Source organism: Microcaecilia unicolor, chromosome 2 (assembly GCF_901765095.1).
Source record: "Microcaecilia unicolor chromosome 2, aMicUni1.1, whole genome shotgun sequence".
NCBI classification, from domain to species: domain Eukaryota; kingdom Metazoa; phylum Chordata; class Amphibia; order Gymnophiona; family Siphonopidae; genus Microcaecilia; species Microcaecilia unicolor.
Window position 1 is genome coordinate 505,194,749 of NC_044032.1, and position 243,499 is coordinate 505,438,247.

At 42.0% G+C, this 243,499-nt stretch overlaps 1 protein-coding gene across 1 annotated transcript; it reads right to left on the minus strand.

Annotated features, from left to right (window-relative positions):
* Positions 1-23,295: 23,295 nt before the first annotated feature.
* SLC2A9 (solute carrier family 2 member 9) lies at positions 23,296-223,600 on the minus strand. Its single transcript, XM_030191186.1, has 13 exons — positions 223,500-223,600; positions 201,756-201,830; positions 200,861-200,959; positions 176,798-176,955; positions 154,407-154,531; positions 134,925-135,070; positions 125,470-125,602; positions 103,496-103,683; positions 91,994-92,104; positions 85,145-85,246; positions 79,139-79,214; positions 46,266-46,393; positions 23,296-23,773 (listed from the first exon to the last, which is right to left on the minus strand). The coding sequence occupies exons 2-13, from the start codon at positions 201,816-201,818 to the stop codon at positions 23,501-23,503; spliced, it is 1,602 nt and encodes a 533-aa protein (XP_030047046.1). The 5' UTR covers positions 201,819-201,830; positions 223,500-223,600; the 3' UTR covers positions 23,296-23,500.
* Positions 223,601-243,499: the final 19,899 nt, after the last annotated feature.

A 243,499-nucleotide genomic window follows, 5' to 3' on the forward strand; every position in this document is an offset into this window, starting at 1 on the left:
CTTTGACTTGGTATCAGTTTCAGGTTGTCCTGAAATTGGTATTGGAGAAAGCGGGTTTGGATCCTTCATTATTTGGGACTCACTCATTTTGGATTGGGATGGCTTTAGTTGAGGCTGCTCATGGTGGTTCTCCGAGTTGAATAAGAGGTTGGGGCGCTGGGCTTCTTCTCGGTATTTGGGATAGGTGTGGCCTCTCACCCATTAATTTCTTTTCTTTTGTTTCAGCAGCATTGTTTTGTTCTGTGTGGGTTGATATCTGCATTTGGCTGGCTGAACATTCTTTCATGTTTCGGGCCGGGAAGAATGCAGCTGAGTCTCGGTGGGGAGAGCATTTGGGCCTGGCTGCCCAGGGTGTCAGCATTCACTGGCTGGGCATGCATGGGATGCTGTGGGACCAGCTCATTCCAACCTTGCTATAGAAGCAACACTTCTCTTATTCTGAAGATATTTTAATTAATTTGGGGATAACGATTTGTGTCGGGTGAAAGAGGTGGATTTAATCAGGCTAATCAGAAGGGATATTTTAACAGTCGCATGCCATTTTTTTTGTACACACTTTGTGTGCTCATAGATAGTTCAGCACAGAGTTTGGAAAGGTGCACATAATGTAGTGGCTGTGGAGCATTTGCATAGAAGGGTTAATGCAGAGGTGTCTAAGTTTGTTGTGTCCTTGGGAGATGTGGTCCTTACACACAAGCTCCTTACAGCTAATTGCCCTGGGCTTTATCATTAGATGGAGTCCGTTTGTCAGATATTGGGCTTGATGTATTTATTTGTACAATACAGGATTTACTACAGTGTATGTTTTCAGCGTGATATGGCCACATCTGGGGGGGGGGGGGGGGGGTTATAAGAGGTGCCATCACCGCTTTGGCGGAAGAAAGAGGGTGATATTTCATGAGGACTGGTGTGTTGGATGGAAAATGATTGTAGTTAAGGGACAAGCTCTTTGGGACACTGCTCGAGTGTGATACCACCACAATCAGAAGTGGAGGCTTGGCATCACCGCAACCTTTCATTAGGGTATCTTGAGGTTAATGTTATCGTTGAGGGATTCTGTTGACTAGGTCGACACTAACTATCCTGGGGTGGGGTGGGAACGATTGGGAACAGTGGTGTTAATAAGATTTATTGGGCATTCATTTTGTATTTTGCATACTGTTTATTGCTTATAATAAAGCTGCAGCCATTTTCACATAATTTATTGAGCACATGGAGAGGATGATTGCATGTGTTTGACAAGATTATGCACAGGGGCCAGTGTCCAAAAGGTTTTCCTGGTATATATCCATTTATCAACTGAAACCTAATGAAAAAGCCATTGTAGTTGAGATGGTTTGATTGCTAGAGGGAGCTGCAGTTATGTATACCTCCAAAATCTGCCCTGTCAACAGCAAATATTTTCTAATCTTGCAAGCCAAAATTAGACTGACAGTTTTCATTTTTCAATGCATGTTGAATCAGTGTCACCAAGTCAAAATTCAAACAGAACTGTGAATGCAATCCCATCAAAAAGGAATACAATGCAAAGCTCACCGAAACAATGTCTGTAAGACAGATAGTCAGGTCAGTTAAAATGATAGATTTTCACATCATACAAGAAATGCAGTGAAATGTTTGTTTAAGAAAGCAAGGAACAGTGCTGAGTACTGGCCTGTAGTTTTTTTTGTGGGATACTGTTGAGTTTTACCAAGACTGTTTCAGATTGAACACTAGAAGGGGTTCTGTATATGTTATACCTTATGAAGACTAGGAGGAGGTTTTCTTTGGAACAGTACAAATGTTTTGACAACCATTAGCAGTAAACTTGAGACACTAGGATCATTCTAACTTACCCTACCAGAAGAGTGAGGTTCATTTCTGTTATATTATGAGTAAAATTAAGTACCGCAAATAAAACAAATATCTAAGTGGTTTACAATAATATAATAAAAGCAAATTAAAAGGGAAGAAAGGGAAATGATTAATCAATTAAAGGGGGAACATTATTTACCATAAGAAACATAAAGCAGACATAGACAGAGTAGAGACCTGCATTGGAATGGGGGTCATGGGGAAGCAGTTCCTGCAGGGTTCCCATGGGGACGAAAACAATTTCTGCAGGGTTCCTGTGGAAATGTAAGCTGCAACTGCGCCAGCCTCTCACCTACTGAGTATCAAGTTCTTTGAGTGCTGTCTCCTCCTCCTCCTTGCTTTAACAGCACAGATGCGGAAAGTCTTCCATTAAGGAAGTGGTAGAGACACAAATGGTGTCGGAATTCAAAAAGTTGTGGGATGAACACAGAGGATTTCTAATTAGAAAATGGAAGTTATAAAAAAAACCTAAACTTAAATGGCTGCATGTGTATGGGTGTGTCGAGTGACGCTTAGTTGGCGACTCCATCTGTGATGAACTAGGGCCAATACTGGGCAGACTTGTATGGTCTGTGTCTTATATATGGCAATCTGGTTTAGGATGGACTGGAAAGAGCTTAGACAGCAACTTCAGTGGTTGAAACACGAGGACAGTACTGGGCAGACTTTTACAGTCTATATCCCGCAAATGAGAAGACAAATAGGATAGAGTGGGCTTTGATGGCAACTCCAGCAGTTGGAACATAAGGATAGGGCTGGGCAGACTTCTATGGTCTATGCCCCAGGAATGCCAAAGAAATACCATAAACAAGTATATAATATGACGTTCATTGTCGATTTAACCATGAATTGATAATGAGTGTTACTGTTGGGCAGACTGGATGGACCCTTCGGGTCTTTATCTGCTGTCACTTACTATGTCACTATTAATCTTCTCTGCTCCCGGGCTGATGCACAGACCTCAGCTCTGACTCAGGCACAAGTATCAGAGGTCACCTGACCTAATGGTGCATGCATGTGTCGACCTCTCAGCACACAGTGCCAGTGAATCAGAGACAAGTAATGTGGAGGGGCATAATTGAACGGGGGCGCCATCTCTATGGGCACCCATCTCTAAGGACGGCCCCGTTCCCCGATCGTATTATCGAAACAAGTTGGGCATCCATCTTTTGTTTCAATAATACAGTCGAGGACGCCCAAATCTCAACATTTGGGTCGACCTTAGAGATGGCCACCCTTAGAGATGGCTGACCCTGGATTTCGCCAATAATGGAAACCGAGGACGCCCATCTCAAAAACAGCCAAATCCAAGCCATTTGGTCTTGGGAGGAGCCAGCATTCGTAGTGCACAGGTCCCCCTCACATGCCAGGACACCAACCGGGCACCCTAGGGAGCACTGCAGTGGAGTTCAGAAAAAGGTCCCAGGTGCATAGCTCCCTTTCCTTGGGTGCTGAGCCCCCCACCCCCCAAAACCCCAAACCCACAACTGTACACCACTACCATAGCCCTTAGGGATGAAGGGGGGCACCTACATGTGGGTACAGTGGGTTTCTGTTGGGTTTTGGAGGGCTCACATTTACCATCACAAGTGTAACAGGTAGGAGGGGGTGGGCCTGGGTCCGCCTGTCTGAAGTACACTGCACCCACTACAACTGCTCCAGGTACCTGCATACTGCTGCGATGGACCTGAGTATGGCATTTGAGGCTGGCAAAACAGTATTTTTAAAGATTTTTTTTGAGGGTGGGAGGGGTTAGTGACCACTGGCGGAGTAAGGGGATATGATCCCCGATTCCCTCCGGTGGTCATCTGGTCAGTTCAGGCACCTTTCTGATGCTTGGTCATGAAAAAAGAATGGACCAAGTAAAGTCGCCCAAGTGTTCATCATGGATGCCCTTATTTTTTCCATTATCGGCCGAGGACGCCCATCTCCAAAGCACGCCCCCAGTCCTGCCTTCGCTACACTGCTGACATGCCCCCGTGAACTTTGGTCATCCCTGCGACTGAAAGCAGTTGAGGGCACCCAAAATTGGCTTTCGATTATGCCGATTTGGTCGACCTTGCGAGAAGGACACCCATCTCCCGATTTGTGTCGGAAGGTGGGCGCCCTTCTCTTTCAAAAATTCATGTCTCCTAGGAGATGTTGTGATATTCTGCTGATGGTACATACCACAGATGTTTGTATTAGTGCGCATGTTAATTATTTGATGATGGGCAGTTTGCAGTTCTACTCTTTTCCTTTAGTATGTTTTGATATTTGTAGCTTTTGAACTTCCATCTTGTTGGCTGTATTTCTCAATATTGTCATCAATAAAAAATTGTTGAACTATAAATTTTTGCGGGGACGGGTAAGATTCCAGTGGGGACGGGTGGGGACAGGTAAGATTCCAGCAGGGACGGGCGGGGATGGTTAAGATTTCTGTCCTCGTGCAACTCTCTAAACACCCCCCCCCCCCAATTTGATCCTCTCTATCATTGCAATACAATTTTAACCATGTTAACACAGTGTCCCACTGATGGTCCTCTTTCCACCAAGTCTCTGAGATGCCTATTATATCTACCTCATCAGTTAGTGCTATATACTCTAACTCTCCCATCTTGTTTTTTAGGCTTCTAGCATTTGTATACAAGCACTTCAAATTGTGTTTTTTCCTTGCATCTACAAGCTGCTTAGAAGTTGAAGGGGATAATGTGCATCCTTTATCCTGCTCTTTCCTTAAACACACCTGGCTTTCTTTCAGCATTGTTTAAACCTCTCTACTGGGATTCCCTGAATGTCCTGTTTCATTAGTATTCCTCAAGGATACTCCACACTGAACCATGTACTCCTGGGCAACTATTGGCTCCCCCCCCCCCCCCCATTCTAGTTTAAAAACTGCTCTGCCTTCTGTTGCCAATTGATGCCAATAATTCATTGTCAGCACTCAATTATTTGTGCTAATTTGCTCATTAGCCAGTGTAATTGTGCACATATCTCAGAGATGTGCAGTGAGTCAGTCTCATAGCAGAAAGTAGTGAGACTATCTCCTCATAGGGAAGTCATCCCATCCCCTTTATCGTTTTTGTCACCCTTCTCTGTACCTTTTCTAATTCCACTATATCTTTTTTGAGATGCAGCGACCAGAATTGAACACAATATTCAAGGTGCGGACGCACCATGAACCGATACAAAGGCATTATAACATCTTCACTACTGGTACCTTACAAGGCTAAATTTAAAACTCTCTGTTTGATTTTTAAGGCCTTCAGACAAAATGGGCCAGAGTACTTAAAGAATAAGTTAGCTCTTTAAACACCTCTGAGACCTCTAAGGTTCTCTCAAGGATCATCACTATTTTCCTCTCATCAAAAGAAATTGTACGATGTGATACCTGCCAGTGAGCCTTCTCAGGAGTAGCCCCCACACTCTGGAATTTACTTCCAAGAGGAGTTGCATATAACTTGAGACTACCTTTACTTCAGGAAGCAGCTGAAACCTGGCTCTTCTCCCAAGTTTTAATACATAGGGTGACTGACTATACACTCATTCTGTACCTGGTCTAATGCTACTCACCCAGTAACTTCAGTTCCTTATATCTTGTTTAACTGTACAAAGAACTTGCCTTGAGTTTAGTCATCCATCTATTTATTCCAGCTGACTCTATACCACTCATCTTCTCCCCATCTATATGGGCCCTCAACTATATGGTAAGCTTTTTTATTGGACTAATTTAATATATTTCTTGATGTGCTTTCAAAGATTACCCTTCTTCTTCAGATCAGAAATTCAGAAATGAGCAAATGATGACATATTTCAGAGTATATCTACCATCATTTGCTCATTTCTGAATTTCTGATCTGAAGAAGAAGGGTAATCTTTGAAAGAACATAAAAAAAATGTATTGTTAGTCCATTAAAAAAGCTATCATCTTATTTTCTTTGTTTTGTCCCATTTCTATTTATTATCTTTAAAAGTGGACTAACACAGATGCCCTACCAATTTACCCATTTATATCACAATGAGTGAATTATGTATTTGAATTTGTATGGGGTGACCAGTGTAATGCTGATGTTAAATATGGGCTGTTAGTTCCGAGATTAATTTTCTGTACTAAAAAATAGAAGTTGTTGAATTGTGACCCAAAACAGTTATATTCTAAAATTCTTGGATTGAGACTCATCTCTTTAGATGATGATCCTTGTGGTCTAAACTTTTTCTTATTTTGGGATTCTACAGGGGTGAAAGAGAGAAGATGGTAAGTCCCCTTACAAAGAACTACAGAATTTGCTTCATTGAGAAAAATGGTGTTGGATGGAACAATAAATTTGAAAGTCAAATATCCTTGGACTTTTGGTTTCGGATAAACAAGCTTGTAAACCCAATAGGAAAATTAACATAATGCTCAAACTAACAGTATTATTGGCTGAAAGGAACAAAGCCAGGATGGACGTAAATTGCATGAATATTCATGAAATTGAAAATAGTTATTTGTTCTCTTTTCTGTTTTGACAAATTAAAACTGATCTTGTTGTGTTCACCTCCACTAAGGGGCCCTTTTACTAAAGGGCGGTAGGGCTACCACACGGGTAGTGCATGGCCAAACAGTACTAGTACCAGGTGTGCTATTTCTGCTCTTGCTATGTGGTTTCCTGCACTAGAAAATAAAGATTATTTTCTAGTGTGGGGGCAGGGAGTAGGCATGCCCAGCAGTAATCGGCCAGCCTGCCCGATTACCACCAGATTAGCACACGAGGCCTTACCGCCAAGTAAATAGGTGATGGTAAGGGCTCAGGCAGTAATGGCCGCATGCTAATTGTGAAATTAGCACACGGCTCTTAAAGATGCCAATTGAAAAAAAATAAGTTTTTTTTTACAGTTGCACTAAAAAGTGGATTTGGCACTACCGCAGGCTACTTTTTACCGTAGCTCTGTAAAAGGACCCCTAAATGTCAATAATGTTTTTATCAAGATGTGTTAAATTTCTGGAGGTTAACTTGGCCCATAATAGTGTTCTAAGATCCTCTGAGGTTTTTTTTTTAAATAGACAGGAATATATCAGACCACGGGTGTCCAACCTTGGTCCTCGAAGGCCACAATCCAGTCAAGGTTGGACACCCCTCTACCAGACTATTCTATTACTGCTTCCACTCTGCCCCATTAGACCATATATGCAACATAGGAATATAAAACTGGCTGAACATTCCTTTTGTCAATTCTTTATAATTTTACAGTGTAGTGCATGAAATACAGTAAAATTGCTACCTTCCTGCAATTAACTTTGAGTAGCCTACCATTAGCATATAGTTATTAGCAAATGAGTCAATGTGTTCCAGTTGAGAGCTTTTAAAAGCATGTTTATGATAATTAGGTTAAATAGAATAAATGACACAGAACTAATTTGTAAGTGAATGTTTTGGCAAGCACGTCTATGCTATGCAACATTTGCATCATGATTGAGCAATTGTTATTTGCATGAGTTAAATAAATTAGTTATTTGAAAATGTGTGAGATACTACATAATGATTTGGAATAAGTACCAAATGCATTTACTGCTGTTTTAATAGAAAACAAATGTGATCTGTAATAGAAGGAAAAAAGAGAAAAGAATGTTGTGTTGTCAACTGAATTCTGTATTCATATATTGCAAAATGCAATTATTGATATTGCAAATAAGGGAGCCTTTTGACTAAGTTGCGCTAAAAAGTGGCCAATGCTATCCCCAGCGCAGATCTTTCCCGCACACTGAAGCCACTTGTAGTGCAGTGGTAAAATAGCCCCATTTTCCATTTTCCTATTAATGGCCACATGCTAATTCCCCCATTAGCGTGTGACAATCAGTGCGTGAGCACTTACCGACATCTATTTCCTAGGCTGTAAGGGCTCATGTGTTAACCATCCACTAGTCAGTTAGCACACTACGATGTAGCAGCGCTAACCGATTAGGACAGAACATGCCTACTGTCTGCCCCAGACATGCCTCCAGCTCTAAAAATAGATTATATATTTTAGTACATAGGAAGTGCATGCCGATCCAAAACTACCACGGGATGCCTGAGCGTGACCCCACGGTAGTGCTCTTTACCATGCGGTAAGCAGGCATTAGTATTTTCTGCTTAGTAATTCCAAAGTTCAGGATTTTTTTCCCACAGGTAAAAACTTTAAAAGCTAATTTATATACAATAACAGGTTATACAGGATTTCCTGTACTCAAATCCCTCTATGGGCTAGACTGCTGAAAAGACAGGAACACAAAAGTTTCTTAACGTAAAGGAAGAGTTACTAATGTCCACTATGAGCAGAGATTAATTTGTAGAAAAAAGGAAGTAGAACTGTATGGCCTGGGGCAGGAATGGGCCAGGGACAGGAACCAAAAATTAGAGAGCTGAGGAACTGTTATGTGTTCTGCTGCAGGCTCACTCCATCCCTTCCTTGTGCTCCAGGCAGCCTGAAGACAAAACACCTCTACTGTTCTGGCTGGTCTGGCTCTGGAATCTGGAAAGAAGTGGTGGAACTGCGTTCTTGGCAGTCCCCCCTGGAAATTAAGCCCTGACTAAGGGGCCCTTTTACTAAGTGGCGGTAAGCCACCGTGGGCTTATTGCACACCAATCTGGAGCTACTGCTGGCCCAATGCAGGTACTGGTGGTAGTTCCACCCCCAGTACACAGCATTTACGGCACTAACAGAAATATTCAAAAAATGTTTCCACAGGGGGTTACCTGGTGATAATCGGGCAGCACCGCGTGCTATCTGGTTAATGCCGGGTTAGAGCGGGAGCCCTTACCGCCACCTCAATGGGTAGTGGTAAGTGTTCCCCCTGCATGGCCACACAGTAAAACCAAGATTTAGGTTGAAAACTGAAAGCATTTAACATCTTTTTTTCCTGTGCATACATCAAAGATAAAGGTAGTATGTGGGAGCTTGCTTCTTTTGTTTTGTGGAATGCAGTGGTATATTATAAAAATGCACTTGCTATTTTTTATTGCTACTACTATTTCACAGAGAGCTATTGACTAATGAGGGAAGAGCTTCCTTCATGCATAAGTTCTGTCCAGAGTCAGTCTAAATTTACCAACATTGTCCAGTTTAGCATAATATTAGGTGCCAAGTTTATACAAAAAAAAAGCCCATTCACTTTGAATGGACTCTATTGGCATTGCTGCGTGGGAACTGCTAGCACACCTTGATAAAAGAGGCCCAAATTAATTATGTTCCATGGAAAATAAATCTGTTGGCTGCCTACTATGTGAATATTCCATCACTGTTTCATTATTGCTACCAAGTATTACATATTCCTCCAGATTTTATATAGAGTGCCCAGAGATACGTTCTGAAATCCAGGAGTATTCTATAATAGTGTGCGTAACTTGATTGACTTAACAAGCTAATCAGCATTGATATCAGCACTTAACAAGCAATAATAAACACTAATTAGTAATAATTAGAATTTACATACAGAACTCGGTAAACATATTGGGCCAGATAAGGCATCTAAAAAATCTGTGTGGAAAACATTTCTGCCTCAGCATATTCTATAAGTGGCGCCTAAATTTAGGCACAAAATATAGAATACACTTAGTTGATATCCCAGTGCTTAAAACTATGTGCATCCATTTACACCAACGAAAATGTAGTGTAAATCCCTGCGTGTAGATTTACGCACACTGGGCCATATTCTATACAGTGTAACTATGCACATAAATTTTGAACCACCCATGAAACACCTATTTCCCTGCCCAAAGCCATGGCCCTTTTGAACTGCGCACATTAGAATTTAGGTGCAGTTCAATACAGAATACGCTTACCGAGTTGTGCGTGTAAATTCTAATTATTACCAATTAGTGCTTATTATTGCTTGTTAAGTGCTGTTATCAATGCTGATTAGCTTATTTAGCCAATGAAGTTACACACACTATTATAGAATATGCTTGGATTTCAGCACAGATCTCTAAGCATGCTATATAGAATTCAGGGGATTCTATAATGAACTGCACCTAAATTCTAATAAGCGCAGTTATAAAAGGGCATGGCTATGGGTGGGGAAATGGGCATTTCATGGGTGGTTCAAAATGTACTCGCTTTGTTATAGAGTGCACGTAAATCTGCATGCTGGGATTACACCATATTTTCATTGGTGTAAATAGAGGTGTGTGTAATTTTAGGTGCTGGGATACCAACTAAGCATATTCTATATTCTGTGCCTAAATCTAGGCACCCCTTTTAGAATACGCTTAGGTGGAAATATTTACCACATGGATTTTTTTAGGCGCTTCGTATAGAATCTGGCCTATTATGGGCATTTGCTTTAAACTTTGATTGGTTTAATTCATTTATCCAGACCTTATACGCACATGGTATTGCTTTTTAAACCCAAAGGAGAATCGTAAGGGTGGTTGAACAATTAGATATAAACTGTGTTGTTTCTGACGTTACTTGTTTAGGACTGATTTGGGCCCTACTGATTTGTACATCTACTGTCTAGAATTTTGGAAGATGGAAACGAGGAAATAAAAATTAAGTTCTGGATAGGGCCTCCGAGAGGGGGAGGGGTGGGGGGACAAACTTCCCCAGGCCTGGGTCTCCAAGGGGGGCCCGGTGCCGCAGTCCCCTCCACCCGCCCCCTTCCGTCCACCACCGGGCCGGGCCCCCCTGAATTCAAATCATAGCACCTCACCTCAATCTCGCTCCTTGTGAAAGAAGCGCAGTAGCGGCAGTCTGCAGATCGCCTCCCTTCGGGCCTTCCCTCCTGTGTCCCGCCCTCGTCTGATGTAACTTGCGTGAGGGGCAGGACACAGGGAGGGAAGGCCCGAAGGGAGGCGATCTGCAGACTGCCGCTGCTGCACTCTTTCACACGGAAGCGAAGTCGAGGTGAGGCGCTATGATTTGAATTCAGGGGGGCCCAGCCCGGTGGTGGACGGACGGGGGTGGCGACGACGGCAACCTCGGGGGGGAGGGGGGCAGTGGCGTGGCCCCGGGCCCGGCCCAAGTCTCTCGGCAGCCCTGGTTCTGGATGTACTCTGTAGAAGTTTGTTTACTTTGCAATGTGTGTATGGATGCCTGTGTGCATGTGATAATATTTGAATCACTGTCTATACTTATGGCTATGATTTCTGAAAATGCAGGCATCATTACAGGAAAGAATTTTAAATACCCAGTTGGGTATACATGCTAATCTCTAATTTCTTAAATGTTTCAGACATATCTATCTACTTGCTCCCATGATGTTATTTAATTCTATTATCCTGTCTCACTGTTTTTTCAAATGTAAGCCAGTTGAACCCGAATTTGCTTAGGATAATGTGGAATATAATTGTCAAAAAAATAAAGTCCTTTATCCCCACGTTTTAAGGGCACTACTTAGCCAGCTGGATGGTGATGGCACAAGGAAAACAAGTTTGGTCCAGTGTAGACTAACTCAAAATACCTGTTGCTTAACTGGGCTTTAGTATTACCATATTGAAAATGCGAACATACCATGCCTTTGGGGTTATGTTCCACTAATAAGTTAAACGATTAACTGGCTTTCTTGAAAGGATTATATAACCTTTGGATGCATGACTAGGAACACAAATATATACTTATTTATTCAATATCACAATTTCTCATGTACAGCCACAAAACAACCTTTTAGGGTGGATAGTGTTCACAATGAACTCCTTTATTATCGACCAGATAGAAGAGATGAGTTTTCAGTTTTGGCACAGTGTAAGTCAGCACAAAAACAAAATATGACTGCATTAGGGGCTTATAGCCCGTTTAGTTATGTTTAAACAAATGAGAGATCTGCATGAAAGAAAATATTTATTTTTATTATTTTGACTTATAAAACCACTTGTCCCTGAAACATGTTCAAAACAAAATAATCTATATGTGTATCTAAAATGTAAACTTCTACAAAACAGATGAGGTGAAGATGTGATTCCATGCGCCCCAATGAAAGGAAAGTTTAATTTTTCTTCCATTTAATTGCAATATATTCCACCAGGCTTCCCAAGGCAGATTACAAATTAAGATGAACATATTAGGAAATAGGATATCCTCACTTAAATGAGCACAAAATGCAGAATTTATTATTGCTGTTTCTACCAGCTACAATAATTTTAAAGCTGCTTTAGTGATATTCAATTTTATTTCATAATATATGTAACAAGATATGGAAGCTTTCAAACATAAAAAAAGTTATCAAATGTTTCTTTTTTAATCTTTTAACCTTCACCTTTTAAGGCACTACCTATCCAACGGACAGCGTTAGACTTTTACAGTTGGATTACACATAGGCAGTCCATTATTTATAATAATCTTTGCTATTGTTTTCAGATGCGTTTGCTATTGTTTTGGGTGAACCAAAATGCCAACAAGCTCCGCCTACTGGATTCAGCCTCATGCTGGGTCCTGTTTCAATGTAATATTCTTGCAAATGCACTGCCTTTAATAGCATTAAAACTCCACTTCAGAGTCTGGCAACTAATTCCCAAGCATCCTCCCTTCCTTCTGCTCTTTGCCTCTTCTCTGCAAAATTCTGGGCTCTTTGTTCTATTCACCGGCAGATTGCTAACTGGTTCTAGGTTCTCAATACCTTCATCGGCGTTCTGTGCCCTGTTGCTACTCACCACGTCTTACAGAGTGCTTGTTTAGGACTCTCGAGAACTATATCTTCCAGACTTACCATATGTTCACTTCCTGTCAAAAATGTTATGTGCTTTCTTGAGCTCCTTCTAATGTCAAACTTCCCTACCCGTGTGTCACAATATGTTTTTAATTTTTAGGTCATGCTTACATGCAGTCACAGAATAGCTATAGCAATCAGGGTTTGGTAGCTCTTGCTAAATTACACAGTCTAATGCATTGGGACCTATTATCTCCAGAGGTGTATGGATTTTAAGCTGTAATTATAGAACTGCCATATAGAAGTTATCTTACCCTGCAAGACTTACTGATATCACGAGTTAACACTACAACTTATTCATCTCTCTGTTCACAATATACAAAAATGATTCATACTTCTCAACTATACAACTTCCTACTATCACCGTCCAATTATAAATTACTGCATAACAGCTTAAATTTGTGAAGGACCTTTAGGTTGGAAATGTACTTTTATGGGGAAGTTACCAAGATTTGGTCCTCTTTTAACCAAACCCTGCTAGCAATTCCCATGCAGCAATGCCCGAGGCCCATTCAAGTGAATGAGTTTTGTCTGCATTGCCATGTTGGGAATCGTTAACGTGGGTTTAGTAAAAGGGACCCTTTGTTAGGGAAATAACCTATCCAGCTTATAATCGAAAGTGATTGCCGGCCATCTTCCGACACAAATTGGGAGATGGCCGGCGATTTCTTAAGGCGGCATTTTTGACAGGGCATCGCCGCTTTCCATCGCTTCGCCGGCGAAAGTTCAAGGAGCCGTGTCGGTAGATTGCGAAGGCGGGATATGGCGGGCATGGGCGTGGCTACCAGAAGGCTGGCTTTCCGCCGATAAGGAAAAAAAAAAGCGACGTTAAGCAGTAATCGCTGACTTTACTTGGTCCTTTTATTTTCACGACCAAGCCTCAAAAAGGTGCCCCAACTGACCAGATGACCACTGGAGGGAATGGGGATGACCTCCCCATACTCCCCCAGTGGTCACCAATCCCTTCCAAACTAAAAAAATAAAGCTAAAAACCTTTTTGCCAGCCTATATGCCAGCCTCAAATGCCGTACCCACCTCCATGACAGCAGAATGTGTTGTATCCTCCGACAGCCTTTCCCTAGTTGCGATGTGGCTCTCGGGTGAGTGTGACAACTTTCTGTTAGGTGCCCTGCAGAGTCACATTAGCAATGCATTGTGGTGGGTGTAGGGTACTGGGCTCTACTCCCATGGTGCTTTCCTCCCTGCTAACTGGGTCAGAGTGTGCCCTGTTTTGTTTCCTGTTGTAGTCCATGCGGTAGTGGCCATTTTGTAAGCAGTTTTAGTTCCCTTTCCTGTGTTGCCCACGTTAGAGAACGTAGTTCTTACCCTGAATGGTGCTGAAAGAGGGCATTGTACACCATTGTGCCAGCTCTGACCTACTGCTAATCTTAGCACCAGGGGACTCTTTGCTGGTGGGGCACAACCTCTGATCTGCAGTTAACTGTGAGTAATGTGGTTATTTCAAGAAAGGACTTTTTCGGAGAGATTAGTCTTCAGGTGTGAACTGGTGTGCCTAAGTTATACAGCAGCAATAAGTCCTAGAGGCTGTATGCAAGGTCCCTGGAGCAATTTTAGTGGGTGCGAGTACATTTGTGGGTAGTGGTTTGGGGGGCTCAGCTCCCAAAGTAAGGGAGCTATGCACGTGGGAGCTTTTCTGAAGTCCACCGCAGTGACCCCTAGGGTGGCTGGTTGGTGTCCTGGCATGTCAGGGAGGCCAGTGCACTAAAAATGCTGGCTCCTCCCATGGCCAAATGCCTTGAATTTGGCCGGGGTTTGAGATGGCAGACATAACTTTCCATTATTGCTGAAAAACAAACCCAGCCACCTCAAACCTGGCGAACTCCACGGCATTTGGCCGGGCTAAACCATATTATCGAAAAAAAAGATGGCCGGCATCTTTTCGATAATACGGTTCTGGCCAGCTGTAGCGCCGCCGCCACCATAGATTGCCGGTGATCTATTTGGCCAGCGACGTTCGATTAGGCCCCTCTATTTTACCTTAGATTGTGTGTCCACTAGGGGCAGAAAAAGGTACCTGCATATAACATGTACAGTGCTGTGTACATTCAGTAGCATTATAGAAATGATAAATAGTGGTAGTTACATAAGTACATAAGTATTGCCATACTGGGAAAGACCAAAGAGCCATCAAGCCCAGCATCCTGTTTCCAACAGTGGCCAATCCAGGCCACAAATACCTGGCAAGATCCAAAAAAGTACAAAACATTCTGTACTGCTTATCCAGAAATAGTGGATTTTCCTCAAGTCCATTTAATAATGGTCTATGGACTTTTTCTTTAGGAGCCATCCAAACCTTTTAAAACTCTGCTAAGCTAACCGCCTTTACCACATTCTCCGGCAATAAATTCCAGAGTTTAATTACATGTTGAGTTTTAAATTTACTATATTGTAGCTTCATCGCATGCCCCCTAGTCCTAGTATTTTTGGAAAGCGTAAACAGACGCTTCACATCTACCCGTTCAACTCCACTCATTATTTTATAGTCCTCTATCATATCTCCCCCTCAGCCTCCTTTTCTCCAAGCTGAAGAGCCCTAGCCGCTTTAGCCTTTCCTCATAGGGAAGTCATCCCATCCCCTTTATCATTTTCATCGCCCTTCTCTGTACCTTTTCTAATTCCCTATATCTTTATTGAGATGCAGCGACCAGAATTGAACACAATATTCGAGGTGCAGTCCGCACCATGCAGTGATACAAAGGCATTATAACATCCTCATTTTGTTTCCATTCATTTCCTAATAATACCTAACATTCTATTTGGCTTTGCTTAGCCGCAACAGCACACTGAGCAGAAGGTTTCAACTCCTAACGTGGAACCATGCATGATGTAGCTATAATTCGGGTTCCTCTTTCCCACATGCATCATTCACTTTGCACTTGCTCACATTAAACATCATCTTCCATTTAGACGATCCAGTCTCCCAATCCTCGTAAGGTCCTCTTATAATTTTTCACAATCTCCGCGATTTAACGACTTTGAATAACTTTGTGTCATCGGCAAATTAATTACCTCACTAGTTACTCCCATCTCTAGGTCATTAATAAATATGTTAAAAAGCAACGGTCCCAGCACAGACCCCTGGGGAACCCCACTAACTACCCTTCTCCATTGAGAATACTGACCATTTAACCCTACTCTCTATTTTCTATCTTTTATCCAGTTTTTAATCCACAATAGAACACTACCTCCTATCCTATGACTCTCCAATTTCTTCTGGAGTCTTTCATGAGGTACTTTGTCAAACGCCTTCTGAAAATCCAGATACACAATATCAACCGGCTCCCCTTTATCTACGTGTTTGTTCACCCCTTCAAAGAAATGTAGTAGATTGGTGAGGCAAGATTTCCCTTCACTAAATCCATGATGACTTTGTCTCATTAATCCATGCTTTTGAATATGCTCTGTAATTTTGTTCTTTATAATAGTCTCTACCATTTTGCCTGGCACCAACGTCAGACTCACCGGTCTATAATTTCACGGATCACCTCTGGAACCTTTTTTTAAAAATCTGCGTTACATTGGCCACCCTCCAATCTTCCGGTACCACCGCTCGATTTTAAGGATAATTACATATTACTAACAATAGCTCCGCAAGTTCATTTTTAAGTTCTATCAGTACTCTGGGATGAATAACATCTGGTCCAGGAGGTTTGCTACTCTTCAGTTTGTAGAACTGCCCCATTACATCCTCCAGGTTTACAAAGAATTTATTCAGTTTCTCTGACTCGTCAGCTTCGAATACCATTTCTGGCACAGGTATCCCACCCAAATCTTCCTCGGTGAAGACCGAAGCAAAAAATTCATTTAATCTCTCCGCTACAGCTTTGTCTTCCCTGATCGCTCCTTTTACTCCTCGGTCATCTAGCAGTCCAACCGATTCTTTTGCCGGCTTCCTGATTTTATTATACCTAAAAAATTTTTTAGTATGTGTTTTGGCTTCCAACGCAATCTTTTTTTCAAAGTCCCTCTTAGCCTTCCTTATCTGCGCTTTGCATTTGACTTGACATTCCTTATGCTGTTTCTTATTATTTTCAGTCAGTTCCTTCTTCCATTTTCTGAAGGATTTTCTTTTAGCTCTAAAAGCTCACTTTTTAACCATGCATTTGGTCTTCCGTCCTCCTTTTTTAATACGGGGAATATATTTGGCCTGGGCTTCCAGGATGGTGTTTTTGAACAGCATCCACGCCTGATGTAAATGTTTGACCCTCGCAGCCGCTCCTTTAAGTTTTTTTTCACCGTTCTTCTCATTTTATCATAGTCTCCTTTTTTAAAGTTAAACGCTAACGTATTTGATTTCCTATGTAAACTTACTTCAAAGCTAATATCAAATCCAATCATATTATGATCACTGTTATCAAGTGGCCCCAGGCACCATTACCTCCGGCACCAGATCATACACTCCACTAAGGACTAGGTCTAGAATTTTTCCTTCTCTCGTCGGCTCCTGTACCAGCTGCTCCATAAAGCAGTCCTTGATTTCATCAAGGAATTTTACCTCCCTAGCGTGGCCCGATGTTACATTTACCCAATCAATATTGGGGGAATTGAAATCACCCATTATTATTGTGTTGCCCAGTTTGTTTGCATCCCTAATTTCCTTTAACATTTCTGCATCCGTCTGTTTATCCTGGCCAGGTGGACGGTAGTACACTCCTATCACTATCCTTTTCCTCTTTAAATGTGGAATTTCAATCCATAGTGATTCCAAGAAGTGTTTTGTTTCCTGCAGAATTTTCAATCTATTTGATTCAAGGCTCTCCTTAATATACAATGCTACCCCTCCACCAATTCGATCCACTCTATCACTACGATATAATTTGTACCCCGGTATGACAGTGTCCTGCTGGTTATCCTCCTTCCACCAGGTCTCAGAGATGCCTATTATATCAAATTTTTCATTTAGTCCAATATATTCTAACTCTCCCATCTTATTTCTTAGGCTCATGGCGTTTACATACAGACATTTCAAACTATGTTTGTTGTTCCTATTTACATCATGCTCAGTACTTGACAGTATTAATTTGCTATCTTTTGTCTGTTTTTTATTTTTATTTAAGGACGTCTGATCTTCTATGGTCTCTTTTGCAACCTCACTATCAGGATACCTTGTCTTCCCTGTTTTGGTGATATCTTTGTAGTATTTGCCCCTTAATATGACTTTAAATATGTGGTAAGGTCTCAGACCCAAAATGGACTTGTGGCAATTTTGGTTTTGCCGCACGTCCACTTTTGGCAAAAAAGGCCTTTTTTACAGGCGTGCTAAAAAATGGATCGACGTGCGCCCAAAACCCATTAGTACACTACCACAAGCCATTTTTCAGCACACCTTAGTAAAAGGACCCCTAAGTTTTTGTAGCTGGGGCAATGGAGAGTTAAGTGACTTGCCAGGGTCAAAAGGAGCTGCTGTGGGAATCGAATCCAGGTTGCCAGAATCAAAGCTCACTGCACTAGAGCAATATCTGCAAGATGTGCCTGCAGATGGTGAAGAGAGACAGCATAAATAACCAATGATAAATCAAATCCAAGCAGCAGCTGTGTATATGTAACAAAAATGAAAACAGCTTGCACTACTTTAATGGAAAGGCAGAATTATTAACCTTTTTAAAGAAAGCTTTTTATTGCGTGCTGGGGATATAGCTAGATCTGTCTATGGTTGATGATTTATGGCTTATTAAACTTGAAATACCACCCTTCATGGACATATAACAGAGTGGTTTACACTCAAATAGTAACCTGGTAACATAGTAGATGACGGCAGAGAAAGACCCGCATGGTCCATCCAGTTTGCCCAACAATATAATTAGAAAAGCAAAAGAATGTTATAACATAAATAAGATAGAGGAAAACAAAATCAATTAATCAAAGGGCAAGGGGATAAAACTAAAAGGGTCAAAAGAATCAGCCATTTCTTTTTTTTAAAGCTTTTATTTATATATTTTCAAACAGTGAACAAATATAAAAAAAAACCCCATGAAGACATCAGTTCTGATGAAGAGGAATATAGTTGTATAGGATCAAGGGAGTGAGGAAGAAGAGCAGTAAGAGTCCAGAGGTGACCATATTTTTTCAAATGCAGGTAGAATGCCTCTTTTATGGGCTATTATTTCTTCATACTTTCTAAATAAACAAATGTGATCCCACCATTCATAAAAGGAGACATTTGAATTATTTTTTCTGTGAAGGACAATATTATGAATTGCAAATTAATCATCATACTGAATAGTTTAGCATTATCAGAGGTGATTGAAATGCTAGGTGAGGAAGAGTGTAGAATGATGATTTTATATGTAAGATTGTCGGACATAGAAAATATGGATCTGATTCTATCCCACACTTGTGACTAGTATGTTTCCAAGTTTATACAATGGAAAAGCATACGAGATAATGAGCCAGTATATTTTTGGCATGACCAGCAGGACTTTGAAGAATCCTTCGATAATTTAGCTGGAGTTCAATATGATTTATACATGGTGAAGTAGGAAGATTGAAGAAGTGCTGCAGAGAGAGAGGTTCTCATGGTTTTGGTCCAGAAAAATTACTACTCTGAAGATAAACTGAAGAGTAGCAAATCTCCTGGACTGGATGGTATTCATCCCAGAGTACTGATAGAACTGAAAAATGAGCTTGCGGAGCTATTAGAAATATGTAATTTATCCTTAAAATCGAGTGTGGTACCGGAAGATTGGAGGGTGGCCAATATAATGCTGATTTTTAAAAAAGGTTCCAGAGGAGATCTGGGAAATTATAGACCAGTGAGTCTGATGTCGGTGCTGGGCAAAATGGTAGAGACTATTATTAAGAACAAAATTACAGAACATATTCAAAAGCATGGATTAATGAGACGTGGAGGGGCATAATCGAATGGAAACGCCTATCTCCATGGGCGTTTATCTCCGAGAACGGGTCTGTGAAGGGGCAGGCCGAACTGTATTTTCGAAAAAATGGACGTTTTTGAGCTGGGCGTTTGTTTTTTTTTAGCGATAATGGAAACTAAAAACGTCCAGCTCAAAAACGTCCTAATCCAAGCCATTTGGTTGTGGAAGGGGCCAGGATTGGTAGTACACTGGCCCCCCTGATATGCCAGGACACCAACTGGGCACCCTAGGTCAGTGTGGTGGACTTCAGAAAAAGCTCCCACATGCATAGCTCCCTTACCACGGGTGCTGAGCTCCCAACCCCCCTCCCCCAAAACCCACTACCCACAAATGTACAACACTACCATAGCTCTTAGGATGGTGAAGGGGGGCACCTACATGTGGGTACAGTGGTTTTGGAGGCCGCCCATTTACCAGCACAATTGTTACAGGTAGGGGGGATGGGCCTGGGGCCACCTGGCTGAAGTGCACTGGCGGTACCCACTAAAAAGTGCTCCAGGGACCTGCATACACGCAGGCCTCTAGGACTGGTTGCTGCTATATACATTGTCACCCAGTTGACACCTGAAGACTAAATCTCTCCCGAAAACGTCCTTTATTGGAATAACCCGCCTTTACCTCACAGTTAACTGCAGCATCAGAGGGTTGTGCCCCACTGGCAACGAGTCTCCCTAGTACTGAGATGAGCATTAGGTCAGAGCTGGCAGAATGCTGTACAATGCCCTCTTTCAGCCACATTCAGGGAAGAACTAAGTTCTGTAATGTGGCTACCACAGGAAAGGGAACTAAAACTGGCTTACAAAATGGCCACTACCGCATGGACTACAACAGGAAACACAACAGGGCACACTGTGACCCAGTAGGCAGGGGGAAAAACACCATAGGAGAAGAGCCTACCCAACTAACCAACATCATGAGACTGTAACACAAGCTAATGAAATCACGGAGACCAATACCCTACACCTACCACAAATGCAATCCTGATGTGACCCATGTACTGCACCTGAGAGCCACATCTGACCCAGGGAAAGGCTGCGACAGGTTCGAACACATTCTGCTGTCATGGAGGTGGGTACGCATTTGAGGCTGGCATACAGGCTGGAAAAAAAGTTTTTAAAGTGGGGTTTTTTTGGTGGAAGGGGTTAGTGACCACTGGGGGAGTCCGGGGAGGTCATCCCCGATCCCTCCAGTGGTCATCTGGGCAGTTGGAGCCTTTTTGGGGACTTGTTCGTGAAAAAAAGGGTAAGAAAAAAAAGTGACCCAAAATCACGGGTACGAAAACGCCTTTTTTTTTCGATATCAGCTAAAGACGCCCATCTCTCCTCGGCTGATAACCACGCCCCAGTTCCGCCTCCACCGACGCCTCCGACACGCCCCCGTCTACTTTATTCGTTCAGCGATGGAGTGCAGTTGGAAACGGCCAAAAATCGGCTTTCGATTATACCGATTTGGGTGCCTTTGCGAGACAAAATGTCTATCTCCCGATTTAGGGTCGCACTATAGCGTTTTTCTCTTTCGAAAATAAGCTGGAAAAGTCAACTTGATTTAGTGACGGGAAATCTTGCCTCACCAATCTACTAATTTCTTTGAAGGTGTGAACAAACATGTGGATAAAGGGGAGCTGGTTGATATTGTGTATCTGAATTTTCAGAAGGCGTTATTGACAAAGTACCTCATGAAAGACTCCAGAAGAAATTGGAGAGTCATGGGATAGGAGGTAGTGTTCTATTGTGGATTAAAAACTGGTTAAAGATAGAAACAGAGAGTAGGGTTAAATGGTCAGTATTCTCATGGAGAAGGGTAGTTAGTGGGGTTCCCCAGGGGTCTGTGCTGGGACCGCTGCTTTTTAACATATTAATAAATGACCTAGAGATGGGAGTAACTAGTGAGGTAATTAATTTGCTGATGACACAAGTTATTCAAAGTCGTTAATCGCTGGAGGATGGTGAAAAATTACAAGAGGACCTTACGAGACTGGGAGACTGGCTCTAAATGGCAGATGATGTTTAATGTGAGCAGTGCAAAAGTGATGCAGGTGTGAAAGAGAACCCGAATTATAGGTACGTCATGCAAGGTTCCATGTTAGGAGTCATGGACCAAGAAAGGGATCTAGGTGTCGTCATTGATGATATGTTGAAACCATCTGCTCAGTGTGCTGCTGCGGCTAAGAAAGCAAATAGAATATTAGGTATTATTAGGAAAGGAATGGAAAACAAAATGAGGATGTTATAATGCCTTTGTATCGCTCCATGGTGCGACTGCACCTTGAATATGTGTTCAATTCTGGTCGCCGCATCTGAAAAAAGATATAGTGGAATTAGAAAAGGTGCAGAGAAGGGCTATGAAAAATGATAAAGGGGATGGGACGATTTCCCTATGAGAAGGCTAAAGTGGCTAGGGCTCTTCAGCTTGGAGAAAAGGCGGCTGGGGGAATTATGATAAGAGGTCTATAAAATAATGAGGAGTTGAAACGGGTAGATGTGAAGCGTCTGTTTATGCTTTCCAAAATACTAGGACTAGGGGCATGCAATGAAGCTACAATGTAGTAATTTAAACACGTGTAATTAAACTCTGGAATTCGTTTCCAGAGAATGTGCTAAAGGCGGTTAGGCTTAGCAGAGTTTAAAAAAGGTTTAGACGGCTTCCTAAAGGAAAAGTCCATAGACCGTTATTAAATGGACTTGGGGGAAAATCCACTATTTCTGGATAAGCAGTATAAAATGTTTTGTACATTTTTGGGATCTTGCCAGGTATTTGTGACCTGGATTGGCCACTGTTGGAAACAGGATGCTGGGCTCGATGGACCTTTGGTCTTTCCCAGTATGGCAATACTTATAAGGTGATATTAAGTTCTTTTTCCCATTCCAAAATGAAGTGAGCACAATGATGTTGTTTAAGGGATTGCATAGTTTTATATACTCTAGAGGCTCATTTAGGAGCCATGAGTAGGATGTGGCAAAGGGATGAGAATTTAGATGAGGTACATTTACTATGTTACTATATGTTACTATCCAGCTCATTTTTGAAAGAGAAGAGCGCCCATCTTTCTACAGAAATCGGGAGATGGGCAGCCTTCTCGCAAGGCCGCCCAAATCGGCATAAATCGAAAGCCGATTTTTTGACAACCCTCGACGGCTTTCCGTCGTGGGGATGACCAATGTTCATGGGGGTGTGTCGGGCAGGGTAGCGAAGGGGGGACTGGGGCGGGACTGGGGCGTGATTAGGAGATTGGGCGTCCTCGGACGATAATGGAAAAAAGAAGGGCGGCTCTGACGAGCACTTGGCCGACTTTACTTGGTCCATTTTTGTTCATGACCACCGAGGGAATCAGGGATGACCTCCCCTTACTCCCCCAGTGGTCACTAACCCCCTCCACCATAAAAAACAGGTTAAAAATACTTTTTGCCAGCCTCTATGCCAGCCTCAAATGCCATACTGAGGTCCATCGCAGCAGTATACAGGTCCCTGGAGCAGTTGTAGTGGTTGCAATGTACTTCAGGCAGGCGGACCTGGGGGGGGGGGGGGGTTGGGGAGCTCAGCACCCAAGGTAAGGGAGCTATGCACCTAGGAGCAACTTCTGAAGTCCACTGCATTGCCCCTAGGGTGCCCGGTTGGTGTCCTGGCATGTGAGGGGGACCAGTGCACTACAAATGCTGGCTCCTCCCCTGACCAAATGGCTTGGATTTGGCCATTTTTGAGATGGACGTCTTGGATTCCATTATCGGCGAAAACCAAGGTCGGCCATCTCTAAGGTCGACCCAAATGTTGAGATTGGGCATCCCCGACCATATTATTGAAACAAAAGATGGACGCCCATCTTGTTTCGATAATACGGTCTGGGACGTCCCTTTACGGGGCTGTCCTTAGATATGGGCACCCTTAGAGATGGGTGCCCCCGTTCGATTATGCCCCTCCACGTTACTGTGTTGGCATTGCCACATGGCTTAGTAAACAGGAGGGTTAATGACAAAATCATTTTCTGAGTGATGTTATTGGTTAAATGACTAACACTTTACCCTTGAAGATTTGAGAAATGAACAGAAACGTAAAACAGTGCTAGTTCAGTTTTGCCTTTAGTAGTTACGAATAAGAATTTGCATCATTTTCTTCAGAGGGCACATTCAGATTCTAAGGTTTTTCCATGTTTGATTTGGTCATTGTCCAATATAGATGAGAGATCTTTCTCAGGCTGTTGGTTTTTCTCCACTGTACAGTTTTCTGGTTCAGGTACTGCTGAGGGCATCTTATTTCTCTTAGCGAATGACTGATTGATTTCTACAAAAGTTTTATTTTTTGTTTCAGGCAGCACAAAATATAGGTAGGAAGCTCCAGCCAGGCAGATAACAGCAAATACCAGGAAACAGTATGTTTGCAAAGCTTCCTGAAAAGAAATAATAAACACAAAATTAAAATATTAAATCGATAGTGGTCATGTGGAAAATGTGGAAACTGCATTTTGGAACACACATTTTACTTGTGGACTTTCACTTTGAAAACTGAACCATAGTATTGAGTAATTATATAAGGAGCCTCCATACAATATAATGGGGTAAGGGTGAGATGTGTACCTAGGAATTTTTATACAGTGCCCCCTAGGGTGTCCCACTGCTCTACTAGGATATCTGTATGGCCAGTGTACTAAGAATGGTAACTCCTTCTACATCCCAGTGGCTTGATTTTGTGTGTTTTTCACCTGGATGTTTTTTTTTTTTTTTTTTTTCAAAAATGGACCGAAAAAAAGAGAGATGTTTTGCTGTTTCAAAAATCACTATATTTGCCACCTGGATTCTCCATCTTGAGCCAAACGTCCAAAGTCGGACTTAGACATCATGTCAAAAATGTCCCTTATAATGGATTTTATCACTAGAAGAGCAACAAATAGATCAGAGCAAGGCATCCCACTGAAAGACCAGTCTTGACTCACAGACTTGATTTTTCAGATGATATCACATTACTATCAGAGATGAGAAAAGACCTACAAGACATGACAACCAGCTGAGAAATGAAGGCTGCAAAAATTGGGTTGAGGATTAGCTATGATAAATTGAAAGTCATAAAATACACACAGATAGTGGTCAGCTAGCTACCATTTCAGGAAGTTCAAAAATTCACCTACCTTGGAAGCGTGGAGGGGCATAATCGAACGTCGCCGGCCAAATAGATCGCCGGCGATCTATGTTGGCGGCGGCGCTACAGGTGGCTGGAAACCGTATTATCGAAAAAGAAGGCCAGCCATCTTTTTTTTTTCCGATAATACGGTTTAGGCCCGGCCAAATGCCTTGGAGTTCGCCGGGTTTGAGATGGCCGGGTTTGTTTTTCAGCGATAATGGAAAGTTATATCGGCCATCTCAAACCCTGGCCAAATTCAAGGCATTTGGCCGTGGGAGGAGCCAGCATTTTTAGTGCACTGGCCCCCCTGACATGCCAGGACACCAACCAGCCACCCTAGGGGTCACTGTGGTGGACTTCAGAAAAGCTCCCATGTGCATAGCTCCCTTACTTTGGGAGCTGAGCCCCCCAAACCCACTACCCACAAATGTACTGCACCCACTAAAATTGCTCCAGGGACCTGCATACAGCCTCTAGGACTTATTGCTGCTGTATAACTTTGGCACACCAGTTCACATCTGAAGACTAATCTCTCTGAAAAAGTCCTTTCTTGAAATAAGCATGTTTACTCACAGTTAACTGCAGATCAGAGGTTGTGCCCCACTGGCAAAGAGTCCCCTGGTACTAAGATTAGCAGTAAGTCAGAGCTGGCACAATGGTGTACAATGCCCTCTTTCAGCACCATTCAAGGTAAGAACTACCTTCTCTAACGTGGGTAACACAGGAAAGGGAACTAAAACTGGCTTACAAAAATGGCCACTACCGCATGGACTACAACTGGAAACAAAACAGGGCACACTCTGACCCAGTTAGCAGGGGGGGGAAAGCACCATGGGAGTAGAGCCCAGTACCCTACACCCACCACAATGCATTGCTAATGTGACTCTGCAGGGCACCTAACAGAAAAGGTGTCACACTCACCCGAGAGCCACATCGCAACCAGGGAAAGGCTGTCGGAGGATACAACACATTCTGCTGTCATGGAGGTGGGTAAGGCATTTGAGGCTGGCATACAGGCTGGCAAAAAAGATTTTTAGTTTTATTTTTTTTAGTATGGAAGGGGGTTGGTGACCACTGGGGGAGTATGGGGAGGTCATCCCCCATTCCCTCCAGTGGTCATCTGGTCAGTTGGGGCACCTTTTTGAGGCTTGGTCGTGAAAATAAAAGGACCAAGTACACCTGGCGAAATACTGCTTAACGCCGCTTTTTTTTTTTTTTCATTATCGGCGAAAGCCAGCCATCTGATAGCCACGCCCATGACTGCCCATGTCCCGCCTTCGCTAATCTACTGACACACCCCCTTGAACTTTCGCTGGCAAAGCGACCAGAAAGCGGTGATGCTGTCTAAAATGGCGCTTTCGATTATACCGATTTCGCCGCTTTTAAGAAATCGCCGGCCATCTCCTGATTTGTGTTGGAAGATAGCCGGCGAGCACTTTTGATTATAAGCTGGATAGTATCCAATGATGGGGTGAAGGCAGATGTTAATTGCAGGATTGGCAAAGCATAAGCAGTTTTCCCAAAATTGCAACTAATCTGGTCAATATCATCAATCAACACCACAACTAAGATTCACCCATACAGCTTCAATGTCATGCTGCTCACAGTTTACACCAGTGAAACATGGAAAAGAATGAAAACAATTGCCTAGAAACTAAGGGGGGGGGGGGGGGTTGTTATCAAGATGCAGTAAAAGGGGAGCTTTTAGCACCTTCATTTTACCACGGGAGTCAGAAACCTGCAGTATCTCAGTATCACAGTGTGCTGATTCCCATGGCAAATAAGTAACACTGACTGTGAACCACCACTAAAGGGGGTCAATTTGGGGAGATGGCACCAGCCAGGCAGGAGTGACTGAGAATTATTCCTGCCCAGTAACCACACTGGACCACCAGGTGTGGCCCATAGGCTTCCAGGGGAAGAGGGAGTCCTTTGGAGTGTTGCATTAAGGATCGGGTGGGAGGGAGAAAGGATCATGGGGTTGCAATGAAGATTGAGGGGGTGGGAGCAAGGACTGGAACTTTGCATTGAGGATCGAGGGGGTGGAGGAAGTATCAAGGTATTGCATTGATGATATGGGGTTGCATTGAGGATCAGAGGGGAAAAGAGGGGATTGAGAATTGATTGGAGTTGTCACACGACTGTTTCATTAGACAGCGACTCAAGAGCTTAAGGCCATGGCTTTGAGGCTCGATGTTCATGGTGGTAAAATAATCCCAGCTAACCCCTGCACAGGGTACACATCGCAAGTTGCATTATGGTTTTTACATAGTAATGAGCTGCTTTAAATGCATTTGCATATTTTCATTTCATTGCTATATAATCCATGGCAACATAAATATCACTGCGGAAAAATATGTCAAGCTGAGTTAGGGCCCTTTATGTCACATTAAGGGGCAAATAACACAACTTAAAGCTCTAACACATCTTGATAAAGTCTACCAGTCTTCCTGATTCAGGAGAAGGAGAATGGTGTCTAATGAATTCATGCTGAATTTATCCTTCTTGTTGAAATTTCACAGTTCTAGAATGGAATGAATATCCTCCCAATTTCTTAAAAAATGTGGAAGCACTTGGAGTAGAAAGCTTAACATCTTTTCTGAAGGAATAATTGCTGTGGTATTTGCCTGTATATTTGCCTCTAATTCTTCCTGGAGAAGGTCTTTCTGAGGTGAGCCCATGCTTGCATTCTCTTTGAAGTGATTTGGACAAAGACTGGAATAATTCAAATGATAAACTTGGTGTACAGTTTTTAGGATCCATTAGTACCTCAATGGGTGACGGCAAGTGCTCCCCTCTGCATGGCCATGTGGTAAGAACAATTTTATGACAAAATTAATGACATCACAAGCAGCGTCATCATTTCTATGCTCAGAAAAGAACTGTTTTCTATTGGGGAATAGAAGCCCCAGGTGGAATTTTGTCAACTGAGATGGTTCAAATTAAACATATTTTGAATCTTTATACTTTACTATATACTTACATAGATATTTTAGAAAAAAAAGTTGCTCCAACCTGCAATACTCTAGGATGTAAAAGTGAGAACTGCTATCTCTTCTTTTGAGTAGCATGAGATACATCAGGAAAAATTTGACCAGTCAATATTCAGCCAGTGGTAAGCAACGTATTTTTCAACGTTGACCATCAGTGACTAAATTAGCCCTGGATATGTCTGGGCACCGGCATTGAATTTCAGAGGCTCACCAGCAATGAGTTTGCCACCTGAATTTATGTGCATTCCAGCCAGTATTCAGCCAGGACCCATATAAGACTTATGTTGGTCCTGGCTGAATACCAGTTGGGATCAAAATACAGGGATCATTCTTTTTTTTTCTTTCATTTACTGAGGAGAGATCTAGCAACACAGAATGTGAAGGGATTGACAGAGGAGAGAAACCAACTCATATGAGCACTTAAAAATAATTTGTTCTAGTACTGTTGTACACAATTATATAGTAAGGCACAATGCTGTAAAGCGTAGGAAAAACAGGAGTGTCACAAGCAGCATATGTGCCCTGCGGGACATCCCCCAACTGATGAGCTACACTCCTGCCCTGCCCACTTTGGTGGCATCAGTGCAAAGGAAGCCAATGGACGACTTCTCTTGTGCCCTGAGTGGACGCACTGGCTACACATAGTTTGCTTCAGCCTTGAGGAAGAATGTCCAACCATAAATGTGCGCAAATATTTCACAGTATGCATTCTGTGTGCTGCCTGGTATTTTTGGCTCCAGTACTGGCTAATGAGGTTTTTATGCTCACTCCGGTGCCCTCCACCAGTCTGCATCAGCACTTTCTTGCCCCACCTTGCTCCTATGACAGCATCAGGACAGTACCCTCTCCCTCCACTCTGTTTACATCGGCTCTGTCTTTTATACTGGGCAGAGCAAACTGCTTTGCACTCACCACTGTGCTCTTTTCCACACTTGGCTGCTGGCTCTGCCCCAGGTTATGGGAAGTACCTGTTTTCACATTTCGGTTGTGAAGACGGAGCCATTGAGCTTTGGCACCCTGTGCTAGTACCTCACCTGGCTCATGGCTTGAGGCAACCCTAGATGGCTTTTACATTCAGTAAGACAGATGACACAGCAGAGACAAGGATGCAGCAGGTGCACAGCAAATCTGTCACAGAAACCATATAGAGGGAAATAGGAAGGATGGTCAGGAAGCAGCCTCTTCTACCAAAGCCTGGATATCCCTCAGCAACCTTTATACCTTTGAAATGATTGCTCCTGTGTGGCAGGAATGGAGAGGATACAGTGGTAGATGTTATTAGCATATAGGACTAGATATTATATATGACGCCTAAAAATTCAGTGCCGAAATGAAATTCACCTAAGTGCATTCTATAAAGTATGCCTCAATTTTGGCGTAAATTTATAGAATAAGCCTAAATTTCCACGCGGTATGAAATATACGCTGAGCACCTGTATGCGTGACTAAATTTAGTCAAGGGCAGTTACGCCAAGTAGATTTTAGAAACAGTCATGACCCGCCCATTCCACGCCCATGGCCATGCCCCCTTTTCAACTATGTGGCTTAGAATTTACACACAGCACATTATGGAATATGCCTAGACAGTTCTGCGTGTAAATAATTGCTTGGTAAGTGGCAATTATCAGTGCTGACTGGCTTGTTAACCAATTAAGTTATACGCATTGTTATGGAATATGCTTTGATTTCCACACAGAAATCTCAGCGCGATATATAGAATCCAGGGAATAAAGGGTAATTTCATAACTGGGTGTCTCCAAGGGTATCATCTTGTAGTTTGTATTTTCACTGCTGGTCATTTAGGTGTCCTGAGACTGTGTTGTAGCAGCCTATTCTACTTTAGAACCTGGGCGCCTAGTTTTCATTATAGAGTGCTAGCATAACCTGGTATTGGTGCACCTAACATTTAGCATCCACGATTACACCAGCTGTAGAGTAAGTATAGGTACTTAAATGTGGTAGGAATGCACATAATTGTAACTTAAAGCACATGGGTAAGAACCCCTCCTATATTCCACCCATACTTCACCGATGTATACACACCTGTTCCAAATACACATTATGCTAGATAGCCATGTATTTACAGAATAGCACTTAAGAGGCATATACTAGCTTATATACACATAAACGTGCACATATGCTACACAGTTAGCACACACTAATTTTTAGCACACGCTAAAACCACTAGCACACCTTTGTAAACAGGGCCCTAAGCATTTTAAGCATGCAGTGGGTGTGTAAATGTTAGTGTAGAGTTTATAGAATTGCCCTTATCCTAAGAGGAGGGGACAGAGGAAGGAGAAAGGGGGAAGGGGAAAAGGAAAGGAAGGGGAAGGGAAGACAAAAGGAAGGGGAGGGGTATGGAGGAGGGAGAGGGAAGGGGGTAGGGAAGGGTCAAATAGGGACAAGGAGAAGGAAAAAGGGAAGGGGGCAGGGAGGAATGAAGTGGAGGAGGGGAAAGGGGAATTTAAAGAGAGAAAAAAGGGAGAGGAACAAAAGGAGAGGGGGAAGAGGGGAAAGGGAGGGAGTGAGAAAGGGGGAAGGGAAAGTAAAAGAAGAGGAGGAGATTCAAAAAAGAAAAAGAAACAAAAGAGGGGAAAAAGGGACAGAAAAAGGAAGGAAAGATGGTGAAAGAAAAAGGGGGAAGAAGAAGAAAAAAAAGAAAGAAAATAAGGAAGATAAGGGAGAAAAAGCAGGAAGGGATAAAACAGGGAATAAAAAAAGAAAACCCATGAGTGCAAATCATAAGAAAAAAAATCAAAAAGGACTGAAGCTACTAGGACATAAGGAAATCAGATTACCGACAAGGTTTAAGGTCTAATTCTAGATTCAGCCCTGCAGGTGTGATAGTATTAAAACTAAAAATGAATTTCTGTTCCTCTTGAAGCAACATAGGAAGAAGAGGAAAAGAAGAAAAGGAAGATGATGCATCAATGTCAACTAAGGCTAGTATTCTATAATGGCATCTTGGCACACAGATGTCATTATAAGAATTGGCAGTCAGCATGTGGCCTCATGAAAGCAGTTATTGAATTACCCCATCCCCATGTGTGTATGTTTGCTATAAACAGTCCAGAAAAAAAGAGAATATACAGTACTGTAAGAGGTAAAAAATTTGTAGCAATGAAAGAAGCATGCATCTAAGGAATCGATAGGCTCCTCTTGTTTAAACCACACTGAGTAGGTGCCGCTGAATATCTGCTGTAACCGCCCAGATGGAATCTGGGAAATGTTCAGGTGGTCAGGGGGGAGTCTGAGAGTTGCTGGCAGTTATGTGGCCACTTAGCTAAGTAGCCAGATAGGACTGAACAAAAGGCCAAGTATAACAATGTCTCTCTTATGTTCCTTTTTCTACTTTTGATTGCATCTTATCTCTGTGCATTTACAAAATCTCTGTAAGCTTCTTTTTTTATGTAACACATAATCATGTATCTAACTATTTACTTGCTACCAAGAAAGTGCAGGACTTGGTTTCACTCCCCTCACAGTATCTGTCTTTGTGCCGTTGATGGATGACTGTACAATGAGTGCAGTGAAGACGAAGGTTATAATGTCAGTGAAACACTTTGTAGAAAATGATGCTTGTAAGCTAGCTTTTGAAAAACAGAGAGATAAAATGTAGCAAGAAGGATTTTGATGTTTCTCTTGATTGAGATGAACACCACTGTGTTATTTTTCCTTCTCTGAAAGATTTGGCCCCTTATTACTTTCTCATGCCCGAGTGTATATCAGATGCTCGTTGCATACAGTCTAATTAAAGTAGAATTAAGGTCAAAGTAAATACTATTAGGATTTTGTAAACTATTTGTAAATCCCATATTTAAATCAAATTTCAAGCAGATGATTAGCATAGCTAGCTAGGTGGGGGCTGTCACTGAATATCGGTTGGCACCCGCGTAACTTCTGGGTTGCTGGCTGACTCTTCAGTCCTCCAACCCAGCACCTTGGACATGATCACCTCTCCAATCCCCTTTCAGATTCCTCCATACACCTATGTAGTTCTAATGGCCCCCATACTTCCTACATCCACTGAGGTTCCAATCCCCCACATACCCACCTTCATAGTTATGATACCTAGGCACCCCTAGGACTTAGTCAGATGCAATCCCTGGTAGTCTAGAGGGATGGGCAGGAACAGTTCCCTTCCACTCCTGCACCATCTGGCTCTGGTTTCAACATGGCAGCACTGACCCCTAGTGGTAGTCTTGTGGAAGTACTGCGAGGTGTCATCCTTTCATATAAAGGCACACCCACGGGGTCTTTAGACTGCACAGACTGACAAAACCTGGGTGTGCAATAAAAGTTTTCTTCTGTCTGTAAAAGATTTCTATAATTTTATGGCATTCAGCTGCTGGAAAATATTTAATGGTTGATATTCAAAGTGATTTAAATCACAGTAAGCCAACAGACAATATTCATCAGCATTTAACTGGGTAGTGCCACTGAATGTCGGCTTTGACTGGCCATTTTTGAAGTGGGCCAGAAAGGGGCGCTCTAAGGGCAGAGTCAGGAAGGAGCTGGAAGCTGTGCAGGTGTCAACAATATTCAGTGCTGTTGCCCACATAGCTAAGCAACCAAATAGTACTGCATAATATGCCACTGAATATTGGATGGCACATATATAGCTGTCAGTCGGACCAAAGTTCATTGTTTTCCTGGAGCACTTCCAATCCCCCCCCCTTCCACCAAAGTGGCTACAAATCCCCTCACCTCTTGAAGTGGTTCCGAACCTCCTACCCCTCCCTCTTCTGCACTCCCAGGGCCTCTGATCCCCCCCACCCCCGAGTCCCAGAAGGGCCCCTTGGGCCTACTTACAGTGCCTGGTAGTCTAGTGGTCCTTGGTGCAGGAGCAAATCCCACTTGATCCTGCCCCTCTCATTTCCTGCTTGATAATGGCTACCATCCCTGACTAAAAGCTGACTGGTTAGTCTTAATTTATTTACTTATTTATCCCACCTTTACTTCACAAAACAGGTTGATGACTATACTATACAGTGTATAATCAAACACCCATAAATATTTATTATTATTATTATTTATTGCATTTGTACCCCACATTATCCCACCTTTTTGCAGGCTCAATGTGGCTTACAGGGTGTTAATTTGGTATGATCGTTACATAGTGTTAGATACAGTCGGTAATGAATTGGAAGTGAAAGAGGAATTAATTAGAAGGTAATGGGTAAGGTCGTGTCGAAGTGTTTTAGAGTGTTTGGGTGATGTACGGAGTAGTTTGATTCATCAGGATTGTTTTTGTAGGCTATGTTGAAGAGAAATGTCTTCAAAGGTTTGTAGTTTAATTCATCAAGGATTATTTTTGTAGGCTTTGTTGAAGAGAAATGTCTTCAAAGTTTTGCGAAAGTTGGTTAAGTTGTCCGTGGTTTTCAGGGTCTTGGGTAGTGCGTTCCATAGCTGTGTGCTTTTGTACGCAAAGGTAGTGGCGTATGCCTGTTTGTATTTGGTTCCTTTACAGCTCATCACCCATAAATACCAAACAATAACATTAAAAACATAAAACATATACTGCTTATTAACAACTTTTGAAAACTTTACTGATGTAACATTTGCATATCAATGACATTTCCTTGACTTCCCATGTGATATGTATTTGACTGACTCATGAAAACAATATAAGAAATTAATTGGAATGTAATATCAGCCATATTAAGCTCTGAAAGGCTCTTATAGTCAGAAGGAAAAGGTTTAAAAATGGTAGCATTTACTGTTTTCTGCTAATCACCTGCTTGAAAGTTGGTTTAAATATGGGTTTCTAAGTACATTACAAAATCCTAATATATTTACATTGAACTTAATTCTACTTTAGTTAGACTGTATGCAAGGAGCATCTGATATACATAGGGCATGAGAAAGTAATAAGGGGCAAAATCTTTCAGAAAAGGAAAAGTAACACAGTGGTATTCATCTCCATCAAGAGAAACATCAAACTCCTTCTTGCTACATTTTATCTCTATGTTTTTTAAAAGCCAGCTTACAAACATCATTTTCTCCAAAGTGTTTTACTGACAGTATAACCTTCATCTTCGCAGCACTTGTGCAGTCATCCATCAATGGTACAAAGACAGATACTGTGAGTGGAGTAAAACTGAGTCCTGCATTTTCTTGGTAGAAAATAAACAGATATATGATTATGTGCTACATTAAAAAAAAAAAACTTACAAAGATTTTGTCAATACACAGTGGTAAATAAGATCAGATACAGTCAAAAGTAGGGAAAGCTACCTATTATTACTTCCTTTCAAACTAGATATCTTTATTTCATGATCCCCAGTCATCATTGTATATAGATACCATAATCACAAGATAATGATGTCAATGTCAAGACAGGAGGAATGTTGTCAAATAAGATGCCTCATTTTACTTAGGACATTAACAGGCTTATTTTCGAAAGAGAAGGGAGATGGGCATCCTTCTCTCAGGGTCGCCCAAATCGGCATAATCGAAAGCCGATTTTGGGCGTCCCCAACTGCTTCCTGTTGCGGGGACGACCAAAGTTCCCGGGGGCGTGTCGGAGGTGTAGCAAAGGCGGGACTGGGGGCTGCCTAACACGTGGGCGTCCTCCAGCGATAATGGAAAAAAGAAGGGCATCCCTGATGAGCACTTGGCCGACTTTACTTGGTCCATTTGTTCTTACGACTAAGCCTCAAAAAGGTGCCTGAACTGACCAGATGACCACCAGAGGGAATCGGGGATGACCTCCCCTGATTCCCCCAGTGGTGACTAACCCCCTCCCACCCTGAAAAAACAACTTTAAAAACTTTTTTGCCAGCCTCAAATATCATACTCATAGTAACATAGTAACATAGTAGATGACGGCAGAAAAAGACCTGCATGGTCCATCCAGTCTGCCCAAGACAAACTCATATGTGTATACCTTACCTTGAATTTGTACCTGTCCTTTTCAGGGCACAGACCATATAAGTCTGCCCAGCAGTATTTCCCGCCTCCCAACCACCAGTCCCGCCTCCCATCACCGGCTCTGGTACAGACCGTATAAGTCTGCCCTCCCCTATCCTCGCCTCCCAACCACCACCCCCTCTTCCCCCCAACTGCTCCGCCACCCAATTTCAGTTATTCCTATGTTGTCCAGTAGGGTCGTTAGTATTGTGTGATTTACAAGGTCGAAGGCGCTTGACATATGGAATTGTAGTAGTAGGTATTGACTGGCCTTGGCTTATTCTTCTTCTTAATTTTGTGATCATGGTGGTTATGATTGCTTCAGTGGTATAGCATGGTCTGAAGCCTGATTGAGAGCTGTGAAGGACTAAGTAGTGCATTAGGTATTCCATTAATTGTTGTGCTACTAGTCCCTCCGTTATTTTGGTCATCAGTGGTATTGATGCAACTGGTCTGTAATTAATGAGTTCACTGCTTTTTCTGGTGGTGTCTTTAGGGATTGGAGTGAGTACGATGTTGCACTTGTCAGAAGGGAAATGGCCTTTCGAGAACATGTGTATTCTATGTGTTCAGTTAAGCGTTTGATGAACCAATCTGGAGGGTTTTCCATCATGTCGTTTGGGCAGCTGTCTAGTAGGCAATTGGCCTAACATAGTAGTACTCAGGTCCAATGCAGCAGTATGCAGGTCCCTCGGAGGGGGGGGGGGGGGTGTCAGTGGAGGCATAGTGAAGGCATGAACATCCTTCTTTCAAACATTTTGGATGTCCTGAACTGCACCCCCCCCCCCCCCACAGGGATGGCCAAATTTCAAAAGCGTGGAGTGGAGAAGTGGCCTAGTGGTTAGAGCACTAGTCTTGCAATCCAGAGGTGGCCAGCTCAAATCCCACTGCTGCTACTTGTGATCTAAATAAATAAAGGGGGTGTTGGAGGCATAGCAAAGGCATGGATGTCCTTCTCACAGAAACACCCACATTTTGGATGTCCTCAACTGCCATCACAGGGACGGAGGCATAGCGAATGACGTCCTCAACTGCCGTCACAGGGACGGAGGCATAGCGAAGGCGCCCAACACTTGGACATCCTTCACCCAAACTAAAAAAAAAGACGTGCCTGACGAGCACTTGGACATTTTCACCTGGACTTGTGTTTTTTTAAGGTTGTAGACGGCAATTTATATTTATACACGCAGCTTGTCTGCGTGTATGAAGCCGACTTTGGCATGCACAGAGCAGCCACGTATAACGCTTGGCTGCTCTGCACTGGCTTTCCCTCCTTAGGAAGGAAATCATATGCAAATGAGCTAACAGCGAGCAGCTCATTTGCATGTAATTTCCTTCATGCTTACCTGTTCCTTTCCAAATTGCTAAGGGATCGGTAAGGGAAGGGCTTTTCCGTTCAGTTAGTACATCAGTTAGTCCACTGCAGTGCCCCCTAAGGTGCCTGGTTGGTGTCCTGGCATGTCAGGGGGACCAGTGCACTACGAATGCTGGCTCCTCCCACAACCAAATGAGTTGGATTTGGACGTTTTTGAGATGGGCTTCCTCAGTTTCCATTATGGCCGAAAACCGGGGACATCTCAACATTTAGGTCTACCATCTCTAAGGTCAACCTAAATGTTGAGATTTTGGCATCCCCGACCGTATTATCGACACTAAAGATGGATGCCCACCTTGTTTCGATAATACGGGTTTTCCCGCCCCTTCACGGGGACATTCTGTGAGGATGCCCTCAGGAAAACTTGGGCGCCCCGTTTGATTATGCCCCTCCACTGGTCCTTTTTATTAGGCTGCTGTTAAATTTGCTGTTACCGAGGTTTAATATGGCACTTTATAGTGCAGTAGCTGCAGATGTAACACATTCAGAGGCATAGCTAGTTGGGTCACCAGGGGAGCGGCCACTCCCTCAAAGGGACTTGTGCCAGTGCCTATTTTTCACATGATCTGTCATGTTTAAAGTATGCACTGGTGCCATCGGCAGTCCACTCTCCGCTCCCTCCGTTCCCTCAGCATGGCTATGCTACTGAACTCATTCTGTGCTTGGAGTTATCACGGAATCATTTAGCACCTCCTATTTTGAAGGTGGTAAGTAGTCCCCTATTAACTGCAGAAGTGCCAACTGGCATGTGTTATTTGCAGCATGCTAATCAAAAAATATCTTCCACACTCATTCTGCATGCATGATACACCCTCTAACACAAAAAGGGCCCTGTTTGCTAAGCCATGCTGTAGGGGCTTCTTTTACAAAGCCACACTAGTGATTCCTGCATGGCAAATGAGAGGAAGCGCATAGGAATTGAGGGGTCCTTTTACTAAGGTGTGCCGAAAAATGGGCTGTGCTAGTGTAGGCGTGTATTTTGTGCGTGCACAGATCCATTTTCAGCGTGCCTGTAAAAAAAGACCTTTTTAAATTTTTGCCAAAAATGGACGTGCGGCAAAATAAAAATTGTCGCGCTTCCAATTTGGGTCTGAGATTTTACTGCCAGCCATTGACTTAGCGGTAAGGTCTCACACATTAACTGTGCAGTAATTGTCTACTCGTGTAGAATGACGATTACTGCCTGGTTTCTGCCACGCACCAGAAATTAAAAATTATTTTCTGGTGCGTGTAGCGGACGCGCATCAAAAATGAAATTACCACAAGGGCCACGTGGTAGCTAGGTGGTAACTCCAAACTGATGCACATTGGGTGTGCGTAGGCGCCTACGTGGCTTAGTAAAAGGGCCCCTGAATGGTCTCTCTCTCATTTGCCGCACCAGGAATCAGTAGCACGGCTTTGTATAAGGAGACCCTAGCACACTAACTTTTTAGTACGCACTAAAAATTAGCACGCGCTAATGCTAGAGACACCCATATATGGGGGCTCCTTTTACAAAGCTGTTGAAGTGATTTCTGGTGCAGCAACTGTGACGAAGCCCATTCAATTCCTATAGGATTTGTCACATTTGCCACACAGGAATCACTACCGTGGCTTTGGTATCTCTAGCATTACTGTTCACTAATTTTTAGTGCACACTAAAATGTTAGCGTGCCTACAGCACGGCATAGTAAACAGGGCCCAACTTATTCAGTGTGTGGTTTACTACACGCTAAATGAAAAAAAAAAACTACCACAATGCCCCTTACCGCGATTGTGCAATAGCAGTTACTGTATAGTAAACCATGTGTTAAGTTCTTAATATGGTTTTAAAAGGGCCTCTGATGTTTGAACTGGGATGTTAACTTTCTTATGGCATTTTACAAATGGTTCTGCCAAATTCAGAGCCTTTTGTAAAATACATATACAGACTTGTATATTTTCTGGTATGTGCAATAGGAACACAGAACAGAGCCCTGGGGAAACCCACTAACTACCCTTCTCCATTGAGAATACTGACCATCAGTGGCGTAGGAAGGGGGGGGCGGGAGGGGCGGTCCGCCCCGGGTGCACGCGCTCGTGGGGTGCCGGCCCCGCTGGTTCCGTGCTCTCTCTGCCCCGGAACAGGTTACTTCCTGTTCCGGGGCAGAGAGAGCAGGGAACCAGCGGGGCCGACGCAGCTCCGAGTGATGTGCACTCAGGGCGGATTGGCCCTCCCGCAGGTAAGAATGCGGTCCGGGGGGAGGGGTTGCGCTCCGGGGGGGGGGGGGGGTCACGCCATGCTGCACCCGGGGGGGGGAGGGGGGTGCGCCTTCTGAAAATCCAGATACACAATATCAACTGGCTCCCCTTTATCCACATGTTTGTTCACCCCTTCAAAGAAATGTAGATTGGTGAGGCAAGATTTCCCTTCACTAAATCCATGTTGACTTTGTCTCATTAAACAATGCTTTTGAATATGCTCTGTAATTTTGTTCTTAATAATAGTCTCTACCATTTTGCCCGGCACCGATGTCAGACTCACCGGTCTATAATTTCCTGGATCTCCTCTGGAACCTTTTTCCAAAATTGGCGTTACATTGACCACCCTCCAATCTTCCGGTACCACACTCGATTTTAAGGATAAATTACATATTTCTAACAATAGTAGAGAATGTGGTAAAAGCAGTTAGCTTAGAAGGGTTCAAAATAGTTTGGATAAATTCCTACAAGAAAAGGCCATAAGCCATTATTTAGATGGACTTGGGAAAATCCACTGCTTATTTCTGAGATCTTGCCAGGTACTTGTGACCTGGATTGGCCAGTGTTGGAAATAGGATACTGGGCTTGATGGACATTCGGTCTGTCCCAATATGGCAATGCTTATGTTCTTATGACATTCCATTGTAACCAGACAGATGTCCATGTCCCTTGTTTTGTCCTGTTCATAGTTTGGATATTTTAATTTGTAAACGGATATTCATGCTAGGCATAGCCAGCACTTGGATGTCCAGTTCTCATGTATTTTAGAAAAATCAAAACTATATAGGGGAAAAATATATAACATATATAAAAGTACAATTTTTTTTTTTTTAGTTACATTTGTACCCCGTGCTTTCCCACTCATGGCAGGCTCAATGCGGCTTACATATACAGGTACTTATTTGTACCTGGGACAATGAAGTGTTAAGTGACTTGCCCAGAGTCACAAGGAGCTGTGCCTGAAGTGGGAATTGAACTCAGTTCCTCAGGACCAGAGTCCACCACCCTAACCACTAGGCCACTCCAAATATGAAACCCAGCAATAATTATAATAAAACTTTTAACTCTGGGAAAGTGAAGCATGCTTAATAATCTTTTTAATTATGAAATAAAAAATCACTCACAGAAAGGAAGGAAAACAACGGGTGTTCAAAAAACTACAGCCACCTACACAACAAAGTTCAGGTGACATAGATGATCATCACTGCCCCCAGAAAAACCTTCCAATATTAGGACCACTGTATATAATAAATACAAAATTTCCAAAACTTATCTGAACAGTTCACGTGTCCACTTCAATATATGGAGTCACTTCAGGGATGCAGCTCTAATTCACCTTCTTATAAATCACAGAGCTGGGTTTCACCTCAAAAGGGCTTCTTCAGGAAGTCTCAAAACAGTCTCATAAACATTTATGTCGCTCTAATTATCCTGCGACACTGACAACACACCAATCACCCATCAACCTTTATTCACCAAAGGGCCCTTTTACCAAATGAATAATATTATTATTTGGTCCCAGGCCTGACTTTGGTTCATGATCCAAAACCATAGAAAAAAATAGGCCTATGTCTCTGACTTGAACTCCAGTGTTGAAACACTGCAGAGCAAGAAGAAACACGCAAGGTGTGTGTGTGTGTGTGTGTGTGGTGGTGGGTGGGGGGGGGGGGGGGGGGGGGGGGGTCTAACTTGCAGAGTTGCATGGATGTGGCAATAATCAAGGTAAGGTATACACAAAAAGTAGCACATATGAGTTTATCTTGTTGGGCAGACTGGATGGACCATGCAGGTCTTTTTCTGCCATCATCTACTATGTTATGTATATGTAACAGATGTTCAGAATAACAGAACTGAATAATTCCACAGGAAGATGATCAGGTATCTCAGAAAGTGTTTTGAGGAAGGGGTGTGAGTGGGAAAGAACAGAGTAGCATTGTTTAGCAAAAATGTGGTCACAGATATTCTTGGGAAACAGGTATAACTTGTCTGGAATGTTTTTACGTTTGGGGAGCGTGCCAGGTGCCCTTGACCTGGATTGGCCACTGTCGGTGACAGGATGCTGGGCTAGATGGACCTTTGGTCTTTCCCAGTATGGCACTACTTATGTACTTATGTACTTCTCAGGAAGATGACTTAGATTTCCAGTAAAAACTAGTCTATTGTTTACCTTTCCAGTAAATATTAACCAACTTATTACCATAGCCAATCAGTGTTAACTATGACATTAGCATAGATCCAATAAGATATGATTAATGTCATATTACTTGTATCCTGAGTGGACATATAAAAATGAGTGTACTTCCTACTTCAAGCCAAAGAGACAGCCACAGAGCTGCTCTCTCCCTATGAGAAACCAAATCAATTATATCAGAATTGGCAAAGTAACCCAATTGCTCTCTCATAGGTAGCTTTGAGTCTTTTATATCTACTAACTGGCTTTTGAGTAGTAAAACAAAACATTAAAGACTCAGACCCAGAAAACACCTATGTGTAGCTGGGGTAATATACTCCCATAACCAATTGATTGTACATGTTACTTGCATAGTCTTTGGAGTCTCAGATATAGAGGTTATTTTGTGGAGAATTCAGGAACAGTGATATCTGCTTGATTCACTGTCTGACCACTCGCCATATGAGAAATCTGTTTTGATTGCTATCACAATTAATCATGTAGAAAACTGTTTGATGAGCATTGTACTACTAGATGTGCTCCTAATAAATTTGAGGGCTGATTATATATATATATATATATATATATATATACATAATTTATTAATTCAGTTTGTTATCTCCTACCTTGCTCAGAGTAAGTGCACAGCTCTGGTAATTGCAGAGTCTAGATAAACGAGGTAAATATGTACCAGAAGCAACCTTGGGGTTGTTTCATCATTCTCAGATATAAGTGGCCTTAACACTATACTGGGAGTGATAGATAACCCCAGAACTCTTCACAAACTATGGGAAAAAGGACCCTGCGCTGGCGGCAGGGGCCATTTTTCTCACGTGCCAGGACTCTTTTTACCGTAGCAGGTACAAAAAGCCCCCAACATGCATGGCCATGCAGTACTAGAAGTCATACCGCATGGCCATTCGATAGGGAACCCTTACTGCCACCCATTGAGATGACGGTAAAGGCTCCTGCGCTTTTCCGGCATAACCGGGCAGCGTGCGGCAATGCCCAATTACCGCTGGGTTACCGCTGCGCAAGCCATTTCCGGGGAGGTTTCTTTTTCCCCCGGAAATGGTGCGTGCTCGCCGCTCTGTAAAAGGGCCCCCAAGTGCATGGGAGAAAGAAATGAAGCACATGCCTTTTTTTTTTTCAAATTGCAATTTCCAAAAACTTACAAGAAATGTAGGCAAGTAAATAATATTACTCTTAGGGCCCTGTCTATTAAGGTGAACTGACGTTTTTAGCATGAGCAAAAGCTAGAGACACCCATAGGAATATATGGGTGCCTCTAGCATTAGCATGCGCTAAAAATGCTGCCATGCCTACGGCTTAATAAACAGGGTCCTTAATCAGAAAGGGGCCCTTTTACCAAGCTGCAGTAAAAGGGGGGTCCTATGGTAGCATTCGCCATGCTCCAAAGCCCCTTTTACCACAGTGGGGTTTTTGTAAAAGGAAATTGCTGTGCAGTAAGTACAAACTTGCCTCTTGGCAATTTCCTGGGGGACCCCTTGCCACCTCCTATTTAGGAGGTGGCAAGGGCTTCCACGCTAACCCAGCAGTAACCACTGCTCGATTACCTCCTGGTAAGCCCCGGTGGTATGGGGCATGGGGGTGGCACTACTGCCAGATTGACATGCACCAACGCTATGGTATCTCTATTACGCTGTTGTAAAAGGACCCCATCCTATATAATAATTTGCACCTCCATCGTTCCATGTGTGGCTGCCTGGGTTCGTAACATCTCCTGACATCAGGCAGCCTCCAGCGTTTCATTCCCCCTCACTGTCCCGCCCTCGTGTCAAGACGTAATGATGTCAGAGGGTGGAACAGTGAGAGGGAATGGAACGCTGGAGGCTGGCTGACGTCAGGAGATGATACGAATGGAACGGAAGCCAGCGCCAGCCAGCCAGCCAGAAAACGTTCAGGTACAAATCGAGGGGAGGCGAGAATCACGGGAGGGAGGGAGGGAGGAAGGGAAGGGGAGGAGAGGGCAGAGGAGAATTGATGGACATGGGATGGGAGGACAGTAGAGGAGAGAATCGGGGGACACGGATGGGAGGGCAGGGAACAGAAGAATCGCTGGACATGGAGGGGAGGGAAGAATCGCTGGACATGGAGGGGAGGGCAGGGAAGAGAGAAAAAAAAGCTTATATGACAGCCTTCCTAGGGCCTGTTTCATTGTTGAGGAAACAGGCATAGTTCTACTAGTAATATATAATCATATTAATATGATTAAAAAAGGCTCCAGGGGAGATCCGGGAAATTATAGACCGGTGAGTCTGACGTCAGTGCCGGGGAAAATGGTAGAGGCTATTATTAAAAACAAAATTACAGAGCACATCTGAGGACATGGATTACTGAGACCAAGTCAGCACGGCTTTTGTGTGGGGAAATCTTGCCTGACCAATTTACTTCAATTCTTTGAAGGAGTAAACAAACATGTGGACAGAGGGGAGCCAGTTGATATTGTGTATCTGGATTTTCAAAAGGCGTTTGACAAGGTACCTCATGAAAGGCTACAGAGGAAATTGGAGGGTCATGGGATAGGAGGAAATGTCCTATTGTGGATTAAAAACTGGTTGAAGGATAGGAAACAGAGAGTGGGTTTAAATGGGCAGTATTCACAATAGAGAAGGGTAGTTAGTGGGGTTCCTCAGGGGTCTGTGCTAGGACCGCTGCTTTTTAATATATTTATAAATGATTTAGAGATGGGAGTAACTAGCGAGGTAATTAAATTTGCTGATGACACAAAGTTATTCAAAGTCGTTAAATCGCGACAGGATTGAGAAAAATTACAAGAGGACCTTACGAGACTGGGAGACTGGACAGCTAAATGGCAGATGACGTTTAATATGAGCAAGTGCAAGGTAATGCATGTGGGAAAAAAGAACCCAAATTATAGCTACGTCATGCAAGGTTCCACGTTAGGATTTACGGACCAAGAAAGGGATCTGGGTGTCGTCATCGATAATACACTGAAACCTTCTGCTCAGTGTGGTGCTGCGGCTAGGAAAGCGAATAGAATGTTGGGTATTATTAGGAAAGATATGGAAAACAGGTATGAGGATGTTATAATGCCGTTATATCGCTCCATGGTGCGACCGCACATTGAGTATTGTGTTCAATTCTGGTCGCCGCATTTCAAGAAAGATATAGTAGAATTGGAAAAGGTGCAGCGAAGGGCGACTAAAATGATAGCGGGGATGGGACGACTTCCCTATGAAGAAAGACTAAGGAAGCTAGGGCTATTCAGCTTGGAGAAGAGACGGCTGAGGGGAGTGGAACAGGTGGATGTGAAGCATCTGTTCACGCTTTGCAAAAATACTAGGACTAGGGGGCATGCGATGAAACTACAGTGTAGTAAATTTAAAACAAATCGGAGAAAAGTTTTCTTCACCCAACGTGTAATTAAACTCTGGAATTCGTTGTCGGAGAAAGTGGTGAAGGCAGTTAGCTTAGCAGAGTTTAAAAAGGGGTTGGACGGTTTCCTAAACGGACTTGGAAAAATCCACAATTCCAGGAATAACATGTATAGAAGCTTGCCAGGTGCCCTTGGCCTGGATTGGCCGCTGTCATGGACAGGATGCTGGGCTCGATGGACCCTTGGTCTTTTCCCAGTATGGCATTACTTATGTACTTATGGAAATAATATATATTAACTCCAGTCCACGCAGGGGAGAGAGAGATCAAGTAGAACCTCACTTGAAAACAGAGGTAAAATAAATTATCAAGGGGGTCCTTTTACTAAGATGCGCTGAAAAATGGCCTGCGCTAGTGTAGGCGTGTGCTTTGGACACGCACAGATACATTTTTCAGAGTGCCTGTAAAAAAGGCCTTTTTTGCTGAAAATGGACTTGTGGCAAAATAAAAATTTGTCACGTGTCCATTTTGGGTCTGAGACCTTAACACCATCCATTTACTTAGCGGTAAGGTCTCACGCGTTATCTGGCCGGTAATCGTCATTGTGCATTCAATGCCGATTACTGCCCGGTTAGCACCGCATGTCAGAAAATAAAATATATTTTCCAGCACACGTAGCGGACATACATAAAAAATGAAATTACCACCCGGACCACGCGGTAGCCGGTTGGTAGTTCAGAACTGATGGGCTTAGGTGCCTAAGCACCTTAGTAAAAGGGCCCCCAAATGTATGACATTAAGGTAAAGAAACAGTAGAGATATCTTCAATCAATATAAAAATTTGTGATACTCAAGGCTCAGTCCTAACTGAAGAACCACACTGATTTAGGCAGCATATAGGTGTAAAAATGCTGATATTCTAGTCATTTATCCCCGGATTCTATATATGCATCCAGAGTTGTGTGCCCAACTTTGGGCGTGCTTCAGAGATGGAAATGCAAATAAATTGGATAATGAGCTCTGAACCATCAATAATTGGGTGCTAACAACCAATTATTGGTGTTAATTGACACATTAAAATTTGTGTGTGCATACGATGCCTAACTCTCATGACATGTATCTCAAAAGGGGGTGTGGCCATGGGCATGCCAGGAGTGTTATTAAAAGTTGCATGCAGAATTATCACAATACTGCCTAACTGTGCCTAATTTGGGCACCGACATTTACACCAGGTTTCAGCAGGCGTAATCTGGCACCCAAAAATTAGACACAGGATCCACACTAAATACTACTCTATATAAAGCACTCGCATTTTATGGAATGGCAATTTGCACTACATTTTTCTGAGTTCCCTCCTTAATGTGCATGTGTGAACACATATTTGCATAAATGACAATAATCTAGATAGGTATCTTCTATGGTCAATTCCTTCCAGGTTCATATGGGTGGAGCATGGACAGGACTACTACTACTACTACTACTTATCATTTCTAAAGCGCTACTAGACGTACGCAGCGCTGTACACTTGAACATGAAGGGACAGTCCCTGCTTGACAGAGCTTACAATCTAATTAGGACAGACAAACAGGACAAACAAGAGATAAGGGACTCATCTAGGTCTGAGCATTTAACCAGCCCTATGACTACCAGAAGTACTGAAGCCTGAACACGTACGCATGTAAGTACTGGGTTACACTAGCATTCTATATACAAAAATAGGCATCTACTTTTCTTTATAAAAAGGGTTCCTAAGCATTAACTGCTTATATAATAGATTAGCGTTCTGAGTAATGCTGCTAACTGGTTAACTCCTAGCTCCTCACAAGCTGTGTCCACAGACCACACTGGCACTAACCCGACAGTGCAGGAGTAGTTTGTGGTGATATTCAGTGGCACTGTCTGGTTAAATGTCACTAAATATCAGTGGGTGAGTGACCACAGGTGATTTAACCAGGCAGGAGCCTCTCCTACCCAGTTAAATTGTTTTGAATATCAGGTGGAATGATTTCACATCATGCTATCAATTGTCCACACTTCTGTATTTTTTTCTCTTCCATTATCTCTAAATAAAAGATTTTGTTTAAATGCTCTATTATTCATTTTCCCATTTATATATCAAGTCTTATGAAACCTTTCTTTAAGTAATCTCAGTGGAATTATCACTGGATGCAACAAACAGTAAAACCATCCACTGTCAGTATGAGTTTTAGAAGAATTGACTGTTTAGCTGTGTCTCACACAGACAAAAAAAAAACATGGGGATCCTTTTACTAAGGTGCACCGAAAAATGAGCTGCGCTAGTGTAGGCGTATGTTTTGGGCGTGCGCAGATCCATTTTTCATCATGCCTGTAAAAAAGGCCTTTTTAAAATTTTTGCTAAAAATGGATGTGCGGCAAAATAAAAATTGTCGCGTGTCCATTTTGGGTCTGAGACCTTACTGCCATCCATTGACTTAGCAGTAAGGTCTCATGACGTAACAGTGCGGTAATAGTCTACGCGCACAGAATGATGATTACCGCCCGGTTTCCACTGTGCGCAGGAAAATAAAAATTATTTTCCAGTGCGCGTAGCAGACGCATGTAAAAAATGAAATTACCGCCCAGGCCTCGCAGTAGCCGGGTGATAACTCCAAATTGACACATGTTGAGCAGACATATGCGTCTAGGCGGCTTAGGAAAAGGGACCCATGGTGACATAATGGCAACGTATGAACTCTCATGAGGTGTGTACCTGAATAAAAGGGAAGACAAGACCAACGACAAAGTTGCTGAGCCAGTTGACAGTACCAGCTACCATGAATGCTGCCGGTCGATGAGACTGTTGGAAGAGCTCTCCAGTTAGTACAAATGGAATTCCACCTAAAAGTTAAAAAAAAATACAAAAATATAGTTGAAGAATTGATAATATCAGCTTCCTTAAAGACAAGATAAAAATATTTTGCTAAATGTATTAAGTAGGAAGTCAGTGTTTAAAGCAAGTATGAGGCTAGCACTGAGTACTGGCTACATAAGTATTTTTATTTAAATTTGCTGGCATGTACCATGGATAAGTTTTGACAGAATAACTTGTTATATGACAAAAAATTATAGAACACAAACAACAGAGGAGGACAAAATCTCCACAGCAACAGTCTAAATGAGACAAGGCACAAAGTTCAAACCAAGAAGTGTATAACTGGACCATTTAAAATTGTACTTTATTAAAATGACAAAGGACCTGACATGGGCCATTTTTCTGCCTAATGGCCTGCATCAGGAGTCTTAAATATATCCAAAAGAAGGCCAAGAAAAATTACAAATTAAAATAATACCAAATAGATGAGTACATGAAAATATGCATAAGGAGAGCTAAGTACTTGAAATAGACAATCAACGAATTACTAAAATATAATAATCGTGTATATCAAATTATTATATAGACAGCATATATATCTTACCAGAAAGTATAGATAGTGAGAGAAACACACTTTGGCTTTACATTGGAAAAACAGTTATATCTCAAATATCCATCCAAATACACACAGATCAACGAGTACATCTGACACATTTGTACATCAGTACAAAATAAACCATCCAGAAATGCAAAATAGATTCCACTCTATACACAAATATATAAGGAGTGCCACCAGTGGTGTTTGAAAGGGGCTTACACTACAAGGCATGTCCAAAAATTTAGGAAAGGGGATATAAATAAGCAAATACAGGCAAAGTATGTAGACAGGATTTCAAAATAATAGAAAGAATTTAAGAATGACAGAACAATGTTCCCACAAAGCTTATACTGAAAAGCATTTGAAAAATGGAGTCAAGGCATCAATATTCAATTACACGTAGAGTATGTAAAATGATTATAAAAAACATCAGATACACAGATAAAAATAAACTAATTTTCACATGTATATATGTACACATATATAACTTATAAGTTATAATATTTCAATCGATTTGAATGTTAAATGTAATAGCATTATTACAGTTAATCATATATTGCAATGCATACCTGTGAAAGTCAATACAGAGTGTAATATCCTGACATTCATTCAGAAAAATGAATTCTATGGAGGACCAAAATTGTATAATGAATGAATTGCATAATGAATATTGTCCATAAGAATGGTGAAAAGGAGCAAACTCACTGTAAAGAACTATGATGAGTTATGCCCTCCCCCCCAAATTTTTATAAATAATCTAGGGCTTCTTTTACAAAGCCACGCTAGCAATTCCCATGTGGCAAATGAGAGGAAACCCATTATCAGCAGGAAATTAACACTCCCATTATGATCAAACTGGTGGTTCCTGATGAAGCCCTGAAGTGGGTGAAACGTTTTGGGCCCCTTTGAAAAAATGTGCAGTTGAATTGGGGTTATCAAGCCATCTACGCTATAAGCTAAGTTAATTCATGCTTTAGTTTTGGCTTGTTTGAAGTGTGTATACTCAGAAATGCTACTTTGAAATATAAAGCTCTATTATGGGCATTTTTGATTGTAAGAAAGTGGGAAAGTAAACCCTATGAAAGAGACTAGATCACGGACAAAAAAATCTTATATAGATATTAATGTCCTGTTGGTCAGACCTTGGTAAACACCTTGGTTTCTGAGGGTTTTTTTTCCGCTTCTTCATTGTTATTTACTCACCTTACACAACCCTTTAGGATTGTGATTGGCTGTTGATCAGTTTGTGCAGTATTAGATTACTTCATTGGGATTAACAGCTCATACTGTGTTTTGATATAACCTGAGCTTAGTAAAAGGGCCCCATGATTAAAAAAAAATGATCAGATTAATATGCTCAGCATCTTTTTTTAAATGGTGGTCGTGGCAATCATAACATATCTGGATATTCAGTGCCACTATCTGGATGATGGACAGTGCTAGATAGTCAGATAAGACAGATAGCACCAAAACATTTTCAGATAGTGGCAATAATCAGTCTACTATCCAGATAACTTATCCAAATGAAGCAGGACAGCTTTTCATATCCAGATAGGTTCCAGAACCACCCTAGCACTATCCACACAGGGCCAAATTCTATAAGTGGCGCCTTAAAAATGTTGCTAAAAAACCACACACTTAGCATGATTCTATAAACTAAGCCTAAAATTAGGCATAGTTTATAGAATATGAGCATGTGTCATTCTTGTAACTAAAACTTAAATGCAGCCATTTAGGACATCTAAAACCAGGCTTAAATAACTACACCTAACTTAGGTGCAGAGGTGTATTCCATAATAGTGTGCATAGCTTTTTGAAATGTCCACAACCTGCTCATGGCCACACCTCCTTTTCAGCTACACACATTAGAATTTATGCACACTACGTTATAGAATATGCCTAAAACGTTGTACAAGTAAATTCTAATTAAAGCCAATTAGTGCCACTAATTGGTTGTTAAGTACCAAATATTTATTTATTTATTTATTTATTGCATTTGTATCCCACATTTTCCCACCTGTTTTGCAGGCTCAATGTGGCTTACAATTACATCATGATTAGTGTAAATATATAAGAAAATAGACATTTAGTATTGCATAAGGATCTTGGGTAACATGATAATGATAAAGCATGATAGTAGAATAACAAGCAAATATCGTAAGGCAATTCTGGATATATGTGTAGGAGTTCACCTTTGTTGATCTTTGTGATATGCCTTGTTAAAGAGATGGGTCTTCAATAGCTTGCGGAAGTTAGTTAGTTCATAGATCGCTTTCAAGTTGCGCGGCAGCGTGTTCCAGAATTGTGTGCTCAAGTATGAAAAGGTTGACACATGCGTTAGTTTGTATTTTAGACCTTTACAGTTGGGGAAGTGAAGATTAAGGAATGTGCGGGCATGATTTTTTAGCGTTTCTGGTTGGTAAGTCTATCAGGTCTGACACGTAGGCTGGGGCATCTCCGTGAATGATTTTGTGAACCAGGGTACACATTTTGAACATGATGCGTTCTTTAAGTGAGAGCCAGTGTAACTTTTCTCGTAGGGGTTTAGCACTTTCATATTTTGTTTTACCGAATATGAGTCTAGCTACAGTGTTCTGGGCTGTCTGAAGTTTCTTGATTATTTGCTCTTTGCAGCCAGCATAGAGTGCGTTGCAATAGTCTAGATGGCTGAGTACCATTGACTGTACCAGGTTATGGAAGACGGTCCTTGGGAAGAAAGGTCTTACTCTTTTTAATTTCCACATTGAGTGGAACATCTTCTTAGTTGTGTTTTTCGCATGACTTTCAAGTGTTAAGTGTCGATCAATGGTAACTCCAAGTATTTTTAGGGTGTCCAAAATTGGAAGATTCAGTTTTAGTGTGTTAATGGTGGTGAATTTGTTCATGTTATGTTGAGAGGTGAGTATTAGGCATTGGGTTTTTTCTGCGTTGAGTTTCAGCTGAAATGCATCTGCCCATGAATGCATGATACCGGTGCTGATTGGCTTGTTAATCAATTAAGTTGTGTGTGCAATTTGGCCAGGTGGTCAAATTATCATGCACAATTTAAGGCACCATTTATAGAATTTGGGGGTTAGTGAAGAGGTCTGGAAGGATATTCAGAGGCCTCTGAATATCCCAATCAGTAGTATTTATCTGGAAAGCAGGTGCTGTTATCTGGATAAGTGCTTTTGAAAATTAACCAGGGTGATTTTTCTAGAAAATGATACTCCTTCACAATAGACCTCATCAGAAGGTATCCACTAACTAACCAAGGTGGTCTCCTGATTAATATATAAATCTATGAATCCAAACAGGAAGTTCTTAGAATACCCAGAATTATCCAGCATCCTTAAAGGTGTGGGGGGGGGGGGGGGGGGGGGGGGGGGGAGGGGGAGGGGGGGGGAGTAAGGCAACCCAAGAGCAGGGATCATAATCATGCCCAGCTCATTTAACAGAAATGACCAAATCATACTGAAATGAAAATCAGCAAGGTCAAAAGGAGAAGTATATTTAAAAGTAGAAATATTTTTCTCCTGTCTTCTCTTAAGCAATAAGAAATCTGGCTGGCCTGTGCACACTACATCTTACTGTCACTGCAGCTGGAAAGCTGTCTCCCTGCCTTATGCTGCTGGTTAGTTTCTCAGCAGGTGATGGCTGTGCATCCCTTTCTAATTTCAGCAGGGAGCCTGAGCCTCAGCAGTGAAGTTGGTCACCCCTACTGCTCAAGGAGCAGGCTTTATGTTCAAGCAGCAGGAGATTATTTCAGTCCAGGGACAATAAATTTCTGCACAGAAATAGCTAGCACTGCCCCTAGTCTGATGGGTTCTCCCTTCAGTGCAATATGTTTTAATTGCTTGATGAAATTCTTTCACACGGAGTTTTCAGCGCCATACAATCAACAATCTCCTTAAGCCATTCTGCTAGAATTGTGAGGGATGATAGCATCCTGCTTACAGTACAATTCTACTATTGCCATGCAGGAAAGGAATAGCATACAAGTTATTGCAGACTGACAGTGAAACACAATGGTGTGTTTCCCCTTTCTCCACTGAAGGAGGGAGTAGTGGTGTATTTAGGGTATGTGTTAAACATTGGGATGTCTATATTTAGATTATGTGAGAGAAATGTGTAGGAGGCACTGTGGGGGTATCTGTATTTACAGGCGATTGGATTTGAAAGGTATGGAAGGTACAGAGGGGGCTGTGCGTTTTTGTCAGGATAGGGGTGGTATACAGTATGCTTAGGTGCAGAATGCTCACTGGGGCTCAAACACATGACCATCAGAAGCTAAAGTAGCTCATAGTTATTTATTTTCTTTATTTAGTTTATGGAATCACCACTGAACGCAACGTGATTTATAAAATAACATATAATACCTACAATTACAAGGATGTGCATAAAATCTATAATAAAACACCCAAACACCTACCCATCTATACCTCCCACACCAAGCACTTTAGTTAAATGCTTTCTGCCTAAGCCAGCTCTTCACTAATCTATAACATTTCAGATAGTGTGTTACTAAATGCACTTCTGAAGGTAACTGATTCAACAAAAGAAAACACCATCCCCCTCACTCACTGCAACCAAGCCTCTTTCAAGATAGTTAAGAAACCTTTCCAGGCATACTTAAAAGTCCTTCCTGGTGCATAACTAGGCAACTGGTCCCGTAAATAAGAGGGACCTAAAGCATTAAGGGTCCCTTTTGCTAAGCTGCAGTAAGCAGCTCTCGACAGTGAGCTGAGCGTAGTTGCACATAGGGGCGTAGCCAGACAACAGATTTTGGGTGGGCCTAGGCAAGAAGTGGGTGGGCACCAAGTGTTCTCCCCCACCAGCACCAAAAAAAATCTCTCAGCTGGTGAGAAAACGCTTCTTTCCATCTTGGCTTACCATCAGGGGGAAGTCTTCAGCTGATATAGCTTGGGATCTCCACCAGCTATCACTAAATGTGTGCTAGTGTTAGGTGGGTTTGAACCCTAAGTGGGTGGACCCTGGCCCACCCAGGCCCACCTGTGGCTACACCACTGGTTGCACATTCCTTGGTCTTCTCTGCATGAACAATCCTGTCTGTTGAATATATCCTCAGCTACTATGTGTCACCTTCTTTCTTCCTTTTTTTTTTTAAACAAAACTCCTCTTTTTTTTTGTATTTCTTCCATGACCTCTTGCACTTGTACCTGATTGCTGTATTTTGCTGTACTGTGTATTTGTGCAGTTGTGTTCCTTGTTGTTGCTTTCTCTTTTATAACAAAATCAATAAAGTATTTACACAAGTAAATTTGAGAAGGCTAGCCTATGTACTTCTACTTTCTTTTGAGTTTGTAAAACCCCAGAAGGAAGAGAAGTGTTTGAAACTCTTAGTCTGATCTTCAGGAGAAAATGCTTCCTGCTGCTATTAGCTTTAAATCTTAAGACTTTCAGCTGGTGTGTTTGGAACTTGCTTTCCAGTCTGCCCCATGGCAGTTAGGGGGCATAATTTATGCAAGTGAGTGTGCAGTGAGAGCTAGAGATAATTTTATTTTCAATCTGCTTGTCCCCTACCGGATATCTGTTCTCTGCAGTGGCGTACTAGGGTAGTTGACACCCGGGGCCGGTCATTTTTTAACACCCCCCCCCCCCAAATCCAGTACTAGGCATACCGAGAATACAAAACACTCAGGACCTATAGCGCAATTCTACCATACCATAAGCAGTCATTTCTACAAGTCACACAAGCATCTTAAACGCTACAGTGAGCACTAGAACATCAATTCACCTATTGTAAAACGAAAACAGACAGATTAGTACAGATCGTCGATCCTGCACAGTCAATGCCAACCGAAAGCCATGTCTTTTTCACAAACACAGATACACCCTAATCCACTATAGAATAAGTAATCATAAACTTTCTATTTAGACAAAAATTAAACTGAACCCCCGATGCCAGACTCTGCATACAATGCAACACCACAGAAACAGAAAATGTCCCCTAGTACTGTGCAAAATATAAAGACAGTGGATGTAAATTTGAAAAAAACTAACAAATCCGATCACCACTTTACAAATTAACAAATAGAAATAAAACAAATATAGAAAATAAAATACCATTTTATTGGACTAATACATTTAGCTTTCAGAGGCCAAAACCTCCATCCTCAGGTCAATATAGTATAGTTTTGTTCTCTGAAAGTTAAGTCAAAATGTATTAAAAATTAGTCCAATAAAATGATTACCTTATTTATATGTTCTATTTATAAACATTTATTAATAAACACAGATACAATACTATACCCTAAAGCAAAAAAATAAAAAATATATATTTTATTTACAGTTTGTTGTCTCTGGTTTCTGCTTTCCTCATCTTTTCACTGTCTTCCTTCCATCCAGCATCTGTCTTCGCTTTTTCTCTGAAATCCAGTGTCTGCCCTCTCTCTCTGCCCCTTCCATCCACCATCTGCCCTCTTTCTCTCTCCCCCTTCCACCCACCATCTGCCCTTTCTCTCTGCCCTTTCGATCCGTCTGCCCTCCCTCTCCCATCCATCCAGGGTCTGCCCTCCCTCACGCTTCCCCACTTCCATCCAGGGTCTGTCCCCTCTCTCTGCCCCCTCTTTCCACCTGCACCTAGTTCCAGTTCAAGCCCACATCTCCCACCTGCCACCCTTTTCAGCCCTTTTCTCCCATCAGTCCTGGGCTTCAGCCCCCAGCCACTTCTCCCTGTCCCCTTTTCAGCCCCTAGTTTCAACCCCAGCCCTTTTCTCTCACTAGTCCCGAGCTTCAGCCCCAGCCAGTTCTCCCTGTCCCCTTTAAAGCCCCCAGTCCCCACAGTTTCAGCCCCCAGTTCCAGTTTCAGACCCCTTCTCCCATGAGCACTTCCCTCCCCAGTCCCCTTATCCCCTCTGAGCACCCCCACCCCTCCCCAATCCCCATTCTCCCCTCTGAGCACCCCCACCCTCTACAATCCCCTTCTCACCTCTGAGTACCCTTCTGAGCACCCCCACCCCTCCCCAATCCCCTCTGAGCACCCCACCCCTCCCCAATCCCCATTCTCCCCTCTGAGCACCCCCACCCTCCCCAATCCTCTTCTCACCTCTGAGCACCCCTCTCCAATCCCCTTCTCCCCTCTGAGTACCCTTCTGAGCTCCCCCACCCTCCCCAATCCCCTCTGAGCACCCACACCCCTCCCCAATCCCCATTCTCCCCTCTGAGCACACCTCCTCTGAACTCCCCCACCCCTCTCCAATCTCCTTCTCCCCTCTGAGCTCCCCCCCTGACCCAGTTCCGTCCCCCCTCCATTGAGAGCCAGAGAGCCCTCTTCTCCTGCCACCGCCTGCCTTTTTCTTTTTTTAAATCCATGCAGCCACGCAGGCAGTGCTTCGCGTCTGCCCTGTGTGTGCTGTGAAAGAAGTAAATCGCCAGCGCTGGCGTCGGGCGGACTTGGGCCTTCCCTCGATGTCCCGCCCTCGAGGAAATAGGAAGTTACCTCACAAGGGGGTGGGACATCGAGGGAAGGCCCAAAGCCAGCGCTGGCGATTTACTTCTTTCACAGCACACGCAGGGCAGACGTGAAGCGCTGCCTGCGTGGCTGCACGGATTTAAAAAGAAAAAGGCAAGCGGTGGCAGGAGAAGAGACGCGATGGAGCACCCCCCACCCGCGGACACCCGGGGCGGACCGCCCCCACCACCCCGCCCTTGCTACGCGACTGGTTCTCTGTTCAATAAAATATACATTTTACAATTTCTCTTATGTGCCAGAGGTCATTCATTAAAATGAATTATAGGGTCAGTAGTCAAAAGATTTTTCTGGTTAAGTTCAGGAGTTAACTGTGCAGATTTTCACTTTTAAAATTCTTCCTCCAGAACCTTGATGTCTGGACAGAGTTTGAGGATCAGTTGCCCTGCTGTTTTATTGGACAAAAAACAAATGCAGGAAGACGGATTTGGCACTATCTGGTTAAAGATTATTGGTCAAATCCTTTCTTATAATTAACTGGAAAACTGTTTCAGGTTAACTTGAACCAGCCATTTTCAGCATTACAGGTTTAACTGAATGGTTTTGACTATCTGGTTAAAAATTGATAACTTATCTGGTTATCTTTATCTGGATATCCCTCAACTGAATATCAATCCCTATGTTTTCAGCACTACGCCATGAGTCAATGATAAATCCCAGCCATCTCTTAGATGACCAGGGACTGATTTACTATAGATTTCCCCACATTCCATCACTATTATGAAAAAAGGTTAGAAGGGCACTCTCTTTATATGGAAAGCTGACCCCTAGTGTTAGTCCCACAAGATTACTGCTAGGAAGCATGGTGGCCATTTTAGGAGTCAGATCTTGATGGGCAGGAGCAGAAGGGGACTGTTCCTGCCCCAACTCACATTACAACCGAATGTCATCTCTGGCTAAGGTTCAGGGGTGTTGGAGGCCAGAGGGGCTGGGAGGGAGGGCTCCCATATAGGTAGGGCTTTGGCCTAGGGAGGAGCCTCTTGTACTTTCCTGTTCAGGATGGTTAGGGAGATCAGAAGGGTAAGCCTTCCGGTGAGGGGAGGGGAGGGGGGGGGGGCTACATGATGTGATTGTGGAGTTGTGTGGGGGTCAGGCAGTGTCAGGAAGAGTTGGATTTCAGAGGGGGGGATCAGATGATAGGGACTTAGCAGTAGCCCAATGGTTAGCACAGTGGGCTTCAACCCTGGAGACCTGTGTTCAGTTCCCACTGCAGTTCCTGATGCACCTGAGGCAAGTCCCTCCATTGCCCCAGGTACATCAACTTAGATTGTGAACCCTCTAGGGATTGAGAAAGTACCTGCACACAATATGTGCATCTAGTAGCACCAGAGAAACAATTAGCAGTAGTACTACTACTACTACTACTATTTAGCATTTCTATAGCGCTACAAGGCGTACGCAGCACTGCACAAACATAGAAGAAAGACAGTCCCTGCTCAAAGAGCTTACAATCTAATAGACAAAAAATAAATAAAGTAAGCAAATCAAATCAATTAATGTGAACGGAAAGGAAGAGAGGAGGGTAGATGGAGGCGAGTGGTTACAAGTGGTTACGAGTCAAAAGCAATGTTAAAGAGGTGGGCTTTCAGTCTAGATTTAAAGGTGGCCAAGGATGGGGCAAGACGTAGGGGCTCAGGAAGTTATTCCAGGAGTAGGTGCAGCGAGACAGAAGGCGCGAAGTCTGGAGTTGGCAGTAGTGGAGAAGGGAACAGATAAGATAAGAAGGATTAACAAAAGTAGTAGAAGGGCAAATAAGCATGCGGGGAGCACTGCAGCAGCATCTGCCATCAGCATTTATTTATTTATGCCAGGGGCCACACCATGTTATCTGCAGTGCGAGATAGTGCACGTAATACAGTGCCCTCAGTGATAATCCACTGCCCTGTGCAGTAAATGCAGGGCAGATATTGGCACACACACCTGCATTACAACACATTACTTTTTGTGGTAACATACCACACTTTAGAAGAAAGTCCCCTATACTACAGTTTTCAGGGTTTTAGTACCACAATTGCCATTTAATAAATTTGTCCATAGAAAAAATCCCAAATGAAAGGCAAGATTAAAATTGCGTTCTTTTTAAAGGTCAAATTGTGATAGCACTACTGCAGGGTAAAGTGACTTTGAAAAGGAACAATTGATTGTACTGTGCTCTATGCCTTGTCATTCTGATTTATGTATTGAAAGGTAGTATGTATGGTTCATGATAAAGTTTAATACGCAATGGTAAAACTGATTTACACTTTAATGCAAATACATAATTGTAAAATTAAATAGCTATGCTAGGAATGATGAATACAGTGCCACAATTATATTGAATATTTTCTGAATGCCAGAAGGCAAACAAAACACTGTGGATTGTATTAACTAACTGAAGACTGTCCCAAGAGGCACAGTTCTTTGGTCAATATGGAGCCTGAAATTTTGTCATGGCTACAGCAGAAGAAAGAACGAAGGCAAGAGAGGGCTGAATAGCAAGACAGCTGTTAACGAAAATAGCAGTAGTAGTATGACAGCACAAGGCTTCCACGAAGATAGCCTGCACAAAGCAGAAGTTATGATCCTAATAGGTCTTCCAAAAAGGCACTGGAGTCATTTTCATTGAGTAGCCATAGAGGGAGGGGCATAATCGAATGGGGCCGGCCATCTCTAAGGGTGGCCATCTTCAGGGACGGCTCCGTAAAGTGGCGTTTCCCGACCGTATTATCGAAAAAGATGGCCGGCCATCTTTCGTTTCGATAATACGGTCAGGGCTGGCCAAATCTCAACATTTGGGCTGGCCTTAGAGATCACCGGCGTTAGAGATGGCCACCATTGGTTTTCCCCGATAATGGAAACTCATGGCGGTCATCTCAAACCTGGTCAAATCCAAGGCACTTGGTCGTGGGAGGAGCCAGCATTTGTAGTGCACTGGTCCCCCTCACATGCCAGGACACCAACCGGGCACCCTAGGGGGCACTGCAATGGACTTCAGAAATTGCTCCGAGGTGCATAGCTCCCTTACCTTGGGTGCTGAGCCCCCCAACCCCCCCCCCCCCACAAAACCCACTGGCCACAACTGTACACAATTATCATAGCCCTTAGGATGAAGGGGGACACCTACATGTGAGTACAGTGGGTTTTGAGGGGTTGGAGGGCTCCCATTTACCATCACAAGTGTAACAGGTAGGGGGGATGGGCCTGGGTCTGCCTGCCTGAAGTGCACTGCACCCACTAAACACTGCTCCAGGGACCTGCATACTGCTGTGATGGAGCTGGGTATGACATTTGAGGCTGGCAAAAAATGTGTTTTAATTTTTTTTTGGGTGGGAGGGGGTTGCTGATCACTGGGGGAGTAAGGGGAGGTCATCCCCGATTCCCTCCAGTGATCATCTGTTCAGTTGGAGCACCTTTTTAAGGCTTGGTTGTGAACTAAAAGGGACGAAGTCAAGTCGGCCAAATGCTCGTCAAGGCCGGCTTTCTTTTTTCCATTATTGGCCGAAGCTGGCCATCTCTTAACCACGCCCCCATCCCACCTTCGGTGCACTGCCGACATGCCCCCTTGAACTTTGGCCGGCCATGTGACGGAAAGCAATTGAAACCGGCCAAAATCGGCTTTCGATTATACCAATTTGGCCGGGTTTAAGAGATGGCCGGCCATTTCCCGATTTGTGTCGGAAGATGGCCGGCTTTCTCCTTCGAAAATAAGCAGGATTATTATATTTCTGTTATTTGAATTTCAGTGCTGTTAAATGTGTATGTTTTTGATCCTGTTTCATGGTAGTCCTATTATTGTTTCAATTTACTGTATTTATATTTATACTTGTACATTTTACTATTGCTATGCTGTTAACAAATAAATAAATTAACACATTTCATTGAATGTGGGGAGGTTGGATGTTTAAGACAATGGCTAGTTCTGGGTTATTTGAGAAATTGGTAATAAAACCCGAGCAGTGTTAGAGTTAATGTTGGTCTTGTAAGAGTCTAGAACAAAGTTTGGACAGGTTTGACCAGTTGGAAAACAGTTGAAGTTTCAGGTAAAAGACATGAGGATGGGAAACTAATGTTTGACCTGGTCCTTTTTTCATACAAGGGGGAAGCTATCAGTGTGGGCTACCATTAAGACATGTTCTTTTACTGTTAACCTTTGCTATTAGTAACTAGGTCTCGTTTCATAAAATGGGACTTGTGCTAAAATAGCACAAGTTAGTGACAACTCATCTTAACAGTAGCCCACATTCATATCTACACTCCTAAATAACAGATTTGCATGTGCTCCTTCTCAGCAGCTAAGCTTTGCTCTATTATAGAACCAGAACAGTTCATCTAGCTGGCATCTTGGTAAAACAATCCATTTTTTGTAGAAACTTCACAGACCTTCCAATACCCAGCCCTGATCCCCCTCCAGATTACAAGTTGCAGCACCAATCCCCCCTCCTGATTACAAGTTGCAGCCCTAATCCCAGTCCCCCACCTCCCGACACGAAGCCCTCTCCCTGACAGTCAATTACTTCTCTTTCATAACCCGTACTCTCTCTTTTATGGAAGGATGATCCCTAGTGGTAGTACTGGGAGACTACTGCTAGGGGGTCATCAGTGCCATTTTGGATGATGATGATGCCAACCTGGGTGGCAGTGGAGGGTGACTGCTGTTGTCTGGGTACCTCTGAACTATCAATGAGGACCTAGGTACACATGTTGGGGACAACCAGAGGGTTATTGGAACAGTGTTGGAGGAAAGGCATGTGATGATCGTCATTAGTATATCCTTCCTGCTGTTTTTTCAAGAACTCATTATTCTATCAAGAACCTAGCATTTCAAGGTTCATGTGAATAACATTTATTACGACGAATGATATCTGTGAGATTTTTGCCCCTGACGGATGCTCACTCATTACAGCACAATTAGGATTAAAGTTCAAAACAATGCAAGCTTGTCCAGAACTCTCATTTTCTTGTTTTCCTTTTTTTTTTTAAATCTCAACACTTTTTATTGAGTTTTTCACAAACAAAGAACTGAAAACTGTCCACATCACAGTCTGGTCACAAAGTATTACAAGACAGAACATGTCAGTTCCCAATGCCATTTGTTTATCATCTGTTCATTAAGTATGGAAAATAGTCTAAAGTACAGTGGAAAAAAATAAAATAAAATAAAACAGGTACATCTTACATAAAAGAAAAGAAAAGAAGACAAAATAAGATTAATCAGTTTCATTGCCCTTGTACCTCCTTGTAGTGGACTAGTCAAACATCTGAACAATGAGAAATATACCATGAACTCTAAAATATATCCATAATATAAATGTAAGCAGAAAGTACTTATTCTTGTCTTTCCTTAACCCTCCCTTCCCGCCCTCCCACCCTCAAGTGACTTCTTTGTACAATATATTCCATTAGGCTCCATGCCTTAAATATATCTGAGAAGGCAAGGCAAAACCAGTGTGACATGGGGTTTATAAGGGAACAAATCAACAGAAAAAAAGGGAATACAACAGAGTAAAGAATATCTAAAGGAAAAAGAGTGTTCTAAACTGAACTGGAGAGGTGCAGCCTAAGTATTAATTCTTACCTACAAAAATATTAAAAGAAAAAATGTGTTCTCTCCAGTATAGGGTGAATGTCACTTTTAAAAGCATCAAATATCCCAACATACATCAGTATCAATACATAATCATTGAACACAGCTTGTCACAAATACATGTACATTATTAGAAAATTTAAACTATCATACAGGAAAGCTCAATAGCAAGAAAAGTACAGAGAAAAAGACTTTAGTGAATTTTAAAAAACTCCATAAATTAGGTGGCACCAACACCACATCAAAATTTAAGAAATTTCAAAATCTGTTCCATGGAACTAAGTAATGTTTAAATCATGGTCTCTAATAATCATGTTATCGGGGGGGGGGGGGGGGGGGGAGGGGAGCAATATTGTGCTGTTCTATGCTAGGTGAGGTTCCATTACTTTTACATTACTTTATTTTGGATTTCTAGACCGCTTGTACCAAAAATGTTCTAAGCGGTTCACATGGATTGAAAGAGATACCAAGACAGTCCCTCAGGATTTACAACATACTCCAATTTGCTATCACTTCAGGAACATGAGAACAGAATAGCATTAGCATAAGAATTTTTTGAAGAGGGTTGTTTTTACTTGTTTTCTAAATTGTGAATAATTGTTCACAAAGCTTCAACAGTCAACTAAACCACTGCCAAGGAAAAACTTTACCAGTAGACTCTCAGGGGGTCTTTTACTAAAGATTAGCTTGAGTTATCTGTAGCAGGGCCCACAAAATAAAATGGGACCTGCTGCAGATAACTCAAGCTAACCTTTAGTAAAAGTCCCCCTCAATTCTTAATCCAACTCTTCTGTAATGTAGCAATCATAGCAAACAAAGAAAATCAACTTACAGTTCAGTTGCTTGGAAAGAATTGTTGCCTTCTGCAAAAAGAGTCTGTATCTAGCCACCTCAAGGAGATGGCCAGAACCTCAGCCTGACTGAGAGGAAAAGCTGCAATACTCGAAAGGGAAAGTATGGGAATCAATTGTTGGAAATAATGCCTTGAGAAAAATGGTAAAGAATTTTGATGGAAACACAATAGATTAGGGTTGCTCAGGGCTAGAACAGCTGTTGATCACAAAGATATGTTAGGAAGACTGTGACTCTCTCTCATATAGCCCCCAGGGGCAGAGAGGGAGGGCTGGCTCCAGCTCAGAACTAAGAACAAATAAGGAAAGCTCACAAGGAGTCATATCACAGGATACTGCAAACCATAGGGAATAGCAACTCTAATACATAGTGCTATCTATACACAGACAATGCAATTGAATACAAATAATACTGATACTAATATATATAACAATGCACCCTGCCTCCATAAACATGGGTGCAGACACTCCCCACCTGGTTTCAGTAGGTACCAATATTTAATTTTGCAAACTATAAACATTATAAGCATGCAAAAGTCCATCTGGATCTTGAATCTTGGCAACTTCTTGATTGTCTCCAGTTCACTGTTGCTCTGGCAACCTCTCTCTTGCAGTCTTACAGGAGCTGAAATGAGAGACAGACAGCAGAAACAACAAACAACATAAAAGAGAAAGAAAAAGTCTTTGAGTCTCTGGAGCGGACAATGGTCCACAGAGTCCTCAACACTTTGTGGTGTGGATCAGTGGCTCAGTGATGGCTCTGCTGAAGAAGTTCCTTGTGATCCAGGGAAGATTTTTGTCAAAGTTCCCAGGTGGTGGCAAGCTGTCTTTGATGACCTGTAGTTCTGTATCTCTGATGGCCCTTTGGTGGTCAGTGTCTGGTCTTTCATCCACTGGTTCATGAGATGAATGTGCAATGTTAGTAACAAGAACAGTCATCTTGGGACGGATCTCTGCGTCATAGTCAGGGTCTATAATTTCAAAGGAGTTCTCAGTCATTGAAGATGTGTAGAACAAAGTTTGGTCCTAATGAACACATGGTTTCTATTAGATGGGGTGTTGGCACCACTCTGGTGGCACAGTCTGCTGGATTTTGGTTACTTAGCACATAATACCACTGTTATGGTTATGTTGACTTTCATATATGCTCATCTCTGTTGCTAATGGATGTAGCCCAGGACGACTTCACTGTTGGTGTAAAATTTGACAATATCTATTTGAATGTCCATTTCATTGAGTATCATCTTTGCTATCTCTACTGCTAACACTGCTCCACAGAATTCTAAGTGTGGAATGGTATGATTGGGTTTTGGTGCTAACTTTGGGTTTGTCAAAGATGAATCCCACATGAGATAGCCCATCTGTGTCAGTAGTTTACAAATGGGCCACTGTAGCTATGGCTTTTTCAGAAGCATCTGAGAAGATGCAGGTTTCTTTGTGACAGGCAGCACTCAGTGCTGCAGGGATATAAGTGCATGGGACGTGCAGAAGTACATGGAATGTGCAGTCTTCAAGTGTATTTGGAGAATCTTTACCTTTCTCTCATTCTTGATGCATTTCTGGAGGTAGTGGAACATCCCACTCATCAGGAATTTGGGAAAGTTCCCTCTGTAGGGATCTTCCTTGAATAGTGACTGGATCCATAAACCCCAGTGGATCATGGACTATTGACTGTGGACAAGACACCTCTGTGTGTATGTGGTTTCTCTTGGGTGTAGACTTGAAAGGTAAAAATGTCTCTCTTTAGATCCTAATGTAATTCAAGTCTTCTCTGAAGCAGAAGTATGTCTACTCTTAGATATAGATCATTTCAATCTTTGGCATGATCATCTGCAGGAAATACTCATTACTTTTGGACTGGTGGATGTGATTTTATGAAATCTCAGATTGGCCTCTGCCATCATTGCTTATCTTCTGTTTAGCAGGGGCGTAGTCAGACCTCGCATTGGGAGGGGGCTAGAGCCCGAGGTGGGGGGACAAATTTTGGTCTGCCGCTTTGCTGTCGCACCCCTGCTGCGCGCCCCCCTGCTGCTCCCTACCCACTGTTGCAGCAAATACCTTAGCTGGTGTGGGTCCTCAACCCCCGCCTGCTGAATCCTTCTCCAGCACTGGTCTCCGGTGCCACAGCATTGCCTGCCCTGCTCTCTCTTCCCCCTCATGTCCTGCACACTCCTTTTAGTGAAATTGAGCATGGGGGTGGAGAGACATGGAGATGTCCTGGACCTGCCAGGACAGGAGCACAAGAGAGGAAAGAGAGAGATCAGATTGTTGGAGAGAAGTGATAGAGACTGGATTGAGGTTAGAACAGAGGAGGAGAGATGGACACACAGAGAGAGGGAGTTATGCCAGACCACAAGGACAATGTACAGGACAATGCTGAAAAAGTGGTGGGATAGAAACACAAAGGGGCATTGTTGATCACAGGGGGAAGGATAGGGACACTGAGGAGCTATGCTGAATATAAGAGGAGGATAGGGACACTAAAATGGCAGATGCTGAATGGGTGGGGGGGGGGCGGTGATAGTAATAGGGACAATGCGGAGAGGTGCTGGACAAGACAGATAAGGACACACAGAAAAGATGGATGACAAACATGGACAGAGAAGAAATCTCAAATAGACAGGAGACCCTGGAAAGACAGGAAAAACAGAGAAAAGCAGAAGAGATACAGACCAAATCAAATGGAAAAATAAAATGCTCAGACTACAAAGGTAGAAAAAAAATATTTTATTTATCAATTGAACCATGTCAACTTTGGGAAATGTGCATCTTTGATATCTTGCATTTCTGTTTCTCTAATATTGCTGCGAACTGGGTGTCTGTGCTACTCAGAAGCGTACCAAGGGCGGGGCAGTGGGAACGGTCTGCCCCGGGTGCACACTACAGGAGAGGTGCAGAGAGCAGCCATGCGCCTTTCGGCTCTGCTGGTTTCCTGCTTCCTCTGCCCCGGAACAGGTTACTTCCTGTTCCGGGGCAGAAGGAGCAGGGAGCCAGAGGAGCCGAGAGCCACGCAGCTGCTCCCAGCAGCCAAGAATGCACTTGGGGGGGGGGAGGGCAGGAGGGGAGTCGTGCTGCACCCGGGGGGGGGGGCGCATCGGCGATCCACCCCGGGTGGCAGCCGACCTAGGATCGTCACTGGTGCTACTGGAGGGAGGAGGAGGGGAGCACAAACTGGTGTTAGTGTACTGGGGTGCAGGAACTAGGGAAGTTTATGCAGGTGGAGAAGATAAAAAGCTGGAGAGCATTAATGAGACTTCATGTTGGGGAGGGAGTCATCATTGGGAGAGAGCTACTGGGGAAAGGGAAGTATATGTCACAGGAGGGTGTATGGGGAGTTGTTTGATAGATCTATGGATGTGTGAGTACTGGGGGGAGGCATAGAGGGATTTGTGTGTGCGCTGGGGGGAAGTAGAGAGAGACAGAGAGCTATGGGAGTATGTGTGTGCACTGGTGGGGAGGCAGAGAGAGAGAGAGAGAGAGAAATTGGGGGTAGAGAAGAGATTCAGAGGCTACTGAGCCAAGGCTGCTGCTTGGGTGGCTGGTGAGCATGGATCCTAGTGCTACACACCATTCTATAAAGGATGCTGATCCTGGAATGCCTGTTATAGAATATTGTTCAGCGCTAATTTTTTTTCGGCACTCAATTTGCATCATTTAGAGAATCCCCCCCCCCCCCCCCCAAAAAAAAAGACTAGAAACAAGACCAAACCAGAGGCAATATAGCCATAAAACAAAAAGTTGATATTTGGTGGGATCTAACTAGTACGGCTGCTTTTCAGCCTACTTTTGATGGAAGAATCAATTTGCTTGTGTGTATCTCCATGTGTCCTCACCCCTGTCCTCTAATAACTTGTGTTCATTTCAAAAGTTTTTAGGACTTTTCAGTGAGTCCAAGAGAGTCTTGACCAGAGAATGTTTGAGGGAAGAGGGCATTTTACACGTACACATACACATGTACATATCCAGAAAAGTAGGCTCCATGAGTTCTGCCTAGAATGTCTTGTCATTCTTCAATTCAGACTTTTATTTAGAAAATGAAAGGAATTCTGACCCTGAAAGATCTAGTGTAGTTTTTTTTATTAATGCTTATCATTTGTTTCATTTTTCTATATTCTGTGTGCATAGCCTTTTCTATTACTGATCCATTTTCAGACTTCTGTGGGCTATGAAAGATTGGCATTATAAACTATTGCTTCATTTGTGTTTAGTACAAATAGCTTAATTTGTCTGTCCTTTGTTAAACTGACAGCTTCCCTGTAAGATACAGCACATAAAATTATTTTGCTAAAAGCAACATTTTATCCTAACTTGCTGTTAAAAGTATCTTGACTGCTGGTTCCAATATGCTTTTTGCAAAGTCTACGAACTTTACTTTACTTTCGATGTTTTACATTCTTCCTCTTGCTCCAAGAGATCCAGCTCAAATTATGTTCCACAATTTTGTACTTCTTCAAAATAGTCTAACCCTAAGGAATGAATTAATTGTACCAGATTAAGGCAATAGCCTTCAATGTATAGTACAGTAACTGTTCATACTCTGAATAGTAGTATTCTTATTTCCATTGTTTTGTCTGCCCGTTCATCAGCTGCCACTTCTAACCTCCTGCCTATCTCCATGAAACAAATGTCCAGAAAAGATCTTTGATATTGGTTTAGTTATCATTAATAACATGAAGGCAGATTTTAGAAACAATTCCCCAGATTCAGTATAGGTCAACCAAATTTGGGTGCAGATCCCAGATCTTCATGTCAACTAATTAGTCAATTAAGCGCTAACAATCAATTATTGGCATTAACAAGCACTTAACTGCCGAGACTCATCAAGCCTAGTGACTATTATCCAATGCTGCTCATCCATGTTCGGACAAATGATACTGCAAGATACCCCTCTGAATGTATCAAAAGTGACTTCATGGCTACGGAGGAGAGGGTGAAGCAGACAGGTGCACAAGTGGTTTTCTTGTCGATCCTCCTTGTTGAGGGTAAAGGCCAAAGCAGAGAAGCTCACATCCAAGAGATAAATATGTGGCTGTGCAGATGGTGTCATCATGAGCACTTTGGCTTCCTACACAATAGGATACTTTTTCAAGGTGTGCTGAGTAGAGATAGTGTCCATCTACCAAAGAAGGGAAGAAATGTCTTCTGCAGAACTCTGGCTAACCTATTGAAGAGGGCTTTAAACTAGAATCATTGGGGCAAGGTGATCAAAGCCCCCAGGTAAGTGCAGCCACTCAAGTAAGTGAATCATTAAATATCTCTACACAAATGGGAAAAAGGCGTAACATCTGGAAAGCAATATATACTAATGCCCAACGTATGGGAAATAAGGTTTTAGATCTTGAGGTTGTGATGGAAGAGGCTGATTTGGATTTAGTGGCGATCACAGAGACATGGTTCACAGAGAACCATGACTGTGATATAGTAATACAAGACAGGAAAGACAGGGTAGGAAGAAAAGAGGGAGAGTGGCATTATATGTTAAAGATAATATTAAAGCCACAAAATTGCAGGACCTAGAGGGTAAGGAAGAGGCACTGTGAGTCAGTCTGGAAAGAGGGAATGGCAAATGTATTTATACTGGTGATATATATAGGCCCCCTTCATAAACAGAAGAAATGAACAGGGATTTAATTGAAGATTTTTCAAAATATAGTTGTGAAAGGGGAAGTAGTACTAATAGGTGATTTTAATATGCCAGATGTTGACTGGGGTATCCCTATTGTAGTGTCTTTTAGAATCAGAGATCCTGGATTCTCTACAGGGGAAACTATCCCAGTAGTTGATAGTGGAACCCAGGAGGGATGGGACCATACTGGACTTAATGTTCACTAATGGGGATAGTGTTACTGATGTTATAGTAAGTGATCATCTAGCATCCAGTGATCACCAGATGGTGTGGCTTAATACTAAGACAGATGTGGAGAGGGTTCATTCAAAAGTGAAGGTTCTAGACTTCCAAAAAAACAAACTTTGTTCAGATGGGGAATTACCTCAAGGAACTATTCTCTGGATGGGAACAATTGGAAAACAGTGGACAAAACAGAGCTATTGTAAAGGCAACAACCTTTCTATAAGGAAAGTAAGTAAAAGTAAGGGGAAAAGAAGGCCACGTTGGTTGTCAAAAGCAGTAGCTAAAAAAGTAAGGAAAAGGAGGTTAGCCTTTATAAACGACAAGAGATTGCAGAAAGAAGAAGACAGGTTGAATAACTAAAAAAAGCTAGTAGAGTAGTCAGGAAAGCAAAGATGCAAATGGAATTAAAAATAATCAACCTGGTAAAATAGGGGGGGAAGGAGGGAGGGAGGGACAGGGACAAGATATTTTTTAGATATGTTAGTGATAGAAGGAAGTGCAAAGGAAGTGCAAAAGAAGCATTGTGAGGCTCAAAGGTGAAAGGAAGGAATATGCAGAAGTTGATAAAGGTAAGGTGGATTGCTTCAGAAATATTTCTGTTTTGTGTTCACAGCTGAAGGGCCAGGTGCAGGACCACAGAAGACAAAAACAAATAGGAATGGAGGAGTGGTAGTCCCCAAATGATTTGCAGAGCACTGTGTTCATGAGAAGCTGGCTAAACTAAAGGTGAGCAAAGCGATGGGGCCGGGTGGCATACATCTGAGGGTACTGAAGAAATTTAGAGAAGTTCTAGCAATTCCTCTGGCTGACGTTTTCAATGCTTATCTAGAGGCAGGAGTAGTCCTGGAGGACTGGAGAAGAGCAGATCTGGTCCCTCTCCACAAAAATGGAAGTAAGGAAGAGGTTGGGAACTACAGGCTGGTAAGTCTGACTTCTGTGGTAAGTAAATTAATGGAAGTGTTTTTAAAATAGAGAATAGTAAAGTTTTTGGAATCCAGTGGATTACAGGACCTGAGGCACCATTGTTTCACTAGAGGCAGATCTTGCTAAACAAATCTGATTAATTTCTTTGACTGACTGATCAGAAAGTTAGATTGAGGGAGAGCGCTAGATGTTTAGATTTTAAGAAAGCCTTTGACATGGTTCCGCATAGATGACTAATAAATAAACCGAGTGCCCTTGGTACTGGACATAAAGTGATTGACTGGATTATGAACTGGTTGAGTGGAAGGTGCTAGAGGGTAGTGGTAAATGGAGTTCATTCTGAGGAAAAGGATGTTACTAGTGGTGTGCCACAAGGTTCAGTTCTTGGGCCCATTCTTTTTAACATTTTTGTAAGTAATATTGCTGAAGGGCTATCTGGTTAGGTTTGCCTCTTTGCAGGTGATACCAAAATCTGCAATAGGGTAGCAGAAGGACTTAGTAAAGCTAAAGGAATGCTCTTGAATTTGGCAACTAAGATTTAATGCTAAAACATACAGGGTCATGCATTTGGACTGCAAAAAGCTGAGGGAACTATACACTTTAGGGGGTGAAGAACTTTTGTGCAAGAAAGACATGTGGGACTTGGATGTGATTTTATGTGATAATCTTAAGGTGGCTAAAAAGGTAGAAAAGGCGATGGCAAAAGCTAGAAGGATGCTTGGGTGTTTAGAGAGAGGAATGACCAGTAGGAAAAAGGAGGCAATGTTGCCCTGTATAATTCTCTGGTGAGACCTCATTTAGAATATTGTGTACAATTCTGGAGACTGTACCTTCAAATAGATATAAAAAGGAAGGAGTCAGTTCTGAGGGTGGCAACTAACACAGTCAGTGATCTTTGTCATAAAGTTTATGGGGACAGGCTTAAAGATCTCAATATATATACTTTGGAAGAAAGGCGAGAGAAGGGAGATATGATAGCAACATTTAAATACCTACATGGCATAAATGCACGTGAGGAGAGTCTCTTTCAATTGAAAGGAAGCTCTCAAATAAGGGGTCATAGGATGAAGGTGAAAGGGGATAGACTCAGAAGTAACCTGAAATACTTCTTCATGGAAAGGGTGGTGAATTCGTGGAACAGCCTTCTGGTGGAAGTGGTGGAGACAAAAACAGTATCTGAATTCAAGAGAGCTTGGGACAAGCGCATAGGATCTCTTATGGAGTGATAAGGAAAGCAGATGGCATGGATGGGCAGCCTGAATAGGCCATATGGTCTCTGCATACATTTTGTTATGTTTCTAAGTAATTAGGAGTTACGTGCGCATCTGCCCTATGCTCTATTCTATAACATGTGCACCTAAATTTCATAGCATAGAACTCAAAAGCGGCATGGGAGGGGCATGGGTGGGTCAGGAGAATTCCCAGAAATCAGGAATGATGTTACAGAATACCTCAGTTTGTGCACCTAACTGCCATCATTGTGGCCCGAGCATTTGCATCAGTTTTTTGGCAGAATTAAGTGCTTATGCCTATAGTTTTCCTGGTTTCATTCTTATTACAAGTCAGTTCTTTATCTAAATCTCTAGAATCATACTTTTATTATTTCCTTTCATATCTTATGTAGTAGTTTTTAATGGCTTGCATCTCTGACAGGAATCTAGGGGGGCACAATATGTTTCTTCTGGTTGCCAGAGGCTACACTGAAATCAGTAAAATGCGAACACCTTGTAGAGCAAAGCATTGTCAGATCTACATTAGTCACATGATTGATCTAGGAGGTAACTCAGCACCTGCTTATTGATGGATTGGAACAATTTGAGATGATATGATACATTAAAAACTCTCTATTACTTTGCCACCAGAATCTATGCCTCTGAAAGCATTTCTACTAAATGCATATGACAGGGTATTCTGTCTCTGTGCGATATACATAAAGATTGTTTCAGAAACAGAACATGTTTCTGTCCTTTTTAATCTGCTTCTTTCCTGGAGCAATTCCTGTTACTTTTTCTCTGTTAGGTTGTTGCCTTTAATGGTGTTTCCTTTGGATTGTGAACAAAAATTACCTTTTCGTCTGTTAAATCATGCACTTAGATTTGCATGCTGAGAATCTGAGGTTATGCTTAATTGAGAAGCATATCTCTTTCAGACAAAAGAAACATAAATAGCTATATAAGACATACCAAACTTTTCTGTAGTATCACATTGTGATGTCAGAGCATGAAATAGGGTAAACCACAGAAGACTAGACAAAAGAAGAATGAAGAAAGAGAAGAACATGAAAAATATAAATGATTTAAATGATATTCTTTGTTGTAGTGGGGTAGTATCTGAAGTTTCAGTTCACATTCAATAATACAACATGTGAACTTCAAGAAAGTTAAGGATCTAGAGGCTGTGATGGAAAAGGCTGATTTGAATTAAGGATGGTCCCAGAGATGGGGTTTATGGAGAACAATAACTGGGATATAGTTATACCAGGCTATAATCTGTTCAGGATGGACAGAGTAGGAAGAAAGGGAGGGGAAATGGTGATGTACATTAAACCTAAGAGTAAAGGTACAGAATTATAGGACTTGCAGGGTAAGAAAAATGCATTTACACTTTGTGATATACAGGTTTCCTTCACAGAGATGTCATTGAATACATTTGAAATACAGCTGTGAAAGGGAAAGTACTACTTATAGATGATTTTAATATGCCAGATGTTGATTGGGGTATCCCTTTTGTGGGGGGGTCTTCTAGAAGTAAGAAATAAGGTAATCTTTTTACTGTACTAATTTTAATACGTTTTGACTAATTTTCAGAGAACAAAACCCCCTCCTCAAGTCAGGAGAGGATACTGCAACAGCAGTATACTGTAATGACCTGAGGAAGGAAATTTTGGCCTCTGAAAGCGTGGAAGGGCATTTTCGAAAGGGATGTGCAAGTTGCGATTTGGACGTCCTTGCAAAAATAGTGAAATCCAGGGGTGGGGAAACCCATATTTTCGAAACAAGACGTCCATCTTTCATTTCGAAAATACCGTCAGGGACGTCCAAATCCTTAAATTTGGACATCCCTAGATTTGGACGTCCCTAGACATGGACGTTTCTGACTTTCGGTGAGTTTTGAAAACCAAAGACGTCCATGTCAAAAACGTCCTAATGCAAGCCATATGGGCATGGGAGGAGCCAGCATTTGTAGTACACTGGTCCCCCTGACATGCCAGGACACTAAATGGGCACCCTAGGGGGCACTGCAGTGGACTTCATAAATTACTCCCAGGTACATAGTTCCCTTACCTTGTGTGCTGAGCCCCCCAAAATTCCCCCCAAACCCACTACCCACAAGTGTACACCACTACCATAGCCCTTACGGGTGAAGGGGGACACCTAGATATGGGTACAGTGGGTTTCTGGTGGGTTTTGGAGGACTCACTGTTTCCTCCACAAATGTAACAGGTGGGGGGGATAGGCCTGGGTCCGCCTGTCTAAAGTGCATTGCACCCACTAAAACTGCTCCAGGGACCTGCATGCGCCATCATGGATCTGAGTATGACATCTGAGGCTGGCACAACATATTTTGAAAGATGTTTTTTGAGGGTGGGAGGGGGTTAGTGACCACTGGGGCAGTAAGGGGAGGTCATCCCTGATTCTCTCCGGTGGTCACCTGGTCATTTCGGGCACCTTTTGTGCCTTAGTCATAATAAAAACATGTCTGGGGGAAAACATCCAAGTGTTCATCAGGGACATCCTTGTTGGACATCCAAGTGTTAGGCACGCCCAAGTCCCGCCTTCGCTACGCCTCTGACATGCCCCCTTGAACTTTGGCCATCCTTGCGACAGAGTGCAGTTGGAGACATCCTAAATCGGGTTTCGATTATACCGATTTGGACATCCCTGGGAGAAGGACGTCCATGTTCCGATTTATGTTGAAAGATGGACGTCCTTCTCTTTTGAAAATGAGCCCATAAATGTATTAGTCCAATAAAATTGCATTATTTTATTTTCTATATTTGTTTTATTTCTATTTGTTAATTTGTAAAGTGGTGAAATTTACATCTGCTATCTTTATATTTTGCACAGTACTAGGGGACATTTTCTGTTTCTGTGGTGTTGCATTGTATGCAGAATATGGCTTCTTGGGGGTTCAGTTTAATTTTTGCCTAAATAGAAAGTTTGTGGTTGTTTATTCTATAAGGGATTAGGGTGTATCTGTGTCTGTGAAAAAGACATGGCTTTCAGTTGGCATTGACTGTGCAGGATCAACGATCTTCATTTTACAATAGGTTAATTGATGTTCTAGTGCTCACTGCAGTGTTTAAGATGCTTCCTTTTCCTAGGTACATCCTTGTGTGACTCATAGAAATTACTGCTTATGGTATGGTAGAATTGCTCTATAGGTCCTGAGTGTTTTGTATTCTATCTATACTTAGTAGTGGATTTTGGAGGGGGGTGTTAAAAAATGACTGGCCCCGAGCGTCAAATACCCTAGGTACGCCACTGACTCTAGGAAGTTACATAGAAATACTTTTAAAACAAATAGGAGGAAATATTTTTCACTCAATGAATACTTAAGCTCTGGAAGTCTTTGCTGGAGGATGTGGTAACAGCGGTTAGTGTATCTGGGTTTAAAAACAGGTTTGGACAAGTTCCTGGAGGAAAGGTCCATAGTCTACTGAGACAGACTTTAGGAAGCAACTGCTTGCCCTGTGATTTGTAGCATAGAATATTGCCGTGATTAGGGTTTCTGCCATGTACTAGTAACCTGGCTTGGCCACTGTTTGAAACAGGGTACTGGGCTAGATGGACCACTGGTCTGACTCAGTATGGCTAGTCTTAAGTTCTTATATATAACTTTTGGAAAAGTAGTGTATAGAAAATGAAATGGCATTTAAAATAGACACTCTGTATAAGAAACTTGAGGAAGCTAAGCCTCCCCAGCTCCTACTATCCTTCCCGACTCTGAGACAAACTAACAGCACTGCTATGTGCCCTCTTTGCCAGTTTGACTCAGGTTGAGGTCCCTGGTCCAACATCTTCCCCTCCCTCCCACAGGACCTGCATTGGCAACTCCCCTCCCCAAAAGATCATAAAGATAGATCCAGGAGGTGTAGCATTAGAGTATGGGGTATACCTGAAGGAGGCAGCATTTAAGGATTGTACTGAAACTGTGCAACAGCTATATGATAAGTTGCTGAGTAGAGTGGGACCAAAATCAGGGGCCAAAGGTGTGCCTGTAAACAGAGTTCATAGGAGCTTATGCTCCAGAAGGGATAATAAATCTTGTGATATTATAGCATGCATACATTATTTCAAGTACAAAGATGAAGCACTTCAGAAAGTGTGAGCAGAGTGAGCAAGTGGAAAGGACAGTCCATGAGGATCTGTGGAGGGGCATAATCGAACGTCGCCGGCCAAATAGATCGCCGGTGATCTATGTTGGTGGTGGCGCTACAGCTGGCCGGAACCGTATTATCGAAAAAGATGGCCGGCCATCTTTTTTTTCGATAATACGACTTAGCCTGGCCAAATGCCGTGGAGTTCGCCGGGTTTGAGATGGTCGGGTTTGTTTTTCAGCGATAATGGAAAGTTATGTCGGCCATCTCAAACCCCGGCCAAATTCAAAGCATTTGGCCGTGGGAGGAGCCAGCATTTTTAGTGCACTGGCCCCCCTGACATGCCAGGACACCAACCAGCCACCCTAGGGGGTCACTGCGGTGGACTTCAGAAAAGCTCCCATGTGCATAGCTCCCTTACTTTGGGAGCTGAGCCCCCCAACCCCCCCCAAACCCACTACCCACAAATGTACTGCACCCACTAAAATTGCTCCAGGGACCTGCATACAGCCTCTAGGACTTATTGCTGCTGTATAACTTTGGCACACCAGTTCACACCTGAAGACTAATCTCTCTGAAAAAGTCCTTTCTTGAAATAACCACGTTTACTCAGAGTTAGCTGCAGATCAGAGGATGTGCCCCACTGGCAAAGAGTCCCCTGGTACTAAGATTAGCAGTAGGTCAGAGCTGGCACAATGGTGTACAATGCCCTCTTTCAGCACCATTCAAGGTAAGAACTACGTTCTCTAACGTGAGTAACACAGGAAAGGGAACTAAAATTGGCTTACAAAAATGTCCATTACCGCATGGACTACAACAGGAAACAAAACAGGACACACTCTGACCCAGTTAGCAGGGGGGAAAAGCACCATGGGAGTAGAGCCCAGTACCTTACATCCACCACAATGCATTGCTAATGTGACTCTGCAGGGCACCTAACAGAAAAAGTGTCACACTCACCTGAGAGCCACATCGCAACCAGCGAAAGGCTGTCGGAGGATACAACACATTCTGCTGTCATGGAGGTGGGTACGGCATTTGAGGCTGGCATATAGGCTGGCAAAAAAGGTTTTTAGCTTTATTTTTTTAGTTTGGAAGGGGATTGGTGACCACTGGGGGAGTATGGGGAGGTCATACCCCATTCCCTCCAGTGGTCATCTGGTCAGTTGGGGCACCTTTTTGAGGCTTGGTCGTGAAAATAAAAGGACCAAGTAAAGCCGATTTGGCGAAATACTGCTTAACACCGCTTTTTTTTCCATTATCAGCGAAAGCCGGCCATCTGGTAGCCACGCCCATGCCTGCCCATGTCCCACCTTCGCTAATCTACCGACACGCCCCCTTGAACTTTTGCCAGCGAAGCGACGTGAAAGCGGCGATGCTGTCAAAAATGCCGCTTTTGATTATACCGATTTCGCCGCTTTTAAGAAATCGCCGGCCATCTCCCGATTTGTGTCGGAAGATGGCCGGCGATCACTTTCGATTATAAGCTGGATAATGACCTATCCCAATTGACATTGTAGAAACAAGGTTGTTTTCATTTGGTGTAGCCTTCATAGAGGAAGTGCACATCAAAAGAGCAACAAAAGTCATGGAGGTGCATCAGATCAATGAGGCAGCAGGAATAGAGGATGTGCCCTGTACTATAGAGTCTTGGAAACACCACAGTCACAGTGGCAGTGGCAGAAAGGACCTGGGACTAAGTGGAAGCGAGTGCCAGTGGACTAGCTTGCTACACACACTGTAACTTAGATCAGTTCCTTATCTCTTGCTTAGCTATACAAAGATCTTGCCTTGAGTTTTGTTAACCATCAAATTATCCCAACTAACTCTGTACCATGCATCTTGTTCCCATCTTAAATCTGCTCTTGGTCCCTCACTATATGGTAAGCCATATTGTAGAAAATCTTTAGCATCATATCTATGTTAGTTAAATGTTCTAATGCATGCTTATTAGGTATATCATTAGTATTAAGCTAACATTGTATTATATCTCTGGTATCTGAATTCCAGTGTTGTTAAATGTGTATATTTTTTATATTGTTTCACAGTAGTTCTATTATTAGGTTTCAATTTACTGTTATCACGTCTACCTCATTTATTGTATTTATGTTTATTCTTCGTTATTTTACTATTGTTAAGCTGTTAACAAAATTGTAAGTTTTATGTTAAACTGTACCTGATGTACACCACATTGAGTGAATCTCTTCATAAAGGCAGTTAATAAATCCCAATAAATAAAAAAAAGACACGGAGCCATTGTATAGTCCACATAAGTGATAGCTGTCTTGGTCCCACCCCCTCTGATGTGGACTTTCTAAGGGGTTAGACCAGCAAATCCATCAGCCGTATAGACTACACAACATCCTCACACCTTTATGGGGGGGGGGGGGGGTTGGGTGCTGCAACTCCCAGAAAGCAGAGGGAGTGACAGTGGATGGGTGGAGTGAAGGAGAAGCTGGATCATAGGGAGGGGGTAATAAAGGGGATATGGGGGCTTGTGGGAGTGGACACAGGAAGGGGAGTAGGGTGATAGAGGGGATATTCTGACTAAGGGGTGGGGAAAAGCGAGATGACATAGGATGACAGAGGAGATATGCTGGCTTGAGGGAGGAGAATGGAAGCCTAGAGGTACAAAGGGGGATGTTGGGGGTGAGACTAGAGTAATAGGGGATGTGCTGACTTTGCATCCTAGCATTCCTTTTCCCACCCTAAAGGGGGGATGCTGGAGTTGGGAATAAGATGAATGGGCATAAACACAGAAGGCCCGATATTCAGCTTGTGGTTGTCAGTGGTTTTGAAGCTGCTGACAGCTGCAGGGCTATTAAGCCTACATATACAATGGTGGGCCATGATCAGGCACTTGCACTGAATATCCAGGTCAGTTGCTGATGTAGATGTTATGCAGGTAAAAGCTCATACACAGTACCAGCACTCACATAGCTAAGCAGGCAAAGATAGGACAGTCTTTTGTGTGGTCCTATCTGTCCGTTTAGCTATGTGCCACCAGTGCTGGCATAATTAGTAGCTCTTCTTCAAATCCAGCCACGGATTGCCTCAACAATAACAGGGCTGTTCCACAGTGGTCAGGGCTGATATTTAGTGGCACTGCTGGTTACTTACCATGAGCTGTCACGAGAGGTTGTGGCAGCCATTTACAGAGGCCGGCCACAAGGGGCAGGGGTGAGGGGGGGCTTCACTCCTGCCCCCAACCCCACCAGGACCAGTAGGGATACAGGTAGACCTGGTAGGGGGCCTGCCTAGATCTCAGGGGGGCTTGTTCCATGGGGATGGCTTTGATTCTCACAGGCCGGAGGGAGAGGGTAGGAAGGAGGGGATGTTGAGGCCAGGAGGGGGATCAGGGATTCTTTAAAAGTAAAATATCATTATGCATCAGGAACAGGAACACATCATTTGAACCACATATGTCTGCATCTCAGAAGTAAACCATATTTGCAGTAGTTGTCTCCTAAAATGAGATTATATTACATTAGAAGAAGCTTAGGGGTAAATATTCAGCTAACCTATCCTGCCCCATCCTGCTAAACCACCATGGATGTCTCCTCAGGTATTCAGTGCTAGGCTACGTCTGGGCACCAGCACTGGATATATGAGTATGTATGTGCTGTCAGCTGGCACTTATCTTCAATCCTTTTCTAAAAAAGTAAGATTGGAAAAAAATAGGACTGTGTTTTATGTGGTCCAATTTGTCCAATTACCTTATGCAGGTAACTGTTGAGTACTGCAATTTAAGTGCTTAAATGCTGACTCCACCTCTGGAACCATCCACATAATAACCGGTTTCAGCTTAGGCAGTTAGAGGGAATATTCAATGGCACTATCTGGTTAACTTGTTGCTGAATATCCCCAGATAGCCTTTTACAGGCAATTTCACTGGGCAGGAGCCTAGTTAAATTGCTTTGAATTTTGACCCCTTCATATATAAATTGTATGCTATCATCATAGCAAAGAGCTTTGATTCAAGGCCTGACTTTGGTTCAGAATCTAAAATGAGAGAAAACCTTATAGGCCCATGACTCTAACCTGAACTCCAGTGTGACTGCAGAACTCATGATCTGTTGTTGTGACACTCTCATGCAGCAGAATGAGGAATGGGCGTAGGTGGAAAAACAGCAACATGGTTTAGCAACATGGTGGTCACAGATGTTCTGTAGCTGACAGAACAAGATAACTCCTCAGGAAAATGACCTAGCTTTCTAAGAAGAGTTAGTCCATTATATTATTAGCATTTCTAAGTAAATAATAGCTATTAGCATTTCCAAGAAGAACTAACCAACTCACTACCATAGTCAATCAGTATTGGCCACGGTGTTGTCGTGTGTCCAATGGGGCATGATTGTTATTGTGTTATCTGTAGCCTGAAAAGGCCTATAAAAATGTATGTACTTCCTAGTTCTTTAGAGACTCAGACCCAGAACACCTAAGTATTTTATTGCTTATGCATTTTTTTGGAGCCTCAGATGCATCACGGTTGTGTTGTGGCTCTGTGACCCACCCCCCTCCCATGAGAGGTTCAAATTTGTAATTGTAACTTTCTCTTGGTGAGTAATAACATCTCTAACTTCACTTTCTCATATGTGTGGCCTTGTATTTTATCTCTCTAAAGCCATTATATTATATATGATAGTTTAGAGAGGTGGTAAAAATACTAAACACCACTGGTCTTTCAGCACTCCACAATACTAAGTAGTGGATATTTGGGACACTGGAGTGAGAGTGAAAAGACAGTGATAATCCTAGAGTGATAAGGGGAGCCCATTATTAACAAAATACATTATCCAGTTGTTCAGGTACAAATCTAGAAATACCCAGTAACTTATCTTTCAGCACAAGCACAAATCTGATTTATTTGTTTACGAATCAGGATCAAAATTTTGTTACTGTATATTGATTAACCAGATTTGACATAAGTAACCGTACCAGTGATTCAATTTCATCTGTGCATAACTCTGGAAGCATTCAAAAATTAAACATTCCTATGCTGGTAATCACAGCATATTGTGTGGGCAGAGCAGGAAACGGCTTAACATTTCTATAGTGGTAAAAATAAGACATGCAGTAGCTGGTCATTCAAAATCATATAGTCACAAGGCACTGCCAAAGTGTGCTGGTGGTACTCTTAAGTTAAAAGTCTGTGACTGAACAAAAACATAACAATGGTGCTCATTTTTAAAGCAGATGGACGTCTTAAAATGCTTTTTTGTTTTAAACCATTTGCTAAAAATGTCCAAATCCTGATTCTGGAAAGTCAGAATTTGGACATTTCACACTCCATCCAAACAGTATGAAGGCGTGTGGTGGGTGTGTTTTGAGCGGGACTAGGGAGAGTCCAAAAGTAGAATGTCCAACAGTATTTTTCAAATTGGAAGAAACATCCATGTCTAAAAAAATTTGTTTCAGTCATGTTCAATTTACAAAATGTTGCTCTAATTAAGCAGCTGACCACTGGAAGGATTAAGACATGACCCCTGCTTAATCCCCATCAGTGGTTTCTGTCCTTTTCCCTGTCCCCTGAAAGTGAAACTGGAAAAGAAAATCAGGCCGTATGCCAGCAGCAGGTATTATAGCCATTCTGAACAATACAAAAGCAGGTTAGAGGAGTAGCCTAGTGGTTAATGCAGTAAATTATGAACTGAGGGACTCAGGTTCATGTCTACCTTCACCTTTTTTAAAATAATTCTGTACCATGCAGAAACAGAAAAATACCTGCTGTGCCTAAATATATGATGCCTGTAAGCCTGAAGGCTATTGAAGTGATGAATATTCAGGTACAGTAGGTATTTTTCAGGTCCTGGAGGGATCACGTTTACTAAAAGAAAAAAACCCCAAAAGAGCTATAGTGGGATTTGAACCTATATCACTTGGATTATAGGCCACTGCACTAACCACTAGTCTACTCCTCTATTCTACAGGGAATCTGTGTGCCCATATTTTTGAAAATGATGCCAGATATTCATGTCCCTGTTCTTTTGTCATTTAAAAGTTGGACATTTCACTTTGGAACATGGCTATCCATTTTGGAAGTTTTCAGAGCAACAACATCCATCTCACAGTCATAATCGAACAGGAAATCTAGAAGTTTTGCCTGTTTGATTATGGTTACTAGATGGCTGGGTTTTTTTTTGGATGTTATGAGCTGATTTATTTTTTGAAAATGCCACTCAATATTACTTACCAGGCCCAATACAAAATGAAGCAATGACTGCAAGAATGCACACTATACTGAGGTAGGGAATCCATGGCTCACGATGCTGCAAAACAGGATGTGTTCAAATGAGAATCTTTTCCACATCTATATTCCTCCCTCATTCTATGCAGGAGGAAATCCATTTCAATATCCTAGCTCAATCTTAATTATTTTGTGACACGCTTTCAAGTTTGTTTGATCTTCATGGCATGTAGAACCAAATTTCACACAATCCTCATCTCCCACTCCCAGGAGGAGAACAGTGTTTTTGCCTGCTTTTCTCTCATTCTGCTGTTTCAATCTGATGTTGGAACATGAGGGACTAGAGGGTCCTGTGAGATCACAGGGCCTCATGCATCAGGATGTCAGATTAAAGCTGGAAGAGGAGGCAAATGGAGGTAAAAAGTAATGTTCTCTCCCTGTCAAAGGAAGGAAAGAGGTTAAAGTTACCAGATTTCTAGTGGGTGCACATGAAACAATTGTTCCCTGTAGAGCAGTTCATTTTGATGGGAGGGAGAAGTCCTAAAAAAGCACATTCTTGTTACAAGGAAATATTTTTGGGCTCCATGTGAAATCCATGTGGTTCTCATTAATACTGACAGCCCGTCCCCCATTTTCATTATTTATTTATTTATTTTTGTTATTTTGGTATTGTCGGATATTTATTTTATTTATTTATTTTTATTAGGCTTTATTTACTGCCTTTTTGAAAAGAATTCACTCAAGGCGGTGTACAGTAAAAGTGAATCAAACATAAGCAATGCTGGAGGTCTCAGTGACCTTTGAACTGGGAGGAGTTCTTTTTTGTTATCCCAATTGAATCTGTGCATTCCAGAGCATCTATGTAAACAGAGGCATTATTAAGATTGGTTTTTATATGTGTTGGCCATCTACAAATGAAAATACCATAGAAGTTTTCTAACATGACTTCCACAGTACTATACATAAAGCTATATTCATTTATGTACTACTTTCCAATAACTTGGAAAACTATTGAAAACGCATTTGTTTTTGCAAGCCTTTGTTAATATCTAATCATTGAGGTTTGATATGATGCGGGGTTTTTAATCAGACATTTTTTGTTCATGACATCTTTAAAGTGCAGTAGTACGATTCAGATGGTTAGTATCTAACTACAAAGGGTTTATTGAGATGAGGGATTTTAGTTTTAAATTTTGTTAGTTGTTTTGTTTTGTCTTCTTTTATGTATGTTTTTATTGTTAGCCATTTAGTGTTAGGTGGAATATAAGTTTTAAAACTAAAATAAACTTTGTGTGTTTTTCTAAAATGTCCAGGAGATTTTCTCCCCGGGAGCTCCATTCACTGGGTAAATCTCTCTTATCTGCACCCTTCTCCTCCACTGCTAACTCCAGACTCCATTCCTTTTATCTTGCTGCACCATATGCCTGGAATAGACTTCCTGAGCCGGTACGTCAAGCTCCATCTCTGGCCGTCTTCAAATCTAAGCTAAAAGCTCACCTTTTTGATGCTGCTTTTAACTCCTAACCCTTATTCACTTGTTCAGAACCCTTATTTTATCATCCTCACTTTAATATTCCCTTATCTCTTGTTTGTCCTGTTTGTCTGTCCTAATTAGATTGTAAGCTCTGTTGAGCAGGGACTATCTCTTCATGTTCAAGTGTACAGCGCTGCATACGTCTAGAAGCGCTATAGAAATGATAAGTAGTAGTAGTAGTAGTAGTAGTAGTGTAGATCACCCTTTCCGATTTCCTTGCTCCTAGAACAGCTATTCACATTAGATCCACAGGCCCAGATTGTCTAGTCAGCTGCTGTCTGCTACAGTTTCTTTGCAACAAACCGATGCCTTCACCTCTTCCTATTTTTATGTCTCACAAATGGATCAGGATGATTTATGTTCAAGGTTTTTAGTTTTTTCAATTAAAAGCTTTGTCAATAAAGTCCTTGCACTGATTGGCATGGAAAGGCAACGTACCATTACCATTCCACCATCATTGTTGCAAAAACAAAATGAAAGAGACAAAGTGCCAAGCTGCCTTCAATTATTCCTACTCATTCTTAAACATGAAACCATGTGCAGAGTTGCTTTTTATTTCTCTAGGCTCTAGAGGTCTAATTGAAGTGCCAGTGTTTTTGCTGTTCCTATAGAATACCTACTTCTGAAAAGTGAAATCAAAAGCAGATGTCAGAAAGTAACCATAGCTACCATGAATAAAATAATTCCTTCACCTTGAGCAAGGTTGACCCCTACTGATGAATCAAAGGGATCAATCTTTTATGATTAATCTCCCAAACTTCACTGCATAACCACAACAAAGAATACTTGGCTACAGCAGCATATAAGTTTGTCCATGAAAAACAGACGCAAACTGAACATTCACATACTTTTTATTAAGATTTTTAACCAAAATAAATCCAGAATATAACCAACAGCACATCATACAAAGTGGGGTACAATGCAAAAGTACTCAAAATGAAAAAAAAAGAGAGACAATATACACTACAAATGTAGAAACCAGCAAGAATGTAAGCTAATTGTGAAGTTGCAACCTAACAAGTAAGGATGTAATTAAGTGCCCACAAATGACTTCACTAGCGCCCGTACAATTTTACACTTGGCAAGACACTCAGCGGGTCTTTTACTAAAACTTAGCTCAAGTTATCTGTAACAGGACCCATTTTATTCCTATGGGTCCTGCTGCAGATAACTTGAGCTAAGCTTTAGTAAAAGACTCCCTCAAACGTTTTAGCCAAACACATTTTGGGGTCCTTTTACTAAGCCACACTATAAAGTGGCCGGCACTGTGTTTAGCATGTGGGTTTCCTGCATGCTGCAGCCACTTTTAGCATGGCAGTCATGTGGCCTTGTTTCTATCTTTTTCATTAATGGCCATGCACTAATTTCTCAGTGCCCCATCATGAAAGGTGGAACAGAGACCATACTATCATGCTAGCTGTGATAGTATCCTCCAAAGTAGCCTTGAATGTAAGAACTATAATGCCTGCATTATAGTAGCAAATAGGTATATTGCCAAACTAGACTGGTAACAGTACAAGATAAGTAGTATAGTAGTTGGTATAACCAGAAAACGATCCAAAGTGTTCATTAATATGAAAAAGTCCTGGTAGGGAGGGCTATGGATTTTTTTACATACAATAACACATTATCTGCATAAGCATATACCTTCACTGGGATGCCCCCTACCAGAATACTCTGTATTGCATCTGTCATTCATATCTGAATCAGCAGGGCAGGGATGTAGCTACAGGTGGGCCTGGGTAGGTCCAGGCCCACCCAATCTCGTCTCAGGCCCACCTAGTCTTTTATGACTCTCCAATCGGTGCTGGTCTGGCTGCAAGCGCAGCTGCACAGCCTTTCATTCACACACATGCAGCCGTGCCTCTAGTCCAGCAACAGCAAACAACTGCCACTCATATGAGAGCTCCCCTAGGATCCAACCTGGTGCCTGTTTCGCTCTCCCCCCTCCCCTTTCATCCACCCACCATGCAGCATGATATCCCTCCCGCTGCACCTCTTCGGGTCCATGCTAATAAACAACCAAGGCAGAGGTGCGAGACTGTAGCTCTCTGCCTGCCGCTACTGTTTCTGTGCCGGTCATTCGTCATCTGAAGTAAATTTCTGGGCCAGCACAGGAAGAAATTGCTCTGGAGAATCAAAGGATTTGGTAATGTTATTGAGAGTCATAGTCATTCGAACTGGGTATTGCAACTTGAAACAGGTGCCTAGCAATTTAAGTCTTGCCTGCATTTCGAGGAAGGCTTTCCTCTTTCTGGTGGTCATTTTAGTGAGATTAGGAACTATAAGTATGTGTTTCCCATCTTGTATTCAAGCGAGCCGCTGTTAAAATTTGTAGGGCATGAGGAAAGCATAGTAGTTTTGGCCATTACAGGCCTTGGACGTGTCATGCGCGATTTTGATGTGATGGTGTGCACTCAAATTCCAATGGAGGATCAAAGTGAAGATTTAGTATGGCTAGAATCCATTTGGTAAGGAAGCTGATCATGTCTGTGCCTTCGACCTCTGAAGTCCCAGGATTCTAACATTATTTCTGGGGGAGCGGTTTGAAAGATATTCCAGATTATATTCTAGTTTCTTAAAATGTTTTGCAACAGAGTCAGAGTGTTGAGCTAATTGGAGGGCTGTTTGCCTAGAGCATTGATCTAATTTGTCGAGTCTGGTTTGAAACGTTGATAATGACTGTGTAATTGCTGCTATTTCTGATTTGAACTCTTGGGTGGTTTCAAAATGTTTAGCGGTGAGATCTGTCAGCACTCAAATTTCCTCAAGCATGGAATTTGTGGCTAAGAGCTTTTACTCGTGGCCATTTTCTCTGGTGATGGTGGATCTTGTTTTAGCCTTTTGGAGACTGCAACTGAGGAATTTTGTGACTCCAATCTTGTTGGTGTTGAAGCAGACATCTTTAGAAGATATTGATAAGAAAGATATTTCTTTGAATTGTCAAAATTGGTTGTTGGGATGATGTTCTAGACAAATACAGTGAAAGGGTCTGGTTCAGGCGTCCATTTCCATCAAGAGCTCACTAGCGCACCCCTCTATACTCCCTGATTCTAGTGTGTGTCACTTTAATAGGATAATGAGCCAATTAGTGCCAATAATTGGCTTTTTAATAATCAATTATTGGCACTAATTAGATTGGTACATGCATAAAGTTATGCACTGCCCGAAAAAGGAGGCATGGAAAGGGGACAGTCATGGATGTTTTGGGGCAGAAAGGGGGCATGGTTTTGAGTTACATGTGTAAAGGTTGCTCCATGTGTAAATTTAGGCGCAGACATTTGCACCATGTCTTCATTGGTGCAAATGGTGGCGCCTAAATTTACATGTGGCTATAATGCTTAAGTTTTATTCTATAAACCACGACAAACTTTAAATGTAGTTTATAGAATAACGCTTAAGCAGGGTTTTTTTCGGCAACAATTTTTGAGGTGCCACATATAGAATCTAGCCCATAATTTATAGTATTCTATTGGTTACTTACATAAGTGTGCAACTTGTCTATGCTCCAACCATGGCGAACACTGAGCTTCTTATTTTCCCCCCTAAACCCACTTCTCCTCTTCCCCCATCTCTGTCTCTGTGGATAACACTTTCATCCTCCCTGTCTCATCAGCTCATAACCTTGGGGTCATCTTTGACTCCTCTTTCTCTGTATGTATCCAACAGACTGCTAAAACCTGTCATCTCTCTCTCTCTATAACATCACCAAAATTTGTCCCTTCCTTTCTAAGCACACTACTAAAACACCTATCCACACTCTCATCACCTCTCACTTAGATTACTGCAACTTACTTCTCACAGGTCTCCCACTAAGCCTTCTCTCTCCCCTTCAATCTGTTCAAAGTTCTACTCCATGACATATTCTGCCAGTGTGGCTATGTTCATATTAGCCTTCTCTTCAAGTCACTTCATTGGCACCCTATCCGTTTCATTCTGGCACTCCAACTGCCTCTCTCTGTACATTCCAAGCCTCATTCTGGTGCTGCAATTGCCTCTCTCAGTGCATTGCAAGCCTCATTCTGGTGCTCCAGTTGCCTCTCTCAGTGCATTCCAAGCCTCATTCTGGAGTCACCTGAGATTTTGACTACATTACCACGAGAATCCCATGGCAACTTCTTCCATCCCTGTGGGAGTTCTATGGCAACCTCTTCCATCCCCATGGGAATCTTGTGGCTTATTCTTCCATAACCAGTGGGATTCCCAGAATCCCCATACCCAATGGGGTTCTCATTGAAGGTGCTGGAGTTCTGATTGGGGAAAGTCAGGGTTCTGGTTGGGGGTTCTGGTTGGGAATGAGTAACCTGCAGAACTGAAGTACTGCAGGTTAGTCACTCCTGTGGTAAATGTTTACCATACTTTAACAACTACCCCCCCCCTCCAAATAATCAAACTCAGGCAGAATATATGACCTTGCAATTAAGTTACTGGGATAGCTTAGGCACAGAAATAATAAAGTGGTAAATATTATTATAAACCTGTAAAGTCAGAGATATTGTAAGAATCCCAAAGAACAATGTCATGAGACCAAATCCTCCAATAAGAAGTGGTTTTCGTCCAAGTCGTTCAATAGTTAAGCCCTGGAAAAAGAAAAAGAAAAAAAAGCAATATAAGGTTAATAAAGAACTACATCTATTCAGCTTGAAAATGTATAGAACAAATATATTTATTCTATTTATTTTAAAATGGTTTATCCCACTCTATCCAACAATTCTAGGTGGGTCATACTTGAAACATACACAGTTCCACAATTATCAACAAATTACACGTAAAGTACACATAACATTATTAAAACCTTCCAAAAAAAACCCCATATAGCATACTGACCATATGAAGCACCATTTTCAACAGATATCATAAACCTCTGTAAAATGTCCCTCCAATCATCACCTAAACAGCAAAATAATTTGTCTGAACGCTGCTGCAATAGAGTTACTTATGTTATATCATCTTCATCAAGTATCAAAAGCCTTCTACAAACAAAATTTGCCTTTAACCATTTCCTAAACTGAACAGTAGAAGTCATTTGTCTAATTTCAGCGGGCAATGGATTCCACAACATTACACCCCCTATTTAAAAAAACATCAAGGGGCAGTAAATGTTCAGTCTAACAAGTCTAACATATGGAACATCCAAGCTGAATGAAAAGTGTTTATGGGTCAATATAGTCAAACAACTTGCCAAGCTAATAGGAGCTTCATTGTTCAGAGCTTTAGGGATCAGTAAATTTACTCACCAAAGAAATCATTTAGGGGTCCTTTTACTAAGCTGCAGAAAAAGGGGGCCCATACTAGCGTCAGCGTATGTTTTTGAAGTGTGCTGAGGCCCCCTTTTACCACAAAAGGTAGAGGAGTGTGGTAGCCGTGTTAGTCCACTCTTAAGGTTATCAATAGAAATCAAACAAAATAAAACATGGAAAAGAAAATAAGATGATACCTTTTTTATTGGACATAACTTAATACATTTCTTGATTAGCTTTCGAAGGTTGCCCTTCTTCGTCAGATCGGAAATAAGCAAATGTGCTAGCTGACAGTGTATATAAGTGAAAACATTCATAGTAATGCTTGAATGTTTTCACTTATATACACTGTCAGCTAGCACATTTGCTTATTTCCGATCTGACGAAGAAGGGCAACCTTCGAAAGCTAACCACAAAAGGTAAAAGGCTGTCCATTTTGGGGAAAATAAATGGCTGTGCAGTAAGTGAACCACTTACCCCATGACCATTTCAGTGGGTAGCCCTTATCACCACCCACTCAGATAGCAGTAAGGACTTCCTCGCTAACCTGGCGGTAAATGGGCAGCGCATGGCACTGCCTGATTACCACCAGTTATGTTCCAGTGCTATTAAAATAGGACATATTTTTGTAGCATCAGAAATGTCACACGCTAGGGGTAGGAACCACCCCCAGGCTCCTGCGGTAGTTCTGGATTGGCCCATGGTAAGCCCGCAGTGCACTTACTGCTGCTTAAAAGACGTAAAAAGACTTGAAGCAGTTCAGAGAAAAGCGACGAAAATGGTATGGGGTTTGTGTCACAAGACATATGAGGAGAGACTTGAGGACCTGAACATGCACACCCTGGAGAAAAGGAGAGGCAGGAGTGATATGAGATTCAAATATTTGAAGGGTATTTATTTACAAACAAACCTTTTCCAGAGACGGGAAGGTGGTAGAACTAGAGGACATGAATTGAGGTTTCAGGGGAGCCATCTCAGGAAGGGGCAGGGAAACCTTCCTCATGCCATCCACACTTTCTGTGGTGTCCATTCTATTAGAGAGTTTGGTATCATTTGCAAAGAGACAAACCTTACCAGACAGCCCTTCTGCAATATCATTCAATAAGATGTTAAAAAGAGCTGCCCATGGACTGATCCCTTTCCTCGGAGCAAGCTCCATTTACCACTACTCTCTGTCTCCTTCCATTTAACCAATTTTTAACCCAGTCACTTCAGGTCCCATGCCGTGGGCACTGTTTATCAGTCGCCTGTGCGGAACCGTGTCAAAGGCTGTGCTAAAATCTAAGTACACCACATCTAGAGCCCTTTCCATGTCCAACAGTTTAGTCACCCAGTCAAAGGCATTGTTTGGGTTTACTGGATGAGGTACTCATACAAATTTATACCTATATTGGTGCACTGGCATTTGTGCACTTCTGAAGCTGGACTTAAGACCCTGTTTTATAAAGGTACATATGTGCCTAGGTTGCCTTTCTAACATAGGCTTAAATTAGGCATCTTTTTGGATTTTGACATAGGGGTCTTGTAAAATCCAGGTAAGAGTTGGTAAATAGACCTCATAGAGGACAATGGGGCTTGAGTTATTAAACATGCTTTAGTAGAAAAGGGCCTATGTGTTGGAAAAGCTGTTAGTGATCATGTGCAATGCGCATGTCTTTTCTAATGACACTCAAATGCATGTGGCATCTTTTCTTGCTCCTCAATGAATTTAAGCTTGAACTATTGTACAACTTCTGATCCAGTGTGTAGGATGATAAGGCTCTGTAATGTTTCTATTCATGTTTGACAAAAAAAAAATCAATAATAATCTAGGAGGCAATTTTCTCATCTGCTATCAGGGCTGGTGCAGTTATTAAATGCTCTTGACAAACCATGAGCCTTGTACCTCTCTCAATTAACTTTCAGGCCTCTAGAGCTCACTTCCCCAGAATTTTATTATTGAACTCAATGATGATGATCATCCCAACATCACCTGTTCGTAGAACTATTCTGCAAAAACGTATCATTGCATATCACACAAATTTTAATGCTTTGGGGTCCATTCCATTCCTATGGGCTTCCTCTTATTTGCTGCATGGGAATCGCTAGTGCGGCTTTGTAAAAGAAGCCCTAAGTGCATTAAGCAGCTTATGCAGTTTGTATTGCACAGTAGAAGATAGTGTGGGCCACACTACTGTCTACCGTGTACAAAACAACATCGTGCAGTAAAAATGCCTCTCTATATATTGTAATTTAAAAATAAAAATATATATTTGTTTTTAAGAAATTATGCCCCTGACATTGTCTCTCTTCTCTCCAGTAGTTGAAATCAACGTGTACAGTAATTCAGTGACTGCTTCTGTTTCCATGGCGATTTACTGGCTATACTTGAAGAACGACTGTGTAGGAGTAGTGATGTCTACCTTTTTAATCTTGAAACACCTGAACAGAATGAAAGAGGAGGCAAAGTCTCAAATCTTCAACTTATCAACCGTGGACTGCAAACTTCAATATCTTTCTCTTAGCACTCCTTAATTACACCTGTTTAATTGGTTGAGAATAATATATGCATTCACTTATTCCAGTTAGGCGAGGAAAATGAACCTCACAATCTGACTTTGGATGTTCTGCAGTACAAGCATTTTGATGGAAAACTTCACTTACCAAAACTATATTTGAATAACCATGTGGTGATAAATAAAATGTACAAAAGTTAAGAAAGATACACTCACCATGATAGCTATAATCAAAATCCACAGCCTCCCATGATTCTATGGCCTCAGGAAGGGCTACATAACATGGCCTTTTCCATGAAAATTTTTGTTCCCCGTGGAATTGTCACACAAATCAGACAGGGGATGGAGGGGTGATGAGGGAGGGTCCGAGTAAATGGATGGTGAGGAAAACAGAGAGAGTGAGCAAGAGGATGGGGAGTAAAGTAAATGAAAAAAAGATGAATATAATGGGAGAGCGAATAAGAAGATGGGAGCAAGAAGAACGTGAATGAGTGGATGGGGGTACAGTGAGTGTTTTATTGGAGGGATATTAAGTATGAAAGCCAAGCATGTGATGGTGTGATGAGGAGGGTATCATAGGAGCTATGGGAGAGAGTAAGGAGATAAGAGGGAAATTTAGAAAGAGAGTAAGGGGATTCTAGGAGGTATGGAGTGTGAATGAGAGAAGAGATCACTGTAGGGAGAAGAGGTATAAGTAGCTTGTTCCTTCCTATTCTGATTCTGAATCCCTCCTTTCTCATTGTAAGCTGTGTCGGGCAGGGACTGTCTCTTCATATTCAAGTGTACAGCGCGCCCCTGCGTATGTCTAGTAGCGCTATAGAAATGATAAGTAGTAGTAGTTCCCCCTCCCTCCTTCCATTCTCCTCATTCTACTCCCTAATTCCTCTATTCTCCCCTCCCTCTACCTCTCCATCCCACATTCCTTTACTTTCTGTGGTTCCTCCTCTATTACTTTCCTCTGAGATCCTACCTCTCCCCCATCTTCATGAATCCTTTCCAATCCCTTTCCCCCTTCTGAACTCCAACCGTAAAGATCCTTTTTTTCCCCCAAATAAAGGGTCAAATAAAGTAACTGGGCACACAAAAACTGCAAGAAAAAGATTTTTTTTAAATAAAGGTTAATAAAAACAATTTGCTATGCAACTGCATGCAAATCTATGAAAATATGCCACAATTTGCCACCGATGTTTGAAAAATCTGCCACAGAATTAGCAAACTCTTTCCACCAAATCTTGAAAAACCTGTTGCAAGAAACCAGGGGCTGTGGCTATGGTATAGCATTCCCTTGCTAGGTGATGGTATCCTAAGCAGCTAGGGATTGTGGGCAATTTATTTCTCCTTTGTAAATATTTCCATAAGGAATAAACTCCAAAAGGGTTGATATTCAACTTGGATTAACAGTCGGAATGGCTCCTAGCTGATTAATTTATGCTAACCAGGTCCTGCCCAGACATTTGGCAACACTTAATAGCACTTTTACTAAACTACTACTACTACAAATCATTTCTATAGCGCTACCAGTCGTACGCAGCGCTTCACAATTTAACATGAAGAAAAGACAGTCCCTGCCCAAAAGAGCTTACAATCTAAATCAAGACAGACAGACAGGACAAATAAGGGAAAAGGTAGGACAGACAGATAGGACATAAGGGGAAAGGGACTATTGAAGAGAGGAAGACAAGATAAAGGTTATGAGCAGGTGACAAGTTAGGAATTCAAAGCAGCATCAAGCAGGTAGGCCTTTAGCCCGGATTTGAAGGCGGCCAGGGATGGAGCTTGACGTAAAGGCTTGACGTAAAACCACATTAACCACCTAATTCTATAAAAGTCACCAAAATGCCCAATTTGCGCTTGCAATTTAATTGAATAATGAGTCAATTAGTGGCCTTTGAACAAGCAGTTATTTGTGCTAATTGAAATCGATTAACATTATACACACATACATTTAGGCATGCGATCCATGCTTAAATTTTACATGCATCTTGGAAAAGGGGGCACAGAAATGGGAGGGTCACGGGTGTTTCAGGGCAGAGCGTGGGCGTAGATTCCAGTTACACATACAATTATAGAATAAGGGCATTCCGTGCTTAAATTTAGGCACGGGCATTTGCATCACATTTTCATTTATGTGCAACTTAAGCAGGTTTTTTGTCACTGATTTTTTAGGTGTGATTTATAGAATTCACCCCTAAGCGCTAATATGTGCTTAACTTGGGAAAAAAGACCTACCACAAGATGTGGTAAAGCGTTTTACAGTAGTTTGCATCTTAATGTATGTTAATCTCAAGCTTTTTTAAAAACAATTTTTGGGAGGGGGTGTGGTATGGGCAGGGAATAGGCATGGAGTGTTATCCAGGTAACGTGTCCTGATTAGTGTGCGCTAACTGGATAATGCGACTTTAATGCGAGAGTACATAACATCTCCTAAAGAAGAGGCAGTAAGTGCTGCATTGTTTTTTTTGTAGGTACCACGTGTTAATGTGAACATTAGTGTACAACCTGCAAATTAAAAAAAAAAAGGAAAACATTAAAAATAAGCTGCTGTAAATCTGGGCTTATTGCGCGGCAAAGTCCTGCATTAGCACGCGCTAAGCCCAGATTTTGCAGTGGCTTAGTAAAAGGCCCCTTAATTGGCTAATACTACTGAATATCTGCTCAGACCACCTGCTAACTAGGTAACTACCCTGATAAAATTAGGACAGCATAAAGGCTGTCCTAACTTTGAGGTCCTTTTACAAGGGCGTGCTAATGATTAGCAAGTGCCAAATGATAAGATGCCCATAGGAATATAATGGGCATCTTATCATTTAGCATACGCTAATCATTAGCGCACATTAAATCCATTTGTGCATCTTAGTAAAGGACCCCTTTACTAGGCAGTAATCTGGATGCCTGTCTGAATATTACTGGTACCTTGGCAAGTGACGGTGGTTGCCAATGCCTGCATATTCAATGCCAGTACCCAGGGATGACATAGCAAATGCACATGGTTGTCAGCATTTAAAAACATACTAACTGCCATAGGTTCAATATTGCCCAGAATATTTCAACTTTATTTCACTGAGAATGTTTGCCTAACAAAAGAAAAACAATGTTTTCATCTGAACTCTCCTTCATCTCCTCTCCAGATGAGAGTCTCTGGTCTCCTTCCAAATCTGAACCCTGTGACTAGCTGTTGTCAGTGATGACTAATGGATATTCGATACAGAGGTTTATTAGTCTTTACACATTAAGGGCCCTGTTTACTAAGCTGCACTAAGGATGCGCTAGCGTTTTTAGCATGCACCAAGACCTGTGTTTACAAAGGTGCGCTATAGGCACATTAGTGTTTTTAACATGCATTAAACACTAACACGCATGAAACACTAATGCGCCTATAGGAATGTATTGGCATGTTAGTGTTTAACGTGTCTTAACTTTAAAGGTGCGATAAAAACGCTAATGCGCCTAAGTAAACATATCCCTAAATGTTAAAGACACCCATAGGAATATATGGGTGTCTCTAGCGTTTAGCCGCACGCCTTAGTAAAAAGGGCCCTAAGATACTATGGAAAAAAATCTGTAACCGTATAAAATCTAAAGACACACTTACCGCAACAATTGCAGCAATGATTTCAACGCCACCAGTGCTCAAAGTGATATATGGAATTTTGTCTTCATTAATTCCAGCTTTTGAAAAAATCCCATTTGTGTAGAACCAGATCTATACCAGCCAATAAAGAGATTCATTAAATGTGCTCAGTAATTCCATGAATATCAGTATTAAAACAAAATAGATATAGATACATAAAGCATTTTACAATGTGCAAGAAAAAAACAATGGGAAAAATAAGTTGTAGCTATATTCTATCAGAAATGCCCATTTGCTTTGTAAATAATTCAGCAAACAAAAAAAAGGAGTGGCCAACCTCATGGGTGGATAACAGTCAGAAAAAGCAGTGAGGTCCAATAAACAGGTGAAACCCAGAATGTGCAGATAAAATCAATTTATTAGCAGCAATCAAGGTATAAAGAATTTCTACTTCCACCCACTAAGCTGTAAAGAAGAGCACAGAAGACCAAAAGGTTGAGTGCAATGCCAAGGCAAAAGAGATATAAAGAGGTATAAAGGATAAATTGGTTGACTCCTGACGCAGGCACAATCGCTGAACCATTTAGAGTTCAAAGTCCAACTATTATACCTTTCCTTGATCGCTGCTAATAAATTGACATTTTTTGCACATCCTGGGTTTCACCCATTTTTTGGACCTCACTTCTTTTTCTGACTTGGTATACAATTCAAAAATGTAAAACTTTATTATAAAATACTAAGGCCCTCATTTAAAATCATAGCAGTTTTTAAAGATGTAGATCAACTACACTTACAAATAACATTTTAAAAAGCCACAATTTTCACGTGGTACTCCACACCATGTTTGGAAATCAAAAGGGTGTGGACAGGGCATAGAGAAGGAAATATAAGTCACTGCAAAAAAATTGAGAGGTCAACGTTTACACCTGCTCTCAGGCACACGTAAGTACCTGGTAGAATGGGCAGGTGTAATGACCAAGACCAGCTCCCTATTCAATCTACTCCCCCCTCCCCCCCCCCCGATATCATCCCCAACCTATTCCCCCAATATCATCCCCCCATAACATACATCTAAAAGGATCCCCTCAGTTCAGACCCCCCCCCCATCCCCCTATCCCATTTTTACTGGGTTTCATGGTCCCTGGGGACTAGTAGGATCAGAAGCAATGTACAGTCACTCCTGCACTTCTGTGTCCCATGCTCAAAATCGTACCCACATCCCTTACCAGTAATCTCATAGTACCACCGCTAGGGTTCAAATTTCATTGCTTCTAGTTCAGTCAGTGTACCATTTTGAACTTGGGCCACAGTTAACAGAATTAACTGGGCATCGTTCCTGCTCCCACAGACACCACAGTTCACGGGATCCCAGCAAAGCCAGGGTAGGAGGGTAAGAGATGAACGATGGGGGATGAGGCGGTCTGCCTGGGAGCCACTGAGAGGTTTCTTGTTGCCGAAGAGGAGAATAGGGGGTGAGATGGAGTGAGTCTGCTGGGAGGCTATGCAGAAGAGAGCTGATATTTGGAGAATCTGAACTAGAGAGGGATCCTTTCAACAGGTGTGATGGTGGAGGAAATGATGCCATTGGGATTGAGAGGGTGACATGATATCTGTGGGCATGGGGTGGGGGAGATGACTCCAAAAATTGGTGTCGCAGGATAAGAGTATGTATGGAGAATGAGAGCAATGATTTAATAAAGCTGCTCCCAGGCACATGTGGGGATAGAGCTGCATGGTGTTCTTCTCCAAATGCAGCTTTTTAAAATCACTGTTCTGCAAGATGGACATACAGTTCTGTGCATCCTTACATGTATTTTACAAGAGGCCCTGTGTTTCAAAAGCCATTGTGAAATACAAGGTGGAATTGCATATGTCCTTTCCTGGATTTCAAGCATGCTGACTTTAGTAAAATGGGGAATACCTGAGGAAAGAGCTCATGGGCTGGGAGGACAAACGAGAAGTGGATGGACAGTGGTCCAGGCTGAAAGAAGCTATAAATATGGCCACAAACCTTTATGTAACTAGAGTAAATAAAAGCAAGAGAAAAAGGAAACCGATATGGTTCTCCAAGCAAGTGGCTGAGAAAATAAAGGCTAAAGAGTTGGCGTTCCTGAAATATAGAAAAACTCAAGAAGAGGAACACGGAGAGGAATACTGGATGAAACTGAAAGAAGCCAAGAGAGAGATACGTCTGGTGAAAGCGCAAGTGGAAGAACAAATGGCTAGAAAGGTAAGGAGGAGTGACAAAAATTTCTTCAGGTATATTAGTGAAAGGAGGAAGACTAAAATTGGAATTGTGAGACTGAAAGATGCTGCGAACCGCTATATAGATAATGATGAAGAAAAATCAAATTTGCTAAATAGATACTTTTGTTCTGTTTTCACAGAAGAAAATCCTGGAGAAGGACCACGATTGAGTGGCAAAAGTACTTATGAGAATGGAGTGGATATAGCACCATTCACGGAAGACAGTGTGTATGAACAACTTGAAAATCTAAAGGTAGACAAAGCCATGGGACCAGACAGGATCCACCCCAGGATATTGAGGGAGTTCAGAGAGTTTCTGGTGGGTCCTCTTAAAGATATAAATCCTTGGAGATGGAAGAGGTTCCGTGGGATTGGAGAACAGCGGATGTGGTCCCTATTCACAAAAGTGGTGATAGGGAAGAAGCTGGAAACTACAGGCCAGTAAGCCTCACTTCGGTTATTGTAAAAGTAATGGAAGCGATGCTGAAGGAAAGGATAGTGAATTTCCTGGAAGCCAATAAGTTGCAAGATCCGAGACAACATGATTTTACCAAAGGGTGCCAGATGAATCTCATTGAATTCTTTGACTGGGTGACTGGAGAACTGAATCAGGGACGTGCTCTAGATATAATCTACTTAGATTTCAGCAAAGCTTTTGACACGGTTCCCCCACAGAAGGCTCTTGAATAAACTTGACAAGCTGAAGATAGGACCCGACGTGGTGAACTGGAATAGGAACTGGTTGACGGACAGATGCCAGAGGGTGGTGGTTAATGGAATTCGCTCGGAGGAGGGAAAGGTGAGCAGAGAAGTGCCTCAGGGGCCGATACTGTTCAATATATTTGTGAGTGACATTGCCGAAGGGTTAGAAGGTAAAGTTTGCCTTTTTGCGGATGATACTAAGATTTGTAACAGTGGACATCCAGGAGGGAGTGGAAAACATGAAAAAGGATCTGCAGAAGCTAGAAGAATGGTCTAAGGTTTGGCAATTAAAATTCAATGCAAAGAAATGCAAAGTGATGCACTCAGGGAGTAGAAATCCACGGGAGACGTATGTGTTAGGTGATGAGAGTCTGATATGTACAGAAGGGGAGAGGGATCTTGGGGTGATAGTATCTGAGGATCTGAAGGCGACGAAACAGTGTGACAAGGCAGTGGCCTTAGCTAGAAGGTTGCTAGGCTGTATAAGAGGTGTGACCAACAGAAGAAAGGAGGTGTCGATGTCCCTGTATAAGTCATTGGTGAGGCCCGACCTGGAGTATTATGTTCAGTTTTGGAGGCCGTATCTTGCTAAGGATTTAAAAAGAATTGAAGCGGTGCAAAGAAAAGCTACAAAAATGGTGCGGGATTTGCGTTACAAGACGTATGAGGAGAGATTTGCTGACCTGAACATGTATACCCTGGAGGAAAGGAGAAAGAGGGGTGATATACATTCAAATATTTGAAAGGTATTAATCCACAAGCGATCCTTTCCTGTAGATGGGAAGGCAGTAGAACTAGAGGACATGAAATGAAATTGAAGGGGGGCAGACTCAAGAAAAATGTCAGGAAGTATTTTTTCACGGAGAGAGTAGTGGATACTTGGAGTGCCCTCCCGTGGGAGGTGGTGGAGATGAAAACGGTAACGGAATTCAAAAATGCATGGGATAAACATAGAGGAATCCTGTTCAGAAGGAATGGATCCTCAGAAGCTTAGCGGAGATTGGGTGGCAGAGCTGGTGGTGGGAGGTGGGGCTAGTGCTGGGCAGACTTCTACGGTCTGTGCCCTGAAAATGGCAGATACAAATGAAGGTCAGGTATACACATAAAGTAGCACATATGAGTTTATCTTGTTGGGCAGACTGGATGGACTGTACAGGTCTTTTTTCTGCCGTCATCTACTATGTTATTCAAAATATGGTATATGGAATGTGATTTGTAATTTATAAGTTATGGTATTTTGAGGGCAAAAGTAAGAGAAATATGAGACCTATTTCCAAAAATGCATTACAAGTTTATGCACATTGTTAATAATCACCATTAATTTCAATGGACCCTATTTACTAACATGGACAGTAATTTTACAGCAGGGGAGCTAGGTTGTTAAGGCACATAGGGGCCCTTTTACTAAGCCAAGCTCAAAAGTGGCTGGCACTGTTTGTAGCGTGTGAGTTTACCATGCACTGCTTTTAGAGCAGCAGTAAAATGGCCGCATTTCTATATTGTCCTGTAATAACCATGTGCTAATTTCCCAATTACCGCATGACCATTACCATGACAGCCCTTACCGCCACCTATTTACTAGGTGGTAAGGGCTCCCGCACTACTCCTGGGATAATCAGGCAGCACACAGCAATGTACCCAATTAGCACAGGGCATGCTTATTCTTCACCCAAAGACACATCTCCCAAGTCCAAAAATGCAAACTATTATTTAGAATGGCAGGATTAGCACACGATGATTGACACACTACTGTGAGATGTCTCAGCACATCCAATGGAGCCCCATAGTTTGCACCTGTTTTGTAAAGGCAAAATGTGGCTTTGTAGCTTTATATTTAACTCTTTTTTTATTTTGTTAAACATCATCAATTAAATACACTTAAATTTTTCGGTAAAACATACACACGAAGAACAGTACACTCCCTAATTCCATATGTCCATCTGTTACAACGCTATTCTGTGTCCCATATAGACATAGATCAACCAAAATGACTTCTAGTCTATACTTCAGCATCTTTTACAACTATTATAATCAAATACCTTTATTATCAATAATGTACCAAAATTCTCAGTAAATTGTATTACACAATAAAACCCAACAACATACCACTCATCCTTACCCAACCTTACACATTTCTCTCTCAATCATACCACAGCATAAAATATACATAAAGATCTTAATCACACAAGCAGGAATGTCAAATAGTACGAATTGCAATAGAAATACGGAGGACACAATCTGAATACTTGTCACAATGTTCTTCTTGTGATTAAAAGTACTTATCTCAATGTTCTTTTTTGTATTCAGAGATCAAAATCTCAGTTCTTGTTGTGATAATCCTCAAGTCAAATGATCCTCAAAATGTGGAACAAACTGTTCTCACTGTAGAGTCACGCCTCCATATGACATTATGGTCGATTCATAAACATTTTGGTGGATTCAAAAATTCTCCGCCTCCATATGAGAATTTACTGAGAATGTTGGTACATTACTGATAATAAAGGTATTTGATTATAATAGCTGTAAAAGATGCTGAAGTTTTGATATAACTGACATAACTATTTTTTAATATATATCCCCCGTTTTTCAAGTTTGTCTAGTCTATAATACAGGATATTTTCACCAGCTTCAATCCCCATCCATCCCTCCCCAACCTGACCACCCTCCCCAAGTAGTGGAGGAGTAGCCTAGTGGTTAGTGCAGAGGACTTTGGTCTTGGGGAACTGGGATCGATTCCCGCTGCAGCTCCTTGTGACTCTGGGTAAAGTCACTTAACCCTCTGTTGCCCCAGATAAATCGCTTTTGATGTGGTTGCAAAAACTGTAGAAAAGTGGTATATCGAGTCCCATTCCCCTTCCCTGTGGAGGAATGACCTAGTGGTTAGGGTGGTGGACTTTGGTCCTGAGGAACTGAGTTCAATTCCCACTTCAGACACAGGCAGCTCCTTGTGACTCTGGGCAAGTCACTTAACCCTCCATTGCCCCAGGTACAAATAAGTACCTGTATATAATATGTAATATGTGAGCCGCATTAAGTCTGCCATGACTGGGAAAGTGTGGGGTACAAATGTAACAAAAAAAAAGTAATACACAATTGTAAAGAACAGTGAGGGTAGCTTGCAAAATTGAGAACTACAGGAAGTTTAGTATCCTACTTCTTGCCATGGTCATAAGAGCAATCCAAAAAGGCTCCCGGATCTATTGAAAATTCACCCTGTTCGCTGAGGTGATATTTGATATTCCACATCTCTCCATGGTTAACAAGGCAATCATTTGGGTTCACTGTATCCCAAGCCTATGTAACTTTATAACATTACCTCACTGAAAAATAGGCATAGATATTTTCACTTGCTGCAATGCAGACACAAATTACCCCCATAGGTTAACATACATATGAGCTATAAGCAACAGATCTGCTGTTTGGGATCTGCCAATGCTTTTGACACTAGAAGCTGAGCTCAACAGATCTGTTTCATTTGTAGTTGCAAAAGATGGCATCACTTGTTATTCAATGTACTGTGAAATAGTTCCTTATTTGTATGTCACTCATTCCCCACACACAGTTTAATTATTTCTGCATATGACTGGTCTCTTTCTGTCAGCACCGTGTCACTCATGTCATCTGCACATTTTGCTTTCAGATAAACTCTGGCATATAAAAACTTAATGAATAGTGTGATATGGTGCAAATGATGTATTATGTCCATGAGCTGAGAGCATCAATTTTAAGGATGAGACATCTGACTTGCAGGATCATTTGAATTCTGACAAGCTAGACATACAGTCAATATGAAAATAAATCACTCAGGGACTTACTTAATAATTTCCACTAAGATTTTGTACTTAATATTCAGAGTTAAGGTGTGGTTAAGTACAAGACCTTTGCGTTAACAGTTGGGGGCATTCCCGACACTTTGGGGAAATCAGTCATGCAGTCATCACAGAGCAATAATTGCTACTATGCATTGATGGCACAGCCAATAATGTAGAATGTATTTTGGGGGCTGATGCTCAAAATTAATATTGGCGCTAAAAGGGGAATAGCTTTGGGCTTGCACACATGTTACTGTGTGCTGAATGCTCTAACAGTTTCATAGCAGACGCTGAAACCATTAAAGCAAACCACATTTAAATACATTTAAATGCACTCATTAGTTATCCTGCAGCTATGTTAAAATAAAACAACTTGGAAAGCTAAAGGTGGACAAAGCCATGGGACCGGACGGGATCCACCCCAGAATATTGAGGGAGCTCAGAGAGGTTCTGGCGGGTCCTCTTAAAGATTTGTTTAATAAATCCTTGGAGACAGGTGAGGTTCCGAGGGATTGGAAAACGGCGGAGGTGGTCCCTCTTCACAAAAGTGGTGATAGGGAAGAAGCTGGAAACTACAGGTCGGTAAGCCTCACTTCGGTTATTGGAAAAGTAATGGAAGCGATGCTGAAGGAAAGGATAGTGAATTTCCTGGAAGCCAATAAGTTGCAAGATCCGAGACAACATGGTTTTACCAAAGGGAAATCGTGCCAAACGAATCTCATTGAATTCTTTGATTGGGTAACTGGAGAATTGAATCATCGACTACTACTACTACTATTTAGCGATGTGCTATAGACGTAATCTACTTAGATTTTAGCAAAGCTTTTGACACAGTACCCCACAGGAGGCTCTTAAATAAACTCGATGGGCTGAAGATAGGTCCCGAAGTGGTGAACTGGATTAGGAACTGGTTGACGGCCAGACGCTAGAGGGTGGTGGTAAATGGAGTTCGCTCGGAGGAGGGAAAGGTGAGTAGTGGAGTGCCTCAGGGATCAGTGCTGGGGCCGATTCTGTTCAATATATTTGTGAGTGACATTGCCGAAGGGTTAGAAGGTAAAGTTTGCCTATTTGCGGATGATACTAAGATTTGCAACACAGTGGACACCCGGGAGGTAGTGGAAAGCATGAAAAAGGATCTGAGGAAGCTAGAAGAATGGTCTAAGGTTTGGCAATTAAAATTCAATGCGAAGAAATGCAAAGTGATGCATTTAGGGAGTAGAAACCCACGAGAGACTTATGTGTTAGGCGGTGAGAGTCTGATAGGTACTGAGGGGGAGAGGGATCTTGGAGTGATAGTATCCGAGGATCTGAAGGTGACGAAACAGTGTGACAAGGCGGTGGCCGTAGCGAGAAGGTTGCTAGGCTGTATAGAGAGAGGTGTGATCAGCAGAAGAAAGGAAGTGTTGATGCCCCTGTATAAGTCCTTGGTGAGGCCCCACCTGGAGTATTGTGTTCAGTTTTGGAGGCCATACCTTGCGAAGGATGTTAAAAAAATGGAAGCGGTGCAAAGAAAAGCTACGAGAATGGTATGGGATTTGTGTTCCAAGACGTATGAAGAGAGACTTGCTGACCTGAACATGTATACCCTGGAGGAAAGGAGGAACAGGGGTGATATGATACAGACGTTCAAATATTTGAACGGTATTAATCCGCAAACGAATCTTTTCCGGAGATGGGAAGGCGGTAGAACGAGAGGACATGAAATGAGATTGAAGGGGGGCAGACTCAAGAAAAATGTCAGGAAGTATTTTTTCACGGAGAGAGTAGTGGATACTTGGAATGCCCTCCCGCGTGAGGTGGTGGAGATGAAAACGGTAACGGAATTCAAACATGCGTGGGATATGCATAAAGGAATCTTGTGCAGTAGGATTGGATCCTCAGCAGCTTAGCCGAAATTGGGTGGTGGAGCAGGTGGGGGAAGAGGGGTTGGTGGTTGGGAGGTGAGGATAGTGGAGGGCAGACTTATACGGTCTGTGCCAGAGCCGGTGATGGGAGGCGGGACTGGTGGTTGGGAGGCGGGAAATACTGCTGGGCAGACTTGTACGGTCTATGCCCTGAAAAGGCAGGTACAAATCAAGGTAAGGATACACATATGAGTTTATCTTGTTGGGCAGACTGGATGGACTACGCAGGTCTTTTTCTGCCGTCATCTACTATGTTACTATGTTAAAAGAGGTTTCCCCAAGCGCATTTAGTGCAGGAAACTTTCCATCAGGTCTGGGGCAGCATAACAAAAGGTTTGTTGAGAAAAGAAGTGTTTAGCGACACCCCTTCTCTCCCTCCCACCCAACCTTCATCCCTGGACAGGATCCGTCTTAAAAATCCTGGTGGGTAATGGACCACCCCCTCCTGAGCATGAGTAATGCGCCCCCCCCCAAACTTAAAGAATGCCCTGGTAGTCTTGTGGTCTAGTCTAATTTGGTCCAATCCCTTCCCCCTCACAATATAGCCCGGTGGACCCCTTATATGGTTGTTAGACCCTGCCTAGTGCATCCCAGTATGCACTGGGCAGGGCGAAACACCACCATTTTAAAGATGCGGCCCGGAGAGCAGGTGCAAGTGAGCATCACTCCTTCTTCCAATGAAAGGCATGGAGGACGGTGGGAGGGGTGTACTTGGAAAAAATAACTTCAACATTTGTTCCTGTTCTGAGGATGCACAAGTGCCAGCTCCTAGTTTGGATCTAGGGTTTCAAGTAAGAGCACGGTACAAAAGCAGCACCCCCCGTCCAGACATCACCCCAGTTTTCCCCCTCCTTCCGGGCCACACCTGGATGTTACTGGAAATCTCTCTGATGTTTTCTTGCGAGACAGCAGTGATCCCCAGTAGATTGTGTCCCATTTGGACCTGGGTTCTAAAAGGCTCTTCTGTTCTCCTAATGCTAGTTTTGAGGTAATCCTATTTATTTCTTTATGACATTTGTAACTCACATTATCTAATATAATAATTCGCACCTCCAACATTCTGAAGCTGACTCCGTGGCAGCGTGGCAGTGAAGCCGTGTAGTGTTCCTGGGGTTCGTAATCGCCCCGCCCTCGAGGGAACTCTGTATAGTTGCCAGGGAAACACACACACACTGATGCAGGACATGGGGGAGGCTATGAAGGAAAAGAGACACCAGATTGGCCAGCAGAGGGGAGGAGCTGTGAAGACAGGAGTGGCGAATTCAGATGCATCAGGGCAGGAGGGAGGAGACGAGGGAAAGGAGACACCAGATTGGCTAGCAGAGGAAAGAGGGGAGGAGCTGCGAAAACAGGAGTGGCGAATTTGGATGCATCAGGGCCAGAGGGAGGAGATGAGGGAAAGGAGACATTAGATTGGCTAGCAGAGGGAAGAGGGGAGTAGCCGCAATGACAGGAGCGGCGAATCCGGACGAGTCGGGCCCGAGCCAGTGTGAGGCCAGCTGTGACGTGGAGCACCAAAGAAAATATCAAAACAGCCCTGCCTGCGTGTGCCGGAAGTGCACGCCACGTGGCTACGGCAGCCTAGGCTCTGTGTTCCCCAATGATGCCGCCTGGACAGTGGTAGGACGGAGGGAGGGGGCCTTGGACCTTTGCTAGCGCCCATTTCCTTTCTGTTCAGGGATCCTGGAACTCGAAGGGGAGGGGGTTGGGGGTCCTGGAACTCAAAGGGGAGGGGAGGGGGGTCGGGGGTCCTGGAACTCAAAGGGGAGGGGGAGGGGGACCTGGAACTCAGAGGGGAGAGAGATGGAGGGAGGGGGGCCCTGGATATGGGTGGACGGAGGAGAGGCCAGGGGAGAATGCAGAGAATGCAAGGGACAGAGGAGAATTGCTGCACCACGATGGATGGAGGGAGCAGGGGAGAGATGCTGCACATGGATGGATGAAGGGGGCAGGGCACAGAGGACGTTTGCTGCATATGGGTGAATGCAGGGGAGAGAGCATAATTGGTGCACACAGGACACACACTACACTCTCTCACTCACACAGATAGACACACACATTCTCTCTCTCTCTCTCTCTGACACACACTCTTTCTCCCTCACACATACTCATTCACTCTGTCTCACACATACTCTCTCTTAACAGTTCCCTTAAAAACATAATTGCCATTAGAGGACAACCTTGCTAGCACCCGTTTCATTTCCTTCAGGAACGGGCCTTTTTTACTAGTATCAAATAAAATTCAAGTTCAATGTAGCTCACAAAGTAACAAATGTAGAACTGACAAGCTATTCTGATTATATATAACAAGCAAAAAAGCCTGTTTCGTGAAAAATGAAACGGGCCCTAGGAAGGCTGTCGTCTAAGCGATTTCTCCTCTCTCCCCTGCCCTCCCCCTCCATGCCCAGCGATTCTCTCCTCCCCTCCCCTCCCATCCCATCCTATCCAATCCATGTCTGGTGTCTCTTGTCTAAGAGATTTCGCCTCTCTCCCCTACCCTGTGTGCACGCTGAGGCTTACCCGGCGGTAATTGGGTAGTGCCGTGCGCAGCGCGCTGCCTGATTACCATTGGGTTACCTAAATAAGAGGCAGTAAGGGCTCCTCCAGGAAATGGCTGCATGGCAAATGCTTAACTTACTGTATGGCCATTTCCTTCTTTAAAAAAAAAAAAAAAACTCTTTTACCCACTGTGGCAAAAGGGGACCTTGGCGAGCAGTGAATCCGCGCGCTGACACCACTGCAGGAGTCCTTTTACTGAAGCTTGGTAAAAGGATCCCTAAGTGTGACTGCAAAGGTTTTCAAATACAAGGACACACAAAAATGTAGTTTTCATAAGCAATAGCTTGCAGAATACTTACTGCATTAAGCCCACATAGCTGGTAGCAGGCCATGGTAACAATAACTGTAATTATCTGCCAGCGCACAGAGTGATTTTTCAGAAGTTCCAGCACCGATGCCGTGTGAATGTTTCTCTGTATTCTGCTCTCTGCTAGAACTTCTTCTATGTCCTGAGAGACGTCATCTTTCCCAAGAAAGACCTGAAATGCTAGGAGCAAAAGGCACAAAATGAATTTTATACTGTCCTGATTTAGATTGTAAGCTCTTTTGAGCAGGGACTGTCTTCTTCATGTTCAATTGTAAAGCGCTGCGTAAGACTGGTAGCACTATAGAAGTGATTTATAGTAGTAGTAGTAGTCATTTAACTTGAATATACTGTCGTACCCTAAGAAGAGGGCAAAACTATTGTCCAGGCATGTGAGAGGGCATTCCTCATACTACATTAATGAAAAAAAAAATTCACGTAACTTTGTGAGCCATGGAACACATCTGATATTTGCCCAGAAAACACTTGAGTACACAGTACTGGCTTATCCCATGTTCAGCTGAATAGCAGATGAGTTGGCATCACTGACTTCTGCTGCTGGGTACAAAATAGAAACACCCAGTAACATGCTTTGAAGACATTTAGGGGAACATTATTAATCTGGGCAAATGTTAAGACATGCTATTTTAGTGGTAACATCAAACAACAAGGAGCGGGACCTGGATCAGGCTCTTCGAAAACAGACTCCGGACTCCAAAGTGAAATTATAGGTGTTTATTTAAACTGACTCAACATGGTACCATGTTTCGGCACATTTGTGCCTGCCTCAGGAGTCTATATAAGTAAAAAACAGATACATACATAAATAAGACGAATACACAAATAGACAATCTTAAAATCATGTATAATGATAATCAATAGAAATTGTGATATCCCCCTTCTCACTCAGGGTGACCTGGTTCTCAATATGCAGATCATATGCAAATTAGTGTGCTACCCCTTCTCGCTCAGGGTAACCTGGTTCCCACTAAGCAAATTAAACAGGTCTCACCAACTGCATATTTCTCAGGCAACTCTTTATTCCAGCCCCTGGGCACACTTCTTCTAGCTTAACACTTTATGCTTTCATAGATCTTCACATTGAGCCTCCCCACACAGATACATGAGCTCAGTACTACACCAATACTTTGGGGACTCTCAACCCCAGGCTTTTCAGCCTGCTTCTCTCAGTACTTTGGACACACAGTCCTTTCTTCTTTGAACCCACAGTCCTCTCTTTGAACACACAGTCCTCCCTCTTTGAACACACAGTTCTGGACACACAGTCCTTTCTTCTTTGGACACACAGTCCTTTCACTGAACACACAGTTCCTATAAGTACTGAGGACACACAGTCAAACACTAATGCTTTAGGGACTTCTTACCCCAGGATTTTCAGCCTGCTGATCTCCTTTGGACACACAGTCCACAACAAGTCCATAGGGTTAGCCTGTATCTTCCAGGGGGATCTCTCTTCTTCTGCTGCCAGCTCACTTCCCTTCCTTTCACAACTCAGGTGGGGTATAAAGTGGTTAATTAGCTACACAGGACCCAGCCCATCACCTCCTACACCTGTGGACATCCCAGGGCTCTCCCCGGTCCTAGTGACCTCCACCTATTCTCCTACTAGCGCCCTCTAGTGGCCTACCCCGGATAGGACAGCCTCATACTTATCACAAAATAAAACATGGAAAAGAAAATGATGATACCTTTTTTATTGGACATAACTTAATAAATTTCTTGATAAGCTTTCGAAGGTTGCCCTTCTTCATGTATAATGATAAAATCAAGTATAGTGATAAAACAATCATATGGAATCTTAAAATCATACATAATGAAAAAATGTGAATACAATCACATTGGAAACATGATAAATGAAATACATATAAAAATGAATAACTGAAGAACAAGGTAAAAGATCATTACATGTCTGTTGTAAAAAAAACCCCATAGAATAAATGATATGCATGAAATGGGACCTGTACTAAAATAGTATGAGTTAGTGGTTCATGTTGATAACTATGCAACTTAGCGGGCAATTCTATAAGTGACCGCTTTCATTTAGGTGGTCTGATGCTAACATTTATGCATCTGCAGTTACACCAGCAGTTGGACCTGGTGTAATTGCAGTCATGTAAATGTGGCAAGGGAGCACATAACTTATACTATTTTGTAAGGTGGAACCCTGTCCATTTCCCAGTTATGCTCCACCCAGGTATATGCCCCCATGCATTTGCATGATATTCCACAGTTGTGCACCCGTACAGAACAGCACTGGACATACTGTTCTCTCTAAGCTGAACGGGAGTCCTCCAACTGCATTGTTGTCAGTGGGGGGGCAATCAGTGGCGTAGGAAGGGGGGGCGGTGGGGCGGTCCACCCCGGGTGCGCACCGCTGGGGGGGTGTCGGCTCCGCTAGTTCCCTGCTCCCTCTGCCCCGGAACAGGTTACTTCCTGTTCCGGGGCAGAGAGAGCAGGGAACCAGGAGCCGACGCAGCTCCTAGTGACGTGCACTCGGGGCGGACTGCTCCTTCCGCCCGCCCCTTTTCCTATGGTAGTGGTAAGAATGCATGCCAAGGGGGTGTGTGCCGTGCAGCATCCCCGGGTGTCAGCTGCCCTCGCTACGGCACTGGGGGCAATGCTTCAATATTGTGTTTTCTATTGCTAGGGACAGACAAGTTCCCAGGAGTCTTGCAGAGCTTGCTTGTCCCTCGGGAGAGAACCGAAAGGAGCAAGGAGCCACTAGATAAAAACCACTCTGTTTAGGTGCTATTTTATAAAAGCACACAAACACCTAGATGCCTTTATAAAATACTAGCTTAAGCAGCAGAAATCTCACTTACCTTGCAGACATGAACATTTATACCACCACCCGTTGTAGATGTCCATGCCTAGATTATTCAAGTACATGGTTAAATTAGCATATTTTATTGTCACGTCTGTGGCCGTGACCACCCTCAGCCTTACCTTCTTTCTGGGGGTCAGCAGCTCTGCTGGCTTCTGTCTGTGTTTGTCTTGTCTCTAGTCTCTGTGCTGATTGCTTCACTAGACCTCACCTGTGTGGGCTATGCCTCTCTAGGGAGCCAGCATCTAAGATGGCTGCCACCGGCTCTGTGCCAGCTTCCAAGATGGCTCCTGCTTGTCTTTCCTGTGGGCTCACTTCCTATGTGTGTCAAGCCTCTCTTTGGGGTCAGTGTACTTCCTGCTTCTGTCCTACTGCTGGTGACTCATCAGTGAGAGCCTTCATAAGGAAGTGCTGTGCTTGCAGTCAGGGCCTCTGCATAAGTGTTATGCTCTTAGGCCAGGTCAGGTTACATAAGTACATAAGTAGTGCCATACTGGGAAAGACCAAAGGTCCATCTAGCCCAGCATCCTGTCACCGACAGTGGCCAATCCAGGTCAAGGGCACCTGGCACGCTCCCCAAACGTAAAAACATTCCAGACAAGTTATACCTAAAAATGCGGAATTTTTCCAAGTCCATTTAATAGCGGTCTATGGACTTGTCCTTTAGGAATCTATCTAACCCCTTTTTAAACTCCGTCAAGCTAACCGCCCGTACCACGTTCTCTGGCAACGAATTCCAGAGTCTAATTACACGTTGGGTGAAGAAAAATTTTCTCCGATTCGTTTTAAATTTACCACACTGTAGCTTCAACTCATGCCCTCTAGTCCTAGTATTTTTGGATAGCGTGAACAGTCGCTTCACATCCACCCGATCCATTCCACTCATTATTTTATACACTTCTATCATATCTCCCCTCAGCCGTCTCTTCTCCAAGCTGAAAAGCCCTAGCCTTCTCAGCCTCTCTTCATAGGAAAGTCGTCCCATCCCCACTATCATTTTCGTCGCCCTTCGCTGTACCTTTTCCAATTCTACTATATCTTTTTTGAGATACGGAGACCAGTACTGAACACAATACTCCAGGTGCGGTCGCACCATGGAGCGATACAACGGCATTATAACATCCGCACACCTGGACTCCATACCCTTCCTAATAACACCCAACATTCTATTCGCTTTCCTAGCCGCAGCAGCACACTGAGCAGAAGGTTTCAGCGTATCATCGACGACGACACCCAGATCCCTTTCTTGATCCGTAACTCCTAACGCGGAACCTTGCAAGACGTAGCTATAATTCGGGTTCCTCTTACCCACATGCATCACTTTGCACTTGTCAACATTGAACTTCATCTGCCACTTGCACGCCCATTCTCCCAGTCTCGCAAGGTCCTCCTGTAATCGTTCACATTCCTCCTGCGACTTGACGACCCTGAATAATTTCGTGTCATCGGCGAATTTAATTACCTCACTAGTTATTCCCATCTCTAGGTCATTTATGAATACATTAAAAAGCAACGGACCCAGCACAGACCCCTGCGGGACCCCACTAACTACCCTCCTCCACTGAGAATACTGGCCACGCAATCCTACTCTCTGCTTCCTATCTTTCAACCAGTTCTTAATCCATAATAATACCCTACCTCCGATTCCATGACTCTGCAATTTCTTCAGGAGTCTTTCGTGCGGCACTTTCGTGCCTTCTGAAAATCCAGATATACAATATCAACCGGCTCCCCATTGTCCACATGTTTGCTTACCCCCTCAAAAAAATGCATTAGATTGGTGAGGCAAGACTTCCCTTCACTAAATCCGTGCTGACTTTGTCTCATCAGTCCATGTTTTTGTATATGCTCTGCAATTTTATTCTTAATAATAGCCTCCACCATCTTGCCCGGCACCGACGTCAGACTCACCGGTCTATAATTTCCCGGATCTCCTCTGGAACCCTTCTTAAAAATCGGAGTAACATTGGCTACCCTCCAGTCTTCCGGTACTACACTCGATTTTAGGGACAGATTGCATATTTCTAACAGTAGCTCCGCAAGTTCATTTTTTAGTTCTATTAATACTCTGGGATGAATACCATCAGGTCCCGGTGATTTACTACTCTTCAGCTTGCTGAACTGACCCATTACATCCTCCAAGGTTACAGAGAATTTGTTTAGTTTCTCCGACTCCCCCGCTTCAAATATTCTTTCCGGCACCGGTGTCCCCCCCAAATCCTCCTCGGTGAAGACCGAAGCAAAGAATTCATTTAATTTCTCCGCTACGGCTTTGTCCTCCTTGATCGCCCCTTTAACACCATTTTCGTCCAGCGGCCCAACCAACTCTTTGGCCGGTTTCCTGCTTTTAATGTATCTAAAAAAATTTTTACTATGTATTTTTTGCTTCCAACGCTAATTTCTTCTCAAAGTCCTTTTTTGCCCTCCTTATCTCCGCTTTGCATTTGGCTTGGCATTCCTTATGATCTATCCTGTTACTTTCAGTTGGTTCTCTTCTCCACTTTCTGAAGGATTGTTTTTTGGCTCTAATGATTTCCTTTATCTTACTGTTTAGCCACGCCGGCTGACGTTTAGTCTTTTTTCCCTTTTTTCTAATACGTGGAATATATTTGTCCTGAACCTCCAGGATGGTGTTTTTAAACAGCATCCACGCCTGATGCAAGTTTTTTACTCTGCGAGCTGCTCCTTTCAGTCTTTTTTTCACCATTTTTCTCATTTTGTCGTAATCACCTTTTCTATAGTTAAACGCTAGCGTACTTGATTTCCTAGTTTCACTTCCTTCAATGCCAATATCAAAACCGATCATATTATGATCACTGTTATCAAGCGGCCCTCGTATCGTTACCCCCTGCACTAGATCATGAGCACCACTAAGGACTAAGTCTAGTATTTTTCCTTCTCTTGTCGGCTCCTGAACTAGCTGTTCCATGAAGCTGTCCTTGATTTCATCAAGAAATCTTATGTCCCTTGCGTGTACAGATGTTACATTAACCCAGTCTATATGCGGGTAATTGAAATCCCCCATTATTATTGTGTTGCCCAGTTTGTTTGCGTCCCTGATTTCCTTTAACATTTCCGCATCCGTCTGTTCGTCCTGGCCAGGCGGACGGTAGTACACTCCTATCACTATCCTTTAGTAAGTGTCTGCTGCACTACTGCTTAGCCTCTCTCTGGGTTCCAGCCCAGTTTCTTTCTGTGTCTGAGTCTCTGTTGTCCTTCCATGGGGGGGTCTTCCCTGCCACTGTCTGTCTGTGGACTGTGGGTCCTTCCTGGCTTACCCTGTGTTTGGGTGAAGCCTCTGCTCCAGGCTTACCCTGTGTTGGGGTGTAGCCTCTGTTCCTGGCTTACTCTGTGTTTGGGGTGAAGCCTCTGTCCGTGTTTGTTCTCTGTCTGCATGTGAAGCCTCAGCCTTTGTGAGTTCCCACTAGGTGTGTGGAGCGGCTATGGCTTCAGACCCTTGGCTTGGTATTCCTGGTTTACTCTGTCTGCTCTGCTGCCTGCCCAGACCCTTGGCCTGTTCTTCCTGGTTTACTCTGTTTGCTCTGTTGCCTGCCAAGACCCTTGGCCCACTATTCCTGGTTTCCTCTTGAACCCTGCTTGTATATCCTGAGTGTATATCCTGAATCCTGTATTTGACTAGCTAGTGTGTATTTCCTGGGTGATTATTCCTGTATCCTGTCTCCACCTAGCTAGAGGGTTTACCCTGTGGGTATTCCCGGATCCCCGTTCTGCCTAGTGTGTATGCTGCCCTAGTCCTTGCTCCTGCTAAGCTTCTATACGCCTTGTGTTCCTTGGTCTGTCTTCTGGGTCTTGCTAGTGGCTGTGCAGCAGCACACTGTCTGAGTTTAGTTCCTAGTCTAGTCTCCCTCGTGTTTCCTAGACCCAGGGTGGGCCCTCTGGGTCTCCAGTTCCGGCCTTATCCTGCAAGTCCTGCCGGCCATCTGCACGCTGGAGCTCAACTCTAGCGGAACGGTGGCTAAGCATCAAGCTGGCTAAGCGCCGGTGCCAGTTGCCTACTTCCGATCCCGAGTTCCAGTCCTGTTCTTCCGTATGTCCGGTTCCAAGATGGTCTTGCCTGCCTCTGCCGCTCCTCGGCAGAGGCCCAAGGGCTCACGATTCCCAGTGCTGCCCCAAGGACCTGACAGCATACCAAGGCCCTCGAGAACGCGACATTCATAATCTGCTTGTGTATTTGCAAACTCCACTTATAATCTGCCCAAATTCTTCCTCTATATGCACCTAGCGGCAAAGTACACATCATCATGTACACACTGGTGTAATGCTACACCAGTAAGATAAGAGGCCATTAAAGTGCACAAGGGCACAAAAATGTCTTTATAAAGTTGCCCCTTTATGTTTAGTTTGGGCTGAATATTGCCACCCTTGCTGCAGCCCAAAACTAGTCCCTTCCCATACAGGTAGGCAACAGTTCTATAAATTGGGACCTTATCTTAGGCACCACAAAAGGCACACTTTAGAATGCTAGTCCGAAGCCACATCAGGGTGCCAAAATGTACATGCACCCACTTACAACAGGGCAATAGCTGGCATAAGTGCCCCACGCAATGTGAGCAGCTGACAACATTCTATAAGTTGTGTGCCTCATTTTGCAACAGAGCCATGCTCTGCCTCTATGTATGCCCACAGTAAGCAATTTAGGTGCTTTTTTTTTTTTTTAAGAATAGCACCTAGCAATTACATATGGAACTGCCAATTATTGGCATCAATCACACATGTAAGTGCTACTATTCTATAAACTAAGCACAGCATTGGCTCATAAATATAAGCACCATCTTAAAGAATTGCCTTTCACACATCAGGCTATTCAGTCATATTTAAGTTCTGAAAATAGATGAATAGTGACGTTATACATTCACTGGCTGCTAGTGCACATATAGCTTCTTTTGAACTCTGGAAATTAGTAAGCCAAATGTACATTGAAGAACATTTAAAGAAAGAAGTGTTAACTACTGCTTGTGTGCATCTAGCTGCTCTGGCTATTGCTGTTTCCAGATCACAATCAGCATTTGAAACACCTTTAGCTCGATGGCATCAAGCTGGCTTTCCTCAAGGTCAGTGAGCTGGGCTAGTTCTAGACATACTTGGGCCCTGGGCAGAAATCTGGGAGGGGCCCCAAAGCCCACCAATATACTGTGCTTTCTTTAGTTTTGTGTAGGCTTGGGGTCCTTTGTGGCATTAGCACCCAGGGTAGCAACCTCCCCAATGCTGGCCTGTCAGTGTGAGGTAGTGGAGAAAGCCTCCTTCCCTCCTGTCCTACAGCAGTGCCAGGAATTATCAGCATCCTTTGTCTCTGGGATCAGCAGAGGTTCGTAAAGTGCTTCTTCACTCAGAGACTGCAGACATCTTGGATGATGCTCTGCCAAATTTTGTTCTTGGCAGCTTTGGTCCTCCTTTATGACTTCCTTCCATTCAGCTCAAGGTCTATGACTTTTTCCAGTATAAAGTCATTCTCGTTCAGGGTGCAGTAGACATCCATGATGTTGTTCCTAAGTGATGGAGGTTGTCTGATGGTTTCTGGCTGTTTAGCTGCTGTAGTGGCTCCAGTCCTGCCTGCATTCTTCTCCCTCTTTCTGCTCCAGTCTGTGCCTCCCTCTTATTCCTAATCTTCCTGCCTCCTGATTTTCATCATCTTCTTGGGTCTGGCTGCCTGCTGAGGCTCTCTTCCTGTCTCGTTTGTGATAGGCATGCTATCATCCATATCTACTCCCATTTTCCCTTATCCCAAGCCTGGCTGTCCTTTCCTGGCTGGCCAGACATCCTGCAAGTATCTCACCATACACAATTTTTGAATGACTACTCAGCCCCTGCCACACACTCCGCTCATGCACACCTTTCACAAACAAAAATGAAACACAGAGACAGGAATCAACCATAAACAGATAAACACTGTCACCCATGCCTTGACACACAGAGAAAGAGTTCAGACAAAGAGAAGGGGGGAAAAAAGTGAAGGAAGCAGTTTGGGGGAGGGGGACAGGAAGGGGAAAACGACACACTGCAATTCCTTCCACAAGAGTGCAGCGTCAGTGTTCACAGGCTATTGTGTATAAGAAAATGGCTGAAAGTGGGCTTCCAAACATGTGCAATAATGGGGCAATTCTATAACCAGTGCCTCCATTTGGCACATAGGTTCCATTATAGAATACCAATGCTGGGCTTTTCAGTAGTTAATCCAAAACATTTCACGACTCAGAAACAGTTGGTAGTTGCCCAGTAGTTAAACTACATTTTAAGTAGTAATAATAAAAATAAAAAATCTCAGTTGTGTTTTAAATTTCTTCTGTACTGCTTGCTTGCTTGCTTACTGACTTACTAATACCTCAGCTAGTGCAGTTCTCTTGTGAAATATCAGCTTTGGTTCTGAAGCAAGTGATTGGATAAAATGAGAAACTGCACTGTGATTGGATGGCTAAGAAGGAATCATTGTAATTGGATAAAATGACCAATTGCCTTGTGACTGGATGGATAGGAAGGAAGAACTGTGAATGGATAAAATGAGAAACAGCGCTGGGATTGGATGGATAGGAAGGAAGCATTGTGATTGGATAAAATGAGAAACTGCATTGTGATTGGATAAACTGATAAACTGCAATTTGAATTGCAAACAGAAGACCTGTTTTAATTTATGATGTTGTGTGATCACACAGCACTTGCTCTTGAGGAAGCTTTCACCGAAGTGAAACGGTGGGCCCATTGGACTGTACAAGATAAGTGCTGTGCTGCCATGGTGTTTCCATAGTGTTTAATGAATACTTGTAAAAGTTCAAGGCACATATAAAAATTTATTAAAACATTTATAAGGAGTTTTAGACTAATGGCTGAGACGAGAGTACTGCTTGAAACATTGCAACAGTGTTACTGACTTTTATGCAGTTTGTACCTGTAAGGGACTCAGGTCTGGTTGTTAAGTCCAATTAACAGTCAATTATATTAAGCTGTGCACACAACTTACCTTTTTCTATAACTTTTGTATGCAAATTTGCATGCTAGGCATACATTTGGGCATGCAGGTTTATCAGATCTGAGGGTAAATGGCTTTCTTAATGCACGTTAGTGAATAAGCCTGCAAATCCAGATCCAATCCATTCTCCAGTTATTCTAACAACAAATTACATTGTAAACCCTCTTAGGGAGGGAAATAACTCTAGCACTGAACTGCAACTCACCTAGAACTTGGTTTTGGAAAGGCCGGTAATTAAATCTAAAATTGAAATCCAATTCTGGACTCCCAAAGTGTGCGTAATTATGTCCAACCTGTCAATTGTAGATTAACTTTCTGTTTGTCCACTTGTCTTTTATTTACTGAAGAGGATGCTTTCTCTACCACAGCACAAAGCAGATGGTTTTCTAATGAAAGGTTTTCATGGATTACTGGTTCAGCAGCATGTTAAATTTAAAATCATATGTTTAATTTTTAAATCAATCTATGGGTTGAATTCAGAGGGATTGGAGTATTATTGATGATACCTTCCCTTTATCGTAGCCTTTTCATTCATTGTACTTTACAAATAGGTTACCCCTCTTTAAAAAATAAATGCTTAGGATCTTATTCTATATAGGTAATGCTCCTAAATTTACGCTCCTAAAATGTATGCTACTAAATTTATGCTCCTAATTTATAAGCATAATTTATAGTCCTACATTTATGCTCCTAAATTACGAGCATACTCTATGCTCCAAAATAGATTATGCTCCTAATTTAGGAACATAAATTTTAGGAGCATAACCTTTATAGAATAAGGTCCTTAAAGTCTACTCATGAAGATTCCTTTCCATTTCAGGGAGCAAAGCTCTGGAATATGTTACCCCTTGAAATGAAATCTTTACCATCATATTCTATATTCAAAAAGGTCTTGAAGACATATTTATATGAGCTGTGATAGGGATGATAAATTACTGATTGAATGGTTAGCAATTGTAATCTTTCATGACTAGATGTGAATTCTTTTGGGGAGAACTGGCAGTATATAAAACATACATAGAATAGTTTAAAATGACTAATATCAGCATTGATTTACCTTTTAGAGTACACATTTGCAATATTAATTCAAAGTAATTCTTTTTTGGGGGCCTTTTACAAAGCCATGCTAGCATTTTTAGCTTGCAGTAAAAATCAGCTGGCAATAAACACTGAGATGCCCATAGGAATATAATGGGCGTCTCAGCGTTTACCGCCAGCTGATTTTTACCGCGAGGTAAAAAAGCTAGCTCCGCTTTGTAAAAGACCCTCTTTGTATTAATTAATTTCTTTATGACAATATATAAAGAAAATATATATTTTATAAAACATACCTTCCAGCCAAAACTTTTAGAATGAATGGCCTAAAAATGTTCCAGTTGATATTTGTGTGATGCTAATACTAGGTTTCCTTTTACAGTTGCCTCTGCCACAGACCCTGAAGAAGGAGATGAAACTTGGGCCTTAGTTGGATATGGTTAAGTGGGAGATGCTCAGACAATAAAAGGATATATTAAAGAAGAGTAGATGTATTGATGGAGGTTTTTTTGCCAGTGATGACAGTAAGAACTCCTTGAAAGAAAAGATGGATCTTTGAATAACGGAGTCTGTTGAGGCTTTTTCCTCCACTTTTTGATAAACAGGACTGTAGTAAATTTTGGATTATGAGTGGATAAGTGGTTTGTTTGCATTGATTAATTTTCCTCAGAAGCTCATATGTTAGAATTTAGAAAATACTAAGGCCAGTTGATATTTAGCCAGCAACAGTGAGTGGCTTTTTTTAATGCTCATCACTGCTGGCCAAATTATTCCTGGAAATTCAATATCAGGCCATGTTCAGGCACCAGCACTGAATGTCTGGGTGGGTGGTGATACTCGGAAGTTATGCAGGTATGACCAATATTCAGTGCTACATCTGCATATAGCTAAACAGGCAGTTAGGCCTGCTATTTAAGCGGTCCTACTTGCCCAGTTAGCTATGCGGGAACTAGCATAAAATACTGTGGTGCCTGCATAACTTCCAGAACTGTCTCAACTCCATCCCCAGACTGCCGCAGCATTGCCCAAACAGTACCATGGTGGTCAGAGGAGATATTCAGTGGCACTGTCTGGTTAACTGGCGCTGAATATTTCCTCCCAGCTTGCTCAGATTGGTTTAACTGGGCAGGAGTCTCTCATCATACAAAACATCCCACTGCAATAAAAATAAAGCTGATTCATCTACAATCCGCTTCCTGACCACTCATCCAGCCCCCTGGACAGGCCCCAGAGATTACTGCTACCACAAGGGGGATATAAATGTTAAAATAAATAAATAAATTGCTTCTGCACTTATAACCAAGCAAGGATACCAATACTAAGTGCCTGGTGGAGTCGGGAAGAGGGAATGAGGGGGTCTGGAACCTTAACAGATGGGATGGGAGCTCTAGAACCTGAATGGGGGTTGGGAGTCAGCAATATGATTTCATCCATATAATGCCAATCCACTTGCTGATGCATTTACCATGTGATAAGTGTCTGCTCTGTGTAGTAATTACAGAGTAGATACTGGACACGCCTCCCCCCAACAGTTACCACAGAGGCTATGCACTTCCTGTGTGTTAATTTTTTCACCTAATGCACATTCAGCGTTTACTAAATATTTACTAAACCGGCCCTTAACTATTTTAACACATTTTAAGGGAAATCTATGAGCACCTTCTAGCACTGGGGCAGCACATATTGATAAAACATTGACAGCTGTTCATGAGGAAGCCTCAGAACACCTGCAGTTTGTCTTTGAAGAGACTAATCATAGCAGTGACAGTAATGGCCTTTGTCATGTGATTTCAAAGCAAGTTCAAGTGGTTGACAGCATCACCACATATTTGGTCCCCGAATCTGTGGTCCCTTTCTGTGATGTCTTCCACATCCCATGCAGAAGCTGCCAAAGCCAAGTATGTGCACATTTATGCACTTGTAGGCCAATATTCTAGTTACTATTCATGTAACAGGTGCTTAAATACTGGCACCCACTATATAGAATTATCCTCTAGTTGTCTAACCTAACATCTAATCTAGTTCATCTAACAATTACTAATTTCTCTTTTGTAATTAGAGAATTTCATTCTATTACTGTCAGATCTTTGAGGTGGTTCTTTCCTTTCTATTTTTACCAAAGGTTAGAGATGGACCTTGGGTTGGCAAAAACTCTCTCTCTTGAGCATCCTTCCTAATATCCACTTGATGCTATTCATGAGCACCACATAGTTCAACTTCTACCGCTTTGTCTCTGATATATCACTTCTTTACTAACTGTTACTACCTGAGACCATTCAAAAGATAGGACACAAGCATTCGAATATTTCAACATAATCGTGGTGGTTGGTTGGAACTTGTACAATGAACCAATATTGTATGCTGAAACGTTGTGCTTTATCCATTACAGTATACAATGTTTGAAAAATACCTTTTATTGGTGATCCTTTGGTTTGAAAATACACTTTCTTATCTAAGTAAATGTGGATTATTTTTGTTAATGCACAAGTGGATGTTGGGTGTCATTTCTTGCTTGTCGTCTACATAAGAATATAAGAACATAAGAATAGCCATACTGGGTCAATCCAATGATCCATGTAGCCCAGATCTTGCTTCCAGTAGTGGTCAGTTCAGGTCACAAGTACCTGACAGAATCCCAAATAGTAGCAAGATTCATGCTACTGATCCCAGCGACAAGTGGCTTTTCCAACATCTATCGCAATAGCAGACTATGGACTTTTTCTACAGGAATTTGTCCATACCCTTTTTAAAGCCAGATACCCTAACCATTGATACCATATCCTCTGGCAATGAGTTCCAGAGCTTAACTATTAATTGAGTGAAAAATTATTTTATCATGTTCATTTTTAAAGTAGTATTATGTAACTTCCTTGAGTGTCCCCTAGTCTTTGTACATTTTGAAAGAGTAAAACATTGATTTAGGTTTACCTGGTCTATACCATTTAGTATTTTGTAGACCTCAATCATATCCCTCCCCCCCCCCCCCCCCCACTCAGTCATCTGTTTTGCAAACTGAAGAGTCCTAATCTGTTAAGCATTTCCTCATGAGAGGCGTTCCATCCCTTTAATCATTTTGCTCACTCTTCTTTGATCCTTTTCTAATTCTGCTCATTCTGTCTCTTCCCTGTCCCTTTCTCCACACTTCCTATATTGTCTTCTGTTCCAGCACTATCTTCTCCATGAATAACCCTCAATGTATCCTGTACGTGGATTTCTTGAAATAGAATACAAACTGGAATGTGAGCATACAGGTTTTAAATTTTAGATCATGTGAACATACAACACAATTCACTTCACACCTGCTAAATCTTAATTCACCTGTAGCATTCCTTTATTTTATAGGCAGGTACACACTAATTGTAGCACATTCCCATTAACATCCACTAAGTCCTTTTATGTTTATGGCTATGATAGTGCAAAAATATATAGAGAGAGCCTGGCACAATAATTTAGAAGATGATTGTGAGAGCAGCATGGCTTCATGAGTTCTCTTACCAAAGAACAAGTACAGCACAATCATCAGAATGAATTTCTAAAAGAGCATAGGACAGGTTTTGATAAATCAAATAATTATCTGAGGGAAAGTAGAGATGCACTCATAGTCAGCTGTGGGCATCTGCATTATCCTATGTTTCACATCTGGGGGCTATATTTATGAATACTCCATGAGACGTGACAGCTGTTGCAAAGCTTTGGAGAAATCAGTAACAAAAATGGCTAATGATGAGAAATGCTGTGAAGTGTTAGAGAATGGGGAGAGGGGGAGAGGAAAACTAAGAAAATCAAAATGCACAAGAAAGAGAAAATGAAAACATTTCATGCACAGAGACCGAACAAACACTTCACTGATTATTTTAGTAATCATTAATGTGAACAGTTCCAGTGATTTCCATACTGAACAACAAACAACTGGAACTCCTGTGATGCTAATTCAAATACCATCTGGTAATCACTGGCTCTGTAAACCAGAGTAAGTCAGTCACTCTGTGGTTCATATTAAAAGCTTTCTGGCCAGCAAAGTAAGCCTTTGAAAGTTCATCAGGCTAACCACTTAAATGTATCCATCCCAGGAGTATAGTTATCAATGTACACTACTGTTCAGATGTATTACTTCACTATTAACTTGTGTTATTTTAGCATAGGTCCCATTTGATGCAATAAGACCTAGCTACTAATAACTGAGGTTAACAGTAAAATAACATGATTAGAGTTTAGAGCTTATTAAAAAATAATAATATACTGCTATTACAACAAAGTTGGATAAACTGCTTTACAGGATGGAAAAAGAACACCAATATGGGGGGGGGGGGGGGGGGGGGTGGAAAGGGAAAGGGAATGGGACTTGATATATCACCTTTCTGTGGTTCTTGCAACTACAATATAAAAAGAACAGTAACCACTCATTGAAAAGGTCAAAAACAAGGAATAGAATAACAATGTTGTGCTCTACAGTAACGGGAACCAGCCCAGCTGGCCAAAGGCATTATGATTTTCAAGAAGCAGAAACCGAATAGCCAAAGGCTAATTGAAGAATGTGAGTTTTCAAAAGTTGCTTGAATTGTACAAAATTTGGGAACCCCCTCTCATCAGATCTGATTCTTCTTTTGTACAATTCAAGCAACCATCATGTCTTTCACACTGGGGATCCCTATCGGAATGCTATCAGATTTGTGATATGAAGTCTACAGCACAGCATTGAGAGATACCAATATGAGAAGTTACACAGTTTTTATCAGATCAGTAAAATTTTGTGAATTATTGCACAAATTTGTAAGGAGATCTCATTTGAACTCCTAACAATTTATTCACACATGAAATATACATATTTTTTTGAGAACACAAAATATCTAGAGTTTTTAGGCCGATGATTATGATTTTGGTGCTTGTTCTTGAAAGAGAACAACAGTTTAGTATCACATGCTCATCTGAGGTCTTTTCTCCACTGTTTTGTTATCATGTTAGTAGTAGTAGCCTGTGGGATAAAGTTATTTACTACGGCAATGGTATTTATTTGTTTGGTGATAGGTTAGCTGCTGTTTTCAGACATATTTTGGGCGGTAAATGAACCCTTCCATTATTATTCTGTTACGAAAATGGTTAGTACTACTAATAATCATTTCTATAGTGCTACTAGATATTCACAGCAGTGTACAAATTATCCCCCGGATTCTATATATGGTGCCTTGAGTTATGTGTGCAAATCGGTCGAGTTGTGTGCATAACTTAATTGAATAATAAGTCAATCAACACTGATAATTGAATATTAACAAGCACTAATTGGGACTAATTAGAATTTATGTGCAGTACTCGCTGTACACACGAACCTTATTCTACCACATTACTGTATTTGTTCATACCGGAATTGGCGAACGCCTGTGTCTTTAGATTGTAAGCTCTTTGAGCAGGGACTGTCCTTTATGTTAAATTATACAGCGCTGCGTAACCCTAGTAGCGCTTTAGAAATGTTAAATAGTAGTAGTAGTAGTAGTACTATGTAAGCCACATTGAGCCTGCAAATAGGTGGGAAATGTGGGATACAAATTTAACAAATAAATAAACATAAGTTCTACCATGCAAATCACAAAAGGGGGCATGACCATGGGAGAAGCATGGGTTGGCCATGCTAAAACTTACTTGTAGTGTTACAGAACAATCTGTTAAGGCATCCAGTTTGGTCTTGCCATATTCGGGACATAAGCCATATGGTATGGGTATGGGTCATACATTTGATATACCAACTTTCTGTGATACAGCACTGGCCTTACTTCCAACTACTAGAGTGCTGTCTTAAGCACCAATCAGTTTAGTTTTGATTCCATTATCTTTCTATAGAGGGGATCCTCTGTGTTCTGAGAGAAGAATATATTAGTCTGGGCAATTGAACATTATTTTGCTCTGTGCTTTGGTGATTTAAAGATTGGGATAAAAAAAGAAATTGTGGGTTCATTGACATAGAGAGTTTGAATTAAAATACAGCAAACTTTATTTATTAGCTAGTTTCCATAGTGTAAAACCTTTTTCTCCATAATTTTAAATTTGAATTTTCAGCCAGAGGTAGAAACTTAACTATCACAGCTTACAGCATTAACATATAGCCTCTAGAAGACACAGTAGGGCCTAGTTCAGTCTTCATTCCCTCCCCAAAGCCCACCCACCCCTAGTACATCTCTTTATTTATAGTGTTAACTAATAGTTAATTATGCTAATTAGGATAACAAGAGGATGTAAAAAGACTAGAAACAGTGTAGAGGAAGGTGAGAAAAATATGGGGCTTGCGCCAAAAGACATATGAGAAGAGACTGGAAGACCCGAAAATGTATAGCCAAGAGGAAAGAAGGGACAGAGGAGGTATGATACAGACATTTAAATTATTGAAAGATATTAATATAGAAATAAATGTTTGCCCGAGAAGGGGAAATGGTAAAATTAGAGAACACGACCTGAGGATGCGGGATGATAGACTTAGGAGTAATGTTAGGAAATTCTTTTTCATGGAAAGGGTGGTTGATACCTGGCATGCCCTTCTAAGGAAGGTGATAGATATAAAAACAGTGACAGAATTCAAAAAGGTGTGGGTGTAAGCATGACTTCAGTGCTGGGCAAAATAGTGGAAACTATTATAAAGAATGAAACACAAAGACAAATATGGTTTAATGGGACAGAGTCAGCATGGATTCAGCCAAGCAGGGGCGTAGCCAGACAACAGATTTTGGGTGGGCATAGGCAAGAAGTGGGTGGGCACCAAGTGTTCTCCCCCCCCCCCCCCCAAACCACCACTAAAAAATATCTCAGCTGGTAGGAAAATGCTTCTTTCCAGTTTGGCAGTCTGCAGCAGGCATGCACTGAAAAAAGAGCATGCACAGGTGCCAGTATCGTGGAGAGTAGCGTCTCCATTACCATCAGGGTTAGTCTTCAGCTGGCAGAGCTTGGGATCTCCACCAGCTACTGCTAAACGTGTGCTACTGTTGGATGGGCCTGAGCCCTAAGTGGGTGGGCCAGGGCCCACCTAGGCCCACCTGTGGCTACGCCACTGCAGCCAAGGGAAGTTTTGCTTCACCAATTTGCTTCATTTCTTTGAAGGTGTGAATAAACATGTCAATAAAGGTGAGCCGGTTGATGTAGTGTATCTAGATTTTCAGAAAACTTTTGATAAAGTTCCTCATGACTCCTCAGAAAATTAAAAAGTCATGGGATAGGATTTTCTGGATTAGGAATTGATTATTGGACAGAAAACAGAAGGTAGGATTAAATGGCCAATAGACACCAGGGCTATTTGTTTGGAAGGTTGAGGGGATTGGAAAGTCAGAGGATCAAGGATCATCTCAGGGGGTTATGGATTGAGATTAATTTAGGGGGTAGGGAATCAGGGAAATTTCTTTTGGTGTGTGTGTGGGGGGGGGGGGGGGGGATATGGAGGTGACCCATCACATGGCAGTGGGCTTTTTTTTTTACTATATCTGCCTTCCTGTCAGCATGTGAACAATTAACCACTCATGCACTGAAATGAATGAAGACATTTTTTGTTCTTTGGCAGCAAATGGCTGCAGACTACTGCTGCAGTGTATACTGTTTTTTTTTCTCCTGAAAGCTGTCTTTTTTTTTGTTGCTGTTAAAGGACTGTGAAGGATTAGGAGGACAATAATGTAAAGACTAACAAGATAAAGGCGCAAAGGCTTAAGAGCTCTCCAATTGATAGGGGCGGAAGGGTGAGAGAGAGAGAGAGTTTCTTTTAAACTATTGTTGCCCAGTTACTGAGAGAGAGAAAAGAAGATCAGCGCTGTACTGAAATTGTAAAGGCACAGATCAGATTTGGATCTCCGTTGCATAGAAGGTGTAAATTTTGAGGAAGAAATTCTTTAAAATATGCATTGCCATTGTAAAATGGAAAAGACATATAGGGTTCAATACTCAATAGGACTTATCCAGGTAGGAAGGGCAGCTAAGCCGATACATCCTGCTGACCGGGCTCATACCTGGATTTTGAGCATATTCAGTCAGATCATCTTGGTATTCTATGTGTAATTCCAGGGCGGTCAATGGGTGGAGTTAAGGCAGAGTAGGGAGTTACCCAGTTAGCAGTGATATTCAGTCCACTAAGGGCCAGATTCTATATACGGTGCCTAAAAAGTCCTTGTTGTTAACATTTCTGCCTAGGCATATTCTATAAGTGGTGCCTAGATTTAGGTGCGGTATAAGAATACACTTAGTTGATATCCAAGCGCCTAAAACTATGCGCCTCCATTTACACCAATGAAAACATGGCATAAATCCCTGCATGTAGCTTGATATGTACTGGACCATATTCTATAACTATGTTCGTAAATTTTGAACCTCCCACAAAGTGTCCATTTCCCTGCCAATAGCCATGCCCCTTTTAGAATTTAGGTGCAGTTCTTTACAGAATAAGCTTGGTGAGTTATGCACATAAATTCTAATTATTACCAATTATAGCTTATTATTGCTTCTTAAGTGCTGTTATGAACGCTGATTAGCTTGTTAAGCCAATTAAGTTACATGCGCTATTATAGAATATGTCTGGATTTTGGTGCGGATCTCTGGGCGCGCTATATAGAATCCAGGGGTAAATGGATAAATATCAAGATAAAGTTAGAAACAGCAAAAGACTGTCCTAGATTTATCTGGGTAGTTATCCGCTACCAACCTGAATATTGCCAGTACCTGGATTAGTGTTGGTGCCTACTTCATACCAGGAAATTCAGCACCAGTATCTAGGTACATCCAGTACTGGATACCTGGATATAAAAAGTCCACAGCAACTAACATTTTTTTTTAAATGCTGACTGAATATTGGCCCAATATAATTTTTTGGACTTGTCCAGTGCCGGTCTCTGGTGCTGCCGCATTGCCTGCCCTGCTCTCTCTCTTCCCCTCAGGTCCTGCATGCTCCTTCTAGTGAAATTGAGCCATGTATACAATTAATTCAGTCCTTCAAATGCCACACAAAGGGGCCCTTTCAATAAGCCACATGTCTACACATACACAACGTGCACAAAAATGGAGTTACCGCATGGATCTTGCGGTAATTTCATTTTTGGTGCACATCCGATATTTTCGGACCTATGTATTAGACGCGCGCCAAGTGGCATTTGATTCACATAGGTCATTGCCGCATGGTTACTGCGTGAGATTTTACCATTAGGTCAATGGTTGGCAGTAAGGTCGCAGCCCCCAAATCAACGCGTGGCAATTTTGATTTTGATGCACATCCATTTTTGGCAAAAAGTTCTAAAAAGGCCTTTTTTACAGGCGCTCTGAAAAATGGATCGACGCGTGCCCCAAATCCATGCCTACACTACCGCAAGCCATTTTTCAGCGCACCTTAGTAAAAGGACCCCGAAAACCTTAATTCTTACTTTAATAAGGAACTTAAGCAATCAGATCAACCAATATAAAAAATTCTGATGCTTAGGTTTCTAGCAACAGATACAATACTGAAAATCATTTCAGCACTGCTCTCAGATAAAATTGAAAAAAACACTTTTCAGTGTCACTGACTCATGCTTTAATAATTAGGTTCTGACAACCCCTGCAGCAACAATTTCCTAAGATAACAAAAACGCAGCCCTACAATCCATTAACCACTTTCCGATATTAAATTAAACAGCCTTTAATATTTTCCTTTTCATATCTTTTTTTTCTTTTCTCGTATGTGGCTATATATTTTTTTTCTTTCTTATTTTCATCACGCACCCGCTGCACAGCTCTGCCTTGAGCCGGCATCAAGCTCATACTCTATTCACCCAATCGGGCTCTCCTCCAGGCGCATGCACGTTCAGAAGCCACGATCCCAAACCTCACAGCCACTCCAACTCCTTTCCCGAACCAACTCCTGCCCACCTGCACTGTCCTGAGCCGTTTCCTCTTGCCTCCCGGTTCTCTGGTGCAGGCAGGCAGTCAACATCGCTCCGGTGCTCCTCCACAAAAACCTCAGGCCTACAGCGCTTCTGTGCATGTGCAGACTGAATGACATCAGCACTACTACAGCACCAACTGCAGCACCAATGTCATTCAATGACATGAAAACCGGAAATTCTTCACCTCCTTGTTCCTGCAGCCAATTCCTCCTCCCCAGCCCCAATAGCAACACTGCAACTCCTCCTGCCCTGCACCACCGAATTTATTTATTTTTAATGTACCTTACCCCCTGTTTATTATACCGTGCTAGCAGCTGCCGCGCAGCAATGCCGACACAGCCCATTCAAAGTGAATGAGCTGTTTCGACATTAGCACACGGCTTTGTAAGCAGGGGGGGTTAATGTTTAATGTTTCCGTTTCTTGCCCGTGATGCATCTGGTTTTGACGAAACATGGCCATGTTGGGCACTTGTATGTGAAACTTGTGAGTATTGATGAACCAATAAAGACTGCTTTTCTTCATATGGTCTGCTTCTCTTTCAGTTCCACTGTAGATTTCCAGGACAAATCAGACAGAATATGAGGATTTTGTCAAGGGTGTGTTTTCTGGATGTATGCAAATGCATAGACCACAGATAGACGAGTTCCAGGAAGCAGGCTTCATTAGTTCTAAGTTGGACTTTCTGCACTGCTTGAATACCACACTAACTGCCTTCATAGATGCCGATTTAACAAATATTAGACATTATCGAATGGTGACTGAATTTTCTTTCAATTAAAAAAAGATACAATACAGCTAAAATATAAATCATGACGAATGACTGATTAATTAATTAAGCGCACAACTATGGAACGTATTACCAAAAGCAGTAAAAACCACGCTCGACCACCTAAATTTCCGGAAAGCACTAAAGACAGACCAGTTGAGAAGAGCATACCCCACCAACCCAACATAAAAATACCTGGACACTTGCGACACAATGTAACCAAAGACCATAACGGACATTACCTGACTCTTCTTCCCCCTTTCCCTCCCTAAGTTCCCCCCAATTGTACCTACCATACATGTACCTCATTCTACCACAATATCACTTTGTATTCATTCATACTATGTATTTGTTCAGACTGGAATCGGCTAACGCCGTTAACGGTCATATGTAAGCCACACAGAGCCTGCAAAAAGGTGGGAAAATGTGGGATACAAATGTAACAAATAATAATTAGTACAATACCTTTTTCTGCTCCCGCTTGATCGTGTTTTTCAAGTAGCAAGTAGCGGGGACTCTCAGGAAGAAAGGGCAAAATGGCCAGTTGTATCAGTGCAGGAACAATAATCACTCCAAACAGGCATGGCCAAAGAGATTCCTTAAAACAAATACAATGTGAGCATTAATATTCTCTTTTAGAAAGTCAACAAACAAACAGAAAACAGTTCATAAAGAAAAATCAGAGAGGGTTATGCATTAAAACTTATCCTTTAAATATTTTAGATCATGCTGCTAAAACTTTAGCAGACTTTTTAGTAAGCTGTCGTAAAAAGTGGTTTGCGGTAGTCTGGACGTGTGAATTTGGTGCGTGCTGGGTGAGTTTTTACCGTGGCTGGGAAAAAGGGCTTGTTTTAGTGGGCGGTAAATGGCTATGCATTAAAATTGAGGGCCCTGTTTACTAAGGTGCACTAGCGTTTTTAGCACACACTAAAAATGAGCCTGCGCTAATGTTAGAGACACCCATAGGAATATATCGGTGTTTCAAGCATTAGTATGCACTAATTTTTAGGCGCATTATATAAAATACACTTAGTTGATATTCCAGCGCCTAATACTACATGCCTCCATTTATACCAACGAAAACATAGCATAAATCCCGGAACGTAGATTTAAGCATACTGGGCCATATTCTACAACAATGCGTGTAAATTTGGGAATGCCCATGAAATACCCATTTCCCCACCCATGTCCACAATAAATTACGTGCTTTACAAATTAGGAGCAGTTCATTACAGAATATACTTAGCAAATTATGTGCATAAATTCTAATTATTGCCAATTAGTGCTCATTATTGCTTGTTAAGTGCTGTTAAAACACTGGCTTGTTAAGCCAATTAAGTTATATGTGTTGTTATGGAATATGCTTAGCTTTGAACACTTAAAGCTAAGCAAGATATATAGAATTTGGGAAGTTGCTTGCTTATATTTATATTTATGCAATATATTTATATTGCATGCATATATGGCAGCAGCAAACCTAACTGCAACTCTATAATTATGCATTAAAATGGCTTAGCACATAATTGCTATGGGGCATTCATAGGGTAGGAGCATGGGTGTGTCATAAGCAGGGATAGCATTTACATGGGCCATTTACAGAATCCTGTATATTACATACATAAATGCTGTATTTAGACAAACCCATATATGCCAACCCTAGATCTGGTGTACAAATGCGTGTCAAATCAAAAGTACAAAAAACTGTCCCTTAACTTTCCACTCTGAATTATAATGGGAAGAGAGCATAAAAACAGACAGAGCTGTGTAGCTCAAAATGTAAGTAGTAATCTTTATGGACTAACTGAAATTCTTCTATTTAAGACAGCTTATGTTCAAAAAAAAGTTTAAATTCAAATACTTATACATACATTTTCAGAATAAATTTTAAATTTTTGTGTTTTATAGGGTATCAGAGAGTCATGTGGTTAAAACAAGTCAAAGGATGTTTTCTAGGGAGTATCTCCCTAGACATGTCCAGACCTTCAAATTCTTCTTTATCATTTGCTGAACAGTTTTAACAATATAAATTGTGCTCCATATCCCATATGTCTAAATTAAAACAGTATGTCTTTCAAGTACTTGCATTAGTATTATCATTTAGGGGACCGTTTACTAAGGTGAACAGAAAAATGGCCTGCGCTGATGTAGACGCGTGTGGAGGAATTTCCTTCTGTTGGAGTTGACTTTGGACACGCGCAAGTCCATTTTTCAGTGCGCCTGCAAAAAAAGGCCTTTTTGGGGGGCTGAAAATGGGCATGTGGGAAAATAAAAATTGGAACGTGTCCATTTTGGGCCCAAGACCTTACTGCTACCCATTGACCTAATGGTAAAGTCTCACGCTTTAACTGGGCGGTAATGATCTACACTCATACAATGCCGATTACCGTCCAGTTAGTGATGCACGATGGAAAATTTCCAGGACGCCTAGTGAATGCACGTAAAAAATGACTTTACCGCCAGGCCACGCGATAGCTGGGTGGTAGTTCAAAATTGATATGCGTAGGACACACGTACGCACCTACACAGCTTAGAAAAAGGGCCCCTTAGTCATAAATCCTATTTTTGTGCAGCCTTTAATTATGAGATTCATATAGGGCTTACTTCAGTTGAAACCTATCATCAGGTCCTCCTCCAGATCTTATTCATCTGATGAAAGCTCACTTTGAGGCTCTTAACTGTTTTGAACTCAAGTGCATGACCTGGAAGGCCATTTTTGTGATCTCTTGAGCCTACAGTCAGAGAGCTCCAGGCCCTGTTGACGTGTATCTCTTAAATTATATTTCATCATAATATGGTCATGCTCAGCATGCATTCTAAGTTCTTGCCTAAGGTGGTATTGGACCTGCACATTAACCAGTCTGCTTTCACCATTTTCCCAAGGCCACATATACAGTGGGGGAAATAAGTATTTGATCCCTTGCTGATTTTGTAAGTTTGCCCACTGACAAAGACATGAGCAGCCCATAATTGAAGGGTAGGTTATTGGTAACAGTGAGAGATAGCACATCACAAATTAAATCCGGAAAATCACATTGTGGAAAGTATATGAATTTATTTGCATTCTGCAGAGGGAAATAAGTATTTAATCCCTCTGGCAAACAAGACCTAATACTTGGTGGCAAAACCCTTGTTGGCAAGCACAGCGGTCAGACGTCTTCTGTAGTTGATGATGAGGTTTGCATACATGTCAGGAGGAATTTTGGTCCACTCCTCTTTGCAGATCATCTCTAAATCATTAAGAGTTCTGGGCTGTCGCTTGGCAACTCGCAGCTTCAGCTCCCTCCATAAGTTTTCAATGGGATTAAGGTCTGGTGACTGGCTAGGCCACTCCATGACCCTAATGTGTGTAACTGCGACCTCACCCTGGGCACGATACTTCACCCTACAATACCCTTAGAATACCTCGGGCAAAATATCGTGTATCGGACAGGGTAAAGGTACAGACATTAACACTAGCCACGTCTCCCTGTTTCTAAAACGGGGAGAGGAATAAAAACTAAATTTGTTATTATATTTTTGTTATAACTCAGGAGAACAAATGACTTTTACATAGATAATTCAATAAATTATACTTTTTATTTAGGTTATGGATATATGTCAAGTTCCTATCCGTTTAACCAATTCAATATATTTTTTTTCAGTACAATATCAACTCAACAGATCAACTTCAACATTTTATCAGATAAGTATAATTTAATCTTAGCAAAACTTATTAACTAAATATGCATCTCATCTTAAGATTTTGACTAAACATTCCTCTCTTCTATAAGAATTGATTCTTTATTATTATTTCTTTTTCAGATTTCTCCTTTATCAATCAGGTAAGTATAGTTTGTGTTTTTCTCTCTATCTCTTTTGTTGGTCTTTTGTAAATCAGTTTTTGTGCTGTTCTGTATGTGGACACCAATGAACTTAGCTTTTGTTTTGCTGCTTTCTTGTATATCTTCTGCTCTTCTTCTTTCTTTAACGTTGGGTACCGTATCTTTGCAGTCAGCTAGAGGCAGGAACGTGGTTCGGGGTACCTACTAACCTGAGCTTTAAAAAGCAATGAAGAAAAACCCTAAACCCTACCTCCTTCTGTAAAGAAATAGGTTTTTTTCAATAAATTATTCTTAAAAAAATATTTCCCTAACTAGCTTCCCCAATAAAAGAAATATATAATTGTTTGACCCTAATCTAATCCCACCCTTCAAATAATGTTTCTCAGAATAATTATTCCTTTATGACCAGACTCACTGAGATCATCAAAGGAAACCGGAGAGTTTGAACTCTTCTGAGTCAGAAATCACATAGTAGCACAGTATGCACTTTAACTTTAAAATATTAAACAATAAAAGAAATTAATTTTGTAATCTGCAGGGATTTTCTTTCCTCCTTATAAATTATTCACAAAACCCCTGCTTAATCTGACAGTAAGGAATGAACATTTAAACTGTCCTATTAGTCCTGTACATCTCACAGGACAAGTAGTTCATTGCACAAGCTTTACCAGCTTATTAAACAGTTAAGCCTTGCTGACTGTATTAATTTATGTTATCCTAAACACTTCAGCCAGCTCACACAGTTCCCAACCACAACTTCAAAAAGCCTTTAAAGACGCGGCAGGCTTTAGACAAATTAATCAATCATATTAAATCACTCTCTATACACACACGTTTCCCAAAACTCTAATTTGTCCGGTTTTATAATGTTTTCACTCTCCACTGACCAGAGACCTATACTACAGGTCTGGTCAGCTTTGCACCTACCTCCCAACTGCCAACTGCTCCGTTTAGAACCTGATGACATCTCTGCCAGAGCTCGAGCTCTAAGCACGAGCCCCAGGCACTCTAAACCCCCAGTACACAAATAAAGCATTTGCACATTATATTAAATACATTTTAAACCTAAAGAAATAAACAGCTGTTTAAATAAATGCAAATATTAATACCTTTTTGTTCCTGAAACCCAAAAATCTTCCTTACTCTCTTCTGGCACGAGCCTCCTGCTCAGCTCCGTCCACGAGCTAGTGGCTGGCTCGTGCCCACCTCTGCACCCGTCTCTCCTATCTATTCAGCGCGTGCAGCGCTAACATCGCAGCTGACCGATTTATTTTAAAAAACAAATAAAACCGCTGAAGGAGTGCATCGGAGCACTTCTCCTCACTTCCTCCGGTCCCACGCTGGCTCATTATTCTCTTCGGAACCGGCTCTGCACTTTTAAAAGAGCCGGTTCCCTTTAAGCCTATGGAATCCCTGGCCCTGCGTCAAAAACGTGCGTCTGACGTCATTACGTCGACGTCAGACGCCGACGCAGGGCCAATCAGAGCCCAGAACCCTCTCCAAGCTTTCCCCGGGCTCCCTTCTTCGCTTTCGCTCCGCCCCTCGATGCGGCCTCATTACCGCCGCTATAGCGCCGACGCGCCAACGCGCTCTCGCGCCAAAAACCCTCCGGGCCCCCGCCGTGGACACTGCAGCGAAATCCTCTAAAAAATCTTCCCCGCAGCTGACGCGATGTCCCCGGAGCCACGGCCGGTCACGGAGGCTCCCAGGTAAAATTTAATTATTTAACCCTCTATGGGTTACAAGGGGGAAACCTCCCAGTGCCCTGGCTCCACCACCACCGCCTCCTCCTCCTCCTCCACCACCGGTGCTGCTTCAGCCTCAGCCTCCTCCTCATCCTCCTCCTGCTGCTGCTGCTGCCGCCCTGTGTATTTAAAAGGATCGTCCTTGAGATCAGCACATTCAACATGGCTTGAATAGTGCAGAAGCTGGCTGACTGGCATGAGGCAGGGATGGGGAAATGTGGGGTCAGTGGTGAGCCCTGGGCTATACACATGGGGTGTGAGATGCATGAGATGACATGACACGGAACCCTGGAAGCTGGTCTGACACAGAGTACACAGCATGTGTTGGCAGAGCACACTCATTCCTCAGCAGCATGTTTGCATTTTGAGTTGTGACTATGGTTGCAGGACCAGTTTTTTTTTTTTGGGGGGGGGGAGGGGGGAAAGCACATTACTTTAATATGAGGCTATGACATCCACTAAAAGTAGGACCTCAGGCAGGAATACCATGGAACAGTGTCCACCCCAGAAAGGGGGATACAGAAGTGAGGCATGTCATCTCATTCATCTCAGAGGAGGTTAGTTGAAAGTTGCAGCCACATTCATGGGAGGGTAGATGCAACCTCAGGCCTTGATCTAGGACAGAGGTGTTATGACTTACTTATTTGCCTATTAGCCACATGGAAACTGATATTGTACACGACATTTGCATTATTAAATAAATACATTTACAAATGACTACAGGTGCCCTGTTTATAATACTTACATCGAGCCCTGAGGCGCCATCGCACTCTTCTGTTGAGGTCTGGGATCTCTCTCCAGATTGCCGAAACCAGCGCCTCAGGGACTCGAGGTCCTTCCTTATGCCAAATCGTTTGCAAGATACAAGTTTGTACACCAGGAGTCAGGGGATGGCCCTTCTTGCCTTCAGCACACAAATTCATTTGGAAGCCAAATTGGAGAGACACACAACACTGATTGGGGGGGGGGGGGGGGGAGACATGACAACATTACATTGGTACAGGTGATGTCATTGAGGTGGGCATGAGGACAAAGAGTACTGTTTCTGTGCAGTATTGCAGGGATGTGGGAATGGTTTTCCTTTCTAGTACATTGCTTCTATTAATGGATGTGCATGTGCACATATCGCTGATTACCCTTGAATGCAGACTACAGTTAGTGCTTACATTGCTGAGGGAGCTCTTATATGTGTTGCTACAGGAGGGGGACCTGATAGCTCAGGCCCAGTGCTGAGGAGGGGGGCATTCCCAAACACTTACCTTTACAGAGTGTCCCTAATTAGAGTCCATGCTCTAATAGAGACGGTCCTCGGTGGCAGGTGGTGCATGAATAGGCACCTTTTGTGCCTCAGGCAAAGGTGCACTAGGCACAACCTTTCAGCGTCGCTGAAGTTAGGCTCTCTTCTCAGAGACATGTATTCTCACTGAATAGCCGTTGTAAAATGTGCATCACCTTATATGCGTGATGGACATCCTTACATGCACAGTTCCATATATGGACGACCATCCCATATATGGATGGGTTAGCACGTGAACATTCTGACCCATATATGATGGGTCCGCACGTGGATGACCATCACACATTGATGTCCATGATGTGCATGGACCGTTGTCACACGTGCGGGGCCTTATATGTACGTCTTGTAGCGCTATAGAAATGCTAAATAGTAGTAGTAGTAGTAGTACATGTTCATACGTGCGGAGCCTTCCTTATAAGGATCATTATCAAGTGTGCGAACCTCTTCATATATACAATAAAATATGAATTTTCCTTATATTTCTAGTACCTGGATGTTCTGCAAGTACAATGAATGTATTTGCGAAACATCCAGGTACAGGAAATATAAATAACATTCATAGTGCGAAGTACACTAAAAAGGACGTGTTTCTTGCAGAACTGCTGAAGGACGGCGGTTCTGTAAGATGGACGTCCTTCTACAGTTCTGTGAGAAACACGTACTTTTTACTACACTTTGGACATCCCTGATTTGGACATTTTGCACTGCGATTTTGGAATGTCTAAGGACGTCCATACTATTTTTTGATTATACTTACCTGATTTTGGACATCTTCATGAGGACATCCAAATTCAGACATGGATGACCTTTCAAAAATGTCCCTCCACGTGCATACTTCTGCACAATCTAGGCAGCCTGTTATAAATTTACCCCCACACCTATTCAACAATGTTTGTTTATTTAAGTTCAAACCATTTTTATTGGATTTTTAAACAAAGTTGAGAAACACAACAATATTTATTAAATCTTACCTGGATTAACTGGGTCTGTAAAATATTTTATTGAATTTAGAAGTGCTGAAAGCATACAAATCAGATATAATCTTTACTGATGCTTGTCAGTGTTTGGCATTACTATTTCACCAAGAAGATGCTAAAAGAAAGTGTTATTAATATTCTGCTTTTAAATCTGTTTCATTTGAGTGCTTTGCCCTTCACAAGTTCTCTTCAACCAAGCTGCAAAATAGTCTTGTGTCCTAAAGCTACAAATATAAATTATCCAAGAACTTGAAAAAAAAATAGCTATTTCTGATCTTGAGGGCAGAATAAAAAGACTCTATTTCTGGCGACCATTGATCTTCTTTTGTTTCTTACATAATAGACTGAGCTTTCATTATTTCAGCTTGAGGGCAGACCTTTGTGTAAAGTGTTCACCTAATACAAAATTAAAGTCAAGATCTATTCAAGTTATACTTTTAAAAAGCTGTACAAATGTCTCATTTGTGCAGAACAATCTAATAATGATATAGTTTCATAGTTTGGTTGCAAAAAGCCTAGACGTTCATCAAGCTCAACTTTATGATAGCAATCAGGTTCAGTGCAAGGTTTTTTGCCAACCTAGATAAGTGTAAAAATCTGTTGCTTTCATCCTACAACACCCCTGTTGCTCCTCTCCCTCCCTCCTTTCTCTTGTCTGCGTACTTCTTTAATACTTTGACATGTCATCTCATCCCACGATAGTTCATCATTGACACCTCATCACTGAGACACCTGGAGGAGCATTTTCAAAAGAACGTACAAGACATCAGGGGCTTTGTTGGTTCCCAGAACCAGCTTTCCGGCGATGGCACAAGGGTTCACTCCCAGTTTGCGCAGATTGCTGTCTCTTTTCTATTACTCAGTTTATAAACTATACACCTACATGAAAATTTCACCTATGTACATTACTCTGTAGATGGTCTCAGTTTTCCACTGTTCCTTGATTCCATTTAATTTAAAGAGGTATACCTGAGGAAACTCTTTTGTTTTTCTTTTACTGTGTTTTTCCATTTGGTAATTTTATTTCATTTCTGTGTTTTAGAACACATCAAATCATTTTTTTTCATGCTAAAGCCATTTACTGTATCATGCACTAAATGGTTTTTAGCATAGTCTACAGAGAAACAAATTTTGGAAATAATACAAAAAAAAGTATCAGTGTCATTGTGAGCATGTGGAATATAATTCTGTAAGAGGGCCTTTATATTTAAGTGACTAGAATGTACCTGTATATTTTTATGAAGAAGAATTTATGCCAGACAGAGCTGGTGTAAATCTTCACACCTACATTGAAGAAGTGTGTGCATAAATTACATGATTCTAAAATTTGGGGATAAATTCTATATATGGTGCCAAAAAAGTGGTATTCTTCAAAACACGCTTAACATTGGGCATGGATTTGTAGATTGACGTTTACTCTCGAAAATCGCGCCTAACTTTGGGCACAACCATTTGCAATAACTAAAATGTGGTGCAAATACTCGCATCTAAATTTAGGTACAGACACCCTTACTCTCTAACTAAATGCTTAATGGAACACCCCTGATCCACCCTTGACACGCCCATGACTCTACCATTTCCATACCCCGTTTTTTAAACTCATGCGTAAAATTTACATGCAGATCTCACGTCTAAATTTCAATTAAATCTAATATGTGCCAATAATTACTTGTTAAAAAAAAACACTCATTCATGCAAATTAGCTCATTATGCAATTAAATTGTGTGCAAATTGGGTGTGCCCAAATTTCCATGTGCAATTTTTAGCAACTTTTATAGAATTAGGGGGTAAATACATAGCTGTGCATCCACCCACGGTCTACCAAAATTCCACCTATGTGAATGCTCACCTGCAAAATATACTCCATCAGAGACTGACGTGTATTTAAAAAATAGCATGTAGATAAAATATTGCCATTTACAGGTGTAGGTATTCATATATGAGTGTATATGACTAGACTATAGGCCTTTAAGCACATACTTGATACCTAAACATAGACAGCTTCTTATAGAAGTACCCCCTTACTGTACACACTTTCTTCAACCTCCATTGAGAAATAATACAGTCGAAACTGCTTTACCTTTCCAAAGAGTTCCGGTAGTCCCAATATCTGGCCACTGAACACTCCAACACAGATTAATATTGCTGTAACCTGTCCCAGAGAACCACGGATATGCTTGGGTGATATTTCACTCAAATACATTGGAAGTGTACTAAGAGCTATGCCTGTAAAACAAACAAGCAAACTACAGGTTTAGAATAAGTCTCAGGCAGAATATTTTTCATAAATATTTGCCCATAGCACATTGGCTACCTGAAAATAGCCCTCATTCAGTTCTGCTAGAAAGAACATAACACAAGCACTTGTAGACAGATTGAGGGAATACAGTCTGGAAAGGAATGACTGTGGGCCTTATTTTTTTGGATGGAATCAAAGAGGCCTAGTTACTAGCCTGTTGCTTAATAAATTCCTTGGCAAATATATGTTTATATTGCTGCAGCTGGGAATACCATGCATTTCTGCCCCCAGCAAACCACAAATAGTGGGCCAAAGATTGGGCTGGTGCTTAGGCAAAAATTCAATCCCAAAAAGCTCTCCCGTCCATTTATAATCCCTCACCCATGATCATCCTTCCAGCTCTCCCATCCATTTATAATCCCTCACCCATGGTCACCCTTCCAGCACCTGATAGGTAGTGGCAAGGTATGCGCAATCCCCAGAAGCTTCTGCATCACTGGTTTCTTGATTCAAAATGGTAATTTTAGTCCCCCTAGCTGTAGTTTTGTGGTATTACTGTTAGGGGGTCAGACTTCCATTCTGAGTCATTGAGCCAGTGGGCACAAACACCTCCAAATCAATCCTGACACTACCCACTACCCACCAAGGAGACCCCAGTAGGTTCTAGGGAGGCACAGGGCTGGATGAGTTCCTGTGAGAGTTGGAAAAGTGATTGGGGTGTACGTACTACCCATAGGTCTCTTTAAGTTTCTGCTTCGGAGCAAACTTAACAATATCTCTTGAGCCATTGTTAAGTCTCCATGAATAGCATAGGCTGTGAAGTTTAAAGCAAGCTGCATTAAACTTGTATGATCTATTTTGCATAATAATGAGATGCTTTGCATATATTTGCATGTGACATCTATTTTTAAGGCATATTGGATCAGATTTTTAATGCATGTTTTCAATTGTATTAACTGGTGTTTTAATGAACGCTTGGTCATTTGGAAGAGGTTGTGCCTGTTGATGGAAATATAGAGATGAGGGGAGGACTGGAATTGTAGTTTGTTTGTTTTTTTGATAGCACGGAGTTAACAAACCTCTGGTCTCTGGGAACCCCAGGCTACTCTGCTTTTTAAAATATGATATGCATGAGATATAGTTGCATATAATGGAGGCAGTACAGGCAAATAGATCTCACGCATATTCATTGTGGATAGCTTTAAAAAAACAGACTGGCTTGGAGATCTCCAAGGACTGATATACAAAGTTAATTTAGGGGAATGAGGGTAGTGGGGTGGGATGGTTAGGTTATATGGTTATATTTAAGGATTGTATGGGTTTTATTTTAGAGGGAGAGTGAAATTGTTGGAGGCTATTTTTATCTGGGGTTTTTGTTTTATTATTACACACTTCAGACCAAGGATTCTCAACCACTCCTCAGGACATACCCAGCCTGTCAGATTTTCAGGCTATCCACAATGAATATGCATGAGATAGATTTGCATACAATAGAGGTAGTGCATGAAAATCTATCTCATGCATATTCATTGTGAATATCCTGAAATCCTAACTGTCTAGGTGTGTTCTGAGGACTGGTTTGAGCACCCATGCTTCAGACCGATTGGAGTCTGGAATCAACTAGTGAAAATTAAAATAAATAGTAAATAGACCTCATTGAGTGGCTTTTCAAATCCATGGATGTTGTTTTTAGCAATTGCAGATGCAGAAAAAAATAGATACTATCTACAGATACTATAAACCAATGGCAGTTTTCAAAAGGGAAGTGCATGCCTGCATTTAATTTCATTCCATTTATGGAGGGGGGGGGGGGGGGTAGTTATCAAGTGATATAAGGCAGACTTTTACCATACCTTGATTTACTTTGGAAGTCACCAACCTGCAGTAGCTCAGTACCACAGGTTATTGACTCCTGTGGTAAATGAATAACACTGCTTTTAAGCCATCTCACAAGCAGTGTTACTCTACTGACCCAGGAGTATCAGGTCTCAAAGCCATGGCCCAATGCTCCTGGGCTGCTTATTAACAGGGCCAATCCTTGCCAAATCCAACCCCTGCCCCCCAATGACAATACAGTAACCCAAGACTGACTGTCACTTGTCACAAGCCCCTCCACCAAGCAAGATCCCTCCTGGATCACAACCCTTCTCCACATGGTAAGATCCCTCCCAAATTACATCCACATGGAAAGCCCCCCTCTAATCACTAAGGGGTCCCCCAACACCCTGCAAGCCCTCCAGGGCCTACCATCGACATCTCTGATATTCAGTGGAGTCAGGCAAGAGCAATCACTAGTAGCTCCTACCCTCGCTGGTGCCAAGTTCAAAATGGTGTTGGCTACCACTAGCAATAATCTTGTAGTACTACCACTAGGGGGTCACTGGTGCTATTTTGAACCCAGTGCCAGAGAGGTCAGGAGTGACTAGAGATTTTTTCTTCACAACCCCACTAGACACTAGGGATGCTGATGGTAGGCAAAGGGAGGGGAGCTATGATCATGGAGGGCATAGCCTTGGGCTGCAGTATTGTTATCAGGGGGGATGAGCAAGCTTCAGAGAGCAGTGGCCCCTTTAAGATGCAGCCCAGGCATTAAAATAACCCCAGCCTTTTGCATTTAGATAACACAATAGAACATATTCAAGAAACTATTGCAATATAAAATGTAAAATTAAAACAAAACAAAATCATCAATTCCTTAAGCTGGCAAAAATAAATGAGCCTTCAACTTCTTCCAGAAAGCCAAGTAATTTAACTCCACATAAATATCTCCTGGGAGTGAATTCCATTTAAAAAGTAATTTAACTTGAAACACACACTTTCTACTAGCAACTTTCTTAGCTATTGCCAATGGGTGGGGGAGGGGTCAAAAAAAATCTCCAGCTTGATGGTTTTGAAGACAGCAATATAGCCCAACCGGGGCGTGAAGATTTTCACCTCGGTGTGGTGCTTGTTGTGGAATATAATCAGTGGGAAGTAGCTCACGATAAGATAAGTGAATTTAAATATTTGTTCCAGTGCCTCTTGAACATATGAACTATGAATTAGTCAATATAACCTTATAAGAGGGATAGTGGCACGAGAGATACCTTTTGGATTGTTACGTTTAATATATTCTTTGAAGTGTTTGAGCACTATTGTGGTTTTTGCGAAGGGAACACGCATTCAAATAAAAAAAGAATAATAAAACCACGGAGAGGCTCTATGATTGAGATGCTCAACCACCCAACAAGAAGCACAGATATTGGGCAAATTCTCGTGTTATAGGGTGAGTTAATACTCTGAGAGCCCTCCAAAAAAATTCACCAAGATGCCATTAAAGAATACTAGTGTAAGCTGGCACTGGTACACCTAAAGTTAGGTGCCAACTGTTAAGCTAAGTCAATAACAGTCACAACTGAAGTGTGCATAACCTATAGAGTTCTATAAGGTATAAACATATCAAAGAGACATGCCCATGACTTGACCATACTCCGTCCAGCACTTATTGCTGAGCAATTTGGTGACTATGTTAAAGAATAGCACCTAGCACTTAGACATGTAAACACCAATTAGTGGTGGCAATCATACACATAATATATTAGTATTCTATAATGTATAATTGCCCATAAATTCTATAAAAGTTGCTAAAAATTGCATGCAATTTAATTGAATAATGTGCCAATAAACGCAGATAATTGAATGCTAACAATTATCGTTGCCAATTGGCACTAATTAAAATTTATGCATGTAAATTATGTGGCTGGATCCGCATGTAAATTTTACATGCGGATCCAGAAAGGAAGTGTCATGGGAGCATCAGGGGCATTCTCACAATTTATGAACACTGTTAATAGAATAAAGGGGATCTGTGCCTAATTTAGGCACGGGGATTTACACCATGGTTTCGTTGTTATAAATGATGCCTAACCTTGCGTGCCGTTTATAAAATAGGTCTAAGCACTATTTTTTCGGGATGGCAAATCAAATGCAAAGAACTGACAAGGAAGTCTGATAAGGAAGGCAAAGAGAGACTTTGAAAACAAGATTGCGTTGGAGGCAAAAACACATATTAAAAACTTTTTTAGGTATATTAGAAGCAAGACCACTGCTTCTTAACATATTTTTAATGATCTAGAGATGGGAATAACTAGTGAAGTAATTAAATTTGCTGATGACACTACAGTTATTCAAAGTTGTTAAATCGCAAGAGGATTGTAAAAAATTGCAAGAGGACCTTAAGAGACTGGGAGACTTGGCGTCTAAATGGCAGATGATGTTTAATGTGAGCAAGTGCAAAGTGATGCATGTCGGAAAGAGAAACCTAAACTATAGCTACATGATGCAAGGTTCCACATTAGGAGTTACCACACAGGAAGAGGATCTAGGTGTCATTGTTGATAATATGTTGAAACCCTCTGCTCAGTGTGCAGCAGTGTCTAAGAAAGCAAATAGAATGTTAGGTATTATTAGGAAAGGAATGGAAAACAAAAATTTGAATGCTATAATGCCTTTTTATCACTCCATGGTGTGACTGCACCTTGAATACTGTGTGAAATTCTGGTCACCATGCCTCAAAAAATATATAGCGGAATTAGAAAAGGTAGAGAGAAGGGTGACAAAAATGATAAAGGGGATGGGATGACGTCCCTATGAGGAAAGGCTAAAGTGGCTAGGGATCTTCAGCTTAGAGAACAGATGACTAAGGGGAGACATGATAGAGGTCTATAAAATACTGAGTGGAGTAGAACGGGGAGACGTGAATCACTTGTTTACTCTTTCCAAAAATACTAGGACTAGGGGGCACACAATGAAGCTCCTAAGTAGTAAATTTAAAACAAACCAGAGAAAATAATTCTTCAATGTATAATTAAACTCTAGAATTTGTTGCCAGAGAATGTGATAAAAGCAGTTAGTTTAGCAGGGTTTAAAAAGGTGAGGATAATTTCCTAAAAGTCTATAAGCCATTATTAAGATGAACTTGGCAAAATTCATTGCTTATTTCTAGGATTAGCAGAATAAAATCTATTTTACTCTTTTTTAGATCTTGCCAGGTACTTGTGACCTGGATTGGCCATTGTTGGAAACAGGATACTGGGCTTCATGGACCTTTGATCTATCTCAGTATGAGAACACTTATGTTTTATGATTTTTTTTTAGGTGCCATTTATTGAATTTAGTCCTTAGTGTCTATATTTAGGTGCCAATTTATAGAACTGCTCTTCACTTGTTTTCTATGCCTTTATGGGCCTATATAGACTATATGTCGTTTTCTTGTGGTGTAATTATATTGAAAATAATAATAATAAACAGTGCCTCTAATATGAAAACTAGCCAACCATCATGAAGCTTCTGATGATTCACACTATCAATGTATTTTTTTGGAAAATTAGATAGAAGGTCTGTGGATATAAAACACCATTGGACATGGCAGTGAGGCAGAGAGTTTGAAAATTGCCCCAATGTATACTTCCTAAAATCAATGCACAGGTGTAGTGAATATATATAAACTCTTTTCTTTCAGATGTATACCCTCAAGATTGTGTAATGGGATTTGCTGACATTTATTTCTAGCAGTGGCACATTTCTTTGCAATGCAATTATAAGAGGAGATTCAAGCAAAAGCATAAAGTATGTTTCTTTTTTACTCTTAGAGCAGACACGGAAATGCAATTTAAATTCATTTGCACAGATGTTTAATTCAATTTAATGTATTAAAAACTGTGAACGAAATTAAATTAAAATGAAAGCAATTTTATTTTCATATTCTTTCACAGTGCAATAGCAAAATTACATAAATCAAACCTTTCCTGTTGAGTTCCATTAAAACTGTAAAACTGCAAAATTTTATCAGTTAGTGCAGTGTGGCATGTCAACACTGTAATGCCTTCAAGGTTAAGTTATTAAAATAAAACTATTTTAAAATACAAAAATAAAGTAAAAGACCTCATAAAAATGCCATTAAAAGGTTACAGAATACTAAGATTCTTCTTTCCAATAATGCCTCCCACCCAATCTTTCCAACACTTTCTAACACAGAAAACTACCTGCCAAATAAAAGAAACAGAATGACATGCATAAACGTTTGTGCATCTGATGCCAGAAAAAGACAAGAGCTCTAAGCAGAGATAAAGAGGGGCATTTTTTGATATGATGTCCAAATGGTGAAATAAACATTATCTGAAAACATTTAAAAATCAAAGTGCATAATGGAAGAAAAAAATTAAGGGCCTTGTAAGCTGTGGGAAGGAGTGGCCTAGTGGTTAGGGTGGCCTAGTGGTTAGGGTGGTGGACTTTGGTCCTGGGGAACTGAGTTTGATTCCCCCTTCAGGCACAGGCAGCTCCTTGTGACTCTGGGCAAGTCACTTAACCCTCCATTGCCCCATGTAAGCCGCATTGAGCCTGCCATGAGTGGGAAAGTGCGGGGTACAAAATAAATAAATAAATAAAATATGTGTGCTAGTGTTTCCACCAATCAAAAATACCCTATGCAAAATATGCAATGGCAATAGTGATCCCTGTGTCCCAAAAATGCCCATGGCAATGGCAGGACATTCCATTCCCTCAATGTACAGAACATGCATATATACCTCTGCACATGGAAAATGTTTCTCAGTGGCCATACACATGTCTCTGCGAAGGGAACCAAATTAAAGTGTTCCTGAGACAGAGCTCCTGTGTCTCAGGCAAAGGAGAAGGAAGAAGGCTTGACAGGTAATGGCATACACAATCCAACTTTATTGCTGCAATACATAAGACTCCACAAGGCTCCATGTTTTGGCACTTAAGTGCCTTATTCAGGAGTCTGACGATGTTAAGTTCTAAGAAAAATGCAGCCAAGTCTACCAGTGTTTGAGGGTCTTTAAAACAACTGTGAGTCAATAGGTACTGCATGTCCTGCCAGTATTTCTCAACTTACTATTTTATGTTTGGAAAGTGTAGTACCTATTGATGCACAGTCTTTTTAAAGACCCTCAAATATTGGTTGACTTGGCTGCATTTTTCTTAGAACTTAACATCGTCAGACTCCTGAAGCAGGCAGTTAAGTGCCAAAATGTGGTGCCGTGTCGAGTCATATATTGCAGCAATAAAGTTGGATTGTGTATCCCATTACCTGTCAAGCCTTCTTCCTTTTCCCGCTTTTTGGTTTGCTACTACCCCGTGGGAATTGGTTGTGTTCAGTTACCTCTTAGTTTCAGGCACAGGAGATACATCTTCAAGCACCACCACCCACATGCCCCCACACAATGCCTCCATGAGAGGATGGAGAACAATCAGAGTCTCCCTGGGAAGGAGGGTGTGCAGCATTGTCCCCCAGGATCACAGCACCACTTACGTGCAATCATCACACATAGGCAAGGTCATATGCACTGAGGTCCCTTTGTTGTTGTAACATGTTATTGCTTTTTCATAAGAAAGAAAAATGCACAGAATATGCAATGACAAGTAATTATGCTCCCCTTCCATTAACCATGCAAAGCTAAAATGAGGGGCTACATATATCTGGACCCCTTCTCCCCCCCCCCCATCCTGGCTGACACCTACATAATGATGAGAACATTGGCAGCAGCTCACTAAAGTATATTGAGACACCCAAGGGCACATCAGCTTTACTCCACTGCCCATCCCCACCTCCCAGCAACAGTGCACATGCTCCATAAAAAGGCAACCATGCCACCCTCTGTCCCCATGGCTGCCTCAGCTCACACGGCAGCTGTGCCTGTATAATGAATACCAATTCCCTCAGCCCCCCCCCCCCCCCCCAAATCTGCTTGTTGCCATCTGCCACTACCTATGTGAGGAACATTGTATGGCACGTGTGCTATTCTTTTCCCTCACTGATTTGCTCAGGAAACACTGTGCACTATTGTGTGTTATGCCAAAAGGTTTGTTATTCGGTTTCTTTACCTCCTTAATGCTTGTATTTTATTTCAGCTAAGAATAGCTGATATTTACATTTTGGATTTCTTTATTTTCTAGTTTTTTTTAAATGATAATGTATGACCTTACATTGTGCCAATTTGGTACCGGCACTGTGTCTTTTTACCGTTGCAGTTCTGAATACAGAGTTCTGGCTTGTTATATTATTTTATTAAGTCTGATTTAATTTTTTAGAATTTAGTATTTTCCAGACTGGCATTTTTTTTTTTTGCTTCTTTAGTCCCAGTTCCGCATGGGCAGATATTGAATTTACTGGCATTATAAGTCAGCACCTACAGCGTTGAATACAGCTGTCGGCATGTATGAATGTGTATGCTTTACAATCTTTACTTGATGTCGGTTCGGCTCTTATCTTTTTTTTTTACTAACATTGGCTGATTTTTATTGCTGTTGGGGGATAAGCTTATTAGCCACTATTCATTAATAACATTAATTTTACAATTCACTACCCATAGTGAGCAATTTTTACATAGGTGTTTGCTTAAGTTATGGCTTTTCCTCTTTAGTGGGGTGGAGGAGTAGGCTAGTGGTCAGTGCAGTGGATTTTGATCCTGGGGGACTGGGTTCAATTCCCACTACAGTTCCTTGTGATTCTGGGCAAGTAATTTAATCCTCCTTTGCCCCAGATACAAATCAGTACCTATATATACCATATAAACAGTTTTGAATGTAGCTGCAAAAACTATAGAAAGGTAATATATCAAGTCCCATTCCCCTTACTAGGTTCTTATCACTCTGTTCTTCTTGCTGTGGTCCAGCTGGCGCCAGTGGCTATTTTTCATCCTGTGTTCTTTGTTATTATTTTTTAAATCTTGTTTACTTTCTTCTAGTAACCTAGGGCCACTTGCTTGCGTACATACAGATTTAAAGTACTGATTGGGTGTTCTCCATTATACTTTAATTTCTATCTTAATAGTGCTATACATGTAGTGATTATGATTTTAAATTTGTTTAGGTTCTTACTGTACATGTGTTTAAATTTATTTGTTGCTATGAATTGACACTGACTATTGGTGTCTTCATCAATGTTCACTACCTAAGCAGGATTCTCATAAGGCCAGTTTTTATTATGCTTACTGTTTTACTATAGCTGTTTGAATTTCAAGATTATGACAACATGCTATGTGAGATGCTTTTTGTTATATTATTATTGATTTTTCAAGTGTATGATATGTTTATATTGATTTACTGATATAATTTACTGTATACATGTGTGTTGAATATGAAATGTTAACCTTGTCTTTAACCAGGGTCTGTAAGTGTTGATCAAGGGAATCTCTATCTGAAACACTTGACTTCTACATAGCAAAGAATACTTTATTATTATTATTATCATTTGCATTAGAAGTAGTGCTGTATAACTCAACATTTGTATCTTCATCTTCATTATCATAATGCTGTTGAATTACAAGGAAGGTTTTCAAAAAGTTGGAATCATTGTTGTTGTTCTAACAATTTTTAATCTGATGGCAAACTGGTTGAATATGTTCAAGAACCAACATAAAATGGCGCCAAAAGATCGTCGCTGAAAAAAAAATAGCGCAAATGGCACTCACTAGGCACTGTTTATAGAATAGCATTTAGTGCTGGAATCTGCAACTATCTTTAGGCACAAGCATTTACACCAACTGAACCCTGGTGTAAATCTTCGCCCTAAATTAGGCGTGAATTCCCCTTATTCTATAACAGCGCACATAAATTGTGAGAACATCCCTGATCTGCCCTTGACCCTCCCATGGAGAAGCCCCTTTTTGGAGCCACAAGTAAGTTTTACATGTGTAAATTTAAATTAATACCAATTAGCACTGATAACTGATTGTCAGGGCCCAATTATCAGCACTAATTGGCCCATTATTCAATTAAATTGCACCCAAATTTGCGTGTGCAATTTAAAGCATCATTTATAGAATGTGGGGGTAAATGTGTGGGAACTTTTCAGTCCTAAGGCCAGAAAAGCAGACTTCCTTTCTAAAGACTCTATCAATCCAGTGAACAGTCACCCCAATATAAAATTTTCCATGAGATGACCAGCAGTCTATTGTGGTAAAGACATGTCTGTTCACCAAGAATTGCAACCGGCTTCAGTTTCATCTCCATTTCAAAGAGACTCAACTCATCATTGTTCAGTTTGGCTGGAGACCAATTCAACAAACATAGGCAACTCCACTGTTCTCATAGGATATATTCACTGAACAGCAAAACTTAAGATGAGATGATCCACACTTTACATGACAAGGTTTGCAATAGTAATATCCTGTTCCAGGTTTTATTATTTCATTTGGTTTACCAAGGAATCATCATTTACATCTTCCTTCTGCTTTTACTTCTTACTTTTAACCGCAAGCATCAGATGTAACTGAGTAAAAGTAGTAAAAATTGGTGAAATTATTACTTCAGTGAAAGTAACAAATGTTATCCTGTACTTCTTTACAAGTAAAAGTGACAAAACTTTTACTTAAGTTTAGTAACTAATTTAGGGTTTCTTTTTACTAAACCATGCTAGCAATTCCCATGTGGCAGATGCAATATAGCCAATGGGCTGTCTGGTGTATTTATCACGCTGGGAAACGCTAGTACAGTTTACTAAAAGAAGCCCTTACTTTGTTACTAAACAACACAGATTTTGTAAATATTTTAATAATGTTAATAAAGATGTTGTTAATGTATATAAATGAATGAGATGTTTTACTTAGCAATGCAATTTTTTTTTTTTTGCTTCAACAGAACTTTACTTTTTAAAGTTCTGCTGAAGAAGCAAAAAAATTGCATTTACTTCGACACAACACCAAAGACCTCAAATAAGGCACAGGATATCCAATGTCACCAAAGCAGATTGAGATAAGTATCTGTCACCCCTCAATATTTAAATTACTTTCAGCAAGTTGTCTCAATTAAGCAAGTTCCACTGACACTTTTTTCCTCTACTTTATGACCCAGAATCCTAAATTAGGTAAGCATTTTTCCATCTAATTTATTTTCACGCTTTTGTGTTTTTTTTTTAATCTGTGTTTTAATGTGCACACTTTATTTTTCTAATGTCACTTAGCTGTAAAATTCTTTCCAGGACTCCCTTGTATCGGTGGGTGCCAGTGGAGTCTTCATGATGTTGTCACTCCAGTAAAGCAGGTAAATAGTCTATTGTCCTCCTTCTGTCTTCCTCTCTTCCTCTTGACACCTACTGCCTGCCTCTACCAAATAAACAAGGCAATTCTGACTCCCTAGTGTGTGTACTTCTCATTTTAGTGTGTCCTTTTCTTGTATGATATGGTATGGTATTATTTCTATTTGCACACTAGCTACCTAGTAAAATAAATGGGTAAATAAGGTGGTCTTTTACTAAGCCGCGGTAGCATTTTTTTAGCTCACAGTAGAAATCAGCTTGTGGTAAATGCCGAGACATCATACGAACCCACCCACATTTATTTTAGCAGGTTCACGTTATCTCTGTTTTCTCCCTGTTCTGCTTCAGTTCTGCTACTGACATTGAAGGTTATTATTTAAAGATCAAAGGAATTCACAGCACAAGTGCTGTGGAAATTCTGAACATTGGTAATGGTCAGACTGTCTCTCAAGTTCACTGTCAACCATGCAGGACAGGATTGGACTTCCAACCTAGCTTTTAAATTCTCACTTTAAATCTCTCAGTCACTCTTCACATCAAGACTCATATTCCCGAGAGAATCTAACCCTAACAATCTTGACAATTAGTTTTCATTTGCGATCTGTTTTCTATACTAATCCATCAACTCCTCAATAAATATACATAGCTAGCCACCCTGTTTTCTTTAAAAACTGGCTTTATTTAGTGCTGCGAGGAACCAATCCGATGCTTCCTCCCTTACATGCTTACACATACACAGGCTATTCTTAGAACAATATCACAGTGAAGACATTCAGTTTTACAAATCAGTCACCTATAAAGTGTGTGTGTGTGTGTCTGGTGGTGGTGAAGGTGGGGGGAATCTTTACTTCAGATACATTCTTTCTCTCAATCTAATGTCAGAACAGTTGTTATTAAATTATCATGACTGCTCTCTGAAACATGGATCTGCATCAAACTCTCTCATGTTCTCCATATTTTTCCAGGAAATAAATGAAGTGTTTTCTTTAAACCTTCTTCCAACCACTTCACATAAATACCTAGAGAGCAACTTAATTCTGAGTCCACTCTCCATTAAATACATCTCTGCATTGACTCACTGCCTCTCAAACATCAGCACTTCTCCCATAAATTTAATCAAATCATTCCATTTACACTCACTCATCCTCTCTCTCTCATATACCAACCCCAACTGACTTTCACCTTTAGGATGTTGTAAACTTCCCCTGCAGCTATCAGGAGCCAGCTCACTGCAACACGTCTATCACTAGCTGCCACATATGTGCTCCTGAGCCAGTTCATTGCACCACACACAAAACTGTCCAATCTAAAATAATTTCTTCTCCCCATACACTCCATACCTTGCCAGGACCTCCACCATATGGTTTCTCCTCTCTCTTCATCGCTGACTTTCCAGTCCAGGCATACTGACCGCTGTACAGCTCTGCAACTACAGGCCGCTGCTCTCCCGTCCATACTCTCCTCTGCATCCTCTCAGGACCACAGAGCTATCAGTTGTCATATAAACTTCTTTGCTGAGCCTCCCCAGGCTCCCCCTCACCTAACTTACCCCATCTGCTCTTAATTTGGGCCACAATGGCCCCAAACAAAGCTGAGCCAGCACTTTCAAGCATACATGCATTCATATCAATATATTCAAGCATGCATATGAGCGCATCTGGGCCCAGCAGGGCCTTGCCCCCATGGCAGGCATAGCTTTCCTCCCTCCTCTTCACAGCCTGGGTCCTTCACACTCACATATACGCAACTTGCTTCTGGGTCCACAGCATGTGGGCAGGAGCCCTGGTGCAGCTCTCCTTAGCATCTGGTCTTCCCAGTCTGCCACTCTCACAACTACATGGACCCAAAGTGCAGCCACACCCCATGGCCCTGAATACTTTTGGGTTTGTGGGGAGCACAGCTTTACTCCTTCTCTTACTCCCTGACACCTTCCAAGCACCTGAGCAGCTCTTCATTCAGCCTCAGCAGCACCTCATCTCAGCATCTGCTCTCTCAGCAGCCCAAGGAATACAGCCAGCAGCTCCTGACTAGCCAGTCCTATTTGTACTAGTATGTTTTAGAATTACTATAGACACTGGTATGCTCAGATATATTCCATCCATCAAAAAAGGTCAAAAGATGGCCAAAACCATGGTGAGGTAGACAAGGCAGTGAGGGGCCCTTTTTCTAAGCTGCGTAGGCACCTACACGCATCCAACACATGTCAATTTTGAACTACCACTGGTTACCACATGGCCCGGGCGGTAATTTCATTTTTTATGCGCATCCACTACACACGCCGGAAAATATATTTTATTTTCTGGCACGCGGTGCTAAAAGGGCGGTAATCAGCATTGTACACGCATTGACGATTGCCGCCTGGCTAACGCGTGCGAAGTTACCACTAAGTGTGGGTGGAAGTAAGGTCTCAGACCCAAAATGAACGCACACCAATTTTCATTTTGCCACACGTCTATTTTTTGGCCCCCCCCCAAAAAAGGCGTTTTTTACAGGTGCGCTGAAAAATGAATCTGCGCACGTCCAAAATACACGTCTACACTAGCGCAGATCATTTTCAGCGCACTTTAGTAAAAGGATCCCTGAAATCCTAAAGCCTAAACCCCGATTAACTTAACTGGTTAGTGCCGCTGAATATCACCACTAATTGGCCATCCCCTACACAGCTAGGCTAGAAGCAGGAGCAGAGTTAAGGTGGAGCGGCAACTTAGCCGGTTAGTGGTCCACTAACCAGCTGTTAAACTGTTCATGAGCCCTTGTGCCTAGGCCGAGGCTTAGGAAGGACCTTGGCCAAGGCCTAGGGTGGACCAAACAGGCGCTAAGCAATACCACAGTCACAAAGCCCCGCACACTCAGGACAATCAACTAGCACCACCAGAAAAGGGAGATAGACCACTCAGGCAGGCCGAATGGCTGAATGGAAACCCACTCATACAGAGTGCAAGCGTACGGCCCTCACGCCCGAACTGGAACCAAGTCATACACTAGGGAAGTAAAAGAACAACAAGGAGTCCCAAGAGGGACTGGAGCACATGCAATGCACGCAGCACTAGCTAGTGACACAAGGGAAGGGCAACAGACAAAAGCTGGCAGGTACAGGCTATGACCAGGGGAAGAGAATACACACAAAGGCTACACAGAAACACAGGTAACAGAGGCAAAGCCCACAGGGAAAAAGTGAAAGCCGAGGACAGAATGGGACACAGACTTTACAAGAGTGAAGCTCCACTGGAACACTCTAGGCTGTACCATAACAGCACTCAATATACACTAGGCTGTGCCACACAGCACTCAAGGATAAAGGGAAACCACTTATAGGAATACACAAGACTGTGCCACTCAGCACTCAAGCGTCAAGGGAATACACTCACACAAGGTGCCACAGAGTCAAATAACAGACACTAGACAAAGGGAAAAGCAAGCAAACAGGGCACGCTGCCTTTTCATACATCAATCAGATAAGGAGCAATGCTCACAAGTATCAGGAGACAAACACAGCAGACAAAGAGTTAAAGCAGGCTAAAGGGAAGGGCTGCTTTTAACACTCAAGTCAGAAAGAAGCAGGGCTTACACTGCAGACAAAGGTTTAAAGCTAACAAAGGGGAAACACAAACTGTTCTTACCAGAACTCAGCAACACACAGAGACAGAGCAAACAGAGCACCCACAGCTGCACGGAAACAAGGTAATCAAGGAGAGCAGCTAGACTAGGGAGAGAATCAAGCATATGCTGGGCACAACCAGCACACAGAGAAGCTACAAGCAACGAGAAGAGTAAGCAAACTCCAACGGATGGACAGTGTGCTACTAGGATATGTCTCTAAGTGCTGCCCGGGTGGGAAAGGTTAGGACAGCTGTTGTAGTTGGTGATTCAATCATTAGGCATATAGATAGCTGGGTGGCTGGTGGATGTGAGGATCGCCTGATGACTTGCTTGCCTGGTGCGAAGGTGGCGGACCTCACGCATCACCTAGATAGGATTTTAGATAATGCTGGGGAGGAGCCAGCTGTCTTGGTACATGTGGGAACCAATGACATAGGAAAATGTGGGAGGGAGGTTCTGGAAGCCAAATTTAGGCTCTAAGATAGAAAGCTCAAATCCAGATCCTCTAGGGTAGCATTTTCTGAAATGCTACCTGTTCCACGCGCAGGGCCCAAGAGACAGGCAGAGCTCCGGAGTCTCAATACGAGGATGAGACAATGGTGCAGGGAGGAGAGTTTTAGATTTGTTAGGAACTGGGCAACATTATGGGGAAGGGGGAGCCTATTCCGAAAGGATGGGCTCCACCTTAACCAGGTTGGGACCAGGATGCTGGCATCGGCAATTAAAAAGGAGATAGAGAAGCTTTTAAACTAGAAACAGGGGGAAGACTGACAGTCACTCAAAAGCGCATGGTTCAGGATAAGGTATCTTCCAAAGATATTACCAAAACAGGGAAGATAGGGTATCCTAATGGTGAGGTTGCAAAAGAGACTGTAGTAGATCAGGTGTCCTTAAATAAAAGTAAAAATCAGTCAAAAGATTGCAAATTAATACTGTCAAGTACTAAGCATGATGTAAATAGGAACAACAAACATACTTTGAAATGTCTATATGCAAATGCCAGGAGCCTAAGAAATAAGATGGGAGAGTTAGAATATATTGCACTAAATGAAAAATATTATTAGATATAATAGGCATCTCTGAAACCTGGTGGAAGGAGGATAACCAGTGGGACACTGTCATACCGGGGTACAAATTATATCGTAGTGATAGGAGGGGTAGCATTGTATATTAAAGAGAGCCTTGAATCAAATAGATTGAAAATTCTGCAGGAAACAAAACACTTCTTGGAATCACTGTGGATTGAAATTCCATGTGTAAAGGGGAAAAGGATAGTGATAGGAGTGTACTGCCATCCACCTGGCCAGGATGAACAGATGGATGCAGAAATGTTAAAGGAAATTAGGGACGCAAACAAACTGGGCAACACAATAATAATGGATGATTTCAATTACCTTGATATTGACTGGGTAAATGTAACATCGGGGCACGCTAGGGAGGTAAAATTCCTTTATGAAATCAAGGGCAGCTTTATGGAGCAGCTGGTACAGAAGCCGACAAGAGAAGGAAAAATTCTAGACCTAGTCCTTAGTGGAGTGTATGATCTGATGCAGGAGGTAGTGTGCTGGGTCCGTTTGATAACAGTGATCAGAATATGATTGGATTTGATATTAGCTTTGAAGTAAGTATACACAGGAAATCAAATACATTAGCGTTTAACTTTAAAAAAGGAGACTATGATAAAATGAGATGAATGGTGAAAAAAAACTTAGAGGAGCGGCTGCAAGGGTCAAAAATTTACATCAGGTGTGGATGCTGTTCAAAAACACCATCCTGGAAGCCCAGGCCAAATATATTCCGCATACTAAAAAAGGAGAATGGAAGACCAAACGACAGCCGGTGTGGTTGAAAAGTGAGGTAAAGGAAGCTATTAGAGCTACAAGAAAATCTTTCAGAAAATGGAAGAAGGAACCGACTGAAAATAATAAGAAACAGCATAAGGAATGCCAAGTCAAATGCAAAGCTCTGATAAGGAAGGCTAAGAGGGACTTCGAAAAAAAGATTGCGTTGGAGGCAAAAACACATAGTAAAATATTTTTTAGGTATATTAAAAGCAGGAAGCCGGCAAAAGAATCGGTTGGACCGCTAGATGACCGAGGAGTAAAAGGGGCGATTAGGGAAGACAAAGCTGTAGCAGAGAGATTAAATGAAATCTTTGTTTCGGTCTTCACCGAGGAAGATTTGGGTGGGATACCGGTGCCGAAAATGGTATTCGAAGCTGATGAGTTGGAGAAACTTAATGAAGTCTCTGTAAACCTGGGGAAAATCCACTATTTCTGGGATACGCATTATATAAACTGTTTTGTACTTTCTTGGGATCTTGCCAGGTATTTGTGACCTGGACTGACCACTGTTGGAAACAGGATGCTAGGCTTGAAGGACCTTTGGTTTTTCCCAGTATGGCAATTCTTATGTACTTATGAAGCACAGACAGAAAGAGGGAAAGAGGCTCAGCTGACAGGAATCAATGCTAAAGCATAAGCTGTAGGGAGAGATAGGTTTAAATAGATCTGACTTCTAACGTCTGCTGCCTCAGACGTCAGCTCAATCCCTAACAGGCCAATCAGAAGCGAGTCCCAGTCATTCCCCTTCCTCTCTTAGCAGAATCATAACACCATCTAGGTATGTGCATAAAGTTAGGACAGCAAAAAGACTGAGTTAAATGAGCACTGGTCTGAATATCGGCCAGTGCTCAATTAACTTCAAGGTCAGCACTTATACCTGAATATTATACTTATACTTTAATGGATTTGCTAGACCGCACTAGCTGCCTGGGCAGAGCAGAGTTGTGTACATGACTAAAATAGAAAGAAAATGGAAAGAAACTCCAATTTTTGACAGGGAAGATATAAGAAAACGGAGGAAAAATCCAGTCACACAAAAATGCATTCATGCTGAGGAAAGTATAAAGCACACAGCTGTGACAACACAAGCCTGTAAACTGTATTGAATATTTCTTGAAGTGTATTTCTCTAGTTTGCCCAGCAGGTGGTGCATGTTTATGTTTAAAACTGTTACAGTGGAATGACAGTTCCTTCTTTTAGTTAGCACACAGATAAAGGAAATGCCTATAGTGCTGTAACCAGCTTTTTTTTTTTTTTAACTTGTTGCTCTGGGCTCTGATTGGCCCAGGAGCTCTTTACATTTGGATTGCTCTGGCTTTTGCCCCAGTTTCAGCCCGGGAGAACACAGAGAGAGAGAGAGAGAGAGAGAGAGAGTTCTTTGCTGAAGCCCTGTAAAACAACTATATTTGATAACAGGTGAGCAGCTATATTTCCTCATCTCCCCAGGTACCTTTTAGAATGTAAACAAATGTTTAGATAGGTTTATAATTAATCTATATTTGAGTTACCTGTTTTTGTGCCCAGGCACAATCCTCCCACAGAAGTCCCCCAATTATCAAAACTAATAGTTCAACATAAATTTGCATGCTATTAGTTTTGATGATGAGGGCTTTAATCCCCCACACTTTTCCAGCACTGTTCAGAACAGCACAGGGGATTTGATCACTGGGGCCTTAGTGCAAGAGGCTAACTGTCTGACAATAGACAGTAAAGTAGGTTCAGTGGATTGCTGCATGGTTTATGCCAGCCTGTCCTAGGGCCCTATATACTGACCCACAAAAACATTCACAGGCTAATACCCAGTTCCACTAAATCAAGCTAAGAGACGTAAATGAACTCTTGGGTCATTTTGAAAAATCTTTCGCTAAACTTTGCCAAGAATGTTTTACACATGGCCACAGTCAGGAACTTTGTGAACTCTGGGCTGTAGCAGCATGAGAAATTAAAAAAAAGAATTGCCCCTTCACCTGGTGGTATGACAAAATTAAAGGTCCAAACAAAAAAATAGAAAGTCCAATCCTCACGGAAATGCACAGCAATTGGAAACACAAGTGGGATGACCAAAGATGAGTAAATCAAGCTTATGAATATAAAAAGTCTGTATTGCTAATCAGTTCTGAAGGCCTATTGCGGCCTCAGACTCTTGCTTTTGGAGAAACTTGAATGCCCTGATGGCTCAGGGGGCCTGGCATCCCCCTCAGCCCCAATGTGTGGCCACAGGGCACATAGTAGGAGCTTTTCTATGAAGGAAAGTAGGTGCCTTTATAGAACACTAGCCTAACTTGATATATACGCGCTTAACATTTATTTATTTGTTTCTGCATTTGTACCCCACATTTTCCAATCTGTGAATTTATATATCCTATAAGACACTGGGGCCCTTTTACTAAGGCGCACCTAAAAGTGGCCTGCGCTAGTGTAGGCGCATATTTTGGACATGCGCTGGTCCATTTTCTCAGCGCGCCTGGAAAAAAAAACCTTTTTTTTTAAACGGAAAATGGACATGCGGCAAAATTAAAACCATTTTCGGCCTGAGACCTTACCACCACCTATTGACTTAGTGGTAAGGTCTCACGGGCTAACCAGGCAGTACGAGTTCAATGCACGTAAACTGCCGATTACCACCAGGTAAGCAACATGTGGTAGAAAATAGAAAATACTTTCTACCGCATATTTTGGGCGCATGCCAAAAATGGAACTACCGCTCAGGGCATAGGGTAGCCGGGTGGTGGTGCCAATTTGACATGCGTTGGACACACCTAGGCACCTAGGCGCCTTAGTAAAAGGGCCCCTGGATGTTTTGATGCTTAGCATGTCAATTAAACCAAGCAGGAAACTTACCTCCATCTACACCCATAATGAAACGTCCCACTATGAGTAATTCAAAATATCCAGAAAGCTGTGAGAGAGACATTAGCAGTGCCGCCACAATAGCAAATAAATTGTTCAGAAGCAGTGTGCCTTTCCTGAAAAGAGATTCAAAACATAAGTAAATAGGGCAAGTTCATTTCAACTGGCAAGAGGTGATGATGCATACTGTGACTGAATAATAGTTTAGTGGGATCGAAAAGGTACTGTACATAGCAGATTGTGTAGTGATCATATTAAAAAAACAAATAACTAAATTTACTGTATTTTCTAATACCATGAGAGTACATAGCGCTACATAAGATAACTCACCTGGTTGTGATAACCCTCTTTAAAGGCTTAGAATTGTGATTGCTGTGTTAGTCCACTTGGATGTGTAACAATATGAATCAACAACCAAGTCTCAGGTGATACCTTTTTATGGGACTACCTTAATGCATGTTTGACAGGCTTTAAAGGGTTACCCTGTTTCATCAGGTCAGCCTTTTGCCCATATATGGCAGTTTGACCCCTAGCAGTAGTACCACAAAAAATACCTCTAGGGATCGCTTGTGCCATTCTGAACCCAACACTAGCAGAGACAAAAGCAACTGGGGACTGTTTCTGCCCTAGACCACCAGGGAGGGCATCAGTGGGGAAGAGGTAGCACTGTTCAGTTTTGTGCAGCTCCAGCCCCTCCGGCAGCATCGGGCCATACTTAATAATGTAGCTTGCAAGGTTGACCACAAGTTGATTTATTTATTTACCATGGGAGTCTGCAATCTGCCACAGATTAGTGATTCCCGCAGTAAACTAAGCTGCAATAAAATGCCATATTTTACCACAGTTTCGTAACTCCCGCTCCCTCCCTTTATTCAATAAAAAGGTAAGAATTACAGCTTGGTTGTTGATTCTTGTCTCTCCATATTGAAGTGGGCTAATGCTGACTGACTGACCTGATGAAGAGAGCATAACTCCTGAAATATTGTCAAAGATTATTTTCAGTTCATCAAGAAGGTATCACCTATAACTTGTGTGTTGTTGATTCTAATCTGATCAGAAGGAAATGTAAGTGGCATGCTGCAGGTCACAGAGTTAGTCTCTGTGCTTTAGTCACTATGGTGCACTGAAAAGGCAGTTCTACAACCTAGGCACTCACATTTACACAAGTGTTTTGTGAGTAAATGTTTAGAATACTAACACATATATGCATAGGTACCCATGTGAGTGCTAGCAGGGCACCTTAGCACTATTAGGTATAGGAAGAGTGAAAGAGGGAGTAGCCTAATGGTTAGTGCAGTGGACTGAGAACCTGAGGTTCAGTTCTCACAGTGGCTCCTTGTCACTCTGTACAAATCAACTTAGCCCTCCATTGCCCAAGCGCAAAAAAAAACAAACCCCAAAACCCACTAGGGACAGAAAAAGTATCTGTATTATACCACAGAAAAGCAGTATATCAAAGCTGTGATTTTTTTAATCTCAGCTTTTATTCTGTAAATACTCACTTAATTTACAGAGAGGGTATTTACTGAGGATTGATACATGCCTAATTTATAGTATTCTATCAGTTATGTGCATAAATGTGCTCCCTGCCCACTCACTACCTAGACTCTGTCCATGTGAATATCTAGGTTCAAAACACACACTATCAAAGATATACACATACTTCCAAAATATTGCATAGTCAGATTATTTATTTATTTATTTATGCATTCTTGTATCCCACTGTTATCCAAAACAGGTTTCAGTTCAAAGTGGCTTACAATTTACATTCTGGTTGAAAATTACAATGATTGTTTACAATATTTGCATTTATCTATGTTCCTGCCAGTGGGGGGTGTTGTCTCAATAACACATTTTCAACAGTAAGGGACAGGCAAATTCTGCAGGACACCAGAGGACCCACCTTTCCCTAGCTAGTGAAAACACAATATTGAAGCACCACCTTCCACTGGCAGCAGTGTGGTTGAAGGACTGCCGCTTAGCTTAAAGGGAACATCGGTATGGTGGGAGCTCTTGCTGGAAGATTTTTGCTGCCCTGTAGCTATGCTGGCCAGCCTTCATATTGTCATTTGCAAAGGCCAGCTGAAGAGCACAAAAGAACACTCACTCCTGCTGACTTTTCTCATCAAGGGGTTTCACATATTGAAGATACTGAAGTTAGAATCCTGAAGGTAGAGGCTCGTTTGTCATCAACTGATTCCCAGCTTATAACATTACATGCTGCAGGAACTTCGGGGATAAAAGATAGTCTGGTCTCCATAGGCAATTATAGAATATGGCGAACCAGATTTGAAATAAAACCTTATACGTTTTGTATTTTCCAGTATTTTTATTATCAGCTGAAATACTGTTTAGACAATATCTCAAGGAAGTTTTAGTATTACTAGAATCTGACAAAATTAGCATTTCTTCTTATTATTTACCTAGAAATGTTGTATAGGTGAATCAGAGGGAGGGTGAACCTGATGTATTGTCCTCAATTGAATCCATAAATTTAGCTAACTTCATTGAAACTACTCAGGATACTATCACAGAGCGAGCCACATTTCTTATTTAGCTCATAAATTTTATTAAGTTTTGTAATAGGGCTCTGTGGCTCTGCCAAAGTATCAGCCTGCCTGTCTGACACTGCTGCCTGGATGTCTCAGCGCCATCTGAAACTAAACATGACCAAGACTCAGCTTCTTATCTTTCCCCCTAAACCAACCTCTCCTCCTCCCCCATTCTCTATTTCTGTGGATAACACTCTCATCCTTCCTGTCTCATCAGCTCGTAACCTTGGGGTCATCTTCAACTCCTCCCTCTCCTTCTCTGCACATATTCAGCAGAATGCTAAAACCTGTCGTTTCTTTCTCTATAATATCAGCAAAATGCGCCCTTTCCTTTCTGAGCACACTACCAGAACCCTCATCCACACTCTTATCACCTCTCGCTTAGACTATTGCAACTTGCTTCTCACAGGTCTCCCACTTAGCCATCTCTCTCCTCTTCAATCTGTTCAAAATTCTGCTGCACGACTAATATTCCACCAGTGTCGTTATGCTCATATTAGCCCTCTCCTCAAGTCACTTCACTGGCTCCCTATCCGTTTCCGCATACAGTTCAAACTCCTATTATTGACGTATAAGTGCATTCACTCTGCAACTCCTCAGTACCTCTCCACTCTCATCTCTCCCTACATTCCTCCCCAGGAACTCCGTTCACTGGGTAAATCTCTCTTATCTGCCCCCTTCTCCTCCACCGCTAACTCCAGACTCCGTTCCTTTTATCTTGCTGCATCATATGCCTGGAATAGACTTCCTGAGCTGGTACGTCAAGATCTATCTCCGGCCGTCTTCAAATCTAAGCTAAAAGCCCACCTTTTTGATGCTGCTTTTAACTCCTAACCCTTATTCACTTGTTCAGAACCCTTATTTCATCATCCTCACTTTAATATTCCCTTATCTCTTGTTTGTCCTGTTTGTCTGTCCTAATTAGATTGTAAGCTCTGTCGAGCAGGGACTATCCCTTCATGCCCAGGTGTACAGCGCTGCATACGTCTAGTAGTGCTTTAGAAATGATAAATAGTAGTAGTAGTGTTTACAAAGGTGTGCTAGTGTTTTTACCGCATGCACAAAAGTGCACACTAACTGTTTAGGCGCCCATAGGAATATTGTGGGTGCCTACACAGCGTGCGCTAATGGTTAGTGCATGCTAAAAGCACTAATTGGCAATAACACAAAAAAGAGAGCAAACTAACTCCTCATTGGAATTTCCAAGCTAAATCCTTACATTAGTTACTTCATAATCAGGATACTATATTGGGACTTCAGAAATATCCAAAAACACAAAACATTTGAAATCAATATGATCAGACACATTAAAACAAATATAGAAGGACTTCACTGGGACATGGGTTCCCTCATCCATTCCCAGACTTAAGCTTGTCTTTGTCTGTCTCTGTGCTCAGTGCTCTACCAGCACATCACCCTCTCTGCTCCCGTTTTCTCCTATCCTTTTATGTTGCATCTGCATTGCATTGTATTGCAACCTGTAATTTATTTGTGTATTTAGACATCATTCTTCGCATTAACCTGCTCATTTGGTTTCTTCTGATGAAGGGAGTGCATGTCACAAAAATTAGACAGAACGGTATTTTTATTCCTACAAAAAAAAAATCACTTTACTCCTCATTTGCAAACCTTTTATTTCTTTATTTAGATTTTATGTCTAGGTTATATTTAAACTGCTCTGTTGTATTTAATGGATGCAAAGCACTGTTCCACTTAGATCAGTGCTTCCCAATGTTTTTCTGGCTGTGATCCCATGATTGTGACCAAATAAAAGTGTGCGACCCCCTGGAGATGCAGAATAATGATGCGCCTATGGATATCCCACCTAAGTCAGGATCCCAAATGTGGATTTTGTGACCCCATTTGAGGTTGATATAAACAAAACAGTAACCAAACTGGTGTAGATTCACATAATGTATTAACAACCAACCAAAATACACATAGGGCCCTGTTTACTAAGCTGCGTTAGCATTTTTAATGCGCCTACAATTAGCGTGATTGCTAAATGTGTAGGTGCCTATAGGGATATTGTAGGCACGTACACGGTTAATGCGCGTACATGGTTAACGAGTGTTAAAGATGCTAATGCGCCTATAACACGCCTATTATTCATCAAAGGGTTACAATTACTATTTGAACCCGGAGTCTGAATGGGCAGGAACAACTGGAGATTACTTTTGCCCCCAACTAGACAACAGGGAGAGCCTGGGTGAGACTCAACAGAGAGTCGGGAGGGATAGAATTGTTGATGGACAGGGATGTCTTTTTGGAAGTTTAGAAGAAACCTAATTCTATTATTGCTGGAGTTTAGGGTGTTCATGACACTAATAAAGATATTGGGAGGTTTGAGGGGATCTGACTTTATTGAAGGAGAATTAGGGGATCCATGCTATTGGAAAGTGCAATTTAAAGAAACTGCACATGTAGAAACTTGGGGAAAGCAAATGCTCTTTTTTCTGACATGCAGTTTTTTTTAAAACTGCCGTTCCTACTGGAGTGCTAGCAAATACACAAGCCCTTATAGTATTTTACAAAAGACTCCATATTTGGCAAATCCTTTTGTAAAATACTAATGGAATTTTCAGCATCTTGACCTTAAACATCTCAATTCCTATCTCAATATTCAATAGAAAAGCAATCTTCACACTCATATATTCAGTGGTGACCTGTGTTTAAGTAGAACTGCTGAATATACATTTACACAGCAATTGGCACTACGGCTTATCCATTTGATTTCAGTAGTGCAGAGAAGAAGCAAAGAGGGACATAGTTTTTGACAGCAGGCAAGGAAGAGGGGGAATGTGGGGAACAATGCTTTTAGCAGATCAGGCTTAAAAGAAGGGAGACGTGGGGACTGTCAGAGGCTCTTACCATTTGAAATCAGTTGAGAGGGAGATAGGACTTTTGTTCAAAGGTCTACCAACATAACATAAGGGGTAAAAAGGGGGCCCCCTTTTTTAATAGGTTATTAGGGCATCTTTTACAAAGCCGCAGTAGGGCTACTGTGGCAATTCTGTGCAGAAATCGGTCCAACTGCTGGATTACCAAAGGAGCCCAGCAGCAATTCCAACATGTGCTGTGTGCCATTTCCAGTGCTTGGAAAAAATATATATATTTTAGCGCCGGGGGCTTACCCGTCAGTAACAGGCTGCACCATGCGTTGCCTGGTTACTATGAGGTTAGCGTGGGAGTCTGTACTACCTCCTAAATAGTTTAACTTACCACACAGCCATTTCCTTTTTTAAAAGAAAAAAAGCCTTTTACTCGCTGCGGTAAAAGGGGGCCTCGGTGTGCGGCAAATCCAGATGCCGCTGTTTGGTAAAAGGACATCTTAGTGATTTTGAGAGAAAATGTCTTATTTTTCTTATTTTACTGTTGTGATCTCTTTGCAGCTGTCAATCAGCTGTGCTGTGCTGATATCTCCTCCACACAGAATTATTTTTGTAGACTCAGAGCAGCAAGTTCTGTTTGTCTTCTTTAAAGATAAAGAAGGTATTAGATTCTTCTTTCTTATGAAGGGGGCAGGGGTGTATTAGTTTCTCCTACAGAAAAATTGACAGTTTTTTTAAAATAATTTTTTCAATTAGTGTTTTATAATATCACGCTCAGTGATACTAGTTGACTGCACAACCTGTTAAACTTGTCTTTACATTGGCAAGTAACTGTGAGAAATATTAAATAAAAAAAAAAAATTAACCGTTGGCATTTCTAGAGAATTTAGGAATTGAGTTTGGTACTTTTTTTAGATTTGTTAAATTATCTATATAGTGTTTAAAAAGTTTATACTTATGAATATTGTAGTGCCACTGGCTGTTTTGCCCTTATAATGTAGCCGGTATCCTTGTGGGCATGACCTGTTTTAACACATACAAATTTGTTTTTTTGTGAGATATGGGATGTTAAATTTTGTTTGCTGGTGGACCACATGTTGTGATTTAAAAAAATATATGATCATATTGCTTTTGCATTTTTTTGCATATCTTTTAAATTCTGATATTTTTTTTAATTTCTATTACTAATAGGTATAATTTGATTTGTTAAAGAGCTACGCAGATAATGGCAGCATGCCTTTCAGAACATATTTTCCCTTTGAGGTAAAGTTTTTTTAGGATGTTTTCTTGTATAAAAGAGGAGATTAATTGTTTTTTTTTCCTATTAGTGTAGTGTTTGTTTTTATTTTTATTGTTGTTTTCATTTCTCATTATTTGTTTTTGATAAAAGGATTTTATTTTTTTTTATAGGCATTGAGCCCTTTAGTGGACTTTTGGTTTGGCCTTTTTCAGCACCTTGCTCTTTTCAGTTAAGACTCCTGAGGCAGATGTTGGCCAAAACGTATTGGATATTTGATCTATGCTGGACTTCCTTGAGTGAAGAATTTGATGCTGGTTCTGTTTTTAAATGTTTGCATGTTTTAATTATAGGTTACTATGAAAAAAGATAAAAGTGGTTGATATCTGGTCAGTGTATGTTTTATATTGTTTATTGAGGTTTTTAGTTATCTATTTATATTTCTACATATATGATTTATGTATGTACTATTTATTGTAATGCCAATTTATCTGCTTTGAATTGTTTTTCCTGCCATTGTGTGCAAAGTCAACTAATCAATGTTTATTAGATTTAGAGCTAGGGAAATGGCCTGACCCCTAAATGGAGAAAATTAAGTTCACCTTTTTTGGTGCCAGATTTCAACATCTATTACCAACATAAATATTTGACACTTGAGGGAACTCCATAGGGTATTGATTTTGTGGAAACCTCTGCCAGACTAATGGACTTTGACTTTTACATATCCCCACAGCTTCTGGAACAATTGCAGAAGGAGACATCTCTTAAAGGAAAACTGTGCTGCTATAAATACCGATCCCAGTTTCAAATCCCTTGTCTTTGGCTCCTGCTTCCTTGGCTCATTGTACCACTACTGTAAAGGGAAGAAGGAATCTGCACTTGAAGAAAAAAAAGGAAGTGGGAGCTGTAACTGAGCCTATAAAGCTGCTGTACTTGCCATAAATGATAGCTGGAACAGGGAACCACATTCTTTCAAGAAGAAAAGGAGAGAAATACTGAAAGATCAAGGAACAGAAAAGACTAGAGGAGAGTACCTAAAGATCTGCAAGGATAAAGAATCCTAGCAGCTGAATTCAATTGTGGAAGGACCCAACTACTAAGAACTTTGTACTATAAGATTCAAAGAAACTTGAAGGAACCAACAGGAAAATTACAAAGACGCCTCTGTTTGGGGAGAGAGCGAGCCTCAGATGGAGTAAAGCTGTAAAAAGGACTTTTATAAGGAACCTCTATCAAGGAGAGTGTCCATCAAGAAACTTACTGGAGGCTGCAAGTATTGCAAAACATTTTTTCTACCTTTGCCTGTAAATATTGTTATTGTGAGAAGCTGTCCATTTGTTTGTCCGAAGAATACAAATTTAAGTAATCCCTTTGTTTCAGAACTTAAATTCTGGCTTGGACTAACTTGTTGAGTGCAAGAAGAGTTTGGAGTGAATGGATCATCTGGGCCAACAACCTCCTGAGCAAAAAAGGGTTATATATAGATAGAAAAAAGGTAGGTTGAGAGTCATTGCAGAGCTGCTGGCATTTCCTTGAACAGGAGCACTGTGAGTTACATCATTAGGAGGATCTCACTTGCCTACAAATAGTCTTCTCTATAGCGAAATACCTGGGATACATTGGTGGTCTGAAAGTCAGTGCAGGGCTGCAGATGCTTCTGTGGACAGGAGCACTGTGAATGACATCATCAGGAGGATCTCTCTTGCCTACATATTGTCTGTCTGTCTGTCCTACTACAGAATGTGGCCATGGGTGCGTGAACATAAGAATATACACATTGCTATACTGGGACAGACCAAAGGTCCATCAAGCCCAGTATCTTGTTTCCAACAGTGGCCAATCCAGTACACAAGTAGCTGGCAAGATCCGAAAATAGTACAATACATATTATGTCGCTTATCCTAGAAATAATCAGTGGATTTTCCCAAGTCCATCTTAATAATGGCTTATGGACTTTTCTTTTAGGAAGATATTCAAACCTTTTTAAAACCCCGCTAAGCTAACTGCTTTTACCACATTCTCTAGCAACAAATTCCTGAGTTTAATTACACATTGAGTAAAGAAATATTTTCTCTGATTTGTTTTAATATACTACTTAGTAGCTTCATTGCATGCTCCCTAGTCCTAGTATTTTTGGAAAGAGTAAACAAGCGATTCACGTCTACCCATTCCACTCTACTTATTATTTTATTGACCTCTATCATAGCTGTCTTTTCTCCAAGCTGAAGAGCCCTCGCTGCTTCAGCCTTTGCTCATTGGGAAGTCATCCCATCCCCTTTATCATCTTCATCAACCTTCTCTGTACCTTTTCTAATTCCACCACATCTTTTTTGAGATATGGTGACCAGAATTGCACACAATATTCAAGGAGCAACTGCACCGTGGAGCGATCAAAGACTTAGGTATAGCCCAATAGGAATTAAGGCACTCACGATGAACAAATAGTTATACAATAAATCTTTGAACCAAGGTGCTCTCCTGAGTTGTTTATCATTTTCTCCCCTTGGTCATCACTGCTGTTTTTCTTTGAGGGTATTTTGATGCTCGTTGAAGACAAGCCTCGGGGAGAGGGGTCAATATCTTGATTTCCTAATGCTTAATTCAAATAACATTGTAACTCTCTCTATTCCTGTTAAATTGATATCAACTACATCATCAAATAGTGACTTATTGACTGGAACGTCTTCTTTCCCCCTTACTGATGAGATCTTTAAGATGTCTGGGAGCCAGTTGTATGGATGGAAAAAGTGTTAAAGGATAAATTAGCTGAGTTATGTATGTTTTTTGAAGATGCCTTTGCAAAACTTTCTGATCATGATAAGAGAATTGTGAGTGTTGAACACTGCTTAACTAAGACTGAGGCCTGGCTTACTACTTTGCATTCTGCAATTGCATCTGCTACTAAAGAAATTTGGCTGAATAGAGAATGTATCCAGGGCTCAGAATCTGAAGATATTAAATTTTCCTGTTATGCATTATTTAGCTCCCCTTGAGGTTTTTAAAATAAATTTAAAAGATATTTTGAAGTTTCCTCAATCAGAGACAGTGGCTATCGGTAATATTTATTATTTACCTAAAGCCTCAAGGACAGTAAATGAAGGAGCTTTGGACTTAATTAATTCTCCAGGTAGCCTGAATATTTCTAAGTTTCTAGAATCCTCACAAGATTTGATTATTTACAGAGCAACCCTACTTGTTACTTTTCAGTCCAAGGAGCAGAAGTTGGCCATGTTAAAAGCTTATTTTTCTTTTTAAAAAATTGCTTTATTCTGGACAGGCTAGTATGACATTTCCTGACAAGGCCAGGCCAACAGAGTAAAGAAGAAAAGCCTTTCTGTAGCTGAAGTCTAACAGGCTGATATTCAAAGCAATTTAAGTAGGCTAGAAAGGCTGTGGCCCACTTAAATAGCCTGTCGCCACCCAACCGCTGAATATCGCCTCTGATTGGCTCCCAAAAATGTGGGCTGGTCAGGGCGAGTTGGGGGACTTGTTTGGGAGGAGCCAGAACTTATGCGGGTGCCGGTGATAATCAACTCAAAAGTTGCCCTAAATTCACCCACTTAAATTTATACGGGCCCCAGCTAAATATCAGGCCGGTCCTGGACCCGCTTAAGCTTTTTTTTTTTAAATTGAAGTATCCCCAGCCCCCAATGTGTCGCATCCCATCCCATCGCCTCCTCTCTTAACCCATGGCCAGAAGCCACTCCCCGTCCCCCCAAATGCCACCTGTCCCAACCCCCACTCCTCCATAGTTCAGGTAGGCCCCCTGGGCCTACTTTAATCCTTGGTAGTCCACTGGTGGTCATTGGGGGCAGGAGCACAGCCCCCTCACTCCTGCCCTTTGTAGCAGATTCCCAAAATGGCTGCCGTGACTCTTGTTGCAGCTCGCAGAACTACATGAAGTTCTGTGAGCTGCCGTGAGAGGTCGTGGCAGCCATTTTGCAACGGTGCCATAAGGGGAAAGAACAAGGGGGCTCTGCTCTTAGCCCCAATGACCACCACTGGACCAACAGGGATTAAAGTAGGCCCGGGGAAACCTACCTGAACTCTTGGGGATCAGGTGGTGTTTGGAGGTGAATTGGCTTGTAGCCATGGGTTTGGAGGGGGAGTGAGAGTGGATGCGATACGTTGGGGGCTGGGGGGGTTCAATTTTAAAAAACAAAACCTTATGAGGGTCCAGGACCTGCCCAATATTCAGCCCGAGCCCGCCTAACCCTTATGTGGGCCCAGGCTCAATATCGACTGGCCCCACATAAAATCCATTGCCCAGCCCACCCACATGTAGCCCTCAATATTCAGTGCCAGTGCCTGGACATGGCTCAGCATAGAATACTGGGGGCTAATTTAGCCGGCAATGGCCAGTGTTTAAAAAAAAGCTGACCGTTGCTGGCTGATTATCGGGGGGGGGGGGGGGGGGATAAGACTTTAGGGGCCCTGTTTACTAAACTGTGTATAGGCACACTAGCATGTTTAGTGTGCACTAGTGCAAGAGACACCCACAGGAATATATAGGTGTCTCTAGCATTAACATGCTCTAGAATTGCTAGCACACCTTAGTAAATAGGGTCTTAGGTTAGGATGCTTCACTTCTCCTTAAGTTTCCATGTAAATGTCTGGTTACGTATGAAAACAATCACTATATTTTTCTGGAACTTCCTCATCTTGAGAATTTTCTTTCAGAAAAACCTGTAATTCAGAGTGAGGTTGAGTAAAGTAAAAACTCAGTGGGAGGGAATATTTAACTGGATTCTATAAATGACGCCAAATGTGGACACTATTTATAGAATCCGGCTGATAACTTATACTATTCTATAAATTATGCCCATAAGCTGGAAACATGCCCAAACCCCCATGTATGCCCCCTTGCAGTTATGTGCTAAAATAGATATGCACAAGGCACACTTAACTGCAGGCGTCCAGTGATAGAATTACCCTTCTAGTGTGTCTAGCACACTCCTTTTTGAATTCCTGCATGTTTTTCCTTCCATCATCTTCCAGGATGGCATATGAGGCACCACCATCCCTTGTGTGAAAAACTATTTCCTGCTGTTGCTTTTGATTCTACCTCCTTGTAGCTTTATATGATGTCCTCTAGTTCTACAGCTTCCCTCCTTTGGGAAAGGCTTATCTGTTCATTAATACCTGTATCTTATCTCCTCACTCTCTCTTTTCCTCTAACGCATTCATGTTTAGGATCTCAGGTTCCTTCTCATGTGTTTTATGATGGAGACTTCTTACCATTTTGGTTGCTTTTCTCTGCTCTGCCTATATCTGCTTTATATTCTTTCTGAGATACAACAGACTCCAAAGTTGAACACAGTACTCTGAGGCCTCAATGACCTGTACAGTGGCATTATCACATCCTCCTTTCTGTTGGTTATGCCCCTCCCTATGCAGCCTAATTTCCTTCTAGCTTTGAACGCCACCTTGTTGCATTGTTTCATCGCCTCGAGATCCTTAAAACTTGAGGTCCCTCTCCTGGTCCATGCATATCAGCCACTACACCTTCTATCACATATAGCTCCATAGGGTTTCTGCACCCCCAAATGCATCACTCTGCACTTCTTTGCTTTAAAAATTAACTGTCAAGCACTCCACCAGTCTTCTAGGTGCAAACAAAAACAAAACAACTACATCTCACTCAGACATGTTTTTTTTTTGTGGGGGGGGGGGGGGGCGTTGTTCTATTTCTCCTTTCTTTTGTAAAAATGACTTGACTTTACTAAACTTGATACCTTGCTTCACCAGTTGGCTTGAAGCATGTAAGAAAATTTAAAGCCTGCAAAATCTTTTTACGTTGCAGCAGCTCATTAATGAGGAATTTATATAAACTTTTCCATGTAGTCCAGTATGTATTTTTGTGCTTTATGTGCTACTAGGAAAAAATGCCCGTTTCTGAGCGGAATGAAACAGGCGCTAGCAAGGGGCCCCCTCCCTCCGTCCCTCCGAGCTACTTGCCTTGTTCGCTGTGGCGTTTCCGTTTCGGCCCTCGTTGAGTGTCATAGCTCCGCCCTCGACGTCATGACGTTTTGACGCGAGGGCGGTGCAGACACTCCAGTGCACACCGGATATCTCGGGCGCCTCAACTTCCGTGGAGGCTTCAGAACGTTGGGGTTGCCTTTTATATAGAGAGATTCTCCAAATGAAGCCCACTTTTGTAAAGTTGCTTCAGATTTTAATACGACTGCTTAAAATTTTCTCTGCCTTACTAAGATGCAATATCTGATTTAGAGTTAAGGATATCATGTTCTTCATTTTTTAAGAACATTAAGGGATCCTTTTACTAAGCATTTCTGCTGGGGTAGTGTGGGCACCCGGCGGTAATTCTGAAGTTGGCGGCGCTGGCTCCCATGGTAGAAAATCATTTTCAATTTTCTACCATGGGGGGGGCGTTCCTGGCGGTAATTGGCAGCATGCCCACATTGGCACATGCTGCATGATTACCACGCGAGTAGCACGTGAGCCCTTACCGCTAGGTCAATGGCTGGCGGTAAGGGCTCAGGCAGTAAAAAGCCACGTGCTACCTTTAATTTTAGCGCACAGCCATTTACTGACCCATTGAAAAATGTCTTTTTCCCAGCTACAGTAAAAAATGGCCCAGCACATGCCATAAACACACACACACACTACCGCAGATCACTTTTTATTGCAGCTTAGTAAAAGGACCCCTTATTTCTATAAGCGTCACTAAAGCAATTAAGAGGAAATCAGCAACAAATATCTCGGGCAACTACAAGTTAATATCTGACAGAAATCTCTTTTTCACAGTCTCCTAACTTCTCTATTAACCTACTGACAGGGAAGAACATCTCTGAACTCTTTAAAAATGTATAATCACCTTTATGCTTTAGCTGAAACAGAGATTTCCCAGAACTGTGCAGTGTATCACTTTTTAAGCTGATCTCATCCAAATTCAGGTGTATCTCAAGGGCAATCCAGTATTAAAAGGAAAGATCAAAATAAAAGAATATAACTTGAAACTTTTAGGGGCCCTTTACAAAAGGCCTCTTTTACAAAGCCACGCTAGCGATTTCTGTGCGGCAAATGAGAGGAAGCCCATAGGAATTGAATGGGCTTCCTCTCATTTGCCGCACCGAGAATCAATAGCGCTGATTTGTAAAAGAAGCCTAAATTTGGTAAAAATTAGCAGGTACCATACATTAGATACAAAACCTAATGAGCCATAACAGCAAAGCATCTATGGTAACTGTTAGGGGAATGCCTAACATTGTCCCATGCAGAGAAAACTGCATTGCCAATAACACCGATGTACATAATGACACCTACTACAAGCCCCACCAGCTGAAAACTTCCAACAACTGTCCCTCCTGCATACCTTGTAAATAGCAGATCTTCGCCTGCGGTGGGCAGCAACTGACACATACTGTTCGCACCAGCCCCACAGCCTTCCTTCTGATGTATTCCCACCTATGTGGAAACAGGAAGTTGCATCAGAGGGAAGGCGTGGGGCCAGCATGAGCAGTGCATATTAGTTGCTGCTCGCTGCTGGTGAACATCTGCTATTTAAAAGGTATGTGGGGGAGGGGGGGATATTTGAGAGATCATATGGCATGCAGGCGAGAGAAGGAGAGACCAAATTACTTGTGGGACAGGACGGAGTTCTTCTGCCCACCCATCTTTTTTTGTTACATTTGTACCCCGCGCTTTCCCACTCATGGCAGGCTCAATGCGGCTTACATGGGGCAATGGAGGGTTAAGTGACTTGCCCAGAGTCACCCAGGCCCACCCAAAATTGGGTGCCTGGCTACTCCCCTGGCGGGATTTAGATACAAATGAAACCTTTACTTTGAAATGTCTATATAGAAATCATTTATCGTTTATTAAAATTTGCTATGCTGCCTGGCCTTCAGTGATCATGGGGGTTTACAATATTATAAAAGGCAGTTAGAAAAAAAGAAAGGAACACCAAACAAAGGGGCTCATTTACTAAGCTATGTTAAGTGCTACCACATGCTTAATGCAGATTACAGTAGCAGTGACCCAGGGCCGCCGAGAGGGGGGGGGGCAGGGGGGCAAAATTCCCCGGGCCCGGGCCTTCAAGGGGGGCCTGGCGCCGGGGTCAGGCCGCCAGCGCTGCAGTCCCCGGTTTCACCTGCCTGCCTCCTCGGCTCCAGGCCCCCTGCATTCAAAGCGGCAGTCGCAGATCGCCTCTCTTCTGGCCTTCCCTCCCTGTGTCCCGCCCTCACGGAAACCGGAAGTTACATCAGACGAGGGCGGGACCCAGGGAGGGAAGGCCAGAAGAGAGGCGATATGTGACTGCCGCTTTGAATGCAGGGGGCCTGGAGCTATGGAGGCAGGCAGGTGAGACCACGGACTGCAGCGGCGGGGGAGGCAGTGGCAGGGGGAGCGATGGGGGGCGGCAGCGGCGGGGGGGGCAGCGGGGGGCAGAGGCGGGGCAGCCTTGCCCCGGGCCCGGCCTAGTCTCTTGGCGCCCTGGAGTGACCTAGTGGTTAGAGCACCGGTCTGGCAATCCAGAGGTGGCCAGTTCAAATCCTGCTGCTGCTCCTTGTGATCTTGGGCAAGTCACTTAACCCTTCATTGCCTCAGGTAAAACTTAGATTGTGAGCCCTCCTGGGACAGAGAAATATCCAGCCTACCTGAATATAACTCATCTTGAGCTACTACTGAAAAAGGTGTAAGTAAAATCCAAATAAATAAATAACATGGGATGCACACAGAAGTCCTGCAGTATCATCCAGATCAGTGCACTCTAACCATGCACTAAAAAATATTTTTTAGTTTTTCTTGGATGGGGGGGGGGGGGGCATGTCAGGGGTTAGAGATCAGGCATTCCTGCACTAACTAGTAGGTGTAGCTACATTACCGCCTGCTAACTGGTTAGCTCAGGATTACTGTGTGAGCCCTTACTGCCTACAAAATAGTTGTTGGTAAGTGCTACTGCAGAAATTTTTTTACATGACTATGCACTAATACCAACATTAGCTCGCGGCCATTAATACAAAAAAATAAAAAAATTGGCCATTTTACTACTCCTGTAAAAATGGCCTTAGCGCATAGGAAAATCCCATGCAAGGGCATGCTATGGCTAGTTTTTACTGCAGATTAGTAAAAGGGCCCCACAGATAAGCCATATCTATATCATGCATACAAGAATATTACAGCAAAAGTTAAAAACTATCATGTAGATACACTTTAATGAGTCTCCCTCCCGCCCCCGAACATACAGCAACCCAAACTCCTGGACAAAAGAAAAATAGCAGTCTTTTGAACTTTTTCAATGATCCCTCTGCATGAATTTCTCTAGGAAGTTGATTCCAGAGAGCAGTGGCGTTCCTAGCCTGCATGACACCCGGGGCCGATCGCCGATGCACTCCCCCTATGAAATGACACCTCCCCCCCCCCCGGCGAAATGACACCCCCCCCCCCCCCCCCATCCTGTAACCTGTTCCGGGGCAGAGGGAGCTGCAGCGAACAAACGAACGAAGTTAGCAAACTCGGACTCAGCCGACAGGCACGTGCCGCGGCACCCCCCAGTGGCGTGCACCCGGGGCGGACCGCCCCCCCCCTTGGTACGCCACTGCCAGAGAGCAGGCACCAAACAAAAGAAGTGAGCGTATGCAGGAGAAGGAATGACCATCCTGTCTTGTGACATTGATCTTAAGGCCCTAGACAGAGTAGGAATCACAAGTATCGAGACATATTTTCATAAAATACTTTATGAGACAGTATCAAGAGCTTGAACTGAATCCAATAATTTTATTTTTATTTATTTATTTATTAGGATTTATTTACCACCTTTTTGAAGGAATTCACTCAAGGAGGTGTACAGTAAGAATAGATCTGCAAGAGGGTGTGAATGACATGAGGAAGGACCTAGCAAAGCTAGAGGAATGGACCGATATTTGGCAACTAAGGTTTAATCCCAAAAAATGCAGGGTCATGCACTTGGGTCATAAAAATCTGAGGCAACGGTACAGTATAGGGGGTGAAGTGTTTCAGTGTACGAAGGAAGAGCGGGACTTGGGGGTGATTGTGTCTGATGACTTAAAGCTTCCAAACAGGTAGAAAAAGCGATGGCCAAAGCCAGAAGGATGCTTGGGTGCATAAAGAGAGGCATGAGCAGCAGGAAAAAGGAGGTGATAGTGCTATTGTATAAGTCTCTAGTGAGGCCCCATTTGGAGTACTGCGTGCAGTTCTGGAGACCGCACCTATAGAAAGATATAAACAGGATGGAGTTGGTCCAGAGGGCGGCTACAAAATTAGTAAGCAGTCTTGAATGCAAAAATTATAAAGACAGGCTTATGAACCTCAACATGTATACGCTGGAAGAGAGGAGGGAGAGAGTTGACATGATAGAAACGTTTAAATATCTCAAGGGCATTTATGTACAGGAAGAGAGCCTTTTTCAAATGAAGGAGAGCTCTGGAATGAGGGGGCATATGACAAAGTTAAGAGGGAATAGGCTTAGAAGTAACCTAAGGAAGTATTATTTCACAGAAAGGGTGGTGGAGTCTAGGACTGTTCCAGAATTTAAAAAGGCATGGGATAAGCATGTGGGATCGCTTAGGAACAGGAAGAATTAGGGGTTACAGAGGATGGGCAGACTGGATGGGTCATATGGCCTTTATCTGCCGTCATGTTTCTATGTTTCTATCAAACATGAGCAATAGGCAGCTACAGTAGTAAAAATATTCAACTAACAATACAAAATATGGCATGGTATACTCTTTGCAATGTCAACACAATATGTAATAGAACATTATAATTGGTAGTGAAGGGTAAGGCAAAGTTGTAACATATAGATGGGTAAGAAAGTAGGAAGAGTTAGAAAGTAAGGTGACTGATTTGAAGAAAGTTGCACATGAGGTCAGAGAGATGGTTTAATATTATCTCAGCTACAGTAGGAGTGGATAAACATGTCCCGCTGCAGTATGTGCAGCCTGAGTCTATATAGCCATTGATACATGGTCATATTTTCAAGCATTATCCAATAGATGAGTAAACATCTCAAGTTAGAAGCACATATACTGGATAGATCACATTTCCATAATCCAGGTAAGAAATCAGTAACACCTGTTGCATTATTTATTTAGATTTTGCTCACACCTGTTTTTTTCAGTAGTAGCTCAAGGTGAGTTACATTCGGGTACACTGGATATTTCTCTGTCCCAGGAGAGCTCACAATCTAAGTTTGTACCTAAGGCAATGGAGGGTTAAGTGACTTGCCCAGGATCACAAGGAGCAGCAGTGGGATTTTAACTGGCCACCTCTGCATTGCAAGACTGGTGCTTTAACCACTAGGCCACTCCTCCACTCCACATAGTATGTAAACTGGTTTTATCAAGGAAGTGTTTAACAGCAGGTAAGTGACAGAGAATGCAAAACCCCCTTTTTTAGAACACTGGAAACCTGATCCTCAAACTGAAGGTGATAGTCAATTAAAACTCCCAAGTATTTGAATGTATCTAAAATGGTGGTTCCAGCACGCAGTGGTTTTCCCCCAAATTCTATATATCGCACTTCGATTTCCATGCAGAAATCGAAGCATATTATATAACAATGTGCATAACTTAATTGGTTAACTAGCTAATCAGCGCTATTAATTGGATGTTAAGCAATTATCAGCACTATTTGGCATTAAGATTTATATACACAACTCGTTATGTGTATTCTGTAAGGTGGTGTGCCTGAATTCTAAGTCACATAGATAAGAAGGGGCATGGCCATAGGTGGGGTGTGTGTGCTTCTACAATCTATGTGCATGATTGTAGAATACACCCGCTTTGCGCCTAATTTAGCCATCGGGATTTACGCCACAGTCCCAACAAACTGTGGCCTCTGCTTGAACTGTCCTTAAAAAAGCTTTTTTTCTTTCTGTAAAAAAAAATACGTGCAGGATGTATTGTTGTTAGAAAGATAATACTTTGGTGCGGATGCTGTGATATTAAAATTCAGATCACATGACAATGGTTCTTACAGGGAGGGAGGCAGCACAGCAGCTCCTCGTTATACATCAAGGGCCCGATTCTATATATGGTGCATAAAATTAATGCACGCAAGGCAATCACACCTAACTGTATTCTAAATACCGCATGTAAATCTATGCACGGTATTTAGAATATGCTTAGGTGCAGTTAATGTGACTGAATCTATGCGTGTCCATTTATGCCAATGAAAAGCTAGTGTAAATCCCTTGTGTGCGTGTATGAAAGCCATCTGTAGCATGCACAGAGCAGACACGCTTAGCGATTGGGTGCTCTGTCCAAGCTCGGCAGACTGATTGGCTCCCCCCCTACTGAGCTGCCCACTGTTTTTGTGACCAGCTCATTTGCATCCCATTTCTTCTGAGCAATATTTACCAAGTTGGAAATAGTGACCAGTGCTTTAATGGGACTTTAGTGCCTGAGGTGCCCTATTACTAAGCCACGTGGGGAAGCATAATCGAACGTCGCCAGCAAGATCTATTTTGGCGGCGGCGCAACAGCTGGCCGGAAACGTATTATCGAAAAAGATGGCCGGCCATCTTTTTTTCGATAATACGGTTTAGCCCGGCCAAATGCCAGAGTTCGCCAGGTTTGAGATCGCCGGTTTTGTTTTTCAGTGATAATGGAAAAAAATGCTGGCCATCTCAAACCCGTCAAAATCCAAGGCATTTGGTCATGGGAGGAGCCAGCTTTTGTAGTGCATTGGTCCCCCTCACATGCCAGGACACCAACCGGGCACCCTAGGGGGCACTTCTAAAAATTTTTTAAAAATACAAAAAAAGCTCCCAGGTGCATAGCTCCCTTACCTTGGGAGCTGAGTCCCCCAAATCCCCCCAAACCCACTCCCCACAACTCTACACCATTACCATAGCACTTATGGGTGAAGGGGGGCACCTACATGTGGGGATAGTGGGTTTTGGGTGGGTTTGGAGGGCTCAACACTTACCACCACAAGTGTAACAGGTAGGTGGGGGATGGACCTGGGTCTGCCTGCCTGAAGTGCACTGCACCCATTAAAAACTGTTCCAGGGACCTGCATACTGCTGTCAGGGAGCTGGGTATGATATTTGAGGCTGGCATACAGGCTGGCAAAAAAGGTTTTTATTTTTATTTTTTTAGTGTGGGAGGGGGTTGGTGACCACTGGGGGAGTACGGGGAGGTCATCCCCCATTCCCTCCGGTGGTCATCTGGTCAGTTGGGGCACCTTTTTGAGGCTTGGTCGTGAAAATAAAAGGGCCAAGTAAACCCATCGAAATACTGCTTAACGCTGCTTTTTTTTCCATTATCCACGAAAGCCGGCCATCTGGTAGCCATGCCCGCCCATGTCCCGCCTTTGCTACGCCGCTGACACGCCCCCTTGAACTTTTGCTGGCGCGGTGACGGGAAAGCAGCGATGGTGTCAAAAAAAGCCGCTTTCGATTATACCAATTTCGCCACTTTTGAGAGATCGCCGGCCATCTTCCGATTTATGTTGGAAAATCACCGGCGATCACTTTCGAAAATAAGCCTGATAGGCGCCTATGCATTCTCAATGTCAATTTTGAATTACCGCCTGGCTACTGCGTGGCCCTTGCAGTAATTTCATTTTTGACATTTTCTGGTGTGTGGCAAAACCCAGGTGGTAATCATTATTCTACATACGTAGACGATTACTGCATGGTTACCGTGTGAGACCTTACCGCTAAGTCAATGGCTGGCGGTAAAGTCTCAGACCAAAAATAGACACGCGCCAATTTTTATTTTGCCGCACGTCCATTTTCATGAAAAAAATTTTAAAAGGTCTTTTTTTCAAGCTCACTGAAAAATGGATCTGCGTGTGCCCAAAACACGCGCCTAAACTGGCGCAGCCCATTTTTCGGCGCACCTTAGTAAAAGGGCCCCTGAGCGCCAATTTGTTCCGACACAAAAATTTGGGTTCTGTTTACTGAACCTGGTCCATTATGTGCACACACAAACGTGTGTATAATACACTTCTAATGAAATACACACAATCGATGCATAACTAAGTGCTTTCTTTATAGAAGCTCACGTCAGTCAACATGCTGCCTAATCAGTGAATTCATAGGATTTCAGTTTTATCTTATTTAATACATATTTTAAATTCTGATGTTTTTACAAGTTGTATGTGCAGCAGTTAACAATAAAGGTTGAACTTAAATCAGTGAAAATCAAATACTTAGAAGAGGATGGAAACAATGTGTCACTACTGTTTCAAAGGACTCTGAGGACAATAAATGGATTGAAAATTTACTGTGAAGGAGGTTTTAATTCATTCATTCACATGGCAGGCTGGTTTTATACATAACTGTCTCAAATGGACAATCCACAGTATATGTCTATAGATTCCATTTGCATACATTACCTAATGTTCCCCTTTAACTGGAAATTGTTTCTAGATTACCCAGTGCAATTCAAAGAAACCTCTTAGCTTCTCTTAAAAGGCTCAAATAACTGATATGCACAGATACAAAGCTGCTTACCCCATTTGACTCCTTTTTTCTGTGTTATGGAATTTTATTGTCTCTTCTTTAATTATAAGTAAACCTCCAGCGCCTAACTGAGGGGCCGATGCCAAAGTGTGGGTAGAAGCATGCAGTTAGGAAGATATCTACATGCAATTTTATGGCCACACAATGCAGACAAGTGTTTCATGCAGAAGATAATGCTGTGCAAATCTGTCCTTAAGATGCTTTCACACAGCATATTAAAACGAATGGTAATGAGGCTGTTAGCTATTCAGTCTCAATGATGAAGTACACAGAAGACTTTAAGCGTGACTTTCTGCATCAACCCCTAGAGCTTCGCACTGGCTTCACAGCATTGAAGGGAAGGGCAGTGAAGAGCAGGCTTTTATACATTTTAGGAGGAGGCAGAGAGAAATGCAACCATATGTGTGCGCTAAATGTCAGGGAAATAGAGGAGGGGTGGGGAAGATAGGCTCTTTCCAAACAATGGGGAAGACGTATGATTGTAAGTAAAAAGTAGTGTTTATTACAACAAATTGAATCAACACAGCCGTGTTTCGACGCTGTAGCACCTTCTTCAGGAGTCTTCCAGAGGTTTTGACCGGTGCTTTGATAGTTAACACACCAAAAGTTTAAATGGTGCTTGAACAGTTAAACCATCAAAAGGCTATGTACTGAAGAGTACACAATTCCTTCTCTCCAAAGAGCATAACAGTACAAACTATGAGCAAACAGGAGTCGTGATTACATGTCCAAAATGCTAAATATCAGAAATGGACACCAAGTCAGGAGGTTCTAAGCCTGTATCCTCTTCCCAGAAGAGCACTTCTGTAGAGTGGTAGGGAGAACACTGTTCCCTTTAAGCTGAGCAGGTGTCCTCGAACTGCATTGCTACCAGTAGGGGGTGGTGCTTCAATATTGTATTTTCAATCTCTAGGGACAGGCAGGTTCCAGTTCCCTGGAGTTTTTCAGAACTTGCCTGTCCCTCAGTATTGAAAATGTGATAGTGAAACACCAGCCCCCAAATTTTTTCTAAGATTTCTTTTTAGATAAATATCTTTTTTAAAAAGATATTTATCTATAAAAAATTCTTAGAAAATGTTAATCTAAAATTTGAAAATGGTTTCACCATTAGACTGACGAGGAGGTGGCTGTGTAAATCTTACTGATTGAAAAACTTAAGTTCAGTAAGTGACTCTGCTGAGGTCTATGGTAAACTGTATATGTATGGGAGTTAGTTCATATATGTGTTGCATAAGGACCTCCTGAAAGACTTTTGCTATTACTATTGGGTAAAATATATTTAATGAAATTGATTTTATGGTGCCTACCTTCCAAGAGTCTTCACCATTGGAGTTACTAGAAATGTCCCTATTAGTCCACCAATGGCAAAAATAGCAACCGTCATAGACCAAAGAAGGGTTAAAGATGTATCAATTGGATAGTTATATCTGCTTATCCAAGATTCATTGTAGAAGGCCTTGATATACTGAAAAATAAAACAAATCATTAGTGAATTTTATGTTCTCAAAACCTCTATGTGAAAAAGTGAAATATTGTATACTTTGTAATAATGTGATCAAAATAAATCTGAGATTTTCATGCATCTGCATTCTGAGAGACAGATTTCCTTGAAGGCCAGCTGCATAATCATACACTATTGTTAATTTTCCTTTATTGCTTTTTTTGTGTTTCTCTGTATTTTAGCTCCCCTTTTCCAATTTGTTGACTTATGGAGCGCGATTCTATAGCACAGCATCTACCAAATGTGCAGATCTTGGCATGTCTTGTAAGCCTATTCTATAAAGAAAAGTAAATGTCTACTTTTTTTTATATAGAATACTAGCACAAGTGACCAAAGACATGCTTGCATTTAAGGCACGAGCACTTACAACAGCCCTCTAGCTGGTGTAAAAGTCTACGCCTAATTGTGTACTAGAACATATGTAAATTATAACTTTCTCTAATTCACTTGCATAGTTGTGCACTCTGCCTACTGTCAGTCCAAAGTCAGCCCATATGCATGCCCACCAACGAAGTACACACTATCAAATCATAGCAGGTACTTATCCACCAGTCAGTATTCTATGAAGCCCTTTTACTTTCCTTGCTCACTCTGCCCAGATTCAGCACAGAACTATTCAGGCATTTTTTTTCAGGTTATACATTAATGTTAGTGTTAGCACACATTCCCCCGGATTCTATATAGCGTAAGTTGCTTGCACAAATCCAGTCGTATTCTGAATTTGTCCATGCAACTTAATTAGTTAACAAGCCAATCAGGACCAATCATTGCCACTTGAGCAATTATTGACACTTATTGACATTAATTTGAATTTACATGCACAGTTGTCCAAGTGTATTCTATAATGTGATGTGCGTAAATTCTAAGTCACAAAGTTGAAAAGCGGGTATTGCCATGGGCGTGAAATGGGTGGGCCATGGGCTTTCTAAAATTTCTGTGCGTTGTTATAGAATATACCCAGTCTACACATAATTTGGTGTCGTCATTTACACCAAGTTTTATTTGACTTAACTGCCCGCGACTAAATTTAGTCACACAGATGGGGCTCGTTGTTTTCTATAAAGGTGTATTTCATTTTAGTGCTGAATTTTTAGGTATGATATATAGAATCTTGTCCATTACCTGTAAGAAGTTAACATGGGAGTACTTACCATCTCCTATTTAGGAGGCACTAACTGCTCCCATGTTAACTCAGGGGCCCTTTTACTAAGCCATGTAGGCACGTACGCATGTCCTACGCAAGTCCATTTTGAACTACTGCCCAGCTACCACATGGCCCAGGTAGTAAGTTCATTTTTTACATGCATCTGCTATGTGCGCCAGAAAATTTTCCAGCGCATGGCGCTAACCGGGTGGTAATTGGCATTGTATGCATGCTGATTATTACCGCCCGGTTAATGCATGAGACCTTATCGCTAATTCAATGGGTGGCGGTAAGGTCTTAGGCCCAAAATAGATGTGCACCAATTTTCATTTTGCCGCATGTCCATTTTCGGCCAAAAAAATGAGGCTTTTTTTGCAGGTGCGCTGAAAAATGGACCTGTGCGCATCCAATACACGCATCTACACCAGTGCAGTCCATTTTTTGGTGCATCTTAGTAAAAGGACCCCTCAGTGTTAGCCAGTAAGTGAGTGCTGATGCAAACATTTACTTATTTTCTGCATTTATACCACACATTTTACAACCTGGTGGTAAGTTCAATGTGGCTTACAGTAAATCAGATAAACAAGTTTCAAGTTGTTTGTGATCAGTGCAAGCCTGGTTTGATTTGTTCGGTGATCATGTGATGTGGTATGATAGCCGAGATCTCCTTGACTATGTGGTTTCATTGGAACGGAATTTCCTAAATAGGTGGGCTTTGAGATGTTTTCAGAATGTGAGATAGTTGTTCATGGATTTTAATTCTTTCGATAGAAAGTTCCAAGTTTTGGTGCAGATGTATGTGAAACTGGTTGTAAGTGTAGATTTGTATCTTAGGCCTTGACATTTGGGAAAGTGGAGAGTGAGGTAGGATCTTGCGTTTTTTTAGCATTGTGTATCAGTACATCTATAAGGCCAGCCATGTATTCTGGTATGAGTCCAAAGACTATTCTGTGGGCCATGATGCATATCTTGAAGGATGACAGTCTCATATAGCCCAGCATCTTATACTTCCAATAACCAGAATTAGAGCAGGTTTTTAAGGTAAAAATTTATAGACCTCAGTGGCGTCTCGTTTCATAAGAGCCAGATCTACTCTTAGCTCACCTTGCCTCTTCACGGGTCTATAATGACTTGAAATTTGAACTCATTTTTGCTATTTTATTATAATTTATTTTCACTTTTTACTTTTTTGCTTTTTTTATGACTTTAAAATGGATTAGCATCCAAACATTGAATTCCTTAGTTCATATCTCATAAAGTAATGCAACATTATGTAACTTAGCTTTTGTTTCCTGTTATAGACGATATCATCTATAACAGGAAACAAAAGCTAAGTTACATATTGTTTATTGCAATTGAGATATTGAGTTTGTCTGCTAGTGGGAGTGTTGTACCCATGGTGTTGATGTTTGTGAATCGTTCAATATTGTGTGGTAATGTTAATATTAGGCAATGTGCTTTTTCCCTATTCAATTTTAATTTGAATGCTGATTCCTGGATTTACACAGTATTTATGCAATCTGAGAACCTGTTAGTTCTTGAAAGGAATGAATATTGTCACATCATCAGCATGAATGAAGGGGCTGAAGCCTTGTTTGGACAGTGATCGGTCAAGGGGGACCATCAATAGATTGATTAATATTGGAGAAAGTAGTGAACCCTGGGGGACTCCACAGTCTGCTTTCCAAGGGGATGGAATTCATCTTTATTTGATAAGACCTAGTAGTCAGGAATCCATTGAACCATTCAATCACCTTTCTTCCGATTCCAATTTTATCGAGTATTCTTTGGTGATGAACCATGTCGAATGTGCTGGTTAACTAGTTGGTTAACATTTCCACACCCATTCATCGCCCATGACACTCCTCCAGGGGCGTAGCCAGACAGCAGATTTTGGGTGGGCCTAGGCAAGAAGTGGGTGGGCACCAAATGTTCTCTCCCCCACCCCCACATCAAAAAAAATATCTCAGCTGGTGGGAAAATGCTTCTCTCCAGTCTCCACCTTGGTAGTCTGCAGAGGCATGCACTGAAAACTGAGCATGCGAAGGTGCCAGTATTGTGGAGAGCAGCATTTTCATTACCATGTGCTACTGTTGGATGGGCCTGAGCCCTAAGTGGGTGGGCCCTGGCCCACCCAGGCCCACCTGTGGCTACGCCACTGCACTCCTCCCAAACTTTTTTTAACAATAGATAATGCACAAGTTAACACGTGCTAACAGGCAAAATAGCTTGCTTTTTCACATACTAAGCATGCATTTGGGCTTAATGTCCTTTAGTAAAAGGGCCCCTATAAGAGGTTATCTGCATATATAAGTGGCTGAAACGCTATTTATGTGCCTTCTTGCCACCTACAAATAGACAGCATCTTACAGAATAACTCCTATATATGGCTAAAGATATATTTTCTGTGGTTTTCATTTTGTTTTCATCTATGATTAGCAATTGTATATTCCTTTATGGTGTGATTCCATAACAGTGCACATACATTTTAGACACACACCCTCATCGTACACCTTTTGCAGCTGTGCACATTGGAGTATAGTGCATTACTTTCTAGAATATGTATTAGGGGGTTTTATGAATAACATCCAATTAGTGCTGATAATTGATTGTTAGTGGTCAGATATCAGTGCCGATTGGCTTGTTAACTGAGTAACTTGTGCGCACCAAGCAGCAGTGTACACAGATTTCTGCATGCATTTTTGGATGCCATTAAGAGAATTTGGGGGATAATCTTCAAGAACCTGCATCTTGGATGTAAGTTGAGAGAGACTTATAAAAGTAATAGACAAAAATCATTAAACAAGCTACTGGTAACCTCTAAAATGAATTTGCAGCAAATTCCCCATATGGCATTAAAATGTCTGCCCTATCTTTTCATTATGCATCCAGCACACATCTTCAAATGGTGATGATAAGATCAGGTGGAAAAACAGAAACTGTCAAAAGAGAGGAAATGAAAAGAGAAGCATCTACATTTCTTTCTAAAGCATATTTCTGCCGAATGGATCAAGAATAAGCAAATGCCAAATGTGATGGGCTCCATTTAATTGCTACTTATTGAAAAGAAAAGAAATGAATGGCACTGATTAGTAAACTAATACTTAAATAAAAGGTTAGCATTTAGAGCTTATCTGCCAATGAAAAACTCACAATTTTAGTTTTATAAATAATAGGCCCTTTGTCAAAAAGGGATTTTAGTTTAATTTATATAAGGCCCTATTTACTAAGGCGCATTAGCATTTTTAACATACCTACAATTAGCACGCATGATAACCGTGTAGGCGCCTATAGAGATATTGTAGGCGTGTACATGGTTAACACGCGTACATGGTTAATGTGCATTAAAGATGCTAACATGCCTATAACGCGGCTACAGGGCCCTTAATTTTTAATATACCACCTTGCAACAGCACACAATTCACAATAATCAATTCAAAAAGAAAGACAGGAAAAAACATCCATCTATCTATTAGTAAGAAAGGGAAAGGAAATGGGGCTTGATATACCACCTTTCTGTGGTTTTTGTAACTACTTTCAAAGCAGTTTACATAGTATATACAGGTACTCATTTATACCTGAGAAATGGAAAGTTAATTGACTTGCCCAGAGTCACAAAGAGTGGCAGTGGGAATCAAACCCAGTTCCCCAGAATCAGAGTCCACTGCACTAACCACTAGGCTACTCCAGAGCAGCGGCGCAGCGAGGCCGGCTGACACCCGGGGCGGGTCGCTGCTGCGCACCCCCCCCCCCCCGGGTGCAGCACGGCGCCCCCCCCCCCTAGGCGCACACAACCCGGAGTGCATCTTTACCGCTGGCGCTCCACCCCGCTGAGTGCACGTCGTCTCTGGGAGCTGTGTCGGCTCCGTTGGTTCCCTGCTTTCTCTGCCCCGGAACAGGAAGTAACCTGTTCCGGGGCAGAGAGAGCAGGTAACCAGCGGCGCCAACACCCCCCCAGCACGTGCACCCGGGGCGGACCGCCCCACCGCCCCCCTTCCTACGCCACTGCTCCAGAGTGACAGTGCTGGGATTCATCCCATCCTCCCAATCGCAGCCTCATATCTCCCCAAAGGCCCAAATAAAGATACAGATCATTAATGTCATTTTAAATTGAGCAGAGCTTGTCTCAGGACCAAAGTATGTTTAAATAAATGGAAGAGGGGGAAAGAAGACTCAACTCATTTGTATATTGTGAGTGCAGTGGATAAGGGGAATAAGGAATAAGCAAGTCACAAAGGTGGAGAAGAGCACCAGTATGGAGTGTCTTATGTATGAGACCCAGAACTATGAAATGGGAAGCCAATGAAGTATTTTCAATACAGGAGCAATATGGTTAAATCTATTTTTTCCTGTGAGAAGCCTAGCAGTTGCATTTTGTAAGAGTTGTCATCTCAGATGAAATGTTGAAGAAGTCTGAAATATAGAGAATTACAATAGTCTAAATGATTTAAGAGAGAGGGCTACAGTTCTCAAATCTCCTGCACTAAAACAAGGCATCACAGTATGAATCTGCCTGAGGTTGAAATGAGAGAAGTTTAGGACTGAAGCAACGTGGGATTCAAAGGATGAGGAAGAGACAATTTTTACATCCAAGAATTTTGGTACAATTGAAAAGAGCAACTGGATGACTGTCATTGTAAAACTGGACAGTAGGAACAGGCTGGCAATGACAGACCCACATTGCTTGGGCTTTGTAAGGGTTTGGTATAATGCCAGCTGGCTACAGTATGTAGATTTGTATTGAAGCTTTGTAAATCTTTCTGAGCAGTAGACAATTTGAATATTGTCCATGAAGATATCAATACTGAGTCCTCAGCTCTGAATAAGAGGAATAGGTTGAAAAGTATACAAGCTAGGATAGTTCCCAGAGCACTTCTAAAAGAACAGATCTGGGAAGATAAATTACGTATTTTTACAGAGTAGGTGTGATTAAGAAGATATGGGGGTGGGGGTAGGGAACTATTCAGAACAGCATCCTTAACCACTAGGAGATAAAATTCAACAGTCGAGAAGGATCAATGAGATCAAAAGTTGCATTGATATTGAGAGAGACAATAATTGCAGCAAGGTCCAATTTTTGTTGTTCTGACTATGGAGTCAATATTCAAAAGGATTTACCTAATTAACACTCAAATGTTAGCCAAATAAAGCCTTTCCTATCAAACTGGGGGACACTGAATGGATGGTACGTAAGTGTGAGTCCTGCCCATGCACTGCCCAGACTCTGCCTATCAGGGCCACCAAGAGACTGAGCCGGGCCCACCCAAGGATCGCTGCCACCCTGCCCCCCCAATCGCTACTGCTGTTGCCTCCCTCTCCTGCTCCCAGGCCGCCGGCACAACAGTCCCCAGTCTCCACCTGCCTACCCTCAGCTTCCTTCTGTCTGCCATCCGGCCCCCTGCATTAAAAAAAAAATCTCTAAATCGGCAACGAAGCACCAGTGAGCGGCCTGTGTGAAAGTGGCAGATCGCCTCGGACCTTCCCTCATTGTGTCCCGCCCTCCTCTGATGTAATTTCCTATTTCCACAAGGGCGGGACACACACAGTGAGGGAACACCTGAGGCGATCTGCCACTTTCACACAGAAGGCGCTGGTGCTGCGTTGCCGATTTAGATTAATCCGCAAACAAATCTTTTCCGGAGATGGGAAGGCAGTAGAACGAGAGGACATGAAATGAGATTGAAGGGGGGCAGGCTCAGGAAAGATGTCAGGAAGTATTTTTTCACAGAGAGGGTGGTGGACGCTTGGAATGCCCTCCCACGGGAGGTGGTGGAGATGAAAACGGTAACGGAATTCAAACATCCGTGAGATATGCATAAAGGAATCCTGTGCAGAAAGAATGGATCCTCAGAAGCTTAGCTGAAATTGGGTGGCGGAGCAGGTGGGGGGAAGAGGGGTTGGTGGTTGGGAGGCTAGGATAAGGGAGGGCAGACTTATACGGTCTGTACCAGAGCCGGTGATGGGAGGCGGGACTGGTGGTTGGGAGGCGGGAAATACTGCTGGGCAGACTTATACGGTCTGTGCCCTGAAAAAAACAGGTACAAATTCAAGGTAAGGTATACACATATGAGTTTATCTTGGGCAGACTAGATGGACCATGCAGGTCTTTTTCTGCCGTCATCTACTATGTTACTATGTTAGAGATTTTTTTTTTAAATGCAGGGGGCCAGGTGGCAGACAGAAGGGAGCTGAGGGTAGGCAAGTTGAAACTGGGGACTGCGGCGCTAGTGGCCCAGGGAATTTCCCCCCCCCCCCCCCCCACTTCTCAGAGGCCCTGCCGCCTATGTGCATGTTCACCTGTGAAATATGCACTATATTAGATATGCACATAGTTACAGAAATGCTTAGGCAAATTTGTGGCATTTATGCATGGATGTGCATACGTACAGTATACAGGGCCGGTCTTAGGCAGGGGAAACAGGAGTGGTCGCACAGGGCCTTGTGCCTACAGGGGCCGTGCGGCGCTTCCTGATGCTCCCTGCCATACTGTCGCTCAGCTGCTTTCCTTCCAGCCACCCTGCGTTTAAAAAGTTGCCGGTGCAACTTTTTTAACGCAGGGCAGCTGGAAGGAAAGCAGCTGAGGAAAACTGAGGGCACAGATGGGGCTGGGGGTGGGACCTCAGAAACTTGGGGGCTGAAAAGGGGGGTAAGTTAAGTTGGGGGCTGGGGTGGGTGAGTCACTGGACATGGAGGGGAGAGCAGAGGAGAATCGCTGGACATGGATGGGATGGGAGGGCAGGGGACAGAGGAAAATCACTGGATGTGGATGAGAGGGGAGGACAGGAAGGCAAAGGAGAATCTCTGGGCATGGATGGGTGGGGAGAGCAGGGGAGAGAGGAGAGTTGCTGGACATGGATGGGGGGGCAGGAGAAATGCTGGACATGGATGGAGATGAGGGAAGACAGGAAGGAGATGCACATGGATGGAGGGGAGGGAGAAATTCTGGACATGGATGGAGGAGAGGGAAGAGTTGAAATGCTGTATATGGACGGAGGGCAGGGAAGAGAGAGGACGTGAGATGAAGTGAGATGTACATGGATGGAGGGGAGGAGAGAGAGGAGAAATGCTGGACATGGATGGAGGAGAGGGAAGAGAGAAGAAGGAGATGCATACTGACGGAGATGGGGGAAAGGGAAAAGAAGAGAAAAACTGCACATGGCCGGAGAAAATAGGCAAAAGCTGGATCCACTCTATTTCTCCTCCAGTCAAGTCCACGGAGGACCCAGTTTTTACCTATGGATGTAGGGCAAGAAATGAAGAAGAAAGGAGGAAAGTAAAGAAATAAATGGAAAGGATGCCCTGGAAGTGGAGTTAAGGGAGCAGATAGAGAGCAGCAGAATCAGAGACTGGGACCAACATGATCAGAAAAACAAAGTCACAAGACAACAAAGGTAGAAAAAAAAATCATTTTATTTTCATTTTAGTGTTTGGAATATGTCCAATTTGAGAATTTATATGTGCTGTCTTATTTTGCAATGCATAGCAATGTTCTGTTTTTCTGGTATTGTGCTGCATGCAGAATCTGTATGCTAATTTGGTTTGTGTCATTTTGGGTATACTGGAGCTGTAACAGCTTACAGAAATTATTTATAATGAAAACAAGTTATTTTTCTTCTGTACTGGTGTAATATTTTCAATGATTACTGTTTATATGCGCCATGGCTGGTAAACGGGTGTGGCGAAATGTGCCAACATTGTCCCCTTCAGCACACTATTAGCAGCCAAGTTCATACAAAGTTAATTATGTTCAGTTGAAAATAAATCTGTTGGCTCAGGCTGCTTGCTATCTGAACATTCAATCACTGTTTCATTATTGCTACCAAGTATTACATATTAAGGGGATTCATTTTAATTCATTTATCTAGTCCTTATGTGGGTTTTGCTTTTTAAACCCAAAGGTTTCCTAGTATAGCATTTTTCATGTTTGAATTAGTTTTTCTATACAAGTTTTGCTTGATTTGTCTTTATTTGAAATAAAAGAAACTGTTTAAAACATATCTTGTCAACAAGGGGCGGGGCTGTGTAGGGGCAGGGCTGTTGGGACTGGGGGGGGGGGGGCCCAGCGAACTGGTCTACACAAGGCCCCGCAGTTGCTAAGACCGGCCCTGACAGTATATGCCAGTATTCTAATCATTTATGGAAGTAATTTCTCCTTAAGTGTTAGCTTCTACTGTATAGAATTACCCCCATAGTACACTGAATAATGGTGGCTAGAGGAGCTGTATGTTTTTACCAGCCTCTAGTAAATGCTAACTCCTTTTGAATATTGATCCATTCATTTTTAATACAAAACAAAGGAAAACAGTGAAAAAACAACAGAAACTGCACTGCACACTCCTAGAATGCATACAAGCATTTCCTAATCTTCATGAACTCTTCACTGACCATCCATATTTTACTCAGAAATATTAAACAGGAACTCAACTAAGGGACCCTTTTACTAAGTTGTACTGTTTTTAGCACTGTCATGACCCTGGGGGCCTTTGCAAACTGTCACGACCTCGGAGGCCTTTGCCAACTGTCATAGACTCAGGGAAACGTGAGCACTTGGGCCACTGCCGACAAATGGCAGCAGCAGGTGAACCTTCGAACTAGCAGCAGGTGAACCTTCCAACTAGAACTGGACTAAACAGGCAGGACTGGAACAGACCCAAAGTGCAATAAGCACACAGGCAATACTAAGAAACAGCACTTGGCTAGGCAGGAACAGGGTACACAGGAGCAGAGCTTGGCTAGGCAGGAACAGAGTACCCAGGTAAAGCTAGAAGAAAGGCACTCAGATGGGCAGCAAGGCCGAACTAGAACCCAAGCACAAAGGCAGAAGGCAAAAGAGAAGGCACGTACACACAGGCAGAGGAAAACACAAAAAGGCAAAGCTGCACTGGAACCCACAAAAACACAAGGGCTAAAGGTAAACCCAAGCATATAAACAAGGACCTAGGCAGAACTCAAGGCAGAACAAAGAAAGCAGAACATGAGGCAAGGCAGACTAGGCAGAACAGAATAGAAGGCACACTAGCAAACAAGCAAGGGACACAACAGAAGTGCTAACCAGGCACACAGACAACAAGTAAAAATCAAGGCAGAAGTGCTAACCCTAGCACACAGGAAACAAATAAGAACCAAGGCAGAAGTGCCACACAGGCACACTAGCAAACAAAAGAAGCAAGGCAGAAGTGCCCACACAGGCTAGGAAACAAGGCAGAAGTGCTATACAAGCACACCGACAAGGAACAAGGCAGAAGTGCTACAAGCACACAGGAAAACCTGGAGACCTTTGGTGATGCAACGCAGTGGTGTAGCTAGGGTAGTTGACACCCGGGGCCGGTCATTTTTTAACACCCCCCACCCCCAAATCCAGTACTAGGCATACCGAGAATACAAAACACTCAGGACCTATAGCGCAATTCTACCATACCATAAGCAGTCATTTCTACAAGTCACACAAGCATCTTAAACGCTACAGTGAGCACTAGAACATCAATTCACCTATTGTAAAATGAAAACAGACAGATTAATACAGATCGTCGATCCTGCACAGTCAATGCCAACCAAAAGCCATGTCTTTTTCACAAACACAGATACACCCTAATCCACTATAGAATAAGTAATCATAAACTTTCTATTTAGACAAAAATTAAACTGAACCCCCGATGCCAGACTCTGCATACAATGCAACACCACAGAAACAGAAAATGTCCCCTAGTACTGTGCAAAATATAAAATTTGAAAAAACTAACAAATCCGATCACCACTTTACAAATTAACAAATAGAAATAAAACAAATATAGAAAATAAAATACCATTTTATTGGACTAATACATTTAGCTTTCAGAGGCCAAAACCTCCTTCCTCAGGTCAATACAGTATAGTGCTGTTATAGTATCCTATCCTGACCTGAGGAAGGGGGTTTTGTTCTCTGAAAGTTAAGTCAAAATGTATTAAAAATTAGTCCAATAAAATGATTACCTTATTTATATGTTCTATTTATAAACATTTATTAACACATAAACACAGATACAATACTATACCCTAAAGCAAAAAAATAAAAAAAATATATTTTATTTACAGTTTGTTGTCTCTGGTTTCTGCTTTCCTCATCTTCTTTTCACTGTCTTCCTTCCATCCAGCATGTCTTCACTCTTTCTCTGAAATCCAGTGTCTGCCCTCTCTAATGTCCCTTCCATCCAGTGTCTGCCCTCTCTCTGCCCCTTCCATCCACCATCTGCCCTCTTTCTCTCTCCCCCTTCCACCCACCATCTGCCCTTTCTCTCTGCCCCTTTGATCCATCTGCCCTCGCTCTCCCATCCATCCAGGGTCTGCCCTCCCATCCAGGGTCTGTCCCCTCTCTCTGCACCCTTTTCAGCCCCCTCTTTCCACCTGCACCTAGTTCCAGTTCCAGCCCACATCTCCCACCTGCCACCCTTTTCAGCCCCACTATCCCACCAGTCCCCAGCCCTTTTCTCCCATCAGTCCTGGGCTTCAGCCCCCAGCCACTTCTCCCTGTCCCCTTTTCAGCCCCTAGTTTCAACCCCAGCCCTTTTCTCTCACCAGTCCCGAGCTTCAGCCCCAGCCAGTTCTCCCTGTCCCCTTTAAAGCCCCCAGTCCCCACAGTTTCAGCCCCTGCCCCTTTTCAGCCCCCAGTTCCAGTTTCAGACCCCTTCTCCCATGAGCACTTCCCTCCCCAGTCCTCTTATCCCCTCTGAGCACCCCCACCCCTCCCCAATCCCCATTCTCCCCTCTGAGCACCCCCACCCTCCCCAATTCCCTTCTCACCTCTGAGCATCCCTCCTCTGAACTCCCCCACCCTCCCCAATCCCCTCTGAGCACCCCCACCCCTCCCCAATCCCCATTCTTCCCTCTGAGCACCCCACCCTCTCCAATCCCCTTCTCCCCTCTGAGCACCCCTCCTCTGAACTCCCCCACCCCCTCTCCAATCCCCATTCTCCCCTCTGAGCACCCCCACCCTCTCCAATCCCCTTCTCCCCTCTGAGCTCCCCCCTGACCTAGTCCCATCCCCCCTCCATTGAGAGCCACAGAGCCCTCTTCTCCTGCCACCGCCTGCCTTTTTCTTTTTTTTTAAATCCGTGCAGCCAAGCAGGCAGCGCTTTGCGTCTGCCCTGCATGTGCTGTGAAAGAAGTAAATCACCAGCGCTGGCTTCAGGCCTTCCCTCGATGTCCCGCCCTCTTGTGAGGTAACTTCCTATTTCCTCGAGGGTGGGACATCGAGGGAAGCCCCAAAGCCAGCGCTGGTGATTTACTTCTTTCACAGCACACGCAGGGCAGACGCGAAGCGCTGCCTGCGTGGCTGCACGGATAAAAAAAAAAAAAGGCAGGTGGTGGCAGGAGAGAAACGCGACGGAGCACCCCCCACCCGCGGACACCTGGGGCGGACCGCTCCGACCGCCCCGCCCTTGCTACGCCACTGATGCAACGTCCTCACCTTCCTTATGAAGGCCTTCTCTGATGATGAATACAGGAAAGATGCTTGAAACACACTGAACACCAGAGTGAAGCTTGAAGCCCACAGAACACCAGAGTGAGGCTTGAAACACAGAAGTAGTATCAGAGGCAACAATGCAAGAAAATAACAAACTGGAGCCACCTCTGAAGCTGACCCCCGGAAGACAAGGTGAAACTGAAAGGGGAAATCACAACCACAGTCATGACAAGCACATGGGTTTCCCTCACGCTGAGGCCACTTTTAGCATGGCTGTAAAATGGCCACAATTTCCTTTTTTCCCATTAAACAATCAAGTCTTCAAACAGCAATAAAATACTGTGTAATCATTAAGCACTTTAAAATCCTCAGGAAGCCAATTCCAAAACTTCAGAGCCCCCCCCCCCCCCCCCCCAAACAAAATTCCTTTGTGAAAGGCGATGTCAAATTACATACTATGCCAATAACACATGACCTTACAGAATAGCACATAGGTGCCCTGCTCATACTTACACATGTAAGTGTACAGTTACGCATGCAAGGGGCACATAAAGGCAGGTGCCCAGTTATAGAATTGCCCTTCACGAAATCGAAGTTCAAAGTAACTGGTTAAATTTTACCTGGCTACAGAGTTGAGCAGACAAAAGTTAATGGTCACCAAAGAGAAGATGTTTGAGGCATTCTGGAGGCATGGTTTCAGTTTAGCCAGGCAGCCCTGGACATCAGCCCTGTCTATTTCAACTTAACTGGACAACTCTGGATGCCAGCAGTGGCTGTCTTAAAGTTAACAGAATATTTGCATCCAGTAATATTCAGCAAGTCCCATCAGCTTTAATTTCCTCATTTCACTCTGAATCATACTCCTTTGTTCCTCCTTTCCCCTTCTAAGTTTCAGCAGCCTCTTTTATACTAAACTATCAAGTTTTGGTCTTGTGGATTCTGATAAGATGACTGGTTATTACAAATACTGCTAAAACTAATTAGATAGTTCATATTCTAAAACTGATTAGTTCAGAGAACATATAATCTGAATCTAGAGCATATAATTTAAAGCAAATTTGTAGGGAAAATATCACGGGGATCTTTGTCAGTGTCTGTGGGTTTTGTATCATTCACAGCAATGTCGAACTCAGTAGCAAGACACATACACCCACATACACCCCTCCCCCCCCACACACACCAGCAAACCACATCTCCATAGCCTCTGTGTATGCACATCCCTTAACACACTCATCCAATGTGCACACATCCACACTCATACATGCACACACATATCCCTCTCTAAACCCATATCCGCACATACTCATAGCCCATAATACCTCCCTTCCCCAGTCAGTATCCCCATACTTACCAAACATTCAAATATACATGTCACCTCACTCTTCCAGCCACAAACACACACCCATAGACTTCTTACATCTAAACACACATTCTGCATACATAAGCAAACCACTAACACAAACTTCACACACGCCAGCTATCAAATGAAGAAAGAGGAAGCATGCCATTATGTCACACTTAAGTGTGCATGTTCTAACTGATATATAACATTTGGCCGGCTTCACTTGGTCCATTTATTTTTAGGACCAAGCTGTGCCCCAACTGACCAGATGGTAATGGAGGGAATCGGGGATGACCTCCCCTTACTCCCCCAGTGGTCACCAACCCCCTCCCACCCACAAAAAAAAACAAAAACGTTTTTGCCAGCCTGAAATGTCATACCCAGCTCCCTGACAGCAGTATACAGGTCCCTGGAGCAGTTTTTTGTGGGTGCAGTGCATTTCAGGCAGGTGGACCCAGGCCCATCCCCCTACCTGTTACACTTGTGGTGGTAAATGGGAGCCCACCAACCCCCCCCCCCAAACCCACTGTACCCACATTTAGGTGCCCCCTTACACCTATAAGGGCTATGGTAATGGTGTGGAGTTGTGGGGAGTGGGTTTTGGGGGGATTTGGGGGAGGGGCTCAGTACACAAGGTAAGGGAGGTATGCACCTGGGTGCAATTTTTGAAGTCCACTGCAGTGCCCCTAAGGTGCCCGGTTGGTGTCCTGGCATGTCAGGGGGACCAGTGCACTACAAATGCTGGCCCCTCCCACAACCAAATGCTTTGGATTTGGCCGGGTTTGAGGTGGCCGGCATCAGTTTCCATTATCGGTGAAAACCAATGCTGGCCATCTCAAACCCAGCCGTCTCTGACATTTGGCCGGCCCCAAACGTATTATCAAATCAAAAGATGGCTGGCCATCTTTTTCGATAATATGGTTCGGGTCCGCTCTTTGCGGCGCTAGCCATATAGATGGCCGGCGCCATTCGATTATGCCCCTCCACATGGATTTGGGAGCATTCTCTCATCAAAATTACTTAGGATCCTTTTACTAAGGTGAATTAGTGTGCGTTAAGTACCATGCAGCTCATAGGTATAAATCCAATAAAAGGACCCCTATCTCTTCCAAGGCTAGTCCCTGACTTGTTAGAAGGAGGACACTCAGGGGGTCTTTTGCTAAAGATTAGCGCGAGTTATCTGTAGCAGGGCTCATAGGAATTAAAAAATGAGCCCTGCTGCAGATAACTCAAGCTAATCTTTAGTAAAAGACTCCCTCAAGCAACACAAATGACTTTGACATGAGCTAGATTTTCATGATGCGCATAAATTCCAGCTAAATCTTATATTATTATTATTATTAGCATTTGCATAGCGCTATCAGATGCATGCAGCGCTGAACACCTGATACAAAGAGACAGTCCCTCTTATACAGTCCAGAGACATCTCACTGGAAGGAATTTGCAGACAGGAGCAATCATTATCCTTTTTTTTTTGTCCTTTTTGAAGACCTCCATTGGACCCTTTGTTTTCTCCATGTAAATGCATAGCATCCAAAAGCAGACAATATAATTAGGTATATTATAAGGCAGGGGTATAGTAATGGTGGATTAGCTTTATTTCCTGCATCAGATCTCCAGCTATATTTTTCCTTTAATTTTTTTACATGCTTTCCTGTCCCCTTTCCCCTTTCCCTATGGGCAATTGCACTCTTCTGCAAACTTCCAATCTGCACTGATATTTAAAATCCCTAATAGCAGTCTTTAGGAACTTCAAACCAGTGAACTGGGTAAGATTTACTTTTCATAGATATTTTTTTACATATTTAAGCTAATTAAATTGTGAATGCTTATGAAAGATGTACAAATAGAATGTTGCCAGGGTTAAAATGATTAGCGGTACTGCTCACAAGTTTCAAACTTGTCCTAATTCTACCCCTTTCAACAATAGGTATCTCAGCAAAATGTCAACATTAAAACTGCTCATTTTTATATCAAACGAAAAAATGAACTACTTGGTATTATAATCACACGTTTATGACTATAGCTGTGAGACCTATAAAGGCATCCACTCCTCTATATACACTAAAGAGCACAATCTACAAGCCAGGACTCCAATTCAAACAAATTTCAGTCTAAATTTTGAGAACACTGCCATCTTGTGAGCTATAGTTATAATAACTTCACTTAGAAGCCACATTGCAATATCAAGTAGGCAGAGCAGAGGATTTCCATTTTGTCCATAATTTTTGCAATGATGAAATGCCCTTTGGAGGCTAGTTTCTAGCATGATGTCAAATACACGTACTGGAACTTGCTGCCTATGACCCTAAGAAAGGAGAAGGGCTGTAGAGGTTTTCATAAGCAGCTGAAAGCATAGCTGTCTGTGCAGGCCTTTGGGTCAGGTTTTTGATTTGTATGGTGTTATTCTACTGGTCATTCAGTTCTCAAAGGGGTTGATAATAGACTTTGACCACTCTGACACAACCATATAGTGCCAGGGCAAGGTTGAAGGGTGGAGTTTGGGTGAACCTGGAAGTTAAGCAAGCCCCAGCAATATTCAGTGCAGTGCCCAAATATCTAACCAGACAGATAGGACAGCATAAAACACATTTCTGTCTTTGCTCGGTTAGGTATATGGCTGCCAACACTGAATATTAGACTGCACCCACATAACTTCTGGGAGTGACAAAGAAAGATATTCAATGCCAGTGTCCAGACATGGTCCAGCATTAAATATTCAGGTCTAATTTAGCCAACAGAGGTTAGAACTTAAAAAAAAAAAAAAAGCTAACCACCGCCAGCTCAATATTGACCCAAATGATTTTATTATGAATGCATTTTATACTCTGCCATGGACTGTCTTTTGAGTGAAATTGGCAGAATGTAATATAGGACAGTCCTTCCCAAACAGTTATCTAATATGACCCCCACAACAATTAAAAATGTATGTGACCCCCAGATAATGAAATCAAAAAAAGGACACTTCCACTTCTGTCACTTTCCTCAACCACTTCCTCTTCCCCCCTTTTATCCAAACATGATGTCAGCAGCAGTAGTACTGGTAGCATTAATAGAAGTCAGCATAGATATGCCTGAGGCTATGGGACCAGACATAGAAGGACGGACACTAGGAACTATAGGACCTGAGTGCCAGAAAGAGGCAATAGCAGGGGCTATGCAGATGGATCTGATAACTGCATTTCATGCTGCCCAAAGGGGAAAGGGCACAGCTATTGGAGCAGAATGATTCTGCACAGCATGGTGATGGGGTTGGGCTATGAAAGAGGGTTAAAACATTTTTCAGTGAACTTTAATAGATGTCAGCTGGTATTAGGGATGGGCTGTCATGTGAATGAATAATGTTTTTGAATATGTGGCACACTTTTCTTAAAGAGTATGTGCTATATGAACACAGTGCACACTCTTTCACGATAGCGCATGCATGCATAATGGTTTCCTCATGCAAGCACTATCAGGAAAGAGTGTGCACTATGGGGTCATTCTCTGGAGGTTGCTTAAAGGTAGGTGATGGCATGACAGAGTATATCCACAGTTCCACACCTATCTGTAGGCGCGAACATCTATGCTAGCTTATAGGCTGGTGTAAAGGTGTGTAACTGTTATTATTCTATAACTCATGTGCATGTGCGTAAGTGTATATAAGTGTGTGTAAGTGAAATTGTGATTAAGTGAAAGTGTGCGTAAGTGCGTGTAAGTGTGCATAAGTGAAATTGTGCTTGTAAAAACCATTGTGTAATTGCTAGGGGGCATGGATTTGGGAGGGGCATGGGTGGGTCCAAGACAATTACATAATGGATTTTGTAAGCACAATTTCATCCAGGAGTGCCTGGTTCAAATCCCACTGCAGCTCCTTGTAATCTTGGGCAACTCAACCTTCCATTGCCCCAGGTACAAAATTAGATTGTGAGCCCACTGGGGACATAAAAATACCTAGTGTACCTGACTGTAACTCACCTTGAGCTACTACTGAAAAATGTGTGAACTAATTCCAGATATATAAATAAATGTTAATTAATTCCATTTAGCACCAATTATAGCCAATAATTGGTAGTTATCACCAAATAACTAATTATAATAAGTTATGCACACAACTGACACTATTCTATAACTTGTATGCACAACTTTGTGCACTAAGCATAAAACTGTGCATGGAAGTTTCTAGAATTAGGGGGAATAAGCCTACAGCACACTCTCAGAAAAGTATGTGTGATATTAATAGTTTGCACTATTTGCATGAAATTATTTCAAAATGAAAAATAAACAAAAATGTTCTGGGTGCCCATCTGTTAATACAATTAGCAGCAGGGAAAAATACAGAACTGAAATACTGGTGCAGAAATGGAACAGGAACAAGGACCGAGGGCAGGAGAAAAATGAGTTTAATGTAATACCAATGAAACCTATCGCTGAATTTCTGTATGTTAACAAAGAAATCATCACAGCTAACTAGTCCTCTACCTGCACCCTTATTATCCCTGCTGAAACTGGGCATTCTGCTCAGGAAGCTACCACTTAGATTCTAATCTCAGTTTGTTTGGAATATTGTACTGTATCCAATAAGTGTCAGCCTATGGACCATATCCATTGTGAAGGAATCCAGTTCATAAGATCACTCTAGGAACAGATAAGCAGGCTACAGCAGAAGGTGACAAGGCTACATAGCATCTGCTAAAATGAAAGTTTTATTGACATTTTATATTTAATAGTGGTGTGGTTACCACGGGGTACAGAGGACCCATGCCCTGATGTACATGTTTGTGGAGAGCAGAGGAGGAGCCATTGGAGTTCATCTTACCACCTCTATTGCTGTGTAGTGTCACAGCCATCTTCTTCAAAACACATGGGAAAAACTTCTCAAAACACATGAGCTCAGCATACAGGAAGGGTTGGCTGGAAGTTTTGAATAAACTCTGTATTGCACTAATAAGAAATTCTGCTGTAGCTAATCATCCTAACCTTCTAAATAAACTAGATATCCCTGCAGCAACCTAACACACACAGAAAATATCGGGCCTGAAAAGAGAGCATGGTCTTATTTAGTACCTGGCTCTGCTCTGCTGCATAATGTGCTCCCTTTGTGATCATCATAAGGTCTCTTCCAGAACCAGAACTGTTAAAGAATTTGTGCTTAGCGTGCATCATCCTAGCATCTAAAATTACACTCTGTGCACCCACCACTTCTATCTGCTGTTTCCTATCCTGGTTGTACCTCCATGCTCCAATTGTCTATCAAATTTGGTACATCCTCCATGGCCCTAACCAACTCCCTGTCAGGCTGTTGCCTTCCTGCTCTGCTTTTTCCTTCTGGCTCCATAACTAGCTATTGATCCCTCTTCTAGTGATGCTTGAGGTTTGAACCTCTAGCGGTAGTAGTGTGACACTACTATTAGGGGTCATAGCAGCTATTTTGAGATCCAAGGCTAGATGGGCAAAAGCAGAAGGGGGATCTCTCCTGTCCTGGCCCACTGTATTCAATTCAATTCAATTTTTGTATACCGCTAATATCCCCTTTCCAGGGATCAGTGCGGTTTACATTCTAGGTGAAACAAAAGCAGATAGTGTTAGTGTAAGGTATGAGGAACATTAGAGACCATTGGATTAATGCATGAGACTAAACAACATTAAGAAAAGGATAATGGATGTTACTAGGAAGTAGAAGTCATGATGGATTGTTATGAAGTAGTCTTTGGGAAGAAAAAGGTTTTTAGTCACTTCCTGAAGTTGAGGTAGCTGTTTTCTGTTCTGATGAGAATAGGTAGAGCGTTCCACATTTTGACTCCAAGAATGGGGAATAGAGAGCTGAAAATCTAATTTCTAATTGTCTTTTGAAATGGTTATGCAAGCATCAGTTGTTGTTTCAGTCTGTTAGACTGGACCAGACATAGTAAAGCGGTCTTATTCAGCACTGCAGTTTAGAGGTGAAGCCCTGTAGGATTTGAAAAACTAAACAAGCAGCTTTGATCTTGAGTCTTTTTGCTATGGGAAGCCAGTGTTTAGATGAGTTGAAACACTAGTATATCTATTCAGTCTGTATATTAGTCTAGCAGCTGTATTCTGTATGATTTGCAGGGTGTTTTTTTTATATTGACACTTAATACCAAGAATGTTACCGTAATCCAAGTGAGGTAGGACTAACATATAGACTAGTAGTGTGAAGGCTTTTTTGGTCAAAGAATGATCTGACTAGATGTAGCTGTCTCATTTTGAATAGTGTTTTCTTCCATAGCTGGTTAATATGGGAAGCGAAGGTGAGTGAAGAGTCAAGCAAGGCCCCTAATACTCTGGTTTCAGATTCAACTGTAAAGATTTGACCATTGGACAAAATTATTGGTGATGAGACCTCAACTCCCTGATTTCAGAACCACAGGACCTTGGTTTTTTGGGCATTCAATTTCAGTTTATTGGTCAGAGCCTAGATGCTGACAGCAGTCATACCATTCGCTACAGACTGAGTTGGATCTATGTTTGATGCTGTTACTGGTAAGAAAATCAAGATGTAATCTGCATAGGATATTAATGGTTCATTAAGTCCCAGATGTATTGAGGCAAGAAATGACATAAAGAGATTGAACAGGATAGGTGAGTGGGGAGATCCCTGCGGGACCCCACAGTTAGGAGACCACAAGTTGGAAAGTTGGTTGTTTTGCTTGACAGAATAACTTCGATTTGAATGGAATTCATTGAACCATTTGAACACTGTCCCTTTTATTCCTATCTGATCCAAGCATTCGAGTAGCAATGTTTGGTCAGCCACATCAAATGCCGCCGATAAATCAAACTAGAGAAAAATTACTTGGTTGCCTTTGCATAGATGTTGTTTGACATATGTAGTTAGAACTAACAGCAATGTTTCCGTACTATGTGATGATCTGAAGCCAAATTGTGATAATGTAAAATAGAAAGTTTTTGCAGATATAAAGAAAGATGTTTACTAATGTAGGTTTCTCATACTTTAGTAAAAAGGGGTATGCTTGCCACTGGACGGTAGTTTGCAGGTGATGTTACGTCTAGCCCAGATCCCTTCAGTAGTAGAGTGAGAACAAGTTTGCCCATATTAGGAGGAAGAGAGACAGTTTTTAACAGTTCATTGAGATCGAGTAACCAGTTTACTGCTTCCGTAGGGATGAATTTGAGTAGGCATTTGGGGCATTGATTCAGGGAGCAGTTGGCTCGGGAGCACATCCTCAGCTGTTAGTGGTTGAAAAGATTCCCAGTTTTGGTCAGTTTTGAGTCCTTGGGTTGTAGGATCTCTGGCAATTAAGGTTGAACTACAGGTTGGACTATTTTCCTCTGTTGGTGTAGCCTTAGATAGCTCGGACATAATTTGGAGGATCTTATTGGCAAAATGATCAGCGAGGTCTTGGGCAGTGGGACATGTTTTCTGTGAATGTCTATCCTTACTAATGGAAACTAGTGTTTTAACTAAGGTGAAAAGTTTTTTGTTGTCAAGATCATCTTGACCTATTAGGCTTCTATAGTATTGGCGTTGTGAGTCAGCTACCTTCTTTTTGTACCATCAGAAGACTGACTTCCATTTGGATTTATCAGTAGTATCATTGTTCTTTCTCCATTGCTTTTCAAGGCACGGACATTCCATTTTTTGGATGGATAGTTCCTCTGTAAACCATTGCGAATTTCCGGATGTCTTGACCTTTTTAGAGGTAAATGGAGCAAATTTTGTCTAGTATGGTTTTCACATTGGTGTCCTAGCGGGATTTGATCAAACCATGTGTAGGAGATACAGTAGTGAGAGAATCTGTTAGCTCAGACCAGAAAATGGCCTCGTTGATTTTACCTCTGGTGGAGATGAGTTTGGATGACTTGTGTCTGGTTAAGCTTAACATACAGATATCAATGGTGAAATCCAGTTGGAAGTGGTCAGACTGTGGTACTGGCTTCCATTGGAATGAACTATTCAAGCTATTATGAAAGGAAGTCATAAAGTCTAATATATGGCCTTTTTCATGAGTTGCACTGTGCTTGGTTGTCTCAAAATGTGCCTGTTTTGGTCCTGGAAGGACCAATCGATAGTCATTAATGGAGCATAAAACTTGCTGGAGTGTATGGGATTGTAAGAGACGCCAGGTAATCTGGGGTGCCCAGCCTGAATGCCTTGAAGGTAAGTAACAATAATTTGTATGTAATTCTTTGTTTAATAGGTAACCAATGCTTTTCTTTAAACACCTACCTACCATGTCCCTGATTATTGTCTGGCATACAGATAAGTAACATTTTTGAAAAACTTGGACTGTGTTACAGTTTATTTTTAGGGGACACCTCAGCTTATTGTTAGTAGTGGATGTGTACACTTTGTGATTGCTTACCCTTCCCTTTAGTTACTGCATTTGAGATTCTGATTCACTCAGGGATGTATCTGAGCAACAAATGAGAGCCCCATATGATAGGTTCATAGTTCTTGTTAGTCTTAGAAGCCTTAACCCCAGGAGCACCATGGCTTAGATACCTGAAAGTGACCTGAGGGAGTTTTTCATCCCTTAGTGTTGCATCCTCTACTATTGATAATTATAAAGAGTTGTTTTTTCTTTTATTGTTGTTTTTGTATTCCTATTTGTGTTTTTTTTTATTTGGAGTTATTTGATAACAGATATTCATGCAGGGATGGACTGACTGTTGGGAAAATAGGGAAGTGCCCAAGGGACCATAATAACAGGGGTCCACTTTCCTCTAGTTTCCATTTAGTTTAATCATTTTTGATAGGTGGTTACGGGTCCATAAATCTTAGTGCTTGAAGGCCCAGATCATCATCAGTCCATCCCTGCATTCATGTACTGAGAAAAGGTTGTCTATGTGCCTGTTTTTTGACCGTCCATATTTGGACATCTTTTCCTAAGAATGACCATAGATATCCATTTTACCATATATTTTAGAGCAGGCTCTACATCGGTAGATCCTTTTCTAAAATACTAGTGGAACTTCAGACATCCTGACTTGGATGTCTGATTTCCAATTTTATAGCTAGTGCAGCGGGTTGCAAACCTGGGGAACCAATTCCCTCTGCAGTCTATTGGTCGGCAGCGAGTTGAGATCCTGGGGAACCAGATTCAATTCCCTCTGCTGCTCCATGGGACACTGGGCAAGTCAGTTAGTCCTCTATTGCCCCAGGTACTACCTAGATTGTGAGCCCATTTGGGACAGTGTCAGTACCTGTAAAAAAAAAACTAAAAAACACTTAGGTCTAGGCAGTATATAAATGTTTAAATAAATAAAAAAATATAAAATACCATTCTATGCCTTATATCATGTCCTTCTGCTGGCATTATGAGTCTGGCTGCAGTAGTAATATCAACAGCAGGTTTAGTGAGCTTGGAAACTGAGACACCCCATGCTCACTGGCAGGGCCCACCCTTGTCATGGCTGCCCTGAGGTCTGGGGCCATAAAGTGTTATGAGCACAGGTTAAATCAGTCCTCCTACATATTTAACCTGCTATTGCTACTGCGTCTGCAGCCAAAGGCATGAGGTTAGCTGGTGGCACTGGCAAGGAATTGATATGAGGTCCAAGCTGGGGAGGCAAAAGTAATCAGAAGCATGCCTATGCAAGAAAGAAGTGGTCAAAGGTCCATGAAGAGGGTTAGGCCAAAGGTAATGGTAGTCTGTGCAGATGAGACAGTGGCTGAAGGCTTGTCAGGTAGGATGAAATTTTGCTGCCGCCAGAATTTTTATACACTGGACCAGGGCTTCCCAAACCTTTCCCAGGGGACTTCACCTTTGATCAGGTTTTCAGAGTACCCATATATACACATTCTGAGTCTCCGATTTATATAAATTTCTCATATGGATATTCTGAAAAGCCAGTTGGCTCCAGGATCCATGGAACTGGTTTACAGATCACTTCTATAGGCATAATTCTAATAAGTCTGCACATAAATCCAGATGTCATATTGAGGCATTTCTGTAAAAAAAAAACTTCAATTACTTACAGAAGTAGGGGCATTCACTACTGACAGATTGTACCCATACAAAAAGGAAGATCCAATGGCTCCGACCAGAGAAGCAATGATAAGATAGCAAGACCCATTCTGAAAAAAAAAAAAAGAAGAATTCAGATTCTTCTCAACATGCAACTCATTTAAAGTCTGTTCCAAATCCTAATATGGCATAGGAAACCTGACAAGGAAGAAGACAACTTGGGATCTTCAACAAAAGATGAAAGATGACTGCATGAAATGGACAAATGGCCTTTTACACAAACAGGAAAATGTAGGAGATAAAGAGCAGGATATAAAATCTGGCATGATGTGGCTGAATTGGTGCAGGAAGTAATTAATTACATTGGAGAGAAGAGAGAAATCAAAAAGAGAAGAAATTCAAAACCAGCAGATGTGATATAGAAAGAGGCTAAGATAGACCAGAAAACAGGAAGGGTGGAATACTCATATGATGTGAAAGCCTGAAGAAACAGAAAGTTTGTAGAGAAACTAGAGCAAAAGGGAAGAGGGTCTAAGTGGAAGACATTTGAATGGTGCTTTGAGAATGGACTATAGAGGTGTCAGCCTCCTGCCGACTGTGACCTTCAAACAATCACTTAGGAGCCTGTTTAATAAAGTGTGCTAACCAGCTTGCATGCAAATTAGCACATGGTTTTAGTGCATGAGCAGTAGCTGTTACCACACTGGCATGGCAGCGTGTGCTAATTCTCACCCTAATAGTATACAGTTATGGGCACAAACCAGGCAGATTACAGGCAGAAAATGGATGCGGATTGCACACTGAAACCATCGAGTGAAATATATGCAATTGCTTTTTTTGCTGTTATGTTTTTATGACCATTGCCACCTTACAAACTGATGTCATAAAATAAAGAAAATCACTCACCTGTTTTGTTTTCATAGTTTGGTCTGCTTTGTTTTCTGCACTCTTTTTGTCAGTGAGTTCCATTCTTTATTTATCCTGTATAAAAAAAAACATGAATTCAGTGTGAGTGTGGGCAGACATGGGTCATCAGTTAGTAGAAATTAATTTCAAAGCATCTACATCTGTATTTGATTACACAGAGCTTGAAGCTGTATAGGACATGCCACCATCTTTAATATCTATACAAGCAACCAAGAAAATCAAATGTCAAAACAGCTAAAGTTAAAAATCAGGACCAGATTTTTTTTGTCTGTAGGTGGTTGGGACTAGGACCTAAAATGATGTTCAATGAATAAAATAATTAAGCACTTAACACCTCATAACTGTTTCTTGTCTTTCCAAGGGAACTTTTTCCTATGCCACATCAAAATGACACATTAATAGGCACTTTTAATTCAAGATAGTTCCTGTAGGATTTACTAAACTGTGGTACAGCAGTTTAGTAAATTCTGAATTGGCACCTGCAAATGCATGTTGTCATAGCTGGAGAAGTATGTATATTCCCTGCTGAGGCACACATGATCATGGTCTGGGGCAGCGCACAATTATGGATCCAGGCTGCCCACCCCTACTCTCCACCCCACCACGTTCCAGACACTGGGATTCCAACCCTGCCTCTTGGTTCCAAAACATGTCCCTAGCTCCTCCACCAAATCCAAAACAAAGGTTCTCCCACTCTTAATCCAGTGCAGTCGAAGATATGCCAAGAAGGAGTAAGGGCTAATTGTTCCTGCCCGACTACTGCCATCATATAATATGGTATCAACTAAACCATGGTTTATTTTGCCCCTCATGTGCAGGACAAAGGTCAGATGCAGATCAGTTGGGACTATTTTGAATGATGTCTACCCAAGAAACAGAGAAACGTATGTCAGATAAAGAACATATGAGAGAAGAAAGACAAGAGATATGTGACAGAAACATTCGGGGGCGACTTTATCCCCGTCGGTGGCCACCTTATATGTATCTCAGTTTGAACATATGTCATTATATTCCTCTCCTCAGTTTCACAAAAGTAGTATTTTGGAAACTTTTTTTTTCTTTGGAAGGGCTCTGAAGAGGAGCTGGTGTCCTTTGGAGGATGGATTAACACTTTGGACACTCATCTTCAGTTCACATTGAAATATCATTGGCTTAAGCTTGAATTTTTAGTGTCAAAGGAGCAGCATCATTTTCAAACATCTGTGTATCGGAAGCCAGTTGAGTTGAGAGGAATACCTTTTTGCAGTTTGGGAGCTTTCATCCTTATGCCTTAAAGTTTAATTTACTGGTCAGTCAATTTTTAAGACGAGGAGGTTGTGTACGGATCTTTCAATTTTTAAGACAAAGGCAAAAGATTTGACCGATAGATTTCACATCCGTGGTTACCCTCGTAAGGCGTTATGGCAGGCTGATCTCAGAGCACGCTTTGCAAATAGGGAACTCTTGCTCCAAGACAAATGCCCAGTCTTTGAGGATTAGTTGACTTATGTTATGCCATTCACTCCTTTATCTTCAAAATTTGTGCAGATCTTGCACTCCAATTAACATATATTGCAGGTCCTCTCGGGGTTTGATGATTTCCCATTAATTGCATATAATCGTGGAAAGAATATATGGCCAAGGGAGGGCTAATATAGATAATGGTACCCATAGTTCATGTGGTAGATGCCAATGGTGCCCACTTAGTATGACGGGACCAATATGGAGGGATACCTAGACGGGTTTAGAGCTCAAGGCCAGGGGGGACACTTTCTGTACTAGTACCAATGTAGTTTACATAATACAGTGCCCTTGTAAACTGGTCTATGTGGGCCGTAGTAAAAGGTCCATAAAAATGTGTCTTAATGAGCATAAATCTCGAATAAGCACTAGGACTGAACAGGCTCCGTTAGTGAATCACTGGATATTAAAAAAAACATTCGGTGTTGGACTTCCATTGGAGAATTATCGATCAGGTTATATTGGGGTGGAAGGGTTGCAATTTGGAGACCTTACTAAACTTTAAAGAACAGCAATGGATTTTTACTTTAAATACTGTTGCCTCTGGGGGTTTAAATGCTGAGATTGAGTGGATGTCTCTAGTTTAGATATCCCTTTAAATTCAAGCCTTCCTGTGATTGGTGGGGTCCCTATGAATCACTAGTATAAAAACACTGTGTTTAGGACACCACCGCCATCTTGTCTAAGGCATGAAGTCAGCAGGCTAGGATAATTTGATCAGTAGGTAAGATTTTGTTTGTTTTTTTCAGAAGTATAGTTATTTTTAATATGGAAAGGGATGGTTTAATATTTTTTGCCCTTATTTCCTAGTTTGTTGCCGACATGTTTTGAAACTTTCATCATAAGATGAGTATAATGTTAATCAAAACAGTTAAAATAGTTGAAGACTTGAGTCAGTCATAAATGCAAATTTTGTTAAGGGTAGTGGAGGAGGTTGAGCCAATGACGATGTGAGCGCATAAGACAGTGCTACAAGTATGAAAGCAGTGTGGCACGGCTGAGGTTCATTGTCTTTCACTTTAAAAATTTAAAAATTATAAAGTTGTGGATTGGAGCTGGTTGTGCTTAAAATTTTTGGATTTTGACATATGGTTTTCGAGGCACCGGCAGAAATTTTGGCCATACATTAAGTTGTTTTCCTTTGGACGCCAAAGGCTGGTGTAGATGCTGGCACCCAACTAGTGGCAGTTAGGCATGTAAAAAAAGCACAAACAACAACAGCGGAGTAGAAGAAAATGGCTGAATATCTTTTGTCAACAACTGTTCATTTTATTAAGCTCTCCAGCCATTTTCGTCCACTCCGCTATTGTTGTTTCTGCTTGTTTGACCTGTGCAGAGTGTGGACTCTTTTTTGTTTTTTCCTGCAGTATTCTATAAAATCGCTCCTAAATTTTGGGTACGCCCCTAACTTGCCCATGCCCCTCCCATGGCCACACCCTCTTTGTAGTCACATACTATGAAATTTAGGTATACATACTATAGAATAGCGCATAGGATAGAACCATGCTTAACTCAACTGCCAATTAGGTGCTTGTTAGCGCCTAATTAGCTAATTAGTTTATCTGTAGATCTGTGATTTATGCCCAAATTTGGGCAACTTATACAGAATCTGGCAGCTAACTAGACTAGATGAGTGTTTAGAAGCGGTGGTAGAGTGGTTTTGGCGAAACAAGATAAAGCTCAGTCCTGAGAAGTCTGACCTACTGTAGTTTTCTGAGAGCCATGGAAGTTTAGTTAGTTTAATATTTATATAAAAATATATATATATATTGGGATTTATAAAGAGATCCACCTAAAATGGTATGCAACAGTAGTATAGCTCATGGACTTTTGTCAAAATTAATTGATTTTGACAGGTGACACGCCCACTTCTGGGTTTTCAGCCAATCAGAAGCGAGGACATGCCCAAGCCATGCCTATTCCCTGCCCCTTTCAATGATGTCACCACCCAACCCACACCTAAGCCACTCCCACTCCCCATCCCCTTGGATGATGTCACTGGATATGACATCTTGACCCCGCCCAAGCCCTATTACTTTTGCATAGCCATGCCCCATCACCCCATCTTATTTTCATAGCCCTTCCCCAAACCCCACCCTTTTTGGTGATGTCACAAGAAAGTGATGTCGTAGCCATGTCCCTTTTCAAGACCAGCACTGTATGCATCACTTCACTTCCTATCTCCAGTACTAGCTGCTATCCTGGATGGGGGTCATGTGATGGGAAGTGACGTTGAAAAAACCCTGACACTGCCCCCTACTGCCTCGGTGGAATTTAGTTGTGCATGCACACCTTAAACTTTTTTTCTCACAGGAAATAAAATAGACGTTTTTCTTTTCTTATGATTTTTTTTCTTTCAAAAGGATACCTTGTGCTTACTTTTAAAGCTGTTTCTTCACTTTTTTCTCACAGGAAAGAAAATAGGCATTTGTTTTTCAAAAAAAAAAGGACACCATTTTAAGCTGGATCATCTGCTTTTTAAGAACAGCAGAGCTGTTTGCTTTTTTCGTTCAGCAAAGCAAACTATTCTCTGTCTGTGAGAACTCAGGGTCTGTAGTCTGGTGTTTACTTTTTCACACTGTCTATGTGAGATCAATAGGATCTGTTGCCACCACCTATGACCCTCTCCCCTTCCCCCTAGCTAGCAACAAAATGTACAGCGGAATCTCAGCTGTGCCCCAAGCTAAACACAGAGTTCTAAGCTCCATTTCAAAAAAGGACACCTTTTTAAAGCTGGATTGTCTGCTTTTAAGAAAGTTCTCCCTAGTCACCAACCCACACCCCCTCCTTCTCTGGCCATCCCCCATAGCCCTCTCCTGTCTAGCCATTCTCCAGAGAACCCTCCTCATCGTTCTTCTAGCCATCCACCACAAAAAGAAAATAGGCATTTGTTTTCCTTCAAAAGTATACAATCTGAATACTTTATTTCGCTTTTAGCAGTGTTCACCTCAGAAACATTCAAGTTACAGATAAGCAAACCTCTCACTCTCTGCATCCCCCTCCCCAGACCCCCACCTTTTTCTCTGTCTGTCCCTTAGCAAACCCATTTATCATACAGTCACATATATAAAAACGTAATAACACGTGGCAAAGCTAGGCATGTCTGGACAAGTCTGCAGATAGAACATAAGAACCCTAGCAGGAACAACATGTGACCAGTAGATATTAAAAAAGGCGTTATGACCATTCTAAGCACTTTTCATCTATCATTGGATCAGAAAGATACAACAGCTAAACATGGAGTGTTATGAAACCCCTAAAATATAGAGGACCAGTAGGGGTAAACAACCCTTGTTTTTAAAGAGTGGCTAAAACCTCAGTCTTTATCTTAAAGGTCTTGATGCCAAGATTGAGGACTACCCACCAGTAATCAACCTGACAGAATCAGAAAAACATTGTTAGTGACCAGAATGTGCAGTGTATATCTGAAACAGACCAGGAGGACCCATTGCTGGCTAGAAAATGACAGATTCCTTGCTGGATGAAATGTCATGTGGGCAAAAGCTGTTTGACTCTTAAGAAGTCAATGTCTCCTAACAGAAGACCTAGATTGCGAACAGAATATAACTATGACTGAAAATGCCACAGATTTTCTAGAAGATGCGTTCATAGATGCTGTCGGTGATGCAGAAATATATCAAGTGGCTGAGGATACAGAACTCATTAATCTTCTAAATCAGATGGAGGCATCATCTTCCCCCATTTCACAGGTATGCATGTAATTTTGTTTTCCTTTTTTGACAAAATATATTCTGGGGTATACCTTTGTGGATGGTTTTCTTGATCCTCCTTTTAACAGACTGTCCATATTCTTTTGTAGGTGAATGATGAAGGGTACAGAGATGTCGCAAAGCCACAGCTGGTCAGTTACATATTTTTTTTTGTTACATTTGTACCCCGTGCTGTCCCACTCATGGCAGGCTCAATGCGGCTTACATGGGGCAATGGAGGGTTAAGTGACTTGCCCAGAGTCACAAGGAGCTGCCTGTGCCGGGAATCGAACACAGTTCCTCAGTTCCCCAGGACCAAAGTCCACCACCCTAACCACTAGGCCACTCTTCCACTCCATTGTGTTGCTTGTGCTGCTATCAGGAAGCCAGTGAAAATGAGCAAGGTATACAGAGAATTTGAACATGGGCATCCAGACCCAAGGATGCCCAAGACATGGGATGATGGCACCGTAGAGGTCTTACTAAGTAACAGAGGATCCACACTTTTTACTGGAAAAGCGTCTTCAATTCACTCATACTAATACTACTACTACTACTATTTAGCATTTCTATAGCGCTACAAGGCGTACGCAGCATTATGCATCGCTGCTGGGGTGAGATTGTGGCAAAAGACAGTCAAGGGTGTGCATTGGAAAGGTGGGGGCTGAGCCAACATGTGTGCCTAAGATGGCATGCTGATGTAAGAGCGCAAAACCAATGAGCACTTTGCAAGAGACTGTGCTTGGAATGTATTCTAGGCATCATTCTGATAGCTGGGTATAAAGTGGAACTACTGATGATTTTAATGAAACTATTAACACCATCATGGACCTCAACAAAAGTGCAAAATCAGTGCCTAATCTTATTGAAAAGCTAAATAGTTTAGCCAAACAGATTGAAGGATAGGGAGTTCATAAATTACATAAACTGTATTATACATGAAAGAAAAGTTGATTCCTTTTATAAATGTGTGTAGTTCTCTATATGATTGTATCTGTTTCAGACTTTGAGGCATGTTTATATTGATTGTATTATATTTGAAAGAAAACATGGTTCCTTTTACAAAAGTGTGTACTTCTAAACATATTTGTTCTGTTTCAGACTATGGGACATGTTGAACAGTGACAACGCATACAAGTGAAGATCACGGCCTGCACAGGCTACTGTTGCAGAATAAAAACATATATCATAATAAAAAATAATAAAACTAATGAAGTGTCATGTGTGATCTTATGAAACTGTGTAAAACAAGGTTCAGGACCTTTTCTTTTTCCCCAACATCAGCACATCTGGTCGCAATTGACCTTTAGTACAGTTGGCCAAAGATATAGGGGGTGGGTGTCACAGAGGAGGGGGTCTCTCCTCTTTTGTCCAATCATATTTCACATAAGCATGTTTATCCTGAAACATCCCCCAGCTGGGTGGATGGAGAGTATTTATTTAGTTAGTTACATTTGTATCCCACATTTTCCCACCTATTTGCAGGCTCAATGTGGCTTACATAGTACCTTAGAGGCGATCGCCAATGCTGGTATGAATAAAACAGAGTGAGGTTGTGGTAAAGTAAAGGTCATGTGTGATAGACACATTGGGGAATTATAAGGAGGAAGAGTTAAGGCCTGTATGATGTTTTTTTAGTTTTTAAATTAGAAAACCCAGGCACAACACAGAAATAGAATCTACAGAGAGCAGCTGCAGTGATATGTTAAGATTTTGAAAACATTACATTGTCTCTTCACGTCAACTAACATGAATGCATAACTTACTAAAGGTCTATATGTTGTATGCAGGAAGAACACAATTACACAGTGTGTCAGGAGTCTGGGGATAAGAACAGAAAAAACAACCATAAAACATCATCATGCATACTGTTAGAACATGCTTACAGTAGAAAAAGAAAAAATACAACCCTCAAAAAGCAAACATGTAAGTGTTTTGGAGGCCCTCAAACCATTGTATTAAAATAATCAAAAAAGGTACAGATGATGAACGTAATGGTCTGTTGTGTATTTTGACAGCGCAGAGTACGAACAGAACCATGGCCCCCAGTCATTCCTACTGCTCAAGAAACATCTCAAGTGGCTCGGAGGTTTACATTGGCAAGAAAGTAAGTATTTCTGTTTTGAAAAAGAATAATTTTATGTATTATGCTTGATATAGCTGCAGAGTCTCAAAATAGCGCATGTAATTGCTGCCACATGGCGTCTGCTAATCTTACAAAATAGCGTATGTAGATGTGGCCACATGGCGTACTCATGGTGGTGTATTGGCGGCCATCTTTATGAACACACAGCTGCCAACTGCTGGTACTTTGCGAAGGATAGGCCATGTGTTCGTTAGTTTCATGATATTCTACTATTTTATCCCGCAGAACAAGAAAAACAGACAACTGGTCAAACATCGACAGCTAGTGCTGAGAAAAGAGGGCAGAACATGAACAGCGTTGCAACCTCCAATCACCCCCTACTGTTCAAAGGGACATCACAATCAAAATAGCAGTTCTGGTGGTTCAGCAAGCCATAAAAGTAAGTGTTTATATTTTTAAAGAACAGGTTTTGCATCCTATTTTGAGGTTATTTACCTATAGATGTTGCATCTTTATTTTCCCTATAGACATTGTATCTTTTTTCTCGCAGCTCATGATATTCTTACAAAATGGCTATTGTATCTGCATCCCATCTTGTCAGTCATCTTGATGAACCCTCCCCCTACTGACGGCAGGAACCTGTGAATGATAGGCCTGTGTTCATTAGTTTCACGATGTTTTACTTTTTTTATCCCACAGATCAAAGAAAAAGAGATGGCTGCTGAAACATCGACAGCTGGGCAGCCCACTTAGTCCAATCACGGTCAAGTGGCACCACCAAATTGGTACATCAAACCTAAAGATAAATCCAATCATTTGGAAAAACAACCAAGGAGCACAAGCGAGAAAAAAGGAAAATGTACAAGTAGCTCTCCCATGGAAAGAGGAAGAAAGAGGGTACGCCGTGATACTAGAGCCGAGAGCGTATCTTTGGACATGGACACTGCCAGTAGTGATTATGAGGCCGGTAATGATTCTGAAACTGTTATTGGGCCTGTTATAGACAACACATCTGAAAATGTTACAGCGGACCCTGAAATTGGGCCCATTATAGACAATGTGTCTGAAAATGTTACAGTGCACCCTGAACCAGTGAGATATATAGAGTTTCTGAACAAGTGAACTAGGCCATCACCGAGATTTAATGGTGTGAGTTTCTCAGACCATTTTCATTTTGTTAATATAGACACTATAAGATCGTTCAGAGATGTTCAAAACGCTATACGACATGGTATCCAACAAGCTTTAGATATCATAAACAGTAGAACACCCAAAGATTACTTACAAATAAGATTTATGACTGGGGGTTTATATAATTACTTGTATTCTAGAAGTCACCAACTGGAGGGAGCGATGCGGGGACATTTGTTAAAATGGGTCAGCAATTTCTGCAGAGTTTCAGAGAAATACACATCAATGAGAACATATATCTCATTGTGACGGTTATCAGAAACAGAAGGGGTGGTGGGGGTTAATAGTCAGATTATTGGGGGGAAAAAGAAGACATTTAGCAGATCTAAACAACGTGGGAAATAACTTGTGCTTTGTAGGGAGTCTCAAGGCACTCATCACCACTGTCAAGCTATAAGATGTAGAATTGTTGCATGAAGCCAGAAAACTATATGCCAAGCTAGGGTGCTCAGAAAACAAAAAAAGTTATGTTTAGCAACATAGTGGTTTTTGAACAACATCTGGGCGTAAACATGTGAGTTCTACATCGTATAGACAGAAACGGCTGATGTCTTTTTAAGACAAACAACCATCAGCCGTTCCCATAAGACCATCCATCTGTTACTCCATCATGATCATTTTTACAGTATCTTAGCTATCAAACAGTTCTACGGTAAGAGAAATGTCTGTAAACACTGTGAAATGCCTTATAGCTGCAACCACACATGCAAATCACACTGTCATCTGTGTCTATCCAACACATATGTGGTTCGGAAGGGCTGTGAAAAGAGGTGCCCTAACTGTCAGTTGTTCTGTCGTTCTACGGAATATTTAAAATGGCATACAAAACTGGCGTCCAAAAAAGAGATAGAATGCTTGTCTAAATTTTGCAATAAATGTGTCTCTTACACAGAAAAAAAAACACAAATGCAAAGACATAAAATGTTTGCAGTGCAGTGATCCTTTACTGAAAGAAGAAAAACATGTATGCTATATGGCAAGGCTGGCTAGGCCTAAAACATCTGAAAGGTATATCATTTATGATTGTGAATGTATGCAAGAAACAGGGGTGCACATCCCCAACTACATCTTTGCAATGGACCTTTACCGTGAGCATGAATGTGAATTCAAGGGGGTGAATTGTCTCTCCAAGTTCATAGGTTCTTTTATTGACAAGCGGTTCAAGGACTACACTTTCATAGCAACAATTCGAAAGGTTACAACAATTATTTCATCATCAGTCAGCTGTTGCAGGAAATGATGGATATGAGTTTGTTAGCGCAGGGCGGTAAGCTTTTACAAATCGTTGCTGACACTCTGGTCATTCGCTTTATAAACTCTAAATTTTCTGCCCATGAAGCTTAGCAAACTCCCGCAAGGCATGGGCTTTGAAAGCAGCAAAGGGTACTTTCCTCACTTTTTTAATACCTTGGAAAACCAAAACTATGTGGGGGAAATGCCAGAGGAAAAGTACTACAGTGTTGAGAGCATGATGCCTGATGAGAAAGAGGTTTTCACATTCTGGTATGGTGAGAACAAGCATAAGATATTTGATTTACAAAAAGAACTAGCCTTCTATTGTAAGCAGGATGTCTATATTTTATAAAAAGCATGTGTCCCGTACAGAGAGGAAATTATGAAAATGACAGAGGGGGCTGTGGAGGTAGATGCAGAAGAAATACCGGAGGTGGGGTGGGGACCCTAAAGAATTCCAGTACAGCACACTCACTTCCATTGTATAAGAACATAAGTATTGCCATACTGGAAAAGACCAAAGGTCCATCAAGCCCAGCATCCTGTTTCCAACAGTGGCCAATCCTGATCACAAATACCTGGCAAGATCCCAAAACAGTACAATACATTTTATGCTGTTCATCCTAGAAATAAGTAGTGGATTTTCCCCAAGTCCATTTTAATAATGGTCTATGGACTTTTCCTTTAGGAAGCCGTCCAAACACTAAATATCAGCTGGCGCTAAATGCTGAGATGTCCACTGGGTGTCTCAGCGTTCAGTCAGCTGATTTTTAGCATGAGCTAAAAATGCTAGTGCACCTTAGTAAAAGACCCCCTGAGCATAAAGTAAAAAGCAGCATAAAAAAATTATGCAAATGAGGGCTTAAAGTTGAGATGCTACTAAACCATCTGAAAATAAAATTGATCTAGGGCAAAAATGCTGTTAGTAAAAAGGCCACAAATACAATTAAGTGCCCAAATATTCAACTGGGGGAGTGGCCTGCTACTCCTAAGTGACTCAGTAACAATTCTGGAGATTGGGCTCAATGGCCTTGATCAGCATTTCACCTTGCACAAAAGGTTAGTAGTACATTAAAGGCATGCTGTTTCTGAATCTGTATCTAGGAGGAACAGAACTTTGCACTATGGTTTATTTCTTAATTACCACTCATATGGGATTACTATAACTCTCTTTAAATTGGTCTCCCTTCTACAAAAGACAGCAGCTCTTATCATTACAGGAACCAAGTTCACTTATCACAATGATCCAGTACTCAAATTGTTTGCACTGGCTTCCTAGCAAGCAATTAGAAAAAAAATCATAATTTATTTCTCAAAAGAGAGAAGAAAACAAATATTAAACAGATATTAAACACCTAATGTAGGTTCCATAATGTGAGAAGAGGTAATACAGAGAAACATATTAATTATATATTATCTGGAAGTTAACTTCCAAAACAAAACAACACCTTCTTACCAGCCTCAACTAAATTACATCTACTCTGCTACGTACACACAGCATAAACAAAATGTACATGAAGCTCCAGAAACAGACTCTGCTTCTGTAGATTAATCACGCCAGGGGGGCATATTATATCCTAAAAAGCTTTCCTATTCATGTCTTTTTCACAGAAACAAAAGTAGTATGAGGTCCACCCCGTTCACAGGAACTAGTAAAAACAGCAGACCCAGGAAACTAGAATAAACTCAACATAGCTATGGGTTTGGCAAACAGGTAAGCATTCGCTTGTGTGTTATTAACCTTTAACCAGAGCAATATTTTCATGAAAATGAAACTTAACATCAATTACTCATCACAGTGTGAAGTTCACAAGATTTCAGTTCAGTCAGTTATATGTGATTCTAAAACATAATCTTTAACCTTCCATGATCTAAAAACAAATTGAACAACATTACAAACCATTCTTCAGCCTACCTAAGTACATAAGTATTGCCATACTGGCAAAGACCAAAGCTCATCAAGCCCAGCATCCTGTTTCCAACAGTGGCCAATCCAGGTCACAAATACCTGGAAAGATCCCAAAAAAGTACAAAACATTTTATACTGCTTATCCCAGCAATAGTGGATTTTCCTCAAGTCCATTTAATAATGGTCTATGGACTTTTTCTTTAGGAAGCCGTCCAAACCTTTTTTAAACTCTACTAAGCTAACCGCCTTTACCATACTCTCTGGCAACAAATTCCAGAGTTTAATTACACGTTGAGTGGAGAAAAAGTTTCTCTGATTCATTTTAAGTTTACTATATTGTAGCTTCATCGCATGCCCCCTAGTCCTAGTATTTTTGGAAAGCGTAAACAGACGCTTCACATCTACCTGTTCAACTCAACTCATTATTTTATAGACCTCTATCATATCTCCCCTCAGCCGCCTTTTCTCCAAGCTGAAGAGCCCTAGCTGCTTTAGCCTTTCCTCATAGGGAAGTCGTCCCATTCGCTTTATCATTTTCGTCACACTTCTCTGTACCTTTTCTAATTCCACTATATCTTTTTTGAGATGCGGCGACCAGAATTGAACACAATATTCGAGGTGAGGTCGCACCATGGAGCGATACAAAGGCATTATAACATCTTCATTTTTGTTTTCCATTCCTTTCCTAATAATACCTAACATTCTATTTGCTTTCTTAGCCCGCAGCAGCACAATCAGCAGTAGGTTTCAACGTATCATCAACGACGACACCTAGATCTTTTTCTTGGTCTGTGACTCCTAACATGGAACCTTGCATGACGTACCTATAATTCGGGTTCCTCTTTCCCACATGCATCACTTTGCACTTGCTCACATTAAACGTCATCTGCCATTTAGATGCCCTGTCTCCCAGTCTCGTAAGGTCCGCTTGTAATTTTTCACAATCCTCCAGCGATTTAACGACTTTGAATAACTTTGTGTCATCAGCAAATTTAATTATCTCACTAGTTACTTCCATCTCTAGGTCATTTATAAATATGTTAAAAAGCAGTTGTCCCAGCGCAGACCCCTGGGGAACCCCACTAACTACATAAGTACATAAGTAATGCCACACTGGGAAAAGACCAAGGGTCCATCGAGCCCAGCATCCTGTCCACGACAGCGGCCAATCCAGGCCAAGGGCACTTGGCAAGTTTCCCAAACGTACAAACATTCTATACATGTTATTCCCGGAACTGTTGATTTTTCCCAAGTTCATTTAGTAGCGGTTTATGGACTTGTCCTTTAGGAAACCGTCTAACCCCCTTTTAAACTCTGCCAAGCTAACTGCCTTCACCACGTTCTCCAGCAACGAATTCCAGAGTTTAATTACGTGTTGGGTGAAGAAAAAGTTTCTCCAATTTGTTTTAAATTTACTACACTGTAGTTTCATCGCATGCCCCCTAGTCCTAGTACTTTTGGAAAGCGTGAACAGGCGCTTCACATCCGCCTGTTCCACTCCACTCATTATTTTATATACCTCTATCATGTCTCCCCTCAGCCGTCTCTTCTCCAAGCTGAAAAGCCCTAGCCTCCTTAGTCTTTCTTCATAGGGAAGTCGTCCCATCCCTGTTATCATTTTAGTCGCCCTTCGCTGCACCTTTTCCAATTCCACTATATCTTTCTTGAGATGCAGTGACCAGAATTGAACACAAATCTCAAGGTGCGGTCACACCATGGAGCGATATAACAGCATTATAACATCCTCACACCTGTTTTCCATACCTTTCCTAATAATACCCAACATTCTATTCGCTTTCTGAGCCACAGCAGCACACTGAGCAGAAGGTTTCAGTGTATTATCGACGACGACACCCAGATCCCTTTCTTGGTCCGTAACTCCTAACGTGGAACCTTGCATGACGTAGCTATAATTCGGGTTCTTTTTTCGCACATACATCACCTTGCACTTCCTCACATTAAACGTCTTCTGCCATTTAGCCGCCCAGTCTTCCAGTCTCGTAAGATCCTTCTGTAATTTTTCACAATCCTGTTGCGAGTTAACGACTTTGAATAACTTTGTGTCATCAGCAAATTTAATTACCTCGCTAGTTACTCCCATCTCTAAATTATTTATAAATATATTAAAAAGCAGCTGACCTAGAACAGACCCCTGAGGAACCCCACTAACTACCCTTCTCCATTGTGAATACTGCCCATTTAACCCCACTCTCTGTTTCCTATCCTTCAACCAGTTTTTAATCCACAATAGAACTTTTCCTCCTATGCCATGACCCTCCAATTTTCTCTGTAGCCTTTCATGAGGTACTTTGTCAAACGCCTTTTGAAAATCCAGATACACAATATCAACTGGCTCCCCTTTGCCCACAAGTTTGTTTACTCCTTCAAAGAATTGAAGTAAATTGGTCAGGCAAGATTTCCCCACACAAAAGCCGTGCTGACTCGGTCTCAGTAATCCATGTCCTCGGATGTGCTCTGTAATTTTGTTTTTAATAATAGCCTCTACCATTTTCTCCAGCACCGACGTCAGACTCACTGGTCTATAATTTCCCAGATCTCCCCTGGAACCTTTTTTTAAAATGGGCGTTACATTGGCTACCCTCCAATCTTCCGGTACCATGCTCGATTTTAAGGATAAATTGCATATCATTAGCAGTAGCTCCACAAGCTCATTTTTCAGTTCTATCAGTACTCTAGGATGAATACCATCTGGTCCAGGAGATTTGCTACTTTTCAGTTTGCTGAACTGCCCCATTACGTCCTCCAGGTTTACCGTGAAGTCAGTAAGTTTCTCCGACTCGTCCGCTTGAAATATCATTTCCGACACCGGTATCCCACCCAAATCTTCCTCGGTGAAGACTGAAGCAAAGAATTCATTCAATCTTTCCGCTACGTCTTTGTCTTCCTTGATCGCCCCTTTCATCCCTCGGTCATCCAGCGGCCCAACTGATTCTTTTACCGGCTTCCTGCCTTTAATATACCGAAAAATGTTTTACTATGCTTTTTTGCCTTTAATGCTATATTTTTTTCGTAATCCCTCTTGGCCTTCTTTATCTGTGCCTTGCATTTGCTTTGACACTCCTTATGCTGCTTCTTGCTATTTTCAGACGCTTCCTTCTTCCATTTTCTGAAGGCATTTCTTTTAGCCCTAATAGCTTCCTTCACCTCACTTTTCAACCAGGCCGGCTGTCTTTTGGAGTTCCGTCTTTCTTTTCTAATTTGTGGAATACCCTTCTCCATTGAGAATACTGACCATTTAACCCTACTCTCTGTTTTCTATCTTTTAACCAGTTTTTAATCCACAATAGGACAGTACCTCCTATCCCATGACTCTCCAATTTCCTCTGGAGTCTTTCATGAGGTACTTTGTCAAACGCCTTCTGAAAATCCAGATACATAATATCAACTGGCTCACCTTTATCCACATGTTTGTTCACCCCTTCAAAGAAATGTAGTAGATTGGTGAGGCAAGATTTCCCTTCACTAAATCCATGTTGACTTTGTCTCATTAATCCATGCTTTTGAATATGCTCTGTAATTTTGTTCTTAATAATAGTCTCTACCATTTTTCCCGGCACCGACGTCAGACTCACCGGTCTATAATTTCCCGGATCTCCTCTGGAACCTTTTTAAAAAATCGGCGTTACATTGGCCACCCTCCAATCTTCCGGTACCACGCTCGATTTTAAGGATAAATTACATATTACTAACAATAGCTCCGCAACCTCATTTTTCAGTTCTATCAGTACTCTGGGATGAATACCATCCGGTCCAGGAGATGTGCTACTCTTTAGTTTGTAGAACTGCCCCATTACATCCTCCAGGTTTACAGAGAATTCATTAAGTTTCTCCGACTCGTCAGCTTTGAATACCATTTCCGGCACCGGTATCCCACCCAAATCTTCCTTGGTGAAGACCGAAGCAAGGAATTCATTTAATCACTCCGCTATGGCTTTATCTTCCCTGATTGCCCCTTTTCCTCCTCGGTCGTCTAGCAGTCCAACCGATTCTTTTGCCGGCTTCCTGCTTTTAATAAACCTAAAAAACAATTTACTATGTGCTTTTGCCTCCAACGCAATCTTTTTTTTGAAGTCCCTCTTAGCCTTCCTTATCAGCACTTTGCATTTGACTTGACATTCCTTATGCTGTTTCTTATTATTTTCAGTCGGTTCCTTCTTCCATTTTCTGAAGGCTTTTCTTTTAGCTCTAATAGCTTCCTTCACCTCACTTTTAAACCACGCCGGCTGTCGTTTGGTCTTCTGTCCTCCTTTTTTAATATGCAAAGTATATTTGGCCTGGACTTCCAGGGTGGTGGTTTTGAACAGCATCCACACCTGATGTAAAATTTTGACCCTCCTAGCCGCTCCTCTAAGTTTTTTTTTCACCATTCTTCTCATTTTATCATAGTCTTCTTTTTTAAAGTTAAACGCTAACGTATTTGATTTCCTATGTATACTTACTTCAAAGCTAATATCAACTCTGATCATATTATGATCACTGTTATCAAGCGGCCCCAGTACCATTACCTCCTGCACCAGATCATGCGCTCCACTAAGGACTAGGTCTAGAATTTTTCTTTCTCTCTTCAGCTCCTGTACCAGATGCTCCATAAAGCTGTCCTTGATTTCATCAAGGAATTTTACCTCCCTAGCATGCCCCGATGTTAAATTTACCCAGTCAATATTGGGATAATTGAAATCACCCATTATTATTGTGTTGCCCAGTTTGTTTGCGTCCCTAATTTCCTTTAACATTTCTGCATCCGTCTGTTCATCCTGGCCAGGTGGACGGTAGTACACTCCTATCACTATCCTTTTCCCCTTTACACATGGAATTTCAATCCACAGTGATTCCAAGAAGTGTTTTGTTTCCTGCAGAATTTTCAATCTATTTGATTCAAGGCTCTCGTTAATATACAATGCTACCCCTCCACCAATTCGATCCACCCTTATCACTACAATATAATTTGTACCCCGGTATGACAGTGTCCCGCTGGTTATCCTCCTTCCACCAAGTCTCAGAGATGCCTAATATATCTAATTATTCATTTAGTGCAATATATTCTAACTCTCCCATTTTATTTCTTAGGCTTCTGGCATTTACATACAGACATTTCAAACTATGTTTGTTGTTTCTATTTACATCATGCTTAGTACTTGACAGTATTATTGCAATCTTTTGTCTGATTTTTATTTTTATTTAAGGACCCCTGATCTACTACAGTCTCTTTTGCAACCTCACTATCAGGATACCCTATCTTCCCTGTTTTGGTGATATCTTTGAAAGATACCTTATCCCGAACCATGCGCTTTTGAGCGACTGTCAGCCTTCCCCCCCTTTTCTAGTTTAAAAGCTGCTCTATCTCCTTTTTAAATGCCGATGCCAGCAGCCTGGTCCCACCCTGGTTAAGGTGGAGCCCATCCATTTGAAATAGGCTCCCCCTTCCCCAGAATGTTGCCCAGTTCCTAACAAATCTAAAACCCTCCTCCCTGCACCATCGTCTCATCCATGCATTGAGACTCCAGAGCTCTGCCTGTCACTTGGGCCCTGCACGTGGAACGGGTAGCATTTCAGAAAATGCTACCCTAGAGGATCTGGATTTGAGCTTTCTACCTAAGAGCCTAAATTTGGCTTCCAGAACCTCCCTCCCACATTTACCTATGTCATTGGTACCCACATGTACCAAGATAGCCGGCTCCTCCCCAGCACTATCTAAAATCCTATCTAGGTGACACATGGGGTGTATGGCCATGTTAAGGTTCATGTGCTTAAAACCAAAAACTTTAGCTCTGCTGGTGGTCGACGATTATCATTGGCAGAGTAAAAGAAATTCAACACCCAGCATCGGATAACTGATGCACGAGGACAAAGAACATGTACAAATCAGGCATGCTCTAAAAAGGGGGCAAAATGCGGGTGGGTGACTACTTTCTCGATGGGTATGCTGTCGTTAATGGTGAGCGCATTGCCTATGAATTTAACGGATGCTTTTACTACAGTTGTATAACCTGCTATAATTCTAAAAAACAGAACCCTTTGACGGGCACTACCTTTGGGTTTCTCAGCTACAAAATACAGTGCAAGGCAGATTACCTAAAAGAGAAAGGGTTTAAGGTCATCAGTATTTGGGAACATGAGTGGGACAGTTTGGTTAAAATGGATAGGAAATGTGCGGCCTTTCTGAGCAGAGCCACATTACCTGAACCATAAGTTCAATGAGATGCCCTTTTTGGAGGCAGAACAAACGCCATGTGTCTGTACTATCAGGTTAATCAGTGTGAGAAAATACACTGTTATGATTTTACCAGCCTGTATCTTTTTGTCAATAAAACTAAAGAATATCTGATCAGACACACCAAAGTCATCTATGACAATTTCAGCCCCTTCTCTGATTATTTTGGGCTTGTGAAAGTCAAGGTGTTCCCCCCGTGTGGACTCTTTTTCCCCGTACTGCAGTGGTGTTCCTAGGGTGGATGACACCCGGGGCGGATCGCCGATGCGCCCCCCCCCCCCCCCCCCGGGTGCAGCACGACACCTCCCCCCAGTGAAAGGACACCCCACCCCCGGCGAAAGGACACCTCCCCCCGGCAAAAGGACGGACACCTTCCCCCGGGTGCATTTTTACCTGCTGGGGGGGGGGGGTGCCGCGCGCCTGTCGGCTTCGCTCATCTCCCTGCTCCCTCTGCCCTGGAACAGGAAGTAACCTGTTCCGGGGCAGAGGGAGCAGGGAACGAGCGTTGCCGACAGACATGCGGCACCCCCCCCCAACGGCGTGCACCCAGGGCGGACCGCACCCACCGCCCCCCCCTTGGTATGCCACTGCTGTACTGCCCTTTAGGGTGCATGGTAAACATGTTCCCTTTGTTGCACCTGTGCTGTAACGAGTCAGCAGGAGCCCATGATGATAGCAAGAGAACCCTGGTGGGGACGTGGTGTACCATAGAATTAGAAATGGCTATTTCTAAAGGGTAACAGGGTGGGGGAAATCTATGTGGTCTGGCATTTTGAACAGATATCTACACAACTTTTTGCAGAATATATAAATATGCATCTACTAGAAAAGCAGGAAGCATTGGGGTTTCCTCAGTGGTATAAAACTGGTACATAGATAGTTTTTTTCAGAAAGAAGGTGTGCTTTTACACGCAGAATGGATAACTGTGTACCCTGCAAAACAACAAATTGTAAACTGTTCTTAAACTTTTTGTGGGGGAAGTTTGGTCAAAGAAGACATCTACCTGCCACTACCATCTCCGATGAGCTGTATATGTAGCTGTTTTCCCCCAAATACACCATGTCGTCTTGTGATCTTATAGACGATGATATGGTGTTCGTCACCTGGAAGCGCACAAAGGAACTTTGTGCACCACCGAGTAACACTAACAATTTCATAGCCACTTTTACAATGGTGCATGTCCAGCTAGAACTGTACAAGGTTCTTGACACTTTACAAGAGAGCTGCCTTTATCACGATACAGACTCTGTGATTTTTGCAAGTAAGGAGGGTGAGTGCAATCCTCCTTTGGGTGACTATTTAGGTGAATTAACAAGCAAGATCCGCAAGGGTGAGCATATCACAGAATTCATATCAGCTGGTCCTAAAACATAAGAGTACAAGCTACCCAGCAGTGAGACCTGTCTGAAGGTAAAAGGTATCACACTCCATAGTGAAAACAGCAAAGAAAATACATTTTTGCAGTCTAAAGAAGCTAGTTCTCAATTACGATCAAGGGTGCCACAGAATGAACACATATCCATTCAGCAAAAAGTGATAGTTAGAAACAAGGCCCATTGCAGGTTGAATCTTGTATACTTAAAAAAATTCAAAGGGTCATGTATGATAAACGGGTTTTGATTCAAAATGTTAACACTTTGCCTTACTGTTACTGATTATATTTTTACTTGTCCAGACATGGCTAGCTTTGCAACGTGTTATTGCATTTTTATACATGTGACTGTATGATAAATGGGTTTCCTAGGGGACAGACAGAGAAAAAGATGGGAGGAGGGGGATGCAGAGAGTGAGAAGTTTGCTTATCTGTAACTTACGTTTCTGAAGTGAACACTACTAAAGTCAAATTAAACATTCAGATTGTATCCTTTGGGAAAAAAAAAACAAATGCCTATTTTCTTTCTGTGATGGATGGCTAGAGAGAAGGAAGAGGGGGATGTTTGAGATGGCTAGAGAGGAGGAAGGCCAAGGTGGATGGCTAAAAAAGGAGGAGGGCCGGGTGTGTGGAAATCTAAGTTGAGAGGTTTGCTTATCTGTAACTTGAATGTATCTCAGGTGAATACCGCTAAAAGCAAAATAAAGCACTCAGACTGTGTCATTTTGAAAGAAAACAAATGCCTATTTTCTTTCTGTGATGGATGATTAGATAGGAGGAGGAGCTTTGGAGGATGGCTAGAGAGGAGGGGGCTGAGGGGGATGTCTAGAGAGGAGGGGGCTGTGGGGATGGCTAGAGAAGGAGGGTTTGTGTAGGATGGCTAGAGAAGGAGGGGGTGTGGGTGGGTGGGTGGCCAGGGAGAACTTTTTTAAAAGCAGACAATCCAGCTTTAAGAAAACAGAGCTTGGAACTGTGTGTTTAGCTTGAGGCACAGCTGAGATTTCGCTGTAAGTTTTGTTGCTAGTTAGGGGGAAGAGGATGGAGTTGCGGGTGGTGGCAACAGATCCTATTGATCTCACACAGACAGTGTGAAAAAACAAACACCAGGCTACAGACCCTGATAGTTTGCTTTGCTGGACAAAAAATCAAACAGCTCTGCCGTTCTTAAAAAAACAAACGATCCAGTTTAAAAGGTGTCCATTTTTTGAAAAACAAATGCCAATTTTCTTTCCTGTGAGAATAAAAGTGAAGAAACAGCTTTAAAAGTAAGCACAAGGTATCCTTTTGAAAGAAAAAAATTATAAGAAAAAGAAAAATGTCTATTTTCTTTCCTGTGAGAAAACAAGTTTAAGGTGCACGAGTGACTAAATTCTGCCGAGGCAGTAGGGGGCAGTGTCAGGGGTATTTTTGATGTCACTTCCCATCACATGACCCCATCCAAGATGGCAGCTAGTAGTGGAAACAGAAAATGATGTGATGCATACAGTGTTGGCCGCCATCTTGAAAAAAGGGCATAGCTATGACATCTCTTCCTTGTGATATCACCAAAAAGGGTGGGGTTTTAGGTGGGGCTATGCAATAAATGGAGTGGGGTTTGGGACAGGGCTACTCAAGATGGGATGATGGGCATGGCTCTGCAAAAGGGGCAGGGCCAAGATGTTATATCTGGTGACATCATCCAAGGGAGTAGGAGTGGCTTGGGCATGGTTTGGGCAGTGATATCATCAAAAGGGTGAGTGGGTGTGCTTAGAGGGAACAGTGGTCATAAGCTCTACCCAGTCTGCCCACTTTGTTTCCTGGTGTAGTGCTATAGCCCCAGTTGGTCTCCCACTTCCCCCTAACTACTACTTGTGTTTTCAATTTATGTGGATTTTGCTCACACCTTTTTCAGTAGTAGCTCAAGGTGAGTTACATTCAGGTAGACATGGCATTTCTCTGTCCCTGGAGGGCTCACAATCTAATTTTTGTACCTGAGACAATGGAGGGTTAAGTGACTTGCCCACAATCACAAGGAGCAGCAGTGGGATTTGTAAAGGAGTAGTAATACTATACGGATGATTACAATGACACTGATAGAACATTTAGCAAAATACAATTACTAGAGAAACATGTGGCAATAAATAAAGATCTATATGAGCCAAATTTAGAAATTCTGACAAATGAGACTCTGGGTTTCTCTCAAGAGCTCTCTGCTTTTTAAAGCTCTGTTCACATTTTCAGTTATTTCCTGAAAAGGTACTCATTGAAAAGACAATCAGAAGCATTTCCTCTAGTCTCACATCCCATTTTACAATTAACAATACTTTCATGTTTCCATAGCAACCTAGAATTTCAAGCATTAATGCACAGATGATATTCATATCAGGTTAATAGAGCAGTAATTGCCAATCTTTTTAAAGAAATAACATTGCTTCTACTTTGTTGCAATTATATAATGAGGATTTCTTCAGGAACACACAAGATGTAAAAAATAATGGTACTCTACTCACTGTATCCTATGTTCTTCACGTCCCGTTCAGCAGAGCACAGTTGCAACTTATTTATCAAAAATAAAAGCAATTACTAATAAGGCACAAGTATGAAGCAAATACCTCCATGTCTATTAGATAAAGCAGAGAATGAACAAAAATTAATCATTAAGCTGATATTGGATCACCTAAGTTCCACCTTTGCCTAGATCAAGTACCTTTGATACATGATAAATGATTAACAAATTATCAAACAAATCATTTAATGCAAACTCTACTGTAATTATATATATCATGCCAATTAATTTTCTACCCACATTTCTGCTAAAGCAAAACTATCTTACTATAGCAAGCTGGTCAAAGAAAATCATGTTTCACATTTACAGAGCACTGGTAGATGTCACTTAAAATAACTATATTAAATTCTGCAGACTACAAAGGAGGAAATAAATTGGATTCTTTGTAGATTGTGATGCACTTTATTGGACGACTATAAAAATAATCTAAGTATGTTGTTATAGTCAGGCTTTTAAAACCACGAAGGTCCCTTTTCTTTACAGCAAACCATACAACATGTCACAGGCACTCCTGTTCTCACATTCTAACCTTTTAACGCCACCTAGGTCTGGCTAAGATGTAGTGAGCAGTGGTCTCATGGAACTGAAGAACAAGTCATACTACCTTCCAAAAAAGGATCAAAAACAGTGTACACACCAGCAACTTGTACACATCTGCAGACAAATATCAGACCATACGGAAACCATATTCAGGCACATTCTGTTGGGCAGCAGCATACCATCAGTGATTCTCTATTTCAATTGATTTGATATACCGCAAACGTTCAGCAAGAAATCTAAGCAGTGTACAATATACAAATAATTGGGGAAATAGGAGAGACTGCACAAACACACAGTACAAAGAAAACACTAACATCCTCTGGCTCCGTATTGGTTGTTGACTGATCACCTGCTCCATTCCGCTTTCTGATGAGCATGGTCTCTCCTCTCCATTAGAAGAGAAACTGTAGAAAAGAACAAAACTCTACTGATCCAACAGACAAAGCACAGAGTGAAGCCCAAAGAAAATGCAGCCACAAACCAATAAGCTTTATTAAACAATCAACAATCAGACCCTGTCACGTTTTGATGAATTGCTTGCATCGGGTTCTAGTAAACCACTACATAAATATAAAAATGAAAAAGTATTTCATGTTAAAACAAATAAACATTACATATAAATAAAACCATATATACTGTACATGAAAAATTAATGATTAAAAGAAGATTTGAGAGAAACATTATTATTATTTTTATTAACATTTGCATAGCGCTACCAGACGCACGCAGCGCTGAACACCTGACACAGAGAGACAGTCCCTGCTTGATAGAGCTTACAATCTAAAAATACAGACAGACAAGACAATTAAGGGCGAGGAAAGTGCTGGGTGAGAAGGAACAAGGTTAGGGGAATTGAGTAGTGGTTAGGAGCCAAAAGTAGTGGTGAAAAGGTGGGTTTTTAGCATAGATTTGACAACAGGTAGAGATGGAGCTAGGCATACAGGCTCAGAAAGTCCATAACACAGTAAATTCAAGACATAAGAAACACAAAAGAATAAAAATCAAAGTTGCCATTAGTTTAAATACTTTAAAGCAAGGGTGAACTGACAGGGATCTGGGCCCCCAAACAATAAAGGTCATGGGCCTCCCCTCCCATTCAAAAGAAACTACTGGTTCTGTGTCTGTCATAATATTTCTAAAACCCATTCTAGACAAAAACCTAATGCAAAAATATACAGTCATTAAATCATGCTAGTGGTGCATACAGGGTATAAATTTAGAAAGATCTGCATGTTGTTTTGTTTTCTAAATGCTACTGTGGCTCTAGGACAGTGGTTTCAGTTGGGACACACTTGATAGACACAATCACATATAGGACACACCACATACATGATCCTTACAAACTTGGTCTGACACAGGATAGCATTCTTATGATGCTCTGCACTCACAAAAATCCCCCTCCCCCCACCCCTCCCCCAAATTTCTCCATGGAAGTCACAACACAAAAAAAAAGTAGCAAACATGTTATACATCAATAGTGTCAAACAGCAAGAACACTACCTATGAACAGAAAGCAGTACAAATATTACGCTGGGTCCTAAAACACCAACACACATACTATAGGTAAAACAGAACTTGGGACTGCTACAGATTTCTACACAGAAACTATATGCAAACAGAATACCACATCTCAGTTATATACATAAACACAAACAGATCCTCACCAAATACAGAGTAAGGACTCACTAATTATAAATAGAAATATAAAGACAAAAATTGAACTAGGAGCCCCAAGAAGTCAAATTTAGCATGTACTGCAACAGTGAAGAAAAAACAGATATGCATTTCCTTTTGTACACAATACAAAGATATCCACAATGCACGTTTCCCAAAGCCAACATATTCCAGTTAATAAATTCAAATTAAAATACTTTGTTCTACCCTTGTTGTGAGGACATTTTATTTTTCCAACATGCTGGTCCCAGTTTTTCTTTTCTGCTTTCCTGTCTACTTTCTTTCCACTAGCTGTTGCCCATTTGTCATTTCTCCTTTCTCCTCTTGCCTTGTTCCATTCCCAATCCCTACATCTGTCTCTGTCACACTAATCTTTCCCTTTTAGCTCTTTGCTCCCTTTTTTCTTTTCAGCCTCTCTGTCCACTCAAACTTCACCATCATTCTCACCTTCCAGTTCTCCATATTCTTTTTTTACTTTTCATCTGCTTATCAACTTTCAATCTCCTTCTCTCACCCCTTAGCTCTCCCACTTCTGGTCTCATCCCTTCCCTAGCCTCCTAGTCCCTTCTGTGTTTCAACTACTTCCTATTACTACTTCTAAGAAAATTAAAGAGTCGTGGGATATGAGGCAATGTTCTGTTGTGGATTAGGAATTGCTTATTAGACAGAAAGCATAGGGTAAGATTGAATGGCCATTTCTCTCAATGAAGGAGGGTGAATAGTGGAGTGCCGCAGGGGTCTGCACTGGGACCGGTGTTATTTAACATATTTATATGGTGCAAATACTGGAACACTGACTTGCTGTTTGGATGGCAAATATTGCAGCACTGACTCTCGCCGTTTAGACAGCCGCTGCTATTTAGCGCTTTTGTCCTGCTGAGGATATTACAAGGATTTTACAACAAGTACTTCGACCACAATCTCGTTGTTAAGCATTTCTTCCATAACATCAGAGATTCACCAGACCCCTGATGCAGGCCTTTTGTGCCGAAACACGGCTGTGTTGGGTCATATTTTAGCTGTTTTTCCAATAAAAACCACTTGATATCCTGCTTGGATCATCCTTGGATCTACCTCACTTTTTATTTTTGTTTGTTAGTAAGACAGCCTGAGCCACAGATCTAAAATCTACCTCCATTAGTGTAGATCTTATTGCACGAAGTTGCCGAAAAAATCTTTTAGTGAGGGCATCAATCTGCTTTTGAAAAGAGAAAGTTGAATCCAGAATACTGCCTAATACTCTTGAATGATCCTCAATCTAATGTTTCCCTTGAAGACAAGGTAACAACAGTGATTGGCAATTTAGCTGTATCTCCTAACCATAAAAATGTTCATCTTTTGTTTATTCAGTTTTAGGTAGTAACTAATAGCCCAATTATCAAATAGGAGGAAATAGTTTTTTACTCAACAAATAGATAAGCTCTGGAACTCTTTGTCAGAGGATGCAGTAACAGTGGTTAGCATATCTGGGTTTAAAAAAAAAGTTTTGACAAGTTCCTGGAGGAATAGTCCATAGTCATGCTATGAGATTGGTAGCATGGAATGTTGCTACTATTTGGGTTTCTGCCAAGTATTTGTGACCTGGATTGGCCACTATTGTAAATAGGATACTGAACTAGATGGACCATTGGTCTGACTCAGTATGGCTACATAGCCTTTCCTTATGGCTCCTCAAATCTCAGTATCTCCTCTTCCTGTTCCTCCTTCCACCTTTCCAGAATCTCCTTCTCTTTCTTTCCCCTCCCCTAACACTTTTGTAGCCCAATACTAACCTGTCCCTTCCCTTCCATCCTTATCCCATCTCTCTCTCTTCCCTCCTACCTCTACCCATAGTCCAGCAAATCTTTCTTTTTCTTCTTTCCCTCCCCCCCATTGTCCAGCATCTATCCCTCCCTCTCTTCCACCCCCAGGTCCAACAGCTCTCCCTCTCTTGTCTCTCCCTTCCACTCCCAGATCCAACATCTCTTCCTTTCTCTTCTCTCCCTGCCTCTGTTGTATACCAACCCTCCTTCCTTCCTTCTCCTCTGCTTCATGTTCAATATCTCTCCCCCTCTCTCTTCCCTCCCTCCTTTGTCTAGCATTCATCCCTCCCCTCATCCACTGGGTCAACATCTCCCCCTCCCCAGATCTAAAATCCCTCCCTCTCTCTTATAGTCCAACATCTTTCCTACCCACCCCTCTCCCCAGAGTGTGACAACTTTCCCTCCCTCCCTCCCAGTGTCCAACACCTCTTTCTCCCCCCCAGAGTCCAACACCTCTCCCTCTTCCTCCCCTTCCCCTCCTACCTTCACTCCCTCCATCTTCAGGGGCCAACACCTCTGAATCTCCCCCTCCTCCCCAGGTTCCAACACATCTCCATCCCCCCCTCTCATTTTCCCTCACTCCCTCCCCAGGGTCCTCCATCTTTCCCTCTCTCCCACCCCAAGGTCCAACATTTCTCTTACTCTCCCTCCCTCTTTCCTGGGTTCAAAATCTCTCCCTTCCTCCTTTTCCCTTCCTTCCGCAGTCCAGCATCTCTCTCCCTCCCACCCTTCCCCTCCTTCCTGGGTCCAACATCTCTCCATCTCTTTTCCTTCCCTCCCACCCAGCCACTGTCTAACATCACTCTCTCCCTCCCTTTTGTGTCTTTGTTCCAACATCTCTCCATCTCACTTCCTTTCTTCCCTACCTCCATCCTATTGTCCAATATGTGTCTCTCTCCCTCTCTTCCTCTCCATCTCCAGGTCCAACATCTCTCCATCTGGCTTCCTTACCTCCCTCCCTCCCTCCCATTGTCCAGCTATTCTTTTCTCCCTCCCCTCCTACTCTGGATCAACATATCTTTCTATCTTTCTCTCCCTTCCCTCCACCTCCAGGTGCAGCACACCCCTTATATCTGAACCCCTTCTCCTTTCAGTCTACTTTAAAGCATTCTCTGTAAAGGACACCAGTAGTGGCAGCAATTAGCACAGGCCACCTGCAACCAAGCCTGGAGAAAGTTCTCTGCTGCATCCCACCCTTGCAGAAGCAGAAAGTTAGATCAGAAGGGGGCAGGACACAGCAGATTGCAGACTCTGGGCTCAGTGGTGGATGGCCTGTGTGAATTGGTGTTGCTGCTGGTAAACCGGGGAGGTTCAGATACAGGGGGAATGCCAGACACCAGTGGCATTCCTAGGGGGGGGGGGCGGTGGGTGCGGTCCGCCCTGGGTGCACACCGCCGGGGGGGGTGCCGCGTGCGCCTGTCCTCCGTTGTTCCATGCTTCTTCTCTGCCCCGGAACAGGTTACTTCCTGTTCCGGGACAGAGAAGAAGCATGGAACAATGGAGGACAGGCGCGCGCGGCACCACCACCACCCCCCCCCCCCGGCGGCGTGCACCCGGCAGGGGGGGGGTTCCTTCGCGGGGGTGTCCTTTCGCCGGGTGGGGGGTCCGTGCTGCATCAGGGGGACAGGGCACATTGGCAATCCGCCCCAGGTACCAGCCTCCCCAGGAACGCCACTGCCAGACACAAGGATGGAGGTGAAAGAAAAAGAGATGTTGGACAGGTGGGGGAGAGTCACTGGGTCCCCAACTGTCCTGGGCTCTTGGGCACTGCCCAGTTGCTCGAATTGTCAGTCTACCCCTGCTTTAAAGGCAGTTCTATAAGCTGGCAGCTGAATGTAGGTACCAATAGTACACCTAGTTTATAGAACATGTGCTTATGTGCATAATTAGCACCAATAATTGGCAGTTACATGTGCAAGTGCTAGGAGCTATTCTATAAACACTAACGGGTCCTTTTACTAAGCAGTGGTAAACCCATCACAGGCTTACCATGTGCCAATCAGGAACTACCACAAGAGCCCAGCAGCAGTTCCCACCCCTAGCGTGTGCTATTTCCAGTGCTACAAAAATATGTCCTATTTTTGTAGCACCAGAACTTACCACTTACCGCTCAGCCATTTCTTTTTTTCAGAAAAAGACAGCCTTTTACCCATTGCGGAAAAAAAAGGGGACCTCAGCGCACATCAAAAACACACGCTAACAGTAGCGCAGGCCTCCTTTTACCACAGCTTAGTAAAAGGACCCCTTAGTGTGCAACTGTCAGGGACAATGCATATGGGCAAAGCATTGGTGTATCATAGGAATGTTGACAAGCAACGTGCACAACTTACAGAATACTATCAGTTTCACACATTGCATGATGCACTTAGATGCCCTCACTTCTACCAAAATAGTTCAAAATCTCCCGCAAAAGTACATAAGAAAACAACAAGCCAGGCAGAAGATATCCAGAAGGACCAGACTGAAATCACAGATGTTAAAAGTCAAAATGATTTATTAAGACCCTACACGGTCCGTGTTTTGGCCAACAAGGCCTTCCTCAAGGGTCTAAAACAAAAATATAACATGTATATAATAAAAACATATAAAACATATTTCATATATAGTGCTATGTGTGATACATAAAAATTAAAATAATAAAAATGATCACAAACCATTTGTACAAATATATTTTGAAAAAAAAAAAAATATATATATATATATATACCATAAACAGTGACATTTAGAATAGACTAAACACGAATATAAACAAGTTTCATAATAAAGGCAAGAGGACTTATGGAAAAAGCAATATTACAGTCATAAGCTCATACACATAAGCACATTGTATATTATTTAGAGGTCAAAAATTAAAACTTATATGTTCAAATTTAGAGATATAAATCCATGCTAATAATTCAAGGCAAAATCCATAACTGCAAAAATGAACACTAAAAATTTTTGAATTACAAGCGAATACACAAAAGTGAGGGCAGACTTGGGTATTAAATAGTGGCAACAAATACAATAACATAGCATAGATATCTATTATTGAAAGTGTTTCTCACCTTCAAATTGGCATATACGGATAATCCTTCCAGAAGTGCTTATGAAATAAGACGATCTGGACAAAACTAAGAATAGAAAGCTGTAAAAAATAAAAAATAAATAAAGACCAAAATAAAGAAGAAAAAAAGAAGAAATATATAAATAAAATGAAATAGATGCTAATCATATTATAGAAAAAATAAAATAACAATGAACAAATAGTCATAAATGCAGTGTCAAGGCTAAAAATAAAACATGAAAAGACCATGGCATATGCACTGCAAGCACAAGAAGTTCTGTTTACTGAAAAGGATAGTGTTCCAACCTTAGCACTAGAAAAACAGAACTGTGCTAAACAAAATGGTTTGTGATAATTTTTATTATTTTAATTTTTATGTATCACACATAGCACTATATATGAAATGTTTTATATGTTTTTATTATATACATGCTTTTATTGTATACATGTTATATTTTTGTTTTAGATCTCTGAGGAAGGCCTTGTTGGCCGAAACACGGACCGTGTAGGGTCTTAATAAATCATTTTGGCTTTTAACATCTGTGATTTCAGTCTGGTCCTTCTGGATATCTTCCGCCTGGCTTGTTGTTTTCTTGTGTACTTTTCCGCCTCACTTCTACCAGCCTGACCTGTTGTAAGTAAGCACACCTAACCATGGGCGCACCAATGCAGCTTTGCGCTAATGTTCTAGAATGGCTTAGGCATGCCCTTAAGCCATTACTGAACTGGCATTAAGCACATTCCTTTATGGCACCAACTTATAGAATTGCCGCCTTTGATTTTTAGGGGGAAAATGACTACATTTTTTAGTTGGATCCATGGAATTATTTCAGCTAATAGAACTTAAAGCTGAAAACTGGTCTGTATACGTCATTGCTGGATGCTCCTTCCTATAATTCTAAACACCTTCACCTTCTTTGTTTTAACAGATAAGTCCTGGAAATAAAGGTTAGCAAACAAGTTGTGCCTGATCAGGGAGTATAGCTCCCCGAACGTAATCACAAATGTATTAAGTGAATCCAATAAAAAGATAATTTATTTTTATTTTAAACTTTTATCATGGTATTTTGTTCAATATTTAATTATTGTATTTATTTGTAGACTCTAATTGTGTTGATCTTTATTTCCATATATTCAAGTGGATGGACATGGCAACCACACTGTTTTATAGCAGATGAGTCTAGAAAGCAAATATTTACTGATTAGTTCAGCTCTCATTGGTATTCTAATCATAGTAGGCATACCCCCGGTTTAGCTCAACACAAAGCTGATGAAAAATAGGTGAATGACTTCCTGGTGCAAACTTCACAAGCTTTTGGCAATAACACTTGTTGCAAGTATGTTTATGGAGTTCCCAACTAGATAGATTAATCACTCGTGTTTTCCACATTCCTGCTGTGGGTATGTGCAAAAATAGACCAGGGGAGGGGGGGGGGGGGAATTTTAAATGCTTAATGCCAGTACTGAAGAGTGCCAGAGGGCCTATAGCACAGACTATATTTGGGATCGTTTGACATGGAGTCAGAGGAGCCGGAAAACAACGTACCCGTCACCATCTGGGACAAGGACAAGCTGCGGCCCAGCTGGAAGGATTACCCGCGACCCAGCCAGCAGCAAACAGCGACCAAGGAAGGGGGAGGAGTAGGGAAATTCCTTCCCTGCCTAGGAATCACTGGAGACTGGCTGCCAAACTAACGAAACAACCGCACACCGACGCACCACCTCCATCATTAGAAAGGCATCCACTCTTTCTTCAACAGAAATGCAAACTAATAATACAAAACAAACAAAGAATACATGGTTTCTTAGGCGGCTGCAGGTAACTCCCCACCCCCTTCCTCTTCCCCTTTTGCCGAAGCGGCCAAGGACGTGCCCAACCATCCCCAGCCTCAGGCAAGCTGTCTCCCACCTCGGGGATTCCCCGAGCACCCGGAAAAAGACGGTGCTGATTCCTGCAGCGCATAAATGTTCCAGCATTCCCCTGCAGCCGGGCTGAAATGGACCAAACATACCGGATCACCCCCCCCCCCCCCCGACGGCCCGAGACCGTGCTCTTCTCCCTTCCGCCAACTTAAAACAACCATCCTCGTCCTCAGGCAAGCCGTCACCCACCTCCAGGATGCCCAGAACCCCAGCCCAATGGAAAAAGATGGTGCTGCTTCCAACAGCACATTTCTCTTCCAGCATTCCCCTACAGCAGCCCTGAAACGGCCAAAAAATACCGACAGACAAAGAACGTGCTCCTCAACCTTCCGCCCATCTAAAACAACACTGCTGCCTCAGCACAACACAAAAAAAAAACATGGAAAAAAAAACAACACTCAACAAAGGCTGACACCCCCTACAACCACATTTACATTTCACCAACAGAAAGACCCCCCTCCACAAACCTCCTTGACAGACAAAACCACACACACACAATACAACAGAAACACACCCTCAAAGCCACACACCAATCCAACCCACTTTGCCAGCACAGCACATCCCCCAACCCCCAAGCAAAAAACAAAACAAAAAAAGACACACATCAACAACCTGCACACACACCGCACCCTCACACACTCACACACACACACACAAAATAACTGTGACACATACACACACACACAAAAAAAAACACATGCTAGCGCCCATTTCATTGGTTTCGGAAACGGGCCTTTTTTACTAGTATATATATAAAACACAAGAAAAATAATACAGGAAATGGCAGACCACTAACCTGTGTGGATGGTATCAAATTGCTTACATAAGAGATAGTTGACTTCATAAACCCCGATATTCAATACTGGTGCCTGGATATGGCCCAGCATCGAATATCCAGGAGTAACACCAGTGGTGGCTAAAAAAATGGTCACTGCTGCCATCTGAATATCAACCTCCAAATTTTCTATTTCACAAACTAGAATTTGGATTGATTTTTAAAGTAAGTGAAGATGCCAGTTTCCTTTTGTTTAATTCACTAAAAGGAACAGAAGGGCACACGTCCCTGTAATTTATCCAGTTGCAAACTATGCCAAAATATTTCACAGGACCCCACAGTTACCCACAAAGGAAAGATATTCAACATAAAGGGATCTTTCACTTGCTCATTTTCCAGTGTGGTATATATCATTCAGTGTAAAAAATGTAACGAAGGATGCTATATTGGAGAAACAGGCCAGATGCTTAAGACAAGATTCAATTTACATAGACATCACATGAACAATACAGCCAGTAGGGCCCCCACCCCGGTGGGACAGCACTTCACAGAACCAGGACACTGTACCAGTGATTTCACAGTGAGAATACTGAAAGGAAACTTTAAAACCATACAAGAACATAAGACCTTTGAAGTCAGAATGATTGAATATTTTAACACCCAACAGAAAGGACTTAACAAGGACCTGGGGTTCCTAGCCCATTATAAACCATAAAGCTGTATGTCTCTGTTGATCACCCCCATCCCTCACCTATCCACACCCATCCTGTTAGAATATCAATGATATGCTTTGATGTCCCCATGCATACCTCCTACCCACCCCATCCCCCCACCCTGTCAGTCTGTCATAGTAATGCTTGAATGTTTTCACTTATATACACTGTCAGCTAGCACATTTGCTTATTTCCGATCTGACGAAGAAGGGCAACCTTCGAAAGCTAATCAAGAAATGTATTAAGTTATGTCCAATAAAAAAGGTATCATCTTATTTTCTTTTCCATGTTTTATTTTGTTTGATTTCTATTGATAACCTTAAGAGTGGACTAACACGGCTACCACACTCCTCTACTTGCAGCTGGTAGAAACTGCAATTCTGAACTCTAGTTTGTGCTCATTTTTCTTCACTGTTCTTATATATAGATGTCCAGATTTCAGTGAGGCGATCCGGTTTCCTGATGGGTTCATCTTAACTGTACTTGTAATCTGGCTTCAGAAGCCTGGTATATTTGATAGGTTACATTTTGTACACTGCAGAGGACCTGTCCAATTTGTAAATTTTTTTTGTAAAATTTCCTTGTAATTACTGAGTGATCAGCTACTGCTCTCTATTGACCACTCAACAAAATTACTAGGTTCTTTAGGTTAAAGATGTGACATGTGAACAATTTGAAGTCAAATGTAAGCCATTTCAGCCTAATTCCAATGGATCAGAATTTTTAGATGTTCTCTTCCTCCACAACCCCCCCCCCCCCAAAAAAAAAAAAACACCCTATTTTAGCAGTCACGATACTTGTAGAGTACAAATGGTAGCTGCAAAACCTCACTTGTAACTGCAGGGCCTTCCTGGCACTTGAAGGAAGGCAGTTGTGCTACTAGCATTGGTCACTACCATGGAAAGCGATTAACCACACTTATGGAGTTTTTTTTGTTGTTGTTGTTTTTAGTGAGCAAATCAGCTAGGTTAAGGAACATTTTCAGCCATATCCTAGCTAACTGAAAATGAGTCCAAACTCTAGCTGACTGGAAAGTTGTTTACTGACAATTTAAATAAAATCCATCTTCCTACCCACCTTGGACAAAACTTCTCTCCCACGCTAAAAGTACTAGTCACTACATAAGTGATCACTTCATCTCTCTCCCTCTCACCAGGCAGACTGCTAAGACACTGAAACCACCTCTCTCCTCCCCCATAACCCTGATTGTACTAGATTTGGTGGCAATTTGTCATCTGGACCCCCCCCCCCCCCCATGCCAGGATCCAAATGCTGCCAGTAAAAAACAGGCAGAACTTATCATTTATCTTGTTGCTGGGTGTTTGACAAGAGGGCAAAGAATGGGTCTTGATGTGGGTTTGGGGACAGGGTTATTAAGAGGAGGCACTAAACCACTCATGTACTTTTTGTGGGGATCAAAGGACCACAGAAATTGATCTCAGGGTTGACCCCCATAGGAACATCAGATATTTAGAATGCGTGCAGGGGTAGTAATTGGTTCCGATTTTGTTGGTTATATAAGGATTGTCACCAGGACCTGCTATTTATTCAGAGGCCCACAAAAAAAAAACAACTTCAATGTGCAGGTTGAGTAACAAGCCAGAGTAAAAGTTGGTATTTTAGGCATTCAGTCCATGGATGGGTTATCTTACAAAACCTGGCTGCCTGAAATAAGGGTGTGCTAGCAGAACAAATTTTGATTTGATAGGGAACCCTGGCATCATATTTTTGCATATTATTTCATTTTAGTGCACACTGAAATGAAGTTATACATGTTAAAATGAAATGTTAACATGAACTAGCACATGTAATGTATTATGTATGATTCTGTGTTAGTAGGTGCTCTTTTTATTAAGGGAGAAATTTTATGGGGGTTTTTTTTGGCTTATAAAGCAGCATTTCATATGAAGAAAGATGCTTACAAAATTGTCAGGGAAATCTAATTATTTAGTCATTTCATTCATGTTTTCAAACAGTCTATTCCCAACTGAGAGAGGAAGAAGTATTGACACAAATCCAGAAGAACTTACAAAAGAGCAGAAGCAAAGTCTCAAACTACAGACCGGTCCTCCATCCCCCTAATGACCAAGGTCTTAGAAGGACTGGTTGCCAGACAAATTCAGACTACCTCAATAACTTCTCCATACTCCACAACTTGGAGTTGTGAAGGGATTCAGATCACAGTTCAGTACAGAAACAGCATTCACGACCTTACTTAAGTACATAAGTATATAAGTATTGCCATACTGGGAAAGACCAAAGGTCCATCAAGCCCAGCATCCTGTTTCCAACAGTGACCAATCCAGGTCACAAATACCTGGCATGATCCCCACAAAAGTACAAAACATTCTATACTGCTTATCCCAGAAATAGTGGATTTTCCCCCAAGTCCATTTAATAATGGTCTATGGACTTTTTCTTTAGGAAGCCATCCAAACCTTTTTTAAACTCCACTAAGCTAACCGCCTTTACCACATTCTCTGGCAACGAATTTCAGGCAGGAAATCAGGAAAGGCAAGAAAATCCTACTTCTACAATTTGACATGTTAAACGATTTTGACATAGTTGATTACCAAATCCTGCTAAGATTGCTGGACAAACTCGGCATCGGAGGTGAAGTGCTGCAATGGTTCAGAGGCTAACATCCAGATCCTACCAGGTCAAAATGAAAAACATACTATACCCTCCATGCATAGCAGACTGCAGAGGTACCGCAAGATTCTCTTCTCTCCCGCACTGTTTAACATAATTATGATCCCACCGGCAAATACACAAGACATGGTTTCAACACATTCATATATGTGGATGTGCCCATATACAGTGGTGGAAATAAGTATTTGATCCCTTGCTGATTTTGTAAGTTTGCCCACTGACAAAGACATGAGCAGCCCATAATTGAAGGGTAGGTTATTGGTAACAGTGAGAGATAGCACATCACAAATTAAATCCGGAAAATCACATTGTGGAAAGTATATGAATTTATTTGCATTCTGCAGAGGGAAATAAGTATTTGATCCCCCACCAACCAGTAAGAGATCTGGCCCCTTCAGACCAGGTAGATGCTCCAAATCAACTCGTTACCTGCATGACAGACAGCTGTCGGCAATGGTCACCTGTATGAAAGACACCTGTCTACAGACTCAGTGAATCAGTCAGACTCTAACCTCTACAAAATGGCCAAGAGCAAGGAGCTGTCTAAGGATGTCAGGGACAAGATCATACACCTGCACAAGGCTGGAATGGGCTACAAAACCATCAGTAAGACGCTGGGCGAGAAGGAGACAACTGTTGGTGCCATAGTAAGAAAATGGAAGAAGTACAAAATGACTGTCAATCGACAAAGATCTGGGGCTCCACGCAAAATCTCACCTCGTGGGGTATCCTTGATCATGAGGAAGGTTAGAAATCAGCCTACAACTACAAGGGGGGAACTTGTCAATGATCTCAAGGCAGCTGGGACCACTGTCACCACGAAAACCATTCGTAACACATTACGACATAACGGATTGCAATCCTGCAGTGCCCGCAAGGTCCCCCTGCTCCGGAAGGCACATGTGACGGCCCGTCTGAAGTTTGCCAGTGAACACCTGGATGATGCTGAGAGTGATTGGGAGAAGGTGCTGTGGTCAGATGAGACAAAAATTGAGCTCTTTGGCATGAACTCAACTCGCCGTGTTTGGAGGAAAAGAAATGCTGCCTATGACCCAAAGAACACCGTCCCCACTGTCAAGCATGGAGGTGGAAATGTTATGTTTTGGGGGTGTTTCTCTGCTAAGGGCACAGGACTACTTCACCGCATCAATGGGAGAATGGATGGGGCCATGTACCGTACAATTCTGAGTGACAACCTCCTTCCCTCCGCCAGGGCCTTAAAAATGGGTCGTGGCTGGGTCTTCCAGCACGACAATGACCCAACACATACAGCCAAGGCAACAAAGGAGTGGCTCAGGAAGAAGCACATTAGGGTCATGGAGTGGCCTAGCCAGTCACCAGACCTTAATCCCATTGAAAACTTATGGAGGGAGCTGAAGCTGCGAGTTGCCAAGCGACAGCCCAGAACTCTTAATGATTTAGAGATGATCTGCAAAGAGGAGTGGACCAAAATTCCTCCTGACATGTGTGCAAACCTCATCATCAACTACAGAAGACGTCTGACCGCTGTGCTTGCCAACAAGGGTTTTGCCACCAAGTATTAGGTCTTGTTTGCCAGAGGGATTAAATACTTATTTCCCTCTGCAGAATGCAAATAAATTCATATACTTTCCACAATGTGATTTTCCGGATTTAATTTGTGATGTGCTATCTCTCACTGTTACCAATAACCTACCCTTCAATTATGGGCTGCTCATGTCTTTGTCAGTGGGCAAACTTACAAAATCAGCAAGGGATCAAATACTTATTTCCACCACTGTATATTCCGTTCAATCAAGACACGTCAGAAATCAAAACCTTGATTACCCAAGGACTGAACATCTTAGAATCCTGGGCCACAGCATTCAAACTCAACCTCAACAGGGATAAGACTCAATTCTTAGTACTCGCATCCACCTACTACAAGGAGGCCTTTTCCAGCATCACTGTGGATGGGATCACCTACCCAATAGCAAACAACCTGAAAATCCTGGGATTCACATTGCACCACAGCTTGACCTTCAAAGCACAAGCAAAGAATGTCATAACATCATGAACTCATGGGCAAATGCATTCCAACTAAAACTCAATACAGAAAAAACACACTGTTTCATCATCTCATCCCAATACAATACATACAAGCCCATAAGCATTAACACCCCAGGATACACCCTCCCCGTCTCAGACAGCCTGAAAATTCTCTGAGTAATCTATCACTAGAGACCCAAGTGAAATCCACCATAAAGAAAATGATTTTCTCAATGTGGAAACTCAAACGCGTAAAACCAATCTTCCCGAGGGAAATATTTCATAACCTGGTACAGTCCATGGTATTAAGCCACGCAGATTACTGTAATGGAATCTATGCGAGATGGAAGGATCAAATCATAAAGAAACTTCAGACGGCCCAAAATACAGCAGCCAGGCTTATATTTGGAAAAACACGTTTTGACAGCGCCAAACCACTCAGAGAAAAATTGCACTGGCTACCAATCAAAGAACACATCACTTTCAAAATCTGCACGACTGTTCACAAAATTATTTACGGTGAGGCGCCGGGATACATGACAGACCTCATCGACCTGCCAACCCGAAACACCACAAAATCTGCACGATCATATCTAAACCTCCACTACCCAAACAGCAAAGGACTCAAATACAAATCCACCTATGCAACCAGCTTTTCCTACCTAAGCGCACAACTATGGAACGCATTGCCAAAACTATGCTCGACCACCTAAATTTTCGGAAAGCACTAAAGACAGACCTGTTCAGAAGAGCATACCCCATTGACCTAACATAAAAATACCGGTCACTTGCGACACAACATAACTAAAGACTGCAACGGACATTACCTGACTCTTCTTCCCCCTTTCCCTCTCTAAGTTCCCCCCAACTGTTTCCTACTATACATATACCTAATTATACCACAATATCACTTTGTATTCATTCATACTATGTATTTGTCCAAACTGTAATCGGCTAACACCGCTAACGGTTATATGTAAGCCACATTGAGCCTGCAAAAGGTGGGAAAATGTGGGATACAAATGTAACAATAATAACCAAAATGTTCCGTACACTGTGGAGATCGAGGCACATCAGAAGCTACTTTCCAAGAGAGGTCTTCCGGATACTTGTACAAACCGCCCCTAACACACCGACTGCAGCACACGTCAATGCTGTTGCAGTAAAGACATTATTCTTTAAAAAAAAAAAAAAAAACCAACAACAACTCCAAACAGCAGAAAACACTGCCGCATGTCTAATTTACAAAAAGTCAAGCTTTGAAAGAACCAGCCCACTGCTGAAAAGCCTTGCATGGATAACTTTCAAGCTCTGCATGCTGGCATACAGAATCATTTTTGGTCTTGTTTTGAATACATGTTGGGCCTAATAACCCTACCACTACACAACATACACACTGCAGCAAGAAGCTACTTCACACTCCACTTCCCTAACTGCCAGGGTCTAAGATAGAAGTCGTTTATTCATCTGGCTTCACCTATCTATGCACTAAGAGTTGGAATGCACTCCCTAAAGCATTAAGGAGCTTGGACAACTACCTGATCTTTCGTAAGCAACCTCAAGGCCTACTTCTTTAAAAAAAAAAAAAAAAAAATTCCTTCCACGATGCATCAGCTGTGAATAGACATCCCTTTTACTTGGTAGCATACCCTCCACCTCTAGCCCCATCCCACCTCCACGTTAGCTTCTGCTAACAAAACTGCCACCACTAGCCTGATCCAACTCCCTGTCTCTACATGCATACCCCCGTCTTAGTATAAGCCACATTGAAACAGTGTTAATTGGAAATCCAGGTTCTTTTGTAAATCCATTCTTCTGTGTATTCCACATTGAAACAATGTTAATTGGAAAGTGTGGGTAAACATGCAGAAACAAAATAAATATAAAAATTAGGCAGTCATGCAGATAAATATCAAAACATGATACTATGTCTCTGGAGAATGCAGATAAGTTTTGATGTTCTTCTGCTATTGACTTTATGAACATTGAAAATATTTATAAATTTCTATATATAAAAGGAACCTGTGATATAAAAGCAGATTCTGCTCTCTGATGGGTATGATATCCACATTAACGTTCCAGTTTACTAAGCAGCACTAGCAGCTGTCCATGCGCTAGTGCCAACACTGCCCATTCATTTAAAATGGGCCGTTTCAGCACTAGCGCATGGACAGCCTTAGCGCTGCTTCATAAACAGAGACCTAAATGTTGAAGACATTTCTTTAAGTGTTTGGTCTACAAGGATAAGTATTGTGCAAAAAATGTAAGGACCTCTGCTGCAACACTTGTGCTCTTTGTTACCCAGTTCGTTGGCCATGTCCACTCTTCAAAATGCATGTAGAAACATGAAATGCCATCTAGATGATGGTTAACACCTGGCGCCATTGGACAACCTAAATCTTAGTTGAATCTCCCAGCCTGACCAGAGAGCCCAATCACAGGGGTGCAACAAGGCCTATCACAACAGCCTGTGCCCATTGCCAAGCATTTGAATACTTAAAGCTTGGACACATTCCTTTTAATATCTTTCAAGTACCACTTGCCCTATTTATGCATCACTGTAGATCACTATTTAGATTTATGTCAACATTTGGTTGTTCATCTTGAGATCAAACAATACATGCTATTTCTAAAGTCATTTACATTGAACAGAATGTCCAACAGGCTGAAATAAAACACAGGTTTTCAGAAGTGCAATGGAAGTTTCATTATTCAATTTATACAATAACTAGTAAAAAAGGCTCGTTTTTGACACAAATGAAACGGGCGCTAGCAAGGTTTTCCTCGGTGTATGTTTGAGTGTATGTGAGAGTGACTGTGTGTGTGAGAGAGTGAATGTGCGAGTGTGTGTGTGTGCGAGAGAGAGAGAGTCTGGGTGCGGGTGTGAGAGTGTGTGTGTGCAAGTGCGTATGTGAGACAGTGAGAGAGAGAGAGAGTATGTTTCACACAGATACAGTGTTTGCAAGAGAGAGTGTGAGACACAGACTCTCTGTGAGACTGAGTGTATGAGACCAAGAGAGTGTGTGACTGTGACACATAGTGAATGTGACAGTGTGTGAAAGACATTGACTGTGAGAGAGTGTGTGTGTGACAGAGATACCCCCCTCTCTTATGTCAGGCCCCCCCTCTCTCTCTGGCGTCTGAGCGTTACTGTGCAGGACGCTGAGCTCTGGCTGTGCTTCAAAGAACTGACCAATCCTATTTAATAGAATGCACCTCCAACATTCTGAAGCCGAGAAACCTTGTGTGGTTGGTCACTTCTGCTTGTGACGAACCCGGAAGTACGTGATGTCAATTCAGGAGAGCAGGAATGCCTCAGCCATGCAGTCAGCTTCAGAAGGTTGGAGGTGCGTATTATAATATAGGATGAGCTATTTTATGAGCATTTGCATGCTTTACATCTCATTATATAGCCTGTGGTATTTAGCACATGCCTAAGGGGCAAACATTGTGCATTATTTCCTTAACACACACACAGTGGCTTACTGCATATATTACTAGTCTTCAATGACATCCTCCAACAGGCTACAGAAGTGTGCAATAAATCTTCTATTCAGATGTGCATCTTCCAGAGCATGCCCAGCAGGTAAAGAGACTTCAAATTAATCACAATTCTACATATTTCCACCAAAGTATGGAGATGTAATGAATTTTGTCTACTGGTGAACACACACACAATATAAAAACAGACTGATGCAACTGAATCAATATTTCAAACTTAAAAGAATGGTAGAGATTGTAAAACTATATGCCTCAGTTTTACTGTTATCAGTGCTTCGCATACTTATCCACAATGAGGTTTCATTTAGTCTTTTGAAAATTCAAGAACCCACACAAAAAACAAGAGACCCACAGGTCCTGAACTGAGGGGTAACAGGAAGCCTAAGCAGGCCGAAGGGGTGGCATTGGACCCACAAATGCAGGCCTTGCTGAAAACCACTGCTGGTTACTGATCTGGAAGGAGACCCAGGAGAGAGGTAGGTATGGGGGCAGAAGATGTTCATATAGGAGAGTGGCTGCATTTCATAAGGCCTTATTTGGTGTCGACTCAAATTTTGAAACTGCTGTTATCCATTTTGCTATCCAAAAGAAAACTTTTGAGCATGTTTTTGTACTGTTTTAGGTATAGAAGGAAGTGGGATGTTTGAACACAGAAATACAAAACCTGGAAAGATGGATCTTAAAAATAGTTGTTTATTGATGAAAACAAGACTCGACACAACCGTTGTGTTTCAGCCGTTAGGTTTGCATCAGGAGTCTCGTTCGACGGAGACCATCTGGGGAACTCGCTAAAATGTGCGCGGCGAGGTGTTCCGTGTGGTGGGTCTGTGGCTCAGCCACCGAACAGCTGATGCATCCGTTGAAAGACACGTAATGTGTTAATGTCTGAGGTGGGTCTTTAAAAAAAACCTTTTCCGATGAAGCTGGCTCGTAGACGATTAGATTGTCAGCGTTAAGCGTTACACCTGTGTTCTCCCATGGGGCGTTCGAGTTCTCCGCTTGACGGCGGATCTTTTTGTACTGTTTTAACATGAACTTTTCAGCATTAAATTTTACTCTTGAATTAAAATACCCGACTTAGAGGTCCTTTTACCAAGCTGCAGTTGTGTCATCATACAGGTTTGCACTTGCCACGCGGCCATTTCCTGGAGCTCTTACCACCTCCTATTTAGAAAGGAAATGGCATGCAGCGCACAGTAGAACTACTGCTAGGTTCCTGCAGTAGCTCAGCAGTAAGGCCAATTTGCCTAACACTATTGCTGCTGTATCTGTACCATGGCTTTGTAAAATGGCCCCTTAGTGCTGAAATAG

What these genes read in the sequence shown, in the direction of transcription:
- SLC2A9 (XM_030191186.1), bottom strand. Translation starts at nt 201,818, where the DNA reads ATGGAACTCACTGACAAAAAGAGTGCAGAAAACAAAGCAGACCAAACT. An exon ending in AAACTATGAAAACAAAACAG is followed by an intron (nt 200,960 to 201,755) that starts GTGAGTGATTTT and finishes TTTTTTTTTCAG; the next exon opens with AATGGGTCTTGCTATCTTAT. An exon ending in TACCGGAACTCTTTGGAAAG is followed by an intron (nt 125,603 to 134,924) that starts GTAAAGCAGTTT and finishes ATTTGTTTTAAG; the next exon opens with GAATCTCTTTGGCCATGCCT.